This window comes from Littorina saxatilis, linkage group LG14 (assembly GCF_037325665.1).
Source record: "Littorina saxatilis isolate snail1 linkage group LG14, US_GU_Lsax_2.0, whole genome shotgun sequence".
Lineage (NCBI taxonomy): Eukaryota > Metazoa > Mollusca > Gastropoda > Littorinimorpha > Littorinidae > Littorina > Littorina saxatilis.
Window position 1 is genome coordinate 14,753,374 of NC_090258.1, and position 247,500 is coordinate 15,000,873.

Genomic DNA, 247,500 nt, shown 5'->3' on the forward strand with positions numbered 1-247,500 from the left:
ACACACACACACACACACACACACACACACACACACACACACACACACACACACACACACACACACACACACAAACCACCCCCCAAACAAAAACAAAACAAAATACGAATAAATAAGAATAAACTCGCAATTTCATTTGGTATGTTATCGGTCCACGAATCGACGTCTGCTTGGATTCATAGGGCCTTGAGTCAATGGATTATGCTTCTAATCTACCTGGCCGGCCAATGTTAATCGCAGGTAACACTACACCGGTGTCTTCGGCTGCATCGCCGCCATCCATGAAAACGTCAGCAACATCATCTTTTACAGCGACAGCGACTTCAGTATTGACATCAGGTTTCGACATCGGTCTTAGTACTGACAACGGAACTGTTTCTGCTGGTTCAGGTGTAGGCATACCTGCTGACTCAGGTACAGTCACCTTTTATTGTGTTTTTGGTCGTTATTTTTTGTGGTAGTTGCAAATATGTCAGCTCATTTGTTTGTTTTTATTGTGTTGGCTTGTTTCTGTCTCTCTGTCTTTCCCAGTCTCTCCCTGTCTCTCTCTCTGTCTCTTTCTGTCTCTGTCTCCCTCTCTCTCCCTTTCCCTCTTTCTCTCTGTGTCTCTCTCTCTCATTCTCTTCTCTTTCTCTGTCTCTGTGTCTTTGTCTCTCTCTCTCTCTCTCTCTCTCTCTCTCTCTCTCTCTCTCTCTCTCTCTCTCTCTCTCTCTCTCTCTCTCTCTCTCTCTCTCTCTCTCTCTCTCTCTCTCTAGATGCAGAACCAGAAGACTCGGTGCTTGGGGAATCTTTCATGACGTGACGCGTTCGCATTGTTTTGATAGAGAACCAGAAGACTCGGTGCTTGGGGAATCCTTCTGGGCGTGTTCAAATTGTTTAGATGCAGAACCAGAAGACTCAGGTGCTTGGGGAATCTTTCATGACGTGTTCGCATTGTTTAGATGCAGAACCAGAAGACTCAGGTGCTTGGGGAATCTTTCATGACGTGTTCAAATTGTTTAGATGCAGAACCAGAAGACTCGGTGCTTGGGGAATCCTTCCGGACGTGTTCAAATTGTTTAGATGCAGAACCAGAAGACTCAGGTGCTTGGGGAATCTTTCATGACGTGTTCAAATTGTTGATATTTAGAACCAGAAGACTCAGGTGCAATCTCTCATGACGTGTTCAAAGAGTGTTTAGATTCAGAGCAAGAAGACTCAGGTGCTTGGGGAAGGTTTCATGAATTGCTCAAGTTGTTTGGATTTAATACCAGGACTCAGGTGTAATCTTTCATGACGTGTTTAAATTGTTTAGATCCAGATCCAGTTGACTCAGGTGCCTGCGGAATTGTTCATGAATTGCTCAAGTTGTTTGGATTTAATACCAGGACTCAGGTGTTATCTTTCATGACGTGTTCAAATTGTTTAGATTCATAACAAGAAGACTGAGGTGCTTGGGGAATTTGTCATGAATTGCTCAAGTTGTTTGCATTTAATACCAGGACTCAGGTGTAATCTTTCATTTTTTGTTCAAATTGTTTAGATCCAGATCCAGTTGACTCAGATGCTTGGGGAATCTTTCATGGCTGGTACCAGATAATGCTTGGTGTGATTGGTGTCGTTGTTCTCCTTGTCGTCGGTATTTTTGTTGGCAACAGGTGAGAATTCGGTACAAATTTTCATTTTCATGTAGGTTTCACAACTTTACTATCCAACTGCTGGGAAGTTCATGGAAACTCATTAAAATAAACACAAGTATAAACAAGTCGCGAAAGGCGAAAATACAACATTTAGTCAAGTAGCTGTCGAACCCACAGAATGAAACTGAACGCAATGCAACGCAGCAAGACCGTATACTCGTAGCATCGTCAGTCCACTGCTCACGGCAAAGGCAGTGAAATTGACAAGAAGAGCGGGGTAGTGGTTGCGCTGAGAATGATAGCACGCTTTTCTGTACCTCTCTTCGTTTTAACTTTCTGAGCGTGTTTTTAATCCAAACATATCATATCTATATGTTTTTGGAATCAGGAACCGACAAGGAATAAGATGAAAGTGTTTTTGAATTGATTTCGACAAATTGATTTCGACAAATTAATTTTGATAATAATTTTTATATATTTAATTTTCAGAGCTTGTTTTTAATCCAAATATAACATATTTATATGCTTCTGGAATCAGCAAATGATGGAGAATAAGATGAACGTAAATTTGGATCGTTTTATAAAAAATTTTTTTTTTTACAATTTTCAGATTTTTAATGACCAAAGTCATAAATTAATTTTTAAGCCACCAAGCTGAAATGCAATACCGAAGTCCGGGCTTCGTCGAAGATTACTTGACCAAAATTTCAACCAATTTGGTTGAAAAATGAGGGCGTGACAGTGCCGCCTCAACTTTCACGAAAAGCCGGATATGACGTCATCAAAGACATTTATTAAAAAAATGAAAAAAACGTATGGGTATATCATACCCAGAAACTCTCATGTAAAATTTCATAAAGATCGGTCCAGTAGTTTAGTCTGAATCGCTCTACACGCACGCACGCACACATACACACACACACACACATACACACACACACACATACACCACGACCCTCGTCTCGATTCCTCCCTCTATATTAAAACATTTAGTCAAAACTTGACTAAATGTAAAAAGGGTACAACAATAATACTTTATTATCTCAAAAGAGAAAAGGTTTGGATTTGCCTCTCAAAAGAAATATTTGAAATTATAATCTCCGTTCTTCACGGTTTAATAAACATACAAAAGTATGCTTTAAAATAGTAACTGTGCTAACGAAACGTTATTCTAATCCCTTCAATCAACACCTGTCACTTACAAAATTAATGTCCGTAAAAAATCTCCACGTTTCCACGGTGTTCAAGTTCAAAGATGCTCGTGTTGTGTTTTTTTTTAGAAAAGTCTGGACGGATCAAAGATCACACACACACACATCACACACACACATACACACACCACACACACACACACATACACATACACATACACACAGACACACACACACACACACACACACACACACACACACACACACACACACACACACATCTACTTTTTGTCAGCCGAAACACAGATAACAGATTGGAATAAGTTAAATGTTAATGCATAAATGTTGTTGTTTGTTGAATGTATTCAACAACATTTTTGTACGACTCTTTTGCAGGATACGGCAGCACAGGACAGAGGACAGCTCACGAATGCTGCCAAAAAATCATATCATAACGAGTGTTAACTGATGATCCACCATTTTGTTTCTCGTGGAAACGAATATCGACGTAACATTACAGGGACGTCGGTTTCTGAACAATCTGCCCATCTAATTTTAGTTATAAGTTTCAAATTGCCAATCTCGAGCTTTTGACAGCGGTATACGCGTGAGATAAAGAGCTGACAGCAACATTTTCTATCACTACAACTGCATCAGTAACAACCCCGAAAAGGTGTTTGCATACCTTTAATATTCTCCAAGTTTTTATGTGTCAAAACGGAAAAGTGCCCAACTCAGAACGAGAACGGTAGTTTTGCTCACGTAACCGTGGCAAGGGTATACGTTGGTCTGAGAGTTTATACTCTCTTACACATGACAGGTACCCTTCCAGTAGCTCCCCCTGTTGTCTCACTTCCAGTAGCTCCCCCTGTTGTCTCACTTCCAGTAGCTCCCCCTGTAGTCTCACTGCAGAAATGCCTAACACTGTGTTAGGTATTGTTCTTATGAGCGTGACGATAAACCAATTGTGCGTTGCTCTACAACTATAGTTCACATAAAACAGAGAGCATTCGCAATCGATTGATATGACAAAATGGTGCACACAAACTCCCCCGAAGCGTGTCGAACTTAATTTGACATACACTCAGAGATCTAGAGCTATACTGTTCAAATTCGAAATAAATCTACTAATTTGACACAACATGTATTATTTAGACTCGTTTTTTGTGTGTGTGTGTGTGTGTGTGTGTGTGTGTGTGTGTGTGTGTGTGTGTGTGTGTGTGTGTGTGTGTGTGTGTGTGTGTGTGTGTGTGTGTGTGTGTGTGTGTGTCTGTCTGTAATGTATGTATTTTTAGTAACTGTATTACCGTAGTTCAAATGTGCGGTGTTCTAGTCGACATGTGGTGCTTTGTATATAGCTTGTGTGTGCGTGGAGGTGGAGGTGGACTCTTGGACGTCTTTTTGTTATTGGAATTATGGTTTTTGTTAAATTGTATTGCTGTTGCTGTTGTTGTTGTGTGAGTGAGTTGTGTGTTGGCAGACTTGACTTGACGGATGACTGTTTGCGTTAGTGAGACTGTGATCATACTCATAATAATCATACTCACTTATTTTCTTATGATGTTTTTATTTTTTATTATGCATTCTTATTCTTTTGATTGGAAATGAGTATTGTTACAATATAATTTCCATATGGATTAATAAATTTGAGTTGAGTTGAGTGAGTTGAGTGTGTTTCAGGAAATCCTCGTTTGGTTTTTTGTTAGGGGAGGGGAGAGAAAGACAGGCAAGCGGGCACACAGAGACAAGCAGACAGACAGAAGGACAGACAAAGACACAAGCAGAGGATACATAACAAATAACACCGGTTAAAAAAAGAGAACATTTATTTGCACAAAATTAGCAAAAATCACTTCATGCGCAAAGAAAATTTGAGACCAAATTTGCAAGTGTAATGTAGTATAAAACATAATTACGGCAGAACTAACAGAAGAACTTTAAAATGAAAATTCTTGTTGAAAATTAATTTTAAGGTTTTTATTTTCTCAAAATAGCTATTAGGCCTAAAAAATAAAAAAAATAGGTGTGGTTACGGTAACCCTACCTACCCTATTTTTAGGGGCCGACCCTATAACTTTTTATTACATTTGTCAAAAAAAGAAAAAAAAGAAAAACAAGAGGCGAAGCCTTCAAGGCTCACGTAAGAAATCGACAAACAGTAACACAAACTCAACCACTCCGTCACACATACACACACACACACACAGTAAGCATTGGTGACACTGTGCAAGAAAGAGAGACACTATATCTAGATCTGTCTGTCTCCATGTAGCCTACTTACAGACACGACTGCCAAATAGTCTCGGCCCGCTCAAACTAACAATGACCGAGACATTCCTTCGCGTGACGTCTAACCCTCTTACGCCATAATGTGACGTCTTCAAATGACGAAATGTTAAAGTTTCTACCACAGACATACACACGCACGCACGCACATACGCACATACGCACATACGCACATACGCACGCACGCACAGACAGACAAAGTTACGATCGCATAGGCTACACTTCGTGAGCCAAAAACGAGTGCAAAAAACGCAATGAAAGCGACAGCGCTCGAGTCGCACACTTATTTCCCTGTCAAGTAGGTTTAATTTTTACACATTAGAAAAAAAAAATTAAAAAAAAAAGAGTGATTGCCTACCTTCCTACCCTATTTTTTTGTGTGGCTATGTTACCTTAACCACACCTATTTTTTTTTGGTTTTTGTTGCCTTACATTACATTTCACATAATTCACTGGTTAATATTTAGCAGTTAAGATAGTGCCAACAGAAAGGCGATTAGATAGCACAGTATGCTGAAATTGGTAACAAACAAAAGAAAAGAGAAAGAAAAAAAATCAGTTTTGCGTTAATCTCAGATCGAATTGCAGTGTCTATACTTTATTCGTTACTCACGTTATAAAGCATTAAAAGATGGCTGTGTAAATTAACATCTAAAAGCAATACACAACTCACACACACACACACACACAAACACACACACACAAACACGCACACACACACACACACACACACACTGGCACACTCACACGCACGCACACACACACACACACACACACACACACACGCACATTCTCTCTCAAACACACACACACACGCACACACACACACTCCGCATCAAATATCAGAAAATGAAGAGATTTTATGCACTTGTTTTGGCAATAGTTGATTTTTCCAACAAAAGGCACTAAAACGGAGATCAGAACTTTGTCTACAACGACGTTAAATTATAAAACTAAGAGAAATTTAACAGTAGTCGCCAAGGCAGAATACTTGAAATGCAAAAGCTAGTTTCATTTTATTCCAAACCAAATTCACTGCTGTTAAATGTTTACAGATTTGAATTATTCATCCGCGCATTATACTGTATTAGTATTACATGCATTATTATCATGACTCATCTCCGCTGTGACAACAACTGTGACAATAAAAACAAAACCACAAAAACAAACATAACAAACAGAAAAAAAGACAAAAGGACATACTTAAAGACAAACAAACAACAACAAAACGTTTAGCAATGAAACACTTTTACAAACAAATGTCACTGTTAGTTTTTTTTCTAACTTTATTTTGTGGATTTGTTTTTGTTGTTTTTTGGGCGAAAACCGGGAGCCCATTCACGACTTAATGAATTACAATGGACCCCCCCCCCCTTTTTTTTAAATTTAATACCCCCCCGCATGAAGACTACCTCAATTTTAAGACCATGTTTTCTCAGATTTTCTGTTTATAACATCTGTAAATTTAACCTCATTGTCAGAAACCCTCCTTTTTAAAAAGAGTTCTAAGAGTTGTCACAGTCTTAAAACTTATGGGGATTCCACTGCGGTAACATACACATAGTTATGGTAAGCATCCTGAACTCAGGTGAGCCGAACTCATTTTGACCTGAGTTCAGGATGTATGGTTAGGTTATGTAGCAGACGAAAGCTGGGCATAGCAAGGTTCGTAACTCTCCCTCTAGCTTTTAGAGTTGTCCCCCGTAGTCATCCCAAGATGGCGGTGTTAGCTCGAAGTCGAAGGAAAGGAATGGGCACGAAAGAAATGCGATGTCATCATGAGAAGAGTTTTGCGTGAGGTTTGTAATGCTTTCTACCGTGTATTATCAACTACGTTGTATGGTAGACATGTATTCTTAGATAATGAGACTGAAACTATAGGCCGCTGCTAACGGCACGATATCGTTTGGCTTGGTCTTCAACAACTTGAACAAGCAAATATGCTAGCGGCACGATATCGTTTGGTTAGGCTGCTAGCGGCACGATATCGTTTGGTTAGGCTGCCGCTAACGGCACGATATCGTTTGGCTTGGTCTTCAACAAGCAAATATGCTAGCGGCACGATATCGTTTCGCTTGGTCTTCAACCAGCAAATATGCTAACGACACGAAAAAACTTGGCTACAGGAAGGCTAAAGTTTTAACAAAACTGAATGATGAGACTGAATAAGCTTGAACTTGTATCCTACGATCGATAACCAGGCAAGAGTGTAGTGTACGTCATACATCCTCAGCGGTCACGTCACTTTAGTAATGTACTAGCAGTCAGGCCCGGCTTCGCCCGGGTGTTTCTGCTCTCCCCTCTCTCAGAAACCTCTCGAATCTTATTCCAATGTGGATAAGAAAAATGACAGTGTGAGCTCATACATTTGGATGTATAGGCAAGGCAAGTTTCTATTTGGTTCAACGTTTTCTTCGTGATTTGTTTACCCCTTCTCACACCCACTGTAGTTACCTTCTGATCAAAGCACGCATACCTCATGAGTGAGCACGTCATACCTTTTTGAACAGGAGAGAGAAATCTGTAAATTCTCGTGATCTTTCACTGAGGCGATCGTTTCGTAAACATTATTCGCGATGATCTGGAAGGCAGGGAGGGGGAGCAGGGTTAGTGTGTGTGTGTGTGGGGGGGGGCGGCGGGATGATAGCGGGCGGGGGGTAACCCTTGAGAATGACACGGTATACTGGTTTGATGAGAGTTACCTCCCTTCCGTGGGTGACAAAGCATGACTTACCTCCCTTGCACTATATAGACTGTATTGATAGATGGGGAGGGTAATTATCCGAGGAAGGAAACAATGTCTGGAGAAACTAAAACCCAGGTGCACATTTGTGGGTCCAGGGCAGTGTGCATGCAAAATATCTTGTGCTTATCTTTTGCCATCTCTGAGGTATGGCGACCACAGACAGACAGACACACAGACAGACAGACACTCTCTTTTATTTATATATGTACTTCACATGGTGTCTTGGTGAATCCCGCGATATGTGTATGTTTGATTTTTATATCTCTTATATATGTATATATTTTATTCATTTATTATTTTGTGTGTAAAGCTGGATGAGACCGTAGCCCTAAAACTCTGGTTTATCCCGCTATAAGATAACTGATTATTATTAACTACTCGTACAGCACTGACGGCCGAGCAGGGGGGACCATAGCCCCCAAACAAATGTATTGCCGGGGGGTGTGTATTTTATTGTTTAGAGGTCAATTATTGTTTTTGCTGGTATTATTATTATTATTATTATGGTGAGCTTATATAGCGCGAACCACAATTAACTGTGCTCTCCGCGCTTTACATATTAATTTCTGCCGTGTGAAATGGAATTTTTTTACAGACAGACAGACAAACAAACATTTTTTACACACAATATATAACGCATTCACATCGACCAGCAAACCTCAGCCTGTTAGGCGAGCATTCACCTTTCGCGGCCTTTATTCCAAGTCACACGGGTATTTGATGGACATTTTTATCTATGCCGCAGATCTTACACACACACACACACACACACACACACACACACACACACACACACACACACACACACACACACACACACACACACACTCACAAATAAACAGGTTAAAAGAAGTATAAAATGAATTAAGATTTAATCTGAAGATCCGAACAATAATAGTAAAGTCGAAATCACAGAATTAGCAACATCAAAGTGTTGATCACAATGTGTAGAGCCAAACAATAATACTATGACGCAAGATGTTTAAATTGATGTGTCCATGTTGCAACAATGTGCAAGCTGCCCCTTTAAGAGTAAACATATAATTTGGAAATAACAAATAAACAGGTTAAAAGAAGTATAAAAGGAATTAAGATTTAATCTGAAGAGCCGAACAATAATAGTAAAGTCGAAATCACAAAATTAGCAACATCAAAGTGTTGATCACAATGTGTAGAGCCGAACAATAATACTATGACGCAAGATGTTTAAATTGATGTGTCCATGTTGCAACAATGTGCAAGCTTTGTTTCAATGAACATTAACACTTGCAGCACTTCAGTGTACTTTGTAATTGATGCATCAAGAAACAAGAAATCTAGGAACCCTGTTAACAGTTTATAAATCAAATTGAGGTATGGCATGTGAAACAAATTTGAGGATGGCTGGTGGCATGTATGCATGCTTCATGGTACCAAGTGTTGCATTTTCTCAAACATTCATTCCACTGCACAATCGGATTTCTATCAAGATGTTTATCCGGATCTTCGCGCCAACATATTCTGCAAACATCCTCAGCCACTGTTTCAGCAAATTGACATCAATCCCCAAAATTTCCATTGACACCTTTTCTGGCACCATCTCCAGCATTTCTTCTGAGAGAGAGAGAGACGGACGTACATACACCCACATCCATGACACTAACACACACACACACACACACACACACACACGCGACCAAGAGAGAGAGGGAGTCCTATGACTTCAACCTCACTGTCAAGGAGGCAGAGAAACTCAATGTGAGGAGAGGGAGGGGTGGAAGGAGGTGGGAGAGAGAGAGAGAGAGAGAGAGAGAGAGAGAGAGAGAGAGAGAGAGAGAGAGAGAGAGAGAGAGAGAGAGAGAGAGAGAGAGAGAGAGAGAGAGAGAGAGAGAGAGAGAGAGAGAGAGAGAGAGAGAGAGAGAGAGAGAGAGAGAGAGAGAGAGAGAGAGAGAGAGAGAGAGAGAGACGCGCTGGGATCGGAACATTTTTCTCATAAACCGGAAGTGACGGAAAAAAATGCTCAACTCAACAACAACAACAAATGCCTATGCCTATGCCTATGAAAATGTTGATTGTGAGAACAACAACAATGAGAATAAGAAAGGATCGTTTCGTTAGCATCTGGGCCACGAATTTGCTTCACATCCGATATCGTTTCGCTAGCATCCAAGCTCTCACAGTTGCTTCGCGTACGATATCGTTTCGCTAGTATCTAAGCCCTCGAATTTGCTTTATATTCGATATCGTGCCGTTAGCCACGCTGGAAACTATAGCACCTCAAACCCAGTAGACAACTACATCAGGAACAATAGCAGATCTATGCTTCACCGTGCCACGCTGTAACACTGAGCAATACAGACATTCGTTTTTTCCAAAGACTGTAGTGGCCTGGAACAAATTAGATGAAGTAATTGTAACGTCGGCATCGACCGAGAGCTTCAAGTCGGCGCTGGCAGTAGCCAGACGACGATAAAAAATCAGCTGCGCACCCCCCACTCCGCTGCATCAATGCCAGACATCTGGATGACTTGTCCCACAAGTGCAGCGTAACCTACAGATACAGGTACAGAATAAACGGTAGGCCGAGATTTGGCGCGAGGGGCATGGCCGGTCGGGTCACTTTGTTTGTGCCCCGGTGTAACACGAAATTTTTACTCCACGAAAAATGTACTCCGGAGTAAACATTTCGTACGAAATTCTTACTCCGAGTACACTTTTCGTACGAGAAAAGAACTCCCCAAGGCACGAGAAAATTACTCCCTCCACAAAATTTGTACTCCCCATTTTTTTTAATTTTACTTCCAGTAAAAATCTCGTACGCAAAATTGGGATGCGGGCGAAGGGATAATGCCAATAAGTGATCTCGTGCACACGAATGTCGCGCTACCCTCCTTCCACCCCTTCCACCACCAAGACTAACAGGGGACAAGGGAGTAAAAATTTCGTACACCTGGCATGGGAAGTTAAATTGCTTGTGTTGGGGTGAAGTTATTTATTCGTCAGGGGAGTACAATTTTGTACGAAATGTTTACTCGGAACTCACCTGTCTTGGGGAGTAATTTTCTCGTGTAATGGGGGAGTGCTTTTTTCGTAAAGGGAGTAACTTTTTCGTACGAAATGTTTACTCCGGAGTAAAAATCTCGGAGTAATTTTCTCATGTTACACCGGACTACCCTGGACTACCCCTCTGTGTGTGTGTGTGTGTGTGTGTGTGTGTGTGTGTGTGTGTGTGTGTGTGTGAGAGAGATTTACTCACAGAAGAGCCGTAATCAAAGTAATAGACATGGCCAAGTAACGAATGAGATTTACTAAAATGGTGCGAATTCTTCAAAGAGAACTTTGAACAAATGGTTTCGGGTGCATTTTCTGTCATAATTTTATGCATCATTATTCCTTTGTTATAATTCATTCTTGACTTTAGAGGTAGGACCCCTATGTTGATGTAGTCTGAGTCTGTGAGAGTAGACTGTTTGAGTAATACAACTTTTAGCGCTCTTTTGTGTAATCTGCTGAGTAGCTTTATTATCACTTGCTGAGTCCCATAGACTTGATACGTAATCAATAAGAGACTGAATATGAGCAGTGAAAAATAACTTCCTGGCTTGACAATTAAGGAAGTGTTTCTTTCTTTCTTTATTTGGTGTTTAACGTCGTTTTTAACCACGAAGGGTTATATCGCGACGGGGAAAGGGGGAAGATGGGATAGAGCCACTTGTCAATTGTTTCTTGTTCACAAAAACACTAATCAAAAATTTGCTCCAGGGGCTTGCAACGTAGTACAATATAGTCTGGGGCACAAAGGGTTTTGTAAATAAACACAGATCAATAGATCTGTCTTTGTTGTCCAAACATTTCTTGTAGTCCTGGGTAGTCCGGGGTAGTCTGGGGCACAAAGGGTTTTGTAAATAAACACAGATCAATAGATCTGTCTTTGTTGTCCAAACATTTCTTGTAGTCCGGGGTAGTCCGGGGCACAAAGTGACCCGACCCGGCATGGCCGGTCCGCGGTCGCACACAAAGAAAAGGTTTCCGTTTAGGGCCTACATGAAAGTTTATGGAAATAAATGTTCGTCTTAGAAAGACTTATCTTGGTAATGGAAATACAGGTACATGTTTCATGAGCGACTGGTCCATGTAAATGCTTTTTAATTTTTTATGCACTGTAGTTTGGCGGTAAGAGTAAGACTAAGAGTAAGACTTAGATAAGAATGTTTTTAATTCTAGATTAGTCATTGGCTCACGTAAGTGTAGCCTATGCGATGATAAACTTTGTCTGTCTGTGCGTGCGTGCGTGCGTGCGTGTGTGTGTGATAGAAACTTTAACATTTCCGAGTCTATGGATAAAGCTCGCATAAGAAGATTACGTCTCGGTCAAAAGTGTTTGACGTGTGTGATAGAAACTATTTGAAGACGTCACATTATGACGTAAGGGGGTTAGACGTCACGCAAAGGAATTACTGAAAGTCTCGGTCATTGTTATTGTGAGCGGGCCGAGACTAATTGGCAGATCCAGGGTCTCGCTTTCTTGCACAGTTTCACCTATGCTTAGCCTACTGTGTGTGTGTGTGTGTGTGTGTGTGTGTGTGTGTGTGTGTGTGTGACGGAGTGATTGAGTTTGTGTTACTGTTTGTCGATTTCTTACGTGAGCCTTGAAGGCTTCGCCTCTTGTTTTAACTTTAAGTTATCTCGCACAGCTTAGTTTGTTCCACGTGTTCACGGTTCAAAGATGTCTTACCGAAGTACTAGTACTACTCTACAATCTTAAATAGGTAATGTTGAACTTTAGCGTATAAATTTCATCGCACTGGCTATACACACTCGGAGCGGTGTCCGACATAAGCTCGAACGACAAAAGCTCGAATGGAAGTGAAAGCTCGATGTGACAAAAGATCGACGCGACATAAGCTCGAACGACAGATGCTCGTCCGGACAGATGCTCGACGCGACAAAAGCTTGATGCGACAAAAGCTCGAATGGACATACAGACATGGGATTCTTCCGTAAATTTACGGAATTCCGTAAATTTTTAGGCTCCAGGGATCATTCTTGAGATGCGTGCAAATCCGCTGAGAAAATTTTGGGGTATATGTAGGTATAGACCCAAGTTTTTCGGCCGGTGCGCTGATCGCGACGCTCCATTCCATACTATTCTTGAAAGGTTGGTTCCTAAAGCGGTCAGACTGTTGCTGGTCGATCCGTATGGGAACGCGCTCTTTGTCTCCTACAGTCACCGTTTCAACGTAGCTATCGGGGATTCAGTATAAGCATACCGTATGAGAATGATTCGGCGCCATTTTTACATCGCTTCGAGCCACCTGCCAAAATGATGAGGAAGCTAAAACGAGACGAAACCGTTCTAGCCCTGGAAATTGACCAGCAGAAGTACAAGAAAAATCTCTGGAGATTCGACTGGCTCGATGACGTTGTATCATTGAGCTGGAAAGACGAGAAAGGCCAGAAGACACAAGACGTGAAAGTTGGCGATGCTTTTGCTAAAATCAACTTGCCGGCAAAAGCTCAGTGCACTTTGTGCAACGATGTTATCAACTACGGCTCCAATGGAAAGACTGCCCTCAAAAGACACTTGAAAAGCAATAAGCACCTGACTATTCTGTTCTTGTCTGAACTCATGGAGAAAACAATCACTTTTCAATCATAACAATATTTTAGAGATACATGCTTGGGACCAGTAATAGACTTGATACATGCTGTGTTTAACACAGTGCCACCACACCATTGTTGTCTCCATGAAAAAGACACTAAACTTGCAGTGGACTCTGACAAACTATTTTCTACTCATGCTTTAATTCAATCCTGCACAATCACAGACACAAGTTTTGTTGCGTTCTATTGTGGTTTTTGTTTTCTTGGCCTTCAAAGATGACAGGTGCTTTAAGATGCGTCCTGCAAATAATGGCATCTTGAAGGCTGGCATCTCAATCTCGCCCAATGCCTTACGCTTCCGCAGGCTCTTCATGGCCTGTGCCAGCAGATGTGCCTTCACCTCTGCGTACTTGTTGGGGTCTTGGTGGCTTGCTCTGGAGGCCGCCTGGCAGAAGGACGTTCACTTCACTCCCCTGCAGATGCGCCTTTGCCTCTCATCAACATAGCCTATGGTTATTGATCAAAATAGCCTGTGATGCTGTATCAACATAGCATATGGTTCTTTATCAAAATAGCCTGTGATGCTGTATCGACATAGCCTGTGAGTGTGATGCTGTATCGACATAGCCTGTGATGCTGTGTCAACATAGCCTGTGTGTTACACGACACTTGAGATTGACGAAGTTCTCAAATGTCGTATTGTTGTGTTCTTTTATTCTACGTGGCCCGTCTTCACAGCAGCAGACAAAAACTCGTCAAATTGAGTTCGAGGATTTATTTAGCATTCCATACATACAACTGCACATCGTAGCAGAACTCAAAGTAGAAGCCTTTTAACATTCAAATCGCGCTGGCCTATTCACATTTTTCCGCAACCCACTGTGCCATCACGGTTTCAAGGGCAAGATAGAGTTATTCCGCCTTCCACAGGAAGATAACTTCCGGTTACTAGCCATTTCTCTCAAATTACAGTATCATCCATCCTCTTTTAGACTGGCGTTTAGATCAATTACAACTACTATGGGCCCTGTATCAAGGAAGCGTTGGTGGGAACACAAAGGGAAGGTGTTAGTGAGAATGCCTGATTACTTTGAGGTCGCTTCTCCATCAAATGAAAGTTTAAAATGGGAAGACAACATGCGGAACTGGCCCCCGGTGACCTATGTCAAAATCGTCAATTACCTAATGTTTTCTGAGGGCTGCGACGGGGAAGCCATGGAGAATTTCAAGAGTATGGAGTCTTACAACTATTTCCAATCCCGAAAGGTCAGTACACATGCAATGTTTACCTTTTCGTCATAATTTTATAGTATTTATTTGACACTGACACTGACTGACTGAGAGTGAGAAGAAAGTGACAGTTCACTATCACTATGTTGACACCAAGCAGAAGAAGAAGAAACTAGTAGTAAAATGTTGGGTTTGTTATTATAGCTAGCACAGTGCTAGACATTAACTATTGTTGTCTTGACCATAGAAGTGGTAGCAGAGCAACACACCTGTCAGTGTCAACAGACACACTAATTTTTAGTTGTGTTTTTCAATGTTACTTCACATTTGCCTATATATCAAAAATGATTTCTAGTAGGCCTAATACTGATTACTGTTTTATGTTTCAGGTTAGTGCTTTGTACACTACTGCAGTGTCTTCAGAACTGGTGATTGTCACTGGTGAGGTTACTCCAAGTCAGGCTGTGAACAACGAGAAGCTGAAGGCATGGGTCCTCTGCACTATTGATGGTGTCATCGAAACTGCAGGCTGCACCTGTAAAGCTGGACAAGGCAAATCCTGCAGCCATGCTGGAGCAATCTTGTGGAAGGTATGTCAGAAGTGCAATTAGAAACTACAATAAAGTTTTCCCAGACATGAATCAGAAATTATGTTTTTCCTCACATTTCTGTCCTTACTCCCATAAAGTGCATATTTTGACATGTGTGAGTAATTTCTGCAATTGTTTGTGCTAATATAGCTATTCTGATGAACACGTGGGGGAATTCGGGGGCTGTGATTGGATGGTCTCTTCCGATCATCAAAGCATAATGCTACGGAAGTCGGCCATTATTTTTTTTCAATATCCAAAAGCATATTGTCAATAACAAAGACGCATGGTTCCGGTTTACCCATCTGTACCACACGGCGATGTTTCTATCGACAACAGCATACACTGACAATCGTCGCGATATAACCTTCATGGTTGAAAACGACGTTAAACACCAAATAAAGAAAGAATACACTGACAACTTGAAATTCTTCTCGGGAATGTTTTTCAGCTTTACAAATGTCGATAGCATACCCTTTTCTGCTAACTTCCCGATGAAACAGGACTAAACCAATTATTTTCTGTCCCTAAACACCACAAAATGCCCAAAGTCGAATGATGTAGTACAAACAGGGGAGTAAAACGGAACAGTCGTTGTTGTGTGACTGTGAGCTCAGTTGCCTGACACAAGCTTTCGCATTCGGCTTTTCGTATCTCGTAACTCCACACTAAATACCCCACCTCCCCTCTCAAAGTATTGATGATCAACCCCAGGTACTAACATTCATGAAGTCGTTTAAAAAAACGTATTTTAATTGAGGTTGAAAAAATCGCTTCATGACGAGACAAGTTTAATGCATTCGAGTCGAAGACGAGTCGCATTATGCTTGTTCGAGTCTAAATATCGGACTTTATTGCTACGCTAAAAACACACTAGTGTTTATATTGCATTTCTGACCTTGCTTTCTTGTTCTAAACTGGCAAAATGACAATGCTTGCGTTGATCTCAGGTTCAGTCAGTAGCAGACAAATTCCCTTCTCATTCAAGGGACGTAACCACTCGATGAAACGGTTTCGAAGGAATCGAATTTTGGGATGCAAACTATTAGATTTCACCACCAGTTGCATTAATTTTCAATAAAATGTGTCCGGATTTATCCCTTAAATAAGTTAACCACTTTAATTTGACCGGGTAACAACATTCCAGTGAGGTTGAATGCGAAAGCTGTTCTCAAGCGAAACCGGTGTGTGCATACATGTTTACCTCCCTTGATAAGAAAGTGTCTGTTGGTCAAAAAGACTAAAAATTGAGCAAAAGTCGTGAATAGTTCTTCAGTTGTTTCTAGTTTTCCGTTGATGTTATGTTTTGATTTTCTTCATTATTAGCCTTTTTCAAAATTATAAACCTTAAGCTTCTGTTTGTTGCATACAAATAAACTAATAAAAAGCTGTTTCAACAACTGTGTAGTGAAATCGAATGCACTTGGAGTCAGTTTTTCTTCCAAAGTCAGAAAGCGTGTAGCGGTGTGCATGTCTGCGCGAACATGATGCGCGTAAGAAGTTTGTCTGCTATCAAAACCTGAGATCAACGCATCGACGCAAAAAACTGTCATTCTGTAAGTTTGGAACAACAAATGAAGGTCATAACAGCTATATAATCGCTATTGTGTTTTCAGCGTAGCAATAGGGTCCGATATTTAGACTCGAACAAGTATAATGCGACTCGTCTTCGACTCGTCGGCATTATACTTGTCTCGTCTAAAAACACAATAGCTGTTACTAATGCCCTGCACCTACACATTGAACACTGCAGTAAAACCAGTATTAGACAGCCTTTCTAAATACAGGACACCTGGCCAGGTCAGAACATAACAGCTGTTGAAATTCATAGTTCTTTGAGAGAGATATTACATCTGCTACACAATATTTTCCAATGACTTCGTCGCGATATAACCTTCGTGGTTGAAAACGACGTTAAACACCAAATAAAGAAAGAAAGATTTTCCAATGACTGACATTTGTATAAAAAAATGGTTTCAGCTGGAAGCAGCAGCATCTTCTGGAAGATCGGGGGAGGCCTGTACCGACACACAGCAGAGATGGAATCAAGGGACCATAGCGAACATTGGTCCCAAAAGAATGAATCAAGTGTCATTCCAGCGTCACAAGCAGAATTCAGACTTGAACCCCGAGGCCGCAGACACTATTGTCAGCGAAGTAACACTACCACCAATCGCAAAGTACCTGACACATGAAGATCTTCGACGTGGTGTGGAAGACTCCACAGTCAAGAATTTGGCTGTTATGCCTTGAAGCATGATCGCCAAAGCAATCACAGTTAAAATTCCATGCATTGTGGCAAGTCCTGTGCTGTAACATGCAGAGCACAGTGAGGACAATACTTGTCCGAAGTGCCGTGGGTTCTATGACAAGTATGTGGACATAAATAGGGGGCAGTTAGAAGCAGCCACAAGAGTGCAGGGCAGCTCAAGTGCTTGGCATGATTCCAGAAGGGTCCGACTAACTGCAAGCACTGTGAAAAAGGTGCCGGTGCGCACAACAACAGACCCTTCCAAGTTCATGCGAGAACACCTGTACCCAACCTTCCGGGGCAACAAGGCTACACGGCATGGGAAAGACTGTGAGCCGAAGGCTTTGCAGGAACTGAAAGATCTGGGGTTTCCTTCTACTCCATCTGGAACAGTGCTGCATGCAGAGGAACCCTGGCTATCAGCAAGCCCAGATGGGATCCTGGCAGATATACAGATTGTGGAGATTGAAGGCCTGTCCAGACTTGGACGCCGTTTTACGCTATATGCGCCGCAGGCCGTTTTGTGCGTCGCGCGGGATTTTGCCGAGGGGCCACACATCGACGACTTTTTTCACAACGCGGTATCAGTGGAGCGCAAGCGTCAAGGTCACCTGACAGGAAGGTCAACACGCTAGCGGTAATTTGCAAAGATGGCTGCGTACATACAAAACAGTGACAGTTGCATCGACTGCCACGCCGCGAATTTTGCGTCCCTGTTTTTGTATAACTTTGAAAATGTATTCCACAGGGATTCGTGGCTTCTGTATAGATCGATAAGTTCGCCGATCTGTGTCGAAGAGATACTTAGAGTCTACCCACAATCCAACTCGATCTGACGGTTGACGTCATCGCTCTGGTTTTCTCTGATTGGTCAAAGTTCCGTCGTTCTATTTCTGTGTCAGAGAAATTAGAACACGCTCTATTCTTCTGCAGATAACGCTTCGCGATCATAGCCCGCCGCGGCGCGCCCAGCGGGACCGTTTTGAGCATAAGTCAAGTGTGGACAGGGTCAGCCTGGAGTGTCTGGACAGGCCTTAAGTGTCCTGATACGTCAGATATAGAAGGTTGTCTGCAGTCAGGAAAGGTGATCAGCGACACCCATCTGATTGAAGGGAAGCCTGTGTTGAAACACAATGGAAACTGAGGGTATTATATGCAAATGCAAGTAACCATGCACTGCACAGGAGCAGAGAACTGCAAGTTTTTTATTTGGTGCAGCGCTAGCCATATATTGATTGATGTGAAGGTGGATCTAGACTACATCCAAAGTGCTGTGAAAAGACTGAAGTCATTTTACTTCAAGACAATGCTGCCCAGAATTGTCGATGACTATGATGCAGGGCGCCTGCAGCTGTGTGCTCGGTACCGTTCACTGGCCATTTCTTTCTTTATTTGGTGTTTAACGTCGTTTTCAACCACGAAGGTTATATCGCGACGAGGGAAAGAGGGGAGATGGGATAGGGGAAAGATGGGATAGAGCCACTTGTTAAGTGTTTCTTGTTCACAAAAGCACTAATCAAAAAATTGCTCCAGGGGCTTGCAACGCAGTACAATATATGACCTTACTGGGAGAATGCAAGTTTCCAGCACAAAGGACTAAACATTTCTTACATACTGCTTGACTAAAATCTTTACAAACATTGACTATATTCTATACAAGAACCACTTAACAAGGGTAAAAGGAGAAACAGAATCCGTTAGTCGCCTCTTACGACATGCAGGGTGCAGAGAAATAAGGATGTGGAAAAGAAGACTTTTGGTAAGTGAAATAAAGGTCAGGTAGAAATAAGACAACAAGAAAAGAATTGGAAAACTGCAGGGAATAGTAGGGAGAGTTTTCTTGGAAGGAAATATAGGTGAAAGGACTGGTAAGGCAGAAATAAGACAAAAGAAGAGAAGTAAAGGGGTGGGGTAGCTCTGTTTAAACGCTCCCGCCGCGTGAAGGCGACCCCATGGGAGCGTTCACTGGCCAAGTAAGTGTAGTTCAGAGTAGTAGACAATGTTTATTACGATACATTGGCACCAAGTGGGATCAAATTTTGTTTTGCACACCTGTCCAATGTAAAACTATTAACTTGGATATAGTCTGGATCCATATTCACATCAATCAATGTATGGCTAGCGCTGGTACCTTACCTTAGCGTAAGGTACCTTACAATATATGCTCCCATGGGGTCGCCTTCACGCGGCGGGAGTGTTTCCACCAAGCTACCCCACCCCTTTACTTCTCTTCTTTTGTCTTATTTCTGCCTTACCAGTCCTTTCACCTATATTTCCTTCCAAAAAACTCTCCCTACTATTCCCTGCAGTTTTCTGATTCCTTTCTTGTCTTATTTCTACCTGACTGGATCCGTCACCTTTATTTCACTTCCCAAAAGTCTTCTTTTCCACATCCTTATTTCTCTGTGGTCTTCTTAAGACCCAGCGTGTTTGCCGTGCGCTGCGACCTGTACCGGTTTGGGCTGGTGACCTGATGATTGAGGGGTTTACTTAGTTGCGACTTTGTAGCGCCAACACATCATTTTGGCCCAGTCTTTATCTAAGACAGGAGGTTGAAAAAGGCTTACCCGCTTCAATCAATCGGCTGGTCAAGTCTGGGTATATGTCTTGAGCATATTGCATCGGACCTTTGGCTAAAGGAGCAAGCGACGGTAGGAGGGGGCGGCGGTAGTCGGGACAAACACTATGCCAAGTTGTTACCTAATCCGTTTCCGCTTGGAAAGAGTTGACGAACATTATGCCAAGTTGTTACCTAACCCGTTTCCGCTTGGAAAGAGTTAAATCTCCTATTACAGATTGATACCATATGTTTCCTCTTATCGCTGCGTATATCCATCTGTATCCTTGGCGCTCTGGAGTTGGATAACCGCTCCACCTAAGCGTCCCCTTGTTGGGCTCCGTGGTGGGTGGGGATCAGATGCGACGAAGATAAAGGCCTCAAACATGGCCACCTCTTCTTTTTCTTCTTTTTTTTCAAGCACCCGAAACGGAAACAAACGAAGGTGCTGACTTTCTTTTGTGCATTGTTGATGGTGAATGCATGTAAATTTATTTTTAATATACTTTCTTATGTGATAACCAATGTACTATATTTTCTCAGGACAAAGAACAAATGTTTATTTTGAATGTTTTATGTATGTTATTATTACGGACACAAACGCTCAGCAATGTAATTTCTCTTTTAGAGATTAATAAAGTTATTGTATTGTATTGTATTGTATTGTATTGTATATTGTATTGACTCTGACTCTGACGATGAAGTCCGAGTCAGAGCAACAAAGAACAACATCAGCGAGGCCTGGCCCCGTTTCATTGTTGTTGAGACTGCAGATGAGGCACAGCCCATCTCCAAACTTTCGCCTTTTGCGATACAGAAGGTTATTGCAGGAGTATCATCAACGATAGACAACATTAAGAGGCTTCGTAATGGTTCTCTACTGATTGAATGTCCTTCAAAAAAGGCATCAGATGGTCTTCTCCGTCTGAATGGTCAGAAATTTGTTGATAGACCGGTCAAGGTCAGTCCTCACAGAGGCCTGAACACCAGCAAAGGAGTCATCCGATGCCGAGAGCTGGAGGGCCTCAGTGAGGCTGAAATAAAAGAAGGTCTAAAGGATCAAGGTGTCATTGATGTGTACCGGGTGTTGATCAGGAAGGGCGATATCAGAGTACCCACCAACACCCTTTTCGTCACTTTTTGTACCCCAACCATCCCTGAGAAAATAAAAGTGGGATTTGTTCAAATAAGAGTGACTTTGTATATTCCATCACCAATGAGATGTTTCCAATGCCAAAGATTTGGACATTCAAAGGCTGGATGTAAACAGAAGGCAGTGTGCGAGAGGTGTGGCGGAGATCCTCACGAAGGTCCCTGCACATCACCACCCACCTGCACAAACTGTAAGGGAAACCATTCCCCGTCCTCCAGAGAATGTCCAAAATACAAGTTTGAACAGGCCATTCAAAAAACAAAAACGGAGAAAAAGATGTCTTTCTCAGACGCCAGGAAGGAGGTTGAAAAAACGAATGTTTTTTCCTTCCAGAAAAGTTTTGCGGCAGCAGTCAGTCAAAGACCTGCAACAAAGTCAACACCCACCCAGACCAGTATTTCATATAGGTCTGTGGGTGTCCAGGCAGGCCCGTCCATGTTGAAAAGGACAGAGCCCACAAGAAACAAAAGTATTTGTACACAGACAGATGAAAGCACAGGTGGGGCTATCCCCACTGGAGACTCTATGGGGTCTCCTGGTGAGGTTTGCTTCACCGCCCCAACTGGAGACCCTGTGGGGGCTCCTGGTGAGGTTCGCTTCACCACCCCAATTGAGGACCCTATGGGGTCTCCTGGTGAGGTTCGCTTCACCACCCCAACCCAGAAGCCCGTTCACAGGGCAACTCACAGGAAGGGGGCCGTCGAGGTAGTGGAGGTAGTGGACCTTACTCAATCCACACCACGAACACCTCCGGACAAGGGAAAAGTTACTCTGCCCCAAAGATCGCCTCGCACCCCAAAAATGGAGAAAAATCCCATCACACTATACAATCATTTTGGGAGTTTATCCGACGAAGAGGGTATGGAGGCAGAAATTTCTTAAAACTAAACAAACATAGCCAATTTTATTCAATGGAATTGTAGAGGGGTCCAAGCTAACTATGAAGAATTATGTCTACTTTTACACAAATTTCATCCTGTTGCTACAGCATTACAGGAAACAATGCTGAAACCAAACAAAGATTTTAATGTATCTGGATACAATGTTTTTAGAAACCATTCAGACAATAACACGTCTGGGGGAGTTGCTCTTTTGATTAAGAAAAGTGTACTTTGTAGTGAGATCAACCTATGTACAAACATTCAAGCCGTCGCAGCACGAGTGACATTAGATAAAACCATCACTCTCTGCAGTGTATATCTGTCACCATCCAAATGTTACACGAAGCACGATCTTGAAAATCTTATTGATCAGCTTCCAGCTCCCTTTGTTTTAATGGGAGATTTTAACGCTCATTCCCCTTTATGGGGCAGCAACTCTCTAAGTACGAGAGGACGAATTCTAGAAGATTTTTTAGACAATCGTAATCTATGCGTTTTAAACGATGGAGTACCAACATATCTCCATCCAGCAACAGGATGCAAGTCCATACTAGATCTAGTTATTTGCGACACCTCTCTTGTTCTAGACTTTGAATTTAAAGTCTATGATGACACATGTGGTAGCGATCATTTCCCTATCTTGATGTCTCAAATAGATGGATTGGAAGAAGCTTCCCCCCAGAGATGGAACCTGAACAAGGCAAACTGGCTGTCTTTTACTGCCGAATGTTCTGTCCAACTCACAGAAGACACTGTCTTTGATGGAAGTGACGACCCATCATCTATTTTTACAAACACTCTACAAGACATTGCCACTGAGTACATCCCAAAAACATCTTCAAACAACCGCATTAAAGTGCCATGGTTTAATAAAGAATGCCAAGAAGCCCGATCTGAGCGAAAGAGAAGTCTACACAGGTTCTACAGATGCCCGACCCTTGGCAAGAAGTTGACTTTCTTCAGATTTCGCGCTAAGAGTCGCACTGTCATAAAACATTCTAAAAGAACATCCTGGAGGTCTTTTTGCTCAAACTTAAACTCTAAGGTATCATCAAGTAAAGTTTGGAATGCTATTCGTAAAATCAAAGGGAAAAAAGGATCTGCATCAATTAACCACCTTGTGGTAAATGGATCCCTTATAACCCAAAAGAATGAAGTAGCAAACGTTCTGGCTTCAACAATGGAAAAAAACTCATCAACAGAAAATTACTGCACAGATTTTCAAAAAATCAAAGCCACCCAAGAACATAAACCCATAAACTTCTCATCTCAGAATGAGGAGAACTACAACAAGTTGTTCAGTATAACTGAACTCAAACAAGCCTTACAAAAATGCAACAACTCAGCAACGGGGCTGGACGGAATACATTATCAGTTCCTCACACACCTACCAGAAAGTTGTCTTCTGGTCTTGCTGAAGGTTTTTAACCACATATGGGAGAGTGGATCCTTTCCACCTTCATGGCAAGAAGCGATGATTGTCCCCATTCCAAAACCAGGTAAAGATCATACAAACCCCAGCAACTACCGTCCGATAGCCTTGACCAGCTGTCTGTGTAAAACCATGGAGAGATTGGTCAACGCTAGGATGGTGTGGTACCTAGAAAAACAAAACCTCTTAAGTGATGTGCAATGTGGCTTCCGAAAGGGACACAGCACCACTGATCATTTGGTACGTTTTGAGACCTTCGTTCGAGAGGCCTTTGTGAGATCTGAACATGTACTAGCTATATTTTTTGACCTCGAGAAGGCTTACGACACGACCTGGAAACACGGCATTTTAGCTGATTTGCATGAAATGGGTTTTCGTGGACGTCTCCCTGTTTTTGTGGAAGGATTTCTAAGTAATCGATTTTTTACAGTACGGGTCGGTCCCAACCTATCAGAGTTCTGTCAACAAGAGATGGGTGTTCCTCAAGGAAGCATTCTATCACCCATGTTGTTCAACATCAAAATCAATAACATAGTAAAGGCAGTACTGAAAGGATCCGAGTCATCCTTGTTTGTTGATGACTTTGCACTTTGTGTGCGTGGCAAATCCCTACATAGAGTGGAAAGGCAGCTTCAATTATGTATAGACAAGGTGCAAAAATGGGTAACGGAGAACGGTTTCAAATTTTCCACCAGCAAAACTGTCTGTATGCATCTTTGCAAACAAAGGGGAGCCATGCCAGAACCCTCTCTGGTCCTGAATGGTAATCCTGTCAAGGTTGTTGAAGAATTTAAATTCCTAGGACTGACCTTTGACCGTCGACTAACATTCCTTAAACATATCCAGTATCTGAGAACATCATGTCTGAAAGCTCTGGATGTATTGAAAGTGGTTTCTCATACGGACTGGGGTGCTGACCGCACAGTCCTACTCAGACTTTACCGTGCTTTAATCCGATCCAAGTTGGACTATGGTTGTGTCGTCTATGGTGGAGCCGCAAAATCCAACCTAAGGCTATTAGACACAATACACCACCAGGGTATACGTCTTTGTCTGGGAGCTTTCAGGACGTCTCCAGTACAGTCCTTATATTTTGAGGCCAAAGAACCCTCTCTGAGGCTGCGACGCCTGAAACTCACCCTAAATTATGTGTTGAAACTGAAAGCTATGCCTACAAATCCAGCCTACCAATGCGTATTTCAACCACAATGCTCTGAATTTTTTGAAAGTCACCCAAATGATCGAGCACCTCTGTCTTCTCGGATTCAGTCACATCTGGCCGAATCAAAGATAAAACTCGATCATGTTAGTGAAAATCGATGGACAGAAACACCACCATGGACATTGCCAGATCCAGTTGTTCGACTCGATCTGACAAGGTTAAAGAAGTCAGAGACAAATGATTTGATTTTTAAACAGTGTTTTAGCCAGTTCTGTACCGAGTTTCCTTCCCATCAACGAATATACACTGATGGGTCCAAAGCTGAAAGTAAAGTGGCATCAGCTTCTGTCACAGGTCCTAAACTCGATAGGGCCTTTTCGGCCCGTCTTCCGGATGACAGTTCTGTATTTTCTGCAGAGTTGAAAGCTTTACAGCTAGCTCTGAAACAGGTATATCAGTCAAAAAAGAAAGACTTCCTGATTCTGTCGGATTCCCTATCGGCTCTTACCGCCGTGAAGAGAACTCAGCTAGATCACCCACTGTTGGTCGAAATCCAAGAGCTACATGCATCTCTGATTGAAGAAGGCAAAAGGATTGTGTTTGCATGGGTGCCATCCCATGTTGGAATTAGAGGCAACTCTGCAGCTGATCAAGCTGCTAAAGAAGCCAGAGAAAGACTCATCACTGACAAACACACAAAGCATTCAGATTTCAGAACTCGCACCAACATGTACATAAAGTACCTATGGCAGAGTGAATGGGACGAATGTGAAGAAAATAAACTTCATAAGATCGTCCCCCAGCTGTCGGACAGCCTACCCCAATGTCGCCTCAACAGGAAAGAAGAGACAGTTCTCTGTCGCTTACACATTGGGCACAGTCACATTACACATTCGTATCTGCTGAAAGGTGAAGATCCACCATACTGTTTTGGATGTGACGAACCATGGACATTAGAACATGTTCTCACAAAATGTGTAGACGTTCAAGAATTTCGAGACAAACACTACAATGCGGAAACATTGAAGGTTTTATTCCGGGATGTTCCCCCGGACAAGATTTTTAACTTTTTAAAAGAGATCAAGATTTTTTACAAGATTTAAAGTACCAGAAGTGAAAATGATTAATTTTTAGAACCTTCTTTTACAGTGATAGATTTGAATGTAAATAGTCTGAAACGTAGAACTTGCCATATGAAGGGAAAAGAAAATAACTGCATCGGTCTCGAATAGCAGCTAGCATCTGCTGAAGAGACATTAAACCCCAAAAACCAACCAACCAACCAACCTTACAATATATTCATGTAAGAAACATGACATTACTGGTCAAAATGAATGTATTATTATAGTGATTTAATTGATGCTCATTTGACATTGCTCCCATGGGGTCGCCTTCACGCGGCGGGAGTGTTTCCACAGAGCTACCCCACCCCTTTACTTCTCTTCTTTTGTCTTATTTCTGCCTTACCAGTCCTTTCACCTATATTTCCTTCCAAGAAAACTCTCCCTACTATTCCCTGCAGTTTTCCAATTCTTTTCTTGTTGTCTTATTTCTACCTGACTGGATCCATCACCTTTATTTCACTTACCAAAAGTCTTCTTTTCCACATCCTTATTTCTCTGCCCCCCGCATGTCGTAAGAGGCGACTAACGGATTCTGTTTCTCCTTTTACCCTTGTTGAGTGGTTCTTGTATAGAATATAGTCAATGTTTGTAAAGATTTTAGTCAAGCAGTATGTAAGAAATGTTTAGTCCTTTGTACTGGAAACTTGCATTCTCCCAGTAAGGTCATATATTGTACTACGTTGCAAGCCCCTGGAGCAATTTTTTGAGTCACTTGAGAAAAAGTGACTCTATGCCGGCCGGCCGGCCGTCCGTAGACACCACCTTAACGTTGGACTTTTCTCGGAAACTATCAAAGCGATCGGGCTCATATTTTGTTTAGTCGTGACCTCCAATGACCTCTACACTTTAACGATGGTTTCGTTGACCTTTGACCTTTTTCAAGGTCACAGGTCAGCGTCAAAGGAAAAATTAGACATTTTATATCTTTTCTCGGAAACTATCAAAGCGATCGGGCTCATATTTTGTTTAGTCGTGACCTCCAATGACCTCTACACTTTAACGATGGTTTCGTTGACCTTTGACCTTTTTCAAGGTCACAGGTCAGCGTCAAAGGAAAAATTAGACATTTTATATCTTTGACAAAGTTCATCGGATGTGATTGAAACTTTGTAGGATTATTCTTTACATCAAAGTATTTACATCTGTAGCCTTTTACGAACGTTATCAGAAAAACAAGGGAGATAACTAGCCTTTTCTGTTCGGCAACACACAACTTAACGTTGGGCTTTTCTCGGAAACTATAAAAGTGACCGGGCTCAAATTTTATGTGAACGTGACTCATTGTGTTGTGAATAGCAATTTCTTCCTGTCCATCTGATGCCTCATATAATATTCAGAACTGCGAAAGTGACTCGATCGAGCGTTTGCTCTTCTTGTTGATTAGTGCTTTTGTGAACAAGAAACACTTAACAAGTGGCTCTATCCCATCTCTCCCCTTTCCCCTATCCCATCTCCCCCCTTTCCCCTATCCCATCTCCCCCCTTTCCCTCGTCGCGACATAACCTTCGTGGTTGAAAACGACGTTAAACACTAAATGAATAAATAAATAAATAAATCATTTGACATTGTTCACAACTATTTTTATCTAATGGATTGATTTGATTTTGTTGTTTTTAGCAAGGACATTTTTTCTTCTTCAGTGAACCACTTTATTACCTGCGCACAGTTGCTTTGTTAGTGTGGAAAATGCATTGATTAATTTTCAGTGTGATCAACAAGAAAGAAGAATTTTCAGAGTATTAATTTGTGTGTTTTCCAATTTCATCCACAAGGGCAATTACAGATATGAATGCTCATGAGGCAGCATATAATAATGGTAAAATAAAACTTGAACATTGAAAATCAAGCAAGAAAAAGTAAAAGCACACGTGTGCTGTTTGTGAAGTTTGTATGGACTGTGTGCTGATTCTAATTTCTAATGCATCATGTGATTGTGTTGTGTTGTGCTTTGAGATTATTGATATTGATTGATAATCTTGGTTTTTATTTCATAATTGGCCGTTATGCTGTGTTACAAGTAATAAAATGGCCGTGTTTAACTTTAAGAAGAAATATGTGTACATGTCTATTTTTTTTAAACAACAGCAAAAACAAAAGTGCAAGTAATTCCTGTGCTGAACTAGTGCAACAGTAAATACAGGGAATAAATAGTATACACTGTATATGTAATATCAGATAAGGCCAAAAAAAAAAGGTCTGTTTACGGTATCCCGACCTACCCTAATTTTCCGGCCCGACGCTAGACTTTTTTGGGGGGGATCGTCTGGGGAAAAAAAATTAAAAAGCCAAAAAACGCAACCAAATAGAGCTGTTTGCGCTCAAACAGCAGACAGAAGGGAGGTCAACTCAAAGCAAGGAGTAAAGGGTCGTCACTCGTGTTTTAACTTCCGTTTCTTTGCACAACGCTGAAAAATGGATGAACACGGCGGTGTAAGACATGCGCTGGCAAAAAAAAAAAGCCTACCTACCGACCCTATTTTTTTCTCCCTATGTTACCTTTAACAGAACCGCCCTGATATGGCCCTTCGTGGTCGGCTGGGCGTTAAGCAAACAAACAAACAAACCTTTAACAGACTTTTTTTTTTTTTTGCCTAACATACATTACACTTTGACAGCGTCCAAATACGTACAGATTAACATAGCAAGTTTGATAAGATTTGATTTATTTCAAGTAGACGTTACACTTTTAAACAAGTTTAGAAAACAAAAAAAATACTTTACAATATGATCAAAAGGGCAGTGTCAGTGTAGACCCATCACAGAACCAGATGCTCTCTGATCACATGCACCTAGTTCTGCGATGGGCCCACGGCCACGCTCCTGTCAACACTGTCCTCCTGATCAGTTGCCACATTGAAATCAGTATCCTTTATCAGATCCCCTCTCAGGTTGACCAGGGCGGAACATATCCTCAAAATACAGTCCATCTTTCCTGACATGGAAATGGGTACGATGTCCCTCAGGATTTTGAATACCTTTAAACGACGAATTGCCCGCTCAACATGTATTCTCACCCTGGCTAGACGCCATGTTGTTGTCACTTCTTCCGATAGCTGTGACCCATGTGAGAAGGCTGGGATGTTCAATTTAGCATGGTGCTGAAACACCCAGTCTTCAATGGTAAATCCCCTGTCTGCCATGACCTTGTCGCCAGGTTCGAGATAATCCAGGAATCCAGAATCCTGGACAATGAATTTGTCACTAGCTCTACCTCCATAGGCTTGAGAAATGAACATGATGAGTCCACTGGGAGCAATCCCAACCAGGTACTTTGCTTTGTTGTGAGACTTGTATGTACTGTAGGTCTCACCACGCGAGTCCAAGTTCTGTGCTTTCTGCATGATTGTCTCAGCACAGTCTTACTGTCTATGATGACGGTGGTCTTGGGATACTTGTTTCTGAAGCTTTCAGGCCTTGTCGCTCGGATAATTTCTCTTGGCAACCAGGCGACCAGAATGAAGTTATTTTGCTGCACTGTCCCACAGATACACCAAACCGACGAGAAATCTTCTAGATTCAGCCTCAACTTCATCAGCACCATCAAAATCTGGTCTGACAGATGCAGCTGGAATGGCTGAACAACAGGTTTCATTGCCTCCACCAGTCCTTGGAATTTATCCGAGCAATACCTGCAAAAACACACACTCATTAACTCATTTGTTAATTTTTTTCTTGGGGGGGGGGTATAGCCAGTGGGGGGAGGAAAAGTGATTCACTGAACAACTGCGGACACAAAACACCCCTGTTCAATCATGGCTGGGCCTTCAGTATGGCGCCTTTATTGTTCAACGTTTCCAGCGCCATGAGGCCAAAAGAAAAAAAGATGTCTGTTTATGGTATTCCGACTGACCCTAATTTATTTTGGCCCGACCCTAAACTCTTTTATGGTTCGTCTGGAATTTATTTTTAAAAAGCCAAAAAATAGCACCTCATTGCGCTCAACCAAAAGATGACAGAAGGAAGGGTAAAAAATAAGGAGTAAAGGGTTGTCACTCCTGTTAAAACTTCTATGTCATTGTCTACACTGCAAAATGGATGCACGCTGTGGAGGGGGGGGGGGGGGTGTGCTATAACAAAAACCACACATGAAAAGTATATGATCATCATCTTTTAGTTCTTACCTGCATACAAGTTTGCATCTTCGTTCGTCTGGACGAGGTTCGATGCCTTGCCCAAATACCACAATTTTTTCTTCCCCTTTCTGTTGCCAGTCGGAGGGTTTTTCTGGAACCGTAGCCACGATTTCGTGCTAGACTTCATATCGCTTATCTTCTTTTTTAGCGACTTTATTGTCCTCAGTGAACCTTGTCCGCAGGCGTTAACGGCTGTGCACAATTTCTGCCAAGCAGCCGCTTTCTTGACTTCCGTCACTGCCGGACAGTGACGCCGTTCGAACAGGTCTATGTTGTCGATGTAGGCCATCAACAAGGCCCTTAATTCGGCATCCGAAAATGCAGCGCTCCCCGATTGTAAATTATGTTCTTCCTCATAATCAAGTGAGTCTTCGTACTCGGCCATCTTGCACGTGCACGTGCATTTACCGGAAGTAACAATTCGGATTACTGTTCAGTCAGTCGACTGCGGTCGTCCGCGGATGACCGTGATTCGCCCATGAAACCCGCTTTACAGTGACCCGGCGATCAACCACAGTCGATCGACTGCCCAGTCGATCGACTGTCAGTCGGTTCACTGCTATCTTATGAAACTGGCCCCTGGTCACCGCGTGTGGGGAGTGGTGGGGTCTGGGTAGATGTCCCAAACACTGCATGGAGAGGGATTGTTCACGGGTTGGATCTTCCCACTGTGTCACAGCATTACATGTCTGAGGTGTCTGTAGTTGAGGGTGGCTGAAGTCAGGTACAGTCTGGTTCTCTGCACAAACAAGACAGACAGATATTAGCAAGCTGAATCATGTCACAGATCTACTTTTAGTAAAAACAATATTTACACATCAATGCAGTTTGTAGACCGTATTGGGAAACATCAGTCAAAATATAATAAATACACATGCATGTTATAGTTATACAAACAGTAAAAAGAAATAAACACAGACAAAATAGGCCCAAACAACTGAATGAAACTTCGCTGTGTACATGTATAGGCCTATTCTTTAGCATGTGTCATTGTGTGTGCACTTTCCTAAGCCCGTTACGGGTTAGGCCTAATTTGTTTCTGTGATCATGTTCAACAACAGACAACATGGATATAATTTACCTTCATTTTTGTCACAGTCTGAGTTGGTAACATCATGAGCTGGGTTTGAGGTTTCATCGCACTTGCGGATTTTGTGTGAAGGCTCTGTTGTACACTGCAGGGATTTTGTGTGAAGGCTCTGTTGTACACTGCAGGGATTTTGTGTGAAGGCTCTGTTGTACACTGCAGGGATTTCGGTGGTTTTCGTCCTTGCTTGACTGGCCGGTCGTATCCAAGAAACAGTTGTGGTAGTGGATTTTGAACAGTTGGCTCTCGATCAATAAAATGAAATGAACACACATAAAGATTGCCTGGTGGGCTTTTCAGGTTCAATTTTGACAACCAGTCTCTTCTTTCGTCTGGATTTTTGGAAGTGTGAAGTTTAAATGGCGGTAGGCAAGAACATTCACCATGCACTTGCGGCTTGTGGGCGAAACACTCACGAATCCGCCACAAATACAAGTCTTTTCGGTTTTTTCTGCATCCTTTCACTGAACATGAATCTCCTCCACCCTTTAGATAACGTTGTGCCTCACTGTCGGGGTCAAACAAACTGCGTTTTCGTGAAATGAAGGACATCTCGGGTCACCAAGTTCAGTCAAAACCATTGCCAAAAGGCCATGAACGGAAGTAACTTTCCTCAACCTCGCGTTCGATTCAAGATGGCGGCGCCCATACGTTTTGAGCCATGCTCGCAGAAAACCATGAATATAGTAAATACTCAATCTCGAGAATATTCCAGACCGAACATGATACAACTAAAATTAGATGAACTGTCCATGGACTAGAATAGTGACATTCTCTGTGACGTACATCAAAAGTACCGACGCACTTAATCCGAGCGAACGCCACGAACCCACGACTCAAAACTTGTTTTGACAGGACCAGAAAGTTCACCTGCATTCTCGTCCAAACATAAATATTGTGTTTACAAAATATAATATCGGTACTTTCCCACAAAGTACAAATAAGTCAACTACATGCAACACACAAAACTGAACCAAAGTTCAGCAACGGCAGCGTTTCCTAACATTACCCCCAACACAAGAAGAAATTTACCTAATTTCTTTCAATCATTGAAACGCTACCTGTACACATATTATGTTTACATAAAAGATTAAAATCCAGGTATGTACATTAGTCTGTTGGAGAATGAACACAGTTTTACTCACATACTCGGCTGAGAAAATCCGCTCCAACATTGTCTGAACCCTTAATCGATTCCACTCGCATATCAAAGTTCTGCAAGTACATCACCCACCTCATGATACGATTATTTACAAACTTTGCAGAGTTCAGGTAGGTGAGGGATTTGTGATCAGTCTGAAGCACGAATTTCACCCCTTGGAGGTAGAGTTCAAATTTCTTGATTCCCCACACGATGGCTAAACACTATTTCTCCATGGTCGAGTAGTTCTTCTCTGCTCCTGACAGTTTCTTGCTGGCATAGCTGACCGGAAACGGTTTACCTCCATGCTCTTGCATCAGCATGGTGCCGATCCCTTCGTCCGATGCGTATGTACGCAAGATGAACTCTTTGGCAGTATCAGGAAGGCGTAGCACCGCGTCTCGTGACATCAGGTCGCGCACGGTCTGGTATGCCTTCTCCTGAGCTGGTCCCCAGAGTATTCAGTTGGGGCATCCTTTTCGGGTCATGTCCGACAAAGGCGCCGTTATGGCGGCGAAGTTTGGAATGAACTCTCTGTAGTACCCAGCCAATCCAAGGAAGGATCGCACCTGCTTCTTGGTTTCAGGACGTGGCGCATTGAGGATCTTGGTGACGTTTTCCAACAAAAGCCCCTTTTGACCTTCCTTCAGTGAATGACCTATGAAGTCAACGTTGTCGGTCCCCAAAATGCACTTGCTGGGTCTCACGGTCAGATTAGCTTTTGTCAGGCGGGAAAACAGTTCCCTCAAAGTCTCCAGATGCTCCGCAAAGGTCTCCGTGTGGACTAGCAGATCATCCCAGTAGTACACAACATTCTTCATTCCTTTGAGCATTTTTCGCATTCCCCTCTTCAGGGTAGCACCACTGTTCACCATGCCAAAAGGCATCCGCAGGCACTCATACGTTCCGTCTGGAGTTGCAAAGGCGGTCTTTGGTATGTCCTCTTCGCGCACAGGAATTTGCCAATATCCCTTGCTGAGATCGATCTTTGAGAAGATCTTACTGCCTCTTAACTGTCGGAATAGATCAGTTGCCGTCGGCATTGGTTCAGGGTCAAACACGGTGATCTTATTGACTTTCCTGAAGTCAATGCATACCCTGGTTGTGCCGTCTTTCTTCTTGACAACAACAACAGGAGATGAGTAAGGGGATGAGGATTCACGAATGACCCCCATCTTCAACATGTTGTCGATGTCCTTCAAGGATTCCCGAGCCTGAAACGGGATAGGGTATGGTTTTGAGCGAACAGGAACGTCAGATGTGAGGTGGACATGTTCGACCAAGGACGTAGAGCCTGGGACATCACAGAACCTATGGGTGAAGTCGCCCATAAAATCATGCAGCTCCTTCTGCTGATCTTCTGTGAGGTCAGGTCCTAGCTTGACGTCATCCACTCCCCTTTCTTGTGGAGGTCTCCCAACTCCAGTAGTTCCTCACCGTCGAACTCGTCTAGTTCGGCTGGTTCTTCCACAATTGCTGCGACCTGTACTGCTTCCGGAGGTCTCTCCACATACAGTTTCAGGAGGTTAGCGTGGTAGATCTTGGACTTCTTGCCGACATTCACCTTGTAGTCGTTGATCCCTACCACGGCCTCCACCTCGTATGGGCCTTTCCACTGCATCAGTAGTTTGTTGTGATCAGTGGGAAGCAGTATCAGCACTTTGTTACCTAATGTAAACTTCCTGTTTACGGCTTTGCGGTCGTAGTAGTGCTTTCCGCTATCCTGAGACTTTCTCAAGTTTTCTCTAGCAATCTCGAGAGTCTCCTCCAGTTTCTCTCGCAACTCAAACACGTACTGGTAACTGTTCTTCACTCCAGGTGTGTCCACATCTTTCGTCCACAATTCCTTTAGTATTTGCATCGGGCCTCTCACGGTCCGCCCGTACATCAGCTCGAACGGGGAGAATCCAGTGGACTCTTGTGGCACCTCCCTGTATGCAAATAGCAAGGCATTGATGTAGCGATGCCACTGCCTTGGCTGCTCACTGCATAGTTTCTTAAGCGTGGACTTCAGCGTCACATTGAATTTTTTGACCAGCCCATTCCACATCGGGTGAGTCGTAGTCAAGTGACGAATACTCAGCAGCCTGTTGACCTCTTCCATGCATTCAGAGACAAACTGTGTCCCCAGGTCTGTGAGGATCTCTTCAGGAACCCCAATTCTGCTGAAAATGTCCACAAGTGCCTCGTCCACAGTCACATAGCAGCCTGGGACATAATGTTGGGACAAGTTCTTCATGAACTCGTCCCACATGTCACGGAATGGTGCAAATATGTCTCTCTGCCTTCTGGCAGTTCTAGTTGATTTGTCATCAAAACGCAAATGTGTCATGAGGAGCTGGAAGCGTCTCCTGCTCATGCATGCTCTGATCATAGTGAAACCATTCAAAGAATCCCAAAATGGTTCAGTGTTCACAAAGCCATGTTTTCTGGTACCCCAAAAAAGAAGCATACCAATGAGACCTTCACATTCAACTGTGTTCATTGGCTCCCATTTCTCCTTCAAGATCCGGGAACCTTCAATGTTTGTAAACTGGACAATGTCACTAATCATTTTGTCATTTACAAACAGTCTGTAAGCATCACGTGGACTGTTAGCATGCTGACAACCAACAGCCTGATTGCCAGAAGCCCTGAAAACATTTCTGGCAAGGATCCTTGCCTTGTTGGGGTTTGGATTCCTACTCCATTTTATCCCATCCTTGGCAGTTTCACCTGTGAATGTGTTGGCCTAGTGGTAAGGCGTCCGCCCCGTGATCGGGAGGTCGTGGGTTCGAACCCCGGCCGGGTCATACCTAAGACTTTAAAATTGGCAATCTAGTGGCTGCTCCGCCTGGCGTCTGGCATTATGGGGTTAGTGCTAGGACTGGTTGGTCCGGTGTCAGAATAATGTGACTGGGTGAGACAATTGAAGCCTGTGCTGCGACTTCTGTCTTGTGTGTGGCGCACGTTATATGTCAAAGCAGCACCGCCCTGATATGGCTCTTCGTGATCGGCTGGGCGTTAAGCAAACAAACAAACGTTATAATTATGTCAAAGCAGCACCGCCCTGATATGGCCCTTCGTGGTCGGCTGGGCGTTAAGCAAACAAACAAACCCGTGAATGTTGTGGCAGTCTGGTCATCCTCCCCCCTCTCCTCTCCTTCCCCCGAAGAATCAGACTCCTCACTGGGTGTATCACTATCTGCTGGTGCAGGCGGCTCCTCTTCACTCGTCTTGTCATCTACACTGACAAGGCCTTCTGTGTCCGAGGCTGCATCTAGGGCACTCTTTAATATGTATGGGTCCTCCACGACCCGTATCGTCGTGAGTGTTATGATCAAATTAACACCTTAATTACCTAATGACCACGTCACCTAGATTAGCGTCCTCATGTGTGCATGTGCACAACCAACCAGGTGATCAACAATTACATACATTTTCATTGATTTCTGTTCAGTAGTTTAGGAGAAATCTTTGAACTATTGTGTCTCTGGGTCCTGGAGGACCCATGGTCAAAGGTAAAGGTTAAAGCTTTCCCCCACCATGGTGCCCTCCCACTTTAACCCAAAAATCATTTTCTGGAATCTTGTCATGCCAGGTCAGCTGTTGTTTTGCTTGGTACTGTTCCAGGAAATTGGTGACAAAGCTGATTAAATCATCAATAAACGCAACAGGTATTTTCTTTAAGGATCCTCTGCCAGTTCTATTGTCATTAAAAAAAAGGGTATTTTGTTCTATACAAATATTGCCACACGTGATCTCTTTCTGGCCCGTCGCGATATAACCTTCGTGGTTGAAAACGACGTTAAACACCAAATAAAGAAAGAATCTCTTTCTGGAACTGTCTCTCTTTTTTTTTTCACTGGGAATTTAAATGCCGACACTGGGCATCAAGTATCAGTTTATGTATTTGCATCTTTAATCGTCTTTGTACTTGTGGGTCAGAAATTTCTGTCAGCTGGTGGGCTAAAAAGTTAGCCCACATACAAAGGGGATCTTGTGCTTATGAGACAGTGACAAAAGGTCAGGTGTCATGTCTACTGTCCCGAATGACACACGATTGCTGACATTTCACCATTGCCAAAAGAATAAACAAATAAGAAATAGGTAGAAAATGAATGTGAAAACTGACTTTGATTGTTGATCAGTATTTTCTATACCACTAACAAATAATCTACTTACACATAGCTGTTTGGCAAATGTATGTTGCATGGGACACACTGACATGAAAGTGGAAGATGTTTTTCCCTCTAGAGAAACTGCATATCAAGTTACACTTTTTGTGCTCTTCCATTCCAGTTGGCAATCAATTGTTAACGCATGTTATTAGAAAAAATAGAACGAAAACAGATTAGATAGAATGAAAAATGTACTGGTGATGTCATTTGGGACATACTGACATGAAAACGGCACCTTTTGTCATTGTCTCTTATATACGTTCTCTGTTCTGACTTTTCAACCCGTCTTTCCTTTTTCTCAAGAACTCGACAGACGTATATTTCTCTGTGATATGGTCATATCAGTTTGAAAGGCATTCAGTTTTCAATGACAAGCTGAATGTTGTGCTATTCAATCAACTGTTGGCACAGCCCATTGCTTAGTCCTTGCTCACTAATGTCCATGTTGACAAGGCGCTCACATGCATATTTTTAGAGAAATTTGTCCGGCTGTTAATTTGGTTACGCCCAGCACTGCGTTTGCTTCATCTTTTCTGCAGGAGAAGCCAAAAGCAATTGGGCGACGATTTTGTCAACTGCTCAGTCATTATACTCGAATCTGTCATGGCGTCAAGTTCACTGCTTCTATTTGAACAAAGCCAGCGAGGACACTGGACACAGTGAACTCCATGTTGGAATTCTTTATGATTTCTTCCTGCTTGAACAGTTCTTCAAATGACTTAACCTGTCTCTCCACAAAGAGCTTCATTATACAGAAACATTATATTGTATATAAAGTATATTGAAGCAGTATGGAACCGCGCGCGTGGTCCCTTCGAAAGGTCTGCACTCTGAATCTTGCTCTGCAACATTTTGTCAACACTGACAAGAAAATCATGAAATATTTCAACATCGTCAGTTATAACCATTTTCTCCTCATCAATCGCCCTTATTCTGCATATGCACATGCAGGCAGCTTCAATCTGCCTGCTGCTAAGAGGACTGGATGCAGCATACAAGGCTAAGGCAGGTTCCATGAGTTTGGTCAGGGTAGTTGAGACGTTAACTTCACAGAGGTCCATGGGCACGCTTTGAACTTGTGGGAGTTTGCTTGCTGTCTCTTTTGTAGACGGTTAGCAATTTTCCGCCTATCTGTATACTTCTTTACAAAACTATTAACGGTGAACTTGATGCAGCATACAAGGCTCCGTCGCGATATAACCCTTTGTGGCTGAAAACGACGTTAAACACCAAATAAAGAAAAGAAGCATGCAAGGCTGAGGCAGGGTTTATGAGCTCCTTCAGGGTTGTTGAGAAATCAACTTCATTGAGGTCTACGAACATGCTCTGAAATTTGTGCGAGTTTGCTTGCTGTGTCTCTTCTGTAGACGATTAGCAATTTTCTGCCCATCTGCACACTTCTTTACGAATCTATCAACGGTGAACTTGATGCAGCATACAAGGTCGAGGCAGGGTTCATGAGCTCCTTCAGCGTTGTTGAGAAATCAACTTCATTGAGGTCTACGAGCATGCTCTGACATTTGTGCGAGTTTGCTTGCTGTGTCTCTTCTGTAGATGGTTAGCAATTTTCTGCCCATCTGCATACTTCTTTGCAAAATATTAACGGTGAATATATTTCATATAATTCTTGTGCCCAGGCGATATCAGGTGACCGGCCCTGAAGAGACCTACAGGACCGCTTGTTCCATCCTGCCTTCCAGTCTTGCAGACACGGAAGGTGTCAATGCGAGGCAAAAACACATATTGCAGACAAAACGTCTGAATCATGTTCTCACGGATTGAAATATCCTTGTCCTCCATGTAGTCAAAAGGAGTGTATGAATAACACATAGCCTTGCAGAATGTCTTGCTCAAAATATCCTTTTCCTCTATGTAGTAAAAAGGAGTGTATAAATAACACATAGCCTTGCAGAATGTCTTGCTCAAAATATCCTTTTCCTCTATGTAGTAAAATGGAGTGAAAAATAACACAGAGCTTTACAGAATGTTTTTTTCGGTGCTCAATGCGAACACTATGAGTGGCAGAGTGGGTGTATCCTGGAGAAGCTGCCTCTTGCCGCACAACTGAAGCTGGTAACAAACTGGATTACGTCATAGTTTTCTGGTCCATGGTCCATCCTGGTGCCACTCGCAGCACCACACAGAGAGGTCCTTTCCACAAAGTGACATGTCGCTGCTGCTTTCCAGTTGCAATTACTTGCCCTCAAGGAAAAGTGTGCACAAGTATCCATTATGACAAAACTTGTGAGGTTGGAATTTTACACATAAGATTTTGGACACAGTATACCATATTGGTTATGCCAGAACAAATCTATATGAGTCAAATATAACAAATGCAACAGCTGTTTTCTTCCGTGATCCTCTGCCAGTTCTCTTGTTGTAAAAGTGAAGGGCATTTGCCCTCAAGTAGATTACTTTCCTCGAGAATCCATCAATGCCTCCATGGATCTGAATAGCCTGTAGTGCTGTATTAATATAGCCTGTGATGCTGTATCAACATAGCCTGTGGTGCTGTATCATCATAGCCTGTGGTGCTGTATCAAAATAGCCTGTTAATTGTTCGTCAAAGAAACATCTTACGAGAAAATCCCCCAAGCAATACATTCAAACATACAGCAGACGACACATGCACGTATAACAGTATACTGTAATGAAAGACCATTTTCAAGTTAGCTATTCCATTGGTTTTGGTCGTGTTCAGACCAATGATGCCCATTACAACGTCCTCAGAGAGAACAGAAGGCTTTGGTTCTCCTCCCCCCGTACCTCTTCCATGGTTATACTCTTCCGACTCCACAGCCGAAATTTTTATTTTAAAAGTTCATTTCCCCTTTGGTTAGTGCTAGGACTGGTTGGTCCGGTGTCAGAATAATGTGACTGGGTGAGACATGAAACCTGTGCTGCGACTTCTGTCTTGTGTGTGGCGCACGTTATATGTCAAAGCCCCACTAATGTCTTGTAACAAAACAATCCACGATTTCATTATTCCGGTTGTCAAGGAGAACGTATTCTTCATCCGTGTTGAGGCTTTCTGCCACTTTTTGGGCAACACTGCTGATTGTCATCTCTCCCTCATTCAGCGACACGTAAGTTGTGCGGCATTGCGTAAGTGACTGGGTTTCCAAATCCCACTCAACTACCTGGATTTTTCTAAAAACAATCAAACAAACAAACAAAAATAACTAACACAACAAAATAATAATCAATATCACTACCACATAGTAATTGCTAAACTACCACAAAAACTGTCAGCTGTCCAACACTTCAAACACCACATCATGTGATGAAACACGGGTTTATACTTGACAGGCATGAGGTAAACTGACTGTTATGATATGAACCGCCAAGCGATGGCACAGCCGCCCCTGAGCCATAAGACCAGTATGATGATTCTTTCTGTCCTTCCACAAGTCACTCATAGGTTTTAAGTGAGTTGTTGAGCTGGCAATGCTTTAACCTTCTCCGCTCGGCAGGCTACTTATTGCGACGAGACAGAAAGAGCACTTACCGACTTTGGAAGCGTGTATCTTTGATAATTTTGGATGAATTTGTTTCAAATTTGGACTGAAACTAGAAAATTGAATAAAGATTCATATATAATACTAAGTTTGTTCTGGAATGCTTGAGAGTTAGTGTACTGGAGAGGAATGGCGGTGCAGGAGAAGAAAAGCCCTGATCTTCATCCGGGTGGAGAAGGTTAAGTCACCAACATGTTTTTGGGGGGCTGTAACAAACGCACTATTTGATTATACAACACAAAACACTTTTACTTCCAGATTCTCACTTGTTCAATCTTGCATATAACCCAATAAAATGTACTTTAACTTTAACACTACATTTATTCAACGAAGATAAAAATAACAAAGTTTGATGCCAATTAAACAAGGATGATCACATAAAGGTGGCACTGTACACGACACAGACAATCTCACGAATTTCTGGAACAGTTAGTCAATCATGAAGACAGTAGCTGACGGAGCTAAGACGGTGAAATTGAAGATGGTAGACGAACACAACGGTGAAGATAATACGACTCCCGCAGTGGGGCACTGCGGTTATGAAATTAAAAGCCCCTCCTGTTTTTGGAACCGCAGGAGCTTTCTAGTTTGCTGTTAGGTAGATTTTTGGTTCCTCTTTCCTGTCATGCTCTCTTTTTTTTCATGAATTCTTTTCTTTTTTCTGCCTTCTTGCTCATTCACCTGTATTTTTTCCAAAAATCTCTTCTCTTGCCGCTTGTCTCGCGATTCATGTATAGTTTAATCTGTTAGTGTTCTGATGTAAGTCCAGCAGTAGATAGGTTAAGCCTATTTTAACATACTGGAAACTGGTAATCTTCCAGTAGGTATTAATTTAGTTTTACTAAAGCCTGCTGGGACACAAGTAATGGGTTAGTGCATTTGTAAACAGGAATCGCTTGACAAGTGGCCCCCTTCATCCCCCCCTTCCTCGTCCTGATATGGCTCTGCGTAGTCGGCTGGACGTTAAGCAACAAATAAACAAACAAAAAAGATAATACGACGGTGAAGTTGAAGATGGTATTAGACGAATGACGATCCTCCGTCGGCGGTGTATCCCGGCCCCAGCCGCCTCTCCTCTCTCCATCCCTCCCACCTGAAGAAAGTACTTTTCATTATAGTTCAACCCTTGGTTTTGATAATTGTCAACGTCTTGTCGTGTGTCTGTACAAGTGCCACAAACGTACTATACTGTTCAAAAAAAGAAACGCATAGTTGCTACTTGCCAAATTTGTTTTATTTTTCGAAAAAATTAACAGAAAATCCAATATTTAGATTATTTGTTTGAAATTTGGTATGGACACAGTTGAATGCACACACAGTTCATTTGCATCTTCAAATCAATCAGTCAATCAATACGATTGGGTGCCGAGGCTGTCAAGTCAGTAGGGGGTGTGACTGCCTTGAGCAGCAACAACTGCCCGGCACCTTCTGGGCATGGACTGGATCAGATGCCGGATATCTTGCTGTGGGATGGTGTCCCACTCCTCCTGAAGTGCCTGCAATAGATCGCGGTGATTTGCCGGCGCTTCTTCTCGCCTGCGCACACGTCTGTCCAATTCATCCCAGAGGTGTTCTATCGGGTTCATGTCTGGCGACATGGATGGCCAGGGAAGCACCTGGACATGGTGGTCGGTGAGGAACTGGGTGGTGAGTCGTGCTGTGTGCGGGCGAGCGTTGTCCTGCTGGAATATGGCATCCTGGTCAGCCAGAAGAGGAAGGGCATGTGGGCGCAGAATTTCCTCCACGTATCGCTGGGCAGTTATGCGCCCTTGGACGTGCACCAGGGTGCTCCTTCCAGCGGTATTGATCGCCCCCCACACCATGACGCCTCCACCACCATGAACGGGTGCCTCATCCACACAGTTGGGCGCGTAACGTTCGTTTACTCTCCGGTAGACCCTCCTCCGACCATCATGTCGCTGGAGCAGGAAGTAGGACTCGTCGCTGAACCACACGTGTCTCCAGTGATTCCGGACGGTCCAGCGAAGGTGGTGGTTGCCCCACTGCACTCGGTTCTGGCGATGGCGGCGGGTGAGGACAGCTCCTCTGTGAGGTCTGCGAGCTCTCAAACCAGCTTCATGCAGGCGGTTCCGCACGGTCTGGTCCGATAATCGGTGTGGCCCGGGGAGAGCCTGGACAGAAGATGAGGCCGACAGGAAACGATTCCGGAGGTGGCGGAGCCGTATGAAGCGGTCGTGAGCAGCAGTTGTCGCCCTTGGTCTTACCGCTCGTGGCAAGTCAGCAACGGAGCCAGTGGCTTGAAACCTGACCCACAGTCTACTGATGGTGCTCTGGGACACGTGGAAGTGCCTGGCGATTGCACTTTGACTTTGGCCTGCTTGTAAACGACCCAATGCAATTTGGCGGTCTTCTCTGCTCAATCGGGCCATCTTTCGTCGCTGAATTGTCGTCTGATTTCTTTGTGGCGAACAATCCGCTTTTATGGGTTTTGGAAGACATGGTGAGAGCTCAATATTCCCCGAGTTTCACGAGATTACACTGAAGCATGACGAGTGGTCATGCCAAATCAGCAATTTTGACATTGTAGCCACTGATAACGCATGCGTCACGTGCAGAGCTCACTTGTGGCAATGGACGAAAGGTCTACGACCAGATAAACATTTTCTGCACTTTGGTGGATATCCTTGTAGCCATATAACTAAATTAACCAAATATTACAAGCTATGCGTTTCTTTTTTTGAACAGTATATATTCACATCTTGTCAAATCTCAATGGATAACCGCCATCGGCCAAAAATCACAATACCTTCGACACAGCATGCTGTCGCCCTTCTTCTTCTTCATCTCCTTCTCTTTCTTCTCTTTCGTCTTCTTCTTCTGCTTCTTCTTCTTCTTCCTCTTCTTCTTCTTATTCTTCTTCCTCTTCTTCTTATTCTTCTTCCTCTTCTTCTTATTCTTGGTCCGGGATGTTCCCCCGGACAAGATTTTTAACTTTTTAAAAGAGATCAAGATTTTTTACAAGATTTAAAGTACCAGAAGTGAAAATGATTAATTTTTAGAACCTTCTTTTACAGTGATAGATTTGAATGTAAATAGTCTGAAACGTAGAACTTGCCACATGAAGGGAAAAGAAAATAACTGCATCGGTCTCGAATAGCAGCTAGCATCTGCTGAAGAGACATTAAACCCCAAAAACCAACCAATCTTATTCTTGGATACCGACTTGATACGGCTGGGGCAAGAACCGTTTCTTTTGCCAGAAGAAAATTGATTATCGGAACTTACATCATAACATGACGTCAAAACAATCGAAAACGCTTATAGTCTCATCCAAACTAAACCCTGTCTCCGACGTAAAGAAAAACGTCATCAATACATGACGTAAAGTAAATGACGTAAGCGACCTTCCGTCCACAGACAGTGAAGCCTGTCGATATGAACTCACGTTCATTACAGGGGCATCAGCAGAAATAGTCACAGTTACATACAGTACCTTCTGATTTGGGCCCTCCGCGGGACATTTAATGCTGGAAGCTGAAATCCTGTTCTTGAAAATGATGGGTTTTGGAGAACTGCAGAAACATAAAATAACAAACAAATTAATTCATTAAGGTATCACTTTTTTTACAAAAGGAAACAGTTTTCCGACATCTGGTAAGATCTGTCATAACTACAAGCAATAGAAGCACAAGGACCGACTCAAAAATATACCGGTATATATAAAACATAACACATAATTTACACTTGCCTAGGCTAATGTCTAATGTTACACAGAACCAGCAACCAGTCATTGTCAGTGTACCATGTACTGTACTTTGACTATGAACATTGTAGGGTCATGATTGTAGGGTAGCCCCTTGGAGTTGGTGCAGAATCATTAAAAGTTTTTAGTAGCAGAAAGTTAAGAACTGTCACACTATGTCACTTAATTCTTGTTAGAAAACCACAATGTCCTCAGACTGAGAGCACCTCGATAAATATTCAAATTTATTCATATTTCAAAGAAAATGGTCCAACTTTAGTCTGTGGTGATCAAGAATACTTGTGTCTTTTAACAAAACATTCCAAACCTGATACAGCAGGTGCCGCTGGAGGCGTGTTGACCGGAGGCGTGTTGACCGGAGGCGTGTTGACCGGAGGCGTGTGGACCTGAGGCGCGTTGACTGGCTGGCACTCCCCTGACACTTCATAGTGACCTCCATGTTGTAAATCACTGAAGTAGCCGTCATCACTGGGCAAGCTACCCCGGTTTGCGTCGTCCACCAAATAAATTTTCCCAGGATCCACCTGTATAAACACCAAACTCCAAAGTAATAAAAATGTGCACTTAAATCTAGGAATCATTATTAAAAGATATAAAAGCTCATTATAAATTATACAGAAGAGGTAAGGATGAGTGAAGGAAAATACTGTTCTTATACTTTTAGTAAACCCCTCTTAGAATGCCTACCCCTCAAGTCCTTCCCCTCAAGCACTTCATTCCCGCGAAGTCTGGCTCTTCGACATTATGTAATAATATGGGATGAGTCTGGTTAGCCTTTCTGTTTTAGTGTTTTTCTGAATCAGTGTCAGTTCCATCATAGGCACGCAAAGTCAGACCAAGTAAAGTATCAATTGACAAAGACAAAGAAGGGGCACCAAATAAGGCCTCGCGGCCTTTGGCTGACATTTAGCCGCCCCTATCTACTACTACTTCTACTATGACACTGGTGACTGGAGAACGTTGTACTCATAGCACCATCATGAATAATTTGTTTTCATTGAACAGTGACACCGTTCGAGAAACACAAACTGAAACTGTATTGATCACATCTTCCCACACAAACAATTCCTTTTTTTGTAGTTTGGAAAAAAAACGACGTGCAGCCTTCTTCTTTTCGTCGCTAGAACCATCTCGGACACACTGATTCTATTTAGACGGGCAATCGAAAGTCACAGTGAAGATGAAGTGGTAAACAAACCTTGCTAAAAGCGACAGTGCACGAATTCAACATGGCTGCAATGAAGTCTCTAAACGAGGGAAACAGAAAGTAGGCTCACGGAGAAAGTGAAAGTGAAAGTGACTTGTGTGTACATACATAAACATACAAACCTTGAAAATCCGTGCCAGGTTGCTGACACGGACGTCTGCCAGCGACAACGATATCCTTTGCGACCCACTAAAAAAAAACGGCCGACATCTTGCAGTCCACAGGCCAAAAATCCAGCTAGCACTCCTGCACGGCTTTTGCGTTATGGCGCAAATGACACCGAGCTTCGATTGGTTGGGAAACCAGGGAGCGTTCATTGCACAAGAAAACTATGAAAGATATTACATTATTGAGAAACGGTAGTTTTTTGATTTTCTATTATCGCTTTGAAAATCAAACATTGAAAAACGGAAGTAGACTGTTTTGCTGTTTACCGTTTTGAAGAATGAAAAACAAAATATTGAAAAACGGAAGTAGACCTTGTTTCGTTTTTTGATTTGTGAATTGAAAATCAAATATTGAAAAACGGAAGTGAACTGTTTTTCTGTTTACCGTATTGAAGATTGAAAAACGAAATATTGAAAATTGAGTCGTTTTTCATTTTTTGTTTTGTGAAACTGAAGATGAAAATTGAATTAACGGTGGGTAACGTCATTCACCGCCCTCATATGGCCCTTCGTGGTCGGTTGGGCGTTAAACAAACAAACAAATTTCCTGACTTTGTTTTTTGAAATTGGTTTCATTTAAATTTGTTGAATGTTAAACTTGTGGGGTCCTGATTTGGCCTATATGGTCCGCTGGACCCAAAAAGCAACAGATATCAATCAATCAATCTTGCGAGAAAATCCCACAAGCCATACATTAACCTTAATCATAACCTACAGAAATTGATCTTACCAGAAAATCCCACAAGCAATACATTAACACTAATCAAAACCTACGGCAGTCGACACATGCACGCATAAAAGTATACTCTAATGCAAGACCATTTTCAATTACATGTACCTATTCCATTGGTTTGGTACTGTTCAGACCAAAGATGCCCGGTACAATGTCATCAGAGGGAACAAAACGTTTGATTATCCTTCCCCCGTACCTCTTTCATGTTTGCTCTTCGACTCCACAGCCGTTTTCAAATCTCGCCACTTTTTAAAACACTGTTCCCACGTTCTCCCATTGCTGCCTGCTGAGTTGATTTTCACTGCGATTGATTCCCACACTCAATCTGTTGCTTGTGCGTTACTCTACTTTTTAGTTTGCTTAGGATCAAGTCCTTGTGCAATGTAACCTCCTCCAGCAAAACTGCATTCTCTTTTGGCAAAAAATTGCCCTTTTTCGCCTTTTTTGTCTCCATTTCTCTGCTCAGATTACTCAAACAAAAAAAAGCATGCAGTGGAAGAAGGAAGTTAGCAAACGGCCTTCGCGGCAAATTGCTAGTCGGCAGCGAAGTGGCACAGGTGACGCTTTGCAATTTATGACTCCGCTGTAAACGGCATGTGCTTTACACGCGACCTGTGCTTTACACGCGACCTGTGCTTTACACGCGACCTGTGCATAACTCCCCTGCTTCCGTTCAGCCACACGTCACATCATTTCCTCTACAGGGGATTTCTCAGGAAGAAACACACAAAGCTCCAGATTCATGTTTCAGTTGACTGCCCCAAAAAAGTCCTGATGGATTAGGCGTCCGGAGTCCTACCGTGATAGACCTGATTGTAAAGAGTTTCAAGCACGAAAGTTTTCATGTGAACTGAAAAATGAAACAAAGAAACAAACTTGCATCGGTCTCAAATAGCAGTGAAATGCTGAAGAGACGATAAACAATAATAACCAACCGATCAGCCCAATAGCCACTGGCACGGTTGGCCTAGTGGTAAGGCGTCCGCCCCGTGATCGGGAGGTCGTGGGTTCGAACCCCGGCCGGGTCATACCTAAGACTTTAAAATTGGCAATCTAGTGGCTGCTCCGCCTGGCGTCTGGCATTATGGGGTTAGTGCTAGGACTGGTTGGTCCGGTGTCAGAATAATGTGACTGGGTGAGACATGAAGCCTGTGCTGCGACTTCTGTCTTGTGTGTGGTGCACGTTATATGTCAAAGCAGCACCGCCCTGATATGGCCCTTCGTGGTCGGCTGGGCGTTAAGCAAACAAACAAACAAACAAACCCCAATAGCCATTATCTGTCCACAATGTGAATTGTCTGTATGCTGCGTAACGTTGGGCTTTATTGATATTTCCCTCCTCTTCTTCTATCAGCACATCTTCAATCTCTTCTCTGGGTGTGTGCCAGTGAAAGCACGCTGTCTACAATTATCAGGGTCTTCAATTATCAGCAGTCAAGGATGATTTTCTGTTTATGCTCCAGGACTTCAAGGCACTAGTGCTTCATGACAGCGTGCTTTCACCTCTAAATTATTGATAAGTGGAAGCAGTTTATGCTATCGTACTCTGAAAACCTACAACTGTGTTTCGCAGCAGTTTTTTTATTGTGAGGACACCAAACATCAGTTTGGATGACATGACGCCCCTTGAAGTCTACTGTCTATGCACCAACATTGTTGCATGAACATTTTGTCTACTAACTAGCAAATCAACAATGTTTTTTTTTTTTTATTAATATTCTCAGTCCTGCATAGCCCTAAAAAGGTTGTGGGGACGGTAAACAACAATACACAACATCTTGAAGAATTGTTCTGTTCTTTCGGCCAGTGGTTTGCCAAATCAACTTTCACTTTCCAGTTGTATATGAAGGATGATACACATACCTCTATCTCCATCAACCACTATGCTCTCCGATGCTATTCTCTGCTTGCGCTCAGACTGGGTAACTAAACAGGTCAGGTCTTTCGTGTACTGTAACCGCTCCTCGATGAGACACATCTGTGTTGAGGCAGTCCTTCTCCGTCGCGATATAACCTTGAACGGTTGAAAACGACGTAAAACACCAAATAAAGAAAAGGCAGTCCTTCGGTGCTCCTCATCCAGGATCAGGGGAAAAGAAACAAAGCCTCCCATCTGCTTGACTGTACTGTAACCGCTCCTCCACGAGGCACATCTGTGTCAACCCCACTCTCTATGAAACGAGCACAGGTACTTTCTTGAATCAGGAAATACTCTCTGAAGAGCCTGGTACTTCTCATCAGAGTAATCAAGCATAACAAAATGGGGCTCCCTGTCACGATTCCCCGGGATGTTCCCCTGGACAAGATTTGTAACTTTTTAAAAAGAGATCAAGATTTTTTACAAGATTTGAAGTACCAGAAGTGATAGTGATTAATTTTTAGAACCTTCTTTTACAGTGATAGATCTGAATGAAAATAGTCTGAAACGTAGAACTTGCCATGTGAAGTGAAAAAGAAAATAACTGCATCGGTCTCGAATAGCAGCTAGCAGCTGCTGAAGGGACATTAAAACCCAAAAAACAAACAAACCTGTCACGATTCCACTTTTTCAGCATTTGAAGTGCCTCTTCAATGGTGGCTCTTGACTCCATCTTTGTCAGAAACCTTGCCACGGGGATGTTCCCTGTGTTGGTTCGAACAACCAACAGAAAAATCGGGAGGGCTTATTTAGACGGCTTGTAGGTGGTATCCACGCACACCATCTTGCCGTACTGTCGGGTGTATGAACAAAAAGGTGCCACCACTGTAGGTCCCACTGGTGTCTTCGCCATCGTGATCTTAGCTGTTTTCATCAAGCAGTGGAGGGAAAATGACAGGATCTTTTGATTTCTTTAGTGTGTCATAGAACGTGACGAAATCTTGCACTGTCAATCTCTAATTTGTACACTCTGCGAAACAATCGGGGATACCAACCAGGAATAAGCTGATGTGTTTTGGGCAACACTAATGATGTTGTTGTTGGTCCTGCATAACTTTCTACAGTAGTCGAGGTTGGCGTAGCATTCTTTTCCCAAGGCTTCATTGCGATGATCTGGTGACATGTTTCAGCATAAAGTTGTTGCCGAAAACACTTTGAAGGACATGTTGTCTAAACAGGAGAGAAGTGACAGTTCTTTGTCGCAAATAACAGGATCTTTCTCTAGTGTGTCATAGAACGTGATGAAATCTTGCACTGTCAATCTCTAATTTGCACACTCTGTGAAACAATCGGGTATACCAACCAGGAATAAATAGCCTGATGTGTTTTGGGCAAAACTAATGTTGTTGTTGTTGGTCCTGCATAACAGCTATGCTCTCCTATTATATTCTCTGCTTGCGCTCAGACTGGGTGACTAAACAGGTCAGGTTTTTCGTGTCCTGTAACCGCTCCTCGATGGTCCTCACCAAATGTGTAGACGTTCAAGAATTTTGAGACAAACACTAGAATGCAGAAACGCTGAAGGTTTTATTCCGGGATGTTCCCCCGGACAAGATTTTTAATTTTTTAAAAGAGATCAAGATTTTTTACAAGATTTGAAGTACCAGAAGTGATAGTGATTAATTTTTGAGTCACTTGAGAAAAAGTGACTCTATGTAATCGGTCAGTGTTAGTCTGTCCGGCCGGCCGGCCGTCCGTAGACACCACCTTAACGTTGGACTTTTCTCGGAAACTATCAAAGCGATCGGGCTCATATTTTGTTTAGTCGTGACCTCCAATGACCTCTACACTTTAACGATGGTTTCGTTGACCTTTGACCTTTTTCAAGGTCACAGGTCAGCGTCAAAGGAAAAATTAGACATTTTATATCTTTGACAAAGTTCATCGGATGTGATTGAAACTTTGTAGGATTATTCTTTACATCAAAGTATTTACATCTGTAGCCTTTTACGAACGTTATCAGAAAAACAAGGGAGATAACTAGCCTTTTCTGTTCGGCAACACACAACTTAACGTTGGGCTTTTCTCGGAAACTATAAAAGTGACCGGGCTCAAATTTTATGTGAACGTGACTCATTGTGTTGTGAATAGCAATTTCTTCCTGTCCATCTGATGCCTCATATAATATTCAGAACTGCGAAAGTGACTCGATCGAGCGTTTGCTCTTCTTGTTAGAACCTTCTTTTACAGTGATAGATCTGAATGTAAATAGTCTGAAATGTAGAACTTGCCATGTGAAATGAAAAAGAAAAAAACTGCATCGGTCTCGAATAGCAGGTAGCATCTGCTGAAGGGACCCCAAAAACCAACCAACCGCTCCTCGATGAGGCACATCTGTGTTGCACGTTGAGGCAGTCCTTTGGTGCTCCCCATCCAGGATCAGGGGAAAAGAAACAAAGCCTCCCATCTGCTTAAGGTTAGAGTGCTACACAGGAAGACGGACACCAATGTCTTTTGAGAAAAACAACACAAAAACATATAAAAAACCACAAAATATAGTAATAAAAATGATAGACAGAGTAAAAAAAAAAAAATTTAAAATGTTGACTTTGACGGACAATTTTGAAACAAAACGTACACAAATCTTGCAACGATACTGAACAAAAACTAAACACCTTACATTCGTTCTAATAGGCATTTTATTCAGCTTCTGGTACCATCATCAGAATGATGCATTCTAATCATCATTTGTTCATTCGCAACAAGTGACTGTGTCAATTGGACCAATGGTGTGAACAAAACAAAAATGTGGGGGTATACAAACAAAAATTATTTAGTAGGGCACAATATACATAACACATCCACACAAATACATTATTCTAAAGTATGTACATAAAACAATATTTCTGCAAAGTTTCACCTTCATCTGGTAAAGGACGGCTCTCTCAAAGACGATTCAGCTGCTGCGGCAGCAGTTTCTAACAAGAAATTACATCAACCACTTCAATTCCGGCTCCCTAATGGTTCGTCGGTGTATTCGGCGGAACTTAGGGCCATCATCTTGGCATTAAAATTAATTTATCAATCCAGACATCAGTCTTTTTTGATTGTATCTGATTCGCTTTCAGCTCTTGAAGCGATATCCACCAGAAAGTTTACTCATCCTTTTTTAGTCGACATTCACGACCTTCATACTAAACTTATTTCTGAAGGCAAGATTATCAATTTTATGTGGGCGCCCAGTCATATGGGCATACACGGCAACGAGGTTGCTGACAAGGCAGCAAAGGATGCTCTAGATTTGACGGTTCCTCGTCTCCCTGAGCAGTCTGTTCCTTTTACTGACTTGCGTAGGAAGACACTTTGTTACAGTTTAAAACTCTGGCAAGACCGTTGGTCTGCCTGCACGGAAAACAAATTGTATAAAACTCTTCCTGATCTGTTAAAGCCACTTCCTTTAGTGGCTTCAAGTAGAAAAGAAGAAAGTGTTTTGGCCAGGTTACATACTGGTCACACTTATCTCACTCATGTTCATCTGCTTAAAAGAGAAGAGGCACCATGGTGCTACGCATGTGATACTGGTTTTACTGTGAGTCATTTTCTCACCGAGTGTGCTGATCTGTATGATCAACGAGAAAAGTATTTTGGCACCTCGAGCTTGAAAAGTATTTTTACAGAGGTCAGCTCTTCAGCTCTTTTTGGGTTTTTAAAGGAGTCTGGTCTTTATTTTAAGATTTGAATTTTAAAACAACCTACCCGGGTAGTTTATTTGACATAAAGGGTTTTGCTTTTACTTTTTTGTTGCCTTCGGGTGACGTTACGGATTTTATGTATTAAAAGTGTTTTAATCTAAAAGTGTGCAATGATTAACTTGTGGGGTCCTGATTTGGCCTATTATGGTCCGCTGGACCCGAAAAGCAACAGCTAACTAACTAACTATCTGGTAAAGGGTTCCATAGATATAGCACTGCAAACACTAAAAAAAAATGTGCGAAATGAGAAAAACGCTAAAACGTGAAAGCCAACTACTTATTTTACAAAAAGGACTGGACACAAGTTTGACATTTCTGGCACAATTATTCTGTATCAGCAAGCAGTCTTGGGCCATATGTTGGTCCTTCCTGCCTTTCTATCTGGATAACATTTGTTCTTTTGGCTTGACCCTTGGCTCTGCGCGTGCGCTTTATTTCCACCTGACCAAACAAATCCCCCCTTTTACACCTCTTTAGATCTTAATTGTCTGGTCTCAAATTGCTGAAGGTTCACTCCTGGTGACACTCCAAGTTCTCCTAGAACCTGGGACAAGTGTGAGCAGCCCCGATTGAAGTGTGATACTGCAGATTGCCACTGCAGCGTTCACACGTCCCGCACCCACATGAATCGTCTTTGGACACCGCGCCCAGATTTGACCATTTACACACTCATTAGCGTTTTGCGTGCGACCATGCTGGATTTTCTCCAGCAATGTGTTGTGGCTCATCCTATCATATATAGGCCTGATAGCCTCTGCAACATGGTGGGCAAGTGGGGTCCCAACATTCTGCTTGTGGGGAGGTGGCGGCACACCGCTGGCGACAGCCTTATTGAAAAAGCACCACGAATCGGGTCCGTGTGGGCACTTTTCGTGCTGCGGATTATCATCTGTGCTCATGCAGTGCATGAATGAAGCCCAGATAGCCTCCTTCATCTCTTCTGGCTTGTTTAGATTCTTTACAATAGCATTGCGGTAGTACGATTGAAGAATATTGCATGTTTTGGCTGTCAGTGCACCGTGGCGGCGACCCCCAAGCTTCTCTTCTTTTGCCTTTTTTCTTAACGCAGTTGCTCCCATGGGGTCGCCTTCTCGCGGCGGGAGTGTTTCCACTAAGCTACCCCACTCCTTTACTTCTCTTCTTTTGTCTTATTTCTGCCTTACCAGTCCTTTCACCTATATTTCCTTCCAAAAAACTCTCCCTACTATTCCCTGCAGTTTTCTGATTCCTTTCTTGTCTTATTTCTACCTGACTGGATCCGTCACCTTTATTTCACTTCCCAAAAGTCTTCTTTTCCACATCCTTATTTCTCTGTGGTCTTCTTAAGACCCAGCGTGTTTGCCGTGCGCTGCGACCTGTACCGGTTTGGGCTGGTGACCTGATGATTGAGGGGTTTACTTAGTTGCGACTTTGTAGCGCCAACACATCATTTTGGCCCAGTCTTTATCTAAGACAGGAGGTTGAAAAAGGCTTACCCGCTTCAATCAATCGGCTGGTCAAGTCTGGGTATATGTCTTGAGCATATTGCATCGGACCTTTGGCTAAAGGAGCAAGCGGCGGTAGGAGGGGGCGGCGGTAGTCGGGACAAACACTATGCCAAGTTGTTACCTAATCCGTTTCCGCTTGGAAAGAGTTGACGAACATTATGCCAAGTTGTTACCTAACCCGTTTCCGCTTGGAAAGAGTTAAATCTCCTATTACAGATTGATACCATATGTTTCCTCTTATCGCTGCGTATATCCATCTGTATCCTTGGCGCTCTGGAGTTGGATAACCGCTCCACCTAAGCGTCCCCTTGTTGGGCTCCGTGGTGGGTGGGGATCAGATGCGACGAAGATAAAGGCCTCAAACATGGCTTCCTCTTCTTTTTCTTCTTTTTTTTCAAACACCCAAAACAGAAACAAACGAAGATACTGCGTTGACTCTGACTCTGACGATGAAGTCCGAGTCAGAGCAACAAAGAACAACATCAGCGAGGCCTGGCCCCGTTTCATTGTTGTTGAGACAGCAGATGAGGCACAGCCCATCTCCAAACTTTCGCCTTTTGCGATACAGAAGGTTATTGCAGGAGTATCATCAACGATAGACAACATTAAGAGGCTTCGAAATGGTTCTCTACTGATTGAATGTCCTTCAAAAAAGGCATCAGATGGTCTTCTCCGTCTGAATGGTCAGAAATTTGTTGATAGACCGGTCAAGGTCAGTCCTCACAGAGGCCTGAACACCAGCAAAGGAGTCATCCGATGCCGAGAGCTGGAGGGCCTCAGTGAGGCTGAAATAAAAGAAGGCCTAAAGGATCAAGGTGTCATTGATGTGTACCGGGTGCTGATCAGGAAGGGCGATATCAGAGTACCCACCAACACCCTTTTCGTCACTTTTTGTACACCAACCATCCCTGAGAAAATAAAAGTGGGATTTGTTCAAATAAGAGTGACTTTGTATATTCCATCACCAATGAGATGTTTCCAATGCCAAAGATTTGGACATTCAAAGGCTGGATGTAAACAGAAGGCAGTGTGCGAGAGGTGTGGCGGAGATCCTCACGAAGGTCCCTGCACATCACCACCCACCTGCACAAACTGTAAGGGAAACCATTCCCCGTCCTCCAGAGAATGTCCAAAATACAAGTTTGAACAGGCCATTCAAAAAACAAAAACGGAGAAAAAGATGTCTTTCTCAGACGCCAGGAAGGAGGTTGAAAAAACTAATGTTTTTTCCTTCCAGAAAAGTTTTGCGGCAGCAGTCAGTCAAAGACCTGCAACAAAGTCAACACCCACCCAGACCAGTATTTCATATAGGTCTGTGGGTGTCCAGGCAGGCCCGTCCATGTTGAAAAGGACAGAGCCCACAAGAAACAAAAGTATTTGTACACAGACAGATGAAAGCACAGGTGGGGCTATCCCCACTGGAGACTCTATGGGGTCTCCTGGTGAGGTTTGCTTCACCGCCCCAACTGGAGACCCTGTGGGGGCTCCTGGTGAGGTTCGCTTCACCACCCCAATTGAGGACCCTATGGGGTCTCCTGGTGAGGTTCGCTTCACCACCCCAACCCAGAAGCCCGTTCACAGGGCAACTCACAGGAAGGGGGCCGTCGAGGTAGTGGAGGTAGTGGACCTTACTCAATCCACACCACGAACACCTCCGGACAAGGGAAAAGTTACTCTGCCCCAAAGATCGCCTCGCACCCCAAAAATGGAGAAAAATCCCATCACACTATACAATCATTTTGGGAGTTTATCCGACGAAGAGGGTATGGAGGCAGAAACTTCTTAAAACTAAACAAACATAGCCAATTTTATTCAATGGAATTGTAGAGGGGTCCAAGCTAACTATGAAGAATTATGTCTACTTTTACACAAATTTCATCCTGTTGCTACAGCATTACAGGAAACAATGCTGAAACCAAACAAAGATTTTAATGTATCTGGATACAATGTTTTTAGAAACCATTCAGACAATAACACGTCTGGGGGAGTTGCTCTTTTGATTAAGAAAAGTGTACTTTGTAGTGAGATCAACCTATGTACAAACATTCAAGCCGTCGCAGCACGAGTGACATTAGATAAAACCATCACTCTCTGCAGTGTATATCTGTCACCATCAAAATGTTACACGAAGCACGATCTTGAAAATCTTATTGATCAGCTTCCAGCTCCCTTTGTTTTAATGGGAGATTTTAACGCTCATTCCCCTTTATGGGGCAGCAACTCTCTAAGTACGAGAGGACGAATTCTAGAAGATTTTTTAGACAATCGTAATCTCTGCGTTTTAAACGATGGAGTACCAACATATCTCCATCCAGCAACAGGATGCAAGTCCATACTAGATCTAGTTATTTGCGACACCTCTCTTGTTCTAGACTTTGAATTTAAAGTCTATGATGACACATGTGGTAGCGATCATTTCCCTATCTTGATGTCTCAAATAGATGGATTGGAAGAAGCTTCCCCCCAGAGATGGAACCTGAACAAGGCAAACTGGCTGTCTTTTACTGCCGAATGTTCTGTCCAACTCACAGAAGACACTGTCTTTGATGGAAGTGACGACCCATCATCTATTTTTACAAACACTCTACAAGACATTGCCACTGAGTACATCCCAAAAACATCTTCAAACAACCGCATTAAAGTGCCATGGTTTAATAAAGAATGCCAAGAAGCCCGATCTGAGCGAAAGAGAAGTCTACACAGGTTCTACAGATGCCCGACCCTTAGCAAGAAGTTGACTTTCTTCAGATTTCGCGCTAAGAGTCGCACTGTCATAAAACATTCTAAAAGAACATCCTGGAGGTCTTTTTGCTCAAACTTAAACTCTAAGGTATCATCAAGTAAAGTTTGGAATGCTATTCGTAAAATCAAAGGGAAAAAAGGATCTGCATCAATTAACCACCTTGTGGTAAATGGATCCCTTATAACCCAAAAGAATGAAGTAGCAAACGTTCTGGCTTCAACAATGGAAACAAACTCATCAACAGAAAATTACTGCACAGATTTTCAAAAAATCAAAGCCACCCAAGAACGTAAACCCATAAACTTCTCATCTCAGAATGAGGAGAACTACAACAAGTTGTTCAGTATAACTGAACTCAAACAAGCCTTACAAAAATGCAACAACTCAGCAACGGGGCTGGACGGAATACATTATCAGTTCCTCACACACCTACCAGAAAGTTGTCTTCTGGTCTTGCTGAAGGTTTTTAACCACATATGGGAGAGTGGATCCTTTCCACCTTCATGGCAAGAAGCGATGATTGTCCCCATTCCAAAACCAGGTAAAGATCATACAAACCCCAGCAACTACCGTCCGATAGCCTTGACCAGCTGTCTGTGTAAAACCATGGAGAGATTGGTCAACGCTAGGATGGTGTGGTACCTAGAAAAACAAAACCTCTTAAGTGATGTGCAATGTGGCTTCCGAAAGGGACACAGCACCACTGATCATTTGGTACGTTTTGAGACCTTCGTTCGAGAGGCCTTTGCGAGATCTGAACATGTACTAGCTATATTTTTTGACCTCGAGAAGGCTTACGACACGACCTGGAAACACGGTATTTTAGCTGATTTGCATGAAATGGGTTTTCGTGGACGTCTCCCTGTTTTTGTGGAAGGATTTCTAAGTAATCGATTTTTTACAGTACGGGTCGGTCCCAACCTATCAGAGTTCTGTCAACAAGAGATGGGTGTTCCTCAAGGAAGCATTCTATCACCCATGTTGTTCAACATCAAAATCAATAACATAGTAAAGGCAGTACTGAAAGGATCCGAGTCATCCTTGTTTGTTGATGACTTTGCACTTTGTGTGCGTGGCAAATCCCTACATAGAGTGGAAAGGCAGCTTCAATTATGTATAGACAAGGTGCAAAAATGGGTAACAGAGAACGGTTTCAAATTTTCCACCAGCAAAACTGTCTGTATGCATCTTTGCAAACAAAGGGGAGCCATGCCAGAACCCTCTCTGGTCCTGAATGGTAATCCTGTCAAGGTTGTTGAAGAATTTAAATTCCTAGGACTGACCTTTGACCGTCGACTAACATTCCTTAAACATATCCAGTATCTGAGAACATCATGTCTGAAAGCTCTGGATGTATTGAAAGTGGTTTCTCATACGGACTGGGGTGCTGACCGCACAGTCCTACTCAGACTTTACCGTGCTTTAATCCGATCCAAGTTGGACTATGGTTGTGTCGTCTATGGTGGAGCCGCAAAATCCAACCTAAGGCTATTAGACACAATACACCACCAGGGTATACGTCTTTGTCTGGGAGCTTTCAGGACGTCTCCAGTACAGTCCTTATATTTTGAGGCCAAAGAACCCTCTCTGAGGCTGCGACGCCTGAAACTCACCCTAAATTATGTGTTGAAACTGAAAGCTATGCCTACAAATCCAGCCTACCAATGCGTATTTCAACCACAATGCTCTGAATTTTTTGAAAGTCGCCCAAATGATCGAGCACCTCTGTCTTCTCGGATTCAGTCACATCTGGCCGAATCAAAGATAAAACTCGATCATGTTAGTGAAAATCGATGGACAGAAACACCTCCATGGACATTGCCAGATCCAGTTGTTCGACTCGATCTGACAAGGTTAAAGAAGTCAGAGACAAATGATTTGATTTTTAAACAGTGTTTTAGCCAGTTCTGTACCGAGTTTCCTTCCCATCAACGAATATACACTGATGGGTCCAAAGCTGAAAGTAAAGTGGCATCAGCTTCTGTCACAGGTCCTAAACTCGATAGGGCCTTTTCGGCCCGTCTTCCGGATGACAGTTCTGTATTTTCTGCAGAGTTGAAAGCTTTACAGCTAGCTCTGAAACAGGTATATCAGTCAAAAAAGAAAGACTTCCTGATTCTGTCGGATTCCCTATCGGCTCTTACCGCCGTGAAGAGAACTCAGCTAGATCACCCACTGTTGGTCGAAATCCAAGAGCTACATGCATCTCTGATTGAAGAAGGCAAAAGGATTGTGTTTGCATGGGTGCCATCCCATGTTGGAATTAGAGGCAACTCTGCAGCTGATCAAGCTGCTAAAGAAGCCAGAGAAAGACTCATCACTGACAAACACACAAAGCATTCAGATTTCAGAACTCGCACCAACATGTACATAAAGTACCTATGGCAGAGTGAATGGGACGAATGTGAAGAAAATAAACTTCATAAGATCGTCCCCCAGCTGTCGGACAGCCTTTCCCAATGTCGCCTCAACAGGAAAGAAGAGACAGTTCTCTGTCGCTTACACATTGGGCACAGTCACATTACACATTCGTATCTGCTGAAAGGTGAAGATCCACCATACTGTTTTGGATGTGACGAACCATGGACATTAGAACATGTTCTCACAAAATGTGTAGACGTTCAAGAATTTCGAGACAAACACTACAATGCGGAAACACTGAAGGTTTTATTCCGGGATGTTCCCCCGGACAAGATTTTTAACTTTTTAAAAGAGATCAAGATTTTTTACAAGATTTAAAGTACCAGAAGTGAAAATGATTAATTTTTAGAACCTTCTTTTACAGTGATAGATTTGAATGTAAATAGTCTGAAACGTAGAAGTTGCCATATGAAGGGAAAAGAAAATAATTGCATCGGTCTCGAATAGCAGCTAGCATCTGCTGAAGAGACATTAAACCCCAAAAACCAACCAACTTAACGCAGTTCCCATTCTCTTATCACAGTGATTGATGCACTCAAGCTTTTTCAGTGGATAAAAGTTGGCATCACTCACAGCCTTGAATGCCACAGAATCACCATCTGACAACATGTAAGTGTACCTCATGCGATTCTTCCGAATGGACCGACCCCACATCTGCAGAGCGGCCTCCTTTTCCATCCCCTTTGAAGATCCCTCATAGTTCTTGGAGCACTGTGGCCTGTGCTCTCTCTTCCATTCTTCCCTTTCTTCATCAGTCATGTTTCTTTTTTTATTTAGAGCACATGCATGACAGTATTTTGACAACACTATAAAGTCTAACACAAGACCAGTGTGAACATCAATCACAATACCCACCCCATAATTAGATGTCAGGGTTCGACACTAGCGGGGGCGGGGGGCGGAACGCCCCAGAGTTTTGTGTTCCGCCCCAAACATTGCCGAAACTTGGGGCCCACTCCGCCCCAGGATAAATTCCAAAAATGACAAACCGAAAATTCTAATGCCAGAGCCAATCACTAAAAATCGCCAGTCAAAGTCGTCACTGAAATTTGCGTTACGATCAATGCAGCAGTCAAGAGAAAAAACATTGAAATCGTCGAAGGACAATGCCGCAAGGGAAATAACTCCCAGATTGCGCTCTTTAGCGTGAGAGATAAGTATCGCCTTCAAATGCCAAACGCAAAATGTGGCAACATATCCCTGGTGTAAAAAAACCATGGATATGAAGATGAAGAACAGGGTGGAGAGAAACGAAAAAAGGAGACCGATGCAGCCAAAAGCGCGAAGCGCTGTCGTAATTTCAATGTCAAATGGTTGAAAGAATGTGTACGATGAAGAAAAACAAACAATGTATTGCTGCACGTGAATACTGAGAGTGGGCCCCAGATTTTTGTTTTCCGCCCCAGCAATTTCCATCACTGGGGCCAGTGTGGCCCCAGGCCAAATAAGTTAGTGTCGACCCCTGCGTGAATCGTCTTTTGTGCCATGTACCATCAAAAGACACCCATACATCAACAATATCATTATCAATGGCATCATTATCATCCTCATCACTAGAACCAGTCAGTATTGTGATCACTAAAGTTACCACGGTCACTGTCAGAATCACCTTCAACACTGCTGATGTTAGAATCACTATGCATCATCACATGATCATCGCCTGCAAGATCATGACTAGCAACACTGTCAACATCACTACTATTAGTACTGTCAGTGTCACCGGTGTCATCATTGTCGTTCTCTTCATTGGCATCAATGTCATCATTGGCATCAGCGTATGTACGCCGCACAGCTGCCACTGCCGCATTTAGAACATTCGCAGTAACTTGTGAATGTGCATTACCGACCTTCTTGGATAGACGATGATAGGTTCTATGTGCAAATCCAGGTATGCGCATGATGGCAGAGAATTTTCTCATCGCAGCTTCACCACATCCCAGCTCGTTGAAACACATCACCATGGAATCGTTCACTTCAAAGCCCACAGTGACATCAGTGCTCCCCCGGATCCGCTGGCAGGAATACTGCTGACGAGTAAAAGGACAGCTCTGAAAAATATCAGAATGAAAACAAATTACTTCCAAATACAAGCAATATATTTATAAATTCAGAAAAGAAGAGAAAAGAACATGAACGCTTCTGACGTCCTGTATTTAGGCACACACAAAAAATAGGTGTGGTTACGGTAACATAGCCAACAAAAATAGGGTAGGAAGGTAGGCAATCACTTTTTTTTTTAAACTTTCTTTTCTAATGTGTACAAATTAAACCTACTTGACAGGGAAATAAGTGTGCGACTCGAGCGCTTTCGCTTTCATTGCGTTTTTTGCACTCGTTTTCTTGGGTTTTTTTGTTGACAAATGTAATAAAAAGTTTTAGGGTCGGCCCCTAAAAATAGGGTAGGTCGGGTTACCGTAACCACACCTATTTTTTTTTAGGCCTTATAACCAACAATACAACGCGCAGGAGTCACAACACACACAAACTGCATATATATATATATGTTTTCAATGGACATACAAATGACACATACATGCAATGTGCATCCATCCCATGCACACATCACACACAGTGAAAACAAACACAACCCCAATCATCCAAAGTTCAACTTCATGCACTGTACACAAAAATACATTGTACATACCTGACAGGCAAGTCGAATTTCTCTAGAATAGCCCATTTTGTCACCAAAGGCGACATCAAGACTCCCTCCACACTCCTGGCATGCCACTGCAGAAAACAACCCCTTCAGTGTCCCCAGATCCATGAAGCATCGCTCATTGGAATCTGTGTCGTCTGCTACGATGTTGTCGTTTGCCGGGTCGATATACTCTTTCATCAAGCCCATCTTCTTCCTGGCAGAACATTCTTCATTCGGTTGCCCATTTTGTACAATGTTTTGACCAGCCTGAAGGTTGTGAGAGCAGCTGGGAATTTCAGCATCGCCATGAGCGAACAGCGTGTGTTCAAACACACCAAATCCTTCTTGTTCTTCAGTCTCGAGCACATGTTTATCCGGATCATTTGATTGCCAGCGTGCCTGCGCTGCTTTCTTGCTGTGCTGGCGTCGAGAACGCTTTCCTCCTCCCCATAATTTCTTTGTTGGTTTTCGCTTTTGTGTTTTTTCGTTGATATTGCTCATTTTGTTGGAATGATGTCGCAAAAAAGGCAAACTTTCAACGAGACGGAAGTGGCGGTAGTTATTTTTTCCGAAATGTAGCAAAATGTAGCGAAAAGTAGCGAAAAGTAGCAAAATGTAGCGAAATGGAACATGATAAAAACGAACTTTTCGAACATTTGGAGCTCCAACAATTTTCGTAGTTATCGATTCAGACTTTATCAAGTTGTAATACTGAACACTTGACTTTCATGCCCAGGTAAGTGATAAGGCTTAAATCCAAAGTGTAAAATATGGAGTTGACACATTGAAATCACAGAGAGAGACTGAGAGACTGATACTGTTTATTGTGTAGTTCAAAAGGATGGAAGTTGATTAGTCGTATATATACGATATATATCATATGTGACTCTGCATAATACCATAAAAGTATGGCTTACAACTTGTCCCTATCACCGTTCCAATATATAGTAATAATTGATCAGAGTACATAATCATGCAGAGAGAGAGAGACAGAGAGAGAGAAAGAGACAGAGAGAGAGAGACAGAGACAGAGAGAGACAGGGAAATTAGACAGAGAGCGAAAGAGACAGAGAGACACAGACAGAGAGAGAGAAAGAGACAGAGAGAGACAGAGAGAGAGATTTAAACTCAGATTTAGAAGCACATTTTTTATTGACAAATCCAAAAATCACAAAAGGTAAGGATCATGATCCAAGAAATTACTGTGTGCTTGTGGTTTTGGCACATTGTTTCCGTTTAACTTGACCTGGCTTCTTGCCTTTATGTGTTGGTGCACGAGATGTTCTGCATCCGTCTGTGCTCCTGACTACTTGTTCGTCTGTCAGTACCAATGCAGACATAAACTTTTTGAAACGCTTGCTCCTTTTGCCCTGATCTTCAAACAACCAAATGTCCCGCGAGACAACAAATCTGTCAAACTGTGGCGTCAAAGAAAACTCCCTAACATTTATGAACGACCTTTTTACTTCGCGGTATTGTTGGCGAACAACCGCATGCAGTTTATTCACCAACTCAACAAGTTTGAGAGACTTCCAGCTAACAGCCTGTTTGAGCACATGGTTGATGCTCTCGCAGTTGTTGTTTGTCCAGCGAACGTTTGCCAAGAGTAGGTTTTTCATTCCTGTGTATGCAGCAACATTCTGCAAAAGCAGTGGTGTCATTTTGTCCACATACTTCTGAACACCCGAGTCTGAGGGAGAAACCATGCATAAACTATCTTCAGGTTCGACCTGGTCATCAGCCGACGCAAGGATTCCATTGCGCCCGAAAATCAAATTTTCGAAGTGCTGCCTTTGTGACTTCGGCAACCCACTTTGTCTTTCAATGATGCAGAGAAGTTTTTCTGCAGGTGAAGCGAACAACACATAAGCAGAGATCCGGGGAACGCCATCCCCATTGCTTTTCTCATCGCAGTTTCCTCATCACTGCCAAGAACAGGTAACTTTTTACAATCTGCTAAAAGGCCTGCCAGATGCTGGAAAAAGACACTGAATGTGGCAGTGTCACTATTCCCGTGTAAAAATAAAGGCCCGCAAAATAGAGGATGGTCTCCCGTCTTGCGGTTCATTAATGCCAGGTTTTTGTACACAAGAACAGTGACGTGGACGCTCCCGAGATTAAAAGTTTTGTCCACACCCAGAGCAGGGTGGACAACAGAAGCGTCGTAGATCACTGATTTGTACAAAACTATGCGCGGCACTTTGCCACGTTGGCGAACAACCAGTTTAATGAAAGGTAAGACATGTTGTAGTTCTTCGACACCAGCTACTTGGTCAGAGAAATTGTCGTTGTGTGCATGGGGTTGATTTTCTTTTCTCATCCTAGCCTTCGCGTTATATATACAGCGTTTATTTCTCGGTCCTTCAAAGACCTCCGTGTCACTTTCAGAATTGCCTTCATACACTTCAGATGGTCGTTTGCTCAAAAGATCAGTCTTTATTTTATGCTACATTTCGCTACATTTCGGAAAAAATCACTACCCGGAAGTGGCGGAAGTCGTGTCCCCGAAGGCCGAAGTAGATGCCCAAAAGCTCTCGGCCAATCACAAGGCTTCGTTTCAAACCGAGTTTCCATATTAGGTCATTGTCGGAAATTTTGTCGCGAGACAAGGCCTCGAAAACCTCTAGTTGTGGCTTGGCGCTGGCTGGCTCAGTGCCCGGTGTTGATGTTTGAGATAGGGGAGATAACAACGAACACAGGCGTGCGCCAAGCATGAGTTGTTATTTGCGAAACTAAGCACCAAACTAACGTCATTTTGATGTTTTTTGGGTGAACGTAAGCAAAACTACGATACCCAAGTGTTCAAATGAGCCTGTTTATGCATACAAAATGCTTTAGATGATAACAAAATTGTCAGAATCGGATAGAAAAGGTATCAATGAACACAAATATACCAAAATCTCAAAATCTACCAGCACATTTTTTTCAAACCATTTTGGCATTTTCACTGTGTAGCTTGGTACCTTAACTGTTTTCCTCTGAAATGGATGCACATTGTTGCTTTGATGAAAAGTACAAGTTTGCATTTTGCATTGGGAAGATTACCCAGCACATGAATAAAACATTATTAATTATCACCCAACATCATCATGGGACAACTTCAACTCAACTGTGCAACTGTGCATTTACAAGAGCTTAGGAAGCAGAATTCGAAACACCTTCAACCATATTGTAAGAGCTAAGTACAAATCTACAATGCCCTCACCACATTAGTCAACTGGTCAATCAGTAGGTTGGCATAGCTCTGTCTGTCTTTGACAGTGGTAGGTATGCCCCTCTCTTTTGCTTTCTTTCTGAAATGTTTCGTCTCTTCTGATGACAGCTGAGAAAATTCCTCCTTTGTTCTTCTGAAGTGATCAGCATTCCCTTTTCGGCCCGTCTTCCGGATGACAGTTCTGTATTTTCTGCAGAGTTGAAAGCTTTACAGCTAGCTCTGAAACAGGTATATCAGTCAAAAAAGAAAGACTTCCTGATTCTGTCGGATTCCCTATCGGCTCTTACCGCCGTGAAAAGAACTCAGCTAGATCACCCACTGTTGGTCGAAATCCAAGAGCTACATGCATCTCTGATTGAAGAAGGCAAAAGGATTGTGTTTGCATGGGTGCCATCCCATGTTGGAATTAGAGGCAACTCTGCAGCTGATCAAGCTGCTAAAGAAGCCAGAGAAAGACTCATCACTGACAAACACACAAAGCATTCAGATTTCAGAACTCGCACCAACATGTACATAAAGTACCTATGGCAGAGTGAATGGGACGAATGTGAAGAAAATAAACTTCATAAGATCGTTCCCCAGCTGTCGGACAGCCTACCCCAATGTCGCCTCAACAGGAAAGAAGAGACAGTTCTCTGTCGCTTACACATTGGGCACAGTCACATTACACATTCGTATCTGCTGAAAGGTGAAGATCCACCATACTGTTTTGGATGTGACGAACCATGGACATTAGAACATGTTCTCACAAAATGCGTAGACGTTCAAGAATTTCGAGACAAACACTACAATGCGGAAACACTGAAGGTTTTATTCCGGGATGTTCCCCCGGACAAGATTTTTAACTTTTTAAAAGAGATCAAGATTTTTTACAAGATTTAAAGTACCAGAAGTGAAAATGATTAATTTTTAGAACCTTCTTTTACAGTGATAGATTTGAATGTAAATAGTCTGAAACGTAGAACTTGCCATATGAAGGGAAAGGAAAATAACTGCATCGGTCTCGAATAGCAGCTAGCATCTGCTGAAGAGACATTAAACCCCAAAAACCAACCAACCAACCTTGGAAAGAAGAAATGAACAAAAAAGGTAAGGCATTATTAATTCCAAGCTGTTTTTCAAAGATGTGAACAAATAGTGATAGCACTTCCTGCTAGCCTGATAAAGGAACTCCACCCCCCAAAATTAAAAAATAAATAAATATTGTAGTCTTCATGAAGCTCTCATGCTGTCGCCTTCAACAACAAATAAATACATTAAGAAACCCAACTGTTACTTCGAAAAACAATTTTTGTGCACACCTGCTTGGATGGTGATACATTCCTGCTCCCCTGTAAGCTTTACTTGAACTCAGGGTAGCTGCCGCAACACAATCTCTCACTCCTCTTCTGTCCACTGTTTTGCCATTGCCGGTGTAAAACGAAATTTTTACTCCACGAAAAATGTACTCCGGAGTAAAAATTTCGCGCCAACGAATGTCGCGCTAGCCTCCCTCCACCCCTTCCTCCACCAAGACTAACAGGGGACAAGGGAGTCAAAATTACGTACACCTGGCATGGGAAGTTAAATTGCTCGTGTTAGGGTGAAGTAATTTATTCGTTTTTTATTCGTCAGGGGAGTAACATTTGTGTACGAAATGTTAACTCGGAACTCACCTGTCGTGTGGAGTAATTTTCTCGTGTAATGGGGGAGTGCCTTTTTCGTAAAGGGAGTAACATTTTAGTACGAAATATTTACTCCGGAGTAAAAATCTCGTGGGAGTAATTTTCTCGTGTTACACCGCCAATGCGTTCACTTTACCGGCAATGTTTTCCCGCAATTGAAGTTTTTTCATGTGGATTACCCCACATTTCAGCTTGCTTAGGATTTGGCCACATTAGTCAACTGGTCAGTCAGAAGGTTGGCATAACTCTCTCTGTCTTTGACAGTGGTAGGTATGTCCCTCTCTTTTGCTTTCTTTCGGAAATGTTCTGTCTCTTCCTATGACACCACCACCACACTTGGCCTTGTGGTAAGGCGTCCGCCCCGTGATCGGGAGGTCGTGGGTTCGAACCCCGGCCGGGTCATACCTAAGACTTTAAAATTGGCAATCTAGTGGCTGCTACGCCTGGCGTCTGGCATTATGGGGTTAGTGCTAGGACTGGTTGGTCCAGTGTCAGAATAATGTGACTGGGTGAGACGTGAAGCCTGTGCTGCGACTTCTGTCTTGTGTGTGGCGCACGTTATATGTCAAAGCAGCACCGCCCTGATATGGCCCTTTTGGTCGGCTGGGCGTTAAGCAAACAAACAAAAATCCTATGACACCGTCGCGATATAACCTTGAACGGTTGAAAACGACGTTAAACACCAAATAAAGTAAGAAAGTTCCTATTGTGACCAGATGGCCAACAGAAAAAGAAGAGGCAGAAGGGGAGATAGGCGGAGGGTGGTGGACTCAAACTCCCATCTTCGTGTACTTCTTTTATTTTACAGCCTGTAATCATAATACACAATAATGAGTAAAATGACCACACACAAAAATACATTGATTATAATGAGTACATGGATTATATTCTTCTGCAGATGTAATACATACAAAGTCAAATCAAAACATTGTTAGTTGTTCGGCAAAAAATCAGAGTATCAACAGTAGTGATACTGTAGCAAATAAAAAGGCATTTAACAAAGGAATGCCTCAACATGAACATGAATAAAGTAGACAATAGCAGAATGCACTGCAGGCATTCCCATAGGAATACATACATGAATCAAATGAATCATACGGTGACAACAATTAAAGTCCGATACGATGTAGGCATAACATGATATGATACAATAATAACATGTGAGGAATAAGAACAAGATCCAGTGTAAACGTAATTAGAACATATGGGATAACTTCACAAACCTCAGGACCTGCTCCCATCTTGATAATCAGCACCACAGACAATCAGCTACCGTAAAAGTCTGGCATCAGTTCTGTGAAATCCCAATATTCTTATTGTAAATACACACTAAAACTAGATTTTATTACACACAGAATCATCAACATAAAAAACAATCAACACACTTCAACAGTTCTTCCTCATGTGTCATTACACCATGAGGAAAACTAATACATTTTCTAAGTCCTTAAACCCACTAAAACTAGAGAAATCCACTGAAACTACCTCATTATTTACAAGAGTCAACTTTAGAAACATTTATTATTAATTGGGAACACTTTCTGATAAAAAGGGCGAAGTATTCAAAGGCCTAAACACACTCTCTCAAACAGGCTTGCTGTCTGCTAGTGTTTACAACGGAAACGAGGCTGGGACCTAATTAGCATATTAACTCGCGCATGCGCAAGGCACGCTAGCTTTTGCGCCCAAATCCGCGCTGCCGGAAGGGAAGGGGGAAAGGAAGATGGAGAGGGTAACCGCATCGCTAGGCTCTGCAGCATTCAACATTGGGCCTACAAGTCTGGGAGCTGCCTAACAACAGGAATTCTCTCAGTAATAGCAAAATACTGTAAAAACACATTTCTACACAGCTCAAAGGCACAAATGATGCTGACTGTCAAATAATGCAAAACAAAAAAGTAATCTGAGAGTAAGGGCCAAAATGACAAATGTCCGCATCCTATTTAGGCTAACAATCAGCATCATTACAGTAATGTATCAAGTGCCAAAAACAAGTAAAACAATCAAAAAACACCGGCACGGTGGCCTAGTGGTAAGGCGTCCGCCCCGTGATCGGGAGGTCGTGGGTTCGAACCCCGGCCGGGTCATACCTAAGACTTTAAAATTGGCAATCTAGTGGCTGCTCCGCCTGGCGTCTGGCCCTTTTGGTCGGCTGGGCGTTAAGCAAACAAACAAAAATCCTATGACACCGTCGCGATATAACCTTGAACGGTTGAAAACGACGTTAAACACCAAATAAAGTAAGAAAGTCTTGTGTGTGGCGCACGTTATATGTCAAAGCAGCACCGCCCTGATATGGCCCTTCGTGGTCGGCTGGGCGTTAAGCAAACAAACAAAAAAGAGGCTTGTTTGATCTTAATCCGTCGCACAACGTAAGAAGTATTTTAGCGCGACTTAAATGCTTAGTCTGATCTTCGCGTGTACAACGTATTCGGGCCGCCATTAGCCCGACCACGTGACGCACCTCCGGTGACTAGTTGGTGGTGAATTGGAAACACCAACCACATTGTGGACCGACACGGTTGGCCTAATGGTAAGGCGTCCGCCCCGTGATCGGGAGGTCGTGGGTTCAAACCCCGGCCGGGTCATACCTAAGACTTTAAAATTGGCAATCTAGTGGCTGCTCCGCCTGGCGTCTGGCATTATGGGGTTAGTGCTAGGACTGGTTGGTCCGGTGTCAGAATAATGTGACTGGGTGAGACATGAAGCCTGTGCTGCGACTTCTGTCTTGTGTGTGGCGCACGTTATATGTCAAAGCAGCACCGCCCTGATATGGCCCTTCGTGGTCGGCTGGGCGTTAAGCAAAAAAAAACACAACAAAAAACCACATTGTAAGAGATAAGAGTACAAATCTACAATACACCACCTGGGTAGTCGAAATGTTTACACAAGAAGGAATGTGCCTTGAAAGCCAAGGTTGATGGCTGGACGGAAGGCTGGGTTGGTGTTTTAAGAGCAATTGTGCATGTATTTTATGTCGCTTTTACAGCTTGTTATTGAAGCAGGGTTAAAGGCACACTATTTCCTTTAAATACAATTGGGCAATGTCTGACATGTGCTCATGTCTTTTACACTGGATAAGAAACACACCCTCTACTTGGACTCTAGAGGGAGGAGTCACTGAACGAAACACCCGCTTTCGCTGTGGGCTGTTTATGAAGCAAAGAGACTAGTTCAGGCGGAACGGAAAAACTAGCCCTTGGCAACAAAAATGTCTGGATCAGATTCCGAGACTTGACATTCCAATCCAACTTTTTCTGCACTAGAGGTGAGAACGAAGTGGCCTAAGAACCAGAAGCCAGTCACTGGCTAGCAGAAGGCGGACAGGGCCATGCGCGTAAAGCAGCGGGAAAGGTGTAGGCTGAAGACCACTACCCTGAGGTGCGGGTCGAGCCCAAAAGTTGCGACATATGGTAGGCAATCGCAGGAGACTCGACAAATAGAAAAAAATTGCGAGTCCGCACGCGTAGGCCTAAAGTCATCCGCGGAAGATGGGGGAAGAGCCACTTCTCAGGAAGTGTGATAACAGTTCACAATGTCTCTGAACTTTGCAGTGGTCTTGATCGCTGTCGAGTGTCGTCATTCTTGTCAGCTTTGTGAATGTTATGGTCCATATGTCGAGCCATGACTTGCTGGTCTTCTCTTATAAAAGGGAGTTTTCTCTTGACTGCGAAACCCAAGTTTGTATAATGAGGCTACAGGTGACGTGAGAAACCTCCAATGCATACGTTGCGCAATAGTCATGAACAGCGGTTTGGAGGAACTGGGTGATTTCAGTTGTGTCTGCGAAGGCACCAACATGTCCAATGCAGAATCAACAATGGGACACCTTTTTGAAAGTGAAAGGACTTCAGATTTTGACAAGTAATGTACGTTGAAAGACAGGTGCTTTTCTGGACGTGTACCAGTCCACCGACATTGCTCAAAAGGGCACTTTTTTGTTGTTGTATGATCGTTTAACCTTTTTGCGTGATTAAGCAACAAGTCGATCAGCGTCAAATTTAGGTAGATCTTTGTGGACATCACGCAAATGTCGATGTACATTTCCATTTCCAAGGCATCTTCATCACTGGATTGACACTGGATTGACACTGCATGCATAATGAAGGCAGCGTTTGTGCATCAGATTCCATTGTCGTTGTCCAGAGCCAGGCTTTTCGAGCCCGTCGCGATATAACCTTGAACGGTTGAAAACGACGTTAAACACCAAATAAAGAAAGAAAGAAAGGCTTTTCGAGTCAGGCTTTCCGAGGCATCTTCATCACTGGATTGGTACTGCATGGTTGACGGAGGCAGCGTGTGTGCAGCAGATTCCATTGTCGTTGTCCAGAGTCTAGTTTCTAAAATTAAAATGTTCAACAAAAATAATTGGCAAATTTTAAATATGATCACCTAAGAGTGACTTCCCACCTTAAGGACGCCACTGATCGGTTGTCAAAGCTAATCTTTTGGCACTTCTCACTGATACAATTGTTCCTGATACACTTCAGTAGATGGACAGTGTCAAACAGGAGAAACCAGACACGCCCATCGTCACGTGGATGCTTGGCTGTGGCAAGACTATTTATGTCACCGGTCCGGTCAAACAGCTTGCAATACTGCTGGTTCACCTTGTGATTGTCCGTGATGGAACCCATCACACACCCGCCTGACCTCGCAACAGCACCTGCCGCTTCCTTTACAATCTCAAACTGGAATGCTACTGTCAGCTTGTGCACAGGTGTCACAGAAATCATCACACTGGGTCCTTTGTGCAACGACTTCATCATAACACACAGCATGGCAGTTGCTCTGCAGTCTGGATTGTTTTTGGCCATACCACTCAGCACCCCGCCAGAAAACGCAACAGTCGGCCTAATCTTCACTTCGTCAACCAAAAGAAAAACAATCCGTTGCTGAGGCTTATGATGCACTTTCTCAAAAGTTTTTCTCAGTACTTCATCTTGATCAACAGATGCAACAATCGATTGTAGCTTGCGCTTACTTGGCAGGACCAAATACTCCCTCAACTGTTCGTAGCTGCACTCCGTCGCGATATAACCTTCGTGGTTGAAAACGACGTTAAACACCAAATAAAGAAAGAAAGAAAGAAAGTAGCTGCACTGGGGGAAAGACTCAATAGCAAAACAAAAGTAATTCTTCAAAAACTGTTTTTCTGTCAAGAGCTGCAACTGACGCGTCAAGAATCAACTTTTTTTCCTTTTTTGTTTTTTGAACAGTCTGAAGACTGACCTTGCAGAAGTGTCACCACCTTTTTCAGCACCTGGTCCAAGGGGATGTCATAGTTGACTGAGACGCGCACAGCTTCATGGAACTGGGAATAGGAGCTGAGACCATTGTTTGGATTCAGGATCTTGCCAAGTAGCACACTGATACCATTTTTGAAAGCACTGAGGGTCAAAGGAGAGAACAGAGTCGCTATGTTGTCAACAATGACGGAAATATGAGATTCATGAAAGTTTTCTGACATGAAAACACAAACAAACCTGTCACTTGATCTTGAAATTATCACATTCTTGACACAACATGGAAGCATGGTATTTTATCAGATCTTAAAACCTTAGGGTTTGATGGGAATCTTCCCATTTTTATTTTCAAATTTTCTTACCGAAAGGGAGTTTAAGGTCCGAGTAGGTTCTACTTTCTCCGGTTTCTTTTGAACAGGAGATGGGAGTTCCTCAAGGGAGTATTTTATCACCCTTACTTTTTAACATTAAAATCAATAACATCGTCAAACACGTCCAGTCTGGCATCGACAAATCTCTTTTTGTTGATGATTTTCAAATTTCTGCCAAGGGAAGAACACTAGCTGGGGTTGAACGGCAGCTTCAGCTGTGTATTTCCAAAATTCAAAAATGGGTTCAAGAGAACGGGTTCAAATTTTCCCTGGCTAAAACAGAATGTATTCATTTCCACGGGAAAAAAACATCAAGTTCTTCAGCCTTCTCTTTTTTATAAACAACCATAAGATTAAAGTTTCTTGGTCTGATCTTTGACAGCAACCTTGCCTTTTTACCCCACATCAAATATTTAAGAACCAAATGTCAAAAGGGTCTCAATGTTCTCAAAGTTATAAGTCACACGGATTGGGGGGCTGACAGAGCAACATTGTTGCGTCTCTATAGGTCTCTTGTCCGTCCACAGCTGGACTACGGTTGTATTGTTTATGGTTCTGCAAAGAGATATGTCCTCAAGGCCTTAGATCCCATCCACCATCAGGGTCTGAGAGTTTGTTTGGGTGCTTTTCGCACAACACCAGTGGATAGTTTGTATGCCGAGTCGCGAGAACCTCCTTTGGAGATCCGCAGACTTCGGCTTTCCATGAACTATTACCTTAAGCTAAAGGCAAACCCCGAAAACCCTGCTCATGAATGTGTTATTAATCCCATTCTGAAGAACAAATTTTTAGCCAAACCTACTGAAATACCAACTTTCGGCATACGTATGCTTTCTGAATGTGAAAGGGCCGTTATAGATATTGATTCTGTCTGTGATGATCCTTTGACAACAAACACGCCGCCCTGGCAGTTAGAAAATCCAACCGTCAATTTTTCCCTAACTTCTTTCAAGAAGAATGAAACCTCGGACTCTGTCTTTTGGGCAGCTGTTTCTTGAGCAGTGCTCAAAGTACACAGAGTATGAAATTATTTTTACTGACTGCTCTCTCAAAGACGATTCAGCTGCTGCGGCAGCAGTTTCTAACAAGAAATTACATCAACCACTTCAACTCCGGCTCCCTAATGGTTCGTCGGTGTATTCGGCGGAACTTAGGGCCATCATCTTGGCATTAAAATTAATTTATCAATCCAGACATCAGTCTTTTTTGATTGTATCTGATTCGCTTTCAGCTCTTGAAGCGATATCCACCAGAAAGTTTACTCATCCTATTTTAGTTGACATTCACGACCTTCACACTAAACTTATTTCTGAAGGCAAGATTATCAATTTTATGTGGGCGCCCAGTCATATGGGCATACACGGCAACGAGGTTGCTGACAATGCAGCAAAGGATGCTCTAGATTTGGCGGTTCCTCGTCTCCCTGAGCAGTCTGTTCCTTTTACTGACTTGCGTCGGAAGACCCTTTGTTGCAGCTTAAAACTCTGGCAAGACCGTTGGTCTACCTGCACGGAAAACAAATTGTATAAACTCTTCCTGACCTGTTAAAGCCACTTCCTTCAGTGGCTTCAAATAGAAAAGAAGAAAGTGTTTTGGCCAGGTTACATACTGGTCACACTTATCTAACTCATGTTCATCTGCTTAAAAGAGAAGAGGCACCATGGTGCTACGCATGTGATACTGGTTTTACTGTGAGTCATTTTCTCACCGAGTGTGCTGATCTGTATGATCAACGAGAAAAGTATTTTGGCACCTCGAGCTTGAAAAGTATTTTTACAGAGGTCAGCTCTACAGCTCTTTTTGGGTTTTTAAAGGAGTCTGGTCTTTATTTTAAGATTTGAATTTTAAAACTATCTAATTTATTTGACATATAGGGTCTTGCTTTGACTTTTTTGTTGCCTTCGGGTGACGTTACGGATTTTATGTATTAGAATTGTTTTAATCTAAAAATGTGTAATGATTAACTTGTGGGGTCCTGATTTGGCCTATTATGGTCCGCTGGACCCGAAAAGCAATAGCTAACTAACTACCGTCTACAATTCGTATTATTACTCTTTATCTATATACGTTCACGTAAAATGTTGATTGCTGTGATAAACCTTCATAGATTTGCAATAACTTGAACGAAAAAAAAAATTTGAAACGTCACGTGTATCCAACAGAAAAACTCGAAATCCATGCAGGTGCCATGCAGCAATGATGGAACACATAAGAGAGGCAAACATGGAACAGTGTTCCAGCTTTGCCGCATTCTGTTCCATCTTACCCTCATCAAACAATAAACAGAACACTGCTGTTTTATTCACGTATTCAATTCTCTTTTCGGTTTTGTTGTGTTTTTCCTTTCTATAAGTTTTATTAAATGATTGATTGATTTGTTTGACAGTATTATGAGACCCGAACGACGGTGGTTACCAGAAGAAATTGGCTGCGCTTTGTCGGCAGTGAAAAACGGAGATGTGGGTTTGCGTTGCGCATCAAGAGATTATGGTGTTACTGTCACAACTCTTAAAAGTCATTCAGAAGGAAACAAACAAATTTGCAAAAGAAGAAGTAAAGTTCACAGGAAGACCTTCTACCAGAGATAGAACAAAAACTAATCAATAACATTCTTGAAGCTGAAATAAATTTGCCAACGTCACCCCCATCGTTGTTTTGTACACTGTATACATGGAGATTCTGGTCATTATGATTGCATGGTGTCAGCAGCAAATGTAAGCTTACCTGCTGCTGATGTCCTGCAACGCACAACCACAAGCTCGTCGAAGAGATCATCATGAAAAAAAACCACTTCTCCTTGCAAGCAAAAGCTGGAGATTTCACTTGCAAATAGGCGTCCAGGTCAACAGAAAAGAGGAAAGAATGAAGCTACAAAATCTTCTGCTCGGAGAAACAAGAGGGGAATATCTTCTGATCAGAGGGAAAAAAGGAGAACATTCTCGACGATGCGTTCTATCCCGGGGGAAAGCACTTGGTACTGCTTCATGTGTGGCACCAACTCCCCTGAGAACATAATCAATCAATATGAAGCTTATATAGCGCGTATTCCGTGGGTACAGTTCTAAGCGCTTGTCGAAGAGTTGTCAACACAGGACTAACAAAGAAACTAACATCTTCAGACGGACACGAACCCTATCACACACTAGCAAACCCTGGTAAACAAACAACTGTTTAACAACAATGTACACATCAATAGCTAGGTCCAAACAAAATAGTATTAAGCACAAAGAAAACACCTCTCACAGAGCACAGCACAAGAATGTCTTTTGGGGCACAACACATCACGTCGAGCATGAAAGTCGCAGCCAGCTACGGGAAGAACTGAGTCTTCAACCTACTCTTGAACGCGTCAAGAGAGGGGCTCTGGCGAAGCTCAAGCGGCAGGGAGTTCCAGACGGAGGGGCCCGCGGAGGGAAATGCACGCTGACCAGCAGATGCGAGTTTCGAGCGAGGGATGTGGAGGCGGAGAGGGTCAGCAGCAGAACGAAGGGGACGGTCGGAGGGCTGGGTGTACAGGTCCAGGGAGGATTGAAGGTACTCGGGAGCAGAGTCGTTGAGACACTTGTAGACCAGAGTGGACAGTTTCTAGGAGATTCGGGTGTTGACAGGGAGCCAGTGCAAGAAGCGAAGTAGGGGGGTGATGTGGTCTCGCTTCGTCTTCCTCAACGTCAGCCTGGCAGCGGCGTTCTGGACTCGTTGTAGGCCAAGAATGGATGAGGCGGGGAGGCCAGCCAGAAGGGAGTTGCAGTAGTCCAGACGACTGAAGATGAGGGAGACAACCAGCTTGACACAGGCGTCGTGGGTGAGGTAGCGACGGATGGAGGCGATGCGTCGTAGGTGGAAAAAGCAGGTCTTGATGATGAAGGAGATGTGTGTCTGCATGGAGAGAGTGGAGTCGAGAAAGACGCCAAGGCTCTTGACAGCAGGGGAGAATGGAACAGTCGCGTCATCCAGCTGGAGGTCGGTCACAGTGAGGGAAGCAATCTTCTGTCGTGTTCCAACGAGAAGGGCCTCCGTCTTCTCACTGTTCAGCTTCAGCTTGTTCTCAGTCATCCAGTTCTTGATGTCAGTGAAACAACTGGAGATGGATCCAAGGAGATCGTCAACGTCCTCCGGCTTGGCGCTGTTCTGGAGCTGCGTGTCATCGGCAAAGGAGTTGTAGTTCAGGCCGTGGCGTTCGATGACCAGGGAGAGGGGTTGGGTGTACAGGGTGAAAAGGACAGGGCCGAGGACAGATCCTTGTGGGACGCCGAAGCAGACAGGGACAGGCTGAGAAGAGAACGAATCAGTGGTGACAGTCTGAGAGCGGTTCTGGAGGTAGTTCCTAAACCAAGAGAGGGCGGTGTCGTGAATGCCGAACGTGGAACTGAGGCGATCGACGAGTAGCTGGTGGTCGATCGTGTCGAAGGCCGCGGAAAGGTCCAGCAGCACAAGGGCAGAGACGAGACCGCTATCTGTTGCGTTCAGGAGGTCCGTGGTGATTCGCAGGAGCGCCGTCTCGGTGCTGTGGTGAGGGCGGTACGCTGACTGGTACACTGGCATCAGCGAGTTCCGAGACAGGTGGGCGCTCAACTGCTCCAGGATGATACGCTCCAGAAGCTTGGAGAGGAAGGGCAGGTTGGACACAGGACGGTAGTTCTTCAACTCGTTGACGTCAAGGCCGGGCTTCTTGATGAGTGGGCGGACAACGGCAGACTTGAAGCAGTCGGGAACGACGCCTGTGGCCAGGGATATGTTGATGATATCTGTGATAGACGGCAGGAGCTTGTCCAGACACTTGGTGAAGAGGAAGCCTGGCAGGGGATCTAGCTCGCAGGTCTTGATGGCCGTCTTGGTGATGAGTCGCTTGACGTGGTTTTGAGTGACAGGCTGAAAGCACGTGAGGGGGGAGCCGGAGAAGGAAGGGGAGGGTGGGGACGGGACGAAGGGCTGCTGATCGAGTGTTTTCCGAAGCTTGTCAATCTTGTCCTTGAAGAACTCCGAGAATAACTCCGGGATATCCTGTGGTGGGTGAGCAGTGGGTAAGGGGGCAGCGGGGGAGGAGCCCAGGAGAGAGGACATGATGGAGAACAGCTCCCTGGATGATGAGGCGTTGACGATGCAGTCGTGGAAGTGCTCGATCTTGGCAGCAGTGATGGCTTGCGTGACTCGAAGCACCGCATCCCTGAGAATCTGCTTATGAACCTCCAGGCCAGAGTGTTGCCATGCACGTTCCGCTCGCCGTCTCTCGATCTTGGCGGCTGTGATGTCCTCAGAGAACCAGGGAGCCGGCTGTCGCTCAGAGACTGCGCATAGAGATGGCGGGGCGTGTTTGTCGAGGAGCTGGCGCAGAGTCAAGCTGAAGAAATGGGCGGGGTCAGTGGACGGGTCTCGCTGGGCAAGCAGTAGGGCAGCTTCGTCTCCAAAAGCATCTGTCTCAATGTCTCGTAGCTTGCGACGTGTGACCATCTTCCGCTTCTGTGCTGGCTTGGTGATGTTGACGAGGAAGTTGATGGCGGTGTGGTCGGAGACAAGATGGTCGTTGGCGACGAGGCTGGAGACCAGATTGTCCGAGGGTCGAGTGACAATCCAATCCAGGATGTGGCCACGGGAGTGGGAGGGAAAAGGAACGACCTGGTCCACACTGTAGCTGTCCAACAGCGCACGGGCCCGCTTGGTGTCAGCGTTGGCAGGGCAGTCCCAGTGGATGTTAAAGTCACCGAGGACGATGGCGCTATGGGACGTCACGTTGTAGTGGTCGAGGGCTTGGGAGAACTCGTCGAAGAAAGTAGAGTCCTTCAGCTTGTTCTTGGTGTTAGGGGGAGGGCGATATATACACAGGAAGGTGAGGGTGGTGGTGGTGGCGACCGTCATCTCCACAGCTTCGAAGGTGGTGTGGGGGAAGGGGAGGCTGTCCGAAAAGGACGCTGCAGCATGCATGTGGTCCTTGTAGACGACGGCGATGCCTCCACCACGCCCAGCCGGGCGGGGGAAGGAGACTGTCTTGTACCCTGCGGGGGTCAGCTGCTTGATCTTGGGGTCATCACCAGGTCGCAGCCACGTCTCGGTGATGAACAGGGCGTCTAACTTGTTTTCTATAATGTAGTCTGCTATCAGATCTGCTTTGCCTTCTGGATTTACTGACTGGGAGTTGAGGAGGCAGAGGTGTAGGGTGTTTTTGGAATGAGTGGGTGGGTGCTGATTTTGGGTGGGCGGGTGCTGGGGAGGGGTTGTGGGAGAAAGGGGAGGGGTGGGGAGGTGAGGGAGAGGGGTGATGGGAGGATGGGGAGGGGTGGTGAGAGAATGGGGAGGGATAGAAGGAAGCAGGGAAAGGGTGGGGGGATGCTGGGGAGGGGTAGTGGTACATTGGGTGGGGGTGGTGGGCGTGAGAGAAGTGGAGGTAGGAGAAGGGTTGAGGGCAGCAAGTTGCTGTGCGGTTCGAAGACGCTGCGAGCGGCCGGCGCGATACAGTGCCAGAGGTGCACACAGTGGGCACACGAGGACTGCGCTGACAGCAGCGGACAAAAGGACTTCAAAATCTGTACTTAGCCATTTTTGTGTGTCTGCAAAATCAGTTCTTAAATCTGTTCTTAGTTATTTGCTTTGAGACTTTATGCATAATGATTTTTACATTTAGTCAATTGGGCAGGTAGCCCTTTTATATCTATTTGTCAACAGAAGAGGGGTACAAAATGAAGCTGCGAAATTTCGTGGTACTGCTTCATGTGTGGCACCATCTCCCCTGAGGATATGTTATAGTGCCAGAAGTGCATACAGAAATCACATGATGACTGCGCTGACAGTAGAAGACAAAGGACATTGTCTGCGAAATCGGTTCTTTGCCTATTTTTTCCTTTTTTTTTAAGGTTTTGTTTTTCAGTGCTTTTTAGACCTAGCCCTTATTTATCTTTTTGTTTTACATTTAAGACTTACATTGTTATCCGATTTGTTGTTTCCTTGGTAAAAATCAAAATATGATGTTGAAAAAAGACATTTACATAAAATGGCTTAATCAAAATGTTATGACGTATTTATTTATCTTGTGTGTGTGGCAATGTGTACTTGTTTGTGTGTGAATGAGAGTGTGTGGGTGTATATATGTGTGTCAGGCATGGGAATTGTCCGCCGAACGGCGGATTTCCGCGGAATTTTTTTTTGTTCCGCCGAAAATGCAAAAGTGTCCGCCGAAAAAATAAAGGGGGGAGGCACACAAAAAAAGCACCGGTTACTTTGGCCTTTGCGCAAAAGCCCTCGAAAACTTTCCGTACTTTGTTCACGCACTGCTACCACCCGCCTCAGTTATTGAACTTTTATGTTTGAAAGTAAACCAGATTGCACAGATTGTGTTACAAGTTACATTTTCCTGTTTGTCTCAACAGATCAATTTTTTTTACAAATTTAAACCATAATACATGCATATATTTTTTTTCTTCAAAGAAGCAAAAATTGGTACATTTTTGTACTAAAAACTCTGATTCTAAAAACAGAATTTAATGGCAAACTTGGAGCTCAGATGACACCAGATTGCACCATCTGGGTTCTTTGGAGAAAAAAAATGTCCGGGGGGGCATGCCCCCGGACCCCCCTAGTAAGGCTAGGCGCTTCGCGCCGTCGACTTGACGCTTCGCGTCTTCAGTTATAAATTTTCCGCCTTTTTTACAATTTTCAATTCCCATGCCTGGTGTGTGTGTGAGACACAGACAGAGCTAGAAAGAAAGTCAGGTTGTGTTTGTATGTGTTCCGAGTTGGACAACACAGTGTTCCACTTTACACACCCATGCGTCCAACCTGGAACAAATGCAGACATTTTTATTATGATCAGTCTGATGAGTTGCGTGACTTTTATTTTATTTTTTGTGGTTCGTTTATTTACTGATAGAGTCTAGTATGTGACAATATAAAGAACGCTTTGCAATATCCATTTTTTTGTCTGGTACGGCTGTTTCTCCTTAACTGTTCCAGGTTTAGCGACTTTCCCCTAAAATGTTTTTATTTTTTTATTATTACTCTTTTTCTTTATAGGCCTGAATTGCATTCAGGCTGCAACAACCGGTTTTTGTCTCTGTGTCCATTTTTTTTAATTGCGTAAAGAAACTGTCCTATGCTTTCACAAAAAATCCAATCTTGACTTTCAACTGTACATTAATATAAAAAGCAGGAAAAAAGAACAGAAAAAAAGATCAATAAAGACGGATGCTAAAAGTTCAACATAATCATTTATTTTTCTCCCTAACATTCAGGTCAACAAAGTCATTGTCATAGCTAGGCAGTCATTCGATTCCAAGACAATCATCACAGGTTTGAACCGACCCTTTCGTTTAACCATTCAAAAAACAACAGCAATAACGCTGTTAGTACTACAGCGCGCTCAACGTTCGCCCTTTTGAACTCGCGATGAGACTTGTTTCTTCTGGTCGCCAAGCTTACCGTTAACAAACTAGTTGGGATTCCCCCAATTTTTGCGACCTTGACCGAATACTCTCGAAGTCAGCACTACGGCGTTCATGCATAGGGAACAGTTAGAAAGTTAACTTCGGGAGTTCCCACTTTCAAAAGAGGCCTCTACTTCCAGTGTTTCTGACTTCCAGTTCATGCATACGGGCCCAGATGGTATCCTTTTGAAGAAAGTGCCTCAATTGTTTGTCTTCATCTTTCACCAGGGCCCGTATGCATGGACTAGAAGTAAGAAACACTGGAAGTAGAGGCCTCTTATTGAAGTGGGAACTCCCGAAGTTAACTTCCTAACTGTTCACTATGCATGAACTGACTTGAACGCCAAAGTAGTGACATCGAGAGTATTAAGGTCAAGGTCGCGGAAATTGAGGGAATCCCTAGTAATATGCATGCGCACGTTTCTGTAAACATGGCAGTCAACAGAAAAGGCAAGGCACGTGTGCCCAAAATAAAAGTAGCTACGGATGGACGTTCTACATCATTTACTGACGGTGAAATTGCTGTGCTGTTGACAGAAGTTTTTAACGAAAGAAAAATCCTCTCTCTCTCTCTCTCTCTCTCTCTCTCTCTCTCTCTCTCTCTCTCTCTCTCTCTCTCTCTCTCTCTCTCTCTCTCTCTCTCTCTCTCTTACATCGTGGCACACACACACACACACCGTGCACACACACACACACACACACACACCCGTCGCGATATAACCTTCGTGGTTGAAAACGACGTTAAACACCAAATAAAGAAAGAAACACACACACACACACTCAGTGACACACGCATACACAGGCGCGTACATTTGAAAGTCAAGACATGATTTGATTTTTTTCAAAGCATAGGAAGGTTTCTTTGGCAAATAACAAAAAATAACAAAGAGGCAAACACTAGTCGTTGCAGCCTAAATGCAACTGCAGGGGGCTAAAAGGAAAAAGATTAACAACAACAAATATAATAGAAAAAAATGTTGTCCCAGGCGGCACTTGAACCCAGAGCGTCAGGACGAGAGTCCGATATCCTAACCACTGCACTATGTTACCCGTGTAGAAAATGGCATGATGAAAACGGGAACGTCCCAATAGTCCGAGGGTTCACTATAGACGCTTGATTTTCCAGTTATTATACCGCCCCTTAAAAGGCGGTATATAGGTTTCACTGTGTCTGTGTGTGTGTCTGTCCGCAAATAGATATCCGATGTTTGAGAACTGATTTCAATGAAATTATGTGTGAGGCTGTAGTACAACCCAGGCTCGATCCTCTCCATAATATTATTCAGGTCGGTGGGATAACTAATTGACCCTTACGGGCAAAAGGAAACCCGAGGTGCTATATAATATGACTAAAAACTGTAGGCAGTTCGATCTCGTAATTGTCCAGTCGGGGCGGTATCCTTATAAATTTAATATCCTTTCTTCAGTCAAAATATATATAAATTAAGTTTCTTGGGGGAAATAGTCTGAGATTTCTTCAGTCAAAATATAAAACACCACATTATCTTTTTTTGAATGAAAACAACTCAGTGTTTTTATGAGAATATTCTTCGATTTGGTTCCCACAGCAGTGAAAAACCCGTCACGATATAACCTTCGTGGTTGAAAACGACGTTAAACACCAAATAAAGAAAGAAAGCAGTGAAAAACACACGCACGCACACGCACATCCACGCACACATACACACACAAAATAAAAACAAATCAAATTGAATATCCTTTGTTTATTCAAAAATTAAAAATCAAATAAAAAAAATAAAAAATTGTCTTTTGGAATGAAACTAACTAAGTTTCTTGGGGGAAATAGTCTGAAATGTGGTTTCCACAGCAGTGAAAAAAACACAAGCAAACAAACACATACACAAACACACAACAAATGCACACATACGCATACAAGACGCATGACTATCCAGTTTTATATGCATAAAATGAAAAAAGAAAACCCCTTGTCAATTTTGGGAGAATTAGGTTATTGGCATTTTGGGATAGTTTTGACACTTTTACACACTAAACTTATTTCTGAAGGCAAGATTATCAATGTTATGTGGGCGCCCAGTCATATGGGCATTCACGGCAACGAGGTTGCTGATAAGACAGCAAAGGATGCTCTAGATTTGGCGGTTCCTCGTCTCCCTGAGCAGTCTGTTCCTTTTTACGGACTTACGTCGGAAGACCCTTTGTTACAGCTTAAAACTCTGGCAAGACCGTTGGTCTACCTGCACGGAAAACAAATTGTATAAAACTCTTCCTGACCTGTTCCTTTAGTGGCTTCAAATAGAAAAGAAGAAAGTGTTTTGGCCAGGTTACATACTGGTCACACTTATCTAACTCATGCTCATCTGCTTAAAAGAGAAGAGGCACCATGGTGCTACGCATGTGATACTGGTTTTACTGTGAGTCATTTTCTCACCGAGTGTGCTGATCTGTATGATCAACGAGAAAAGTATTTTGGCACCTCGAGCTTGAAAAGTATTTTTACAGAGGTCAGCTCTGCAGCTCTTTTTGGGTTTTTAAAGGAGTCTGGTCTCGTATTCTTGAAAAAGCTGCAATGTTGTGTCCTAGTCAAACTGTCGTTTAACTACCGCCCGGTATTTATTTTTACTGCCCAGTAATTGTTTATTTTCCCCCGGTATTAATGTGTGTCTGGCGGAAGGTCGGCAGCTACCAGAATTGGTTATTTTTAGAATAGGAGATTCCTCATGCTTGCTCCTCTCTACAAACAATATTTGAACAAGATTTATTCTGGAAAAAGCTGCAACTCCTATACTGGCCTGTAAAACTCAATAAGTCCACCAACTGCTAAGTGTTATTTATGAAACACCGGTAAGTCCTTACCGGGTTGTCTCCGAGCTGTAAAGTTAGAGGACCCCTCCCTCTCCTGTAAAGTCGCTACCTGTCAGTAACTTCACCAACACTGTCCATTAAAACCGTCAAGTTCGAATAAATCTTGTTCAAATATTGTTCGTAGATTGATGTCCCTCATGGACAGACATTGGTGTCATTTAAGCACCGATGCATTGCGGTCAAATACGAGCTTCTGCTCGCGAAAGATTTCAACCGATGCTCGATCATGACGGCCTGTTGCGAAAGCGTGCTTGCGTCTTGTTTAATGCATTACAGTGGCGAGAGTTTGGTGTCTGATTCCGTAGCCGAACGGTTATCGAATTCGCCTAATGCGCGATTGAGTTTAGTTCGAATCGCCATCAGGCCTTACTTTTTTTTTGTTTTACTCTTTGTCATTAATTTTTTGTTTTTGTTTATTTTCTTCGTGTGCAAAAGAGTACGTTGTAATATCAAATTTGATTTAAAAAATTAATTTTAGGCGAGAATGAGTGTTTTTTTAAAATTGATGGTTAACATGATATTACCGTTAACTACGCTCCCATGGGGTCGCCTTCACGCGGCGAGAGCGTTTAAACAGAGCTACCCCACCCCTTTACTTCTCTTCTTTTGTCTTATTTCTGCCTTACCAGTCCTTTCACCTATATTTCCTTCCAAGAAAACTCTCCCTACTATTCCCTACAGTTTTCCAATTCTTTTCTTGTTAACTTATTTCTACCTGACTGGATCCATCACCTTTATTTCACTTACCAAAAGTCTTCTTTTCCACATCCTTATTTCTCTGCACCCCGCATGTCGTATGAGGCGACTAACGGATTCTGTTTCTCCTTTTACCCTTGTTCAGTGGTTCTTGTATAGAATATAGTCAATGTTTGTAAAGATTTTAGTCAAGCAGTATGTAAGAAATGTTTAGTCCTTTGTACTGGAAACTTGCATTCTCCCAGTAAGGTCATATATTGTACTACGTTGCAAGCCCCTGGAGCAATTTTTTGATTAGTGCTTTTGTGAACAAGAAACACTTAACAAATGGCTCTATCCCATCTCCCCCCTTTCCCCTATCCCATCTCCCCCCTTTTCCCTCGTCGCGATATAACCTTCGTGGTTGAAAACGACGTTAAACACCAAATAAAGTAAAAGAAAGTAAAACCGTTAACTACCTTGTATACGCCCACCCACCCTATGTACCAGTTTTGCCCAAAAGTGGGGGGTGGGCGTTTACTAGGTACTATATACCCTTGGCAGGAGCGGGTCCATAGCTAGAAAAACGATATTTTGGTCATTTGTCATAGAAGTGTTCAAAGGATGCGTTATTGCACAAAACTCCCCCCCCCTCTCTCTCTCTCTCTCTCTCTCTCACACACACACACACACACACACACACACACACACACACACACACACACACACACAAAATCAACCTCTTCACCGTTGGAGCAGTCCGCTGTACAAGCCATCAACAACTGGACGAAGAGTCAGGCTTTATTTCACTTCAAGGCGTAAACGTCAAAAATTGATATTATTTCACAAGATTGTACACCGTAAGGTGCCAAACTACTTACTTGCGATATTGCCACCATTAATATCAACTAATAATCCATATCGCCAGCGCAGACCTTTAGATAGGAAAGTTCCATCGTTTAACACTGCATTATACAAAAACTCATTTCTCCCATCTACAACACACCTCTGGAATTCTTTACCAGACTACATAAAACTTAGTAAGTCCCTCAAGCACTTTTTGTCAAAAAACGATTTAAGTCCGCCGTGTTATTGGTATTCTGGAGATCGCATATCACAAACAATTCACTGTAAGCTCAGGCTATATATATATAAGTGATCTTAATAACGATCTAGTGAGACGACACGTTGCTACAGATGCATCTTGTGACTGCGGATTTCCGTCCGAAACCGTAAAACACTTCCTATTAGATTGTCCAAATTATCGCGAAGCACGTCAAGAAACCATACATACCCTCCCTAACCACAGTATTCACCTCCCCCACCTTCTAAATGGAGACAGACAGTATTCTCTAGATTTGAACAGGAACATTTTTTCCAGAGTACACTCGTTCATTGAACGTTCAGGCCGCTTTGGGCAAACCAGAATCAATGCTCCACAAGCCGGACAACAACTTTAATTTCTGCACAACTCCTACCCATCCCTCTTCTTTTTATATTTAGTCAAGTTTTGACTAAATATTTTAACATCGAGGGGGAATCGAAACGAGGGTCGTGGTGTATGTGCGTGCGTGTGTGTGTGTGTGTGTGTGTGCGTGCGTGTGTGTGTGTGTGTGTAGAGCGATTCAGACTAAACTACTGGACCGATCTTTATGAAATTTGACATGAGAGTTCCTGGGTATGAAATCCCCGAACGTTTTTTTCATTTTTTTGATAAATGTCTTTGATGACGTCATATCCGGCTTTTCGTGAAAGTTGAGGCGGCACTGTCACGCCCTCATTTTTCAACCAAATTGGTTGAAATTTTGGTCAAGTACTCTTCGACGAAGCCCGGGGTTCGGTATTGCATTTCAGCTTGGTGGCTTAAAAATTCATTAATGACTTTGGTCATTAAAAATCTGAAAATTGTAAAAAAAAATAAAAATTTATAAAACGATCCAAATTTACGTTTATCTTATTCTCCATCATTTGCTGATTCCAAAAACATATAAATATGTTATATTTGGATTAAAAACAAGCTCTGAAAATTAAATATATAAAAATTATTATCAAATTTTTTTTTTCGAAATCAATTTAAAAACACTTTCATCTTATTCCTTGTCGGTTCCTGATTCCAAAAATATATAGATATGATATGTTTGGATTAAAAACACGCTCAGAAAGTTAAAACGAAGAGAGGTACAGAAAAGCGTGCTATCCTTCTCAGCGCAACGAATACCCCGCTCTTCTTGTCAATTCCACGTGCACTGCCTTTGCCACGGGCGGTGGAGTGACGATGCTACGAGTATACGGTCTTGCTGCGTTGCGTTGCGTTCAGTTTCATTCTGTGAGTTCGACAGCTACTTGACTAAATGTTGTATTTTCGCCTTACGCGACTTGTTATTCATTACATTTAGTCAAGTTTTGACTAAATGTTTTAACGTAGAGGGGGGAATCGAGACGAGGGTCGTGGTGTATGTGCGTGTGTGTGTGTGTGTGTGTGTGTGTGTGTAGAGCGATTCAGACTAAACTACTGGACCGATCTTTATGAAATTTGACATGAGAGTTCCTGGGTATGAAATCCCCGAACGTTTTTTTCATTTTTTTGATAAATGTCTTTGATGACGTCATATCCGGCTTTTCGTGAAAGTTGAGGCGGCACTGTCACGCCCTCATTTTTCAACCAAATTGGTTGAAATTTTGGTCGGGTAATGTTCGACGAAGCCCGGACTTCGGTATTGCATTTCAGCGTGGTGGCTTAAAAATTAATTGATGACTTTGGTCATTAAAAATCTGAAAATTGTAAAAAAAATATGTTTTTTATAAAACGATCCAAATTTACGTTTATCTTATTCTCCATCATTTGCTGATTCCAAAAACATATAAATATGTTATATTCGGATTAAAAACAAGCTCTGAAAATTAAATATATAAAAATTATTATCAAAATTAAATTTTCCAAATCAATTTAAAAACACTTTCATCTTATTCCTTGTCGGTTCCTGATTCCAAAAACATATAGATATGATATGTTTGGATTAAAAACACGCTCAGAAAGTTAAAACGAAGAGAGGTACAGAAAAGCGTGCTATCCTTCCCAGCGCAACTACTACCCCGCTCTTCTTGTCAATTTCACTGCCTTTGCCGTGAGCGGTGGACTGACGATGCTACGAGTATACGGTCTTGCTGCGTTGCATTGCGTTCAGTTTCATTCTGTGAGTTCGACAGCTACTTGACTAAATGTTGTATTTTCGCCTTACGCGACTTGTTCCTTTTCTTCCCCTCCTTCCTTCCTCTTACTGTCTTTCTTTATAATGATTATGCAACGTTTATTATGTTATGATAATTTTGGATGATTAATGAGATGAGGATGATTATAATGATGATGCTTTGGATTTCCAATTTGGTTTATTTAGACAAATTGTTCAGCCGTTACCGCCTTACGTTATAATATCCATGCAGGAACACCACTATAAGCTTCTAGCTTGTTGCTGTTACCTGTGTCTTTTGTATACATGTCATGATTGTAACATTTGTTGAAATAAACTTATGTTTAAACCAAAGATAAAGCTTTCGTTTCTTCTTTTTCCTCCCAGTCAAAAATGTATTGCGATTCTCTAGCCACTCCAGAAACCTTTTTCGGTCCAATCCCCGAAGCATGTCTATGGAAAGGAAACAATTGAAAAACAACAATAACAGCAGACTGAATAATCTTTATTTATTTTCCTTGTCTACTAGTCCACTGGTCGAAACTGGGGGGTGGGCGTTTACTAGGTACTATACCATGTACACCTGCATGCAACTGAGGTTTATAAAAAAAATAAAAATAAAATCTCCCCGTGTTTTTATTTCATTCAGTTTGTTTGGGTTGTTGCTATTGACTTTGAAACTGACACGCACGGCAAAAACGCCGGTAACGCGTGCGCAGAGAAGAGCAAGCATCGGGAATCTTCAATTCTAAAAATAACCAACTGGTAGCTGCCGACCTTCCGCTAAACACACATGAATACCGGGGAAAAATAAATAATTACTGGGCAGTAAAAATAAATACTGGGCGGTAGTTAAACGACAGTTTGACTTTGAAGGACACAATGTTGCAGCTTTTTAGCCAGCGTGTCAGTTTCAAAGTCAATAGCAACTACCCAAACAAACTGAATGAAATAAAAACACGGGGAGACCCTTTTTATTTATTTTTTATTTTTTTGTTTTTAATCTCAGTTGCATGCAGGTGGCTGCTACCGCATTTTTGGTGGATTTTTTCTCTCTCACCTTTGTTTTTTAAAGCGGGAAGCATCCTTCTTCATGGTTATTTATTTAATTTTTTTAATCAAATGTTTACATGTTTAAGTTAACAAACTTTATCAATAAACTAATATCATCTTAACCAAAGATTTAAAAAAACAAAAACATTCCAGCCTAAAAAACAATTTTTAAATCAATTTTGCTATTATAACGTACTCTTTTGCACGTGAAGAAAATAAACAAAAATAAACAAATGCCAAAGAGTAAAACAAAAATTACGGGCAGATAGAGATTTGAACTCGACTCAATCACGCATCAGGCAAACGAGAGAACCGTTCAGCCACAGAATCAGTTGAAAATGATAGGACACTGGTAATGCATTAAAGAAGACGCTAGCACGCTTTCACAACAAGCCGGTATGATCGAGCATAAATCTACAAACAATATTTTAACAAGATTTATTCAAAATTGACGGTTTTAGGGGAGGAGGATGGGTCCTCTAACTTTACAGCTCGGAGACACCGAGTCTTTGTTTCATGAATAACACTTAGCGGACTTATCGAGCGGAAGTGGTTTTACAGGCCGGTATATGAGTTGCAGCTGTTTCAAGAATACGAGCCCTGGTCCTTATTTTAAGATTTGAATTTTAAAACTACCTAATTCATTTGACATATGGGGTTTTGCTTTGACTTTTTTGTTGCCTTCGGGTGACGTTACGGATTTTATGTATTAGAATTGTTTTAATCTAAAAATGTGGAATGATTAACTTGTGGGGTCCTGATTTGGCCTATTATGGTCCGCTGGACCCGAAAAGCAATAGCTAACTAACTAACTAACTTGACTGTTTTTGGATGTCAGTGGCTTATAGATGCCTGCAAATCGATATTTAATCAACCTACCATGCTCTAAATAAAGACAAAGGACGCTATAATTGACCTACTTTTCAACAAGAATGACAACATTATTATATCCTTTACAGAACCCCATCATGTCGTATAGCGTTCGAAAGGTCACTGTGTCTATTTTTAAACCAGCTTCTAGGTTAAATTATGTTGGCCAAGCATGAAGTTTTACACGCAATTCTGTGGGTGTAAACAAGAAAGAGGCTTCTACCAATCAGAAGCCACTTTCGAAAACTTTATTGGTAACAATGTCCGTTCTCGGCTGAAACAGCACTCATGATTGGTCGAAGCGGTCTTAAGGGGAAGTATAATGCCTCTCTACCGCTTGTGTTCGTATGTTGTGATCATGTATCTATGGTTGCGATTGACTGCGAAAATGGAGAAAAGATTAGCGTTTCTGCTAAATTCTTGCAAAGCAGGTAACATTTTCGATACCCTCCGCGGGTTAAGGGGAAGAATTTACCCGATGCTCCCCAGCATGTCGTAAGAGGCGACTAACGGATTCTGTTTCTGCTTTTACCCTTGTTAAGTGTTTCTTGTATAGAATATAGTCAATGTTTGTAAAGATTTTAGTCGAGCAGTATGTAAGAAATGTAAAGTCCTTTGTACTGGAAACTTGCATTCTCCCAGTAAGGTAATATATTGTACTACGTTGCAAGCCCGTGGAGCAATGTTTTGATTAGTGCTTTTGTGAACAAGAAACAATAAACAAGTGGCTCTATCCCATCTCCCACCCTTTCCCCGTCGCGATATAACCTTCGTGGTTGAAAACGACGTTAAACACCAAATAAAGAAGAAACAAGAAGAGCAAACGCTCGATCGAGTCACTTTCGCAGTTCTGAATATTATATGAGGCATCAGATGGACAGGAAGAAATTGCTATTCACAACACAATACAGATGTAAATAATTTGATGTAAAGAATAATCCTATAAAGTTTGAATCAAATCCGATGAATAGTTTCAGAGATATGATATTTCAATTTTTTTCCTTCAAGACATACCTGTGACCTTGAAAAAGGTCAAAGGTCACCAAAGCAGACGTCAAAGTGTAGAGGTCACTGGGAGTCACGTTCACATAAAATTTGAGCCCGGTCACTTTTATAGTTTCCGAGAAAAGCCCAACGTTAAGTTGTGTGTTGCCGAACAGAAAAGGCTAGTTATCTCCCTTGTTTTTCTGATAACGTTCGTAAAAGGCTACAGATGTAAATACTTTGATGTAAAGAATAATCCTACAAAGTTTCAATCACATCCGATGAACTTTGTCAAAGATATAAAATGTCTAATTTTTCCTTTGACGCTGACCTGTGACCTTGAAAAAGGTCAAAGGTCAACGAAACCATCGTTAAAGTGTAGAGGTCATTGGAGGTCACGACTAAACAAAATATGAGCCGGATCGCTTTGATAGTTTCCGAGAAAAGTCCAACGTTAAGGTGGTGTCTACGGACGGCCGGCCGGCCGGACGGCCGGCCGGACAGACTAACACTGACCGATTACATAGAGTCACTTTTTCTCAAGTGACTCAAAAAACATTTTCGATGCGGAAGAAGAAGAATTGAAGTCGTTGATTGACGATTACTTCCTCTCGGACTAGTGAACCCTGGGATTAGTGAACCCTCGGACTAGTGAACCCTCGGACTAGTGAACCCTCGGACTAGTGAACCCTCAGACTTGTCATAGGATTGTTCACTTGTATCCAAAAAATTAATGACTTTGCATATCTACAGATAAATGATTGATACAGATTCTAAGTTTCATTTGTGTGTAGCTGCTGGCGTTAATTTGCTAGTCATGCAAACACATGAGGAAAAAATGGAACGTTCACGCTGTTTCGCGCTTACAGCTGTTATCGCTGCGTGCCTCTTAAAACATGCTACGGTCACGCTTGGCTGGGCATCGCTGTGGCACCAGAATCATCACTTAAATATGTAGCGTGTTTACTGGTCCAGCAAATTTGCGTCAGTGCTTACACGCACATAAAACTTTAGCAGTGTGTGTATCATTCATTTTTCTAAAGACATGCAAAGTCATACATGTTTTGGACCCAAGGGAACAATCCTATGACGAGATTAAAAACTTCTTTCGAAAAATTGCATAACATTTTAACAAACACCTGTAACAATCCATCATTTCGCTCGAAGTATCTCTGGTATGTTGGTAAAATATTCTGAAAGTTTCAAAGCAATCCACCAAGTCATTGCTAAAGTGCAGAATTTTTTGTCATGATACCCCTAAAAAATGACGCAAAAAGTCCCGTTTTTGACCGCTCTTGCGATCGACACCTGCATCAGTAGGAACAGCATAGCACGCGAAATACGCAAGGTAGCAAAACAAAACAATCTGTTCAGGGTAGATAATTGGTTTGACTTTCTTCTCGCATGTCAAAGTTGCAAAGTTTTGCCTATTGTGATTTTTTGTCGATTTTTCATTCGGCGCTTCCGTTTTTGTCTGGTCGATTTTGAGGGTACCCTTACTTGAGCGGTGGTCACGTGATCCCTGTAAAAGAAATATTTAATCCAAATGGTGATCCTGAAGGTTAAGTAAACGGCCTTCTCTGGCATATAAAGTGCTAATAAAATGACACGGGGATTAATGCTTTAATTTGGGTTTGAAATTTGTTGCAATAATTTTTTTGCCAAGTTTATATAAAATATCAGAAGTTGTGAAAGAAACAATTGAAAGTCAGAAGAGACTTAGTAGAGCAAAAGACTGGGTGGCCGAGTGGTAACGCACTTGCGCTCAGAAGCGAGAGGTTGCGAGTTCGACCCTGGGTCAGAGCGTTAACAATTTTCTCCCCCCTTTCCTAACCTAGGTGGTGGGTTCAAGTGCTAGTCTTTCGGATGAGACGAAAAACCGAGGTCCCTTCGTGTACACTACATTGGGGTGTGCACGTTAAAGATCCCACGATTGACAAAAGGGTCTTTCCTGGCAAAATTGTATAGGCATAGATAAAAATTCCACCAAAATACCCGTGTGACTTGGAATAATAGGCCGTGAAAAGTAGGATATGCGCCGAAATGGCTGCGATCTGCTGGCCGATGTGAATGCGTGACGTATTGTGTAAAATAATTCCATCTCACACGGCATAAATAAATCCCTGCGCCTAGAATATATGCGCGATATAAATTGCATAAAATAAAAATAAAAAAAATAAAGAAATCCCTGCGCTTAGAACTGTACCCACGGAATACGCGCGATATAAGCCTCAGATTGATTGATTGATTGAAAAGAGAGAGGAAACAAAAAAATGTGTCCCTTTTATATCTATATATACGACGTGTGTCTGTGTGTGTGTGTGTGTGTGTGTGTGTGTGTGTGTATTTTAACAACAAAAAAGTATCACTATTGAACATAGAATTCACACGTGCCACGTCAGTGACGCTCAAGTGCCACGTCAGTGACGCCACATATTAACCGCTAGTCGCAAGGATACATTTGATATTTGCAATTTCTTTTATGTATCAGAACGTATGATATGTCTTGACTATGATCTAACAAAATCACATCATTTACATCTGTATTCGTGTGTTGATAGATTCGCGTAGGACTGTAGCGTCCGGTCAGAGAGACAACTGGCAATAGCCGTGGAGCGATGCTTATCAGAATGCCTGACTGCTTGCTACTGTGAGTTGGAATAGTTCAAATGAAATATTTTTGTAAAAGCCATTGTTGGTGGTTAAAAAATCCCGTTCCGCATGTAAGAGCTCCCAGAGTGTTTATTTTTGGTATTTGGCAAAGTGAAGGGATGGTCTTATCCCATGTAAAATCCTGGCTATATCTGATGGGAATAGGTATGCCTTTTACCTGTTCGCTGCCAGTAAATATTTGTTTACATACAAAGTATAACCTGAAGTGACAACTTACAATTTGCCCTTGATGTATATATGAATACACTACACACGCACACATTGTTGGTTTCTTGTTGCTCATTTTCTTCGCTATTGAAAGGTTTGTTGTCCGTGGAAGCAAGTTACCCCGAACGTCAGCTGACGTCCTACAGGCAGCGAAATGGTTAGTGACGTCACTGGGAGTGAGCCTTTAAAATCATTTTTTCCAAAAATTCCAATATGCCTTTTCTCTCACACGTTGTGACAATCAATCCTCTCTTCCTTCAGTCAACACCCCCTTTTACAAGCGAGTCAATTTCTTATCAGTGGATGTACGTAACAGCTTCTGGATCTTTCTTCTCCTCTGTCCATTTCTCGGCCATGTCGAAGACATTATCTTCGTAATCAGCAGGAGGTGCGTCGAGGTCTTCGTCTGATTCACTGTCGTGGCCATCTTCGCGTGTGGATTTGGCTACTACCTCGGCCACGTCGAAGACATTATCTTCGTAATCAGCAGGAGGTGTGTCGAGGTCTTCGTCCGATCCGCTGTCGTCGTCATCCTTGCATGTGGATTTGGCTTCATGCTGCCGAAACTGGTGAAGCTTTGGTTTGAACGAGGATGGGCCATCTTGTGAATCGATCTCAGCAGAAGTAGTTTCACCAAAAACAGGATGAAGGTAACATTCATCTTCGACGTCGTCAGGTGCGCTGGCAATGGCTTGACGCAATGGTGAAATGACGTAACGAGCGGTATCGTCATCTGCTATATAGTCGTACACTTCTTCTCCATTGTTAAACCTGCCAGATCAAACAGTTCAAGATTAAATGTAGAAAGAATTGTGACCGTCTAGAGGAAAAGGAACGGTTAAGTATTGAAAGACAGAAACACTGACAACCAAGAAAAGATGTTAAGATTTGAATTTTAAAGATCCTTGACACGTAGGGTTTCGACTTAACGTTTGTGTTCCCTTCAGGTAACGTTCATGACTTTGTTTTTTGAAATTGGTTTAATTTAAATTTGTGTAATGTTAAACTTGTGGGGTCCTGATTTGGCCTATATGGTCCGCTGGACCCAAAAAGCAACAACAACTAACTAACTAACCAAGAAAAGAATAGTGCCTAGACAAGAATGTAACCTAAATGATCCGCTGGACCCAAAAAGCAACGACAACTAACTAACTAAACAAGAAAAGAATAGTGCCTAGACAAGAATGTAACCTAAATGGTCCGCTGGACCCAAAAAGCAACAACAACTAACTAACTAACCAAGAAAAGAATAGTGCCTAGACAAGAATGTAACCTAAATGATCCGCTGGACCCAAAAAGCAACGACAACTAACTAACTAAACAAGAAAAGAATAGTGCCTAGACAAGAATGTAACCGTTTTATTTGGCTTTCATTTGTCCCTTTCGGTTACTAGACAGTAATTGGCGCATTATATTCCCGCATAGTGCGCGTGCGCGCTCTCTCTCTCTCTCTCTCTCTCTCTCTCTCTCTCTTTCTCTCTCTGTCTGGTCTTGTTCTTTACTCTCCCAATGTGACCAGCATAAATGTGTACGCATACACAAACCGAACATTCTGAAATCAACAAACCTTGGAGGGAGTTCTGGGATGATAAGAGATGCTGGCACCCCCATGTGTTGTCTCATTTCAATGCCTTCCTTGTCACCATAACCGTGGGTAGCTTGCGCTGTGAACAGTCCATAGTAGCCGTGTTCCTCGTGGAATCGACGTGCAGTAAGAAACGTTTGCATCGGACCCCCTTTTCTGTGTAGAAGTGACAGATTTACTTTTTTTGTTAATTTTTAACTGTGTAGAAACAACAGATTGACTATTTTTCATGTATAACTGTGTATAACTAACAGATTGACAGGTGTTTTCGTTTATACTAAGGCAAAGTTGAAAATGTGTTTTTATATTTAGTCAAGTTTTGACTAAATATTTTAACATCGAGGGGGAATCGAAACGAGGGTCGTGGTGTATGTGCGTGCGTGTGTGCGTGCGTGTGTGTGTGTGTGTAGAGCGATTCAGACTAAACTACTGGACCGATCTTTATGAAATTTGACATGAGAGTTCCTGGGTATGAAATCCCCATACGTTTTTTTTCATTTTTTTGATAAATGTCTTTGATGACGTCATATCCGGCTTTTCGTGAAAGTTGAGGCGGCACTGTCACGCCCTCATTTTTCAACCAAATTGGTTGAAATTTTGGTCAAGTAATCTTCGACGAAGCCCGGGGTTCGGTATTGCATTTCAGCTTGGTGGCTTCAAAATTAATTAATGACTTTGGTCATTAAAAATCGGAAAATTGTAACAAAAAAAAAAAAATTTATAAAACGATCCACATTTACATTTAGCTTATTTTCCATCATTTGCTGATTCCAAAAACATATAAATATGTTATATTCGGATTAAAAACAAGCTCTGAAAATTAAATATATAAAAATTATTATCAAAATTAAATTGTCCAAATCAATTTAAAAACACTTTCATCTTATTCCTTGTCGGTTCCTGATTCCAAAAACATATAGATATGATATGTTTGGATTAAAAACACGCTCAGAAAGTTAAAACAAAGAGAGGTACAGAAAAGCGTGCTATCCTTCTTAGCGCAACTACTACCCCGCTCTTCTTGTCAATTTCACTGCCTTTGCCATGAGCGGTGGACTGACGATGCTACGAGTATACGGTCTTGCTGAAAAATGGCATTGCGTTCAGTTTCATTCTGTGAGTTCGACAGCTACTTGACTAAATATTGTATTTTCGCCTTACGCGACTTGTTTATTATTGATCCAATCGTTGCCAGATTGACCCGTTTTAACATTTATAACAATTGAAACGATTGGCAAGATGACGGTTTCTTATGTACAACAATATACACAGATGTGGGTTTACACAAATCCACATTTTCTCAAACTGCCCGTGTTCTACAAATACATAGGCAGCTCGAGTGGGTTTGAAAACCAAGTGTTCAGACACATAAGGTCTTCTTCTTCTTCTTCGTTCATGGGCTTAGACTCCCACGTACACTCGTGTTTTTGCACGAGTGGAATTTTACGTGTATGACCGTTTTTACCCCGCCATTTAGGCAGCCATACGCCGCTTTCGGAGGAAGCATGCTGGATATTTTCGTGTTTCTATAACCCACCGAACTCTGACATGGATTACAGGATCTTTTCCGTGCGCACTTGGTCTTGTGCTTGCGTGTACACACGAAGGGGGATAAGCCACTAAGCAGGTCTGCACATAAGTTGACCTGGGAGATCGGAAAAATCTCCACACTTAACCCACCAGGCGGCCGCGGCCGGGATTCGAACCCTCGACCTTCCGATTAAGAGACCGACGTCCTACCACCCCGCCACAGCTCCCGTCGACACATAAGGTCGATGTAAACGTTCTGTACGAAGGAAACAGCCAGCACAGGGCGAAGACAAGGAAGCAGATTTATCGTGGGGAATTAAGTATGATAGAACATAAACACCACACACAAATTATTTCGACTCTAGAATTATTGCTCACTTGAAGACTCTATAGACAGTAAAGACGACGAGCAGAACTGCCAGCAGTCCCAGCAAGCCGCCCACAATAGAACCAATCAGCGCTGCCGATACACCGGAACCGGAAGTTGACGTGTCAGCCACGGCCTTTCCTGTCGCTGACCAATCAGAAAACATTCGTAGAAGAAAGAAACAAAAGGTCGAAAAAACAAGAAGATATTTGGAAGGACACTTCTCTGGTAGATCCTATCCAACGTCCAAGACCGAGTGGGTCATAAATGCTGAATCAGCCAGCAAATTAATTTGTTTGTAGAAAAAAAAACCTCATTGATAACTGGTGGGGAAAAAAATTGGTTGGGTTTATTCCACATCGTCTGTCAAGAGGACAGAAATACTGAGCCAGTAGGACTAGTTACTGGGTTATAAAGAAAATGTTGTACCATGTGATTCGTATTTGAAGTTCTGATCAGACACAGTTTTACCTGATTGTCTTGTATTTAATCCATATATTCACAAGAGTTCTCTAACTTACGTCTGTCCATGTCAACCCAGGCTCATGTGTTAAGTTTTAAATTGTGTTTCAGAAAGTTTATAAATCGAACTGTTCATGTTTTCGTAAACTGTGGGTGGAAAGTATTGTGTGTGTTTTTTTAATAAATTATCTAGACAAATAACTAGACGTTTCGTAATTTTGTGAGTGATCACACATAAATCTATTATCTATTATCAAGGCTCAGCGGGTTAAAAAGAGCACAGACATACGCGTGCAGTCGCTTTGTTCATCCGCCCCGGTGGTGGTGGTGGAGGTGCCCGCGGGACACGGGTTACAGCTGTACCTGCCCGGCCTGTCCTGGTAGCTGCCTGCCGGGCACACATCACACTGAATGCTGTCGTTGGCAATCTTTTTGAATGTTCCTTCTCCGCAGTCTGTGGTGAGATGAAAAAGCAGAACAATTTCACAGACTCACTTGCACACACACACACACACACACACACACACACACACACACACACACACACACACACACACACACACACACACACACGCACGCACGCACACACACACACGCACACGCACACACACACTAAAAAGTTAATAATACGCCACTGGGTTTTTATTTACATCATATCTTTCCTCGTGAATTTATTTACACTTTTGATACGTTCTTCTGTCTATTTGAGTAAAATCTAACAAAAAGAACTGTGTCGTTGTCGCTGATAGCGAAGCACAGCAGAAGCATCAGAATCAACAACAACAAGAACACCGTAATCAACAACAACACCACTAGCAACAAGAAAAGCAGCCAACCAGCGTGTCACATAATTACCGCAGGTGTCCCCGAATCGCTGAAAACCAACAGCGCAGGTCTTCTCTAACGCGATGCGAATGTCATCCCTCTGAAGGGTGGCTCCAACAGACTGGAAGAAATTCACATTAACATTTACATAAACAACAAATGTTGCACATGATAAAGTCAATATTTAGAGTAAAGCATATTTAAAGTAAACAAAATGAATACTGAAGATGTTAAACTTAATGTATGTAATTAGCTTTCAACTAGCCTTTAAATAGCGTCCCTTGACTTGAGCGAATGGCTTCGTCGAGTCGTTCACGGAATGTGCAACGACCAACTCTGGAAACTCCGACCAGGTAAGCGAGGTTGTTTTTTAGCTTTGTTATATCTATTCATTTTGTTTATTTTAAGACACTTTGATTCGAAACCTAAAGCCAAAACGTATAATTTTGTTAAGCAAACGGCATGCAATTGAATTGACTGTGGTTGCTGTTATTGTCTTGGCCATCACCTTAGGGAGTTCAAAGGCTTCATCCTCTACTGCTGATGTCAGTAGCATGTTCTCTGTCGTCATAGTGGTACCTGTCGATAATGACGTCAAGGTCGCACTGCAAAACCAAAATATGTTCCTTGAGTGAGAATTAAAGGGGCAGTGCAGGAGTCAGCATTTCTGAAGCAACGATGTGTCTTTTTGTCGTCGATTACGATATAACCAGTCAAAAGCTTTACATAACTATCTCACAAATGCCAACACTCACCTTTAGTGTTGTAAGCCAAACAAAATGAATGCGGTTTGTCATTTCGCATCTCCCGCCATCATTTTATTAATATTTCCCGTGATCAAGTTCTGGGCATGGCTGCCAACCCTACGACTATGAATTTCCTGTGGGGGTCCGGGGGCCGAAGAAGGCCCCCTTGTTTGACTTGTCAATAAAGTCATAGTTCGTCCTATACTGCGGTAAAAACCTCACTTTAGCCTATGGTTTTTGTTCTTTTTTTGTTGTTTTCGGCGGCATTCTTAGAAGGCCAAAACCAGAAAGAAGCACAACTTATTTTCTGTACATGCCCACATCGACTTGGCTAGTCTCGGTTAACCAGAGCATCTATTCACCGGTTTCGTCCCCCAAAAAGGAGGCTGCTTTCACAAATTATTCTAGAAAATATCCTTTTCGGGAAAATCGAACCAATTTCGGGTTTTCGGGACGGATTTCAAACATCGGGAGATTCCCAAAAAATTCGGGAGGGTTGGCAGCAGTGTCTGGGGCTCAAGGCTGTGCGCGCGGTATGCCAAAATGGACCCACATACCATCTTTTACAAATTTCTAACGTAATCAAACACAAAGTCTTGACGTAAAGTATCCACACAAAACAAAAATTCCCCCTCTTGCCGATACTAATAGACTTGCATTATGATCTAGGCTTTTGACGTAATTAGTTAATTTGCGGGACCTGATGTGAGCCTGATAGTTCAGAATCCTTTCTGGAGAGATGTTTTCAAACATTATAAGCATTTTGCATGCAAATGTGTCCCCATCTCCTTGAGTGATTTTGCTTCAGAGCGTCTGTATTATAATGTACATAATTATTTGCATGATAAAAAGGTTATTTTTAACAGGAATTGGTTGGAAAAAGGCATTATTACAGTCGGTCACTTGATGAGAGCCGATGGGTTTTTGTCATATAACGATTTTAAATTGAAACATCCAAATTTACAACTGAATTTTGTTTTTTTCGAGGGCGTTATGCGCTCAGTTAAGAATTTTCATAAAAGACTAAAGTTAGATGCAGTTTTAAACAATGTTTTTCATATTGGTGATGATGTTGTATGGAAACAAATAGCTAAAGGTGGAGTAAAACATATATATACCCATCTTGTGAAAAATGATGGCAATCTACAGTGCATGGAAAAATGGGCTAATTTATTGAATTTTGATGTAAATGTTGGAAAGGTATTTCTGACAATAAGGCGAACTACACAAGACACATACCTAAGGTGGTTCCAATATAGAATACTACATAGAATTTTTCCCACTCAACGCCTGTTATTTTTGATGAAAATTTCTGACACATCACTATGTAGCTTTTGTACACAGGAAGAGGAAACCTTAGAACATTTGTTTTGGGAGTGCACAAGAGTTAAACTTTTTTGGTCTGATTTCACAGAATGGTTATGTCAAAATTTCACACATTGCAGTAATTTGAATTTGTCAAAAGAGCTTGTCATTTTAGGGTATGTAGACAACTTTCATACGGATGCTGTTTTTGATTTGTTTATTCTCCTTGCCAAACAAAGTATATTTGGAGCCAAATTAAATAAGACAGTCCCAACACTAAATGTTTTTGTGAAAATTGTCAAACAAAGGTTTTTGATCGAAAAGTATAATGCTAGTGTAAATAATTATTATGGTAAATTTGAAAAAGAGTGGTGTTTATATAGACACTTTTTTCATTGATGCTATAGGATAATTGTATTGATTGATTTCGTATGAACATTTTTGAATGTGATACTCCCTGACCCATTTACTCATAACAGGTTATACAGTACTTTTATGCCGATAATTAAACCCCATGTATACTTGGAGGCTAAATTGTGACCACCGCCCCCAACTACCCCCCTCCCCTCCCCCAACCTCAGTTACCCCCCACCCTCCCCCCCAACAACCTCAGTTCCCCCCCCCCCCTTTCCATATCCAGACCTGTTTACCCTTACGATTTTGGCGTAATTTATTACGATTTTCTGCAAAAAATACGCCATTCCGCTATCCGTGTCAAGACTACGATTTTTATAAATAATAAATGTAAAAATAAAATATTTTTTTTATTTTTTTTTTATTTTTTTATTTTATTTTTTTTTAATCAATTCACATGTTTGGCATTGTTTTTTTAATGGCAAAATGGGGTGAAAAAGCACAGGACTGACCAGAGATCATGTCTGACGAGACGCTGGAGAGCCTTATTCTAGTGGTGAAGTCTCGCCCTCACTCATTCGGCAAGCGCAAGTACAGTAGAGAAGCGCTTGACACACTGAAAAAGGCCTACTACGAGCAAAAGAAAAAGAATCAGTGATGCATGTGCTTTTGATGGGATCTTCTTTGAAATTATGATGACTACAAAAACTGACTGATGTGTTTTGTTTGTAAATGATGGATATATGTGCATGATTGCGTTTCGCAGACACAGTTGTCATGTGCCGCGGCGTTGTAATTGGCGACGAATGCTGGATGATTACTATTTTTGTGCCAGGATTACTATTTTTGGGGCTGAGCATTACTCCAAAACACTTATGGGGGTAAACAGGTCTGCATATCCCCTGTCTTTTCAACAACCCACCCTACTGTCTATGTCTGTGTCTTGTCTAGGTATGTACGTGTGTATGCGCTTTGTTGATAAACTCGGTGTATTATGATGTATGTTATGCTGTGTTTATGTGTATATAAAGGAAATAAAATGTATAAAAAAAAAATTAAAAAAAATAAAAAGTTCTGGGGCTCAAGGCTGTGCGCGCGGTATGCCAAAATGGACCCGCATACCATCTTTTACAAATTTCTAACGTAATCAAACACAAAGTCTTGACGTAAAGTATCCACACAAAACAAAAATTCCCCCTCTTGCCGATACTAATAGACTTGCATTATGATCTAGGCTTTTGACGTAATTAGTTAACTTGCGGGACCTGATGTGAGCCTGATTGAGGGTCACGCTTTCCTGCCCGCAGGATCCTCAAAATTAATTTGTAAAAATATTGCATGAAATTCAATTAAAATTGGTATTTATTTTCAAACGGATAACTGCCTGAGCATGACGGAAAGACCTTGGAGCTCCGTGCACCTGGACGTGACAAGTTCAGTAACTTTAAAGAAATAGGAAATTGACATTTGTGCAACGTTTTACTATTGAGAAAAAAATCCCACACAAGACGCTCACTAGAATTTTGACCTATCGATATTTGCAGTAGACGAACAAAATACACAACAGACAGATAACCTTGATGGATAATCACTTCGCTTGGATGTTGCTTCTTGAAAGATCGTGCGTGAGTGTGTGAGCATGTCCGTCTGTTTGTCCTCGCCTCTGTCCAATCCATAAACTTACGGCAGTTCCTCCAGTTTGACCACAGCAATAACGGACTTGGAGTTAGGTCCGGCACAAGAGGCGCTGACCTGAGCGTTGCTACACGAACTGTCTGGGCACATGTCCGGCCACTCTGATCTAAGGCCCAGCACTCTCGCTCTCAGCGTCTGTCTGACGGAGTTAGCTTCCCTGCTTGTGCACACCACCACCAGGGCGTACTTTAGGTTCAGGGAGGCTGTGTTCTTTTCACCAGGAGGCGCTGGTACCAAAATAAAAACGAGTGTTATGAATTTGGCCGGAGGCTGGTTGATAAGTTGGTTGGTAAGTTGGCAGAGCCATGGAAAACATAAGTATTGTGGAAAAAGGCAAGAAAAAGACAATACCTGCGATCATGCAAACATATGACGAAATTCACACACAGGCATTATTAAACAATGAAAAGTCACAATAAACATACCGATGCAGTCACTGAGGCTTGAGGACCCTGCCGTCTTGGTGTGTGTGCCGGGGGGACAGGGGCGACAGTGTTCCTGTCTCGCCTTGTTCTGGTACGTGTTAACAGAACACGGGCTGCAGAGCTCCCCCCTTAGTCCGTCAATGAACTTGCCCGGTGAGCAGTCTCCTTCACAAAAGACATTTGTAATATTTTTGAACAGAGTAGAAATAAGGCAAAATCAAAGCAATTTAGCAGTGGTGAAACTCAATATTTGTTCTTGTTCAGCTCTGAGAGAAACACATCCAAAAAAAAGTGGACATACATATGAGTGCCGTTGTCATTGCGATCTCTTTATTTACCCAGAAGTTGTTCTTTCCCAAATCTTTTCTCTTTTTGTTCGTCTTGGGAGGCATTGTTGGGAATTAGATCACCCACTGTTGGTCGAAATCCAAGAGCTACATGCATCTCTGATTGAAGAAGGCAAAAGGATTGTGTTTGCATGGGTGCCATCCCATGTTGGAATTAGAGGCAACTCTGCAGCTGATCAAGCTGCTAAAGAAGCCAGAGAAAGACTCATCACTGACAAACACACAAAGCATTCAGATTTCAGAACTCGCACCAACATGTACATAAAGTACCTATGGCAGAGTGAATGGGACGAATGTGAAGAAAATAAACTTCATAAGATCGTCCCCCAGCTGTCGGACAGCCTACCCCAATGTCGCCTCAACAGGAAAGAAGAGACAGTTCTCTGTCGCTTACACATTGGGCACAGTCACATTACACATTCATATCTGCTGAAAGGTGAAGATCCACCATACTGTTTTGGATGTGACGAACCATGGACATTAGAACATGTTCTCACAAAATGTGTAGACGTTCAAGAATTTCGAGACAAACACTACAATGCGGAAACACTGAAGGTTTTATTCCGGGATGTTCCCCCGGACAAGATTTTTAACTTTTTAAAAGAGATCAAGATTTTTTACAAGATTTAAAGTACCAGAAGTGAAAATGATTAATTTTTAGAACCTTCTTTTACAGTGATAGATTTGAATGTAAATAGTCTGAAACGTAGAACTTGCCACATGAAGGGAAAAGAAAATAACTGCATCGGTCTCGAATAGCAGCTAGCATCTGCTGAAGAGACATTAAACCCCAAAAACCAACCAACCATTGTTGGGAATTCATATGATCGTCGCATTGTTGCAAGAAGACAAGCCAGTTTTTCTTTCAGGGCAGTTTCCAAAAGAATACCAAGGAACATTTTTGTTTTAACATTGTTGACTTGATTAATTCCAGCGAAAAAGCCTTTTAATTTACAGATCCTGTTTAAAAATTAAAGGATTGTTTGTAACCTTTGTCCCGCCAAGGTCAGTTTTGAACGCTGTTTGTGGGGTTCTCATTTTCTTGTTTTGGGTTATTCTGATTTTGTTTTCTGTGTGCTGTTTTTATGTTGTTTTTGGTTTTTTTGGCGGTTTTTTTTCCCCAACGCAATTTTCTGAGAGAAAAAACGACGCAATTACGGTGCTTCTGCGTGCGGGAGCTGGCTTATTAGCCTAAAGCAAGCTCATGCACGTGAAAGCAGTGTATTTCCGTCGTTTTTTCTTTAACCAGCTTGCTTTAGGCTTCATTCTATATGCGCGCACACAAAACATAATTTGACAATAAGATGGACTCACGAACAGAACAGTTTTGTCGGTGAGTGGCGCCCTCTGTGGCAGTGACGTAACCCTCAGGACAAGGGGTACAAGGTTCAAACCTCTGAGTGTCGTTACCACTGTTCCACCACCCCATTGCACAGGGGACACAACTGCTATCGTGCCAACCTTCTCCGGCGTTACATGCCCCTTTCAAAAGAAAAAAGTTTTGAAGATTTATGGAAGCCGAGAAAATGCACTGTAGGAAATTGCCACAAACACAGATTACTTATGTATGTGCACATTTTGTTTAATTGTTTATTTGTTCATTTTTTTTATTCGTCTACTCATTTAGCATGTAATAGATTTCCGGTCCAGAAAGTCAGAACACAAGCACACACGCACACACACACACAATTACAAAACACGTACCTGCATTATTAAAGAATGAAAAAAAATTCCACGTACAAACAGAACAGTTGTGGGGATGAGAGGCACCCTGTTCGGCTGTGCTGTAATTCTTAGGACACGGGGTGCATGGTTCAAACCTCTGGGTGTCGTTACCACTGTTCCACCACCCCACCGCACAAGGGACACAACTGCTAACGTTCCATCCTTCTCCGGCGTCACATGCCACTGGAGAGAAAAAAAACTTCTTTTTTTTCTGATACAAAATGAAATGCAAGTAAATGTCTTAGCGCCCAGTGGATGCACTAACGCATTGACTGATTATTTACTTTTCCCTTCTGCAATGTCATAGGCAACATGAACATGTCCGATTTAACGTGGGTTAGGGGGACGAATTTACCCGATGCTCCCCAGCATATTGTAAGAGGCGACTAACGGATTCTGTTTCTCCTTTTACCCTTGTTAAGTGTTTCTTGTATAGAATATAGTCAATTTTTGTAAAGATTTTAGTCAAGCAGTATGTAAGAAATGTTAAGTCCTTTGTACTGGAAACTTGCATTCTCCCAGTAAGGTAATATATTGTACTACGTTGCAAGCCCCTGGAGCAAATTTTTGATTAGTGCTTTTGTGAACAAGAAACAATTGACAAGTGGCTCTATCCCATCTCCCCCCTTTCCCCGTCGCAATATAACCTTCGTGGTTGAAAACGACGTTAAACACCAAATAAAGAAAGAAAGGCAATTTAGTCCAGGCAAAAGTTAACATTTCTTCTGTTTATGTTATTGTTTTGTTTTCTGTTTTCAGTCGTGAATTTACGTGTGTTTTTTCACACACCATTTTTTCTGGAATAAAAAGGATCAAAATGCGGTGCTTTCACGTGTATTAACTCGCTTTATACTGGAATATATATTCTCACACAAGATAATTCTTTAACGATAAAATGAACTTACGAACAGAGCAGTTGTGTGGGTCAATCGCGCCCTCGGTGTCAGTGACATAACCCTCAAGACATGGGGTGCAGGGTTCAAACCTCTGAGTGTTGTTACCACTGTTCCACCACCCCACTGTGCAGGGGACACAACTGCTGCTGTTGAATTGCTCCCCGGGATTACATGCCCCTTTGAACAGCAAAGGGTTTTAAATATTAATGATGTAGAGAAAATGCACTGTATATAATCATGTCTCTGATGTAATACCCTCCTTTCTCATTGTCTGTGTTTATTTTTTTTAATAGAATGTCTACTCATTTACCATGCAAAATATGTACGGTCCAGAATGTCAGAACACACACACACACACACACAGAATGTAAAAAAAATTCCACGTACAAACAGAACAGTTGTAAGGATCAGTGGCACCCTCTGCAGCAGTGCTGTAGTTCTCAGGACACGGGGTGCATGGTTCAAACCTCTGCGTGTCGTTACCACTGTTCCACCAACCAACTGCGCAAGGGACACAACTGCTGCCGTTCCACCCTTCTCCGGCATTACATGCCACTGAAAAAAGAGATACGTTTTTATCTGATACAAATTGAAATGCAAGTAAATGTCTGAGCGCCTAGTGGATGCACCAACGCATTGACTGATGGAGTACTTTTCCCTTCTGCGATGTCACAGGCTACATGAACTTGTCCGATGTAACGCGGGTATTTCAAACGAGAAAAGATGTATTTATTCATTAATTGAATGATTGATTTATCATTTAGTAGACAAACATATGTCCACAAATCGCACCACAGCAGCAACAGTAATAGGCATGCAGCGAGAGTGTTTTTGATCAGTTCTGCAGCTGTCGTCATATAAACGTTCTACACTAATCGTCATAAAAAAAATTTACACACGGGTTTGAGGGCAGATCTTTCTGATAAGGCCGTTTATCGTAAAACCAATTATATGGCTGGAAAGGCCGTTTATTCCACTAACGTATTCAGAAAACAGATTGAGTATACATGACGTAGTGTCAATACAGTGGAACCTACAACACAGACACCCCCAAACTCAAAATCGCAAAATCAAGGATCCCGCGATAAAATCGACAATAAATCAGAACAACTAAATCGAAATATGTTTAGCATGTCATTAGACAGAACAATCAAATCTGCATCCAAATCAGTCTGAGTCAGTTTTGTTCACATAGCTTGTCTACCAAGGACGCTACGGCATGCTGAACGGTGTAGGTGTCAATCCTCTCAGAAGGCATAAAAGGCAGTTTTTGAAGCCGTTTTAGTGGGTAATGAGACAAAAAAATGATACATTTGAGTAACTCGCTAACGCATTGCCTTCACACTTTTGGAGATTGGTTTTACGATAAACGACCTTATCAGAAAGATCTGTCCTCAAACGCATGTGTAAAGTTTTTTTTATGACGATTAGTGTACAATCAGTCCAAACTAATTACGTGTTTCAAGTCTATCATAAATTAAACAAGTCGCGTAAGGCGAAAATACAATATTTAGTCAAGTAGCTGTCGAACTCACAGAATGAAACTGAACGCAATGCCATTTTACTCGTAGCATCGTCAGGCCACCGCTCATGGCAAAGGCAGTGAAATTGACAAGAAGAGCGGGGTAGTAGTTGCGCTAAGAAGGATAGCACGCTTTTCTGTACCTCTCTTTGTTTTAACTTTCTGAGCGTGTTTTTAATCCAAACATATCATATCTATATGTTTTTGGAATCAGGAACCGACAAGGAATAAGATGAAAGTGTTTTTAAATTGATTTGGACAATTTAATTTTGATAATAATTTTTATATATTTAATTTTCAGAGCTTGTTTTTAATCCGAATATAACATATTTATATGTTTTTGGAATCAGCAAATGATGGAGAATAAGATAAATGTAAATTTGGATCGTTTTATAAATTTTTATTTTTTTTTACAATTTTCAGATTTTTAATGACCAAAGTCATTAATTAATTTTTAAGCCACCACGCTGAAATGCAATACCGAAGTCCGGGCTTCGTCGAAGATTACTTGACCAAAATTTGAACCAATTTGGATGAAAAATGAGGGGGTGACAGTGCCGCCTCAACTTTCACGAAAAGCCGAATATGACGTCATCAAAGACATTTATCAAAAAAATGAAAAAAACGTTCGGGGATTTCATACCCAGGAACTCTCATGTCAAATTTCATAAAGATCGGTCCAGTAGTTTAGTCTGAATCGCTCTACACACACACACACACACGCACACACGCACATACACCACGACCCTCGTTTCGATTCCCCCTCGATGTTAAAATATTTAGTCAAAACTTGACTAAATATAAAAAGGGCAAATAAATGAAAGTAAATACATCAATATGAGTCAATAAATACAAAATTTAAAATGTCATCATGTCATCATGTCATCATGTCTCAATTTTCATATCTAATGAAGCGCAAAATCTTGACGTCATATGGAAATTCAAAAGAATTAGCTCGCTCTGGTTGGGACTACTCGACCTCCATATGTTACCGCCCTGATATGGCCCTTCGTGGTTGGCTGAGCGTTAAGCAAACAAACAAACACACAAACAAACCTCCAAATGTTAACTTTTGACGCAACCAATTAATGTGCTGTAACTGAATGGATAATTCCGCCACGCTTTCTCCGGCTTGTTCCGTATATCAATAACCTACCTAGACAATGATACAACAAAATAACACAATAATTTCAATGTTCAACTCCTTGATGCAAAGTCAATGAAAGATACTTGGTAAATCCCACTCGATATATAATGTAGGCACGCTCTTAAAGGCACAGTGCAGCTCACAGCCTTCGTTTTGCGTTTTTGTTGCAGCTGAGTGGATTTACAGTTCAAAAATCCTCCTATGGTAGTAAAACAAACCCAAAACTACCGACATCTGTGAAGCTCGACAGTTTCTTGTTCACGCGAGCGCATAAATTAACCTAGTTATTACGTGGTGTTTGGTCGGAGTTCGATTCAACTGAGTGATTCCGGCCTCCATTTTGTTTTACACAAACTCATGATGACGTCTGACATAGTTTGCTAGTGACGTGTCTTTTCAGTTGTGCATGATGTGCATGTGGTGATCTACCTGATCTAAATTTAGATCCAAAAATAGACCAAGACCAGGCGGGTCCGAGTACGAAATTAATTCGTAAAAAAATCGCAGTTCTTGACACTTTGGGTGCAAGTCAATGCAACTTGGTAGTTCTTCTAACGGATAGCTGCCTGAGGTATGACTAAAAGCCCCAGGCGCTCCGTGCACCTGGATTTGACAAGTTCAGTACCTTTAATTGTTGGTATATGTCCAAGTGAAAGGATGCCCTGATTCTTTGTGTAAGTCTTGACAGACTTGTGGCGGCAAACAAAATACGCCATGCATGCAGGAAGGAAAGAACCTTTACGCTCAATTGCAACAACACAATGCACGCAGGAATGAAAGAACCTTTACGCTCAATTGCAACAACACAATGCACGCGGGAAAGAAAGAACCTTTACGCTCAATTACAACAACACAATGCACGCGGGAAAGAAAGAACCTTTACGCTCAATTACAACAACACAATGCACGCGGGAAAGAAAGAACCTTTACGCTCAATTACAACAACACAATGCACGCGGGAAAGAAAGAACCTTTACGCTCAATTACAACAACACAATGCACGCGGGAAAGAAAGAACCTTTACGCTCAATTACAACAACACAATGCACGCGGGAAAGAAAGAACCGTTGCGCTCAATTACAACAACACAATGCACGCAGGAATGAAAGAACCTTTACGCTCAATTGCAACAACACAATGCACGCGGGAAAGAAAGAACCGTTACGCTCAATTACAACAACACAATGCACGCAGGAATGAAAGAACCTTTACGCTCAATTACAACAACACAATGCACGCGGGAAAGAAAGAACCGTTACGCTCAATTGCAACAACACAATGCACGCGGGAAAGAAAGAACCTTTACGCTCAATTACAACAACACAATGCATGCGGGAAAGAAAGAACCGTTACGCTCAATTACAACAACACAATGCACGCGGGAAAGAAAGAACCTTTACGCTCAATTACAACAACACAATGCATGCGGGAAAGAAAGAACCTTTACGCTCAATTACAACAACACAATGCACGCGGGAAAGAAAGAACCTTTACGCTTAATTACAACAACACAATGCACGCGGGAAAGAAAGAACCGTTACGCTCAATTGCAACAACACAATGCACGCGGGAAAGAAAGAACCTTTACGCTCAATTGCAACAACACAATGCACGCGGGAAAGAAAGAACCTTTACGCTCAATTACAACAACACAATGCTCGCGGGAAAGAAAGAACCGTTGCGCTCAATTACAACAACACAATGCACGCGGGAAAGAAAGAACCGTTACGCTCAATTGCAACAACACAATGCACGCGGGAAAGAAAGAACCGTTACGCTCAATTGCAACAACACAATGCACGCAGGAATGAAAGAACCTTTACGCTCAATTGCAACAACACAATGCACGCAGGAATGAAAGAACCTTTACGCTCAATTGCAACAACACACATGCACGTGATTATTCCCAGACCTTGACATCTGTTGCCGGAGTGAAGAAGGTAGCCGGGGTCACAAGCACAATAGAACGACCCTTCATCATTCACACACCTCTGGTCACATCCATCTGTCTTTTCGTGGCATTCGTCGATATCTGAAAACAATGAAAACATGCGTGGTACATTGTTTGTATAAAACACACACAAAAAGGTTAATTCATGTAACGTTTTTATTTCAGACAAAACGAAATTTTATTTATGACCGCAACTGTCATCGTCAAAGAATTACACCATCAGAATAATATTCATCACACTGCGATCAGAAAATATGACTTTAATTAGATTAGTAGGTTGTGAGTCAATATTCACTTCCGTTTCTTCAGTCAGAAAAACTGAATAGTACCACATTGCTTAAATATTTCTGGCATAAACAATATCATTTCTGGCATAAAAACCCACACAAAAAAACACTCATGGTAATTATTCATTTACTACCCTACCCCTCGCCATGAAGGCCAAACAAACAAGACATACACACATTAATATGCATGAAATGTATCAATCAATCAATCAATGAGGCTTATATCGCGCATATTCCGTGGGTACAGTTCTAGGCGCTCTGCAGTGATGCCGTGTGAGATGAAATTTTATACGGCCAGTAGATTGCAGCCATGTCGGCGCATATTTACCTTTCACGGCCTTATTCCAAGTCACACGGGTATGGTAGACAATTATTAACTGTGCCTAAGCAATTTTGCCAGGAAAGACCCTTTTGTCAATCGTGGGATCTTTAACGTGCACACCCAATGTAGTATACACGGGGGGTGGTTCGGACACCGAAGAGAGTCTGCACACAAAGTTGACTCTGTGAAATAAATTTCCGCCGAACCTGGGATCGAACTCGCGCTGACAGCGGCCAACTGAATACAAATCCAGCGCGCTACCAACTGAGCTATATCCCCGCCCATGTATGGCAGCCGCTTAGTGTAATGTATTCTTTGTGTGTTGTTGTTGTTGATGTTTGTTGCTGCTACTACTGCTGTTGCCTTTGTTGTGTTTGTGAGGCAGGCCTAGAGGCAAATGTCTGTGTGTGTGTGTGTGAGTGTGTGTGTGAGTGTGTGTGTGTGAGTGTGTGTGTGTGTGAGTGTGTGTGTGTGTGTGTGTGTGTGTGTGTGTGTGTGTGTGTGTGTGTGTGTGTGTGTGTGTGTGTGTGTGTTTAACAGATTATAAAGTATTTGTTCTGTTCTTATAATTAGTGAGACGAAGAAGTCAGTTACTTACCGACACAAGTGTCATTTTCTATGGCAAAACCATCTAAACATAGGCAAACGAAGCTGCCATTGGTATTGGAGCACACGGCGAGATGTGGACACAGATGTTGTGGTGCCGGCATCTCGTTACATTCGTCTACGTCGTCGGTGCACTCGCTTCCATGCCATCCAGTGTTGCAGACACACTGTCCGTTGGTAGCGTTGCATGTTGCTGTGTTATTTGTGTTGCACGTGCAGTTGAGGGCGCAGTTTGCTCCGTATGTTCCCTCTGGGCAGGCTAGAATTAGAAAACAGAATCCGCAATCTAAAACATACTAAATTAATGCTATTTGGCTACTAAACGGAGAAAAGTGATTTATTATTCTTCTCCTTCTTCTTCTTCTTCTCAATATCATTATTATTACGTATTTTAAGGTTTTTATACTATTAAGATCCACTCACCTGTGGCCGTTCCATCGTACGTCAGTTGGAACCCTGAAGATAAAACGTTGACGTCGGTTTTGAACCGTAGCCACAGGCGGTTGCTATGGGAGACGATGGGCACTTGGGGCGCCGAGTTGTTCAAAAGACTGCCGCAGAATCGACCAACCAGAGGAGAAGTGTTAGATCCTCCGTTTCTGGAAGAAACAAAAATGAACAATTTTAAGCGTTCTATGCTAACCCAGTCTGTCAATCAAGCGTGTGATTGTTGTCATCACTGAGGTGATAAGAAATAGAAATATGAGATTTAAAATCACAGAGCGAGGGGGGTATTTGGGAGGGAGACAGAGAGAGAGACGCGAGAAAGACAGAGAGAGATAGAAAGAGAGGGGGTGGGGGGGTGGGTGGTAAGTTACAATCAGAGACAAACAGAGAGAGGTTTATGTACAGGGCTATTCAGCGGAACCCCTTTTTTAAGACCCCTTTGTCTAAATAAAGATTTGAATAATGATTATTGTATTACTTTTCCAGTTATGTATTTATTTACTTATTCAGCCAGTTATTTATTTAGTTATTTTGGCATTATACAACAGTCTAAAAATATTCTACATAAATAAAAAGCAAATAGCCTACAAAACCGCTCCACTCCAACCATATTCCGCGCACACAAAGGCAACAACCCCCAACAAAATCTTTACTTCCATCCCCATTTTGAAATGCCGCACCAATTAACAGACTTCCAGATCTTTTACACGATCATATGTGTTCTTTGTCTGCATGTCTGTCCAGCGTTTTATCCCTCCCCCCCCCCCCCCCCCCCCCCCCTTAGCATATTAACTCTACCTGTCCCACGATAGGCCAATTGGTCCTGAGAGGACGTTAAAACTAACTAATCAGTCACTCTCTCTCTCTCTCTCTCTCTCTCTCTCTCTCTCTCTCTCTCTCTCTCTCTCTCTCTCTCTCTCTCTCTCCCTTGTTTATTAATGAACGTTAAAGAGAACCGGGCGTATTTCAGTGCAATTGCTTGACTGTGAATGGTTAATAACGCCTCAGTGTTCTTGTTAAAACTGAATTTTCTTAGATTTCGGAGGTCTTAAAAGGGGGGTTTCACTGTTCTCACCTGATTTCTAGGACGTCGTAGTTGCAGGAGGGGTGCTGCTCCAGGCTGAAGTGAGTGAAGTTGAGGCGAATCTGCTGCCCGATGGGGACACTGATTGTCCAGGTACAGTCAAGGTAGTCGGTGTTGTCGTTGGGGTAGTTGGGTGACGTGATGATGCCCGTCGGTGTTGTCAAGGTGCCACCGCACGCTTAGGGAAAATAGACAACAAATGGGGCAAAGTGTTAGTGACGTGGTTGTCGGGAAGTTGAGCATGGTTTTTATGTGCGTGCGTGTGTGTGTGTGTGTGTGTGTGTGTGCGTGTGTGTGTCTGTGTATGTGCATGCATGAAGGGGAAGGCGGGGGGCGGGGAACTGGCGGGTTCCCTGCGGAGCTGTGAATGTTCCTCCACGACCTGAGGTGAGAGAGAAAGAGAGAGACAGAGAGAAAGAGAGAGAGACAGAGAGAGAGAGAAAAAGAGAGAGAGACAGACAGACAGACAGAGACACAGAGAGAGAGAGAGAGAGAGAGAATTAGTGTGCGAATGTTAAGGTTGCAGGAGTAGAGCTGGTGGTAAGGGGGAGCGGGGGGGGGGGGGATGGGGGACCATCCACGTATGCACTCAAACACACACACAGATGCACACACGCACATGCAGACACACACACACACACACACACACACACACACACACACACACACACACACACACTCAAAAACAAAGTTTTTTTAAGGCACGGCGTACATTTCATATTATTTTTCAACGATTTTAATTTCCACATGGGGAAAGCTCGACGTCATTAATCTTTTTTTAACGGTAAGGTAAGATGCCTTTTTTTCCGGCAAATTGGACCTTAAAATATTCGAGGGAAATTTCCTCTGCTGTATTTTTAATACACTTGCAATGATTTCTCTCAAAACTGCTCCGTAACTATACTCTTTAATTAAATGAATTTTAATCGGCTGGCACTTTCCTTCATCAGACTCAGAAGCCCCACTGGTCAAAATTAAGGCTGACATATAGTCCTATTTAATAATTTTAATTGCTTCCAGGGCTTTTCCCGTCGTTGCGGGGATGTATAAATCAAGCTTCCTGCAAAGTTTTAGGTTTGAAGTCCTTACCAATTACGAGAAATAATTAATTCTTTATTGCTATGTTTAGCAACAGTTCTCCAGGTCTTGGGCTATTTTTAGACCGTCAACACAGACAGTACAGCTTCGTCAATCTCCGCGTGAAGGAAATCGCTCACCTTCCACGTGCAAAACGTAGTGATATTGACACGCCAGATTAGCGCGGTAGCGTATTGTGCTAAGCAGGAAAGCGCACTTTTCTGTATTCTTGTTAACTTCGCAATTTCCGGAAAACATCCACTTTCACTTTGAGACTGTTCTGTTTACATTCGACACGATCAACACCACTTTGCAATACTGAAATAATTTTTTCTGTGTTCGAAAGCTACAGCCAATCATTATTATATCCCCTTTCAAGGTTATATCGCGACTGGGAAAGGGGGGAGATGGGATAGGGGAAAGGGGGGAGATGGGATAGAGCCACTTGTTAATTGTTTCTTGCTCACAAAAGCACTAATCAAAAAATTGCTCCAGGGGCTTGCAACGTTGTACTATATATGACCTTACTGGCAGAATGCAAGTTTCCAGTACAAAGGACTTAACATTTCTTACATACTGCTTGACTAAACTCTTTACAAACATTGACTATATTCTATACAAGAAACACTTAACAAGGGTAAAAGGAGAAACAGAACCGTTAGTCGCCTCTTACGACATGCTGGGTAGCATCGGGTAAATGCTTTCTCGTCCCAACCATTATGGGACTCCCCCTAACCCGCGGGGGGTGTTATTATATCCCCTTTGGTACAGTTTTATAACATTATTGGCTCATGTATGTAAACAATATGAATTAATTAATGAACGCTACGAGTATGGCAGCCTTTAATTATATTTTTACTGTTGTTTAAGGGATACCTTACCTTGGATAAACAAAGTTTTAGAAATGTCATCACTTTTACCCGTTTAATTTCTGACAAGAGAAGTTTAGCTTTCAAGATTGCCTTTTACGGGTGCATCACAGATGTAAACAGACAAAACAGCAGAAACATCATTATCTCCAGTGGCCGAGGTCTTGTCGGCTACGTAGCGGCTTCTATATATATATATATATATAACGAAGGCCACGAGGCCGAAATATTGGTGAAAACGTGAAGGCTTGTTTTGGTTATTTTTTCCATATGTTTATATGTATAGGTTACAACACGAGTGGTTTTTTATATGGCTTGTATTTCAGTCAAGACCCAGCGGATGAATATCATAGGGATTCACGAGCCTCTGGCGAGTGAATCCCGATGATATTCCCGCTGGGTCTTGACTGAAATACAAGCCATATAAAAAAAACACGAGTGTTGTAAGCTGTATATCCCATGCGTACACCAAAGACAACGTGGACCACAATAAAGCACTGTAGTTGTCTGTGGTGTGTAAAATAGGTGAGCCAGCGAGGTGTGTTCCTCTTCACTACCCCATGCTAAAGCCACGTCGCCGAAGAAATGAAGTGCAAACAAGTGCATCCGTAAATGTGTGTTAAATCTACATTCAAACCACTGTTCGATTTGCTTTTGAATGCATTTTAGTTTCAAGATAGTAAAGAAAGCACACACAATGAAAGTTTTCATTGAATCAAAGACAGTTTCGATTTAGGTTCTGAGTCCGCCCAAGGTCACAGTTCCAGGCACGGTTGCCAACACCGGTTTGGTTAGGCCAAAAAAAAAAATAGGTCTGTTTACGGTAACCCGACCGACCCTAGTTTTTTCGCGCGACCCTAGACTTTTTTTTTGGCATTTGGGGAAAAAAAAAAAAAAAAAAAAAATCCTTGTTTTTCTGGCAAAATAACGTAAAAATATGGTTTTTTGGGAAAAAAAAAATAAAAAAATAAAAAAATCCCGACCTACCGACCCTATTTTTTTGGCCTATGTTACCGTAAACAGACCTTTTTTTTTTTTTGGCCTTAACTCGGATCCCAATTCTAGTTTAATTTTTGTGTTGGAGTGTAGAATTACGAAAATAAACTAACATTTTACTGAATAACTTCCTTTAGATTTAAGCAGTCATTTCATGTTCGTGAAATATATCTCTTAGTTAATTTGTTCGATCGTGCTTGCGTTAATCAACCCATACCGGTAGCGTCAATTCTGTCTAAAACGGTGTAATGGCTGCTCCTTGAAACTGCGTGTTGAATACCGTTTGGACTGATTTTACTCCATCATTCAGGATGAAATACACGTTTGCTGAGCTCTTGGATACTTTCATATAACCATGAACTTACGTCAGTGTAAAGCAAAAAAGTTGGACATGCTCGAAAAATGGATGAAACAGCCTGTGCTGGATGACGAAGCGAACCGGCCAGTCAAAAAGGTGACGCAGTGCATCTTTGCTTGTTGGAACACACGGAGGAAGGGAGGTTACTCTAGCTTCACCTCAAATGAACAGCGAGGTTCGTTTGCTGTCACTATCAGTTGATTCTTCGCTTTTGTTCTTTTTTTACTCGACCTGCACCCAAAGTGTAAAGATAAACGCTTTGTTTACTGTATCGCATACCACAGATACGTATCATGGTTTTGTCCTCTGTGAATGTTGTGTTTTCTTTTGTTTAGCCATGTGAGCAATGCTCTTCATCAATCCACTGAAACATGTTCGGTGCAGTGTCAAGTGTAGGCAGAAGTATAGTTCCTCGGCCAAACCGGAATCGGTACTATGATATATTTTTTTGAGCCCATTATGTATTTATTGAAGCCGAAAAATACAACATATATACCCATAGTAGCATTACAGAGACAAAGAAGCAGCTCATGGGATATATATATATATATATATATATATATATATATATAGAGAGAGAGAGAGAGAGAGAGAGAGAGAGAGAGAGAGAGAGAGAGAGAGAGAGAGAGAGAGAGAGAGAGAATACTACATGGCTTGCTGTGTCGTACCAGATTTACACGAGTTGTTTTTTTAAATATTGAACTGCGAGCGAAAGCGAGCTGTTCACTATTTGAAAAAGCAACGAGTGTAAATCTGGTACGGAACAGCAAGCCATGTAGTATTCTGTTTATCCTACATACTGTACTTACGTGTATTTTACTGAAAATGTCCTGCATTCGAGGCAGCTACATTGAAGACGCTTGTTTTAGAACCTCGATCTCTTCTAAAGCCTCGTGCAATCTATTACGTCAAAGCAAAGAAACGTCACTCTGAAAGTGTGGCGTGACGTGTTAGTTCTAAAGATTCATCGAGGGTAATTAGCGAGCGCAATTTGTGTTTCTATAATGACGTTTGTCTCGGTGACTTTGGCATCATAAGCAGTGGAAAAACAGGTCCCTGCCAGACTTGCTTGACATGACCTCATTTACATGATATACACACGTGTGATTTGAACGATTATTATCTCACGGGTGTCTCTCTCACGTATGTAGGATAAATATATATACTAGATGAATACCCGCTTCGCCGGGTAGCCGGCTTCGCCGGGAAGAAGTACTTAGAGCCGTACGCCGGCTTCGCCGGGTCCGAACAATGGACCCGCCAAGCTTAGGTCCCTCCCAGATTCGTGGAATGGGAACAGCACGAAAATGATTCAGTGGCCATAATGCCATTCCTGACCATATCGAGTCCCATCCTTGTCGACGAATGTAACCGTGTTAATCACCTTTGGAGGCGAACTCCACTCAAACAGGATTGAGCAATTTAGAGCTTATCTGTAAGCCCTTTTGAACTGTTATGGCTTCTCAAAGGAAGGCCAGTACATACAAATACACAAAAGCCGCCAGACCACATCACAAACAGAACTGAACAATCCACAGGTGTTGCCCACATGGAGAGAGACACACACACACACACACACAGAGAAGCCGTATATATAGAGAGATAGATGACAGTGTATTTTTCGGCTTCGCCGGGAAGAAGTACTTAGAGCCGTACGCCGGCTTCGCCGGGTCCGAACAATGGACCCGCCAAGCTTAGGTCCCTCCCAGATTCGTGGAATGGGAACAGCACGAAAATGATTCAGTGGCCATAATGCCATTCCTGACCATATCGAGTCCCATCCTTGTCGACGAATGTAACCGTGTTAATCACCTTTGGAGGCGAACTCCACTCAAACAGGATTGAGCAATTTAGAGCTTATCTGTAAGCCCTTTTGAACTGTTATGGCTTCTCAAAGGAAGGCCAGTCCTTACAAATATACAAAAGCCGCCAGAACACATCACAAACAGAACTGAACAATCCACAGGTGTTGCCCACATAGAGAGACACACACACACACACACACAAACACACACAAACACAAACACAGAGAAGCCGTATATATAGAGAGATAGATAACAGTGTATTTTTCGCGTGGCTATAAATTGATTCGACCTTTGCACTTTTACAGTGAGGATAATTTACGGGTCCAATTTACGTTCTGGACACTGCGGTGACCTTCTAAAAATAGTAACAGAACGCCGGGAATATCCGAAGATGCCCCCTCATACTATAGTGCACCATACGAAGGAAGGGAGGTAAACGCTGAAAACATGGAGAAGATAAGGAAGAGTTACTGGGAATGGTGAAATGAACAGAAAAACCAAAATCGGTTCAGCGCTGCGCGCTGAGAGCACGTGTTGAAATATCTCATCGATGATATTGTGTCCGGGGTGTAGCTGAATACGGTGTCCAAATTTGAAAAGGATCCACCGAGAACTTTGGCTTTGGTGTGTCGGTATGGGGGCCCGGGTAGCTGAGGTGGAACCAAAATCGGTTCAGCGCTGCGCGCTGAGAGCACGTATTGAAATATCTCATCGACCAGATTTTGTGCAGGGTGTATCTGAATATGGACACCAAATTTGAAGCAGATCCATCGAGAACTTTGGCCGTGCATGGCGATCAAACACACACACACACACACAAGTCGTATATATATATATATATATATATATATATATATATATATATATATATACGGCTTCTCTGTGTGTGTGAGTGTGTGTGTGTGTGTGTGTGTATGTGTGTGTGTGTGTGTGTGTGTGTGTGTGTGTGGGCAACACCTGTGGATTGTAGAGTTCTGTTTGTGATGTGGTCTGGTGGCTTTGGTGTGTTTGTATATTCTGGCCTTCCTTTGAGAAGCCATTACAGATTATAAAGGGCTTAGAGATAAGCTCTAAATTTCTCAATCCTGTTCGAGTGGACTTAGCCTCCAAAGGTGATTGTGGTGGTAAGTTACGGCACTCGGTTACTTTCGGCGTCGTCGACAGGGATGGGACTCGACATGATATGTTCAGGAATGGCATTATGGCCACTGAATCATATTCGTGCTGTTCCCATTCCACGAATCTGGGAGGGACCTAAGCTTGGCGGGTCCATGGTTCGAAACTTTGGGGACAAAGTTCATTCAAACGGGGGCGGGTGTGACAGGAAGACTACCGTCGCCCTTCACAACAGACTCTGCAGAGTTGTTCGCCTTAGAAGTTGTGAGCTATTTATAGCTCACAAGGCAACACCTGTGGATTGTAGAGTTCTGTTTGTGATATCGTAAATATTCTGCATCAAATTTGGTGGGCATATTCAGGTGGACCCCGGGCACAAACTGGTGGATGAAAATTTTCAACACGTGCTCTAAGCCGGCGAACCGCTACTCTGTCTCGCGATCCACCCGGCGAAACCGGGTATTCCTCTAGTTACGCAGAGCCTACGGACACCGTAAGCTAGAAACGTGGTGGGCATGACGCGAGCGTCGCGAAACTTGCGCTGCTACGTTCTCCGTAATGTTACGACAGCTCCCCCCCCCCCCACCCCTATCGTAAACCGTTGCGCAGCACGCGTAAAGCGAAGAAACATGGCGGGCAGGTTATTTTTTCGGATGCTTTTGCGGCAGAACTTCAGGCATCAACGGATTTTGCTGAACAAATCCTTAAAGATCCCACGATTGACAAAAGGGTCTTTCCTGGCAAAATTGTATAGGCATAGATAAAAATGTCCATCAAATACCCGTGGGACTTGGAATAAAGTAAAAAAAATCCATCTCACACGGCATAAAGTCTCAGGAAACATGAATACACGCATGCAGGAAAAAAAAAATATGGGTAGCGCCGTATGTATGGCAGCTCGCTTTCCCCGGGGAGAAAGCAGCCCGAATTTCCATGAGGGTAACCTCACTGGACTGTAAATCTTATCCAATCCAATCCAATCCAATCATTGCTTTGCTTCTTCCTTTTCTAGCAAGGTGTGGATTTCAACTTCACTAAAATGTCTGCCGCGGTGCTTTGTAGCTCCAGTGCAGGCTTTTGACGTCACTAGTTAGACGCGACTTCGGGATCCCAATGAGTAATCCATATTACACCTTATATGAAAATTAAACATTTACCTTTTAAGAATTCGAAGGGCTGCCCACGAACACCCGTCCTAGAGGGTCCCGGGACCCCCACTTTTAATGTTAAGAGTTTTAGAGGGTCCAAAAAGTCCTTGGCCTCCCACTCTTCAATCAATAAGAAGCTTATATAGCGCGTATTCCGTGGGTACAGTTCTAAGCGCTTGTCGAAGAGTTGTCAACACAGGACTAACAAAGAAACTAACATCTACAGACGGACACAAACCCTATCACACACTAGCAAACCTAGATAGACATACAACAAACAACTGTTTAACAACAATGTACACATCAATAGCTAGGTCCAAACAAAATAATATCAAACACAAAGAAAACACCTCTCACAGATCACAGCACAAGAATGTCTTTTGGGACACAACACATCACTGTCGAACATGAACGTCGCAGCCAGCTACGGGAAGAACTGAGTCTTCAACCTACACTTGAACGCGTCAAGAGAGGGGCTCTGGCGAAGCTCAAGCGGCAGGGAGTTCCAGACGGAGGGGCCCGCGGAGGGAAATGCACGCTGACCAGCAGATGCGAGTTTCGAGCGAGGGATGTGAAGGCGGAGTGGGTCAGCAGCAGAACGAAGGGGACAGTCGGAGGGCTGGGTGTACAGGTCCAGGGATGATTGAAGGTACTCGGGAGCAGAGTCGTTGAGACACTTGTAGACCAGAGTGGACAGTTTGTAGGAGATGCGGGTGTTGACAGGGAGCCAGTGCAAGGAGCTAAGTAGGGGGTGATGTGGTCTCGCTTCGTCTTCCTCAACGTCAGCCTGGCAGCAGCGTTCTGGACTCGTTGTAGGCCATGAATGGATGAGGCGGGGAGGCCAGCCAGAAGGGAGTTGCAGTAGTCCAGACGACTGAAGATGAGGGAGACAACCAGCTTGACACAGGCGTCGTGGGTGAGGTAGCGACGGATGGAGGCGATGCGTCGTAGGTGGAAAAAGCGGGTCTTGATGATGAAGGAGATGTGTGTCTGCATGGAGAGAGTGGAGTCGAGAAAGACGCCAAGGCTCTTGACACCAGGCTCTTTCTGGCTTCTGACCCCCTTAGGGAATTTCTAGCGGGGGAAGGGCTCCTAATATGGACCACTTTTTGTTTCATGCTGATAACTAGCTTGTTTTCTTTTGAAGAAGTTTCATTTTGTATTTGGTAGTCCTTCTCTCTTAGGTTAACCGTTAGGAGTAAATTAGCTTTGATAGCCATTCAGCAAATATTAAATAAAGAAAAAATCACAACTGGCCCATATAAGGCGCATGGGCGCCCAATATGGACCAGTGCAGAGGAATTCACGAATCACCGTAAAAAGCCCCCTATACTTTAAAATAGCATGATACAACTTAGTGTGCAAGTCAGACTAATTAAAATATGCTTTAGATTTATCTGTTTCGGGTTGATGAGAGCATTATTTGAAGCACACCAGGAAACTAAAGAAGCTTATCAAAAACAGAGTGAAAATAAGTGAAATTATCAACTTCCACGAAAAGAAGACTATTTGTTATATTTTTTTTAAATCTCGAGGGCTAGTTATGGGTTATTTTCAGCACGCTTCTTAATGAATTAATGAAAATAGCCTTTAGCTTTTAATTTCTTCGATTTGTTGAAGGTGGTCCATATTAGGGGACTCACACATACTTTGAGTTTTTGCTATTATGTTTTTTTTTTTTTTGCAGTAGAAACTTGGGGTCAAAACTACTAAAATGTAACAAATATGGTCTTAGCTGTCATATATAGCAATTTTTGTGTGATAAAAGGTTTGGCTGTGGGCAGAAACGAGTCCGTATTAGGTGGCAAATTTAGAGTGGACGCTGCTAAAAGTGAAAAAAAGAGAAAAAGGCAAACGGTTTTGAGGTTTGTGTTTGTGCAACTGTTTTGACATGTGCAAGTTATCCAGAGAGGGTGAATACATCGAATGAAATTGTTTTTAGTGCGTATAGGACGCAGCGACGCGCACTTTGGGGAGCCCTGCTTTGATTATTTAAGGAACATATATATTGCAATGGCAGAGTGTATCGAATAAAATTAAACCTTGTGTATGAATGCCAGCAGTTGTAGACTCAAAGGTGACCTGAGCTCCAAAAAGGCAGAAAACCTGTAGAATTGAAAAGGCGAACAGGTTAATTGGTCACAAATTCACAAAAACGCACACACACACACACACACACACACACACACACACACACACACACTCGCATGCAAACACAAACACACACACACACACACACACACACTGTTGTTTTCACTTTGAGCCGTGACATAGTTTCATGCAATTCGCTAAGAAAGTGTGGCTCATGTTTACTGTTTCTCATGTTTCTGTTATAATATCACAAAACTTAGTTTCAATTCCCACGAGCATTACTACTCAGTCAGCATTGTTACAATATTAAACTGGTCTCAAATCTGCAGTGGATTGATTGTTTTTAACTTTTAAAGAAAATTAAGATTCTTAACCAGATTTGCAGTAGCAAGTGTGAAAAGACATCAACTTTCAGAACTTGTTCATTTTACGTTGATAGGCCTAAATGTAAATAGTTAAAAAAAAAATATATATATATACAAAAAAGGAGGCCACCATGAGAAAGAAAACAAAATTGAATCGGTTACGCTTAGCTAGAGAGGCTGAACCGTTAAAAACCAAGAACCAACCATTCAGTGGGTTGATCAATTAATATTACATGTACTTACCAACAAAACAAGCGATTCCGAAAACATGGCGTGGATATACCAGCTATGATTCACTCCTCTCCGAACTGCGAAATAAATCAACAAACACCCCTGCTTGTAGGCCTACTTTGCGTAACTGATATTTTGGAGTAAGTCAGATAAGAAAACAAAATGGTTCAGTGACACACTTTGATCATAAACACAAGCCAAGAAGCTAAGCACCCATGACCTTGGTCCGAAATCTAAAGCGCATTATCTCTTTCCATTCCATAGGTTGGAGAGCCCACATGTCGTTTTGTGCCAAGAGCCAACAACTCTTTAACACCAAAGCCAAGAACTTCATGTATATTTCATGAGAGACCTGATATCATGCACACGGTCATTCTTTGTCAAATGTTAATCACACACGTATTCATAATGTGTTGTGTTTATGAATTTTAAAAAAAATATCAAAATTCCTGAATCGTGTTGTTTTTATTTGTTTTCCTTTTTTACAGAAGAGATTAAAAAACAACTCCAAAATTTTTGATAACAAATAGAGCGTGAGTGCGTGTGTCTGTCTGTGTTCTTGTTTTTTCCTTTAAATACTGCAACTTCCATATACAAATGCGCTAGTTGCTGAATCTATTAACCCTTGTTTTGTTGCTGGGTTGGTAAGTTGTTCAATTGATTGCTTTCGTTTTGTTTGGTAGGTTGCTTGCTTCCTTTTGGTCAGTCCTGTGGTTGGTTTATACCCAATGTCCCCGTTCAAATTCAAACTTTACATCCAGGGATTTATTTGCTTTGGCAGACAGACAAGCAGACATATTTGGTAACCAAAGAATCGTTATCTAACAAAACTTTTATTCAAGAACGACAGCAAAAGGGTATAACAAGAACAAGGCGAACTAGAAGAAGAATATTACCACAAACAGACCAATAAAAACAAAAATTTTACACAATAACAAAAGCAAATTGACATACTTTTTGTTGTATGTATGATCTCTTATCAAACCGATAACAACATGACAAGGTTTCTAGGCACTATCTGCACTAATGCACGATGACTTCAGCAGTGATAGATGTTATCGATAACGATAAAACTTCCTGGTTGAAAAAGGTGTTTTTTGTGTAGCCGAATGACCTCAAATGCAAGTGGCTTTTCAACAACAAGGAAAGATTCTTTTTTTTCAGGTTAAGATATCTCTGGTTTGAAGGGAAACTTCCTCGCATGTTATAGTTCCTGGTTGTCTTGTTACTTAAAGGGGTACATGACATGGAAATTGGTGAAAATGTGTCAAAGCGGTATCTGGTGTTTACCAATGCATCGTCATAAAATTGTGCACATCAATCTAAACACCTGAGAATGCGCTTTTATGTAAAGTTATAGCAAGATGTGTGGTCACATTCTTTTTATAAATGACAAAAAAACGGTTAAACATTTTATGAATGTTGCCCCCTCTCCTGAACACACAATTATTATACAATAACAATAAAACTGGTATCCTAGTGTTTGTTTGTTTGTTTGCTTATCGCCCAGTCCACCACGAAGGGTGATATCAAGGCGGTGCTGCTTTGACATTTAACGTGCGCCACACACAAGACAGAAGTGGCAGCACAGGCTTCATGTCTCACCCAGTCACATTATTCTGACACCGGACCAACCAGTCCTAGCACTAACCCCATAATGCCAGACGCCAGGCGGAGCAGCCACTAGATTGCCAATTTTAAAGTCTTAAGCCCGGCCGGGGTTCGAACCCACGACCTCCCGCTCACTGGGCGGACGCCTTACCACTAGGCCACTAGGCCACCGTGTTGCGGCTGATGAAACCAAATTTATACAACAGAACTCTATAAATGTGATGGGGGTGGGTGGGTGGAGGGGGGGTTACTAAACCAAACTTAGTGGGGTTTTTGTTTTGTGTTGTCAAGTGTTTCACGTCAGTACCCGTCTGAGAGAAGGTCAAACAGGAATCCGATGTAGTTGCATGGCCTAATACATTTCATTTGTTCTTAAAACTGAAACCAGCTTCAGTCAATCAACATTTTTTTCCGTAGGAGTGGGGACAAAATATGTTGTTAGTTTTTAAATGTTTGCCAAAATGTAAAAATATTGCATTAAAGGTACTGAACTTGTCAAATCCAGGTGCACGGAGCCCCTGGGGCTTTTAGTCATACCTCAGGCAGCTATCCGTTAGAAGAACTACCAAGTTTCATTGACTTGCACCCAAAGAGTCAAGAACTGCGATTATTTTACGAATTAATTTCGTACTCGGACCCGGCTGGTCTTGACCTATTTTTGGATCTAAATTTAGATCAGGTAGATGCCCACATCATGCACAAAAAGACACGTCACTAGCAAACTATGTCAGACGTCATCATGAGTTTGTGTAAAACAAAATGGAGGCCGGAATCACTCAGTTGAATCGAACTCCGACCAAACACCACGTAATAACTAGGTTAATTTATGCACTCGCGTGAACAAGAAACTGTCGAGCTTCACAGATGTCGTCGTTGGGTAGTTTTGGGTTTGTTTTACCATAGGAGGATTTTTGAACTGTAAATGCACTCAGCTGCAACAAAAACGCAAAACGAAGTCCCGCAGTGGGGCACTGCGGTTATGAAATTAAAAGCCCCTCCTGTTTTTGGAACCGCAGGAGCTTTCTAGTTTGCTGTTAGGTAGATTTTTGGTTCCTCTTTCCTGTCATGCTCTCTTTTTCTTCATGAATTCTTTTCTTTTTTCTGCCTTCTTGCTCATTCACCTGTATTTTTTCCAAAAATCTCTTCTCTTGCCGCTTGTCTCGCGATTCATGTATAGTTTAATCTGTTAGTGTTCTGATGTAAGTCCAGCAGTAGATAGGTTAAGCCTATTTTAACATACTGGAAACTGGTAATCTTCCAGTAGGTATTAATTTAGTTTTACTAAAGCCTGCTGGGACACAAGTAATGGGTTAGTGCATTTGTAAACAGGAATCGCTTGACAAGTGGCCCCCTTCATCCCCCCCTTCCTCGTCCTGATATGGCTCTGCGTAGTCGGCTGGACGTTAAGCAACAAATAAATAAACAAACAAACAAACAAGCAAAACGAAGGCTGTGAGCTGCACTGTGCCTTTAATTTTATTAAAACTTTGCAAACAAGCTCATTTTACTTATTTACATTAGTGTTAAGTTACAAAGATGGATTCATAAACACCAGAGATTAGGCTTTAACCTTCGCCCGAGCGGGTTATCCACTACACACGGAGGACATCGTGGGGCCTTGCGGACCCATGCTTCTCAAAGAAGGAAAAACGTGAATACCCTTCTGTAGACGTCGTGGGGCCGTGTGGACCCACATTGTTATGTATTAATTTCGCTCCACGCGACTTGCTTGTTAACTCCAAAATTAAACAGATCGTAGAAAATGTTTAGAGCCAATACCTGTAGGTTTGTGACTTTTCTTCCTAGTTTTTATGTAAGTTCCTTCAGTTTGAGAAACATGGATCCGCACGGCCCCACGATGTCTTCCGTGTGTAGTCTAAATTTGACCTTTGTTATTACATTTAGTCAAGTTTTGACTAAATGTTTTAACGTAGAGGGGGGAATCGAGACGAGGGTTGTGGTGTATGTGCGTGTGTGTGTCTCTGTGTGTGTGTGTGTGTGTGTAGAGCGATTCAGACTAAACTACTGGACCGATCTTTATGAAATTTGACATGAGAGTTCCTGGGTATGAAATCCCCGAACGTTTTTTTCTTTTTTTTGATAAATGTCTTTGATGACGTCATATCCGGCTTTTCGTGAAAGTTGAGGCGGCACTGTCACGCCCTCATTTTTCAACCAAATTGGTTGAAATTTTGGTCAAGTAATCTTCGACGAAGCCCGGACTTCGGTATTGCATTTCAGCTTGGTGGCTTACAAATTAATTAATGACTTTGGTCATTAAAAATCTGAAAATTGTAAAAAAAAATAAAAATTTATAAAACGATCCAAATTTACGTTCATCTTATTCTCCATCATTTTCTGATTCCAAAAACATATAAATATTTTATATTTGGATTAAAAACAAGCTCTGAAAATTAAATATATAAAAATTATTATCAAAATTAAATTGTCGAAATCAATTTAAAAACACTTTCATCTTATTCCTTGTCGGTTCCTGATTCCAAAAACATATAGGTATGATATGTTTGGATTAAAAACACGCTCAGAAAGTTAAAACAAAGAGAGGTACAGAAAAGCGTGCTATCCTTCTTAGCGCAACTACTACCCCGCTCTTCTTGTCAATTTCACTGCCTTTGCCATGAGCGGTGGACTGACGATGCTACGAGTATACGGTCTTGCTGAAAATGGCATTGCGTTCAGTTTCATCCCGTGAGTTCGACAGCTTGACTAAATGTAGTAATTTCGCCTTACGCGACATGTTAATTACTTCTCGCTGAAATGTAATGATCTTTTAGGACATTAGAGCTTTTTAGTTGTCTGAGGCATTCTTAAAAGCTCATTAAAAAAAGTACAACTGGTTTAAAAGATATTTGCAATTAAACACCCTTCTGGGTCCACACGGACCCACGACGACCGGCGAAGGTTAAAATGACTTCCACACCATGCGCCCACTTACAAAAATCAAAGCACCAAACGGGAGTATCAGAGAGGGAAATACAGATATGGAGAGACAAAGAAAGGGGGAAAGATTGAAACGTTGTTTCATAGCAGAAAGACAGAGATGGGGAGAGAGAGGAATTGTCTGTGTATGAATGTTTACGTGTGTGTGTGTGTGTGTGTGTGTGTGTGTGTGTGTGTGTGTGTGTGTGTGTGTGTGTGTGTGTGTGTGTGTGTGTGTGTGTGTGTGTGTGTGTGTAAGTTGGGATGCGATATCTGCAGTCTGATTGAAAGACAAGTTCTGGATTCAGAATGAAATTTCAGCTTTGAAACTGGGTTTCAGCATTATGTGTGTGTGTGTGTGTGTGTGTGTGTGTGTGTGTGTGTGTGTGTGTGTGAGAGAGAGAGAAGGCGAGAGAGAGAGAGAGAAAAAGCTTTTTGTAGAAAGACAGACAAAGATATTTAGGTAGTTTGTAAAACAGAATGATCCATAGTTTCTATAAGATGAGATACATAAATAGCAAGAGAAAAGACCATGTGTACAAATCTGTTTAAGTTTGACTTTTGAATAAATATGTGCAGTCTTTACACTTTTAACGACAGTTTAAAACTTAGCTTTTATAGGGAGCACATATAAATCACAACACAGCTCCTTCAAGTATGGCATAAAATACATATTTTTAGCATGTCGGAGTCGAATGAACAATTCAGCAAAACATGTAGAAAGCAAATCTGAACAGCCAAACGGAAAAACTTTTACAAACGTAATAACAGCTGTAAATTACATTGTCGCGTCGATGTTCCTTGAATCTAAAGCAGAGGCATGACCACACTACTACGAGACAATCGCACACAAAGTGTCAGAACAAGGGACTGAACTGTATAAAAAAAAACACGTTTGTTAATAATGAGCTCTTGCACGCGAACACACACACACACACACACACAACACACACACACACACACACACACACACACACACACACACACACACACACACACACACACACACACACACACACACACTAATTCACGGCTGCAGTCCATAGTATACAAAATGTTGGGTTGCTTAATGTCTGTGAGCATACCGTTAATCAAAGACAGGACATATTTGTTTCTGTTCTGAAGTACTCGTATGAATCCAAAACTGACTGTGTGTCCTTTTGGCGCATATTGTTTGCTTCATGAATTTTTGATTTCAAATGTTTCTTAGCTACGTTTCTAATCTTCATAAAAAACCCAGATAGGATTCACTCATTGCTTTTGAAGCACCAATTATTACACCTCTATGCCCAGGGGATTATGTTGCAAGTGTAGTTTTGTATCGGTATAGGCAGGTACCTAAAATAAAAAGCAGAGCCATTCGTTGATATCCCGAATGTTTCTGTTGTAACATCATTGTCGGCAATGTTTGCCCTTAACTGGGAAAAGTAGTTCTGTTCTCACTCTATTCGGTCGGAGTCCACGTCTCATAAATCGGTAGTCTGGAGGTAAGCGGGTCCATCTTCGACTCTCTTGTCTTCATGTTTCGATCTCCTGAAGTTTCTGGACAGCCGCGGGCCATTCTTAATATAATGTGTCACGGGTGTAGCGCGAACGGTCACTTCAGCTGGTGGTGGTTCTGGTATTATGTAATCTCCGTCATCCTCCTCGAAATCATCAGGATTGGAGTCACGAACAGCAGCGTATGTGACGTCCTCATTTTCAGTCAGTGTCCCGTACATGATCTTTCCCCTGATAGAGGCAGGTTTTAGGTAACCGTGGTCATCTTCCGTGATGTATGCAGGATTGATCTTGCCCGATGAGCCTTGAAAAGCATCTGCGGTGTACTTTGATCCAGGTCTTGTCCTGACGATCATACTGTAGGTGGGTGCAGGTGTTTGATATACGCCATCCTCTCCTTCGACGTGAGCAGGATTGATCTTGTCCGATGAGCCTTCAAAAACATCTGCGGCGTACTTTGATCCAGGTCTCACCCTAACGATCGTGCCGTAGGTGGGTGCAGGTGTTTGATAGACTCCATCGTCTTCATTGCCATGAACAGGACTGGTCTTGCCAAAGGAACCACGGTAAGCAATTTTGTCATCATTGCTCCCATGTTTTGCGTAGAAGACCTCATCGTCAATGGGTAAGGCTTTTATGTAATCTTCGTCATCTTCTGTGACAGAGGCAGGATTAGTGATGCCCGAGGAGTCATGGAAAGCATCTGAGATGTCGTTCTTCCGTGGTACTGAATAGACCACCTCGCTTGCAGGGGACGCGGGTGACACAGAATCTTCAGGGTTGGTGAAGGAAGGCTCGTAGTTGCCTACAGAAGATACCCTCGAATCGTCAGTGACGGCATACTTCACAGGTGTGTCATAGATGAACGTGCGGTGAGTTTGCTCTGGTGCCTGGTAATCTTCGTTGTCGTCCGTCAGGTGGGCAGGTCTCGAGTATTCCAAAGAACCACCTACAGTATCATTTACGTCGTCACGTTTCACATGGCTTGGATTATCCAAAGAACCAAAAGCAGCATCTGTCTCAAGCGAGTTCTTGTCTGCGGCTGGTGATTTAGGATTTGGATTCATCTTTATGTAGCCATCTTTTCCCTTGGGCAGGCTACGTTTCACAGGTAACTTTAGAGGGTCAAGTTGAACATATTCAGCCATGCCGTTCTCGTCGCTGTCGGGAGTGGGAGAGTGGAGGCAGTTATTTGATCCACCAGGATCGGCGCCTACAGCTGAGCTCTTGGCATCTTTCTTCAAGGAGGGGTAGGACTGCCTTCTGGGAGTAGGCGGACCAGGATTTGCCTCCTTCTTTCTTTCCACAGAAGCTGGTCTTGGGACTGGAGGACGTTTGTATGTATTGTAAGGCTCAAGGTAATCGCTTCGACGCATGTCTGCGGCTTTTCGTGACGTAGATGATGCGTTAGGATTAACGCGTTTATAGGCATCTACAGGTTGGCTGTAATCGCTGATATGGTCTTCCCTTGTAAGACTCCGTGACTTTTCTCTGGGAACTTCAAGGGTAGCAGAAGTGATATCCAGTAAGACCTTGGCAGCAGTTTCTTCACGTGGAAGAGAAGCAAGAAGGTAATCTCCTCCTTCATTGTTGAGGTCGTTAGAGCCGCTCTCTCTTACTGTAGGCGTTGGTGTAATAACGTAACGGATTGGTTCGTTGTTTGGCACGTTATCCGCTATGTAATCGTACAATTCCTCCTCTTCTTTACTGGGCCTGTGAGACAAAAAATACGGTAGTCAAATGGAGAGGATGATATCTTTTGAAAACAAAAACGAACATACGAAACTACATGAAAGCCTTCAAAACATGAGGCCTTGTTCTAATCAATAGCTTCAATGCTGCCACGTGCCACACGGCATAGAAGCTTAACTCATTGTCTCCCAGGTACGGATATATCCGTACCCACTCATTTGGCTCTATCTGACCAGGTAAGGATATATCCGCTCAGACGGTTAGCTTCAGTGGCTTCCTGTAACGTCGATCTAACGCCTGCATTCCAGCGTGTTGATACACAGTTACTAATATGATTATTATTAATTATGAGTTGATGTGAGTGTACATGATTCTCAGCAGGAGTTTGCGATCATGTTTATATTTAAACTATTTTTGTTTGAACCTTTATCCGGAATTTTAATGTTTTGTGTTGTTCAGTGTTATGTTGAATGTATGTACACCACAAACGAATTTCTCATTTGTGAGATAATCAAGTTTTCCATGTCTATTTCTGTACCTATGTCTATGTCTATGTCTAACATTGTCCCATGGCTACAAACCTAGGAGGAAATTCAGGATGGATGAAGGAGATTTGTCCCCCCCTGTGTTGTCTCAAAGGGAAGGCTTCATTGTCACCATAACCACGGGCTCCTCGCACGGGTGTCAGTCCAGTGTAAGGATGCTCCTCGTCGTATACACAAGTGATGGGGATTCTTTTCATAGGGCCTCCATTCCTGCGATAATAACATTAGAAGGTTAACCGTTGGTGTTGTTGTTGTCGTTGTTGTTGTAGTTTTTGTTGTTGTTGTTTTTGTTTTGTTTTTCTCACCAGCTGTATTTTCCTCTCCTCCCTTCTCATCTAAAACTTACTATGTTTTTAACGTTAATCAAGGCATCAGGCATCAGTTGTTTTGTTTTGGCAGTTGATGTTTCTCTGGAATACAGGGGAAGGTTGTGTGTGTGTGAGGGGGGTGGTGTTTTGGTTTTTGTTCTTTGTTTGTTTTTTGGGGGCATGGGGCGGAAGGAGAACAGAAAAAGGGCAGCGATATTTCATAAGATTCACCTATAACGTGTCAGCCCATTGTATTGATTAGTTGGTCACAAGTAAGTAGCACAACATATTCACAAAGGAGGCAAATAAAAAATACCAATGTGCTTTCACAGAACATACTCTCAAGGGACAGACGCAACATCCAGAAGAAATAAAGCTTCTCTTTAAAAGTGAGGTACAGAAGACAATCGTTCAACCTTTCTTACATTCTAGAACTGCTCACCGGAATATTTTGCAGACAGTGATGACCACCAGTAGGATAGCCAGCAGCCCCAGAAAGCCGCCCACTATAGAACCAATCAGCGTGGCGGACACTTTCGGCCCGGATGAGGAAGTATCAGGTACATTTGTTCCTGTGACTGACAAATCAACACAGAGGTGGCATACAAACTGTAAAATAGACAAAAAACGAAGTTGACATCAGGAATCACCAACTTACCAGAGACTTATTTACAACCAACGCTTTCTGAGATAAGTTTTCGCGACATTTATTCGTCTTTGTATCCGCTATAAAGACCTTTGGGTCGATGGGCTTGTCAGTATAGACGTTGCGGGGAAGACGGGACCGACAACGACGACTGAACCGAGACAGGTGTGTTGTCGTTCGGCGTCATCGCTCGTACTGACACAAGTAGCGTTTGCGGGGAGAACGAGCGCCAGTGGCCTGAAGAAGAAAACTCCTGGACACCCGAACGAATGGTTTTGACACGACTTGTAGAGGCGAAGCCCCTCGGGGCATGTTTTGGGTGGTGGGGAACACGCATTTCAGTGATATGAATTATTCGTCTTGCACCTGGGTCTTCCAGGTCTGTGACCTAATAAAAAACAAACAGCTGTTGCGTGTTAGCCCATATATTGTATGTGTGTGTGGTGTGTATGTGTTTGTGTGTATGTGTGTGTGTGTGTGTGTGCGTGCGCGCGCGCGTGTGTGTGGGTGTGTGTGAGTGTGTGTGTGAGTGTGCGCGCGCGCATGTGTGTGTGTGTGTGTGTGTGTGTGTGTGTGTATGTGTCATTGATCAACCCCTTATAACTCAACTATTTTCCCCTTCAAAAACATGGTTTTGCTTTTTCGCCGATCACAAACTGGAACCTCAAACAGAGAAGAAAGCACCATCCAAACATCTCAAGTTAAGGATAAAACGAGTATTTTATTCATTCGTTCGGCCCGGACGTGAAAAACACCAAATTTCGCCTTTGCAGCCGTTGTTTCAGCACGCGTCCCGGACCGCTGAGCCGAAATGTGACGTCACTATAGTCTTGGTTTTTTACTCAGGACGCTTCCTTCTTCTGCACATAGTTTATAGCTGCTTCATTGAGAAGACTTGTGAGCATCTGAGATGGTACCCGACAAAACAAAATGTAAATCCACGCCTATCAAAGATTATTTTTATTTTTATTCAAAAGCTATTTGCAAAATGAACAATCTATATGTCCATAACACGTACTTTGATTAAAGTGAACTCGACTTAACAGCAAAGACCAATTTCTATCTTTCGTTTTTGCGACGACGACAAATTGCTCCATTTTCCAGCCGGGACGTCTCGCAAAGGCCCCGTCCTCGACTGTGTGAGGGGGGGGGGGGGGGGGGGGAGGAAGGTCACCGTCACTTGTCGTCGTGCTGAGTTGTCGGGCGTCTTCCCCGCAACCTCACTAATGTCTTGTTTTGTTAACAATGAAAACGTTCAAGTATCTTACCCAGACCTGGGAACCCCTGTTTTGTTCTTGGAGTATTCTCAAACAAACTTGGAGTATTTTCAGAAAAAGAAGTGTTCTCCACACAGCATTTGAACATCCATGATTCAAACATGCTTCGTACGCGTCCGATGCACCGTTACTTAAGTTTACTAATACATTAAAAAAAACACTTCTTTCTATGTTTAATGTCAAAGCTGTAATAACTGATCAAATGCCGAGTAATAAAGTTATTTTAATCATTAGAATAAGCAGTGCCCCAGTAAATAGACAGGAATGACAGGGATGCTTTCTTTCTTTCTTTATTTGGTGTTTAACGTCGTTTTCAACCATGAAGGTTATATCGCGACGGGGAAAGGGGGGGAGATGGGATAGAGCCACTTGTCAATTGTTTCTTGTTCACAAAAGCACTAATCAAAAATTTGCTCCAGGGGCTTGCAACGTAGTACAATATATGACCTTACTGGGAGAATGCAAGTTTCCAGTACAAAGGACTTTACATTTCTTACATACTGCTTGACTAAAATCTTTACAAACATTGACTATATTCTATACAAGAAACACTTAACAAGGGTAAAAGGAGAAACAGAATCCGTTAGTCGCCTCTTACGACATGCTGGGGAGCATCGGGTAAATTCTTCCCCCTAACCCGCGGGGGGACCAGGGAGGGGTAAATTCTTCCCCCTAACCCGCGGGGGGAGACAGGGATGCGTTTGTGAAGAAAAGTAGTCTAGGAATTCCTCTCGTGGTATTTTTTGTTCAACCGACCGTACTGATCGTATTTCAAACAAAAAGGCGTACAAAATACGGCGACATAGTATGGGTTCCCAGGTCTGCTTACCATTCTTATTGTGTGTGGGTTTTTTTTTATTCTTGACTTTCGAAAGTTAGCAGTCAATCTGCATTTTGATTTTTCGAAGTGAAAATCATTTTCATTAAAAAAAAAAATCGTTCCTCGGGAGCACACTTTTCTGTCTTAGACCAATCATGAGGTGCATAGCATTTGAAGTCAAACAAACAAACAAGCAAAGATAACATCGAGCATTCTATATACAAATGAGTTCCTCTGATGTCCGGATTTTGATAGTAGTGGTCTTATCCATCATAATAACGCACATGGCTGCTGCCGCTGCTCCGCCTGGCGTCTGGCATTATGGGGTTAGTGCTAGGACTGGTTGGTCCGGTGTCAGAATAATGTGACTGGGTGAGACATAAAGCCTGTGCTGCGACTTCTGTCGTGTGTGTGGCGCACGTTATATGTCAAAGCAGCGCCGCCCTGATATGGCCCTTCGTGGTCGGCTGGGCGTTAAGCAAACAAACAAACAAACAAACAAAATGGCTGCTGCCTGTGCAGAGTCGAAAGTTTTGAATAAATCAAGTTCACACAGATGTCGGCTATAAACATCACACAGCAGATGTTAATTATACCTTCAAATAAAAGGATGACCAACGGCATTTACAAGACACATGGTCTACAAGAGAGACTCTTATCCACAAGAAAAGCCCAGACAAACCAACGGCGTTTATAAGACACATGGTCTACAAGAGAGACTCTTATCCACAAGAAAAGCCAAGACAATCCTATGGCATTGAGAAGATGCATGGTTTACAACACAGGCTCATATCCACAACTAAAGCCCAGACAAACCAATGGGATTATTTTAACAAGAAGCGTGGTGTACATGGGAGGTTCTTCGTGGTGTTTAATGGAGACAGGTATCCTTAACCCGGTCACACTGGGCCCACCTGTACAGTCGCTCTGCTGGTCAGCGCCAGTGGCAGAGGTGAAGGTGCCCGCGGGACACGGGTTACAGCTGTACTTGCCCGGCCTGTCCTGGTAGCTGCCCGCCGGGCACACCTCACACTGAACGCTGTTGTTGCTGGTATTTCTGAACGTGCCTTCGCCGCAATCTGTTGTTGAATAAAAAGTAAAAGAAGTATATTATAAAAGACAGAAAGGAAAGAAGGAACAAAAGGTAGGGAAAATAAAGAAAATGATTGTGGCAAAATTCCAAGACTCAGGTGGGAAAACACCAATTTCATCCTGAATGTAGCTGCATATTGAACACACACATACACACACGCGCGCGTGCACACACAAACGTGCGTAAACACACACGTACGTACACACACGTACGAACACACACACGCACGCACGCACGCACGCACACACACACACACACACAATCACACACACACACACACACACACACACACACACACACACACACACACACACACATTCTACAACAAAAACGCAAACGAACAAACAAATGTTCTAAAGTTTACCACAGGTGTCCCCAATCTTCTGAAATCCCACAGCGCAGGCTATCTCCACAGTAACGTCGATGTCGTCCTTTTCAAGTTTGGCTCCCCTGGACTAAAAGGAATTCACATTTTACATAACTCATTCCCAAGACTTAGATTATTCCTTGGCTGCGATGTCTGTTCCTTACATGGCAAAAGTTTTGCTTTTTTAATTTCCACAGTAGGTATAAATCCTGGGAATCCCATGGTGTGTAATACGTATACAAAACGTTTGAAACGTGATTCACTATGCAAAGATGTTGTTACCACACTAATCACGTGGATAGTAATTTAATCGATTTGTTTTAAATAACTGTTAAAAAGGAACCAAACATCAAATGACATGACAAATTCTAAACATTCTCAAAGCTACCTCAGATTTCGCCAGCTTTTCTAACCTACCTAGTGACCCTTCACTATTTCCCCAGATCCCCGCAGGTTATACTGGAAGGGTGGTATCTTCAAGTATCTGTGTGATTAGTACCTCGGGCAATTGAAAGACATCATTCTGTACTGCTGACGTCAGCAACATGTCCTTTGCTGTCATGGTGGTGCCTGTCGAAATTGATGTCAAGGTCACTCTGCAAAACAGAAAAGTGTCAAAGGGTCATAGTCTACCCATTTGAAGAAAAGGAAAAAAAGTGTGAAGCCGTTTCTGCTGCTTTATACACTTAGATTATGATGGTCAAGAGAAGGAAAGAAATGAACACACTTTTCCGGAGACAGATGATGATGGTGGAACTTTTGTTTTCAAAGAATAGGGGTTAAAGGCTGCACCTACGCTTCTTACAACCTGCCTTTATATATATTACAGAGGGGAAGAAATGGGGAGGGGGGGGGGAGAGAGAAAATGACAAACAGAAAGACAGAGAGGGAAAGAGTCAGGGCAGGAGAGACGGATGTTCAGGCAAACAGAAATGTGTGTGTGTGTGTGTGTGTGTGTGTGTGAGTGCGAGCGTGCGCGTGTGTGTGTGTACGTGCGTGCATGTGTGTGTGTGTGTGTACGTGCGTGCGTGCTTGTGCATACATTCTCGTGTGCGTTTCCCTCTCTAAAAGTCTAGGCTTGACTATAATTTTCGTGTCTGGTAGCTCAGTTGGTAGAGCACTGGACTTGTGATCGAAAGGTCGCAGGTTCGAATTCGGGCCGGGACGGACACGGGTCAACTTTATGTGCAGACCCAGAGACGGAAGCCATGTCCCACCCCCGTGTCATCACAATGGCACGTAAAAGACCTTGGTCATTCTGCCATAAGTGCAGGTGGCTGAATACACCTAAACACGCAGACATCTGGGTAGCGCGACTCCGTTGCTGCTAGCTTTCCACTGGGAGGAAGCGACCCGAATTTCCCAGCGATGGGACAATAAAGTAATGGAAATGAAAACAAGTCGCGTAAGGCAAAAATACAACATTTAGTCAAGTAGCTGTCGAACTCACAGAATGAAACGGAACGCAATGCAATTTTTCAGCAAGACCGTATACTCGTAGCATCGTCAGTCCACCGCTCATGGCAAAGGCAGTGAAATTGACAAGAAGAGCGGTTTAGTAGTTGCGCTGAGAAGGATAGCACGCTTTTCTGTACCTCTCTTCGTTTTAACTTCCTGAGCGTGTTTTTAATCCAAACATATCATATCTATATGTTTTTGGAATCAGGAACCGACAAGGAATAAGATGAAAGTGTTTTTAAATTGATTTCGACAATTTAATTTTGATAATAATTTTTATATTTTTAATTTTCAGAGCTTGTTTTTAATCTAAATATAACATATTTATATGTTTTTGGAATCAGAAAATGATGGAGAATAAGATGATCGTAAATTTGAATCGTTTTATAAACAAAATAATTTTTTTACAATTTTCCGATTTAAAGTCATTAATTAATTTTTAAGCCACCAAGCTGAAATGCAATACCGAAGTCCGGGCTTTGTCGAAGACTACTTGACGAAAATTTCAACCAATTTGGTTGAAAAATGAGAGCGTGACAGTGCCGCCTCAACTTTCACGAAAAGCCGGATATGACGTCATCAAAGACATTTATCAAAAAAAAGAAAAAAACGTTCGGGGATATCAATCCCAGGAACTCTCATGGAAAATTTCATAAAGATCGGTCCAGTAGTTTGCTCTGAATCGCTCTACACACACGCACGCACACACACACACACACACACACACACACACACACACACATACACCACGACCCTCGTTTCGATTCCCCCTCTATGTTAAAACATTTAGTCAAAACTTGACTAAATGTAAAAAATGAAAAATGGAAATGGAAGATCTCTTTTGCATGATCCCTTTGCTGTCTCCCAACTCACGGCAGTTTGTCGAGTTTGACCACAGCGATGACGGCCTTGGAGTTATGTCCGGCACAAGAGGCGCTGACCTGAGCGTTGCTGCAGGAACGGTCCGAACATATGTCCGGCCATTCTGATATAAGGCCCAGAACTCTCCCTCTCAGTGACAGTTCTACAGATTTTACTCCCTTGCTGGAGCACGCCACCACCAGGGCATATTTCAGGTTCATGGAGGCTGTGTTCTTGACACCCGGCGGAGCTTTTGAAAAGAGAGATATCATCATCATCATCCTCATCCTCCTCATCATCGACAACAGCAACAGCAACAACAACAACAACAACAACAACAACAACAAGAAGCTTGATACAAATTCATAGTATTACATATCGGCTAAATGTTGACTTCGGGCCAAAATGCCTTAAATTGCTGTGATCGATGCACAAAAACAAAAAAAGATAGTAGGTCAACAGCGGTAGTGTGAGTTGTGCAGTAACAACATGTGCGACAGTCAAACAGTCAGGTGTCTGTATAACTGTACCAAGCTTTACAAAAACGTCGTTTTTATTGGCGCAGAAAGCCTTTGTCATTTGGCCTAACAGTTCGAGAAAGAAAGCCCTGTAAATTTAAGACACACCGATGCAGTCACTGAGGCTTGAGGACCCTGCCGTCTTGGTGTGTGTGCCGGGGGAACAGGGGCGACAGTGGTCCTGTCTCGCCTTGTTCTGGTAACTGTCAACAGCACACGGGCTGCAGAGCTCCCCCCTTTGTCCGTCAATGAAGTCGCCCGCTGGGCAGTCTCCTGAAAGCGAAGAGAAACTGAATCTGAGAAATAGAGAACATCAACGAAGCCATTCTTTTTTTTCACATTAAAAATCATCAAAAAAAAGAATACGAAGAATATTATTGAGGTGTTTTACTCATAACTTTTTTTTAAAGAAATGTACACTCATGGACAAAAAAACGTGTCGTGTTAAGACGCTCAGTAAAGTACATACCTGATTAGTAGATGTTGTGTTATTCTTAAGGTCCTTAATCAAACGATAAAATGGTTATTGGAACAAACACACACACACACACACACACACACACACACACACACACACACACACACACACACACACACACACACAAGTAAAGAAGAAGTGGAAAAACTGAAGTTTTACTCACGAATGGAACAGTTTTGTAGGTGACTCGCTCCCTCTGTAGCCGTGACGTAACCATGGGGACACGGGGTGCAGGGTTCAAACCTCTGAGTGCCGTTACCACTGTTCCACCACCCCACTGCACAGGGGACACAACTGCTGCCGCGAACCTCTTTTCCTGGCTCACAAGCGACCCCGGTCTTTGGTGTGGTTCTTGTACAAGAGTTGCCAAAGCAACCTGCTGGCGGAGTCTGGCACAAGTCGCCTGTCCACCCCTTGCTACAGTTGCAGGTGAAGTAACCAGGATGGTTGTTGCACGGATGCCCGTTACAGGGATTGGTTGCACATTCGTCGCCGGCTCCAAAAGACACAAGAAAAGTAGTAGCTCATTGTACCGGAGTTGTGCTTGTTGGTGTGTGTTGAGTTTATTTTGAGGAAGCTGATGCGATAAAACACTCTCTGATAAGAATTATTAAGAGTTCGTGCGAACTGCGTGTCCTGCTTTGTTTTGTTGTTGACTTTTGGTGGGCGTATGCATGTGTTTTTGCGTGCTTGCGGGCACGCGTGCTAGCGTGCGTCCGTGCGTGTCAAATACAATCATCGATTATTTCTATCTTCGATGGGATCACTGAGATTCGGTAGCCCGACCTTCTATATAGTACATGACATTTGATCTTGTCATACTCGACATTTGATCTTGTCATACTCGACATTTGATCTTGTCATACTCGACATTTGATCTTGTCATACTCGACATTTGATCTTGTCATACTCGACATTTGATCTTGTCATACTCGACATTTGATCTTGTCATACTCGACATTTGATCTTGTCATACTCGACATTTGGGCTGAGGTGCACGAACCAAAAGTGGGTGCCACCCAAACGAGAGAGAACAAACCGCAGGGTCTAATTGGTTGAAATCAAAACAAATCTCAATATCAACCAATCCAACACTGCGGGTGGCTCCCGTTTGGGTGGTAACTTCCTCGTGCACCTAGCCTTGGTCGTCAACTTCACGGTTCTCACCACTGGTAGCAACAGATCTAGAACACCCAAAATAACGTCAACAACAACAACCACAACTGTAAGATAAACCAATACCGGTAATCTTGAACTTCAGTGTGTTAAATTCATAGCTCAGTATTCAGAGGCATTTAAGCATCCAAATTTGTAGAACCTGCACTTGTAATCATAACAAGTCATTTTAGATCCTTTTGAAGTCACGGAATGAACTCCGATGAACTGTACGAATGCATTTTGTTTACATGGGTCAAAGAAGGAATTATCCGCATGAGCGGACATGGGTGACAACTCTGTCGTGTAAATGATGTCTCGTGGTTGACAACGTACGCCATTTTCGCAGCATTTCCGTCGATCAAACAACCAAATTAATTCATTATGCTTAAAGGCACAGTAAGCCTCCCGTAAACCATCACAGAGCTCCCCGAGCGTCTAAATACAGTACAAGCATACTTCCATTTGAACGCTCACCGAACGGGAACATCCTGGCTGCTTTCTGTCGAGCGTGAGACATTTTCCAAGAATTTATTTTCGTAGACTTGTTCCGTTAACAACAACGGCGCCTCGTTTTTGCGCTAGACCTAACTTTTAAAATCTAAATAATAAATTGACAGCTTGTTATACAAACATTCTTTAATCATAAAAGAATTCGTTTTTCATCAAGACAAGATCAGAACAATTCGAAGTTGTGAAAGTTTAAAAAAAGAAAAGCCCGGAAGCAGGGTCACGCAAGGGTCGTAGCAGACGACGGCCGGTTTATCAGTGCAAATCGCCGTTCCTCTCAACAGTCACAAGCCATCGCTAGAGTTCTTGTGAACCACAGCCGTTGTTTCGTGCATAAAAAAAACGTGCTATTGTAGATAAGCTCACGTCGAGTCGCATTCAAATGACTAACTATGACGACTGCATTGTGAAAAGGGAAAACTGGATCACACGGGTTCACGATGGCTCAGGGGTAAGATAAACCACGCAAAAATAAATTCTTTGAAAATTGTTCGCTCTTTACGGAGGGCACCTAGGATGTTCTCAATTGGTGAGTGTTTAAATGAAAGGGTGTTTGTACTGTGTGTAAAAGCCTGACCGTATCTGTGATGGTTTACGGGAGGCTTACTCTGCCTTTAAGTTTGGAGCTCAATCCGTCAATAAATTTCACGACAAATGTTCTTTGGCTTGATTACAGGGACGTGTATCATAAATAAGTAAAGAATGCCACGGGATACTGAGCTATGAATTTAACATACTAAAGTTCAAGATAAACCAATACTCACGATCACACTGACTGGGCATCACCAAAAAGTGGGAAGGCACACGAACGAAGGAACTGTCACCAGACGTCTTTACGGCGCATGTCTCCTTGAACCGGAAGTTATCGATGAAAGCTCTCAATCCGGGCGACTCAGTCATGTAGCTTAGACCATGAATTTTCACTGGTGAGAGAAAAGATTGAAGGTGATACTTGTCATGTTATATGCTTTTCGGCTTCTCATTTTGCAGCATACCTTCATCTTCTTCTGCGTTCGTGGGCTGAAACTCCCACATACACTCGTGTTTTTTGCACGAGTGGAATTTTACGTGTATGACCGTTTTTTACCCCGCCATTTAGGCAGCCATACGCCGTTTTCGGAGGAAGCATGCTGGGTATTTTCGTGTTTCTATAACCCACCGAACTCTGACATGGATGACAGGATCTTTTTCGTGCGCACTTAGTCTTGTGCTTGCGTGTACACACGGGGGTGTTCGGACACCGAGGAGAGTCTGCACACAAAGTTGACTCTGAGAAATAAATCTCTCGCTGAACGTGGGGACGAATTCACGCTGACAGCGGCCAACTGGATACAAATCCAGCGCGCGACCGACTGAGCTACATCCCCGCCACTTGCAGCATACCGATAACAAAAGACTAGTAATTCAAACAATGTTTTTTATACCTTTTTTTTTAGTGATAACAGCATGCTAAACGCTTTGTGATAGCACATTCAAGTGCCTTTGCAGCATACCGATAACAAAAGACTAGTAATTCAAACAATGTTTTTTAGACCTTTTTTTTTTTTAGTGATAACAGCATGCTAAACGCTTTGTGATAGCACATTCAAGTGCCTTATATAATAATTGTCGTGCCTTTTAACTCGGTGGTTTCTTTAACTCTTACCAGTTCGCTCCCTTGCCCATCGTAAGCAAGCTTACGATGCCCCCCCTGTAGTTTTCCACTGACCAATTATCTAATTATAATTTTTTTTTTTTTTTTTTTTTTACATTGGATGGGTCGGACAGTGGATAAACTCATATTTAAGACACACTTTATGACTGAAACAAGCTGGGTTTTTGTTATAAGTTAGTTATAGAAATGCATTATTAGGCACACAAAAAAAAAAAAAAGTCTGTTAACGGTAACATAGGCCAAAAAAATAGGGTCGGTAGGTCGGGACTATTTTTTAATTTTTTTTTTATTTCCCCAAAACATATTTTTAAGTTATTTTGCCAAAAAACAAAGCCCCCCCCTTTTTTTTTTTTGTAATTTTTTTTTTGTTTGTAAATTTTTTTTTCAAATTTTTTTTTCAAATTTCAAATTTTTTTTTTTTTTTTTTTTTTTTTTTTTTTTACCAAATGCCAAACAAAAGTTTAGGGTCGCGCGAAAAAATAGGGTCAGTCAGGATACCGTAAACAGAATATTTTTTTTGGGGGGGCCTTAGGCATGAAACGTCCAACTTTGAAATTTGGGTGGGGGTATTCAGGTGACAATAACTTTTTTGTTTATCAGCAAAACTCTATAAAACTTTGCTATGTTATGAGTCATTCTCCAAAACTGGTTAACAAAAGTGGGAATAAGGCCCAAAAATAAAAATTGACTAATTTGAGTTGAATTATTGATTCAAAGGTTCTTTGTTATCAGAATGACAGTTTGCAAGAAACGAAAAAGCAAGAAATACGTTTCCTTACAAAATACAGGTATCTGATAGGGGGGTATACCCGTCTCATTACGTGCGCATCATCGTGACACAAATTTGTTAATAATGCAGTCATATTGAATGATTATATGTTGTGCTAATTATAGCTTGACAAGCATGTATTAGGAGTTGTTTGAAAAGAAATAAATAAAAAAAAATATAAAGAAATAATAATTTTTTTATAATTTTTTTATAATTAATTTTTTTTTTTAATTTTTTTTTTTTAAATATACCTTGGCACGTACATACAATATACATGTACACACATTTATATTGATGACAGAAAAGGTTTGTGGACAGAAAAAAGGGAATAAGAAAGAGAGAGAGAGAGAGAGAGAGAGAGAGAGAGAGAGAGAGAGAGAGAGAGAGAGAGAGAGAGAGAGAGAGAGAGAGAGAGAGAGAGAGAGAGAGAAGGAGAGATCCTGCGTAAATGTGAAAACGTTGTAACAACCTTGAATTTGACGAGGTGTTGAATACGTATTTGACAATCACACATATAATTAAAAAACCACACCAGAAAATGTATAATTATATCAATTTTATTGTGATCAACAATATTCAGATCATGCAAAAACAAACACCATACTTTGAAAAATCCGAAAGAACAACTGACAACAAAATGTGCCGGATATACAACAATAAAGCTTAAAGCAAATGGCAACTAATACTGCAAGTGCTGTCCATATGTGTTTTATCTGCCACTCATGGAAACAAAGTGCACCTCACCAGGCTTTCTGTCCAATACCTGCAATATAAAGTTTATAGTATCAATCTTTGGATTGTATTATTACTGTCCAAATATATAAACAAATTAACTTGCAATTCTATATGTGTTTTATTTGTATGCTATGCATGACCGCTTTACACTTCTCTTGCTATCATGATTATAAATATATCTACAATGAACGCTTTAAGTTTTATATTCACCATTCCTTCAAGAACGTTTGATGCACACACACACACACACACACACACACACACACACACACATACACACACACACACACACACACACACATACACACACACATATACACACACACACACACACACACAGACAGACAGACACACACACACACACGTAGGTTTGGGTTTGTGTGTCACTGAATAAGCAGACTATAATGCAGGTCTCTCCAAACGGTGCTTGAACCGCGTCCTGTACGCATACGTACGCACGTACGTACGCACGCACACAGATACACATTTCGAAAACACACGCATGCACGCGTTAACATTTAACGCACGCACGTGCAAACAGACACACAGAGACAAAAAGACACACACACACAAACACGCACGCACGTACTCACACGCGCACGCACTTACACAAACTCACACACACAGAAAAACACACACAGAAAAACACACACAGAAACAAACACAGACGCACACACTTACACGCACGCACGCACGTACACACACACATATACACACACACGCACACAAACACAAACACACACACACGATTCTGGGGAGGGAGGGGGTATTCGGGGGGTAGTTGTCGGGGGGAGGGGGGGGGCAACTGTCCGCCCATGGTTTGGGGCATTTGTCTGGGGGGCAATTGTCATAGGGGCAATTGTTCAGAGGGCAGATGTACAAGGGGGAATTTTCCGGGGGATAATTAGCCTTCTACCGGAGACATCATTCACAACACGTCTAATTGTTGTCACTGGTGCGCACAAAACTTGGTCACTGGATAAAGTATCAAATTCATAATATTCGCTTTTGAGAATGCAATACAATGTCATAAGTGAGCAATCTACGTGACCATACACCTTTGTTTTAAGAAAAGGTTTTATTTTAAATCGCAAGATTCCGAAGATGCCGTTACGCTCACTTCATGAGATTACAGGACTGACAAGCGAAACCCGGTGGGGCTGAAGAACTTCATGGAATTCACACTTGCGTGGTTTTAATTTTATTTTTTTTTACAAACATGCTTATAAATGAATGAGCAACAAAATAATACCAACCTTGTCATGCAAGATTCCCAGGTGCTCAAGCAATCGGGGTCTGCATCTCGCCGGTAGCAGAGGGCGTTACGAACGCAGCCGTCCAAAATGTCAACTACACCTTCTTTTTTCATGAATTACGTCATTATTCACGACAAATTGTGAAAAAAACGTCACGCATCTGCATGGCTAGGTGATTAACAAAGGTGCAAACATAAAAAAATTATGTTTTCATTCAGTTGAATTGATGCTAGCTTATAATGAAAACGGCCGTTACGAAGCCATCACGTGTGACACAAAACACTCTCTGAGACATCAAATTCGTCCAAAGTGTGTCCTCGGTTGAATGAATGCATTTTCTGCATCTTCAAGCTGCACTTGTTGACTTGATCGTAAAAAAAATAGTGATTATAAAGAAATTCGTTTGGTTACAGAGGTCGAAAAAATCTAAGTGAGCGTGACAACATGCGATGCGTACGAAAGGCTATTTTCAACTTCATTTTTGGGAGTCTCAAACGCAAAGAAAATAACAACAATTGCACAGGAATGAACCTTTATCGTTTCACAAAGTGACTTTTCAACAAATCATGCATAATGAATTTATCGTGTCAATGGACCGTAGCTTCCAATATATGTACCGAGCCTGTTCCCATTTTTCTGACGCCATTTTTGTTGATTTACTGACATTATTACACTATATTTAATATCAAAATACAAATATGTTCATTCATTTTGCTGTGGGTGCTTCTTCAAACATATCTGTATCCACATAAACAGGGGGAAAGGTCTAACCACATTTGCTTCTGTAAAAATGTCGTTTTAAGTGACCGACCTAAGAATTCACCAGCTTTGGAGAATGACTCTTATGCAAAATGAATGCCCAAACAGACTAGTTAGCAGCATATCTAAAATAAACTGAACACAAAAAAAATTTCTTCTTTGTGTTTGTCACGTGTTCCAAAAAATGGGCGTACAAATTTCAACAAAAATCATGTTGTCACCCCCATAAAAATGTTTACCTTTAAAGATAGCACAATTCTCTTTGCAAATATGAAAAGCTTATTCATTTTCCTTTCATTTGATATATAACTTTCTATATTTCATTTAGAATATGACCCCAGATAGCCACTCGGCAAGTAGGCACCAACAGCACTGTAAAATATGCCCTAAAACCCCCGAACTGGTGGTGGCACGCTGTGCTCTATCAACAAATCTGGTTACTACTGTCATCTTGGCAAGATCTGAGTACATAAAGTGAACGATAACTCATTTCACAGAGTTTTTATGTTTTCCTTTGGGCACTAGTTTGCAGCGATCCTTTCCCCCACCCTCTTTATATATAGGGCCCCCTAATTGCAGTCTTCCCCCATACCACCCTGCTTTTTCAAATGTTCTGTCCATAACCTATGTACATTTTGACAGTACCTCCTTTTCACAAGACATACTTTTCTAATATTATTGGAAGTCTTAACAATGTGGTTCCACTGTACTATCACATCTTCTGACAAACCACAGCTTTTTTTTCACTTCCTTTTTTACATTTAGTCAAGTTATGACTAAATGTTTTAACATAGAGGGGGGAATCGAGACGAGGGTCGTGGTGTATGTGTGTGTCTGTGTGTCTGTGTGTCTGTGTGTGTGTGTAGAGCGATTCAGACTAAACTACTGGACCGATCTTTATGAAATTTGACATGAGAGTTCCTGGGTATGAAATCCCCGAACGTTTTTTTCATTTTTTTGATAAATGTCTTTGATGACGTCATATCCGGCTTTTCGTGAAAGTTGAGGCGGCACTGTCACGCCCTCATTTTTCAACCAAATTGGTTGAAATTTTGGTCAAGTACTCTTCGACGAAGCCCGGACTTCGGTATTGCATTTCAGCTTGGTTGCTTAAACATTAATTAATGACTTTGGTCATTAAAAATCTGAAAATTATAAAAAAAAAAAAAAAATTTATAAAACGATCCAAATTTACGTTTATCTTATTCTCCATCATTTGCTGATTCCAAAAACATATAAATATGTTATATTCGGATTAAAAACAAGCTCTGAAAATTAAATATATAAAAATTATTATCAAAATTTTTTTTTCGAAATCAATTTAAAAACACTTTCATCTTATTCCTTGTCGGTTCCTGATTCCAAAAATATATAGATATGATATGTTTGGATTAAAAAAACGCTCAGAAAGTTAAAACGAAGAGAGGTACAGAAAAGCGTGCTATGCAGCATAGCGTAACCACTACCCCGCTCTTCTTGTCAATTTCACTGCCAATGCTGTGAGCGGTGGACCACGAGTATACGGTCTTGCTGCGTTGCATTGCGTTCAGTTTCATTCTGTGAGTTCGACAGCTACTTGACTAAATATTGTATTTTCGCCTTACGCGACTTGTTTTTTTGTTTTTTTTATTACACCCCCGGTATTGGGGTGTGTATAGGATTTGGTCGATGTGTTTGTTTGTGTGTGTGTGTGTTTGTGTTCGCATATAGATCTCAAGAATGAACGGACCGATCGTCACCAAACTTGGTGAACAGGTTCTATACATTCCTGAGACGGTCCTTACAAAAATTGGGACCAGTCAAACACACGGTTAGGGAGTTATTGGTGGATTAAGATTCTACAAGGACTTATAGAGGGACATATTAATGGTCAAAGGGAAATAACCTTCTCAGTTGGTGGCAGTGAGAATGGTAAGGACGGGGGTGTTTTTCCTACCTCGGAGGAATTTCTTGTTTTTAATGGACAACGGTGGTTCTTTCACACTATCGACTCACCATTCCCGTGCGGTGTGAACGTCAGAGAGGTCGCGCGGGTGTAGGAGCTGAGACTGAAGTACACGTAGCGCACGACGTATTTGCCGTACTCGTCTCTCGTCAGGTAGAACGTGTCGGACTCCTCCTCAAAGATCAGCATGAACCATGAAGTGTGTTCTATGGTGAAAACTCCGTTGATCGTGTGTCTAAGAATAAACAAAAACAAGAACGCCTTTATGAGTAAAATTGCCCATCCTTGATGACGCCATTTTTTTGTTATCGATCCAGCGCACAGTCTAGATCTGAGTGTCAAAAACGTGTGTTGTTGAATAATAATAATAATAATAATAATAATAATAATAATACGAGAATTTATAACGCGCACATAATTATCTCACCACAAAGCCGACTCAAGGCGTTTAATTATCGACAAAATAAAACGTTACGTTCAAAGATATATCGACCCAGCGGTCTTTTAAGTGCATAGACAAACACTAATTACACAACACTTATCTGACAAAATGTTCAGCCGCTGGCAGGGAAGACACAAGCGAGGACAATTTTTGGATTCGTGTGTCTAAGAGTAAAATTGTCCATCTTTGATGACGCCATTTTTCATCAATAGTGCAGTGCACGGGCTAGAGATGAGTGTCAAAAACATGGGACCACACACAGGAGCTTGTATCCAATCGCCGGTCGATCATTATTTACAGTCCACTACTACGACATACTACTACTATATATATTTGATACAAGCTCCTGTGGGGCCACAGAGACATTACATGCAAGGAGATTAAGAATGAATTGTAGCTAACTTCCTGGGATACATACTCTCTCTCTCTCTCAATCTGTCTCTCTCTCTCTCGTCTCTCTCTGTCATGTTCTATTTATTTTTTTTCGACACTGACGTCATTCCCTGTCTACGTCACTCATTTCGTCATATAATCATTCATTCGCTTGCGGCTTCGTGGCAGGCAGAAGGACAAATCAGCCAGATAAGTTTTCGTTATTGTTTGTCTGTGCACTTAAAAGACCGTTGGGTCGATATATTTGTGAATGTATATTGTTTTGTCAATAACAAACGTTCCAACAACCTACCTTTCTTGTTTTTTGATTCTGAATTTTGGAACGTTGGCAGTCTCTTTGTTTTGGGATTTGGGATTTAAGGATATAAAGAGGCATCCTTAAAAAATAAAAAAAAGAATAATAAGACCCAGCGTCTACAGTAGGCTATGTATAGCTCATGTTGAAGGACGTTAGAACATAAGGAAGCCGGTCAATTGGTTTAAACAGTGCTAATTCACTTACAATAACACAAAGCCATGGAGTGGGTGTAGTAATAAAGGAGCACGACAAGATAAACTTATTAATGTGCTCTTAAAAAAAAAACGTATCATGCCGGTCATTTCTGAATATAGGGACATAAAAGACATTGCATTGAATGTGTGTCATTTACCAAGACATAGAGACATTAAGATAAAGAGCATATTGTACAAATTATGAATGGGTAAAAGTCCGTGACCATCAAAAGCTTTGAGGATATAGTAGTGAAGACGCCGTTTTGGTGAAGTTGTCTGACGAATTTAACATCAAGAAGACAAAACATTCGTTGTGTTGTAAATGTACTCCCAACTTTAATGGTAAACTAAAACATTATCCATCACAATGATTATTAATTAAATCAATGCAAAGAGGGGAACGGTTTCGTTATGCAAAAGTCTTCTGCGTTCCAATTGTGTTCGTCGTCATATGTTTTTAGTGCTGTGCGTTTTTCATAACACCAACAGACCAGCCCGTGCGAATGAAAGTAGGCCTACTCAAATCTGTAATGCAGCAAATGTGTGCAAGTTTCCCCTTTCTTTGGAGCAAAAAAAAGTAGGACAAATTTGTTTTTAAACTTGTAAGATCATGGGCTTGTAACGCCTGCCGACATTAGCGCATGCACCTGGGGAACGCCTGCCTCCATGTGCAGCCGCTACCACAACGTTATGGCCATAGAACAAAGACAATGCATGAAGAATTTACATTCTACAAAGATTAACCAAAAACATCGTTTTAAGATTAAATAATTATAAACTTTCAAACACCGAATGTAAGGCATTGCTGGTGTGTGGCGACATCATTACATTTAGCTATTGGCGCTATTTGAGACTGCTCCGGTACGTCCCCCAGATTTTCGTCTTTTTTAAAAATCAAGATTTTTGACAAGATTTGAAATGACAAGTGTGAAAAAACATGAGCTTTTAGAACTATCTTTACTTTCCTAGACCTAAGTCCGGGTCCTTTACAGCCAAATAGGTTGGAGGGACATGGAAACCCAACAACCAATCAACCAACCATTTGAGACTTCTTTTGAGGCGGTGGTATATCCCTTTAAGCCATCACCATTCAGCACCCAATCCTGTGAAAAATGTCGTACCTTGCAGCGTCATGGAAACTGTTGTCTTCTACCGTATCCCTGGCGGAGGAGAGCGGGGTGGCGTGGTCGGCGACAGCAATGGAGACCATCGATGACATACCACCCAATCTGTTGACTTGGATTGTCACCCGTGAACCGGGATAGATGTAAAACCAGCCTGCTACGGTGAGCATCCTCCAGCCGTTGGGCTTGGCAACGGTCAGAATGTCCTTGCTCGTCAGAAGTATGTCTGTCGCTATTCACATAAAAAGCAGATACTGGTTTCATATTTAATAAACGACATAGGCATTGGCACAGACAAAGAGTGAAAGACAAAGCTGTGGACATTAAAGAGAAATGATAGATTCATTTTGATCAGTGAAAATTTGGGACAAGCGAGAGATTCATTTTGGCTTCGGTATTTTCAGAATAACTCTGCCTGTACGAAAAATGGCTGTTGTTCTTCACATAAAAATAAGAGATTGCTTTCATATTAAAGACGCAGATATCCACATAGACAAGGGCACATTATTTTGTTATTTCATACTGCCACTTTCAACAACAAAACTCCCCGTTTTCAGAAATATATCTGCTGCTGTTTACGTCGAAGTCAGAGACCGGTATAATTTTTCCGGTATTAACATACAGTATATGCATCAACCATCGGAGAAGGTTGATCGGAAGTTAGCGATCTATCATGATAAAGTGCTATTCAAAGGCATTTTAAAAACGATGAATGTTAGGTGTTGATATTTCTATCTATCTAGTGGGGTGTTTTTTTAATCTATGTATCCGTTTATTTATCGATTGATTTCCTTATTTCCTTCTTTCTTTATCTTTGTATCTATTTACTCATTTGAAAACCGTCTTCGGACAACTTCATGCTGTACATTCTTTTAATTAACTAATTTTTTTATTTAAACGTTTTTCATGCTAAAAAAACACCTACTTCAACAACTTATTTGTGCTATTCTTACAGACTAGATTTTAACATTTTTGCCAATTGTCTTCTTTCGTAAGGTTCTTCCCAACACGTATTTGTGTTTCTTCTCGAATGTGTATAAATAGTTAGTTAGTTAGTTAGCTGTTGCTTTTTGGGTCCAGCGGACCATTTAGGACAAATCAGGACCCCATGTGTATTAATAAAATTTATAAAATAAATTTAAAAAAATTAAAAATTAAAAAAAAAATTTAAAAAAACAAAACACATCAGTGATTTTTGTTTTGTTGTTCAATGCGTTTTGTGTGTTTGCCGACATCTTTGGAATTTTCGTTCGTTTGTGCCATCGTTAAAACAAACTCGGAGGGACGAGTAATTCGACAGCCTTCATCATTGTCATGAGCCTTTTTTTTTCGTTTAATTCTTTTTCAGAAACTTTTATCTTGATTATTCTCTGTGTGCATTTTGTATATGTGATTACCATTGTAAAGCTTGCTTGCTTGCCTTTTTACATTTAGTCAAGTTTTGACTAAATGTTTTAACGTAGAGGGGGGAATCGAGACGAGGGTCGTGGTGTATGTGCGTGTGTGTGTCTGTCTGTGTGTGTGTGTGTGTGTGTGTGTAGAGCGATTCAGACTAAACTACTGGACCGATCTTTATGAAATTTGACATGAGAGTTCCTGGGTATGAAATCCCCGAACGTTTTTTTCATTTTTTTGATAAATGTCTTTGATGACGTCATATCCGGCTTTTCGTGAAAGTTGAGGCGGCACTGTCACGCCCTCATTTTTCAACCAAATTGGTTGAAATTTTGGTCAAGTAATCTTCGACGAAGCCCGGACTTCGGTATTGCATTTCAGCTTGGTGGCTTAAAAATTAATTAATGACTTTGGTCATTAAAAATCTGAAAATTGTAAAAAAAAAAAAAAATTATAAAACGATCCAAATTTACGTTCATCTTATTCTCCATCATTTTCTGATTCCAAAAACATATAAATATGTTATATTTGGATTAAAAACAAGCTCTGAAAATTAAATATATAAAAATTATTATCAAAATTAAATTGTCGAAATCAATTTAAAAACACTTTCATCTTATTCCTTATCGGTTCCTGATTCCAAAAACATATAGATATGATATGTTTGGATTAAAAACACGCTCGGAAAGTTAACACAAAGAGAGGTACACAAAAGCGTGCTATCCTTCTTAGCGCAACTACTACCCCGCTCTTCTTGTCAATTTCACTGCCTTTGCCATGAGCGGTGGACTGACGATGCTACGAGTATACGGTCTTGCTGAAAAATGGCATTGCGTTCAGTTTCATTCTGTGAGTTCGACAGCTACTTGACTAAATGTTGTATTTTCGCCTTACGCGACTTGTTTTTTTTTTATCAAAGTCAGTCAGTTTTACAGGTTAGTTTGTTTATTTGTTTGTGTGTCTATTTGTTTGTTTGATTGTTCGTTTGTTTTTCTGTTTTTCTGGTGTCTTAAATGAGTGCATTGACACCAGCGTTTAAAACGAACACGCACTAGAGCCTTATACGATGTATATTAGTCATAGAAAAGGAAGTATGTATCTATCAGTTATCCTTTTTATCAGATACTTAACCCCAAATCGAGGACACTGTCCTTCAGCAATGAAGCAACTTACCTTTTAGAGTCGCATTTTTATGCTATCTTTAAGATAAATAATTACAAGGGAATCGATGTTCAACATAACGTCTGCCATACACAGACTGGTACGATAATCCGGGCTGACGTGTATAGTACGCTGTAAGAGAAACGCGGCATGCACACTAGCATGCGAGTATAAACATATCGCTGTTGCGAGTAAACAAAAATCAACATTTCGTCGACATATCTCAAGAAAAAAGTAGATACATTTACTTGCAATGTTTTTCTTCTTTCTTTTCTCTTCTTTTTCTTTTATTTGCTTTTTTTTTTTTTTATTTGTTTTTTTATTTCAAGATACAAGATACAAGATACAAGAAATTTTATTGTCCTCATCAATACAAGGAAATTTGGCATGTGTGTGGCAAGACATAATACACTGATACATAGACATTTACAAAGCAACAACTGAAGTTCAATATCAACACACCCTTACGCACACATACCCACTACTTCAGACACACAGGCTACATGTGCCCCTCGGACGTACGCAACCCACAATTCACCCAGCCATACAACTCCACATGCACTTATTCATGCAGCACTCTAGCGCCCGGCCATGCACAACTCACACACTGGAACCCTCGTACGGCTACATATGACACCCGCACAAACATTACCGCCTCAAACATCGTACTAAATCTACAACTAACAAGCACACATCCACTATCAAACACCGAATACATCATCACACATTACATCATAACATATTGCATTATAACACACGCACAAACATTACAACATCAAACATCGTACTATAATCTACAACTAACAAACAATCATACACTATCAAACACCAAATATATCATCGTACATTAAATTACATCATACCCCCCCACCCCACCATACATTCACAATCGACACAGAATACATCATCATACATATACATTACATCATAACCCCCATACATGCGCAATCAACACATAGTACATCATCATACATTACATTACAACATAACCCCCCCCCCCCCCCCCCCCATCATACAAAGTAAACAGACGTCAACATTCCACTCTTACCCCCCCCCCCCCCCCCCCCCCGCCAATCACACGTCCTCTACTCTACCATCGCTCACACCTACTAAACATCACCCATAGTCCTCCAAGTCACAGTTCACAGCACTCATTGTCCTTCCGCAGTCACAATTCACATCACCCATAGTCCTCACATCACAGTTCACATCACATTTGGTTGTTGTTGTTGTTGTTGTTGTTGTTTTTGTTGTTGTTGTTGTTGTTGTTGTTGTTGTTGTTGTTGTTGTGTCAGATGACTATCATTAGTAACCCTTCACGCTGTTCAGATTAGGTGCCACGCGCTTGCCTCAGACTGACTTTCCAGTATACGTGGCTTTGAATTGTATACAAAGCTTCTTGTGGCCGCGTGACCAACGGCCGTGCAAAAATGTTCAACTGGGAACGAATCCGTAATCCTTCATGGAGAATCTTTTTAGACAACCTCATATCACATTGTACGAATGGAAAAATCTTATTTGTTATTTTACAGAGAATTTTTTTTTTTTTTTATTATTTTTTTTTTTTTTACCATTTTGGGAAACAAGTAGTTTTAGCGCTTTATGCCTTTTAGCGTCATAACAAGTTCATTCAACGCACCTTCCCTCAAAACAGAATGTGTGAAACTGACCAAAAATGTATTTAATGATTTATTGTTCCAACATTATTGGAAACATACAGCAGAATAACACCTTTGTAAAACGCTTCCGTAAAATTACTGACAATGACTTCTCTCCTAAACCAGACACCAGACAATGAAGATTGGTGCCTCGATATTCTATCGAAATGGATTTGATTCTTTCTTTTCCACGAGTGTGATACATGTTCGAGTCAATCATCGGGATAGCAACAATTACTCGCAATACTACAATCATGTGCGCTTCGATGAAAATACAACAAATGTCCTATATTCTTCCTACGGCTCAAATGAACTCGACGCACGCTCGAGCTCTACCGTCGCGATATAACCTTGAACGGTTGAAAACGACGTTAAACACCAAATAAAGATAGAACACACTCTCTAGATAGACCATTGAACATGATACGTCTTCTTCTTCTTCTTCGTTGAAGGGCTAAAACTCTCACGTTTACTCACGAGTGGTGTTTTACGTGTATGACCGTTTTGACCCCGATCATTCACGGCAGCGTACGCCGATTTCGGGGGAAGCATGCTGGGTATTTTCGTGTTTCTATAACCCACCCAACTCTGACATGAATTACAGGATCTTTACCGTGCGCACTTGGTCTTGTGCTTGCGTGTACACACGAAGAGGGATAAGGCATTAGCAGGTCCGCACATAAGTTTACCTGGGAGATCGGAAAAAGCTCCACCCTGAACCCTTAACATCTAATAGTCCACAATTAAGTGTATCATGTACTTGTAAGATGATTCACTTGTGAACAGTCATGGTTATAAAACGCCAACGCCACTAGTCCATACTGCACTTCCACACACGCACACACACGCATGCACGTACGCACGCACGCACGCACGCACGCACACACACACACACACACACACACACACACACACACACACACAAAACTATGACAGATTTAGAAGAGCTCGGTTAGGGTTGCCTGAAACTAGCCTATTTTGACAACTTACGTATGCAGTCATTCGGACTGGTAGAGTTGCGTCCTTTTGTCCACGTCACTCCAGGGCAAGGGTCACAGGTCATGGCACCATCCCATGATTGGTAGGTTCCTTGCGGACAAGATTCACAAGGCTCTGTCCCAGAATCTGAGTGGAATCCTGGTGTGCAGGCCTCTAGAAAAAAATCAATGGAAGGTGTTCATTCAATAGTTTGTAAAGTGTACTGACTGTTTGACACTATTTTATTTTTATTTTTTCCGACTTAGTAATTTTATTTCCTTTCTCATTGCGGACAAGGGCTACAACTCCAATGTACACTCGCGTTTTGCACTAGCTGGTTTTCACGTGTCTAACTGTTTTTTCAACGTCATTTTGACAGCCATACTCAGTTTTCGTGGGGTGCTTGCTGGGTGTTTTCGTGTTTCTATAACCCACCGAACTCTGACGAGGATTACAGGATCTTTACCGTGCGTATTTGGTCTTGTGCCTACGTGTACACACGAAGGGGGATAAGACACTAGCAGGTCTGCAAATAAGTTGTCCTTGGAGATCTGAAAATCTCCACCCTGGTCCATTTTCGCCATGGTTGCTTCCCTCTACTGATCGGTGACCACATGTTTGCTTCACCTTCAGTGCCTTAGTTGGAGCTACCTCTTTCACGGCGAATAGGACCCTGACAAAATTAAGCCTCCTCCCCGAATTCGTCTATTGGGCGCATTTTCAACATACCTGAGGTGCTGGATGCCCTGTTCGTCGTAGACGTATACTGTCGTGCAGTGGCTGTGGCTCCAATCGTATTATGACGTTTTTCTTCGGTAGCTGAAGTGACGTCATTGCGAATAGTCTTTGTTTCCATTGTGGTGTGAGAAACGGACGAGACCTCATCATTTGCGGTAGTTACCACATAGTCACTATGTGGTATTTCTGTGGTACCAGGAGAAATTAAAGTAACGTCATCATTCTTTGTTCTCGCATCTCTTGTGTTTTGTATTTCCAGGGTGGTAGGAGAAACGAAGGTGACGTACTTAGTCGTCGTTTCCACATCTCTGGTGTCTTGTATTCCCAACGTCGTGGGAGAAACGAACATGACGTCATCGGCGGTTGTTTGGATATTAACAGCATTTGAAATGCCTGCTGTAATAGAAGAGTCGGACGTGGCGGCATCAACATCCTTAGTGGTTTCTGTTTCTGCTGTGTTTGCAGACACGGAGGTACTGCCAATACTGAGTGTGGAAATTCCAGTTTTTTCTCCAGGCTGTTTTGGTGCGCCTGGAGTCACGGATAACACGGTAACACTACTTGTTGTCCACGTACCTATTTCGTTTGGTTTGGGATGCCTGGAAGTAGTTGACGAATCATTAGCATCCGTGTCTGTGGTGGGATCAGTTTTCCCGTGTTCTCCTGTGAAACCTCTAACCGCGGGAGAAGTTCTTTTCGCAGTAGTTGTGGCTTTGGTGGCGTTTTCCTTTTGTCTTGCTGTTTGAAGGGCAGACGTCAGAAGATTCTGAGTGAGTACTGTCGCTGCATTTGGTTTTGCCTGCGTCACATTTGGATGATCAAGTTTGACGTCATGAGTGGCTGTTGCAGCTTCGGTGACGTCGCGTTTTTCGTCCGCATTGTGAGTGAAGGTTGATGTAATGTCGTCCTCGAATATGGTAAAGTGAGCTTGGACTGGCTTTTGTGTTGAACCTGAGAAAAAATATTGCAGAGTTATATCAGATAAGATGTTACGTTGTATCTTGGCAATAATCATGACACGCATTTACATAGTTGTATGTTAAGTTCATGAGAAACATTGTGGAGTTGTCTTTAGTACAGTTTGATTACAAATATTTGCAGTTGTCTTTGATAGATGTTGATGACAAACATTTGCAGATGTATATTGGTAAGTTTTATTGACGAATATTTGAAGAGTTTTATCTGGTAAGAATTAATAACAAACATTTTCAGAGTTGTTTCTGTTTAGAAAAAATTTCAAAAAAAGTATATTTGTAACTGGTAACGTTTAAAGACAAACATGTAGGTGGTTTTTTTTATGACAAACATGTACATGGTCAGTCTTGACCAAAAACATGTGCAGAGTTGTCTTTTTCTTGATGACAAACATTTGCAACATGGTCTGGTATGTTTTTTTTAATTGTTATTATAAACAAAATTACAGAGCTGTCTGATGGTAAGTTCTGATGCGACCATTTACTCAGTTGTCTTGGGTAAATTTTGATGACACACACACACACACACACACACACACACACACACACACACCAGGGGCGGATCAGTTCATTTTATGGGGGGGGTTTCCAAAAGTATATTGTGAAGATATGGGTGTGAAGGCGCGAAGCGCCGAGCCGACGGCGCGAAGCGCCTAGCTTGCTAGGGGGGTCCGGGGGCATGCCCCCCCGGAAAATTTTGAAAAAAAGGATGCAAAATGGTGCAAGCTGGTGCATTCTGAGGATGATCATTACCAGTTCCAGGCAGCAGATTTTGTCACTGATTAATACCCACAAAATTGAAACTCAACCCAAAAAAACACACAAAAATATTTTTATTTTTTGGCTGGGGGGGGGTTTCCGGAAACCCCAGAAACCCCCCCCTCGTCCGCCCCTGCACACACACACACACACACACACACACACCGAGTTGTCTGTGGTATTTAAGTTTCTACCTGCGATACTTTATGCGAGAAAGAAGATATATATATATATATATATATATCGTAACAATAGAAATCGGTCGAAAATATTCCGACGATTCGTACTATTTCCACTTGTCTAAGAAATCCATCCGGTAAAACCAGTGCAAAGCGAATACAACAAAGCTGTAGGACTGTGTTACTAAACATTGAGGTGTTCACCATCTTACCTTGCACGGCGTACACCACGGTCAGCCCTGATGCCATCAGGCAGATGATCTGCTAGACAGACACAGTCTTTTTCAGAAAGAAGTTTGTTTTCTGTCCTTTTTTGGTGTGTGTGGGGGGTGTGCGTGTGTCTGTGTGTGTATCTGTGTGTGTCTGTGTGTGTGTGTGTGTGTCCTGTGTGTGTGTGTGTGTGTGTCGTGTGTGTGTGTGTGTGTGTGCGTGTGTGTGTGTGTGTGTGCGTGTCTGTGTGCGTGTGTCTGTCTGTGCCTCTGTGTATGTCTGTGTGTGTGTTTTGTGGAATATATATTTTGTTCCTCTTTGTATTTTGATTATAATAAATATCTTTTGATTGTCTCTTTTTTGTTGTGACAAACCAAAACAAGTCGCGTAAGGCGAAATTACTACATTTAGTCAAGCTGTGGAACTCACAGAATGAAACTGAACGTAGTCCGCCGCTAGTGAAAGTGACGAGCCTGTTTGGCGCTGTAGCGGTTGCGCTGTGCTTCATAGCACGCTTTACCTCTTCGTTTTAACTTTCTGAGCGTGTTTTTAATCCAAACAAATCATATCTATATGTTTTTGGAATCAGGAACCGACAAGGAATAAGATGAAATAGTTTTTAAAACGATTTCGGAAATTTAATTTTAATCATAATTTTTATGTTTTTAATTTTCAGAGCTTGTTTTTAATCCAAATATAACATATTTATATGTTTTTGTAATTAGAAAATAATGAAGAATAAGATGAACGTAAATTTGGATCGTTTTATAAAAAAAATTTTGTTACAGTTTTCAGATTTTGAATGACCAAAGTCATTAATTAATTTTTAAGCCACCATGCTGAAATGCAATACTGGCCTTTGTCGAAGATTGCTTGGCCAAAATTTCAATCAATTTGATTGAAAAATGAGGGTGTGACAGTGCCGCCTCAACTTTTACAAAAAGCCGGATATGACGTCATCAAAGACATTTATCGAAAAAAGAAAAAAACGTCCGGGGATATCATTCCCAGGAACTCTCATGTCAAATTTCATAAAGATCGGTCCAGTAGTTTAGTCTGAATCGCTCTACACACACACACGCGCGCACACACACACAAACAACACACACACACACACACACACACACACACACACACACACACACACACACACACACTGATACACCACGACCCTCGTCTCGATTCCCCCTCTATGTTAAAACATTTAGTCAAAACTTGACTAAATGTAAAAAGGAAGAAAGAGAGGAAGAAGATTATCATCATTGTACATCAAAATCAGTATCATTGATTGTAGGCTGAAATGCATTGTTTTGTATGAAAAGGCAAATTAGAAATGTTTTGAAAAATGTTTATTCTTGTAAATGCACATACACCACAGACACGCAATTAGATCAATTACAACACATTCGCATCATCACAATCCTTCTTGGTTGAACGATGAAGAAATATTACATGTGATAAACTTTACTTGCACAGACATGCACTGTAAGTTGTAAATGCCTTGCACAATCTCAATCTGTAACTTGTGAATATGTTGAAAAATGATTGCACACCAAAACAAACCGTCATTATCATCATCATCATCATCATCATCATCATCATCATCATCATCATCATCGTCCTTCCACCATCATCATCATCATCATCATCATCATTCCACCATCATCATCATCATCATCATCTTCCACCACCATCATCATCATCATCATCATCACCTTCCACCACCATCATCATCATCATCATCATCACCTTCCACCACCAACATCATCATCATCATCATCATCATCATCATCATCATCATCATCCTTCCGCCCCCAACATCAGCAGCAGCAGCAGCAGCATTATCACAACCAACACCACGGCCACCGCTACCACCACTATCACCACCACCACTGATACTACCCTTTCGAATGGTTCGTCGATATATTGTTTTCGCTTCACTTACCGCTAGAATTCTTGAATTCCAAAACATGGTGATGGTTAAATAATCACTCCTTCACTCAATAGCAAACAGCAGGCCCACCGGCGTGCACCCATAGTTACTCCGAACTGTACTGTTTTACACACTGTGCGGTTTACAATTATCTCAACAGAAAACAATGTTGAGCACACTCACATGACATATCTTGATAAAGGAAAACGTAAGGATGGTTGAGAGTATCTGCTGACACCCGTAATCGAACATTTTATGTGGAGATAGTCTCTGCCTCTCTCTGTCTCTGTCTCTGTCTCTGTCTCTGTTTGTCTCTTCTCTCTCTCTCTCTCTCTCTCTCTCTCTCTCTCTCTCTCTCTCTCTCTCTCTCTCTCTCTCCCTCTCTCTCTCTCGGCATGTGCGTTCGAGCAATGCGGATGTCGAGAACGGACATCTTCACTGTTATCAAGTCAACTTCATGATATATGACTGCAGGAGACTTGATTGCAAATATTTAGTTTTTTTGCATTAAAGCAACATTCCTCCTCTTGGAGCTATTAGTTTACATGATTTTTCAAAGTGTTGGACTTGACATCATTTAATACACACACACACACACACACACACACACACACACACACACACACACAAACACACACACACACACACACACACACACACACACTCACAGACACACACTCACACACACACACTCACACACACACACACACTCACACACACACTCACACACAAACACACACACACACACACACACAAACCACTTTGAAATTTAAAAAAACCTTGATGTCCTAACGTTCCAATAATTACTCGTTCTTCTGTTTGATTCTTGAAATTCACCATAATTATGCACTAACTGATGCTGGAAAAAAGGTAAATTAAGGTAAGGTAAAGGTATTCCGATCCTGTAACCATATTTGATCGCAGGGGAGCGAAGTGCTAAAGATCTTAACTTTTGTAGGGCCAGCGTGAAGAGAACTGTGCCCATCTCCTCGCTGTCTTTGCCTTCCCCTGCCCTAAATAGGGTCATATTGTAAGCTTACCCATTTCCAGCTGGATAAAAGGTCCGTGTAAACCGCACACAACTGGAGAATGGTCTACGACAGAGGTCTGATTTCACGAAAATAAGTTCATTTTCCTATAGTTTTCATTTTCATTACTTTATCATCTCAACGCTGGGAAATCCGGGTCGCTTCCTCCTCCCGGCCAGGGGGAGCCTAATAGCAACAGAGTCGCACTACCCAGATGTGTGCGTTGTTTGGTTTCATCAGCCATCTGCACCTATGGCAGAACGACCGAGGTCTTCTACGTGCCACAGTGGTAACAATGGGGTGGGACATGGATACAGTCTCTTGAGTCTGCACATAAAGTGTGTCCCGGCCCAGATTCGAACTCGCGGATCACAAGTCCAGAGCTTTCAAGTATCAACGACTAGGCGGCCCCAATTGGCAACAGGAATGTTTATGTGAGCACTTACCATAAGTTTTAAACTTGTTGTGCTCCTTCTTAATGATGTTGTTATATTATCATATGTCTGTTTACGAATAAAATACTGTTTAAAGGAATTGGCAACATTCCCGCTCAGTACAAAACTGAGATGCTGAAGCTGTCGCATTTTGGTATACATGTGTTTAAGGCAGCAGGAAGCCATTAGTGCATGCACAATCCTAGAAAAACATGATAGTTTTCACGTGAATTAAGTTATTTTCAACAGTATTTTAGATATTCTTTCATTTGCAGTATCTGTTTCAGTTTTCAGCTCACCGTCCAAACCTCCATTTTGAAAATGAGTTTGTTGTTATTGAAGTGTGCTACAGGCAAACATAGCTTGGTTTAGTCCTGTATGTGACAGCGTCAGTCGAATAACTTTTAGTAGTTGAAAACACTTCTTCCTTCAAAATACTAAGAGTAATACCCAATACACTGGACTCGCAACGAAATATACAAACAAACGACAATGAACAACGTTTCGACCTAAAGGTCTTCAACAGGTTAAAAAAATGAAAACAACAATACAAATGTGACCCTCCACCACGAAATGAGTCGCATGTCACCTTTGCATGATTTTCATATTTTTACATTTACCTAAAGAGTTTTTTATGCTCTATCCAGTGGTGAAAACCGTTTTAGAAAAGAGCAAAAACTGTTTGAGTTATAAGCCTGTGACTAAGGTGACCCTCACACTGTTACCAGACACTCCCCGGACTTATATTAAGCCTAGCGCAGAACCGCGCGAGGTGACATGCGACTCATTTCGTGGTGGAGGGTCACAAATATCAAAACGACTTATCAGAGAAGATGGCAATGATATCCTCCAAGCGCAAAAGAAGGGGGAAAGGGAGACAAATCAAAACGAAAAATGAGCAATGAAAAATGAAACCAAAACGAAACAAATCAGAATAATAACGCTTGAAGGGCCTGAAGTTGAAGAGAGAGAGAGAGAGAGAGAGAGAAAGAGAGAGAGAGAGAGAGAGAGAGAGAGAGAGAGAGAGAGAGAGAGAGAGAGAGAGAGAGAGAGAGAGAGAGAGAGAGTGTCAACAATACCTACACTAAACAAATGATAATACAAATAGCAAAAAGTAAAAAATGTAAATAAAAAGTGATGAGTTCGCAAATGTGCCGACTTTGGACTTTCACACACACACACACTCACACACACACATACATGCATGCAAGCACACACACAAACACATTTACACAGGTATACACACACACACACACACACACACACACACACGCGCGCATATATACAAGTCATGATGGAGGGAATCATGGCATGATGTTGATGCCATCGGGACGAAGTGTGCCAAGCAAAATACTGATAACGACTATCTAAGCAAAGTGACTCATGAACGATTATCGAAACAAAACGAGGCACGAAGATTATGAATACATTAAAAAAAAAAAATGACACGAGTGTGCTTGCTAACATTTATTGTAATCTGCTATAGTTGCTGTCAGGCGAATTATCAGGTCAATGTTACTGCTGATTGTAACTGTGTTAGTGTGACGTGATGGTAAGATATCAATTTGACACTCACGTACACACACGCACCCGCGAACACAAACACACACGCACACGCACACACACACACACACACACACACACACACACACACACACACACACACACACACACAACCAGCCGGATATGACTCGAGCACATACACACTGTGACTGTGACTCGCACGCGCACTCTGACACAGACAAAAAGAATGGAGAGGGAGGGAGGGTGTGAGACTGGTGGTCCCAGAGTGACAAGGCAGAGCCTGGCGGAAATAGTCACGTGCCAGATCAAGACCGGTCAAAGTAACAATTGTGGAGCCAGACCGGTACCAGAGTGAGAGTGGTGGTGCCGTACAAATCAGACACCGCGTATTTTCAAGTTTCCCGTTTGGGTCAGCACCACAGAGATATAGAATATTCTATATCTCTGTGGTCAGCACCCACTTTTTGTAGCCGCTGGCTATTTATAGCCCGGCTAGTTAGGTTTCGCTCTTAAAATTCACGGCGCTTATGTGGCAAGGTGAAGGTGCGTGGTTCGATGAGCCAGTGCAAACCTGTCTGTACATTGCAGGTGGCCGGTCACGGGAGAGCCCCCCCCCCCCCCCCCCCCATCATACACACTCAGGCACACTGACGGACTGAGTGAGTCTTTGCTACTGGTGAACGAGCTCTACTTGTCCTAAAACAATATGGTCAAACTACTACAACTTATAACTGAAAGGAAAAAAACTGTCCGGTAAAAATGACGTTAAATCAACGGTGTCAGAAACAGAGAGATAAAAGAAATCCTCAAATTCCTGAGGATACAGGCACCCCATGAAAGCAGCCACGAACATACTCACAGAGGCACACATGCTTGTGCAGATACATTTACTTTGCAAAAATATGAATTGAAAACCCGCAGCGTTCCATTGTTGTGGGCAGAGAGTTGTCACCCGGTCAGCTAATTGAGGTCACCTGCACTCACTCAGAGCAAAACCAGTTGACCGTGTCTAACTTTTGACACTGATAAACAAATTAAAAGAATTAAAGAAATAAAATAAAAAATAATTGAAAAAAATTAGAATTACAAAAATTAAATAAAATGAAAGGAAAAAATAATAATATGAAAGAGAGAGCCAGAAAGGAGTGCAGAAAAAGACAGTGAAAGCTGCATGCTCGGATGAAAATAATAAACAAAACAATATTCGGTCCATAAGGTGCATCGAACCATGCACCTTCACCTTGCCACATAAGCGCCCTATTAAACGATAGAGCTATTGCGCGCTCGTCGAAACGAAGCCTCTCTTGGAGTATATATCAACCCCTCCACACATCGAGAGCGCCGCGGGACATGTTTCAAAGCCAGACATACGAAATGACAGTACCACATTCAATTTTAGTTCAAAACGTCTTTGACAACAGCTGAAACGAATTAAAAAACATGTTATCTAACTAGTGTACACGCCCATGCTTTGTAAAAGCTTCCATGCTTCGTGTATAAAGATCATTTTAGGTCTCACTTAGCACATGTCTTCGACGTCAAGTGTTAGGTTGAATCGTGCGTCCTGATGCGAAATTTTTAGCACCCGTTTTACAGGGAATTTTTTCCCCTGGCCGGGTAACAACGTGAATTTTAAAAGCGAAGTTAAAAAGAGGCCACATAGTGGAATTAAAAGCGGCAGTGGCAGACCTGCAAAAGAAGTACGGGGGAGGGCCGTTGCGTGCTGCCGACCAAGTGGCACCGCTCCAGGGCCTTTTTGGCAACATGGCCACACAGTCTACCGCTTCACTAGGTGAGACATTTTTAAGAATTGTTGACTTCGTACCGGCTTCTATGGCGGTGGAGGAAGAGGTGACACTCGCGGGAGGTGTCACGCTCAAGCTGGCCAACAAACCAAAGTTGGACAACGTATCCCCCTGCCACTGAATCGTCGCAAATGCAAGAATAATGGCAAAACTAATGAATGCACCGGACTTCGACCACGAAGCCTACCTCGGTTATACGGAGATGGTGGGCGAGCTCGGCGCAAGATTCTCCTGGCAGTCGGTGCTCCTGTACGACGACGAGTACAGGAAGCGCCAGGCGACCAGCGGGTTTGCTTGGGGGACCCCCAACCCCCACCTGTCCACAGTGATTCTCCGTGAGCGTGCCCAACAAGTTCTAGGCAGCAAAAGCGGCAAGGCCACGATGGGAAGCGGCGGTATTCGACGACCTGTGGGACCCAGTGGGAAGGAGGTGTGCCAGCAGTACACAGCACAAACAAAGGCACATGCCTCTACGGGTCCCGCTGCAGGTTCGAACACGTGTGTGACACGTGTGGAAAAGAGCACCCCGGCAAAAACCACCAGGCGACAGCAAACACCAGTGCCTAGGATACAGCGCAGCGACTGCAAAGGTCACAGGTCAACTGTTTGTGCAGAGACGGTATCCATGTCCTACCCCCGTGTCACCACGAGCGGCTACTTTGCCCGTTAAGGTCAATGCTTGTTTGCATGCCCTTCAGCCCTGTATACCGCAACCCACACTATTTGGTACCATCTCAGTTTTGCACCAGGTTAGAAAAACGCTGACAATTTGGTTACCAGACACAAGGATAGACCTAAAAATTACCATTGAAATGTAAAAATGTTCTCACAGTAGCAACCCCCCCCCCCCCCCCCCCCTCCCCCCTCCACCCTCCCCCCCTCCCCCCCCCCCCCCCCCCCCAACAGGGCGTCGCCACGAGGGGCCTGAGTCTGGACCCCTGCCTCAGTTTTGGACCCCCCCCCCCCTCCCCGCATTATACTGTATCCACCCCTGCAGACACACACACACACTTACCACTTGGGCAAGGGAGACAACCGTTTAAATCGTCCTTTGACCAGCAGTAACATGATTTCCTCCCTTGCCTTCGGCTCTCTCTCTCTCTCTCTCTCTCTCTCTCTCTCTCTCTCTCTCTCTCTCTCTCTCTCTCTCTCTCTCACACACAAAACAAGGGAAATATGACAGAAAAGAATAATAATGAGTTATGAAGAGGAAGAGGGGAAGGATGCCAATGCCGGATGTATTTCCCTTGAATGTTTTTTTGTAATTGTACTGTAATATGATTATGATGAACATAAAGGGTAAAATCAAAAAAGTTCAATTAAACTACTGAAAAGCTCGTTGTAGTTTTCAAAGCGCAAAATCTGAGAGGTATCCTTTATAGACAATGATTTATTGTTCTTTCACAAGTGGAAATAGTAAAAGTACACTTCATAGACAATGATTTACCCCTCTTATTTAACCTTGCGACCTTGGAACGTGCATTTCCGGTAACAGCCGGTGTCATGGCTGCCTCGAGAAGCAGACTACACGTTCTTCTGCTGTCGTGCACGCGTTGCTCGGCTGTACGCCTCGGACAACCGCTTCTTTTCGACCAGCAATACCGCACAATTAGCCTATCTCGATCTTCAACATTTCAACGGTGTTTTCGTACGATTCGACAGACAGTAAGTGCTTTAGCGTGTGGGCAATGTGCGACCTTCACTGGTGAAGTAGTGAAGCGAAGGTGGGTTTCGCAAGCGGGAAACTCGATTGCATGATTTGATTTTTATGGCAATCCGAATGGTGCAAATGTCCCTTCTAGCTCTTGATGTCTAAATAACGCATTATTTAGCTAAATAACGCGTTATTTAGCTAAACAATGCTTTATTTAACTATATCATGCATTATTTAGCTAAATAATGCATTGTTTAACTTAAACAATGCATTATTTACAGATACAGAAAAAAGAGAGTACAAAGCACTAAACAATGCATTGTTTAGCATAAATAATAGATTCTGTCTGTAAATAACTCATTATTTATAGATAATTACGCGTTTTCTCTAAACAATATATTATATGTAATGTAAATAAAGTGTTATTTAGATAAATAAAATATTATTTAAATAAATAAAATATTATTTAGATTAATAAAATATTATTTGGATAAATAAAATATTGTATGTAAATAAAATATTATTTAGATAAATAATTTATTATTTACTGTTTTTGCCTTGAAATAGTATTATTACGCTAAATAATGCTTTATATAGCTATATAATAGGTTTCCGCTATATAATTCATGATTTGGTAAATAATACATTATATACCGTAAATAAAATATTATTTACCGTAAACAATATTCATTGTTTAGCGCAGTGCATCGAAGCCGATATTTCTCTTGTTGTTTTTTACCACGTGTTTCCGTGGATCCACGAGAGCTCTGTTGATTCTCAAACTGACCAATCAGACAAATAGCATCTGTCTCGGCGTACTAAAGCTACATTCGCTTCGCTTCCGACCATCTTCTTGTCAGGTGGCTAACTTCAACTGATGGTACAACAGCAGCAATTTAGTTCGCAGTCGTTCATTCTCCATGTCCAGATGTAAAAGATGTTCCCCCATAAAACTTTAAAATACGAACCCTTTGCAGTGCCAGTTCCTGGACAACCGCTGTAGTTAGAGTTCTGATCAATTCAGCGGGAACGTTCCCTTGTGCTTGTGTAGCCATCTTGATTACATTTGGATTGGATTGGATTGGATTGGATTGGATTGGATAAGATTTACAGTCCAGTGAGGTTACCCTCATGGAAATTCGGGCTGCTTTCTCCCCGGGGAAAGCGAGCTGCCATACACACGGCGCTACCCATAAAGTTTTTTTTTTCCTGCATGCGTGTATTCATGTTTCCTGAGACTTAATGCCGTGTGAGATGGAATTTTTTTTTTTACTTTATTCCAAGTCCCACGGGTATTTGATGGACATTTTTATCTATGCCTATACAATTTTGCCAGGAAAGACCCTTTTGTCAATCGTGGGATCTTTAACGTGCACACCCCAATGTAGTGTACACGAAGGGACCTCGGTTTTTCGTCTCATCCGAAAGACTAGCACTTGAACCCACCATCTAGGTTAGGAAAGGGGGGAGAAAATTGCGGCCTGACCCAGGCCTGAACACGCAACCTCTCGATTCCGAGCGCAAGTGCGTTACCACTCGGCCACCCAGTCCCTTGGCGGAACCGGATGTGGAGTACCGGATACTGGGTTTGCCAAGACAGTGGAGAATCAACAGCGCTCTCTCGGATCCAAGGAAACACGTGGAAAAAAAACAACAAGAGAAAAAACGGCTTCGCGATGCGCTAAACAATGAATTGTTTACGGTATATAATATTTTATTTACGGTATATGATGTATTATTTACCAAATCATGAATTATATAGCGGAAACCTATTATATAGCTATATAAAGCATTATTTAGCGTAATAATACTATTTCAAGGCAAAAACAGTAAATAATAAATTATTTATCTAAATAATAAATTATTTATCTAAATAATAAATTATTTATCTAAATAATAAATTATTTATCTAAATAATATTTTATTTAGATAAATAATATTTTATTTACATATAATATTTTATTTATCTAAATAATATTTTATTTATCTAAATAATATTTTATTTATCTAAATAACACTTTATTTACATATAATATATTGTTTAGAGAAAACGCGTAATTATTTATAAATAATGAGTTATTTACAAACACAATCTCTTATTTATGCTAAACAATGCATTATTTAGTGCTTTGGGCTCTCTTTTTTCTGTATCTGTAAATAATGCATTGTTTAATTTAAACAATGCATTATTTAGCTAAATAATGCATGATATAGCTAAATAAAGCATTGTTTAGCTAAATAATGTGTTATTTAGACATCAAGAGCTAAAAGGGACATTTGCACCATTCGGATTGCCATAGATTTTCAGCGCGAAAAGAGTGGAAACGGCGGAGCGTCTTAAATGTGTCCGGTGTCCATTAGAGTAAACATTATTGTACAAATTTCTTCAGTAAACGTTATTTGATAAGGCCAAAAAGAAAAATATGTCTGTTTCCGGTAACATCGCCGAAAAAAATAGTATCGGTCGGGTTTTTTTTAATTTTTTTTTTTACCTTTTTCTTACGTTTTGTCAACGGCCTTTTAATTTTACGGTTTTTTTTAATTTTTTTAAACGCTCCCTTAGTTTACTTACAATTATTTAGCACATGTTTTTGACCTAGATATATATATATTGAAACTAAATAGGTTGTGGCTACATCCACGGGTCCGTGCCTTGAGTCCCCATGCTATATCCACGGCACTGGCTCGGAACCACTCGGAATCGTTCGGATTCACTCGGCAGTTTAGTCGTAGCCTCGCGCTGGCACAGTTGGCGCCATATTGTTGAGATGGAAGCGGATAAAGAAACGATTAGTCAATTTAGTGTCGGCCCCTCAGCACAAATCTAGCGAATAGGGAAGACCAATACATCATTCTTCATCTTCTGGTTGGTAGCCTTAGTCCACAAGCTGACAACGACAACACTCACTTTAAATAGAAAGCGTTTGAGCAAGCGACACATGCATCACACTGTATCAAAAATCACCGCAAACTAGGAAAATGCAAATCCCGAATAAACATGGAAGTTTAGCTAACGAGGTTCGTATTAAGGAGGGGAAAGTGCTGCCGATCGATCTTTGGACGCTGTAGTCTATACCTCTCATCAGTGAAGTTTAACTGTTGATTAAAAGTGAAATTTTGACAGCTGACGTCCTAGTCATGTCAGTGAAGTGCCGAACCGAAGGCAGGAAAATGTTGGGCGAGACTGAGTAGCGTCCCTTGAGTCAGTGCCGTGGATATAGCACCGGGACTCGAGGCACGGACCCGTGGATGTAGCCACAACCAACTAAATATTGTATACTTCATAATTTATTTATTTTTTTGGTTATTTTTTTTGTGTGCGAAAAGCGAAAAAAAAACTTTAGGGTCGGCGCTTAAAAATAGGGTCGGTCGTGTTACCGGAAACAGACATTTTTCTTTTTTGCCTAAATCTCGTCTATTGCATTTGCACTGATTTGATAAGATTATATAAGATGCTGCTCTCAAAATCAAACACCAGAGTCAGATTATCTGGAAAGCATTTACATCAACTTTATGAGGAAACCTTGCAAAACACTTTTTTTTAAGTAATTATAGAGAAGTACAGAAATAATGTTTCGTTTCACGATCAAATATATATATAAAAAAAAATCATGAAACCATATCCTCATTATTTTCTTTCTTGAACAGAAGAAAAATTGGTTTTCGTTTGTCATTGATTTTAGCGGTACTACTTGAATCCGAAAATCTCTGAAAAAAACCTCATCAGAAATTTAAAAAATGCGTCCTTAGATCATGTTTTGGTTACATATTTGTTTGAAATCAGAAATTAAATCTGCAACTTTCACTGTTCGTGGCTTAATTTTTGTGTTTGTGTGAGGATTAACGAAGGAGCGGAAGCACTAATCACATGACGTCATCAATACTTGTGCTTTTGAGTAACAAGAGTTACCTCCCTTGCATTGAAACGAATGCATTAACTTCATCAAAAATCCGGCTCTAAACAAACAAAATAAGGCTGCAAATAGCATGAATCAGGCGTGACTTCTAAAAGGCATGTCAAAAACTTCAATTTGAAGTTAGATTTAGTCATTTTAGACGGGGTTTTCGGAGTCAAGTACTACTTGATTTTAGTGTATTCTTTGAAAGATCATCAAATTTAAGTCAGCATTTTCTAACCTGGTGCAAAACTGAGATGGTACCAAATAGTGTGGGTTGCGGTATACAGGGCTGAAGTGCATGCAGCAAAAGTGGGTGTTGACCCAAACGGGAGAGAAAAAAAGGCGGTGTCTGATTTGTTGCCATCACAACAAATCTCAATTCAACCAACTACAAGACCGGCACGGTTGGCCTAGTGGTAAGGCGTCCGCCCCGTGATCGGGAGGTCGTGGGTTCGAACCCCGGCCGGGTCATACCTAAGACTTTAAAATTGGCAATCTAGTGGCTGCTCCGCCTGGCGTCTGGCATTATGGGGTTAGTGCTAGGACTGGTTGGTCCGGTGTCAGAATAATGTGACTGGGTGAGACATGAAGCCGGTGCTGCGACTTCTGTCTTGTGTGTGGCGCACGTTATATGTCAAAGCAGCACCGCCCTGATATGGCCCTTTGTGGTCGGCTGGGCGTTAAGCAAACAAACAAACCAACTACAATCCAACACCGTGGCTGTCTCTCGCCCGGTTGGTAACTTTCTCGTGCACCTCGGTCCTGGTCTCACTGTTGGGTGCCAGTGTTGTAGCTGTGTCATAGCTTATTCTTTCAGCACTGGACTGAACGCTCAGTCATAAACAAATATGTTCTCACATCTGCAATTTTTGTTACAGACATGCAATCAGTGCCTTGATCATCGGCTACAATCTTCACCCAGGCAGCAGGAGCTCTTTCAAATTGAACCATCCAGAGCGTATCACATATCATCATCCTGCTCTGGGTCGTCGCGTGTGGAATCATCCAATGATGCGGCAGTGCAAGATTCATATCGACTGGTGGAGTCAGAAATGTCCACCCTCTGTGATAGTATACGACATGTAAGGGTTCTTCGTTTTGATTATGTGTAGGGAGGAGGGGGGGGAGGTGCTGGCGAGAAGAGGGGAGGTGCTAAAAAGGGAGGGGGGGGGGGAGAGTATTTGAGCTGTATAAATCCACAGCACACCAACTACAAGAAAAACATTACAAAACAACGAGCAGCGAACAAACAAGAAAAACAAACAATAAAGGAAAGTGAATAAAAGGGGTGACAGGCGCAGAGGCCTAGTGGATAAGACATCGGCCTCCTAATCGGAGGGTCGTGAGTTCAAATCGTGGCCGCCTGGTGGGTTAAGGGTGGAGATTTTTCCGATCTCCCTGGTCAACTTATGTGAAGACCTGCTAGTGCCTTATCCCCTCTTTGTGTGTACATGCAAGACCAAGTGCTTGCGGAAAAGATCCTGTAATCCATGTCAGAGTTTGGTGGGTTATAGAAACACGAAAATACCCAGCATGCTTCCTCCGAAAGTGTCAATGGCTTCCTGAATGGCAGGGTTAAAACCAACTCATGCAAAAAGCATTAGTGAATGTGGGAGTTTCAGCCCATGAGCGAAGAAAAGAAGAAGACCAGTAAAAGGTGTGTTTATAGTTGATGTGGTACAGTAATGGCTGGCATTCTAGACTATTGCTTTGAGTTTGACCCCAAAAGTGCAGAATAAGTATAAAGTAGAATCGCAGTGAGCCAGGAGCTGGCTGTCCAATAATTTGCTTTTATCATGTAGGTGTTAAATAGAATTCTGTGATTTAAAAATATGAATATTTATCCTGTGAATGTTGAGTTCAGATGGTAAGATTTGACCCTGAAAATGTGTTTGTTTGTTTGTTTGTTTGCTTTACGCCCAGCCGACCACAAAGGGCCATATCAGGGCGGTGCTGCTTTGACATTATATAACGTGCGCCACACACAAGACAGAAGTCGCAGCACAGGCTTCATGTCTCACCCAGTCACATTATTCTGATACCGGACCAACCAGTCCTAGCACTAACCCCATAATGCCAGACGCCAGGCGGAGCAGCCACTAGATTGCCAATTTTAAAGTCTTAGGTAGTTTAGATGGTAAGATTTGACCCTGAAAATGTGTGGTCCGAACAGTTAATGGAAATATAATACATGTGATATTTCAACAGGAACTTAGCATTAACCAGGGCGAGCTTGGGACCATAGTGCGTTATTACTTTGACGGCACAGGGAAGGCGTTTCGACCCATGGTGGTTATGTTGATGGCCAAGGCGTGCAACTTCCATCAACAGACAGAGCAGTTGTAAGACATGGTTTTTTTTTACATGTTGTAGTGTGTTGGTTGTTAGAGGAGGGGGTAGGTGTGTGTGTGAAGAGGGAGAAAGAAAGAGGGAGCATCTGTGTGTGATGTGTACAGAGAGAGAGACAGAGATTGATTCCATCAACAGAAAGAGCAGTTGTAAGACGTGTTTTCCACAAAAAATTCCACCGAGTTTGCATGTTGTAGTGTGTGTTTGTTGTTGTCGTAGGTGTGTGTGAGACGAGGGAGAAAGAAAGAGAGAGTATCTGTGTTTGATATAGGGAGAGACAGACAGAGATTGATTGATCATTAAGACAGAAGGATAGAGGTTTTAGACACAGCCTAGTGTTACAACCTGTCCTTGGAGAAAGATAGGGAGTGTGTGTAAACGTGTGTGTGTGTGTGTGTGTAAGAGCAAATGAATTGATTCAGTGTTTTTACTTTCCTTGAATGTAAATTGTAATGGATGCATTCTCTCTCAAAGCTTCAACATTTTCCTTATGTTTTTTTTATGGGCGGGGAGTTATGTGTTGAGGAGGAGGGGGAGAAAAAGAGAAAGTGTGTGTATAAGGCCAAAAAAAAAAGGTGTGGTTACGGTAACATAGCCAAAACAAATAGGGTAGGAAGGTAGGCAATCACTTTTTTTTATTTTTTTTTAAACTTTTTTCTCTCTAATGTGTACAAATTAAACCTACTTGACAGGGAAATAAGTGTGCGACTCGAGCGCTTTCGCTTTCATTGCGTTTTCTGCACTGTTTTTTATTATTTTTTGTTTTTTTGTTTATTTATTTATTTTTTTTAAATGTAATAAAAAGTTATAGGGTCGGCCCCTAAAAATAGGGTAGGTCGGGTTACCGTAACCACACCTTTTTTTTTTTTAGGCCTAAGCAGTTGTGTGTGTGTGCATATATATGCATCCATATTTTAGTGTGTGTATGTGTGTTTATGTGTACACAAAATCATGAATGAATGTTAAGTGAGAGTGTGTACGTGTGCTTGATTGCTCCGGGTTTGTGCGTGTGATTTTATCGGTTTGGATCCACTAGTTTGTATGTTTCGTTTATATGCATACAAACAGTTTATATTGTGGAATTTGGCAAGAGGTATTAATCAAATATTGACACAATATTATTTTCAGGATATCTGACTCCCAGCGGAACATTGCAATGATTACAGAAATGCTGCACACAGCCACCTTGATACATGACGACGTCATAGACGCTTCGGACTCGAGGCGAGGAAAAGACAGTATCAACTTAGTATGGGGGCAAAGAAAGGTAATGGTTGATGTATTGTCATCTTGTTAGTTATGTTTGTGGTACAGTGGAACCGCCTCCTTAAGGACAGATTTGTTTTAGGTCCATTCCACTATACAGGGGAACCTGCCCTGGTGACCACCTTTTCATAACGACCCCCTGCCCACAACATCCACTCTTCCTCTTCATCTTCGTTCATAGGCTGAAACTCCCACATACTCTAGTGTTTTTTGTGTGGTTTTCATGACAGTTTTTACCCTGCCGTCTAGGCAGCCTTACGCTGATTTCAGGGGATATGTGACCCTCCACCACGAAATGAGTTGCATGTCACCTCGCGCGGTTCTGCGCTAGGCTTAATATTAGTACTCCGGGGAGTGTGTGGTAACAGTGTGAGGGTCACCTTAGTCACAGGCTTATAACTCTAACAATTTTTGCTCTTTTCTAAAACGGTTTTCACCACTGGATAGAGCATAAAAAAACTCTTTATGAAAATGTAAAAATATGAAAATCATGTAAAGGTGACATGCGACCCAGTTCGTGGTGGAGGGTCACATATATGCTTGGTATTTTCATGTTCTTTGGGTGGTCGTTATAGACAGGTTTGATTGTATTGGTGTTTGTTCTTCACTATTAGACCTTTGCTGGTGCCCTTTGATGGTGGAGACACTTTGGGTATGTTCAGAGACAAACAGAGCAAGAAAGACTTTCTGTCATTGGGAGATCTTTGCACTGCAGGTACAGCTGTGGTAGTAAGTGATTTTTCGTATAGGTCTGATCATCTCATTTCTTTTAAGAATCATTTGGATTTGCAGTGGAATGAAGATGAATTGCGTCTGTTTTCAAGCTGGCGATATATTGCAACATTTATTTTCATTTGCTTTGCAGGCAATTCTTGCTGGGGACTACATTCTGTCTATCGTTTCTACCATTCTGGCTCGCATTGGAAATCCGGAAGTTGTGTCCATCATGTCACAAGTAGTGGAGGATTTGGTCAGGGGTGAGTTTTTTTTTCCATTTTTTTTTTCATTTTCATTACTTTATTGTCCCATCGCTGGGAAATTCGGGTCGCTTCCTCCCAGTGGAAAGCTAGTAGCAACGGAGTCGCGCTACCCAGGTGTCTGCGTGTTTAGGTGTATTCAGCCACCTGCACTTATGGCAGAATGACCAAGGTCTTTTACGTGCCATTGTGATGACACGGGGGTGGGACATGGCTTCCGTCTCTGGGTCTGCACATAAAGTTGACCCGTGTCCGTCCCGGCCCGAATTCGAACCTGCAACCTTCCGATCACAAGTCCAGTGCTCTACCAACTGAGCTACCGTGTGTTTTGTGTGTGCATTTGCATGTGTGTGTGTGTGTGTGTCTCTCTCTCTCTCTCTCTCTCTCTCTCTCTCTCTCTCTCTCTCTCTCTCTCTCTCTCTCTCTCTCTCTCTCTCTGTTCGCCTGTCTGCCTGTCTGTCAGCCTGTGTATTTGTACAGAGTGATAAAGACAGTCAACAAATGTCATTCCGTGGGGCATTAACATCCAGAAGGCTTTGTTCTTGGTGTCCTTTCATTTGCTAGATGTTCATTCTTCTCCATTGACTATATCCAACCACAGGAGAAGAGTGTATGCTTTCTAAATAAATTGGCATTAATGTATTTTACTATTTACATCTTATCTTATATATATATATATATCCCAGTAATCTCGGCACTAAAAATCTGGATTCTAGCAGAAATTGGTCACATGGTCACCAAAGTCAGTTAAGCCTAGTCTAAAAGAGAGTTATTACATTGATATGTCAGGAAGATTTGGTGAAAAAAAATACCAGTCAGTATTCATGATCGGTTGTTGTTCTCCCCTGAATACTGAATATTTCCGGTTTATGCTATTGCTGAATAATTTACCCTTTCCTGCCTTCAATTTCAGGTGAGTTCATGCAGCTGGGGTCCAAGGAAGATGAGAACGAGCGGTTCAAGCATTACCTGGACAAAACCTTCAAGAAGACCGCCAGCATGTTGGCAGCCAGCTGCCAGTCTGTGAGTTGGATGCTTGAAACAAATGAATTAGGCATTAAAAAAACTGGAAATAAACTGAAATTCTTGTGGAATGTATTATGCGATTTGGGATTATCTGAATTGGTGGTCATGGCTAGTTGTTCAGAAATTAAACAAAAAAATAAAAAGAAGGAACAAAAATCACTGAACAGTGTAAGTTACATGATGAGCAGGAATGAAAAGTGAACAATTCAGGGAACAACTGAATAATTCTCAGGATTGCTATATTTTTTTAAATGTCTTCTTTAGTTCTGTTCCATTTATTATTTTTTGGGACATTGTAAACAAATACAAAAATAGGTTTGAAGATTGTGATTTCTTTTACAGGTAGCGGTGCTGGGAGGCTGCAATGATGCTATATCACACATAGCTTACCAATATGGTCGCAATTTAGGCATAGCGTTTCAAGTGAGTACAGATGCATGTCTTCTCTTGTGTTGAGTCAGAATTTTGTGGTAGGCGGTCTTATTATAAGCTGGTTGTCATACTTTCTGGATATTTCAGACATAGGGTCAACTATTGATGTTGTTTTGTAATATCAGATATTAGAATTTTGCTTTTGGGGGCAGGATGTAAGATTGTTGTTGTCAGTTTGAATGGGATGTTATTTTTCTTACCATCCAAGACGGGATGCTATATTTTGTGAAAAGACGATACTCAAGGTCTTAAAAAAAAGGGGGGGGGGGGGTGTTAACACTTTCTACCCCACCTATGTTGACCAGGTTTTTTTTTAGCCGAGACCAGCTGTGCTGCAGCAGGTCACTCAGAATTGTAGTAACTGTGTAGTAACTGTGTATCAACATGGTCTGGGTGGCAGAGTGGTAAAACGCACTTGCCTCGGAAGCGAGAGGTTGCGAGTTCGACTCTGGGTAAGGGCGTTAGCAATTTTCTCCCCCCTTTCCTAACCTAGGTGGTGGGTTCAAGTGCTAGTCTTTCGGATGAGACGAAAAACCGAGGTCCCTTCGTGTACCCTACATTGGGGTGTGCACGTTAAAGATCCCACGATTGACAAAAGGGTCTTTCTTGGCAAAATTGTATTGGCATAGATAAAAATGTCCACCAAATACCCGTGTGACTTGGAATAAAGGCCGTGAAAGGTGAATGCTCGCCCTAATAGGCTTGAGGTTTGCTGGCCGATGTGAATGCGTAATATATTGTGTAAAAAATTCCATCTCACACGGCAGAAATTAATATGTAAAGCGCTTAGAGAACGTCAAGCGCTATATAAATCTCCCCATACAATACAATACAACACGCTGGAATGCAGGCGTTAGATCGATGTTACAGGAAGCGACTGAAGCTAACAGTCTGAGCGGATATATCCGTACCTGGTCAGATAGAGCCATATGAGTGGGTACAGATATATCCGTACCTGGTAGACAATGAGTCAAAAGGGGAGTTCCACTGTAACATTTCTTTACACCCCCGGTATAGGGGTGTGTATAGGATTCGGTCGATGTGTTTGTTTGTTTGTGTGTTTGTGTTCGCATATAGATCTCAAGAATGAGCGGACCGATCGTCACCAAACTTGGTGAACAGGTTCTATACATTCCTGACACGGTCCTTACAAAAATTGGGACCAGTCAAACACACGGTTAGGGAGTTATTGGTGGATTAAGATTCTACAAGGACTTATAGAGGGACATATTAATGGTCAAAGGGAAATAACCTTCTCAGTTGGTGGCAGTGAGAATGGTAAGGACGGGGGTGTTTTTCCTACCCCGGAGGAATTTCTTGTTCTGTTTGCTTTTGGTGTGCTGTGTCTGGCAGCATCCTAGTTTGTCCTTTTTGCCTGCACGTGGTGCAACTAAACTTGAATCTTCACTACCTTTTGTGGCAGCTGGTGGACGACCTGCTGGACTTTGTGTCCAGTGAACAACAGATGGGCAAACCCACTGCCGCTGACCTCAAGCTGGGACTGGCCACTGCACCGGTACTCTTTGCAGCTCAGCAGGTGAGAAAGTACAATATTTATTCTTCTTCTGCGTTCATGGGCTGAAAACTCCTACATACACTTGTTGCTTGCACTGGTGGAATTTCACGTGTGTGACCGTTTTAACCCCGCCATTTAGGCAGCCATTCGCTAATTTTTATTTTTTATTTTTTTTATTTTTATTTATTTATTTATTTATTTTTTATGGGGGGGGGGGGGGGGGGGTACAATTCAACTTTATTGTCTATTTGTGGGTACAAACGGTATTGTTTTCTTTTGGCCCGTCATTGACAATGAGCAACACGGTAAATTGGATCACATCATAAAGAAAAGAAGAGTGTGCCAGGCTGAATCATCAGTCCTGCATGCATGTCTTGAAGGCTAGCAAGTCTAGCCGCCAGGTTTGCTCATGCATGGGCACCTCTCGAGGTCCTGGCCTTTTTTCTGCAGTTCCTTAACCTCGTCATGACAAGCAGTCCCGTAGAATAGCTGGTTCCTTGCAAAATCCTAGCCATCTGGCTAGAATTATGTTAATCGGATAGGACTGTAAAAGTAAAAGCAAGACTTGTATGATGTTAGGGTTTGACACATGGTGGGGGGGGGGGGGGGGGAGGGGGAGGCTTATCCCAGGAGCACCTAAAGAAAAGTTATTCTTGCCGATCCTTAGCTTTGAAGTTGATCGGTGCCTGCACGTGTTTAATCAAAAATGTATGTTTGTTTGCTGACAGTACCCAGAGTTAAATCCACTGATCATGCGGCGATTTAATCAGGAAGGAGATGTGGAGACAGCAAGAAGTCTGGTGGCCAAGGTAACAACACTTTTTTACACCTTCAATTGCTACAGTGGAACCCCCCTTTTAAGACCTCTAAAAATGTTGGAAAATCAGGTCTTAAAAAGGAGTAAGTCTTAAATTGGGGGATCATAAAAGGGGGTGGGGGGGGGGGGGGGGGGGTTCCACTGTATCCATTAAAAAAATCACTAGGTACACGTGAACAATAACACAATCTGAATGAAGTTACTCAAGCGCAATGCTAAATACTAATGGTGTTCAGGTGTTATCTTTGATAAAAGGGTATTCCTGATCAAAATTAAATAAATACATTTTAAAAGTTGTTTGAAAAATCACGATATTTTGCTCACTGCTGAAAAAATTAACGCTGCAGCAAAATCTGACATTTGTAACCTTTGGAAACAGCCTGATGCAAGTATATTGTCCAGCTAGTGGATAGGGCAACAGCAAAATAATGTCTGTGTTTAACATACACTTTATTTATCTATTTTGTCTTTAGATTAATAGAGGAATTCCAGAAATAACTATCAGGTTTTTATGAGTTGTGGAAGAGTTGCTTGTCCTTGGAAAGACTGCGGCAATGTAATAACGTTGTAGGCCAAAAACTAGTGAGCGGTGTGTCTACACACTTCGTCAGTGATCTGAGGTACACGATCACATTTCCATGGAATCGCCAGTTCCGATATGCATACTTTTAAACAAAAAGCACATAGTAATTAGTATTGAGTGGATAGTGCAGAAACCACTGATCAGAGCTAATTTTCACTGTGAGTGTGATGACAGTTAATTGCTTGACTCCAATGTCACGTGGATTTACTTGCCTCACTGTTTCCAAGGAAAAGCAACTCGATCTTCTACAACCGATAACCCAACAATTATTCTGAACATCGTCTGAGCGAGAGGAATGAAAGTTCACGAAATTGCGCTCTTCTTGTTTTTCAGAGTGACGGTATAGAACAGACAAAAATACTAGCGTCAGAGCACACAAAGGAGGCAGTAAGACTTTTGCAGCACCTGACTTCTTCCAACGTGCAGCAAGCCTTGATGAGGCTTACACAGGAACTGCTAACGAGACAAAAGTGACGTGTACACAACATAGGTTATTCAATTAGATTGTATCCTTTTCTTCCCTTTCTTTTTCAACTACGAGAAATACGTTTACCTGTTGCTGTTCTGTGTCTGTGATTCTCAGGATTTGCCAATTTTGTTGTTGTTGGGGGGAGGGGGGGGGGGAGAGGGGGTGGGGGGGAAAAAAAAAAATCCCGACCCTATTTTTTTGGCCTATGTTACCGTAAACAGACCTATTTTTTTTTTTTTGGCCTTAGGTAAGTTTTCACATATTGAGAGTAATCACACTTGATGTTTCAAGCAAAAGATGACAATTAAGCCATCATGAAAGTAAGTTACAAAGAAGCTTTTGGGCACCTTTTGTCTATCATAAAAAGAGCTATTAACATTTTCAGTCAGTTTTTATCCTTGGTACCATCCTGGACATGCAGTGAAAAGACATTTATCGAAGATCACTAGCTGATAATTTAACAGTAAAAAGTTAGTGCCTCAGCCTTGCCATCGAGTGTACATTTTCTTTTCTAGCAATATCCTTACATGGGAAAAAAGCAGGTGCACTTCAAACAAAAGTTAGCTTTCATTTTGAGAAACTGCACAGAGCTGTTTGCTGAATATCTCAAAACCTGCCAAACAAAAAGGGTAGATAGTGTATGTTTAGTCCAGTTGTGTGAGGTACAAAAGTTGGGTTGTGTATGTTTAATCCAATTGTGTGATGTAAAGTTGGGCGAAAAAGCTTTGTATGATTAAGTATCAATCATGTTTGTTTTTCTCCTGAAACGACCCATTCTCATGAAACAGTTCTGAAAACTGCTGAACGAAAGCATGCAGTCCATATCTTCTTGTTGATTTGTAATGAATTTTTTTTAGCTGTGTCTGTGTGATTGAGAGAAAAAAATGACAATGAGATCTTGCTTTCAAATGAAGTGAACAACAGAATACCATCCATGTCATCATAAAAATGACTCGTGTCTGTGTGTGTAATCTGTTTTAGTTGTTTGTTTGGGTGGGTTTTTTTGCGGGGGGGGGGGGGGGGGGGGGGGAGGTGTGTGAATGTGAGGGAGAGGGGTGAAGAAAAGAGTGGTGGCAATGAAAGGAAAGGGAAAAGGAAGAAAGGAGCAGTTGAAAATGGGGAGGGATGTTGACAAAGTGGAGAGGGTAGACGTGTAAAGAGCTGAGGGTGGAGTGTGTGTATGTTGGAAGCTGGAGGAGATAAAGATGTAAATAAGGTCTCATATGCACTTACAAACATAAGGTCTGCATGCAAAATGTAAACTCATATGAGAAGACATGTAAGATTCCAAACCAAGTTTTGGATATTACTTGTACCTCTGAAATTATGATTTACACCAAAACTGATTTTTTTTCCTGGTATGTTTTGAATGTGTATCTTTATTCTCCTTTGAAAGCTTTTTTAGGCATATTTTCCTGTGTGATATTGTTTTGGCAGAACATATAAAAAAAAAAAAATTGTGATGTTAACAGAAATGTGCCTTTGCAATCTAAATAAAAGTACAATCTCCCGTGATATGGGAGGCGAGTCCATCAATTTTAAACTTTACAAAATCGTTACGAGGTAATCCCTGCAAGTTTTTCTAAAGTATAAACGCTCCAACGTAGCAGGAAGTTAATGGTAGAAACAGAAAGAGATATACGTCGTTGTTAGCATGCAGGTTCATAGCAGGTGTTTGGGGGGCATTGGGGATCTGCACATTGGTTTTCAAGCGGGCAATATTCAGCGATGTAAGAGGCGCATGCAGGGTTAAAACGGAGGTTTCACTGTGCTGGTAAAATTGTACCCGTTTGATTGTCTGGAAATATAGTGTGTTAAGTAATCAATGGGTGTGCCATAGCTGTTGTACAGAATACAGAATGTTGTATCAAAAGTGATCGGAGAATTGGTGTTTTTGCCAGATTCTATAGAAAGTAATTCAAGAATTGTTTTTTGGTTTTTTTTGCTTTGTGACTTTTCTTTTTTCTTCTCATATTTTTCTTTTTTTTCTTTCTTTTTTTTCCCTTAGATACTTGCCACACAAAAAACAGCTGAGCCAGCTCAAAAACATTTGTTCATGGCCTTTTCCAACAAGTTATGACTTTATCAAGGAGCCAGAAAGAACTAATGTTTAATTTTATCACCCCAGTGATGATATTTTTATACTGGTACAGCATATACAATAGTGTAACAACTTGTCCTTTTTACATTTAGTCAAGTTTTGACTAAATGTTTTAACATAGAGGGGGAATCGAGACGAGGGTCGTGGTGTGTGTGTGTCTGTGCGTTTGTAGAGCGATTCAGACTAATCTACTGGACCGATCTTTATGAAATTTTACATGAGAGTTCCTGGGAATGATATCCCCGGACGTTTTTTTCTTTTTTTCGATAAAACCCTTTGATGACGTCTTATCCGGCTTTTTGTAAAAGTCACACCCTCATTTTTCAATCAAATTGATTGAAATTTTGGCCAAGCAATCTTCGACGAAGGCCGGACTTTTGTATTGCATTTCAGCTTGGTGGCTTAAAAACTAATGAATGAGTTTGGTCATTAAAAATCGGAAACTTGTAATTAAAATTATTTTTTTATTAAACGATCCAAAAATAATTTCATCTTATTCTTCGTCATTGTCTGATTCCAAAAACATATACATATGTTATATTTGGATTACAAACAAGCTCTGAAAATTAAAAATATGAAAATTATGATTAAAATTAATTTTTCGAAATCGATTTAAAAACAATTTCATCTTATTCCTTGTTGGTCCCTGATTCCAAAAACATATAGATATGATATGTTTGGATTAAAAACAAACTCAGTAAGCTAAAAAGAATAGACATACAGAAAAGCATGTTATCCTGCTCAGCGCGACCACTACCGCACTATTCTGCATGGCTTGTCGATTTCACTGCCTTTGCCACGAGCGGTGGACTGACGAAACTACGAGTATATATCTATCTATACGGCTTGTCTGTGTCTGTCGGTTCGCGATGCACGGTCAAAGTTCTCGATGGATCTGCTTTAAATTTGGTGGGCATATTCAGGTAGACCCAAAACACAATCTGGTCGATGGACATTTTTAACTCGTGCTCTCAGCGCGCAGCACTGAACCGATTTTGGTTTTTCTGTACATCCATTCCCAGTAACTCTTCCTTATCTTCTCCAGTGTTTTGCGCATTTATCTCCCTTCCTTCGTCTGGCGTCAATCGTGTACGCCAGGTATTCGGCTCTACTTCTTCCTGGCAAAGCCGGGTATTCATCTAGTAACATATATAATTATGTATATGTTTTTGGAATCAGAAAATGACGAAGAATAAGATGAAATAATTTTTGGATCGTTTAATAAAAAAAATATTTTAATGTTATTTTGCCTTACGCGACTTGCTTGTTGTTGTAATGATGTGGTTTTCTTTTTGTTTGTTTATTCTTTAGTTAGTTAGCTCCCTCATTTTGTTATCCTGCAAGTTAGTTAGCTCAGTCATCTTTAGCAGAGGCACACAGTAGTCCATTATAAGTATACATGTGATTTTCCTGTAAAATTGACTTGTTTTGTATGCTTGATACAATGAGTATAACATTAACACCATTTTCCTTCATCTTCATTTGATACATAGAAATGATTTACAATTACAGAGAAAGACTGCTTTGCATTATGGAAGTTGGTGAACTGTGTGTTAATTTGAATCAAATTGAATACAGCATAAAATGAAAATGAAAACCAGCTGAATTATTGAAACTGTGTGTGTGTGTGTTTGTGTGTGTTCATGCGCATACATTCATTCAGCACACAAGAAAGACTGCTCGCCCATATGGTTCCAGAACAAAATCATTTTTACAGCACAACACAAGAAGAATCTGCATCTCTTCCAACAAAAGCATTCTTAAATGAAAAAGAAAAAGACAGTGTCTCTGACCAGAACTATTTCAACTATATCATTGCACAGCGAGAATTCAAAGAAAAAAGTGCATATTTCTCTGTTCAGCATCCCACTCCAAATATTTTGACACTAAAGAGGTCATAAATGATAGTCCCTCTAGAAACACAGTATCCAGGAAGTGTCCTCAATCATCAAATATATTTTCAAAGGGTTTCGTGAAGACAGAAGTAGCCTACAACCTGTTTGAGAGAAGAAAAAACCCACCTTGTTCTGTGGTGTGACAAGAACAAACCAACATGTCCCTAACATCACAGTCCATTCACTGTGACATTACTGAAGACTCAAATAATACAGTGGAACATTCCTTTAACGTCCTCCAAAAATCTGAGCAACTTAGGTCTTAAAATGGGGGTAACATTACAGAGGTTAATTATGAACAGAAAGTCTGAAAGAACAGGGTTTTAAAAGGGAGACAGTCTTAAATTAGGGGGTTCCATTGTAGCAGCTATCAAACCACTGTATTCATCCATGAAGGGACCGGCACGGTTGGCCTAGTGGTAAGGCGTCCGCCCCGTGATCGGGAGGTCGTGGGTTCGAACCCCGGCCGGGTCATACCTAAGACTTTAAAATTGGCAATCTAGTGGCTGCTCCGCCTGGCGTCTGGCATTATGGGGTTTGTGCTAGGACTGGTTGGTCCGGTGTCAGAATAATGTGACTGGGTGAGACATGAAGCCTGTGCTGCGACTTCTGTCTTGTGTGTGGCGCACGTTATATGTCAAAGCAGCACCGCCCTGATATGGCTCTTCGTGGTCGGCTGGGCGTTAAGCAAACAAACAAACAAAAAACAAACCATGAAGGGCCCTCTTTTGTCAAATCTATTTTCAAAGGGTTTTCTAAAAAAAATTAAAAAAAATTAAAAAAAATTTAAATTAAACAAACAAGACATGTCCTTCACAATCACAGTCCCATCATCACTTTGTCGCCACTGATGTCACAAAAGAAAGCAGCTCCGGAAAGACGGTATTCATGAAGTGACCTCGGTCGTCAAACTTGAACAGCTTGGGCTGCAGTCCATCGGCCACTTGCTGATGTTCCTCCCAGGAAATAAAGGGATCATCAGTGGATCCGAACTGTGCGATGAATTCCGTGTTGTTTTTGATGGCCTCCCACTGCCAGGGCCTGTTGTAATACCCGCTGATACGTTCACTCTCTTCCCCTAGGTCAGTAACACAGGCTGAGACAAGAATTATGCCTTTAACCTGCAAATAAAGAATTTTTTTTTTATTTGCTGTTTTTTAACAGAGTTTTAAAGCAGCAAAATGACAGTATAGTGGTCCCTGCGATGAGTGGACACCATTGGGACTTACAAAAAGTGTCCCTCCATTGCAGGTGGTCTGCCATGGCAGGTATACAGTGGAACCTCCCTTTTAAGACCTCCAATAATCTGAGAAATCAGGTCTTAACAAGTCGCGTAAGGCGAAATTACTACATTTAGTCAAGCTGTGGAACTCACAGAATGAAACTGAACGTAGTCCGCCGCTAGTGCAAAAGGCAGTGAAAGTGACGAGCCTGTTTGGCGCGGTAGCGGTTGCGCTGTGCTTCATAGCACGCTTTACTGTACCTCTCTTGGTTTTAAGTTTCTGAGCGTGTTTTTAATCCTAACATATCATATCTATATGTTTTTGGAATCAGGAACCGACAAGGAATAAGATGAAAATTTTTTTAAATCGATTTCGGAAATTTAAATTTTGATCATTATTTTTAATTTTCAGAGCTTGTTTTTAATCCGAATATAACATATTTATATGTTTTTTGAATCAGAACATGATAAAGAATAAGATGAACGTAAATTTGGATCGTTTTATAAAAAAAAAATTTTATTTTACAATTTTCAGATTTTTAATGACCAAAGTCATTAATTAATTTTTAAGCCACCAAGCTGAAATGCAATACCAAACTCCGGCCTTCGTCGAAGATTGCTTGGCCAAAATTTCAATCAATTTGATTGAAAAATGAGGGTGTGACAGTGCCGCCTCAACTTTTACAAAAAAGCCGGATATGACGTCATCAAAGACATTTATCGAAAAAAACATCCGGGGATATCATTCCCAGGAACTCTCATGTCAAATTTCATAAAGATCGGTCCAGTAGTTTACTCTGAATCGCTCTACACACGCACATATACACACACACACACACACACACACACACCACACCCTCGTCTCGATTCCCCCCTCTACGTTAAAACATTTAGTCAAAAAGGAGGGAGTCTTAAAATAGGGGTACATTCACAAAGTCTATGAACAGAAAGTGAGAGAAAAGATGGTCTTAAAAGGAAGTGAGTCTTAAATTGGGGGTCTTAAAAGGGGGGTTCCACTGTATTTTGGTTTAGAAAATAGACACTGGGACATCAGAAGGTGTCCTTTCATGGGAGGGGCCTCTCATTGCAGGCACCACTGTAAAAGCAAAAGCTTTATCATCTGATCTCTAATGGGGAAAAAATAGAAAAAAATTGCCAAAGAAAATAATAAAATTCAATGTAACACAACAAATCAAACAAGGAAATGTAACTGCATTCTCCAAAACTTTAGTCATGTGTAAGTAACATCATACACTTACATAAAAGTAATGAAACATTCTGAGATACATCCACCGTGATGATGAACCTTCCACAGGGCTTAATCCAAAGTTTATCTATCTTGCAAAGGGTTGCAAGAATACAAACCCCATATAGAGTGTAAAAGTAGACAAAACACAAACAAACACACACAAACAAACACACACAGATGCATATATATATTATACACACACACACATATGGAAAGCCGTTTGTCTCATAACCTGTACATGTGCACTAAATACTTGTTCGTTAAATACTCTGTGCGTTAATTATTTAGTGCACGTGTATAGGTTATGAGACAAAGGGCTTTCCATACACACACACACACACACATACAGAACCTTGTGTGTTTCAGCATATCGCATGGCAGCTTCTGCGCCCGAACTGTGTCCAACAATGATGGTGTTGTGGTCACATGACAACTCATCCTGCATGAAGGGAAGCCAGACTGATTCACGCGCCTTGATGGGATCCGGAAAATCTCTTAGAATGCATTTCACACCTGTAAGATAACTATAATAGTCAAGTGTTTACTAAAATCTGCACAGAAACTTTTTATTTGACTAATAGTAAGGCCAAAAAAAACAAGAAGAGCAAACGCTCGATCGAGTCACTTTCGCAGTTCTGAATATTATATGAGGCATCAGATGGACAGGAAGAAATTGCTATTCACAACACAATGAGTCACGTTCACATAAAATTTGAGCCCGGTCACTTTTATAGTTTCCGAGAAAAGCCCAACGTTAAGTTGTGTGTTGCCGAACAGAAAAGGCTAGTTATCTCCCTTGTTTTTCTGATAACGTTCGTAAAAGGCTACAGATGTAAATACTTTGATGTAAAGAATAATCCTACAAAGTTTCAATCACATCCGATGAACTTTGTCAAAGATATAAAATGTCTAATTTTTCCTTTGACGCTGACCTGTGACCTTGAAAAAGGTCAAAGGTCAACGAAACCATCGTTAAAGTGTAGAGGTCATTGGAGGTCACGACTAAACAAAATATGAGCCCGATCGCTTTGATAGTTTCCGAGAAAAGTCCAACGTTAAGGTGGTGTCTACGGCCGGCCGGCCGGACAGACTAACACTGACCGATTACATAGAGTCACTTTTTCTCAAGTGACTCAAAAATAGGTCTGTTTACGGTAACCCGACCGACCCTAGTTTTTAGGCCCGACCCTAATCTTTTTTTTGGATCGTCTGAAAAAAGAAAAAAAAACGCATCCAAAATAGAGCTGTTTGCGCTCAAACAGCAGACGACAGAAGGGAGGTAAGCTCAAAGTACTGTTTATAGTTATGTTGGGCAAAAACAGGGATTGATGAGAAGAAATGTACTGTGAAACATCATAGAGAGGGGAGGGGGGGAAAAAAAAGGGAAAAAAAAGCCGACCTACCGACCCTATTTTTTCACCCTATGTTACCGTAAACAGACCTTTTTTTTTTTTTGGCCTGATACATAGTGTGTCCTAAAAACCGCACAGAATTTTTTTAATTTGACTGATACATAGTGTGTCATAGAAACTGCACAGAATTTTTTAATTTGACTGGAACATAGTGTGTACGAAAAACTGCACAGAACATTTTAATTTGACCAACATAAAAAAAAGTATAAAATTAAAAAACACAACATGCCCTGTCATCAGCGAATCACAAGATTTGTATTCATCCGGGTGAATTAAACACAAAAGGTACATGTATAGCTTGGCAATGAGACAGTCACTCATCTATAGTGATACTGCACACACAAACACAAACACACACACCTGCTTTGGTCAGTTTCTCCTCTAGCCATCCATACCAGTTGCATCTCCTGACGTCTCCTGCTCCATTGCCAGGGGCGATGACAACTTTGACCTCTGATTTTTCTGCCATCATTGAGCTAATGGCTAATGTTTTTCTGTGCAGCAATCACAATTTCTGCAAGAAAAAAACGTAAGATTCGACATTCATAAAAATGAGATTTGAGGTCAGGATTTATCCTGCAGATGAAACTTAAACTTCCATATACTCGAGTGTAAATTGAACTTTTGAAAGAAAAAATAACAATGAAAATGTACTCACCAGAAACACAGACAATAAACGACGAAATGTATTCAACGTTTATATTGTCCGTGTTTATGGTGAGTACAATTGCATTATTATCTTGTTCCTATTCTTCTGAAAGACATAAATAGAGTTCAATCAGGAAAAAATATGGACACATGTGTTGTCTAACAATATAAGTACTTTTGCTTTTATTGTTGAATAGAATCATGCCATTGGAATGGAATGCCTCTAAAATGATTCTAAGTTTATGGACAAAAAGAACTGAAGTGAAGTGAAGTGAACTTTATTTTACAAGGATCAAGATTATTTTAAGGTTGGGCCTTTTCTTACAATCTGTCCTGGGATTAACACACTCCCACACAGACCAACACTATCACTATTCTAAAACACTTCTGAAGTAAAAATTAAAATGCAAACACCAATATACACACGTTACAGATGATGATTTTTTGTTTGTTTGTTTGCTTAACGCCCAGCCGACCACGAAGGGTGATATCAGGGCGGTGCTGCTTTGACATTTAACGTGCGCCACACACAAGACAGAAGTCGCAGCACAGGCTTCATGTCTCACCCAGTCACATTATTCTGACACCGGACCAACCAGTCCTAGCACTAACCCCATAATGCCAGACGCCAGGCGGAGCAGCCACTAGATTGCCAATTTTAAAGTCTTAGGTATGACCCGGCCGGGTTTCGAATCCACGACCTCCCGGTCACGGGGCGGACACCTTACCACTAGGCCAACCGTGCCGGTTCACAGATGAAGATGATGATGATGATGATGATACAATCATCATAGAAGTCCTGCTTTTTTTTTTTTAACCACAGTATTATGTTCACAGTGGTACCTGCGAAGTGAGGCCCTTCAGAAGGACACCTCCAAAATTACAGGATACTTTCTGTAATTCCATTGTTTAATATTGTCACCAACATGGACAATCATGACGGGCCACCTACAATGTAGGGACTGATATTTGTATATATCTGGATCTGGTATAGGTATGTTGCAGGAGCCGGCCAGTGTTGGCTATCGTGGCAACGGAAATATACTGTATGTACCACAATTGCGTTTTTTCCTCCATGAGTTCATCTTACTGCCAATATGAGGAGTGGTGGAAATCACTGATACACAGCATTCTTCTTCTTCATTCATGGGCTGAAACTCCCACGTTCACTCATGTTTTTACCACGAGTGGATTTTTACATACATGTACATGTATGACCATTTTTACCCCGCCATTCAGGCAGCATACGCCGATTTCGGGGGAGGCATGCTGGGTATTTTTCGTGTTTCTATAACCCACCGAACTCTGACATGGATTACAGGATCTTTTCCGTGCGCACTTGGTTTTGTGCTTGCGTCGTACAGTAGAACCCCTCTCTAGCGACCTTGAAAATGTTGACAAAAATCGGTCCTTATGGAGGGGGGTCCTGACAGAGGGAGGGGGCGGGGCCACAAAGAAAGTCACCTCAGATTTTCTTAAAAAAAGAAAACAGAGAAGTTTGAGTTGCTGACGACCGTTTCCTCAAGCAAACTGCTTCGATTTCATGTTTGACATTGTCGATGGTGTCCACCAGTTCTGGTGCATGTTTCAATGCAAAAAGAGTTAGTTTCTGAGCAAGCATTTCTTTACAGCAGTCCCTGCAATGATGAAGGCCCTCCGAGAAAGAGAGTGAAAAATCGGCCACCGTTCTCAGCATCGCGTATCTGTGTGTAACCTCTTTCATTGAAAAGATACTCTTGTTTCCCTGCAGCCTTGACCAGTGAGTCGGTTACCTAATCTGTGAACCCTTCAGTTGTGTTGCTTTGTCAAAAGTTAGACACAGTCAACTAGTTTTGCTCTGAGTGAACAGTGCAGCTGGCCTCAATTAGCCGGTGACACCTCTCTGGCCACAGCACCAAACAGTACATGGCTGGGGGGAGAGAGAGAGAGAGAGAGAGAGGGGTGGGGGTAGCTGGCTAAACTCAGTGGGGTGTCCGGTGTCACTGAAGTCAGCAGGAAGAGCATTGGAGAGAAATAGAGAGGTGTACTCTTCCAAACATCAGTTGTCAGCGCTTAGGGTAGTCAGTGAGGGAGAGTGAGAGCGGTTTGTGTACAGTCCGACTGAAGAGTGAAAAGTCACTGCCACAAGATCGGCATGCAGTCAATAAAGCCAGACAAGAAGAATGATTATGACATGCGGCTCTATCTGCTGGTTTTTTATTCAAACTGGTTTTCAACGCTTATTCTCACAAAGCATCTGCACACCTGCCTCTGCCTCTGTGCTGTGTTTGTGTGGCTGCTTTTGTATGATGTCAGTGCATGGTGAGTGCGTTCACTGCCTTGTCACCACTTCCCCACCTTTTTCAGAATGTTTTCTTGGAGTTGGATAATTCTTTGAATTTGCGATTTTCCAACATCAAGACTTTTTGCAATCGCGATGGCAGTTTCTCCCTTTTTGTGTCTGTTCACAACATTCACTCGATTCTCGAGAGTTAAATATTTTCTTTTCTTTGTAGACGCCATGTCGATCTCCACTGCTCTTCTGTCCAAAGACTGTCTATTCTGACTGAATTGAACGGTGTGTGTTGGTCACGTGAGTTTGTTTTCTCGATGATTGGTTTGTGATGTTTACTCAGCCCACCCAACCATCACACCTCTCAGCGGTTAATTAGTGCCTTTGCTTACGCAAGACGGTTATAACTGAGTCTTGGCTTTGTCTGACAAAGTCGTTACACAAGCTGTTAGGTCGGTCCTTAGACGTTAGAGCGGGGTGGTCGCTACACTGGTGACAACTATATAAGGAAACACATCGGTTAAAAAAAAAAGGGTCGTTGTGGCGGGGTAGTCCTTAGAGAGGGGGGTCGTTGTGCAGGGGCGGACCTAGTTGTGAATAAGGGGGGGGTTCCAAATTGGAGCAGGGGTCCAGGGGCCGCTCAGGCCCCGGTGGGGTCCAGGGGCAAAGCCCTGGTGGGGGGTCTGGGGGTTGAAGCCCCCCAGATGCTGAAGGAATTTTATTTTTTAGGTCAATCGGAGGCCTCTCCTGGAAGATAACAAGGCAGGGCCGGACTACCGGGGGGGGGGTTATGGGGGTTGCGCAACCCCCCCCCCCCCTAGCCTAAACATGTACCTTACTTATTTAATTTTTTTTTTATTATTGCTTATTTTATGCCGTTTCATGCAAGGAGCGACCATTTTCCTATCTCAGAATATGACCTACCCGTCAGCTTCAGGGGGCTTCGCCCCCTGACCCCCACAACGAGGGGGGGTGGGTGGGTTCTAGGGTTTCCGGACCCCCCCCCCCCCAGCCAAAAAATAAAAATATTGAATGAGGTATGCATTTCTTTATTTTACATTGAGTTTCCATTTTTGGGGTATTAATCAGTGACAAAATCTGCTGCCTGAAACTGGTAATGTTCATCCTCAGAATGCACCAGATTGCACCATTTTGCATCCTTTTTTTCAAAATTTTCCGGGGGGGCATGCCCCCGGACCCCCCTAGCAAGCTAGGCGCTTTGCGCCGTCGGCTCGGCGCTTCGCGCCTTCACACCCATATCTTCACAATATACTTTTGAAAAAACCCAGTCATAAAATGAACTGATCCGCCCCTGCCGCCAGGGGGGACATCCCCCTGGGCCACCACTGGCAACCCCCCCCCTCCTCTTCGCCTAGTCCGGCCCTGCAAGGTATGTATTCAGTAAATATGCGTGTACAAATATGTGCACCTTTGACTTTGAGAAGGCAATGTGCTATTTTATATGAACTACTATTTCAATATAACTAATCATTTCAAAAATAATTCGGAGGGGGGTTAGCCTTTGAGTTTCTCGTCAGTTTCAAGCATGTTGCATTTGGAAGGAAGGAAAGCACAAGCGCTTTATTTTTTTACTAAAAAAAAAATAAATAAAAAAAAACGGATGGGGGAGGGGGGGGGGGTTCCGGGCACCCAGGAACCCCCCCCTAGGTCCGCCCCTGTTGTGAGGGGTTCTACTGTACACACGAAGGGGTTTAAGTCACTAGAAGGACTGCATATAAGTTGACCTGGGAGATCGGAAAAATCTCCACTCTTAACCCACCAGGCGGCAGCGACCAGGATTTGAACTCATGACCTCCCGATTAGGAGGCCGATGTCTTACCACCACGCCACTGCGCCCATCTGTGGAAATCACTGATACACAGCATTCATAATGAGAGGAAAATAACTGGGGGTTTTGTGGCCGTATTTAATGTCAGACTGCAGTATAGAGAGGCATATAATGATATAGAAGCAAGTCTCTGCTCACTTTCAGTTGTTTCTTTCACAACTTTGATTGTATATATTATATACTGACGTCCAAAAGAAACGCGAAAACTATTATTTATTTTACCAATACATAATTTGTTTCTGGATTAACAAAAGTTGTGTTATTTTTGGCAGCCAGTATATCAAGACCGATGTCTGAGGAAGGTGTATTGTGAATTTTACCGCATCAGCGCACTTACAATCCACGTAAAGCCAGAGTTAGCTGAGACATTTTTCTTGTGCAGTTCAGCTGTACGTGCAAGAAAAGCACAAAAGCTGATTAGTGAGTGGTGTTCACTGTCACAAGAGGATAAAAATGGCACAAAGTTTCTTTTCCTTGATTTTGTGTTATATATGTCCCGGTTCAGTGATTTTTGGAGCAGAGAAAACCAACTGTGCAGACAGCCATTTATAGTACCACAGGCACATGAAACTGATATTAATAAGTGTGAGTGTGTGTCTTTGTGAAAACTTCATTTTTTTTAACAAAATAATGTATGTCGTCAAACATTCTTGGAATGTTATGACGTCTTCTTCATTTAAAACATGCTGTCGTTGTATTACGTCACACCATGCTCTTGGTGGCACAATCATATCATCGTGAGTTTTTGGTATTTTTTTTACCTAAAAACTTTGTTTATAATCATATACGTGTTTATGAGATAGAGAGTCAGCTTCGTGGGAATCGATTTTTGACTTTTTTAGTGTCCGTGTGTTTAGTAAGAAACTTGTAAATCATTTTGTTTGATCAGAACGGTTGTTCTGTACTTCTTCTTCTTCTTCTTCGTTCGTGGGCTGAAACTCCCACATACACTCGTGTTTTTTGCACGAGTGGAATTTCACGTGTATGACCGTTTTTTACCCCGCCATTTAGGCAGCCATACGCCCTTTTCGGAGGAAGCATGCTGGGTATTTTCGTGTTTCTATAACCCACCGAACTCTGACATGGATTACAGGATCTTTTTCGTGCGCACTTTGTCTTGTGCTTGCGTGTACACACGGGGGTGTTCGGACACCGAGGAGAGTCTGCACACAAAGTTGACTCTGAGAAATAAATCTCTCGCCGAACGTGGGGACGAACTCACGCTGACAGCGGCCAACTGGATACAAATCCAGCGCGCTACCGACTGAGCTACGTCCCCGCCCGGTTGTTCGGTACCATTACGGCATTAGTAACCATATTTAGCATTACTGAATTCCGCCTTACATCCTGTTTCAGCTTCATCATTCTATCACGCTGAAGAAGCTTCCCGTGGGGGCGAAAATTTGGATCATCATTAATAAACATATTCCATATTCATCACCAAAACTTTTGAGGAGATATATATATATATAGGAAGTGATAACCACAACTTATCAATATCAGTTTCATGGGCCTGTGGTACTATAGGCACGGCTGTTATGCTCTCGGCTGCACAGTTGGTTTCCTCTGCTCCAAAAATCACTGAACCGGACACTAGCTTGAGGGTAGAGGAAAAATCAACAAAAGAGCTGGCTTACCATATCGATCACTCCCTGAGTTATAATGTTATACAGATCGAAGTGGGACAAGTAAAACGGACCTGCACAACACACACATTGTATGTTAGCACAGCTACAAAACACACAGCTCTTTGTTTAACTTCTTTATCCATCTTTTGTGTATGTGTACATGTGTAAAAGCCAAGGATTTCAATAAAACCACGCATTCCGTGTTAGACATATTCACGTTAGATCATGTCTGTCAGTGTCGGCCTGTGAGGTGGGCGGGGGGAGAGAGATGTAACACTGCACAGTACAATCTTCTGCATAGTGTGCTCTTGTGCGTTCGCGCTTTGTGTGTACCCTTTTACAACAGTGTAAATGTTGTGGACACAGACTCACATAAGTATACGTTTACTCTGATTTTGCACTGATAGTGTTACCATATATATATATGTGAACGTCAGTCAGTCATGCAGTTGATCTTCTGATTAGGATCAAAATGTTTTCCACAGTCTTCGTCCAAACTATTCCATTTGGTTGACAAACGCGCAGACACACCCATGTCTACTACTACACAGTCTGTACTAGTCCAATGTTCAGCACCACGTGCTCAGCTTTAGCGTGGGACCGATCGCTGTACGCACAAACATTGCCACGCCCACAAACAGCGAACACGATCACGGATCAGTTATCGCACTACTAACTTTGTTCTCACCTTCATCAGAGACTTCTAGTTTCTTGGTGCATTTAGATGTTAATCCTGCATGTTGAATTATGTCTTGCAGTCGTGTCGTTTAATTTTGACGGATGTTTGCTCCTGCACACCTAATCGAGATATCAGGAGCGCGCGAGAAAGCGCGCGTGTGAAACGCTAGCTGAATGGATTCAGGCTGAGCATGCGCAGTAGAAGCCTGCTCGCAAAGCGCTATGGGACACCCTGATGGCTTTATGAATCCGCCATGATGGATCTTGAAAACGCTAACTGTACTACGACTTTGGTAGCCGTTGGGTGAAGTGGTGACGTTTTGTGATTGATCCTGAAGGACTCAGCCACCATGGATTGAAACTTAACTATCGTGTGAAGGTGTTTTAGTCCTGATTTTAGGACTCCTTGCCCCTCTATTTTGAGGGAGAACATTTGGACTATCTCATTAGCATATTTAGCTTCACAATCATGAGTAAAGTGTCGTTTCGGGCCCGGGCGCTGGATGTTTCCAAGCCAATGCCCATTTATCGGTCCGAGGATATTCCAGACTTGCGTGATTTTGATAAAATTAATCGCGCAGTTCTGCAGATGCCGACTGGAATGGAAAAAGAGGAAGAAACGGTACGTCAAAAGTGCTCTAAAGCTCTTTGTTGCGCCGCCATCTTGGATTATCGGCGCGCTTCAACAAGCAAATATTGGTGTGGCATTGGCGGTCAAATGTGCATTAAAAATAGTCTGCATGTTGTTTAATTAAGTGCGTTAGCTACTCAGTTGAATTTGCATGAGAGGGTATGTGGAAGAAGTTCTGCGATTAGGGTTGTTCATGCCCACTTGCAGCGGACAGGTCACGTGTCTTGCCGAAATGTAGGTCACAGTGACCCTTTTGTGTTCACTGCAAGTTGAAACGCGGAACTAAACCTGATCATGACATGCCTAGCCATGAAGTGCACACCAGCTTTCTTTTTCAATCAAAGTGCACTGATTTTTTCAGGCTGGCACAATGTATGCGCGTTTTCTGATTTTTGGGGGATTCGCACTTGCAAAGTACTGCTACTGCTAGGGGGAATAACTCCTCCCTGGACTGCTCTCCATAAAGGGGGATTCCCTAAAGTTAATGGACAGGAGGTCCTGTCGTACTTGAACAATCAGGGAGGATCTGTACTCGGATCAACACTCAGAAAGGCCAATACCCATCAGACGACTGAATAAGATCAAGAATATGCAAGGCCCCACTTCCTCTATGATGTTGTTAGTGTCACCATCACCCACATTTCAATGGATGGAGTGATCTCCCAGTCCATGAATAGTAAACAGCAGAGCTGTATCTTTTCTGATAAATCATTGAATGACTACTGATCTACAGCATGCCAAGTGCAGTATATGATTATTCATTGAGACAAAATCTCCATCTGATAGTGGTGCGAGACTGTTTTTTACATGGGTGAAGTTCTGAATTTTCTGCTGTCAGACCACAAGCGGAAGGAATCGTCCACTGGACTACTACTATCACAAAAAGACTACAAGGTATGTCACTCACCTTCGAGTCTTCTGTGTTCTTGGAGTCGCTTCCTGGGGAAAAATATTGTTCAAGACGGTTTGCCTCTTCCTACAGTCTGTGTAAGGTCAAATAAATACAGTTGAATGATTGTTTGAACTATTATGTGCCTTTAGTTTTCAGCTTCCATCCGCTGCAGGTTGTTTTTAACCATCATTTGGACGAATCTTCGTTTGCGAGCCGCTAATCCACTTGGGGACAAATCATGTATCCGCATCGAATATGCATACCAGCGGCAGCGCTCATTGGTTAATAACAGGATATTCGATGATTATTTTCCCGTGGGTAGCGGCTTCCCCTTTGCTGCACAATAATATTTACATATGTTTTAGACCAATGAGCGCTGGTATGCATATTCGGTGCGGATACATGATTTGTCCCCAAGTGGATTACTCGCTCGCAAACGAAGATTCGTCCAAATGATGCGGTTAAAAACAACCTGCAGCGGGTGGAAGCTGAAAACTAAAGGCACATAATAGTTCAAACAATCATTCAACCGTATTTATTTGACCTTACACAGACTGTAGGAAGAGGCAAACCGTCTTGAACAATATTTTTCCCCAGGAACCGACTCCAAGAACACAGAAGGTGAGTGACATACCTTGTAGTCTTTCTGTGATGGTAGTAGTCCAGTGGACGATACCTTCCGCCTGTGGTCAGACTCAGAGCGGACGGCTTTCACTTATTCAGTTAGGCCACACACAAAAAGTTGTATGTTTCTGGTAACATGGCTACAAAAAATAGGGTAGGTAGGTAGGGAATTTTTGTTTTTTTTGTTTTTTGGTCAGGGTAGAAAATAACTATACAGTGACGCAAAGAGACTGGACTTACTATACAAAGAGAAAGACAACACATTACAAAACAAATGAGACAAAAGGGATGCGGGGTTATCCCCCTTGTGTCGTCTGCCGTCTGTTACTTTCGTTTTGACGCTTTTTTTAAAAAAAATTTAATTTTTTACAAATGCAATTAAAAAAAGTCTAGGGTCGGCGGGAAAAAACTAGGTAGGGTCGGGTGACCAGAAACATACAACTTTTTTTTTTTTGCCTTATTGATAACAAAGTATTGAAGAGCAGGTGTGGTTCAGCAACAGGGGGGGGAGGGATTGATGAAGATAAATTTGCAAAATGGTGTACATTGTCAAGTTGAGGGCTGGTGAGCAAAGGCACATGTATACGTACTGATGTAGCTTTTCTAGCACAAACTTGAAAGTTGAAATAAAAAGCCTGCATAATGTTTACAAACACTGAGACATGTCTACCAGTCATGCGTCACCGATTTGCCCGCCAAGGAGGGTTTCACATGAATTTTGATGTCAAATGACTGACGTTAGAAGTACGTATCAATCGGCGACAGTGTGAATTGAGCCCCCCCCCCCCCCCCCCCCCCCCCCCCCAAAAAAAAAGAGGGGTAGTTACTGGTCTCTTGAGAAAAAAAAGTGAATGTTTTGAATCAAAACTAAATGTGTTGTTTACAAGTAGCTGCTTTTGTTTAATTGAGGTCTAACGAATGACGTCTCACAACGTGCACCCCTTGTGGGTTAGGGGGAGTCCCATATTGGTTGGGACGAGAAAGAATTTACCCAATGCTCCCCAGCACGTCGTAAGAGGCGACTAACGGATTCTGTTTCTCCTTTTACCCTTGTTAAGTGTTTCTTGTATAGAATATAGTCAATTTTTGTAAAGATTTTAGTCAAGCACAGACCTGTTTACCAGTACGATTTGGGCGTATTTTGTACGCCAAATTATTATCGGTACGCAAATACGCGACACACGCACAAAATACGCATAAGAAAAAGTCTAGAATACGTTTTCCAGTGTTGGTGTGCTGATCGGTTTCGGTCGAAGGGAGATAACCATGACAGCGAGTCTTCGGCTGTGGAAACCTTGTTCATCAGTTGTTGGCACGTGCGATCGTCTGGAGAATCGTGGCAAAATGAAGCGGTAAAATGTGTCACTTTCGGATGACTGTACCAAGTCTAAACAGCAGAAGCAGCAGATTTTCTTGGAGAAATATAAGAAAGAGACAGGAATTGTGGAGTCTACTATGGGAAAAAGTCATGCACACTGCAAGTATTGTAAATCAGATTTCTTCGTTGCCCATGCTGGGAAATATGACATCGAACGACACTGCATTTACAAAACTCACCTGGACAAGGTTGCTGCAAAGAAATCCGCTGAAAGCTACCAAGGAATTATGAAGTTCATTCCCGCAAAGCAAATCCTGCCAGAAGAAAAGGCTGTAGTCCGTGCTGAAGCAATGTTTTCTGAGATGATTGTAAAAATGAACTTGCCACTGTCAAGCTCAGATGTTATTTCACGAACTTCATCTTTTCATTATCAATCTGTTTGGAAGACATTGGTTATAATGCTATAAACTGACAGGTAAATAAAATTGTTTTATCCCTGTTGTATTGGAAGGAGTTAAATTCTGAAGGTGTTCACAAGACATGCTATTCTTACACAAACACGTTTGCACCCACGCGTACATTTTCCTTAGCCCATATAGCTTTGCTTGCAAAGTACACCAACTTTTTGAAAAATACACTCAACTTTTTGGGAAAGTACTCTTGCCTCGGGTTTAGGGTAAACAGGTCTGCAAGCAGTATGTGAGAAATGTTAAGTCCTTTGTACTGGAAACTTGCATTCTCCCAGTAAGGTCATATATTGTACTACGTTGCAAGCCCCTGGAGCAAATTTTTGATTAGTGCTTTTGTGAACAAGAAACAATTGACAAGTGGCTCTATCCCATCTCCCCCTTTCCCCCGTCGCGATATAACCTTCGTTGTTGAAAACGACGTTAAACGCCAAATAAAAAAAGAAATCACAACGTGCGTGGTCGTCCTTGGCGGTCAAGAAAGCCGCCGCGATCATTGCGCAGACGACACTTCTAGACCGCCAATATTTTTTGTGCGCATCACGTGCTCCACATAAATCGGCCGGAAACGAAGCAATTGGGAAACCTGGATAGAGAATTATTTCAAAAGGATCAGGGGAGATTTTCCTTTTGTGTTTCAAATTCAAATTTCTTGAATAAAGTAGAAAGAATTTATTGTCCTTACCTTTGAATTTGATATGGAAGTTTGTTTGGTAGTATTGAAATTAAAACATTTTATGCAGAAGTACAATGTGTACACATAACAGTGAGTAAAATCTTTGAGAGGGTTGTAATAGTCTGTAAATAGAATTGACTTTTTTGTTTATATGACTACAGTTTTGTGTACCTTATGACTCATCAGGTGCTCATCAGAATGAGATTGTCTTTACAAGAGATAACAATGTACACACACATATGCTGCACCAAACTAATGCACGCCCATTTTTCTGCAGGAAACTCACTTGCAAAAGGCCTTGACAGCTCAGCAGTTCTATGGCACAGCGGAAGCTCGCGCAATTCCGATCCCGGAAGTTCAGAGCGTGGACGATCGCTACTACAAGCTGTACGATGCTGATTATAAGTTGCCTAAGCAGTACATCCATATCCAGGGTGAGCATGTGAATCCGTTGTTCACTGCTTGTTCTCTGCGTGTTGTGGTTTTGTTTAGGGGCCCAGTGTATTCTTGTTCAACTTGTTGCAGCAGTATGGAATTGAACAGAATGTGCTTCTTTTTTAATTGTTTCCTGGAACTTTGTTTCAAAGTGTTAATTTTTCTCAGGTGAAAAAAAAGGGCACAGCCTCATGTGTCCATTGTCTTGTTACCCAAATTAATGTATCATGCCAGCCACCTGCAGATTGGGAACATGTTTGACTTGTCCCAAGGCTGTCCTTTCTTAGCAGGTTCCACTGTAGGGTTAGGTAAGGAAATGCAGACCTGTTGTCACATCCTATCCTATTTTACATCTTCCTTAGGCGTTATGCTTTGGTGATAGTAATACTGTTATCCATGAATCTGGTGTTTGTGCTATAATATAGTTTGTTATGTTATGTTACCTGCTATTCCGACTTGGTCGTGTGACAGACGTTTTCTTCCACACGAGATTACGTTGATTGTCTAACGAAGCCGTCAGGCTGAGTTAGACATCAGCTAATCGAGTGTGGAAGAAAACTCTGTCACACGACCAAGTCGGAATAGCATTTATGTCTCACAGCTTCAACAGAGGAGAGAACAAACACGTTTTGTGTACTCAATCAAGCTTGACAAACCTAAACACAGGAGCAGCCATTGTGGAGAGATCTACTTTTTGACGGAAGTGACCGAACAACTGTGAATGACGTCTCGGTATAAGTGAATGACGTCACAGTCATCGTCACAGTCTGTATCTTTTGAAGCATCGCATTCTTCATGACGTCTTTCTGTGTCTGCATCCGCGAAATGTTTGTTCATTCCGGAATCTTTGTCATCTATGTTCATAACTCTGTCCTTATAGTGTCAGACTAACAGGCCTCCTGAGCGAGCCACTTTCCAAGGGCAGCTATATTCGCGTATGGAAACAGTACTGTTGTCTGGGATGCCGTTTTCAGTATTCTGAACGTTGAAGAATTTGTAAAGAGAAGAAACGATAACACTAACAGCAGGAGAAATAAAAGTTGTGTGTGCATTTTGGGGCTTTTGGAGGGACGTGTTCGAGTTTGAATCCGTTCTTGCACATGCTCCAAAGCGTGTAACATACAATCTTGCACACGTTTGCTTTAGTAGTGGCAAAGAAGGAAAGCGTGTGACATTATATGATGTTATATGAAGTCTTATATCGCGCACATATCTCCAGACTCGGACTCAAGGCGCAGGGATCTATTTATGCCGTGTGGGATGGAATTTTTTACACAATACATCACGCATTCACATCGACCAGCAGATCGCAGCCATTTCGGCACATATCCTACTTTTCACGGCCTATTATTCTAAGTCACACGGGTATTTTGGTGGACATTTTTTATTCTATGCCTATACAGTTTTGCCAGGAAAGACCCTTTTGTCAATCGTGGGATCTTTAACGTGCACACCCCAATGTAGTGTACACATGAAGCGTTTACACTACCAAACTTTTGAAACCATGCCGAACAATGCTGTACATCACTACATGCTTTTGCAGGGATTTGGGGTCTACACTTTGGTTGAAGCATACAGTCTCATCAAGGCAGTTTGTTTTCATATTTTGTAGCGCTGGGCATGGAGCAGGAGATACCGGACTACGACCTGGACTCGGAAGACGAAAGCTGGCTGCAGGAACAGAGCAAAAAGATGGAGATCACTCCCATCAAGTTTGAGGAGATGATGGACCGTCTAGAAAAAGGCTCTGGGCAGCAGGTATGATTTGCTGTGAAAAATAATGATAAACACTAACCGCCCAATAATCCTTGAAAAGCAGATGCTGAGGTTACACTTCTTAGGTGGGGGCATTTTTCTGGGCCTGTTGGGAGCTTCAGGGATCTTTCCTGAGATCCCCAGACTGCAAGATTTTGTATCATGTCTTTGGCTAATTTCCTGGGAGGAGGGAGGATTTTGTGTGTACCATTGTCATTATCTCATGCCTGTTTCTACTATGTTTGTGTGTGTAGCAATACTACCATGGCAAGGGAATTTCTTGAAAGCTCTGAGAAGTCCAGTTCCCTACTTAGAAAACATCCTAGTACGTATATGACCTGAAGATAATCAGAATTGTGCTGTCCTTTTTTTCTCTCTGTGGTTGAGGTCGGAGTGGTATTGTAAAACCAGTTCTTACTGTCGGTGATGTTGTGACGTCATTTTTTTTGTTGCACTTGCAGGTTGTGACACTTCCTGAGGCCAAACTGCTGCTGAAGGAAGATGATGATCTGATTATTGCAGTCTATGACTACTGGCTCAACAAACGCCTTCGTCTGGTGAGTTTTCTGTTTGTTTGGCTCTGAGGGGATGAGTTTTTGAGTCATCTGATGAAATTCTCAGTATAAGAAATGGCCAGCTGCATATTGAAAAAAAATTATGTTGAAGTTCTTTTGAATGTTGCTGAAGCTAGAATTGCTTCATTGTAAAGCATTTCTTGGGTTTGATGGCCTCCAGTCATGACACAAGTCTGATTGATCCTCACCAGCTGAAATGCCTTCTTTCGTGAAAATTGTTCTCTTTGAAAAGGTCCAGAAACTGAAAACTGTGTGTTTTATTGCACAGGTTTTTTTCTGTTGTTAGTTTGTGCAGTTTGTTGATACTGTGTGTTTTGATTTGCAGGAGATGCCACTGATCCAGCAAGTCAAGTCAGAAAAGCGCGATGGCACGACAACCAACAACCCATATGTTGCTTTCCGCAGACGAACAGAGAAGATGCAGACAAGAAAGGTAATTCTTCTCAGAAGTTAAACTGTTTCACATCAAAAACCTGTCTTCAAGGGGGTGTATTTTCACTCGATATGGGTGTATGCTGCCTAAATTGCAGGGTGAAAAGGTCATACACGTACAAATCTTCTTGTGCATAAACATGAGTGAACATGGGAGTTTCAGCCCATGAACAAAGAAGTTTTTTTTTAATTGTTTTTGTTTTATGGTTGGGTGTGCTGTGCTTTGGAACCCCCTACTTTGCAGAATATTTTACCATGGGTAGCCATGGAATAGAAAAAGAAGAAAATTGATATGTTGAGTAATTTCACCGCTGTTTAGGCCAAAAAAAATAGGTCTGTTTACAGTAACATAGGCCAAAAAAATAGGGTCGGTAGGTCGGGTTTTTGTTTTTTTTTTTTTTTTCCAAAAAACCATATTTTTTCGTTATTTTTCTTTTTTTTTTCTTTTTTTTTTCCCCCAAATGCCAAAAAAAAAAGTCTAGGGTCGCGCGAAAAAAATAGGGTCGGTCGGGTTACCGTAAACAGACTTTTTTTTTTTTGTGCCTTATATTAGTTGTTTCTTTTCAGAACCGGAAGAACGACGAAGTTTCTTATGAGAGGATGTTGAAGTTGAAGCGAGACATGGTGAAAGCCAGGTAAACTTGCACTTTTTCTATTGTGCTGTATGCTATTTGTACCACAATTCTGAGAGGAATTATATCATGTGAAAATAAAAGTTTTGATTAATTAGCCTGACCTTCGTCAATTATGGCATGCTGATAGTTGTACATTGTTGTGAGTGTTAGCTGTATTTTGATTATAAAATTATCGCGTAATAGATTATTTCTTTTCATCCTCTGGGATAAGTACACTTTATGTTGTCCTTTGACTTTAAAAATAGTGGGCTCCACAGTACCTGTCCGATCTCGTGCAGAAAAACAATCCTGAAAGGATTGTCCGCTCTGCCTCCCAAAATAAATTTGTCAAAGCTCCTAAGTATCAGAGGGACGATCATGGTAGCCGCTGTCTTTCAGTCGCAGCTGATCATATCTGGAACAAACTCCCTTTGTCTCTACGTCTCAGTCCATCTCTGCCTTCTTTCAAAGCAAATCTCAAGACTCACCTCTTCAGAGAAGCATTCTATGATGATGTAGTTGTCGCGACCCTGTGAATGTGCACTTTCGGATGAACAATGTTTACTGTGTGTGTGTGTGTGTGTGTGTGTGGACATGTGTGGGTGGGTGTGTGTGTGTGTGTGCACATTATAATTGTCGTGTATACTGGGAGTTCGTTCCTGTAAGAGCCTCTGGATTTTTGTAACATTTATGGTTTGTTTTCGGTTTTTGTTGTAAAGTGTTTATGGTTGTGTTCTATTCCGTCAATGGCGTCATTCTGGTAATGATGTTGTTATTGCTTTTGTAAAGCGCTTTGTGTGTTCGAAAGCGCTATAGAAATCACCATTATTATTATTATTATTAAAAGAAGTTACTATTTTGCAGTTGAACTTCAGACATTGTGAGCCCTATAAAGAAAGTGTGTTACTTGAATTGATATGCTGCTTGATTCTGTTTCAGCACTCTTACACAGTTTCTCAAGAGGCGAGAAAAGAGCAAAAAAGAAATTGTGCAGCTCACCATTGAAATCATGGAAAAACGGTGAGTGTTTCTGGTTACTGTTAAATGGTTAGACTCTGTTCTTCTCTGGTTTCAGGAAATCATTTAGTTGTGTCTAAAACCGATCAAACCCTGAAACCACAACTACTGCCATGCACACAGATGCACATGCAAATAAAAACAACAACAAAACACTCATATACACATTGTTTTTCTTAGACGAAGAGGACAATAGGTCAGTTGGCCCTAGAACGACAATATGTACAGGTCGAAATGTGTTAGGTTAAAAAAAAAGTTATGTCAGAAGAGCTCCTGCATCAAACAGTAGACTGGCCAGGGATCAGAACAATATGTCAGATTAAAAAAAAAATTTGCATCAGTGACCTAAGGCTGAGGCCTGTGAACATTACTGCACGCACTCAAAACAGCAGTGCACAGTCACATTCAGTAGACATTTCTTGGGAGATTTGTGTTTGCAGGTCTCAAGCCAGGCATTGGTGATAATTCAGTGATGAGTTCAAGGTTCGAAGCAACAGTTTATTCTGAATTGCCATCAGATTTTTGGTATTTACTGTTTTCTTTTTTTACTTTCAGCTTCCAGATGGAGGACTTCAGTGGGGCCTTGCTTGAAGAGGCGGAGGCTGAGAGAGAAAAGATGCCGTCTTTCATCCCCCCATATATGTTCAACAGCAATGGTCAGGCAGTATCCGCTTACAATGGGGTATGTGGCTTTTTGTTAGACATGGTGGTTCTGTTGTTGTTTTTTAAGTAAGAATAATATTAGTGGATTCAGAAGCCTTTGGGAAAACGAGTCTGAACAAAATAATGATCCGAAGCAAAGGAGAGTTATGATCTTCGCATAGTATCGGGCGCACAGAGAAATGTTCCTGCATGTTTTGTACTTCATGTGTATTTCTGGGTAGAGTTGATGCGAAGGCAGTACAAAGATTTATGGGACTTGAACCGATCAAACGGATATTATGGAGAAGATCAAGATGATTATGGGTTGTTGTTAGATTGTGAACATGAATTTATTAAGACATAAATGTACACCTTTCTTTTGATCAGACTGTTGTATCACAATTCTTGGCACAAACCGGCGCATAACATTTTACAGTACCTTGTGCAAACAGCAAGGCATAAAGTGAAACCGCCCTTTTTTTACTTTTGGGAGGAACGGCATGCTTCTGTGTAGAACTGTTGAATTTTCTTTTGTAGTTTTCGCTTTCGTATAACTGATATTTTGGTTCAGTTTTGTACCAACCTTTTTCCACAGGATGAGGTGGCCCCAGTGCGGAAGAAGCGTCAGTACAAGCGTCGGCAGAAACAGTCACAACAGTCCAACCACCCCCACGCCACTGCCGCTGCCATCGCTACTGCTGCCTCCTTCGGTGACGTCGACATCTTGCACCACGACTTGGACAGCTCCGAGGAGGATATTATGTCACCTGTAAGTATCTCACATGATTGGAAGGATTATTGCAGGGATGAGAATTCCCATATGTATTTTAAGAACGTTTTGCAAATAAATGTGGATTAGTGCATATAGTGGCTCCGGATATTATCAGAAATCTTCAATTTTTTTTTTCAAATTTTTTTTTTTTTCAACTTTCATCCCTGTCATTTGAATCTCTTGGCAACCAGTGAGGTACCGTATTTGACGGACTACAAGCCGCGACTTGTTTTAAAAAAAAATCGCATTGCGGCTTATAAAAAGATGCGGCTAAAACGTTACCTAAACTTGAATAGCATTCACCTAATGGAAGTCGCCGCGGATTTTCATTTCGCTCGATTAGCGATTACCGGTACTTTATTAGCTCTCTTCTCAAGACTCTGCGCTTTTCTCTTTCTTTCGCGAATCTTCGTTTGTCAACAAGTCGTTGTGACAAGATAGCGTACAGAGAAACACCGGATGTATCAGGATCTCACGCGCGCGAGATTTCGTTTTTTGTGTCTCGCGATAGTTGGAGGAGCAAGAGCCGCCATGTTGTGTTTTCATCTGCTCGAAATGTGCGCAAAAGTCGTAAATCATCCCAAAAAAGCTTATTCCGGGCGGGACTACATGTGTGTGTTGGTTACAAATTGTGTGTGTGATATTTTTCTTCAAACTTTTTCACTTTTCTTCTTTGTTTCACTTGTTTATTCTCGGAGCCGATTTCGCCAAATACCGTACTTTCGTTTGCCTGGTTGTTTTGTTTGACACGATCTGATTATATTTTTTTCGACGGCGGCTAATATAGTGACGCGGCCTATACGTGGCTCGTCCCAATTTTTGACTCACATGCGAAGCAAAAGTGAGTCTATGTACTCACCCGAGTCGTCCGTCCGTCCGGAAAACTTTAACGTTGGATATTTCTTGGACACTATTCAGTCTATCACTACCAAATTTGGCAAGATGGTGTATGATGACAAGGCCCCAAAAAACATACATAGCATCTTGACCTTGCTTCAAGGTCAAGGTCGCAGGGGCCATAAATGTTGCCTAAAAAACAGCTATTTTTCACATTTTCTCTGAAGTTTTTGAGATTCAATACCTCACCTATATATGATATATAGGGCAAAGTAAGCCCCATCTTTTGATACCAGTTTGGTTTACCTTGCTTCAAGGTCAAGGTCACAGGAGCTCTTCAAAGTTGGATTGTATACATATTTTGAAGTGACCTTGACCCTGAACTATGGAAGATAACTGTTTCAAACTTAAAAATTATGTGGGGCACATGTTATGCTTTCATCATGAGACACATTTGGTCACATATGATCAAGGTCAAGGTCACTTTGACCCTTATGAAATGTGACCAAAATAAGGTAGTGAACCACTAAAAGTGACCATATCTCATGGTAGAAAGAGCCAATAAGCACCATTGTACTTCCTATGTCTTGAATTAACAGCTTTGTGTTGCATGACCTTGGATGACCTTGACCTTGGGTCAAGGTCACATGTATTTTGGTAGGAAAAATGTGTAAAGCATGTGAGTCGTATGGGCTTTGCCCTTCTTGTTTTGTTAAAAGTCCGGGGTGCGGCTTATAAAACGGTGCGTCTTGTAATCCGTCAAATACAGTACTTCTTGTTCAGCGTCATCTTGCCATTTGATTGTATACCGTATTAGCTGCAATGACAAGGCACTTTTAGGGCCGACATTGTAGGCGGCCTATGATGACGGGTACATTTTTGTCAGCATAATTAAGGAAATTATTGCACTAGGCAAGCAAAATTGGGAGGTGTCTGTTCATTAAAAAGGCAGGTACATCGCAGGTACGATTGATTGGTTCTAATGGCCAAAAAAGAGGGCAAAGTAATGGGTTCCATACCAAATATTGAGTTGGCAAGTAAACATGGAACACTGTCCACCATATCAGGGATTGGCTTGGGCATCAGTCATCGGTCTTTTGCCATGTTAAATTCGGAAAAGACCGACACACATGGGTCTCAATCCATCAACTGACCGATAGACATGCAGCAGAGTCAGTCAGCTCGTCTTATTTTTGTCTGCCGTCTTGTTCTTTCTTTTATTTCCCCTTCCTTACTTAATTAAAATACTATGGTTATTGTGTCCCCTTTTATTCCTCTTCATGTAAGACCATTGGAAAATAAACAAGAAAATGAAGAAATGAATTGAACTTTCCTCTCATTTGTACATAGTAAACAACTTTCAGAAGTTTCTCCTCACTGCCGTAATGCACAATCGCGGCTGTCCCGTGGTGGAAGGAAAGTTTTTTTTCTTGACTGATTGGTTTGCAAAATGACTGATTGATTTGTGGCTGAGTCAGTCAATGGACCTCTTGTGGACAAAACCCAAGCCAATCCCTGCCATATGCAATGCCCCGAATGGCCTTGTTGGGAGTGTGTAAAACTTGGTTCTTTCTAAAACATGTACACCTTGCAGTTTGTTGAATTCCCTCTCCTGTTTTGCAGGCAATGTCGCCATCTGACCATGAGGATGAAAACGATCCTGACGGTGCCTACGCATTCAAGAGACGAAAGTCTTGCAACTACTTCCCAGTGAGTGTTTGGAACTGATACTAATAGCTTGTCAAACAGCAGTAGAATACTGTCGTTATTCTGAGGAGGAGATGATTATAGCCATGATATAGAAAGACAAGCAGATGTAGAGGTTTAAAGATTCTTGAAATATGTTTAGGTAAGCATGCCAGATTATGGTGGGGTTGTGGAGTTTTCTTTGTGTGTGTGTGTGTGTGTGTGTGTGCAATGAGGAATGGAAGTACCTACCCCTGAAGTGTTGTGCATGAAGGGAGAACTCTTATTGCTTATCAGGCAGTGTTTACTTCCCTTACACTGTAAACTAATCACCACTGAATATGTCTGTAATGTCATAATTGCAGTTTGGGTGACTGGTCGGAATGTGCTTTCTTGGGGCATTCAAAAAGGAGGGAATGTGAGACAGACTGAAATCTATGATCATAGAATGTTGTTTGATTACTCAACTTCATTAATTTTAGCTTACATGATAATCATATGTACAGCAAGATGCTTATCAGCTCTATTGTTACTTTCAGCCATTATGTGATCGCCTTGGCAACTGGCCGTGGTGTGATCCGGAAGAAGGTGGAAAGGGAGACAAGCGCCACTGCTTCTCACTCACCACCCTTCCAGGTGGTCGCTGTGTCGGTTTCGCTCGTCGCCGAGTCGGCAGAGGTGGAAGGTAAAGAGCTTTTTGCAAAGAAGACTATAGATTGTGAAGATTGTATTCTCTTTTGAAAACTTGTATGGTTCTGCCAGTTGCTGAAGTTTTTAAATTTCCAGATTGCATGATTTTGCTCTTCTTTTGTCAAGAGTGGGTTTTTTTTTTTGGGGGGGGGGGTGGGGGGTCATGCTTTTAGGCTTTTTCGTTTTTTTACAATTTCATACTCTTGTGTCATAGAGAGCTTTGCGATAATTTTAGCAAGTTCAATTTTCAAACACCCAAACAACATTTATATCAAAATTTGTGATGACTTTAGTTTTTGATTTTATAAGAAGTCATGAGCGTGGGGTAGCCTCTTTTGGGTTTAGAGTGAGTAGTCAGTGATGTTGAAGTCAATTTTGCATTGATTATAGTGAAGGAATTTTTCTTTTGCAGAGTAATACTGGACCGAGGAGTTTCACCTTGGGACGATGCTCTCGAAAAGCTGGATCTGGCTTCTGGCCAGTCCTACTCTGGTCGACTCGGAGAATACATTACATATATTCGTGAAAAGAAAATGTGAGTGGGTTGGGCATTTCTCTGTTTTATGATTGATGAGATCGTTTGTGATGAAGAGCTTCTGTCTGTGACATTGAGAAATGTACGCTTGACTATGAAAAAGAATATGAAATTGGTAGAATGAGATGTTCAAAGGGGTGGATGACTGCACAGTTCTATTGCTATAACAACTTGTGTTTTTTTAGGGGAAACTTGCAGAAATAAGGTATTCTGAGTCAGAAGTAATGTGGTCAGCGTTCTTATCTAAGACTAAGGTTAAGGAAGAGTATATGGACCTCAATATCGACATGTGAATTTCAGGCGATGTTCGGAAGTAACTTTCTGGTTTGTATGGGTTGTGAAAGAGTTGTTCCTCTTGAAAACTGAGGCTTTCCCATGTGGCATTATAATTCATATTGTTAAATTTGTTGACATTAGGCCAACAAAAAAAAAATGTCTGTTTCTGGTAACATGGCTAAAATAAATAGGGTCGGTAGGTCAGGATTTTTTTTTTTTTTTTTAATTTTTTTTTTTTTACCCCAAATGTAGACCTATAAAACTAACTTTAAAAATCGCGCAAAGAGACTGGATTCACTATACATAGAGACGAGACACTCAACACATTTACAAATCGTCAGCGGACTTTCGTTTTCACACGTTTTTGTTGTTCATTTTCTCACCCTGTCCTTTACCACCAAAAAACAAAAACAAAAATTTTTGAGTTTGGAAAAGAAAAGTTTAGGGTCGGCGCCGAAATTTAGGGTCGGTCGGGTGACCAGAAACAGACAAAAAAAAATTTTTTTGCCTTAGGCCAAAAAAAAAAAATTGTCTGTTTAGGGTAACCCGACCGACCCTATCGATTTGGCGCCGACCCAAAAACTTTTTTTTGATTTCAAAAAAAAAAAAGAAAAAAAAGAGGTAAAAATGCTAAAAAGAGACATTTGGCGTTTCTTTCTCTCCCTTTCTCTCTGTTTTATTTATACGTTAGTTTTGAAACATGTATTCATCAAATATAAGAAGTGAATGTTCAGCCAACATAGCATTTACAAAACAAAAACAACAAAAAAAACAAAAACCTACCTACCTACCGACCCTACTTTTTTTGGTCATGTTACCCTAAACAGACAATTTTTTTTTTTTGGCCTTATCACTGACAGCTGTGTGGGTTTTTTGACTCACATGCGAAGCAAAAGTGAGTCTATGTACTCACCCGAGTCGTCCGTCCGTCCGTCCGTCCGTCCGTCCGGACGTCCGTCCGGAAAACTTTAACGTTGGATATTTCTTGGACACTATTCAGTCTATCAGTACCAAATTTGGCAAGATGGTGTATGATGACAAGGCCCCAAAAAACATACATAGCATCTTGACCTTGCTTCAAGGTCAAGGTCGCAGGGGCCATAAATGTTGCCTAAAAAACAGCTATTTTTCACATTTTTCCCATTTTCTCTGAAGTTTTTGAGATTCAATACCTCACCTATATATGATATATAGGGCAAAGTAAGCCCCATCTTTTGATACCAGTTTGGTTTACCTTGCTTCAAGGTCAAGGTCACAGGAGCTCTTCAAAGTTGGATTGTATACATATTTTGAAGTGACCTTGACCCTGAACTATGGAAGATAACTGTTTCAAACTTAAAAATTATGTGGGGCACATGTTATGCTTTCATCATGAGACACATTTGGTCACATATGATCAAGGTCAAGGTCACTTTGACCCTTATGAAATGTGACCAAAATAAGGTAGTGAACCACTAAAAGTGACCATATCTCATGGTAGAAAGAGCCAATAAGCACCATTGTACTTCCTATGTCTTGAATTAACAGCTTTGTGTTGCATGACCTTGGATGACCTTGACCTTGGGTCAAGGTCACATGTATTTTGGTAGGAAAAATGTGTAAAGCATGTGAGTCGTATGGGCTTTGCCCTTCTTGTTTTGTTTGTTGGCGTATCTAAGATGATTTTTGTTTTGCCATGATCTTTGCACGGATTTTCATCTCTCTCTCTCTCTTTCTTTCTGCCCTTGGAATGCAGTCCATACTACAGACCTCAGACCCCTCCCCCGGAAGAAGACATCTCCTTGCGGGACAACGGCCGCTCCCTGCCACGCTCGCTCTTCAACTCCAAATCCTCCTCCTCTCCGTCCAGCCAGGAGTTCAACCTGGAACTCTTCAACTGCCACCGAGAACAGCTGCTGGAGATGCATCGAGAGCAGGAAGCTCGCCTTCTCAACCAGGAGGTCTTCACCGTCACCCCCAGCAACCAGCTGGGCAGCCCCGACCTTCAGAGGTCGTTCTCCTCGCAGCCTACCTCCCGCTTCACCCTGGACTCAGCCAGTGCTCAGTTTGCCGTCAGTGCTGTGATAGACTCGTCCCAGTTGGAAACGAACGGTGTGCTGAAAGGAAGCGAAGGAGTCAACGGTGTTGGCAGTATCGGTGGGGGTGGTAGTGTCCCTGCTGCAGGCTGTGTCAACGCTGGTGGGGATGCAGGCCAGCCTGCCAGCATTGTCGTGGTTTCTGACGCTGCTGTGACGATACCATCAACCTCTTTGGTTTCTTCTCTATCTTCAGTCACCTCGTCAGTAGCTCTGGCACCGGTCACTTTCTCACCTCAGCCCTCCATCATGGCTACCAAGACTGCTGGCACGGCCTCTGCCCCTTCCGCCGTGCAATCCCATCACACCCCTCTGTCGTCATTGACGTTGCCCCTGTCCACTGCTTCTCTGCTTTCATTGTCAGCGCATTCAGTCAGTTTAGCCACGCAGAATCCCCACGTCACATCCAACGGCCCTGTTGCTGTGTCCTCTGTTTCTGCCATCTCTGGTGTTATGCATGGTGGGTATTACTTTTGGTTCTTGTCAGTTCACAGTTTTCATCACAGAAAAACCTTAACATTGTCTTTTGGTGTTTTATTTGGTGTTAACATTTTAACTACTTTTTGCCAGCTTTTTATTTGCACGCTTGATTAAGACTGTCAGTTCTTGCAGGCTGATTTCTGATAAATTTGTACATTTATGACTGACTGCTGCAGCTATTGTAAGAAAACAAAGATGTATACATGTTCATTAGAATTTACCTGTTATATCAGGTTTTAAAAAAAACGTAACCATTTCTGTTTGTTTTGCAGGTAAAACACCAGGGTTAGCTCCGGCAGGATCCATTCTACATCTCCATCTCCCCATCACAACAGCCACAGTTCCCCGAGCTGTGGTGGCTGCCCCCTCTGTAACCCCCTCAGCCACTCCCACCATCCCCGCCCCTGTCCCCACCCCCATCCCCGTGTGTGCAAGCTCCGCCCCTGGGCCGGGAAAGATCAACAGTAAACAGGTGCCTGCAGGGGTGGGGGCATCAGGAATGTGCAATCTGGCGACATCTTCGCCTATGAATATTCTCAAGTGAGTTCTTTGTGTTTTCTTTAGTTTGGATTCTGTTCCGAGCTGGCTTACCAATAGACCCTATCGGTATTCCAAGCTCTCGTAATCTCTCGCAAACTTCAGAGCATAGCAAAGCATTCGGTACAGCGATCTCGTGCGAGCTGCACAAGCCAAGGTTCGAAGTTCTCGCGATGTTCAAAGCATAACAAAGAGCGAGTCTCGCGAGATCTGCTCAGATACCGAAAAGGTCTATTAAAGAAAGGATGACAGAAGAAAGAATGAGTATTTGATTTAAGAAATGAAGAAGAACAAATGAAACAGTCAAACTGTTTGAAAAGAGTAGCACTTGGCAGGGTTTTGCAGAAATGCTTTGCGCTCTCTCATTTTGCTTCTTCTCTGGACTTTGCTTTTCATTAAAAATAGAGTAAAAAAAAAAAAAAAGTAAATGGTATTTGATCCAGGAAGAGTGAAAGTAGAAGGGAAATGAGTAAATATAAAGCTTGTGTAGAAATGGCTTTATTTTTTTAAGGCTTGATAGGAAAGGAAATTCTGAGCTGTTTAATTTTTCTGTGGGTTTACCCCTGCATGATATAGTCCGTTGAACTTAGTCGGCCCAACAGTACTATAAGTCTTGTCTTCAGAGGAAGATATGTTGTCTAACTTGCTCTACCTGAATCTGGACTGATTTTTGTAAGCGTCCAAGCTTGATAAGGCTGTGAATTTGCTGTTCATTCTGTTACAGGACAAGCCACGAGGAAGGGAATAGCTCCGTACACATATTCAACGCAGATACACCAATGCCAATGGACGTTTCCTGACAGTCTGTTGGTGATCGTCATGGAAACATCACACTGTCACTCTCATACAGCCAGATTCCTGGCAGAGACCGCTAGTCAAATCTGGCGGAAGCAAAAAGACATGAGGTCAGCTCCGGTTGGTGAACGCCGCTTGGTAACTGGCTATGATAAACATCTTTGGGACGCAAGGGAGAAGAGAGAGAGTCGTGAGCTACGATTCCATACCATCAAAATTTCTCCGCCCCCAAAAGGCATCCTGGTAGTGGATGCGCTGCATGTATGTTGCGTTGCTGCTGGAAAAGCTGAAAGGTTTAAGATTGTAGAAAACTTGTTCTTTGCTATCTGTCACATTTTGTGGGAGATCAGACTGGTTGGGTTGAAGGACAGGTATAGACAGTAATGTATGCAGTTGAGAGAAATGCTTGAGAAGTTTGGTATTCTTATTATTTAGGTTGGTGGCGTCATCTTTACCTTATGCTTTGGTTTGTGTTGACAGTCATTTGGTTCTCTATGGGTAGTTCTACCTGAGTAAATGCAGGCAGTAGTTGGGTAATCAAAACAAAAAAAGCTGGTACCTAATATAAAAAAAGATAAAAAATTATATATAAAATAAAAGAAGAAAAAAGGAAAAAAATAAAGCCTTTGTACCACTCAGTAGGTTGTGAAATCTGGTATAAGATCATTTGACAAAATTCAAGTGTAATGTTTCTGAGTTTCTCTGTTGATGTCCAGCAGTTTGGTTACTTACCTTGAACAGGAAATTGAAATGATTAATATGAGCTGAATTTCAAGCCAGGCTGCCTCAACATGTCTAGTTCAGTTGCACAAAGAAAAACCTGCCAGATTTTGAGACGTAACTTGATGCATTCTCCATGAGTTTAAAACGCAGTGCTTGAAAAGTTTTGTAAAGTAACAAGAGAGAGAAATATGATCCTTATTATTGATTGACACGATTCGGCAAACCTGCGTTTGGAAAAAAAATTCTCACATGGAGTAGTAGTGCTAAATAGTCTGTCTGGAGATGTACGTGCTCTTGGAGCAAATACAGGTTATGGGTGCAACTGCAAGGAATGTGCTCTGCATATGAAAACGCCAGATGCAGATTAATTAAGAGAAAAAAACTGCAGTACCAATGAACGAAGTGCTTTTTTTTTTTTTCATTATTTTTTTTTTTTCATTTTTTTTTTTTCATTCAAAGGTCACATATCTTGAGTGAAGGTGTGGCTGTACCGTCTTTGCAAGAAAGATGTGGAACAACAGTTTTATAGATTCAAAATGTCTGCATGCTTATTTATAAGTAGTTCCTGTGTTGTAATCTATATCTATGGAAGAACTGAACAAAGGAACTGAAGGGAAGATTGCTTTCTGCTTAGTTTTGTGAATCCTGCTTCAAAATCAGAGAGACAAAACCTGACTTAGGGCATGGAAATCATCACAATTACGTTTGTGAGATATTGCAGCTAAATGCATGAGTTCTTCTATTGTGAAGACAGAAATTACCAATACACGAGTTTGGAATTTTCAATGTTTTGTTTACCAGAAGCAACGATTTTGTTCCCCTCACTATTTTGAACCACCTTCATTTTTAAGGTTTATTGCTCCCTTTGTAATGGAAGCAGGGGGCCTCGGGGAAAAAAACTTAAGAAGTGAAACCACCGGAACGTGTTCAATTAATGGCAGCCTTGAAAATGTATTCCACCTTATTGTTTCACTCCTTTTCTTCCCTTTTATGTGTGTGTTTTTTGTGGGTTTTTTTTTTAAGTTACCTCATGAGAGACTTGAAACAAGTGTTAAAAAAAGAAAACTGTTAAGTGAGTGTGTGCAATACATGTGATTATGTCGGTGAATTCTTGCTGTAAACTCTTTTCCTTCTTCTTTCGGTCTTTTTATGTAGTATTGATACTGAGTGCAAAATCTCTAATAGTATTCATAACTGAGAAATGTTCACAATTTTTGTTGGAACGAAAATATTCAGAGGCACGCAAACATGACTTGGGAATATCTGTTGAAAAACGAGTAATTATGTGCACTTTTTGTGTTCGTGTGTGTGTGTAAACTAAAGTGTTTGCTGAATTCAAAGCAATTATGAATTTGTGACATCTGGAAAGAGAATTTTAGTGCTTTTTATTTTTTTTAAATCTTAAACATAATAGTGGGTAGAAGGTGTGTCTTTAGTGCCAGTGCATTGTCACTGCAAATACCGCTGTGGATGTTTCGTGATCTATTTGTTTAGACTTGCTGAAGAAACCAAATGAATAATCTTGTACATCGCTTTCTGCAAACTCTGTAAAAATTTGCTTTGTACAGTATAGAGTATGTTCATGTGCGTTGTACATGTATTACTTTAGAACAATGATTCAAGTTTTCTTCATTACGATGAAATTGAAATGAAAAGCTGTACGCGCAGCAGGACCCCCCCTCCCTTTTTCTTTTTTTTTTTTTTTTTTTTAAATGTATGGACAAAGTATCCTGAGCTGTTAAGATTTTATAAGCCTATCTAGAGATAAACAATTTTTTTTTAAAAAGACACAAAAAAGAGAAGAAAAAGAGAAATGTTGGACAAGTGCTCGAGTAAAGTGATGTGGGTAAAACATTTGTTAAGGCCAACAACAAAAAATAGTCTGTTTACGGTAACATAGGCCAAAAAAATAGGGTCGGTAGGTCGGGATTTATTTTTATTTTTAAAAAAAAAATTTTCCCTCCCAAAAAACATATTTTTAAGTTATTTTGCCTAAAAAGAGACTCCCCCCCCCTCCCCCCATATGCCCAAAAAAAGTCTAGGCTCGTGTGGAGAAAAAAAATAGGGTCGGTCGGGATACCGTAAACAGACTTTTTTTTAATGACAAATGATGCTTTTTGACTCACATGCGAAGCAAAAGTGAGTCTATGTACTCACCCGAGTCGTCCGTCCGTCCGTCCGTCCGTCCGTCCGTCCGTAAAACTTTAACGTTGGATATTTCTTGGACGCTATTCAGTCTATCAGTACCAAATTTGGCAAGATGGTGTATGATGACAAGGCCCCAAAAAACATACATAGCATCTTGACCTTGCTTCAAGGTCAAGGTCGCAGGGGCCATAAATGTTGCCTAAAAAACAGCTATTTTTCCCATTTTCTCTGAAGTTTTTGAGATTCAATACCTCACCTATATATGATATATAGGGCAAAGTAAGCCCCATCTTTTGATACCAGTTTGGTTTACCTTGCTTCAAGGTCAAGGTCACAGGAGCTCTTCAAAGTTGGATTGTATACATATTTTGAAGTGACCTTGACCCTGAACTATGGAAGATAACTGTTTCAAACTTAAAAATTATGTGGGGCACATGTTATGCTTTCATCATGAGACACATTTGGTCACATATGATCAAGGTCAAGGTCACTTTGACCCTTATGAAATGTGACCAAAATAAGGTAGTGAACCACTAAAAGTGACCATATCTCATGGTAGAAAGAGCCAATAAGCACCATTGTACTTCCTATGTCTTGAATTAACAGCATTGTGTTGCATGACCTTGGATGACCTTGACCTTGGGTCAAGGTCACATGTATTTTGGTAGGAAAAATGTGTAAAGCAGTTCTTAGTGTATGATGTCATTGCTATGTAAGCATGTGAGTCGTATGGGCTTTGCCCTTCTTGTTTTGTGAAGGTCTCACAGGCCTTCCTAGAATCTGTCTGGTCTTGGGACCCTAAAGTTCTTCTGAGGACCCCTTAAATATTGGGGGTCCCAGGACCCTTTAGTTAGAGTGTCTGTGGGGAGTTCCTGCATAAATGTGAGCATAAGAAAAACTCTTCCGACATCCTTGATGCATGTGGATGAAGTGCCAAAACTTCAACAGAGAAATGTAGTACTTCTAGCTCTGTGAGCTCCACTCCTCTGTATGATCACGGTCGTAGTGCATGTTCAAGTCCAAATGTGTAAATTGCATGAAAGACCCAAGAAACAAAGTTAGCTGTGAACTTCCGTATGATCACAATAGCAGTATGTGTGTTCGTGTCCAAATGTGGTATGACATGCCTAGCCCCTGGAGCAATTTTTTTATTAGTGCTTTTGTGAACAAGAAACAATTAACAAGTGGCTCTATCTCATCTCCCCCCTTTCCCCGTCGCGATATAACCTTCATGGTTGAAAACGACGTTAAACACCAAATAAAGAAAGAAAGATGACATGCCTAAAAGACCCAAGAAAAAAAGTTATAGCTTTGAACTTCCGTATGATCACTGTAGCAGTATGTGTGTTCGAGTCCAAATGTGAAAATTGCCTGAAAGACACAAGAAACAAACTACTAGCTGCGAGCTTGATTGCTGTATGATCACTGTAGCGATACGCGATATATGTGTTTAGTCCAGATGTGTAAATTGCCTGAAAGATCCAAGAAACGAAATGCTAGCTGTGAGCTACCCCCCGCGGGTTAGGGGGAAGAATTTACCCGATGCTCCCCAGCATGTCGTAAGAGGCGACTAACGGATTCTGTTTCTCCTTTTACCCTTGTTAAGTGTTTCTTGTATAGAATATAGTCAATGTTTGTAAAGATTTTAGTCAAGCAGTATGTAAGAAATGTTAAGTCCTTTGTACTGGAAACTTGCATTCTCCCAGTAAGGTCATATATATTGTACTACGTTGCAAGTCCCCAGAGCAATTTTTTGATTAGTGCTTTTGTGAACAAGAAACAATTAACAAGTGGCTCTATCCCATCTCCCCCTTTTTCTCGTCGCGATATAACCTTGAACGGTTGAAAACGACGTTAAACACCAAATAAAGAAAGAAAGCTGTGACCTTGATTGCTGTGTGATCACTGTAGCAATATGTGTGTTGAGTCCAGATGTGTGAATTGCCCGAAAGACACAAGAAACAAAATACTAGATGCGAACTTGATTGCTGCATGATCACTGTAGCAGTATGTGTGTTGAGTCCAGATGTGTAAATTGCCTGAAAGATCCAAGAAACGAAATGCTATCTGTGAGCTTGATTGCTGTATGATCACTGTAGCAGTATGTGTGTTGAGTCCAGATGTGTAAATTGCCCGAAAGACCTAAGAAACAAAATACTAGATGCGAACTTGATTGCTGTATGATCACTGTAGCAGTACGTATGTGTGTTGAGTCCAGATGTGTAAATTGCCCGAAAGACCCAAGAAACTAAATACTAGATGCGAACTTGATTGCTGCATGATCACTGTAGCAGTATGTGTGTTTGAGTCCAGATGTGAGAATTGCCTGAAAGACCCAAGAAACAAAATACTAGCTGCGAGCTTGATTGCTGCATGATCACTGCAGCAGTATGTGTGTTTGAGTCCAGATGTGTAAATTGCCTGAAAGACCCAAGAAACAACATACTAGCTGCGAGCTTGATTGGTGCATGATCACTGTAGCGATGTGTGTGTTTGAGTCCAAATGTGAGAACTGCTGAAAAGATGTTAGAATAAGAAGCAAAACAGAGAAATGTCCGACTAATTTTACTGGATCTGTGAACTTGACTGTATGATCACTGCAACAATGTTTGTGTTCCGAGTACTAATGTGAGAATTGCCTCAAAGTGGAAGAAAAAAGAACAAGAGTAAGTGTTGTCCACAAAAAAAAGAGGAAAAAAAGCAAATTGCGAAAGTTGCCATCGATAATAATATGTTGACACTTGAACATGTCGCTTTACGGGTAGAAGTGTGCATGTTGTTGAGACAGAGAATATAATACATCTGTCTTGTTTGTGTAAGTGTCATGGGTTTTGTAAGACCAGAGATACGAGGATCTAAGTTGCTGAGAGTGAGCTAAAAGTTGTTGTGATATGCTCAGAGGGGTCCCGCAGTGGGGCACTGCGGTTATGAAATTAAAAGCCCCTCCTGTTTTTGGAACCGCAGGAGCTTTCTAGTTTGCTGTTAGGTAGATTTTTGGTTCCTCTTTCCTGTCATGCTCTCTTTTTCTTCATGAATTCTTTTCTTTTTTCTGCCTTCTTGCTCATTCACCTGTATTTTTGACTCACATGCGAAGCAAAAGTGAGTCTATGTACTCACCCGAGTCGTCCGTCCGTCCGGCCGTCCGGAAAACTTTAACGTTGAATATTTCTTGGACACTATTCAGTCTATCAGTACCAAATTTGGCAAGATGGTGTATGATGACAAGGCCCCAAAAAACATACATAGCATCTTGACCTTGCTTCAAGGTCAAGGTCGCAGGGGCCATAAATGTTGCCTAAAAAACAGCTATTTTTCACATTTTTCACATTTTCTCTGAAGTTTTTGAGATTCAATACCTCACCTATATATGATATATAGGGCAAAGTAAGCCCCATCTTTTGATACCAGTTTGGTTTACCTTGCTTCAAGGTCAAGGTCACAGGAGCTCTTCAAAGTTGGATTGTATACATATTTTGAAGTGACCTTGACCCTGAACTATGGAAGATAACTGTTTCAAACTTAAAAATTATGTGGGGCACATGTTATGCTTTCATCATGAGACACATTTGGTCCCATATGATCAAGGTCAAGGTCACTTTGACCCTTATGAAATGTGACCAAAATAAGGTAGTGAACCACTAAAAGTGACCATATTTCATGGTAGAAAGAGCCAATAAGCACCATTGTACTTCCTATGTCTTGAATTAACAGCTTTGTGTTGCATGACCTTGGATGACCTTGACCTTGGGTCAAGGTCACATGTATTTTGGTAGGAAAAATGTGTAAAGCAGAAGGTCAAGCATGTGAGTCGTATGGGCTTTGCCCTTCTTGTTTCCAAAAATCTCTTCTCTTGCCGCTTGTCTCGCGATTCATGTATAGTTTAATCTGTTAGTGTTCTGATGTAAGTCCAGCAGTAGATAGGTTAAGCCTATTTTAACATACTGGAAACTGGTAATCTTCCAGTAGGTATTAATTTAGTTTTACTAAAGCCTGCTGGGACACAAGTAATGGGTTAGTGCATTTGTAAACAGGAATCGCTTGACAAGTGGCCCCCTTCATCCCCCCCTTCCTCGTCCTGATATGGCTCTGCGTAGTCGGCTGGACGTTAAGCAACAAATAAACAAACAAACAAAATGCTCAGAGGGGGTGGGATCCCCTACCCAGTTGTGTGTGTGTGAATTATATGTCCTAATGTATCCCTCGTTGCAAGAAAGAAAAGCACAAACAGAGAAAAGTATGTACCTTGCTGCAGAAGAACCAAAATGCTTGTTTTGGAGTGAAAACTATTTTTATAAGTTGGTAGGGGTAAAGGGATGTGCTCATATGAACTTAAATGAAGTGAAGTGGTTCCAAGTATTTGGACGTTTTTGGATTTGTTGCATTTGCTATCACAACATGTTCATATACATCATTCCATTTTCAGAAATGCATGTAATTGCCTTTTGAAGTACAGTAGAGGATAGATAGCTTTTTCATCACAGGATTTGCAGTACTTCAGGCAAACAATTGCTTATAATATATTACAGAGCAGTGATGTAAGTAGTGATCTGATGTGTTCCATGTTAAGATTGTCTTGTTTTTAAACTTCCTCGTAAGATGTTCAAAGTTGTGTGAAGGATGTTTGTATTGTCATTATTATGTGCTGTCTATTTTAACTGGCAATATACACAAAGATTTGCATCATTTCCATCAATAATAGAATATAACCATTAGGTGTAGAATTTTGCTGAAGGCACAAGTAAAAATGTGGTAGGAGCTTATTCAATGTGCAGCACATAGTAATGTGTGTGTATTTGTTTAGCACAAGGTCTGCAAATCTTTCTTTTTTTGCCATAAAGAAGTTATAAAAAAAAACCCACAAGCAAGACAAAAAAACTAGAAAAAAGTAAAAATTCTTATGTTGCAATGGAGTAAGTACGTGTAAATGCGACATTGTTGTGAAAATGTTTTTTTATGTGTTCAACATGTATATTTTCACCAGTTATGACATTGTCAAGTAACCTTGAACGGTTGAAAACGACGTTAAACACCAAATAAAGAAAGAAAGAACATTGTCAAGTTGTATTTATAAACATATCTGACTGATTTTTATATGAACTGCATGCATCTGATTTTTTTCCCCTTTTGTTTTGTGAATGCTTGTTATGGATGAATTTTTGGCAATATTGTGAACATGTGAGATTAGTTTGTGCTTGGACATTGGTATGTAATATATATATTATATTGATTGGTGTATACATGTCTGATACTTGTGTATATGGTTCAAGACATGTAATATCTTGTGTATGTATGAATGTGTGGTTTGAGTATGGTAAAAGAAAAAAGAAAGAAAGGAACCAAACAGAGAGAGGGGAGAATTGGAACTGTGATAATGACAAATCGATTGACGTGAACAAATCGCGTCATTACATTTGAATAAAATAAAACAAGAAAAAAGCTTCAGAATGTTGGTTTGTTTGTTAGTGTGTCTGTCTGCGGGTGCATGTGTGCTTGTTTGGGATGAGATGATGTTGCGTGCAGGAGACATATCTTCATAAAAAGCCTTCTTGATGATGCATTATACCTTCCATCCCATGTGCGCTATCCTTGAAGCCTCTACATATCTCACACTTCGCGTGTACCCCCAATTTAAAACTCCCTCCATCAGACCTTATTTTTTCAGAATATTTGTCCATAACCTCTGTGAATGTACCTCCGATTTTCTCAGATTGTTGGTGTCTACTGTACATGGGCTGAGTGAACCACTGGGACGCACACAAAAGCAATATCCCGTTGTAACACGAGAAAATTACTCCCCCCTCCCCTAGCCTAACAATTTTTTCAAGAAAATGAAGAAAACAAATAATATAACAAAAATAATAAAAGAAAGAAAGAAATTTGAAAGTAAAATAAATAATGTCTCAGATTGCACCAGACTGCTCCATTTTCCTTGTTTTTATCCAAATTCGGGCTTCGCGTCGTCGATCTGGCCCGAAAAGAAATTTGGAACACACTTGCTCGATTGCTGCTTTGATCATTAACAACTTAAGTCTTAAAATGGGGGTAAATTAACAAAGTTTATGATAGGAAAATCTGAGAAAACAGGGTCTAAAAGGGAGGGAGGGAGTCTGATTGGGGGGCTCCACTGTACCTGCATTTGCACGGGGTTGGCTTGACGGGGCTGGGCCGCCATTGCGCGAATCTAACCCTTACCCTAACCCTAACCCTAACCCTAAAGATTCGCGCAATAGCGGGCCGACCCCCGGCTTGACAGTGTTATGGATGTTAACACTGCCACTGAATAAATAACTCCATGAACAGACTCGGGGAATACAATGCAGAAGACCTTGTCGGTAGCCAATCGTTATTTGATTTATGTTGATTCAGGAGATTAGTATTGTTGCACACACGCACGCACACCACCACACACCCACCACCATCTGGGGTTTTGTCTGAAGTACAGTGACACACATGCCGGTCTGTTTTTAGGGGACAAACAGGAAAACGGGCGCTGTTCCTGGGGGTTAGCGGATGTGAAACCAAACGAACTTTTCCTTGGTGTTTCACCCAGGATGTTTCTTTCATAACAACATACGGCTTTGTGGCCGAATCATAATTAAAAGCAAACACAGTGAGAGCTTCGTCAAGTCTGCCTATTAACTTAACTCCACCCACCCACCTTACCCTCAACTGCCAACGACAAACACTATGGACACCGCTTGTATGGCGTTGATCACATCAGAAATGAGATTGAGCCGTCGAAAAGCCTAACATATTATGACCCCGTCTTTCCTGTGCAGGCCATTCTGCATGATGTACATCTATGTCGAACATACTCAAACCTGTCTATAACGATCGACAACCCAAGGTACCGACCACAAATGGTGGCTATAAACAGATGGTCGCTATGGGAAGTAAATCATATTATATAGAAAATATTAAGATTAACATTGTATAGAAAAAATTCTTTGGTATGGTCGTTAAGGGCAGGTGGTCGTTGTGGGGAGGTGGTCGCCAGGGTAGATTCAACTGTATAACCGAAAGCTCAAAGCTAGGCCACGACTGCATGGCGACAGCCGTTGTCGATTTTTTCTCACCCTTTTCAACTTTGTCTTTACGCACATCTGTTCAATCAAGCCGTTGGAGGCGTGGTAAGGGCCAAGTTATACCTGCGCAGAGTCAGCGGCACAGACGACGCACTGCAGATTATTGATGCCGCGGTAGGGATTATGACGAGTAGGGGAAGGGCTCGTAATATGGACCACTTTTTGTTTCACGCTGATAACTAGCTTGTTTTCTTGCGAAGAAGTTTCATTCTGTGTTTGGTAGTCCGTCTCTCTTAGGTTAACCGTTAGGCCTAATTAGAGTGAAATAGCTTTGATAGATATTCAGCAAAAATTAAATACAGAAAAAAACACAAATGGTCCATATTAGGAGCCTGGGCTCCTAGTATGGACCACTGAAGCGGACTTCTCGAATCACTGTAAAAAGCCCCCTATACTTCAAAATAACATGATACAACTTAGTTTGCAAGTCAGACTAATCAAAATATGCTTTAGACTTATCTGTTTCGGGTTGATGAGAGCATTATTTGAAGCACACCAGGAAACTAAAGAAGCTTATCAAAAACAGAGTGAAAATAAGTGAAATTATCAACTTCCACGAAAAGAAGACTATTTGTGATATTTTTTTTAATTCTCGAAGGCTAGTTGTAGGTTATTTCCAGCAAGCTTCTGAATGAATTAATGAAAATAGCATTTAACTTTTATTTTCTTCGATTTGTTGAAGGTGGTCCATATTAGGGGACTCACACATACTTTGAGATTTTGCAATTATTTTTTGTTTGCAGTAGAAACTCGGGGTCAACACTGCTAAAATGTAACAAATACGGTCTTAGCTGTCATATGTAGCAATTTTTGTGTGATAAAAACTTTGACTGGCGACAGAAACGAGTCCGTTTTAGGCGGCAAATTTAGAGTGAACCCTGCCAAAAGTGAAAAAAAAGAGAAAAAGCCTAACGGTTTTGAGGTTTGTGTTTCTGCAACTGTTTTGACATGTGAAAGTTATCCAGAGAGGGTGAATACAGCGAATGAAATTGTTTTGAGCGCTCTAGCGCCGTTAGTTTGTCAGAACAGGAGGTGGTCCATATTAGGAGCCGGTCCATATTAGGAGCCCTTCCCCTACTTGGCCTGTTTTCCTTTCCGCCCCGTGATCGGGAGGTCGTGGGTTCGAACCCCGGCCGGGTCATACCTAAGACTTTAAAATTGGCAATCTAGTGGCTGCTCCGCCTGTCGTCTGGCACTACGGGGTTAGTGCTAGGACTGGTTGGTCCGGTGTCAGAATAGTCGAAAGCCGCTAGCGCAGTGTCGTTCTCGGCAGGCGTCCCAATAAGTAGGCTACAGAGACAGATCTAGATCTAGTGTCTCCCACTCTTGCACCGTGTCCCCTATGCTTACTGTGTGTGTGTATGTGTGACGGAGTGAATGAGTTTGTGTTACTGTTTGTCGATTTCTTACGGGAGCCTTGAAGGCTTCGCCTCTTGTTTTTACATTTAGTCAAGTTTTGACTAAATGTTTTAACATAGAGGGGGGAATCGAGACGAGGGTCGTGGTGTATGTGTGTGTGTGTGTGTGTGTGTGTGTGTGTGTGTGTGTGTGTGTGTGTGTGTGTAGAGCGATTCAGACTAAACAACTGGGCCGATCTTTATGAAATTTGACATGAGAGTTCCTGGGTATGATATCCCCGGACCTTTTTATCATTTTTTTCGATAAATACCTTTGATGACGTCATATCCGGCTTTTTGTAAAAGTTAAGGCGGCACTGTCACACCCTCATTTTTCAATTAAATTGATTGAAATGTTGGCAGAGCAATTTTCGACGAAGGCCGGGGTTTGGTATTGCATTTCAGCTTGGTGGCTTAAAAACTAATGAGTCAGTTTGGTCATTAAAAATCGGAAACTTGTAATTAAAATTATTTTTTTTATTAAACGATCCAAAAACATTTCATCTTATTCTTCAACATTTTCTGATTCCAAAAACATATACATATGTTATATTTGGATTAAAAACAATCTCTGAAAATTAAAAATATAAAAATTATGATCAAAATTAAATTTCCGAAATCGATTTAAAAACTATTTCATCTTATTCCTTGTCGGTTCCTGATTCCAAAAACATATAGATATGATATGTTTGGATTAAAAACACGCTCAGAAAGTTAAAACGAAGAGAGGTACAGTAAAGCGTGCTATGAAGCACAGCGCAACCGCTGCCGCGCCAAACAGGCTCCTCACTTTCACTGCCTTTTGCACTAGCGGCGGACTACGTTCAGTTTCATTCTGTGAGTTCCACAGCTTGACTAAATGTAGTAATTTCGCCTTACGCGACTTGTTTAAGCAATATGGATGACTGAATGTAAAAACTACCAGTTGAATGACGCCGTCTGTCATGCAGAAACAAGGGAACTAGCTTTGCGCATGAATTTAGTGACATGACTTTCGTCCGCGGAAGCTTTCGACAAATAGAAAACAGGCTACAGCAAGTTTGAATAAAAAAAAAAAAAGTAGTGTTTTTAATAAAAACGTCGTGGTCATTAAATTTAGGGATAATTAGATATAACACATCGTCCTGCATACCTTGCATATTTTTCCTTGGGTAGATTTTCTGGTATTACCTCACCAGAAACAGATGTTGTTCAAGGGATATGATCAACCTTTATTGTTCCATTAACATTCGGTCAGGTAAAACTGACTGCATGTACACTTTTCATCACATTGGTGTAATTGGTTCACATGTGATTTGTCAACATTAATAATATACGGTCTTTACTGACTTGTTGAAGACCGGGGATAATAAAAACACACCACAGCGGTTGACCCCCAAAATCGATTTCACTTATATTTTGCTAATATCATGTTTTGTCGGTGATATTTGCAGAATGTGTTGAAACATGTGTGAACAAATTATAGAAATCTACTAATTTTATGATACAGAATGTTGAACTTGATGACATGCCAAGAATCGTATAAACGAATGTTGGGTAATTGAATGGGGGGCTTGACTGATCAATTACAATCACATGGCCTAAGTTGTAAGTGGTGTTAGTCCCTGGTTCACGTTAGTTGTAATGATATTGAATGTATTGTATTGTATAAAGATGTTGTACATAGAGAATACTACATGGCTTAATTCCTATGTGATACCAGTTTTACACGAGTTGTGTTTTTCAATATTGAACTGCGAGCGAAAGCGAGGGATACCGCTTACTACCATGTTTAACACTTACCACCATGCTTACCACTTACCACCATGTTTAACACTTACCACCATGCTTACCACTTACCACCATGTTTACCCCCCGCGGGTTAGGGGGAGTCCCATATTGGTTGGGACGAGAAAGAATTTACCCGATGCTCCCCAGCACGTCGTAAGAGGCGACTAACGGATTCTGTTTCTCCTTTTACCCTTGTTAAGTGTTTCTTGTATAGAATATAGTCCATTTTTGTAAAGATTTTAGTCAAGCAGTATGTAAGAAATGTTAAGTCCTTTGTACTGGAAACTTGCATTCTCCCAGTAAGGTAATATATTGTACTACGTTGCAAGCCCCGGGAGCAAATTTTTGATTAGTGCTTTTGTGAACAAGAAACAATTCACAAGTGGCTCTATCCCATCTCCCCCCTTCCCCCGTCGCGATATAACTTTCGTGGTTGGAAACGACGTAAAACACCAAATAAAGAAAGAAAGAAAGAAACCACCATGTTTAACACTTACCACCATGCTTACCACTTACCACCATGCTTACCACCATGCTTACCACTTACCACCATGCTCACCACTTACCACCATGCTCACCACTTACCACCATGCTTACCACTTACCACCATGCTTACCACTTACCACCAGGCTTACCACGTACCACCATGTTTAACACTTACCACCATGCTCACCACTTACCACCATGCTCACCACTTACCACCATGCTTACCACTTACCACCATGCTTACCACTTACCACCAGGCTTACCACGTACCCCCATGTTTAACACTTACCACCATACTTACCACCAGGCTTACCACTTACCACCATACTTATCACTTACCATCATGCTTACTGCTTACCGCCAGGCTAATCACTTACCACCATACTTACCACTAACCACCAAAGTATTTCTCTGATAACGTTTTGGCTGTTCGGTTGAGACGGTTATGAAGCAGACAGATTACTTTGATTGAAAAAGAATCAATGGCAAATCAACTAAACTTGGCCAAACAATTATTGCAACAAATTTCGCACCCAAATTAAAGCATTAATTCCCGTATAATTTCATTAAAACTTCATATGCCAGTTAAGGCCGTTCACTTGCAAAGCAGCTGAATTGAAAAGAAAAAGAAGCGTTCAGAAAGATGTTTGAGTTTTGCAAGACTTTCTGAACAAGAGGCGAAGCCTTCAAGGCTCACGTAAGAAATCGACAAACTCAATCACTCCGTCACACATACACACACACACACACACACACACACACACACACACACACACACACACACACACACACACACACACACACACACACACACACACACACACAGTAAGCATAGGTGAAACTGTGCAAGAAAGCGAGACCCTGGATCTGCCAAGTAGTCTCGGCCCGCTCACAATAACAATGACCGAGACTTTCAGTAATTCCTTTGCGTGACGTCTAACCCTCTTACGTTCTTATGCGAGCTTTATCCATAGACTCGGAAATGTTAAAGTTTCTATCACACACACACACACACACACACACGCACGCACGCACGCACAGACAGACAAAGTTTATCATCGCATAGGCTACACTTACGTGAGCCAAAAACGAATCCTCCCTTAAAAGAAAATAAAGATGTCTGCGTGTCGTCTTGCTTTGAAGCTAGGGCGATTTTGAAACAATCAAGTCAAAACGCAAGTCGCGTTGATAAGCTTTTTGTTGCTATTCTTTCTTTGAAATACAAACTTGCAAAAAATGTGGATCTTTTGCTACGGAACTGCAACATCGATATGCCCAAACAAATAATTCTACCACAAAACCCAAAATGTGGCTGGAGCTGGTGCCATATTTTTTTCATGGGTTTGGAAGAACAACTTTTAATTTTCATTGCACTCCGACCTTGTTGTTTTTTTTGTAACACCCCCTAAAACCGTTTATTTTTTCGCGTCACAGCAGTATTTTGCAAAGTGAGTTGAGTATGGTCTTTTATGTTCTCTTCCACACATTCACGTCTCCCGCAACTGTGAACACGCACACACCTCTGCTCACATCCCACGCCACGCACATACACCCCCCCCCCCCCCCCCCCACCCTCGCAGCCCATCACACGTTCAACCACCACGCTGACTCTCTAACACAAGCACACGCAGTCATGCACGCACTTGCAACACGCTTTCTTGCGGTGCATATTTAACAACGCATTTTCTGTCTTCAGAAAGCAAACAAACACACACATAAATCACACACACACACACACACACACACACACACACAGAGACACACACACACACACACAGACACACACACACACACACACACACTCACACACACACACACACACAGACACACACACACACACACACAGACACACACACAGAGACATACACACTCAGACACACATACACAGACACACACACTCACACACACACACACACACACAGACACGCACACTCACACACACACACACACACACACACACACACACGTGGGCGCTCTTTCAGAAACACGTGACATCCACTTGGCGTTCAACATGCGCAGCGTTCCCTGTATAAATCTCCACACAGTCAGGGCCCAACAATCGTCTTCCGAGATCGTCCTGCTCAACACTTCTTCTTGTGAGTTTGCCTTGTTTGTTGGTGTATGACATTTACAATTTTCCTGAACATTTAAAAAAAAATTGAAAAAATAAAAAAACCTCTTTTTGTGGAGTTTTTTTATTTTTTTAATTTTTTAAACATGTATAGGCTTTTACATTACATTACATCACATAGACAAGAGGACAATTACAACACACAGGGGGTGGGGGTGGTCATGGCTTGGTGGTCGCATTCCTGAACATTTTAGTGAAATTGTACCTGTACTGTTACCCTCCGCGGGTTAGGGGGAAGAATTTACCCGATGCTCCCCAGCATGTCGTAAGAGGCGACTAACGGATTCTGTTTCTCCTTTTACCCTTGTTAAGTGTTTCTTGTATAGAATATAGTCCATTTTTGTAAAGATTTTAGTCAAGCAGTATGTAAGAAATGTTAAGTCCTTTGTACTGGAAACTTGCATTCTCCCAGTATTGTACTACGTTGCAAGCCCCTGGAGCAAATTTTTGATTAGTGCTTTTGTGAACAAGAAACAATTGACAAGTGGCTCTATCCCATCTCCCCCCTTTTTCCCCGTCGCGATATAACCTTCGTGGTTGAAAACGACGTTAAACACCAAATAAAGAAAGAAAGACCTGTTCTGTTCTACTCGGGGATGTTGTTGATTTACTAAAAGAAATAATGTTTAGAACCATTTCCTGAATTTTGTATGCTGTTTTCTTTAATGAATTTACAGAAATGGCAAAACGGCTTCAGTTATTTTTTAAATTCTTCCGAGTCATAGATAATTTGTAAATTTCCTAAATTTTTCATGCTGTGTCTTTGATAAATTTACCTAATTGGAAAAACGGTTTTGTTAAATTTTTTAATTTCTTTATATTTTTACGAAATTGCTCAATTGTCCAAATTTTGATTTTGTTTTATGAATTTAGTAAACAAGAAGTTTGTTGTTAATAAAGTTGTCAATTTTTAAAGACTCGTCAATAACATTAACACATCAAAACGTTCATGACTAACATCAACGAGCAATATTAAATCTCCTTCTCAATTTTTCTCTCAGGAAAAACTATACATATATAGAGTGTCTCAAAAAAAGTACCCAAAAAGACATTGAAACATCAGTACCGAGAAATGGAAAAACTAATATGTAAGCTAATTCGCTAATATGTACCCCAGACCAAGAAACCTACAACAACTGAAGGCAAACATTCTCAGAGAAATCCAGAACATCCCACAGGAAACATTCCCCAATGTAATGAACAATATGGGAATGAGGATGCAGTCTGTCATTGGAAAACGGGGTGGCTACATTGGTCACGTGGTGTGAAGAAATAGACGATCTCAACAGAAAACTGTGAACTGGGGACAAAACTTCTATGAACTGACTACAATATCACGCAAAAATGATTTCAATAAAGTTACTGACTTGTCTGTGGTATTGAAAGAAAATCGGGTACTTTTGTTTGAAACACCGTGTATACACACAACAATGGACCAAGGAACCAATCTACTAAACTTCATCTACTCTCTCCTGCGCTCACTCTTTCTCAAGGACCTCCTTGCAATATCATAATCAATTAAATAATACATGTATTTTAGCATCGCGTTGACTTCCAAGGATCTCAGAATCAATAAATGGTTTCCACTCAATCTAAAGAGCACTCATTTTCTATGAAATATGTTTTCAGTAAATGTACAATATTCTTACCCCTTCAAATTAGTGAAAGAGTAAACTTATTCATTTTCTAATTTCATTTTAGGACATTTGTCAATTTGCTGATTTTGTAAATTTACTATAACATACATACAAGGTTGGGAAGTTGTTACAATTGGAAACTGGTTGATGGAGAATTTCAAAACAAGGGTTGACAGGATGGATCGGATCACGGACACGGACAATTTTGATAGCTTGTAGAGACTGGTCAGCTGTCGTTGGGGTTGCCCTACAAGTTTGCTGGCCGTCGCAACAATGCGGTGCAGTTTAGCCTTGTTTCATAATACCCATGTAATACGCATAATAATCACCTCCTCAGCTAACAGAGACAAAGAGGTAGGTCAGGGGATAAAGACTGGTACACAGATTAGGATATCATCACACTGTCAGATAAAAACGAATCTTAAACAAGTGAGGCAGAGCGTTGTTAAGAGATCTCAATCAATCAATCAATCAATCAATCAATATGAGGCTTATATCGCGCGTAGTCCGTGGGTACAGTTCTAAGCGCAGGGATTTAAAAAAAATTTTTTTTATGCAATTTATATCGCGCACATATTTCAAGGCGCAGGGATTTATTTATGCCGTGTGAGATGGAATTTTTTTACACAATACATCACGCATTCACATCGGCCAGCAGATCGCAGCCATTTCGGCGCATATCCTACTTTTCACGGCCTATTATTCCAAGTCACACGGGTATTTTGGTGGACATTTTTATCTATGCCTGTACAATTTTGCCAGGAAAGACCCTTTTGTCAATCGTGGGATCTTTAACGTGCACACCCCAATGTAGTGTACACGAAGGGACCTCGGTTTTTCGTCTCATCCGAAAGACTAGCACTTGAACCCACCACCTAGGTTGGGAAAGGGGGGAGAAAATTGCTATCGCCCTGACCCAGGGTCGAACTCGCAACCCCTCGCTTCCGAGCGCAAGTGCGTTACCACTCGGCCACCCAGTCCCGTTACCACTCGGCTACCCAGTCCTGTTACCACTCGGCCACCCAGTCCCGTTACCACTCGGCTACCCAGTCCCGTTACCACTCGGCTACCCAGTCCCGTTACCACTCGGCTACGCAGTCCCGTTACCACTCGGCTACCCAGTCCCGTTACCACTCGGCCACCCAGTCCCGTTACCACTCGGCAACCCAGTCCCGTTACCACTCGGCCACCCAGTCCCGTTACCACTCGGCCACCCAGTCCCGTTACCACTCGGCCATCCAGTCCCGTTACCACTCGGCTACCCAGTCCCGTTACCACTCGGCCACCCAGTCCCGTTACCACTCGTCTACCCAGTCCCGTTACCACTCGGCCACCCAGTCCCGTTACCACTCGGCCACTCAGTCCCGTTACCACTCGGCTACCCAGTCCCGTTACCACTCTGCCACCCAGTCCCGTTACCACTCGGCTACCCAGTCCCGTTACCACTCGGCCACCCAGTCCCGTTACCACTCGGCCACCCAGATCTGATAAACAAAGGGAAGTAAGCGGTCTATAGAGAATACTACATGGCTTGCTGTGTCGTACCAGATTTACACGAGTTGTTTTTTTAAATATTGAACTGCGAGCGAAAGCGAGCTGTTCACTATTTGAAAAAGCAACGAGTGTAAATCTGATACGGAACAGCAAGCCATGTAGTATTCTGTTTATCCTACATACTGTACTTACGTGTATTTCACTGAAAATGTCCTGCATTCGAGGCAGCTAAATTGAAGACGCTTATTTTAGAACCTCGATCTCTTCTAAAGCCTCGTGCAATCTATTACGTCAAAGCAAAGAAACGTCACTCTGAAAGTGTGGCGTGACGTGTTAGTTCTAAAGATTCATCGCGGGTAATTAGCGAGCGCAATTTGTGTTTCTATAATGACGTTTGTCTCGGTGACTTTGGCATCATAAGCAGTGGAAAAACAGGTCCCTGCCAGACTTGCTTGACATGACCTCATTTACATGATATACACACGTGTGATTTGAACGATTATTATCTCACGGGTGTCTCTCTCACGTATGTAGGATAAAAATGCATACGACATGTGTAAAAGAGCAAGTGAAGATGAAAGTAGCTTGTTCATTTAAATGCTTGTTATTCTCTCAGGTGCCAAGAGACTGGTTCCGAATAACTCTCGCTCACTCTTTTGCACATGTCGTATGTATTTAGACCGCTTTACGGCTCTTTGATTATTAGATCTATGAAAACGCATGTTTTCTTAAAAAGATCTACCAAAGGTGGAATAAATAGGCTAGATACAAATCATATCAGTGGATATTACAAGTTTGTTCGGCGAAGTCCGCATGCAGTTTTCATAATCGACCAATATTGTTAATATCTACAGAGACTCGGTGTGTAACCTCTACAACTATTTATCTATGTACTGTTTTCTATTCAGCATCAACCAGATCCAACCAAGCAGACGACAATGTCATCGCTGACCCTACTGACCGCTACCGTAGTCCGCAGTTTTCATAATCGACCAATATTGTTAATATCTACATAGACTCGGTGTGTAACCTCTACAACAATTTATCTATGTACTGTTTTGTATCCAGCATCAACCAGATCCAACCAAGCAGACGACAATCTCATCGCTGACCCTACTGACCGCTACCGTAGTCCGCAGTTTTTACAATCGACCAATATTGTTAATATCTTCAGAGACTCGTTGTGTAACCTCCACAACTATTTATCTATGAATGGTTTTCTATCCAGCATCAACCAGATCCAACCAAGCAGACGACAATGTCATCGCTGACCCTACTGACCGCTACTGCAGTTCGCAGTTTTCATAATCGACCAATATTGTATTACAATATTACAATTAATCTTTACAATTAATAATATAATAATATAATACAATATAATATAGTAATTGTAATAATACAATTGCATTACAAGACTCGGTGTGTAACAACTAATTATCTATGTATCGCATATCGTCGTTTTCTATCCAGCATCAACCAGATCCAACCAAGCAGACGACAATGTCATCGCTGACCCTACTGACCGCTACCGTAGTGGTGCTGGGACTGTGGTGCTGGGTGCCCACTGGGGGTGTTAACAACCCGCGGATGCTGCAGTGCAACATGACCACCATGCCCGTCGTTGCTCTCAACACGCCGCATCTATTGGAAGGTTAGTCTGGCTGAGAGGCAGTGGTCGACGTTTTCTAATTAATTAAATAAAATCAAAATTTCTACGTCATTCATTTCATCATACAATCATTCATTCGCTCGGCTTCTTGACGAGTGGACGTAAACTGATTCTATCAAGATAAGTTTTGTGTGAATATTTGTTTGTCTGTTCACTTAAAAGACCGTTGGGTCGAAATATCTGTGAATGTATTGTTTTGTCAATAACAAACGTTCCAACAACCTACCTTTCTTGTTTTTTAATGATTCTAAATTTGGAACGTTGGCAGTCTCTTTGTTATATTTAGTCAAGTTATGACTAAATATTTTAACATCGAGGGGGGAATCGAGACGAGGGTCGTGGTGTATGTGTGTGTGTGTGTGTGTATGTGTGTGTGTGTGTGTGCGTGCGTGTAGAGCGATTCAGACCAAACTACTGGACCGATCTTTATGAAATTTGACATGAAAGTTCCTGGGTATGATATCCCCATACCTTTTTTTCATTTTTTTGATAAATGTCTTTGATGACGTCATATCCGGCTTTTCCTGAAAGTTGAGGCGGCACTGTCACGCCCTCATTTTTCAACCAAATTGGTTCAAATTTTGGTCAAGTTATCTTCGACAAAGCCCGGGGTTCGGTATTGCATTTCAGCTTGGTGGCTTAAAAATTAATTAATGACTTTGGTCATTAAAAATCGGAAAATTGTAAAAAAAAAATAAACATTTATAAAACGATCCAAATTTACGTTTATCTTATTCTCCATCATTTGCTGATTCCAAAAACATATAAATATGTTATATTCGGATTAAAAACAAGCTCTGAAAATTAAATATATAAAAATTATTATCAAAATTAAATTGTCCAAATCAATTTAAAAACACTTTCATCTTATTCCTTGTCGGTTCCTGATTCCAAAAACATATAGATATGATATGTTTGGATTAAAAACACGCTCAGAAAGTTAAAACAAAGAGAGGTACAGAAAAGCGTGCTATCCTTCTTAGCGCAACTACTACCCCGCTCTTCTTGTCAATTTCACTGCCTTTGCCATGAGCGGTGGACTGACGATGCTACGAGTATACGGTCTTGCTGAAAAATGGCAGCTACTTGACTAAATATTGTATTTTCGCCTTACGCGACTTGTTTTTGGATTTAAAGAAAACCAAGCAACTTTTTTAATATTTCCTGAGAAGAAAGTTGTTCAGAAAAATGAGTACTATCTTCTGGTAAAACGGCTTCTTTACAGCTTTCGCGGTTTGAGCCCGGTACACGTACATTATCACACCCCAAGGAAGGAAATATCGCCCAAAATACACCCGAAAAGAGCCCCACGCTCGACATCACATCTTAATATATTTGTTTGAACTCGTGCATCTTAACTGCCAAAAGACAGAACCTTTTTTTCCCCCCTGGAATTGCTCTGCACATACATACACACAAAGTTAAAATTTAAAACGGGGTCGGTTGGGTTGCCCTAATCCTACATTTGTTGTTGTTGTTGTTGTTGTTGTTGTTGTTGTTGTTGTTGTTGTTGTTGTTGTTGTTGTTTGTTGTTGTTTGTTGTTGGTTGTTGTTGGTTGTTGTTGTTGTTTGTTGTTGTTTGTTGTTGTTGTTGTTGTTGTTGTTGTTGTTGTTGTTGTTTGTTTGTTTGTTTGTTTGTTTAGTTGGTTGTATTTGTGGGTTTCTTTTGTGTGTGTTTTTCTCCAAAAGTTTGGAAATGAATGGCAATCGCCACTGCTTTGTAGGGAGGTGGTACATGAGTCACCACACGATTGTCCAGGGGGAACGTTACAAATACAATGGGAAAATCCATGACGTCAAGCTATCCATTCCACTCGCGCGGGATGCCAATGGGGTAGGTGTTTGTCAGTGTACAGAGAGGTATGTTTTTGTCAGTGTACAGAGAGGTAGGTGTTTGTCAGTGTACAGAGAGGTAGGTGTTTGTCAGTGTACAGAGAGGTAGGTGTTTGTCAGTGTACAGAGAGGTAGGTGTTTTTCACTGTACAGAGAGGTAGGTGTTTGTCACTGTACAGAGAGGTAGGGGTTTGTCAAAGTACAGAGAGGCAGGTGTATGTCACTGTACAGAGAGGTAGGTGTTTGTCAGTGTACAGAGAGGTAGGTGTTTGTCAGTGTACAGAGAGGCAGGTGTTTGTCAGTGTACAGAGAGGTAGGTGTTTGTCACTGTACAGAGAGGTAGGTGTTTGTCAGTGTACAGAGAGGTAGGTGTTTGTCAGTGTACAGAGAGGTAGGTGTTTGTCAGTGTACAGAGAGGTAGGTGTTTGTCAGTGTACAGAGAGGTAGGTGTTTGTCACTGTACAGAGAGGTAGGTGTTTGTCAGTGTACAGAGAGGTAGGTGTTTGTCACTGTACAGAGAGGTAGGTGTTTGTCACTGTACAGAGAGGTAGGTGTTTGTCACTGTACAAAGAGGTAGATGGTTGGCACCGTACAGAGAGTTAGGTAGAACTGTACACACAAGTGTGTTGTTCAAGAAACGTATGATGTAACTGGCCTCCGCGCTATGCAAGTGTGTTGTATACTGCAGCAAGAGAAGCGGAACTTCTTAGCGATAACGACTACAGAAACAACGCCCACAAGCAATCATTGTATAAAGGAACACTGTCTGGACCAGATCATCGGCAACAAGTTTTCCAGCGACTACAGGATCTCTACTGCTGGCTACATCTACTACTTCAACACCTACGTGCTAGCTACAGACTACGTTTCGTGAGTACAGCTAAGCCAACATCCGCCCCAATCTCCGACATAACCCTCACCCCCCCCCCCCCCAACACACACACTTTCAACACCCACTCACCCACCTCCTTCATCTTAAACGGAATAAAGGGTCTCAAAGAGACCACACTACGTACCTGCTACGAACTACAACTCGTGAGTGCAGCTCAACCCATGATTCCCCTCCCCCCCCCCCCCCAACACAGAACCACCCCCACGACCACCCAACCACCCATGAATCAACCCACCCAACCACCCATGAATCCACGCACCCAACCACCCATGAATCAACCCACCCAACCCCCTTGACGGTGGATAAGGTGAGAAAGTGAGGTCTAAAAAGAGACAATGCCACCTTCCTGCTACGGACTACAGCTTATGAGTACAGCTTAACCCATTACCTCGCCCCAACCCCGACCACCACCACTACCACAATCATCATCATCTTCTCTGTATGTTCCTCTATGCCCGTCGGTATGCCCCTAGGCCCTTTGTACGTTCCTGTGTATGTTCCTGTGTATGTTCCTGTGTATGTTCCTGTGTATGTTCCTGTGTATGTTCCTGTGTATGTTCCTCTGTATGTTCATCTGTATGCTCCTGTGTATGTTTCTCTGTATGTTCCTGTGTATGTTCCTCTGTATGTTCCTGTGTATGTTCCTGTGTATGTTTCTCTGTATGTTCCTGTGTATGTTCCTCTGTATGCTCCTGTGTATGTTCCTGTGTGTGTTTCTCTGTATGTTCCTGTGTATGTTCCTCTGTATGTTCCTGTGTATGTTCCTGTGTATGTTACTGTGTATGTTTCTCTGTATGTTCCTGTGTATGTTCCTGTGTATGTTCCTCTGTATGTTCCTCTTTGTTTGGTCCTCTGTATGTTCCTCTGTATGTTCTTCTGTATGTTCATATGTATGTTCATATGTATGTTCCTCTTTGTTTGTTCTTCTGTATGTTCCTTTGTATGTTCATATGTATGTTCCTCTGTATGTTCCTTTGTATGTTCCTCTGTATGTTCCTCTTTGTTTGTTCCTCTGTATGTTCCTTTGTATGTTCCTCTGTATGTTCCTTTGTATGTTCCCGTCTGTATGTTCCTTTTTGTTTGGTCCTCTGTATGTTCTGCTGTATGTTCATATGTATGTTCATATGTATGTTCCTCTTTGTTTGTTCTTCTATATGTTCTTTTGTATGTTCATCTGTATGTTCCTCTGTATGTTCCTCTGTATGTTCCTCTTTGTTTGTTCCTCTGTATGTTCCTTTGTATGTTTCTCTGTATGTTCCTCTGTATGTTCCTTTGTATGTTCATCTGTATGTTCCTTTGTTTGTTCCTCTGTATGCTCCTCTTTGTTTGTTCCTCTGTATGTTCCTCTGTATGTTCCTCTGTATGTTCATCTGTTTGTTCCTCTGTATGTTCCTCTGTATGTTCATCTGTATGTTCCTCTGTATGTTCATCTGTTTGTTCCTTTGTATGTTCATCTGTATGTTCCTCTGTATGCTCCTCTCTGTGTGTTCCTCTCTGTGTGTTCCTCTGTGTGTTCCTCTTTGTTTGTTCATCTCCATGTTCCTCTGTATGTTCCTCTCTGTGTGTTCCTCTGTATGTTCCTCTTTGTTTGTTTATCTCCATGTTCCTCTGTATGTTCCTCTCTGTGTGTTCCTATGTATGTTCCTCTTTGTTTGTTCATCTGCATGTTCCTTTGTATGTTCCTCTGTATGTTACTCTCTGCAGAACCAGTGTGATATTTACGGAGATGATCTTCAACGCACATCGTAACATCACTCGTGCTGTAATCAAGGTTATGGTGAGGGATCCCGCAATCCCTCCTGACGCCGATGTGGTGGACGCCGCACTTAACGGTTTCTGCAAGGGCGACTTCCTCGATCTGTCTTCCGACTACTACGCGCAAATCCCCAACAACAATAATCTCAAGTGCTTTGCTGCGCCATCACTTACGACATAGATAATAAACTAAACTTGGACAGTGTTTCTAGGCTAAGGTCATTGTCTGTATCATAAGAGTGTGTCTATCTGTCCATTTCAAAGCCCTGTGGGTCGAAAAGCCTCTGATTAATCAATAGACTGCGCATTTCATCACTCAACCTTATTCTGTTTGAATCCTAAACGAAATGAGGCAGAGCGTTGTTAAGATATCAAATAACCAAAGGGAAGTAATCGCTCTTTATGCATACGCCATGTGTAATAGAGTAAGCGAGAGTTGTACGGAACCTTTTTCCTGACACCTGAGAGAATAACAAGCATTCGGAAATGAACAAGCGACTTTCATCCTCCTGTGTGTGTGTGTGTGTGTGTGTGTGTGTGTGTGTGTGTGTGTGTGTGTGTGTGTGTGTGTGTGTGAGAGAGAGTGTGTGTGCGTGTGTGCGTGAGTGTGTGTGTAAGAGCGTAAGAGGATGAACGTCGCTTGTTCAATTCAATGCTTGTTATTCTCTCAGGTGTCAGGAAAAAGGTTCCGTACAACTCTCGCTTACTCTATTACACATGTCGTTTGCATAAAGAGCGATTACTTCCCTTTGGTTATTTGATATCTTATTCGGTTTGGCAAATTATTTCTGTCTTGTCCAGGAAAGATAAACTACAATTCAGCTGTTACTATAGTAAAGCAAGCGACTGAATGCCACTTTGTGACTGCTCTAGCTCGAACTTGGTGAATTGAGGGAATGAATCATACGCTTCTGGTCGTGATATGCTGTGTTCCGCGGAATTCCTGTGATCATTTGCATTATCAAGGCGGGAAGTAGAGCTTGTGTCTTGATACAGACAAAAGATTGAATAAAGCCTTGAAGATTGGCCTTGCCTTGAAAAGATTGTGTTCAGACGTGTTTTTGTTTCCAGAGCTCTCTGTCTGTCCATGTGTCTGTCTGTTTGTCTATCTGTCTGCCTGTCTGTCTGGCTCACCGCCCTGATATGGCCCTTCGTGGTCGGCTGGGCGTTAAGCAAACAAACAAACAAACAAACACACTGTCTGGCTGTCTGTCTGTCCGTCCGTCCGTCCGTCTGTCTGTCTGTCTGTCTGTCTGACTCTCTCTCTCTTTCTCTCTCTCTCTCTTTCTCTCTCTCTCTCTCTCTTTCTCTCTCTCTGTGGTGATCGCGCGTGTGTTTGTGTGTGTGTGTGTGTGTGTGTGTGTGTGTGCGTGTGTGTGTGTGTGTGTGTATGTGTGTGTGTATGTGAGTGTGTATGTGTGGTAATATTTTTTACCAAATTAGGTACGTTATTTTAGTGCACTTAACTGCTCCAAATTCGAAAAATGGTCATCGTTTACACACACACACACACACACACACACACACACACACACACACACACACACACACACACACACACACACACACACACACACACAGGGGATCAGCGAGCAAAATGATGGGCGGTTCTGGTGAGGTTATGCCCCTTCTTTCTTTCGGCTGGTAACAGGCGGAACCTCGCGGCAAGATCACACGAGAAAGGAAAACAAGTCGCGTAAGGCGAAAATACAATATTTAGTCAAGTAGCTGTCGAACTCACAGAATGAAACTGAACGCAATGCCATTTTTCAGCAAGACCGTATACTCGTAGCATCGTCAGTCCACCGCTCATGGCAAAGGCAGTGAAATTGACAAGAAGAGCGGGGTATTCGTTGCGCTAAGAAGGATAGCACGCTTTTCTGTACCTCTCTTTGTTTTAACTTTCTGAGCGTGTTTTTAATCCAAACATATCATATCTATATGTTTTTGGAATCAGGAACCGACAAGGAATAAGATGAAAGTAAGATGATTTGGACCATTTAATTTTGATAATAATTTTTATATATTTAATTTTCAGAGCTTGTTTTTAATCCGAATATAACATATTTATATGTTTTTGGAATCAGCAAATGATGGAGAATAAAATAAACGTAAATTTGGATCGTTTTATAAATTTTTATTTTTTTTTACAATTTTCAGATTTTTAATGACCAAAGTCATTAATTAATTTTTAAGCCACCAAGCTGAAATGCAATACCGAAGTCCGGGCTTCGTCGAAGATTACTTGACCAAAATTTCAACCAATTTGGTTGAAAAATGAGGGCGTGACAGTGCCGCCTCAACTTTCACGAAAAGCCGGATATGACGTCATCAAAGACATTTATCAAAAAAATGAAAAAAACGTTCGGGGATTTCATACCCAGGAACTCTCATGTCAAATTTCATAAAGATCGGTCCAGTAGTTTAGTCTGAATCGCTCTACACACACACACACACAGACAGACAGACAGACACACACACACACACACGCACATACACCACGACCCTCGTTTCGATTCCCCCTCGATGTTAAAATATTTAGTCAAAACTTGACTAAATATAAAAAACGTGCATTGGTCCCAAATAGCATGTCGCTTTGGTAACAGTTCGTGTGTAAGTCGTGCATTTTATACAGTAAAAAGACAATGGTAACAGTTCGGGTGTAAGTCGTGCATTTTATACGGTAAAAAGACAATGGTAACAGTTCGTGTGTAAGTCGTGCATTTTATACAGTAACAAGTCGCGTAAGGCGAAAATACAATATTTAGTCAAGTAGCTGCCATTTTTCAGCAAGACCGTATACTCGTAGCATCGTCAGTCCACCGCTCATGGCAAAGGCAGTGAAATTGACAAGAAGAGCGGGGTAGTAGTTGCGCTAAGAAGGATAGCACGCTTTTCTGTACCTCTCTTTGTTTTAACTTTCTGAGCGTGTTTTTAATCCAAACATATCATATCTATATGTTTTTGGAATCAGGAACCGACAAGGAATAAGATGAAAATGTTTTTAAATTGATTTGGACAATTTAATTTTGATAATAATTTTTATATATTTAATTTTCAGAGCTTGTTTTGAATCCGAATATAACATATTTATATGTTTTTGGAATCAGCAAATAATGGAGAATAAGATAAACGTAAATTTGGATCGTTTTATAAATTTTTATTTTTTTTTTACAATTTTCCGATTTTTAATGACCAAAGTCATTAATTAATTTTTAAGCCACCAAGCTGAAATGCAATACCGAACCCCGGGCTTCGTCGAAGATTACTTGACCAAAATTTGAACCAATTTGGTTGAAAAATGAGGGCGTGACAGTGCCGCCTCAACTTTCACGAAAAGCCGGATATGACGTCATCAAAGACATTTATCAAAACAATGAAAACAACGTTCGGGCATTTCATACCCAGGAACTCTCATGTCAAATTTCATAAAGATCGGTCCAGTAGTTTAGTCTGAATCGCTCTACACACACACACACACAGACAGACAGACAGACAGACAGACACACGCACATACACCACGACCCTCGTTTCGATTCCCCCTCGATGTTAAAATATTCAGTCAAAACTTGACTAAATATAAAAAGACAATGGTAACAGGCGGAACCTCGCGGCAAGATCACAGGAGTTGTCTCGCGTTATCACCCCAGAAGCGCTCATTGGTTCGTCAAAGCGATATTATGAGTTATTTCTAATATGCTGACTGTTAGCAAATGATAACAGACACAGAGTCTTCAATCTTTCACAACCCATATAAATCTGACAAAAATATCAGCGAATGAACTATTACAAAGAAGCAACAAAAAAATGCAGCCGCTGTACGATTAGTATGATTAGTAAATTAACATGGGTTTAGATATTAAAGCAAAGCAAGGCAACACTCTATTTAAAAAAAACTAGGGTTACATGAATTTGGAAAAAAAATTACAACAAACATAACACACACAAAAACATGAAAATGAGACACAACATTTATATTAATTCCTTCTTCTTCATATTGTACCTTTGACATTTTCGCCCTTTGCCAGCGTGTAGTTCCAGAAGAGTTCAATACTTTGCCCAGAGCACACCTCTATAGGCCCAGAGTCGTCTTGAAACATCTCCGCCCACTGCAGACATCTGCAAGCTGTAGACCATACACATTATAGACAAAGGAGAGGAGACTGTACAAATTGAAAAACTGTTGCTGCGAAACAGTTTGCGTTGCCATCTTTGTCTAAGGCCTAAAAAAAAATAGGTGTGGTTACGGTAACCCGACCTACCCTATTTTTAGGGGCCGATCCTATAACTTTTTATTACATTTGTCAAAAAAAAAAAAAAAAAAACAAAAACAGTGCAAAAAACGCAATGAAAGCGAAAGCGCCCGAGTCGCACACTTATTTCCCTGTCAAGTAGGTTTAATTTGTACACATTAGAAAAAAAAGTTTAAAAAAAAAAAAGTGATGGCCTACCTACCTACCCTATTTTTTTTTGGCTATGTTACCGTAACCACACCTTTTTTTTTTTTGGCCTAAGTGTTTTAAAAAGGTGCAGCTGGCCCCCTTTTATGTGGTTGTTCTTGTGTCTCAAACGACAAAATAAACTAAAGACATTGTAGTTAAACAGCTGAGTCACTCACTAAATAACTAACTGACTAACTAACTCATTTCATCACTGACTGGTTGACTCATTCCCTGACCGACTTGTACTCCTAAACGCTCTGGAGTACATCCGGTATTACATCAGATTTTTCTTTTCTTGGAAGGATTGCTTGTTTCTGGGATATACTTTTGGTCGGCTGAACCCGTTTATAGGAAATTGACCGAAGACAGCCCCTTTATCAGAAAGTTGGGTTCTGAAAATTAACCATATCCACATATCGAGACTCTGGGAGTTACTTCCCTTGTTTTAGGAAGCAAACACACACAAATGCTGCTAACAAGCGCTGTGCTTGGGGACAATGTAAAACAGATGATAGGTATCCTGAACGCTGTGTTGTCGTGAAATTCATCCCATTTGTGAAACCGGGAAAGCATCTGTACCATCTAGATCGCTGCCTTCGCTGGATAAAAGCCTGCAATCGCCCAGCTTACCAGTTGAACGTCAACACAATCAAGTCGTACACGTACATTTGCAGCAAGGTCAGATCTCGCACGACTTTGATTCAAGGCCTATTGCTAATTTTTTGATGGTTTGGTCTCAATGTCACAAAAATATGACGATCTAATCAATCACTGATTTAAAAAACAAGTATGTTGCCTTATATCCATTGACATTCTTAGTGAAATAGATCTATTTGAAATAGTATTTCACTGCCCCGATCGGCGAACTTGTTGCCGGCTGTATTGAGCTTGTGTGTTCGTGTAGGCTTACTCAAAAAGTCAAAATCACAGTCGTCTCCGAAACAAGCAATGATCAGAGTTGGGGGGAAAACATTTCGTTTGTTCAGTTTTGTTTTGTTCTTGATAGTTTGTTTATCTCTCACACACACACACACACACACACACACACACACACACACACACACATACATACATACATACATACACAAACACACGCGCGCACGCACACACATTGCACGTACGCGCACATACACACACCTACTGAGATATGCCTAACTGATACACGCACGCTTGCAAACACACACATAATACGCAAACGCAGTTTAATTTCCTCAATACAAGGCGAAAGGCACACACACACCACACACAAATAAACACACACACGCAGTCCCACACACACACACACACACACAACCCTCACACACACAAATAAACCCACACACGCAGTCAAACCCCCCCCCACACACACACACACACAACCCTCACACACACAAACACACACACGCAGTCCACCCCCCCCCCCCCACACACACAACCCTCTCTGACACACACACCCACCCAACCCCAGCGTCCAACTCAACTTTCACCAACAACCATACCCTACTCTCACTATCGCTCTCTCTCTCTCTCTCTCTCTCTCTCTCTCTCTCTCTCTCTCTCTCTCTCTCTCTCTCTCTCTCTCTCTCTCTCACACACACACACACAAGCTCACGCAAGCACAGCCACACACACACACAGCACGCGCATACACACACACTGACACACATCACACACAGCACGCGCATATACACACACACTGACACACATCACACACACACACACACACACACCTTTCGCAGTTCGCTCACAGTTCTTCTCTTTTCCATTGTCGCCATCTTCGAAGCTTGCTTCGCTTTTCAGGGGAGATAACCCGTTTATCACATTCGCTGCTGACTTGTGGGTCAAGTCTATTGAGCAGACTTGTTTTTAGATCGGAGCTAAAATCTTCAATGGGACAAGAATCGACTTTCAAATAGGCAAGCTTTCTCATGAGCGATTTTTTTTTGGTGGTATATATCCGAGCTTTTGTAAGCCATGACAAAGAAGGCCTATGGAAGTGAAATTGTCATGCTTTCGTATACGTATAAGGGAGCTTCCTTGTAAGCGAGCTTCTTGTAAGCGTTCCATGATTTAGGCTAAATTGAATTGAACTGAACTGAACTGAACGGAAACGTGTGAAAGTGAAGTAAACTGAACAAGCTACAAAAAGCTGAAGCAGAGGCAAGCATAACGGATTATATTCAAAGTCACAGTTGTTTATTACCGAAGAGAAAAAAAATAGGGGATAGCAAAACACAAACAAACATAATTATTTTTATTTTGTTAACTTTTTTTTTACTGTTCACAACTCTTCACTTTTCTTTCTTTTTACATTTAGTCAAGTTTTGACTAAATGTTTTAACATAGAGGGGGAATCGAGACGAGGGTCATGGTGTATGTGTGTACGTGTGTGTGTGTGTGTGTGTGTAGAGCGATTCAGAGTAAACTACTGGACCGATCTTTATGAAATTTGACATGAGAGTTCCTGGGTATGATATTCCCGAACGTTGTTTTCATTTTTTCGATAAATGTCTTTGATGACGTCATATCCGGCTTTTTGTAAAAGTTGAGGCGGCACTGTCACACCCTCATTTTTCAATCAAATTGATTGAAATTTTGGCCAAGCAATCTTCGACAAAGGCCGGACTTCGGTATTGCATTTCAGCTTGGTGGCTTAAAAATTAATTAATGACTTTGGTCAATAAAAATCTGAAAATTGTAAAAAAAACAATTTTTTATAAAACAATCCAAATTTACGTTCATCTTATTCTTTATCATTTTCTGATTAAAAACAAGCTCTGAAAATTAAAAAAAAAATTATGATCAAAATTAAATGTTCGAAATCAATTTAAAAACTATTTCATCTTATTTCTTGTCGGTTCCTGATTCCAAAAACATATAGATATGATATGTTTGGATTAAAAACACGCTCAGAAAGTTAAAACGAAGAGAGGTATAGTGAAGCGTGCTATGAAGCACAGCGCAACCGCTATCGCGCCAAACAGGCTCGACACTTTCACTGCCTTTTGCACTAGCGGCGGACTACGTTCAGTTTCATTCTGTGAGTTCCACAGCTTGACTAAATGTAGTAATTTCGCCTTGCGCGACTTGTTTTTCTTTCTCTTTTTTTTTGCATTTTGTAAACACAATTTTCATGGTACTTGTAATCTATGAAACCTGAAGAGGCAGTAATGAAATTGTTACCAAAATATCCGTCGATAATGCAGGTAATGCAGGCAGTTTTTATCTACACTACCCGTCATACTTTGAAATGCAGATCTTTGTGCTGAGACCGTTAAATGTAAACCCAGTTACAGGGTGACACGAAAAAAACAGATCCCACCAAAAGTTTAATATTTTCTGAAATAATCAGCCGATTCTTTTATTTTTTCAGGTGAGCCAAGCTGAAATGATGTTCTAACAGCCCACCAAGTTTGAGCTTCAAGATGTCATGGACAACGGAGCATAAGACATTTATAGTCGAGGCCTATTTTCCTAGTGGTCCCCCTATTCACCGGACTTGAACCCCCCAGATTTTTATCTGTGGGGGTACCTCAAGGACAGGGTATATGGCAACAACCCCCAGACCATCCCTGATCTTAAGGCAGCAATAACAGCAGCTGTAAGAGCGATCCCCAGGGAGGAATGCAGAAGGGTGATCGAAAACTTCGCCCGCCGCATACAAGTCTGCCTGCAGCGCCAGGGCTCTCATTTGGAGCACGTTTTGTGATTGCATGTGAAAACCAGAGTTCTCAAGCTAAGCACTTAAAACTTTGAGGATGCAATGAACAATATCTTGACCTTTAGTGGTAGAAATTATGTGTAAATAGAATTAATACTTTTGGACTTTGTCACATTTAGGTGGGATCTGGTTTTTTTGTGTCACCCTGTATATGACTGGAAAAGCCATTCATTTCCCTATACCACAGTTTGTAAACATATTGATTTCACATTAGGTAGTGTCTAGGGGAACCTACAACAAACCCCTCAAAATCAAATTCACAAAAGCAAGGTTCCCGCGTTATAATATTATTTGACCCCCCCCCCCCCCAAAAAAAAAACACCCCACCCAGAACAGCTAAAACAGGACAGGTTTGGCATGCCATTGGAAAGAACAATCAAATTTGTATCCAAAAGAATCAGTTTTGTTCACCCATTTTTTTTCTAACAATGATCTGTTTGCTGAATATGGTAGGGTCAAGGACTACTACACACTCTTGTAGTAGTCCTTGGGTAGGGTAAAGGATGGCCTTCATAGTCATACATGACTTGTTTTACAATACATGGCCTCATCACAACGATCTGCACTCAAGCGCATCTGCCCAGTGGGTTTTTTTTTTAATGACGGCTAGTATAGATGCACAACTAGGTGCAACTCGTGGCAAATACTGTAAACAGTGTAAACAGTGTAAACAGTGTAAGTAAAGTACACACCAGTAAACTGCAGCAAGGCGAGAAGTAGAAGTGGAAACATCATGACTCTCCTTATTTCAAACAAGTCTGGAAACTTGAAACAGATAAATGCTACGGCAGCCTGGCACCAGCATTTATAGCAGCAAAATGCGCAGTTCGGCTGGGGGATGTGTGCCAAGAAGACGTTGGAAGTTTGCCGCTGCATGTCTGACATATCCTTGAATTTGGGTTTTTTCTGTACATACGAGGGGCGCTCTTTCTGTTCTTAGGTGCACACAAACCAAATAACATCGTGGATTAGGGGAAGGGCGCCTGAAATGGACCACCTCCTCGCGGTTCTAGAGTTTCGTTCGCCACATTTATACACTCTCTGGATACATTTCTCTGTGTGTGTGTGTGTGTGTGTGTGTGTGTGTGTGTGTGTGTGTGTGTGTGTGTGTGTGTGTGTGTGTGTGTGTGTGTGTGTGTGTGTGTATGTATGTGTGTGTGTGTGTGGGTGGGTGTGTACCCCCGTTTCCACAGGTTTGGTTGCCTAAATCACCATAACGCAACCATCCACACGTGGATGGCAACCTAAACTCTGGATGGCAACCATAAATGTGTGGATGGTCGCTTCATTTAACACCGTTAAATTGACTTTTTTGACGGAAAGAATGTCATAACAATGTTCAAAATGACATTCTTTCCGTCCTCTATAGGCGACGAAATAGGTCAAATTTTGTGCATTTTTTAGTGCAAAATTCTTCGATGCCGGAGCGAGTACTGCACCCAGTGCTGTTGTAGTGCAAGTGCACTAGAAAGGCACTGCACCCAGTGCCGACTCTTAGGTAACCATCCACACTTTAGGTGCGTGTGTGCGCTTACAAATATATAGATATGTCATGTTTACTCTGAAAATGCGCTCAAAAATTAATGTAAAAAAAGGTTATTTAAGTGTAGCGGGGGAGTGGAAGGTTGTAAGAACGAAGCTCAAGTCCAAGCGTCTTGTTTTCAACTTTTTATTTGTTGTACAAGAAAACAGTGCAAATAAACGTAGAGGCCAAAGGCAAAACCCGTAGACAGAGAAGCAAGTGTAGTGGAGTGTTGCTTATGCCGGGGATTCGGCGCGGACCACACAGAAAGCATCGGCTACCCGAAAGGGATCATCATGTGGGACAGGAAACAACTATCAACGCCATTACCGGTGATTACTGTATCGCAGTGAATATGCCATGACTGG

At 41.8% G+C, this 247,500-nt stretch overlaps 6 protein-coding genes and 2 long non-coding RNA genes across 9 annotated transcripts; 4 read left to right on the top strand and 4 right to left on the bottom strand.

The window, feature by feature from the left end:
• Window positions 1-106: 106 nt before the first annotated feature.
• Window positions 107-4,427, top strand: LOC138947193 (uncharacterized). Its single transcript, XR_011449588.1, has 3 exons — window positions 107-414; window positions 1,523-1,637; window positions 3,167-4,427. It is a non-coding gene; the product is annotated as an uncharacterized lncRNA (long non-coding RNA).
• A 34,339-nt stretch (window positions 4,428-38,766) lies between these two features.
• LOC138947194 (uncharacterized) lies at window positions 38,767-44,058 on the bottom strand. Its single transcript, XR_011449589.1, has 3 exons — window positions 43,836-44,058; window positions 43,259-43,337; window positions 38,767-39,436 (listed from the first exon to the last, which is right to left on the bottom strand). It is a non-coding gene; the product is annotated as an uncharacterized lncRNA (long non-coding RNA).
• Window positions 44,059-91,366: 47,308 nt separating this feature from the next.
• LOC138947195 (uncharacterized) lies at window positions 91,367-104,750 on the bottom strand. Its single transcript, XM_070318629.1, has 10 exons — window positions 104,587-104,750; window positions 104,209-104,376; window positions 101,232-101,396; window positions 100,796-101,033; window positions 97,215-97,311; window positions 96,737-96,827; window positions 96,171-96,335; window positions 95,431-95,566; window positions 93,505-93,678; window positions 91,367-92,708 (listed from the first exon to the last, which is right to left on the bottom strand). The coding sequence occupies exons 4-10, from the start codon at window positions 100,894-100,896 to the stop codon at window positions 92,234-92,236; spliced, it is 1,239 nt and encodes a 412-aa protein (XP_070174730.1). The 5' UTR covers window positions 100,897-101,033; window positions 101,232-101,396; window positions 104,209-104,376; window positions 104,587-104,750; the 3' UTR covers window positions 91,367-92,233.
• A 21,959-nt stretch (window positions 104,751-126,709) lies between these two features.
• On the bottom strand, window positions 126,710-159,058 carry LOC138947215 (uncharacterized). The gene is made up of 16 exons (XM_070318652.1): window positions 158,967-159,058; window positions 157,024-157,072; window positions 154,891-155,850; window positions 154,174-154,335; window positions 148,967-149,201; window positions 146,569-146,753; window positions 140,165-140,323; window positions 137,899-138,231; window positions 137,366-137,530; window positions 136,752-136,989; window positions 134,920-135,016; window positions 134,418-134,508; window positions 133,875-134,039; window positions 130,660-130,795; window positions 129,946-130,119; window positions 126,710-129,385 (listed from the first exon to the last, which is right to left on the bottom strand). Exons 1-16 carry the CDS (start codon window positions 158,991-158,993, stop codon window positions 127,639-127,641), a joined length of 4,923 nt encoding a protein of 1,640 aa, XP_070174753.1. The 5' UTR covers window positions 158,994-159,058; the 3' UTR covers window positions 126,710-127,638.
• Window positions 159,059-165,174: 6,116 nt separating this feature from the next.
• LOC138946655 (all trans-polyprenyl-diphosphate synthase PDSS1-like) lies at window positions 165,175-178,850 on the top strand. Its single transcript, XM_070318083.1, has 10 exons — window positions 165,175-165,410; window positions 170,177-170,380; window positions 171,507-171,640; window positions 172,776-172,914; window positions 173,779-173,890; window positions 174,804-174,913; window positions 175,259-175,339; window positions 176,772-176,885; window positions 177,593-177,673; window positions 178,598-178,850. The coding sequence occupies exons 1-10, from the start codon at window positions 165,249-165,251 to the stop codon at window positions 178,736-178,738; spliced, it is 1,278 nt and encodes a 425-aa protein (XP_070174184.1). The 5' UTR covers window positions 165,175-165,248; the 3' UTR covers window positions 178,739-178,850.
• Window positions 178,851-182,521: 3,671 nt separating this feature from the next.
• On the bottom strand, window positions 182,522-193,843 carry LOC138947227 (serine hydrolase RBBP9-like). Of its 2 annotated transcripts, XM_070318666.1 has the most exons (5): window positions 193,698-193,825; window positions 193,019-193,080; window positions 186,973-187,126; window positions 185,553-185,713; window positions 182,522-183,850 (listed from the first exon to the last, which is right to left on the bottom strand). In XM_070318666.1, exons 3-5 carry the CDS (start codon window positions 187,082-187,084, stop codon window positions 183,563-183,565), a joined length of 561 nt encoding a protein of 186 aa, XP_070174767.1. In that variant the 5' UTR covers window positions 187,085-187,126; window positions 193,019-193,080; window positions 193,698-193,825; the 3' UTR covers window positions 182,522-183,562. The 2 variants fall into 2 exon arrangements, with proteins under 2 accessions (XP_070174767.1, XP_070174768.1); XM_070318667.1 differs by lacking the exon at window positions 193,019-193,080 and having other exon boundaries at window positions 193,698-193,843.
• A 72-nt stretch (window positions 193,844-193,915) lies between these two features.
• Window positions 193,916-220,764, top strand: LOC138947216 (enhancer of polycomb homolog 1-like). Its single transcript, XM_070318653.1, has 15 exons — window positions 193,916-194,309; window positions 198,573-198,729; window positions 200,343-200,488; window positions 200,947-201,042; window positions 201,386-201,493; window positions 202,060-202,127; window positions 203,046-203,126; window positions 203,679-203,805; window positions 204,361-204,534; window positions 206,998-207,084; window positions 207,600-207,745; window positions 208,163-208,285; window positions 210,297-211,096; window positions 211,389-211,656; window positions 212,378-220,764. The coding sequence occupies exons 1-15, from the start codon at window positions 194,157-194,159 to the stop codon at window positions 212,451-212,453; spliced, it is 2,610 nt and encodes an 869-aa protein (XP_070174754.1). The 5' UTR covers window positions 193,916-194,156; the 3' UTR covers window positions 212,454-220,764.
• A 7,370-nt stretch (window positions 220,765-228,134) lies between these two features.
• On the top strand, window positions 228,135-237,962 carry LOC138947196 (uncharacterized). The gene is made up of 5 exons (XM_070318630.1): window positions 228,135-228,153; window positions 232,790-232,970; window positions 234,713-234,822; window positions 235,510-235,691; window positions 237,418-237,962. The coding sequence occupies exons 2-5, from the start codon at window positions 232,820-232,822 to the stop codon at window positions 237,647-237,649; spliced, it is 675 nt and encodes a 224-aa protein (XP_070174731.1). The 5' UTR covers window positions 228,135-228,153; window positions 232,790-232,819; the 3' UTR covers window positions 237,650-237,962.
• Window positions 237,963-247,500: the final 9,538 nt, after the last annotated feature.

What these genes read in the sequence shown, in the direction of transcription:
- LOC138947227 (XM_070318667.1), bottom strand. Translation starts at nt 187,084, where the DNA reads ATGATGGCAGAAAAATCAGAGGTCAAAGTTGTCATCGCCCCTGGCAAT. An exon ending in GGAGAAACTGACCAAAGCAG is followed by an intron (nt 185,714 to 186,972) that starts GTGTGTGTGTTT and finishes GTTATCTTACAG; the next exon opens with GTGTGAAATGCATTCTAAGA. An exon ending in GATATGCTGAAACACACAAG is followed by an intron (nt 183,851 to 185,552) that starts GTTCTGTATGTG and finishes CTTTATTTGCAG; the next exon opens with GTTAAAGGCATAATTCTTGT.
- LOC138947215 (XM_070318652.1), bottom strand. Translation starts at nt 158,993, where the DNA reads ATGTTTTGGAATTCAAGAATTCTAGCG. An exon ending in CAGTCCGAATGACTGCATAC is followed by an intron (nt 149,202 to 154,173) that starts GTAAGTTGTCAA and finishes TTATGTGAATAG; the next exon opens with CGACAGACATACTTCTGACG. An exon ending in GAAGATTGGGGACACCTGTG is followed by an intron (nt 134,040 to 134,417) that starts GTAAACTTTAGA and finishes ATTCAACAACAG; the next exon opens with ATTGCGGCGAAGGCACGTTC.
- LOC138946655 (XM_070318083.1), top strand. Translation starts at nt 165,249, where the DNA reads ATGGCTGCCTCGAGAAGCAGACTACACGTTCTTCTGCTGTCGTGCACG. An exon ending in TGGCAGCCAGCTGCCAGTCT is followed by an intron (nt 174,914 to 175,258) that starts GTGAGTTGGATG and finishes TTTCTTTTACAG; the next exon opens with GTAGCGGTGCTGGGAGGCTG. An exon ending in ATTTAGGCATAGCGTTTCAA is followed by an intron (nt 175,340 to 176,771) that starts GTGAGTACAGAT and finishes CTTTTGTGGCAG; the next exon opens with CTGGTGGACGACCTGCTGGA.
- LOC138947196 (XM_070318630.1), top strand. Translation starts at nt 232,820, where the DNA reads ATGTCATCGCTGACCCTACTGACCGCTACCGTAGTGGTGCTGGGACTG. An exon ending in TCGCGCGGGATGCCAATGGG is followed by an intron (nt 234,823 to 235,509) that starts GTAGGTGTTTGT and finishes TGTATACTGCAG; the next exon opens with CAAGAGAAGCGGAACTTCTT. An exon ending in CTAGCTACAGACTACGTTTC is followed by an intron (nt 235,692 to 237,417) that starts GTGAGTACAGCT and finishes TACTCTCTGCAG; the next exon opens with AACCAGTGTGATATTTACGG.
- LOC138947195 (XM_070318629.1), bottom strand. Translation starts at nt 100,896, where the DNA reads ATGTGCCCAGACAGTTCGTGTAGCAACGCTCAGGTCAGCGCCTCTTGT. An exon ending in GTCAAACTGGAGGAACTGCC is followed by an intron (nt 97,312 to 100,795) that starts GTAAGTTTATGG and finishes TTGGTTTTGCAG; the next exon opens with TGCGACCTTGACGTCATTAT. An exon ending in GCGATTCGGGGACACCTGCG is followed by an intron (nt 96,336 to 96,736) that starts GTAATTATGTGA and finishes ATCTCACCACAG; the next exon opens with ACTGCGGAGAAGGAACATTC.
- LOC138947216 (XM_070318653.1), top strand. Translation starts at nt 194,157, where the DNA reads ATGAGTAAAGTGTCGTTTCGGGCCCGGGCGCTGGATGTTTCCAAGCCA. An exon ending in AGGAGGATATTATGTCACCT is followed by an intron (nt 204,535 to 206,997) that starts GTAAGTATCTCA and finishes CCTGTTTTGCAG; the next exon opens with GCAATGTCGCCATCTGACCA. An exon ending in AGTCTTGCAACTACTTCCCA is followed by an intron (nt 207,085 to 207,599) that starts GTGAGTGTTTGG and finishes TGTTACTTTCAG; the next exon opens with CCATTATGTGATCGCCTTGG.